Source organism: Leptosomus discolor, chromosome 9, assembly GCF_034619465.1.
Source record: "Leptosomus discolor isolate bLepDis1 chromosome 9, bLepDis1.hap2, whole genome shotgun sequence".
NCBI classification, from domain to species: Eukaryota; Metazoa; Chordata; class Aves; order Leptosomiformes; family Leptosomidae; genus Leptosomus; species Leptosomus discolor.
The window spans coordinates 2673423-2961780 of NC_141399.1; the positions used below are offsets into that span (position 1 = coordinate 2673423).

At 45.5% G+C, this 288358-nt stretch overlaps 4 protein-coding genes across 6 annotated transcripts; 2 read left to right on the forward strand and 2 right to left on the reverse strand.

The window, feature by feature from the left end:
* Positions 1-14656: 14656 nt before the first annotated feature.
* On the forward strand, positions 14657-36050 carry CRBN (cereblon). Of its 3 annotated transcripts, XM_086469869.1 has the most exons (11): positions 14657-14723; positions 18279-18391; positions 18557-18759; positions 19483-19632; positions 23003-23165; positions 27290-27352; positions 28072-28156; positions 29778-29893; positions 32895-32959; positions 34410-34541; positions 34999-36050. In XM_086469869.1, the coding sequence occupies exons 1-11, from the start codon at positions 14657-14659 to the stop codon at positions 35180-35182; spliced, it is 1341 nt and encodes a 446-aa protein (XP_086325995.1). In that variant the 3' UTR covers positions 35183-36050. The 3 variants fall into 3 exon arrangements, with proteins under 3 accessions (XP_086325995.1, XP_086325996.1, XP_086325997.1); XM_086469870.1 differs by lacking the exon at positions 19483-19632 and having other exon boundaries at positions 14668-14723; XM_086469871.1 differs by lacking the exon at positions 19483-19632 and having other exon boundaries at positions 14668-14723; positions 18282-18391.
* An 11287-nt stretch (positions 36051-47337) lies between these two features.
* Positions 47338-53940, reverse strand: TRNT1 (tRNA nucleotidyl transferase 1). Its single transcript, XM_086470066.1, has 7 exons — positions 53793-53940; positions 51012-51205; positions 50313-50451; positions 49945-50071; positions 49520-49713; positions 49094-49344; positions 47338-48102 (listed from the first exon to the last, which is right to left on the reverse strand). The coding sequence occupies exons 1-7, from the start codon at positions 53938-53940 to the stop codon at positions 47854-47856; spliced, it is 1302 nt and encodes a 433-aa protein (XP_086326192.1). The 3' UTR covers positions 47338-47853.
* A 5775-nt stretch (positions 53941-59715) lies between these two features.
* Positions 59716-75239, forward strand: IL5RA (interleukin 5 receptor subunit alpha). Its single transcript, XM_009946069.2, has 10 exons — positions 59716-59795; positions 61133-61278; positions 61894-62032; positions 62539-62671; positions 62747-62937; positions 63909-64054; positions 64686-64821; positions 68039-68135; positions 73153-73234; positions 75147-75239. Exons 1-10 carry the CDS (start codon positions 59723-59725, stop codon positions 75237-75239), a joined length of 1236 nt encoding a protein of 411 aa, XP_009944371.2. The 5' UTR covers positions 59716-59722.
* A 6466-nt stretch (positions 75240-81705) lies between these two features.
* Positions 81706-205733, reverse strand: LOC104346245 (contactin-4). Its single transcript, XM_086470440.1, has 20 exons — positions 205577-205733; positions 184724-184819; positions 164733-164936; positions 157582-157684; positions 156777-156961; positions 146704-146840; positions 145058-145187; positions 140951-141101; positions 121100-121227; positions 95909-96084; positions 93326-93443; positions 90677-90835; positions 89789-89938; positions 88602-88672; positions 86558-86792; positions 85928-86043; positions 85315-85501; positions 84692-84804; positions 82968-83136; positions 81706-81806 (listed from the first exon to the last, which is right to left on the reverse strand). The coding sequence occupies exons 1-20, from the start codon at positions 205716-205718 to the stop codon at positions 81706-81708; spliced, it is 2871 nt and encodes a 956-aa protein (XP_086326566.1). The 5' UTR covers positions 205719-205733.
* Positions 205734-288358: the final 82625 nt, after the last annotated feature.

The following is a 288358-nucleotide window of genomic DNA, read 5'->3' on the forward strand; positions in this document are numbered from 1 at the left end:
TGTTAGGTAGCAACATCTTGAAGGTATTTCTGTAAATACACTTGAAATGTATTGAAGTCCGCTCCGGGGAATTGCTGAGGGCGTGCAAAGCTGTTCTCTGCGCCGGCAGTTTGGGCCTAGGCGAGGTTTACAGTAGCAGAAGGGCTGGACAGCTTTGTAGGGGTTAGGAATGCGATATCAGAGCCAGGTCAGTACCACCCCAGGCAGAGGTGCCTCGGGCAGAGCTGCTTCTGCTGCAGCATCCCGAGGGGGCTGCAAACCCGTCCTCGACAAAGAGGGGCACGGGGCTTCACGCAAAGTCCTTGCTCTCTGATGAGTGAGGCACGGCAGGTGGACGTGCATCAGGATCTGCTGCTGAAAGCATCACCAAGAATTAAGGATGCACCAAAAATTAAGGATGCACCAAAATGACCCTTTCCAGCTCGTCCTGCTGAACCGAAACTGCAGGTGAACTAAGGCCCAAAACCTCTGTTTGCACAGGACAGCCCAGGATCCAGGAGGATGGCATCCGTGCCTTCGGCTGGAGCCTGCACAAATTACTGGCGTCCGAAACGTAGCGAGAGTGAAGATGTAAATGGGCCCCTGGGACAACCTTCATGTCAGTAAACTAGGGATGAAAAAACCATAACATTTCTCTCACTTTAATGGGATCGGAAGAGTTTAGATGTTTGGGTAAGTTTTCTTTCACTATTCCCTGATTTAACTTTGATAAATATCACTCATTGGAGTTTTAGAAAACCAGACTGTGTCTTAGTGATAGGAAAGTAAGAAGCAATGAAAATAGCTGTTCAGATACTCGTACAACGATGAGGGAATTTTCAGAACAGCTGTAGTTGAGTAATTACGAACAGGACTGAATAAATTTATATCAGATTATGCCCTAATTATAAAGATTATTTAAAATACAAAAGTTACAGAATAATATACACTAGAAGATGTATCTATTTCCGAAGTCCCTGAAAGCATACTTAAATCTCTGGAGTTATTACTCACCTTTAACACAGTTCTCATCAACTGCAGCATAAGCCTTAGAGCTGACACTTCAGATAAGTACATGATATAGCTCAGCCCTGAAACACTTAACAGAAAATACATCAGGGCTTACTGTAAAATTTCATGGAGGATTAGAGAAAATATAAAGTCAATAGTTCTTTAGTTATTAGGGGCTTTTAAGGTAATCAATACTTTCCAGCCATATTAGTGCCTATGATGATGAAAGATGACATTAATATCCAACTCTTCTTTTTTTTTGGTGTATTTATGTATATCCTTTCTTCAGTCAGTCCTGCTAGAATCAATAGCGATACAAGGAATATTTTTTTTAAATGTCATCAGTATTGATTTGCTTATTACTGCCAGTTTCAAGTGGAACTTGATTTTAGGACAAAGTTCACTTTTTCGTACAAAAGCATTAGCAATCACCCTAAAACTCTGCAGTACTACCTGACTTTGCTTACGGTGATTTTCCTGTTCTGTAGTGTGCTAATGCAGCAAAAACTGTTTTAGGATTAATAAATCCTAAAAATAGGATTAATAGGATTATTTCTAAGAATTCTTTAGAGCTACATGACATTTTATGCCCTCAAAGCGTTGCACAGATGTTAATTAAATTTAAGTGATATCATTCAGTCCTGAACTTATACGCATGCAGTTATTAACGATTTAATTATTTTGTCAATGGAATAGATTCGATCCTTTCCAACCGCAGTGTTCCTGAACGTACTTTCCTTTGCCTCCCACTAAGCATTTCTCAGGTAGGAATTTGCTTAAAAATTCTGGTGATATCTCAGCGTTTGTCTCTGCGCATCTAGGACCTCGTTTGCGAGCTGCTCGTTTCCCTGGTTATGCAGCTCCCCGAACCACTGCTTTATCTGACTGATTGCAGCTTACGGTTTCACCGAGCCCGCAACAGAAATATTACAACCGTGTTGTATCTCTTCACCTGGGATTGCCTTCGCTCCAGAAACTCATTCGGGTACTCAAGACAGGAACTTCCCCTAAAGAAAAAAAAACCCCGTGGGCCCCAGTACCTGCTGGTTCTGCCTCCAGTAAACGACACCCTCATGCGTTAGTGGAAACCAGCACCTTCTGTGCCTCTTCTGACGCCTTGATGCAAGGGTTTGAGGGCTGCTGCATCGCCGGGACTAGCGCAGCCTCCTTGCATGCCCCAGACCCTGGCCAGCTCGGCGGGCTCCTGCCAAACCTGCACCCGTTTGTCCACACCTTTCCCGTGCCGGGGAGCCCCGGGTGGGATGCAGGATTCTAGGTGCAGCCTCAGGAGCGCTGGATAAAGCGGGGTCAGCGTTCCCATCGAGCTGTTCTCTTGCTCACGCAGCTTGGGTGCTGCTGGCTGGCGCTGCCAGGGCTCGCTGCTGGCTCAGGCTCCGCTTGCTGGCTCCCAGCACCCCAGGGCATCCCCAGCAGGGCTGCTCCCTGCCTGGTCAGCTCCCAACCTGAGTTCTCCAAGGGCTTATTCCTTCCTGGGCACGGGGCTTTGCACGTGCCCTTCTTCAGTTTGGTAAGTTTATGGTCAGCCTGTTCCTCCAGCCTGTTTAGGACTCTCTGAATTAAAGGCACATTAACTAGTGTCGTGTGCCCCCCGCCCCGATTTGAGGCCATCTGCAAACTTGACAAGAATGTCTCCTCCAGGCTACTGCTAAAGGGACAAACTTGCCTAAAGGAAGGCTTGCCTAGCAGCTTCAGGGAGCAACTTCATCAAAGCACTGTAATAATTTAAATTAATGTCTCCATTGAATGGCATCCTTTAGTTCTTTTGTAATTAACAGAATCGTAAACGTTGTCGTCTAATTTAGTCAAGAGTGGCTGTGAGATCTGCCGTGGTTGCTAGGTGTACGTTACAGAGGATATGTGCCAGGGATAACCAACAGCAGGTGTGTTTAACGTAGCAGTTTTCTTCTCTGAACGTGACTTCTGCAAGCTCTCGCTTGGAGCGGAGCGCGGGGTTTGTTTGCGTGCGGGGATCGCCCAGCTTCCAAGCGAGTGCCAAGGAATGAAGCGTGGATACGTTTAACCGATTAGGGAATGCAGAACTGCATTGTTTTGGCTAGATTTAAATAACTTTGGACTACAATTCTAATCTTGTTTCCAACCCACTCCTATGTTCTGATGGACCTAGGGACTGAGGCTCTTGCAGCAGTTGCCAGCTGGAATGTCCCTTGGAAATTAGCCCCCAGAGGCCTTCAGATCAGCAAAGCGGTTTCACATACGATTTGTCCCTTGCTGACCCATTCTAAGGCAGCTGGAAGAAGGTCCCCTACTAACTGCAGCCTGGCTGGAAGATGAAAGAAGCGCCTCCTTACAGATATTCCTGAATCCACTGCTTTTAGAAGCTCCGTTGGGAAATGTTGCAAACCTATTCCCCAAAATAAAATGGTTGGAAAGAGCAAGAGAGCGGATGCACTACGAAACCACTGAACCATTTATGCTAAAACCAGTTACTCCAGTGGGTCCCAGCATGAGGCACGAAGCACTCGATATGAAGTAAATCAGCTGCAGCGCACTGGGAGCGTTTCCAACATGGAAACCTGTGAATTACCATCAGCTTCCTGAACCTGTGTTCCCGGCTGCCAGTGTGAAAATCCTCCTGTGCCTGTAGACTCACGCAGAAAGTTCCCTTTTCCTATAAACATCTCTGAAATGTGATGGGGAAGGCGTCTCCAGTGCAATATTGATTCTCGTTCCTCTCACTGTCGTGGCCGGTCTGGGCTGAATACAATTAGATGCGATCCATGCCCTCAGGGGAAACGAAGCTTCTTGGCTCGAGCTGAGCCGTCTTCAACTCCTCGTAAATAGGGCATTAAAAGGGAATTATGCCATTTGGCATTTTGTAAGACGGCGAGTCTTCTTCCATTGGAGCGTCAGACCTCAACGAAAGTCAGTGAACACATTTCTAGTCAGGCCTCTTTTTATTTCAAGCCCTACTTATCTGGGGGAAGAGCAAAACATAAACCACAGAAAACACAGCATTTAGCTGACCTCCCACAATACATCGTTTGTGTGGCTTTTGCTCCATCTTTCCAAAAGGCCATTTAGCTTAACAGTCTCTTCCATTTTTCATTTCCTTATGTTACAGGTGCTGGGGGGATGATTTTCAAAAGGACAATGGAATGACTTTTTACCTGACTTTGGAAATGAATTCACAGCGGTGGTTTAATGGTCCCACGCCTTGTGTGCCTTAGATTTGCCTTCTGTAATATGGAATGGGGGGGAAGATACTTTAAAAATCAACAGAACATTTAAAATGGGAAACTACATACATTTTTCTACTTCTTTTTTTCCAAAGACATTAGTAAATTGTTTATATGTCTGTAATAAAAGACTGACTAATTGAATTTTCAGAAACGTAGGCACAGACAAAATGAATTGGCCTCTATTCTAGTTTAACTAAATGCCAAAAAAAATGTACACGTACAAAATACATGATTTGAAAAACGCTGTGAAGAAAACATACCTAGCTGTATGACACATATTTAGACAGTACATATTTAAGCCCTATAAGAACCTACAATATTCAATTTACATGAAACAGAATGAACAAAAAAGGGGCAAAAAATGGGTATTTACCTGGAAATTTGGACTGGAGTTTATTAATCTGTATCTCAGCATTGGTTGTCAATATTCTTACTTGCCATTGATAGACAGGTCATTAAATGAAGGTCAGTTCCTTGTGGAAGAGTTTGTTGGCTTCTTCGGGGTCTTAAAACTTGTGAAGCATGAAATCCATGACAAATTTTGAGGAGGTATTAGTGTTTTAAAATGTAGAGCTTACGGTGATTTGGAACATTGTAGAAAATCAACCGTTTTGTGAATAGCCAATAAAATATGATATATTGCTAAAAATCTCCTTAAATACTCAGCCGTTGAAGGAAATTAATCCTAAGTGGGACTTCAGCAGTAGAACTTCTACTTTGATGAATTTTTCATGCTTGATAGATAGTAATATTCAACTAATAACGTTAATAACCTTACTATTTACAGGTAATTATCCCTATAAATGAGCTGTGATTGTTTGAAAACATCTGTTTCCTTTTGGGATCAGTGTACATCTGCCCTTAAACAGGGTGAAAAGTTGGTGTGATAACTCTTGAGGACTGAATTGCTATATTTTTTCCTGCAGTGCTATTTTCTCTGCAATTAGATAACAGCTTAAAATAGAATTACTGCATTTTTATGTATCACTCTGTGTATTATTAGAATGTGTTTCCTTAATCTCGCTCCTTTACCTGGTATTTCAGGCATTAAACAAATCGTAGAGTCGATAGGTATAAAATTTTTTAAATAATTGTTTTATTCTTTACCTCATGAAACCCCTCAATGGAGACAGCCTTTTAACGAGCTTTGCCATAATTACTTCCTCCGTGGAGTCTCGGGCCCACGTTGTGTATGTGCACCCCCACGTTCATCCAGCCCTCTCGAACCTTCACTAACACACACCCAGCCTGCACTCTGAAGGCACAAGCGCCGTAAAACTCTCAAAAGAGAGCTAACTTGATGCCAGCTGAATGTTCAGCCAGTACTCTGAAACTACTGGTAATCAACTACTTGCAACATCGTGTGCAGAGCGAGAATTTCCATCTTTCAGAAGGTATATTTCCCTCCCATTCCCAGCGGAGGGTTTCACCATCGCTTTAGCTGACGCCTTTTAAAGCTGTTAGTCAGTTCAGTGTTTCGTTAGGAGATTCTCTCAGGTAGAGGAATCCTCTTAATGTGACGGTTATGCTAGTGAAGAGAGAATACTGCTCGATAAGTAGTGTTGTACATGAGAGGTTATCTGACAGAGGTTCCCTTATCCATACCGTTGGCAGCGGGATCCTTTGTTCATTCCAAGATCCTTCTTTTTCCTTCCAACAGAGGTGAAAACTGGCAGCTGGATGGATTTTAAACGTGGGGCAGCAAGGGAATCCGAACACCTCTCTGAGGCTGTAACTACCCTCCCAACAGGACTCAGCTGTACCAGGAGGACGTAGCCACAGGTTCCGTGCAGGGAAATGCCGTGAGAGCAAGGCCGGGATTGTCACCCATCCGCATGGCTGAAACTGGTGTGTGACATGTGACAGCTCTAATATTAGACTATAGGCTGGAATGAGCTCGATAGAGCTGCCACGTCCAATACGAGTCGTAAGGCCAGATTCTCTGGGTGATCTTCCAGCTCTTTCACGTCTCCCGCGTTCTTCAAAGTGGCTGAAAAGCAGTTAAAGGGTTTCCTGAGATTTCTTTCAGAGTGTGAATGTTCTGCAGCATCACTCTAGGAGATGGTAAAGAACACGCCAAGGCAGATAGAAAGCACGGCCAGACTTGCCATGCCCAATGTACCATTACCTGTGGGAGCCAGGCTGCTCTATCGTACGTGAGGGTCAGGGACGATGGCAGCCCTGCAAAAGCAAGAGCAAAATGGGGACTGCAAAAGCGTAAGAGCGTGTCTAGAGTGCCCGTTCCTCTGCTCCCCCAGGCAAAATCCAGCAGAGTTTGGCATTTATGTCCATTCCACGTAGTTTATGCCCAATTTTTTCCCACCGCCTTTGCAGTGCAACCACCTTTGGGTGGCAGTGATGCAATACTCAGTACCACGGCTAAAAAAAAAACGTTCGGGAATGATGTTAACAATATAACTTTCAGCCCCCCAAAATGGAGAAAACTTAAGGAAGCAGACTACAAAGAAAATGTACTCAGTCTCTGCTAAATTTCGCTACTTTGTGAAGAAAAAAAACACAGAAAGGTCTTGGTTTCAAAGACTTCGCTGCATTTCTTTCACTCTTTGTCAATGTTAGCTCTGACTTGGTGATACATTTTCACTGCCACCATCTGCTGAGGTTACGTGCCTTCTTCCCTGAGACAAACTGCAGCCACGTGAAGCCAGCAAAAGCCTCAAACAGAATCAAGTGTTTTCCTCCCCAAATTAAGGACAGTATTGTTGTAAATGTCGCCATATTAACTTCTCTGAACCTTCCTGAGTGAGTGATTTTTCTGCATGAATAATGGGAGCAGCACACTCTATATACGCAGTGCGAGACGGATAGTGCTTTTAACTCACACTTAGTACTCTGTATTTTAAACTGAAGTCAAATTTATTAACTAGTTACCTCTATCTAAATGCATATAAAACCATTTACATCGTTTTACATAATATATGGGAACAAGTTCATTGTCTCGATTGGTTAATACGTACATTTATAAAAGCGACACTGCTCGCGCTGTGAGGAGGGGTCGCAGGAGTAAACTCCTGTTCAGACAGGGCTGGTTAGATCTCCTTCGGCAATACTGCCTGGAACTGTACGTACATTGATCTTTTCGCTAAGACGGATGCTGACAGATCCAATAAGAACAACAGAGAAAGAAAAGGAAATGTTACGGCTAGCAAGGCTCAATGGAGTTACTGGCTGAAGATCTTGCAACCCAATTAACACAAAGCCAACCACAAATTTTGTTATGGAAAATATTAAAGGACAGATCAGACCCTTGTGTCTGATGAGTCTTCTTTGCAGCTTACACCAGCTGTGGGTACACCAGGTCTGTGCTAACCTCCATCTGAAAGCTAGGGACACGTCTCAGGGCGGCCCAGGAGCAGCACAAACCCCAGAGGCTTGCAGAGCAGGTTAAGGAAGCTGGAACAGAATTTGTTTCTTCCAAGCTCTCCGGTCACCAGGGTGCCACTGGAGCTCTGCTCCCCACCGCTGCTGGTTTTCCCACTGGCCCTGCTGACAGTCTCTTTAAAGCCCAGCACCCCACAGCCACAGAAGGGAGTGTCTGGAGCAGCTCAGCGTCCGCCTTTGGGGCCCATCTCGAATTTACATCGGCAACGGTAAAGCTGCCCACCGAGGGCACCGATTTACAGCTCGATTTGTAAGAGCAGCAGTCACACGGGAGCAGGTCTTGGCCCCTTTTCCTCGGAAGGATACACTCGTCCCTACGCTGTCTGGAAGCTGTGGATTTCTGTAGAGGCAGCCGTCCTAAAGGTACCTAAAGGACACCGGGTCTCTCTGCCTCGGTATACCCTTCCAGCTAGCGTTACCTCAAATGGAGTCTTTCCTCACTTTCCAGTCTCTTTATTGAACCAAATTGCTGTTCGTAGCTACATTTGCTTTCTAGCCCATGCTGTCTGTCACTTGGGTTGAATATGGGGTTTGCACACACGCCAAATAGTTTGTTACTTGGCGAGAGTTCACTGGCAAGAGAATTTGCTTCTCCGCATAGTAATAGACATGTTTGGCTAATAGGCTCTTTGTCTGAAAGCCTTTTGCATACTCAGAGCTGCTCATTTGTCACGCTAGCCTGGCCTAGGCAGCAAATATTAAAAAAAAGAGTCGTAAAAACGCCCCGTTCTTACTAGAATGGCAATTGGGGCATTAACACTTTCGTGATAAACTGGTCATCTGCTGCTCTTTAACTTCGCAAGCATCGTCCAACCACACTTATTTCTAGAACAGTCCTCCTGTCCATCACTGCTTTTTTTTGCTTTTGGAATTGCCTTGCTCTGCTGTCTGTGTTCTCTCAGAGTATACTGAATATTGAAATGGACAGCTCTGATGATGCAGTAGGTTTGGGATGGCGAATTTGATAACCTGGTGTATGTGAAGCTGACAGCTTAGGGTCTGTTCTGGTTTTACAATGAAAAGAAGGCATTTTTCCCTATTTGCTGGACGTCTGTACCAGGGCCTTCCACTGGCAGTACTGCTCCGAACCTGGCACGTCTTCCTAGTTTGTGCAACGCAGTTGTGACAAAGGTAGTAAGTTCAACGGGTAACTTGTGTTGATTGACTTGAAAAGCCAGGCATTTCCCTGGGTGTGTGGAGAGGGCAAGTGTCTTTAGTGGTGGGACTGCCTGGTTGTTGGTATGAAAATGGCTTCGTGTGTTTTTCGTAACCGGCTTGTCCCAGGTCTAAAGTCTAGATTTTCTTTTTGTCCCGTACTGCTTTCTTACTGTCAGTATTTAACAAATTGCCTAAAGTTGAGAGTCACTTTTTATTTTGAAATACTTAGACCCATTGCTTTGTTCTGCCTAGAACTAGTGGGTTTGGGTATATAACAAGCCAATTTATTGGCAGAGTAGAAATCAAAGGCATACATACACAGGACTTTTTCTATTTTAATGAGACGATACAGACTACTTTTTAAACAGAAGTAGTCAAAACAGCACGCTGCAGAAACACACAAAACCCTAATTTAAAGGGATTGGGTCGGAGATGAACTAATTTAAAGGGATTAGGTCAGAGATCAAACTTTTCCATTGTTTGCTGTGAAGCCCCTAAAAATAGAAATTCCAAAGCTAAGAATGCAGCTCAGCTGCCTGATTAATTCTCACCACGAAAAAAAAAATCTGCAAAAGTGTATGTTACAGCACCATCTAGTGCCTCTTACCCCAGCAACATAGTAAATTAATTTAATTTTCCACTTAATTCAAGTATGTAGGTAGAGAAGAGGGAGTGCATCGGCTGCTTATACGTTCTGACAGCTTATTTTCTCTCAACTAGTGCTGAGATTGAAGGGGGCTGAGGGATGTAAATAAGCTTTGGCACTTTACATGGCGAAGGCTTTGCCAGTATAGCTGCTGTTAGTTCCTCTTCTTTTATCCTCTCGCCAGTCACACAGTTTTGCCTCCTGAGGACAGTAGGGAAGCGGACACAGGAGTCATACACTGAGAAAATGGGAGGAAAAGTGCTGTGATTAATCCACAAACTGACCAAATAGTGTATTTTGGGGGGGGTAGAGATGTATTTTTGGTAGAACATACATTCTGTTTTCGTGTGTATGAATGACTGACAAGTGGGAGGTTGGTGTTTGTTTGCCAACACCTTTTGCTGAGAACGGCACCCGTAATTAATGCCCTTGTCTCAGGCAACCGGCACCCAAGCCTTTGCTTTCTCCATCCCAAGTATGACCCTCAGCAACGCTAAATGAACTTCTAACTATTGCTGTGATTTAATATCCTTTACATCGCTGTCCTTTCCTGGTTTTTTCCCTCTGGAAAGGTGATTAACATCCTCTGACACCAAAATCCTAAGAGGTTAACCGACAGCAACTTTGCAATGAGCCGCTATTCCCAACCAGCAATCGCAATACAGAAGAGACCATACGAATTAAATCCCACAAGGTCTGGTGCCGTGGTATTTAAATTTTGTTTCTAAACGAACGTACTTACAAAAAGCACTCCTAAAATAAAATGAAAATTCGTCACAGCTGGCTGGGTGTATCTTTGATAAACAGCTGCTAAAAAGGAAAAAGCCCTTCATCATACTGAAGCGCTCTGACTTCATCTGAATTACAGTAATTTGGGCTACTCACAGACAGATTGGCACTGGCCAGATTAACTCACATTCTTTGGGATACACATACGCTTGCCCTCACCAAATGTAATAAAATAACTTGGCATTGAGACAGTTGCTCTTCGGTCTACAACCTGCTGCTCTCTGGTTTTAACCCGGCCCGGGGTTAATGCTGCAGGAAGAACAGCAAACGGCTTCCAGTGACTCCAGTCTGAGTTTGGGAACACACCACATGCTGGGATGGATTAAAGTGTAAGCTTAGTGACTCTCGCACTCATCAAGCTGAAGACTGCCTTTTGTGATAATAAATATAAATATTTATATGCTCAGTATGTTTTCTAGCAGGTTTACATTAAAACCCCCCAAATTAATCATACCTTATTTAATAAACATCCTGACAGTAGCATGTAACCTGACAGAAGTCACATATCTCAAGAAAAATCTTCACAGTGTCTTCACTACGCCCCTGTAGGAAAGGCTGGTGGACACTAATTTATAGTCAGAGACTAAATTAGAGTTAATGCCCAATTTGGGGTTTCGAATTTAGATTTAAGGCGCCAGCTAGAGTTACACACGCTGCACACAAATATAGCTCTTTGCAGCGTAAAGGTCGTAAAAAATGCAATATCATCCAAAGGAAGAACTAGGGAACTCTTGGGTTTTGGTCCCAGAGTTTCCAGTACTCATCATTTTATTATGATTATTATTGTATTTACTGTTTCCTAAAAGAAACCCCAGCTTCTTCAGTCACGTGACTTATTTGAGAATCTCAGTAGCCCATAAAAAATGTCCTCTCCCTCAAGATGGCAGAAACAAGCTTAAAAGTGTGACTCAAACGTACCCCCAGCGATTAAGTGAAAAAACAACAGAAATCAAAATAGATTAACATATCGAAAGAAGCCAAAAAGATTAGCATAACGGTTTTTAATGAAACCCTAGGGTTTGGAGAAGAAGTGGCTCATATATTTTTAATACTTCAGTTTGCCAGCCTCACAACAGAACATCTGATTTTTTTCTGTTATGATATATGTAGCAGATACAGATCCCTGGAATTACATGTATTATACTGAGATAATGCAGAAAAGGTTATGGAATCATAACTGAATCATTTAAGTGATTATTGTATCCTTACAAATGCTTAATGTATCACCACAGCCACGTTTGTGATACATTCCTCGTTTAGCAAATGTGATATTGATTGTTGCTCTAAAGGCATACTCAGTTCAGCATAGATAGCTGAGTATTTTGACATTTCCCACCCATGGTGGCAAGGAAATTAGACTGCTATTTATCTTTAAAATGTGTTTCTCTAAAACACTTTAATTCTGGGGGAAAAAAAAAAAAAAAAGAATTAGTATTTTGCTTGCTGGCTAATTATTGGTTTACTCTGTCACTGGTCCAGGAAGAGTATTTTTGCTGAACTGAAATTAGACGTATTAAAGAGAACAGCAGAAAGTACAAAATTTTGCCCTGTGAAAAAGGCCTTATTTGGGAGAAAACAATCAGGGCTGAGATACTGAGGAACTGTGAGATCCTTGGCAGCACCGTATGGGATTTAGTGATTTGGTAACAGTCTCCAAAGAATGCCAACAGCAATCAAAAGCGAGCATTTTGCCATAAAGGGAGACATCCCAGAGCCATATGACAGGTTGGTTTGTTTGGGGGGTTTTTTAAAGGGGAAGGTAAAGATAATGAATGATGAGACAGAGCATTTGTGTTAGAGCTGGGCCGTCCAGAGCCAGCCCAGCCCCACTGAACTCACTTTTTTGGGGTATATCAACCCGGTTTGTGACCCACCAGAACGCAGAACGTCCTGGGAGCCATTCCTGGCTGTCACACCAACCTCATGTCCGGACAACACTTTGCTATTTTACCTGACAACAAGTCTCAAAATATTTTCTTTTAGCGGCACTATGAAACACAGTCTTAATTTTTTTTATTATTATTTTGTGCGTAAACAATTATTTTTACTAAAATCTCAGTTCTCAAAGACAGGAAACCACTACTCATGCCCCGGCGAGGCACAGCAAGTGCCACCACGCACAGCACGCCCGAGGTTTGGCACTACGGAAGACATCAAGCCACGGATGCACCTCCACCCACTCTGCCAACCGCCCAGCTCTTTTCCCGAGGCATGAGCCTGGCAGCAGCGCCGCCGTCAAGAAGGTCCCATGTGCCGAGGGCCCGGGCACAGCGGAGGGGAGGTGACGGGCTGGTGGCACAGGCTGGGTCTTCAGCTGGTGAGAGGAGGAGTTAAGGGAATCTTAGTAGATAAGGCGTTGCTTAATGGTGACCTAGATTGCTGAATAGCCCAGGGGATCGAATTAATAGATGTTGCTTAATGTTTCTGTTAGCCATTGTACAAATTAGTTGAAGCAAGAAGTCCTGTGCCCCCCTACAACAGACAGTCCCCCATAATCATTATGAACCTGTCTTAAAAACCGGCTGAAACCGACCCTGAAGTTTGGGCAGGAGCCGAGGAGCAACTGAGTCTGCGCAAGGACAAGGGGTTACCAGCGGTGACGAAGAGGAGCCATCAGCCTTCATCTCCAGGACCCCTGACGACCACCACAAGGAGGCACTGCGCAAGGGCAGAGGGGAGAAGTTTCTGGAAATGACTTCTTGGGGCTAATTTTAATACGAAGCGGGGACAGGTCATACATATGTACAGGCGTATTGGGAAACCTTCTGTCTATGTAACACTGAATTGTATAAATCTAAGACAAGTTGCCACGTTGGGGCGCGCACGACTTTGGCGGGACCACCTCCCGTGCTGCCCAGCGCTGAATAAACACACCTGCTTTGCAATCACACAGATTGCGGAGTCTGTTTTCAGCACATCACGGGAGGGAGCAGATCAGCGAGGCCCAGCCGTGCCAGTCGTGCACAGGTTCCCAGGCCCGTCCCACGAAGAACGCAGGCCGTGGCAACCTCCCCGCGCCCCAGCGTAGCTCCCCCGGCTCCTCTCCAGCTCCCATTTCCACATCAGCGAGATCTGGCCTCCCTCAGCCATCCCTGCTGGGACCGTGCCTAACTCATCGTTGTGTTTACAGTTTCTGCTTCCAGCTGTTTGCCCAAAAGGTGACCCACCGTGGATTTTATTAGCATCTGTGCGGAAAATCCTGGCACCAGTGGTCAGTGTTCACGATGGAGACAGAGGAGTCCTGTAAAATAAACTTTATTCGAATAAAGGGAGAGTCCACTGGGCATATCCCGTGGGGGTCTCTCAAAGTGGCTGGGGTCGCAGCCCCCTTTTTATCCTAATTTCCCAGCCACATAGGACCCTCTCCCGTTCCCCACTGGCTAAGGTACTAGGAAGGCACAGGCTTCCCGATCCGCCTACTACATATACTGTATTTTTACCCCTTAACGTGTACCCCCCCTTTGCATCATGCATCTTATGTTTCATTATCATGTCATTATGCATCTCCTGGGTGGAGAAGTTAATATTAATAAGTCTATTAAGCCTGCGCACTGTTTCCTAAAGTTGAAAAGTTCAAACTTCCCTTAAAATCTTCGAGGATTTTTTTTTTTTTAAAATGATTTTTCTCTTGCAAGTTGTCTTATCTAACAGAGCTTTGTAGTTTGGTCCTTGGTTTCGGCTGAGATTCACTAATTGCTGAGATATACGGCACCTTTTGTTTTCCGAGGCCTGCTGATTACTTAATAAACACACGGCTCCTCCGGATAAACAGTGCCACGTACTTGCAAAAACACTCTCCTCCTTATCTATTCATTGTTTAGGTCTGGGGTATCTTGTACCAGCCTGGGTAAATGGTACTATGTTTTCGTAAAGACACTCTCATAATCCTGTCCCATCCATCCCCTCGCCCAGAACGCTGAGATGCGGCTCAGCCAGGCAGCGCTTCCCAGAGGGGCAGCAGGGGCCGCCCTGGGAGGCTCCGGCGAGGTCTGCCATGGCCGGGTCCTCCGAGGAGAAGCGGCGTTTGGGGGCCCCAAGCACACGCACGCCCTCGTCCTCCCTGTCCCCTGCCACCCCCCGAGCCCCGGGGGCCCTCCGGACCCGTCCCTCCCTCGGGGACACGGTGCCACCGCCCGCAGCGGCCGCCCCGGCCTTAGCGCGGCGCTGAGGGACACCCCCGCGCCCGTCCCCGCCGCCGGCGCTCCCCGAAGCCCGGCTCACGGCCCGCAGCACGACATAAAGGCGCTGGGCGCCGGGGCGAGGGGGGGCACGAAGTCCCGAGAGCCGGCGGAGAAGCCCCGGCCCGCCGGCAGCCCTCACGCTCCCCGAGAAGCGCCGCTAGAGGCCGCCGCCCGGCTCCGGGGCTCCTGGGCTCCTCCTCCCGCCTCCTTTCCCCCCCCCCCCCCGCCCCGCTCCCCGGCGGCTTCCCAGGCTCCTCTCCGGGTAAACAGCGATGGCCGCCGAAGAAGGAGGTGGTGAACCCCACAACAACATGGGGAACCACCTACAGCTGGTGCCCGGTAATGGCCGCCGCCGCCTGGGGGCGCGTGAGGGAGCCGGCGGGGCGCCGAGCCGGGCCGAGCCGAGCCGAGCCGGGGAGGAGACGCCGGGCCGGGGCTCGGCGGGCGGCGAGGGGGCCGGACCCCCGTGCGTGGGCGGGATCGGGGGGAAGGGGGCGGCAGGGCGAGGGCTGAGGCCGCAGCGGGGTTCTTTGGGAGGGGGCGTGGGGCGGGAGGCGGTGCGGGGGCTGCGGGCCGGGGGAAAGGGTGCGGGAAAGCGGTGTGGGGCCCGGGAGGAGGTTGCGGGGCTGGGTGGGAAGAAGGGGAGCTGGGGGGGGGGGGGGGCGGGCGGTGTTCCCGGCGGGGCCTTTCGGTGGGTGACAGGCGGGAACCGCGGCTGAGGGAGCCGCAGCCCTCTGGCGGGCGCCAGCTCTGGGGGTGGCCCGTCGGTCGCTTGCAGCCCGGCTGGGCTGAGCCCCTGGTTCCGAGGTGGAAGAAGAGCAGCTCAGTCAACGGGGGTTCAGGCGTTGGGCCGCCGATCCGGTGAAAAGTTTCCGCCAAAGCGGGCGAACGCGCTTCTTCGCTGTGAATGTGGAGCTCTGTAAACCCACGGAAAGTCCGAGGAAAGCGTGTGTGGTGTTAGAAGGTCTCCACTCCATTTCAGTGCTGTCTAATGCCGTTAGGAAGCGGGGGAGCCAGAGGTGCAGGGCACACAGGACTCGAGAGGGACGTTGGACTCCACACGCCGTCCAGACTCCGGCAGTATTTGTGCTGGAGCTGGTAGAGGAGCCTGGGTTGTCTGTCCACATACACCAGCATAACGCCTCGTGTGGATACCTCTTGCATAATAACGTGCGTCTTTCTGCTTTAGCGTATAGTGCCACCAAACTGACAGGAGATCATATGGCTTTTTGGAAGCAGCTCCTGGTAAATGGGGAAAAAAACCCCGTTATTTCAGACTAAGCATGCAAAGGAGAACACAGCAGTAAGTCCTGCCAGTAACCAGTGTGATTTCCTATAGCAGGAAACGCTCTGAGCGTTTTATGCCTGTGTGTTTAAAAGAATATGAAAATATTTCCTGGATATCAGGAAATACAGCCTTAATATTTCCTACCCGGTTCCTGTTTGTTTTAAATGAGGGTCATGTTTCCTCATTTCTGCACAAAGGTGTTGAGAGTCGATTTGGTAGTGTAGTGGGCCAGCATGAGCATCCAGGAACACCAGACCTGCCCCGAAGGAAACGTGAGCCTTGTCATGCAGGGTGCCTTTGGCACTTGCCTTTCCCTTGTTTCTGTGTGCTGGAGGTCTCACTAATCTTGAAATAATTAAAGTCAACAAAAAAAAAAAAAAAAAAAGGTGTAGCTAAGGGTGTAGAAGATGCAGTTTCTTTTGCCTTCCGTCTGCTGTTCCTGTAGTGTGATCGAGGAGGAGAGCGAAGACGGTCGTGTTTTTCGACATTCACATGGTGCTGCTGCAGTAAAATGAGTCATCGCTCCTCGCTGCCACCACACAGCAGCGAGTGTGCGTTTTTTTGGCAAGAACGAGCAAAAGTTTGCAGGGCACAGTTCTTTCTAGTCGACTGCTGTTCGTTCCTTTTGTGTTCGCAAAACCAAGTGAAACGGCCTCTCTCTAAAAGGCTGTTAAAACTGCTAATGATTGATGCGACTCGATGAGAGCACATGCAGAACAGAACATAATTTTTGATGAAGTCGGCTTCCCTCCCCCACCCTGCAACTGCTGCCCCAGAACCAAGCAAAATCTTCCTGCTGTTTCCCTCCATCAAGCTAAGCAGAATGCTGGCTGTTTTGTACGTCTTAAACATTCTGCGGTCATTTATGGTTGGGGTTCCTAGCTTAAGGTAGTGGAAGAGAAATTTCATATAGAAATTGGATATTTTTTACAGTCATTAAGAAGATGATGTCTTACTGCTTCAAGTTCTGTAATTAGGTAGAGAGTCTGTAACCTTTCTTGTTGTGCTGGATCATTTCTTGTTGAGAAAAACACAATATAGGATGGATACAGAACATCACCCTGTCGTGCTGTGCCTCCTACAGAGAAGGTTCTGTAAACTATGCAGGTTTTTTTTTTTAAAAAAAAAAAAAAGTGAGGTGAAGCAGAAAGAAGACCATTGACTAAATATTTTGAAAAGAATACATTTAGCAAATGTGCCTGATGGACGAAGAGGGAAAGAAAAGGTTCTCCAAAACCAGCTTATAATATCTTCTTCATTGTTCTCTTGTCCTCCCACTCTCAGAAATAGTAAGATCTCAGTGAAAGAGGGCGGTGGTGCTCCCATTTCTGAAGGAAGACTCCTTCCTTCTGCAGTATCTTTCCTTTGTAAGACTTGCCTACAGTACCTTTCAGATAAGATAATCACTCCACCTTTTAAATATTCAACTCTGGATTATTTTGTAAGAAGATGCTAATTGCAAAGGCAGGCAGTTAGGTAGACCGTTGATATTTTTGTGCCTATCTTGTACTGTAGGAGCTTTCAAGATCTAAATGATGTTTTTCAGCACCATTGGGATTATCGATTACCCAGCAGCTCTTGGCACAAGAATCCTGCAGATTTGGTTTGCAAAGTTTATGATAACATTCACTTTAGATATAGTATGATGTATAAATACTGGTTTTGCTAAAAGAAATGGGATCAAGTAATACAATTACAAATGTGTGATAATTACATTGCATTTATTGTGGCTGGGTGCTTGCAGGCATAGGTTGTGTGGTAATGCACAGGTCAGTGAAACCAGGATTTGAGAGAGAAGTATCTTTTTATTATCTTCACTATGTTTTTTAATTTCTTTTGAAATCTCTAGTCAGATTTTATACAGATAAGTGCACTATTTATGTTTCCAAACTGAAGCATACTGATAATTCAACTGTCCTCTTGCCCGAGGGTAATTTTAGGGTTGACACCTGGGACTGAGCAAGTAGCACTTTTTAAGTGCTATTTTGTACCTGAAATCCTTTGCAGAGTCCTACGATTTGCTTCCTTAGTAGTCGTCTTTGCTGGGTTTGTGCGTGTGCTGGGGTTTGTGTCTGTGTCTGGGATACGCAGGGGAGAGGCTGACAGCGGTGAAATTGCCCAAAATACCAGCAAGAGTCTTTGCATGAATAGAGAGGTTCAGATTGCTGTTAACTTGCTGGCTTTCTGCGTGCAGTTATATTGCTCAGGTTTGTACTGCTGCAGAGGCCCAGTCAGCATCCTGCAAGAAATCCGGTTATCTGGCATCCCAGTGTGCAGGCAAAAGACATTTAGACTTGAGATAAATTTCACTACTACCGTAGTGAAAATTTGAACTGACAGACTTTGTTGATGATTTTCTTCCAAGAAAAGTTGTTCTTTAGCCTTTCAGGAATAAATTACCAGCTGTTGTCGCTTTCTGTAGAACAGTGGTTTTACTGTACCAGCAAGAAAGTTATTTTTCACAGGTTTACAAATACAGAAGTTTCTTCCCCGTGAAAGGTTGTAGCCTGGGAATACTGAATGCATTTCTCTGAGTGTCTGATTTTTCTGAGTATCGTGGTCTTTGCTGATTGATTTCTACACAGTATTCCTTATGTGCTTATTAGCAGAGAGCGAGGAAGAGGATGACAATGAAATGGAAGTTGAAGATCAAGATAGTAAAGAAGCTGAAAAGCCAAACATCATTAATTTTGATACCAGTTTGCCAACATCACACGTGGTATGTTCTGTATATATCGTCCATTAAATACATTTCGAAGAGGTTTTGATTGGTTTTCTCTAATAGCATTGTAATATTCTTAAGCCAAACACCTCTTTTTGTTTTATCCTTGTAAATCACCAAAAGCTGTTCTACTACTGTCATTTTGTTACTTACTGTTTTCAGTATTTAGGTTCTGACATGGAAGAGTTTCACGGAAGAACGGTGCATGATGATGACAGCTGTCAGGTGATTCCGGTGTTGCCCCACGTCATGGTGATGTTGATTCCTGGACAGACGTTACCTCTCCAGCTTTTTCGCCCTCAAGAGGTTAGCATGGTGCGGAATTTAATTCAGAAAGACAGAACGTTTGCTGTTCTTGCATACAGGTAAAATACACAAGTGGGGTTACTGATGGTGTGCAGCATGTGTTTCTTTGGATACTAAATCAAAAGCCGATGGTTGCATCAGTTCTGGGGTGAATTACATAAGTTGTGGTTTGAAATTGTGTGACAAAAATTGTCTTCTAATACGTAATGAAAAGGTTTTCGTGTCATACTGGGTAGCTGCTTGATGGTGTCACGTGTCTGTGTAGAGAAGGAGTGTTGACCTGCTTTCCTTGTTCGGGCCTCCTCTTCCTTTCAGTAACTGAAGGCACTGCTCCATTGTGCTTAAAGAATAAGCCTTGATCTGAAATGTAAAAATCGGATTGTTGTTTCGAGAACTGGGGTGTTGTGAAGGTGTATGTGCTGGTTTGTGTGCAAATTAACAAGCACAGACAAAACAGTTGTTTTTATAAAGTCAATCTAAAGAATTTTGGTACTTTCGGTGTCTGTGTTTCAAATGCAGATACATCGGGGATCCCTGTGTTCCCAGAATTTCGCCTCTAGGCTCTAAAATAAAACCGAGTCAACTGGCAAAAAAACCCTAACCAAACAAAGCGTTAGAGGTTGCTTTTAAAATGGAAAAATAGTGTTTGCAATTAGTTGAAGGTATTTGCTTTCTTGATAAGACTAAGCATGTACAGTCAGTGCAGGTAGACTGACTCGTGAAATCTGAATGAACAGTGCTCTTTGGGGGATAGGTAACCTTTTTAATTCTGTTACTTTTAGTAATATACGTGAAAGGGAAGCACATTTTGGAACAACAGCAGAAATATATGCCTACAGAGAAGAGCAGGAGTACGGGATTGAAACGGTCAAGGTGAAAGCAATAGGAAGACAGAGGTTCAAGGTGCTTGAAATAAGAACCCAGTCAGATGGGTAAGAAAATACTGTCTTTAATTCTACATACTGCAAGTCTTGTTTCATCAAAACATTTACATTTTACTGCAGGTACGTCTGCCCTTTCAGTCACACAATTGGCTAATTACTATAGATACTAACTGAATGCTTTATCGGTAGCTTCTCTTGTTAATAAGGACTTTTGACATTTCCAAGATTGATGGTTTTGTTGTTAATAATTTTGCTGTAATATTCTCTAAAGAACATCTACCTGTAGTTTGGCCTGTTGTGTGTGAGAAAACATGTCAGAATGACTTTATTTCTGAAAATGAAGTCAGGAAAAAGCTGCGGATTTGCCTGCGTTATAAGTTCTAGAGCTTTATTTCAAAATCTCTCACATCCCTGTTTCAAACCAGATGTGAAAGGAGGGCATACAAGTATATCAGGCGTGTGCCTTCTGTAGTCTTGTGGAAAGCCTCCCTGGTAAGGATCAGATTCCGTTCCTTTGAAAAACTGTAACTCTTGGTTTTCTGAAAGGAGACCTTTCCAGAGATGGACTGCGTTGGACGTGTTGCACTTCGTAGCTTTACGTGCAGTTGCAGCTCTGCAGGGCTGCAGGCAAGGGTCTGACGCTGCAGCTAATGACAGTGTGCTTGGCGGGTTTTGTACTCCGAGGGATCCTCAACTCCTGCGCCTCCGCAGCGTGCAGAAGGGTTCGGATGCACGATTGGGATGTGGAGAGGACAGTAACTGTGCCTGGAGGGGGGGGGTGGTTTTCATGAGAAGCTTCCCGTGAGAGGGGAGGACTGGGAGTCTGGTCACAGAGAAACAAGTTGCTTCTCTCGTTCATTTTTTCCTTCGTAGGACATAAAGGCACGCTGAGATTTGTGGGTAAATATTTGAGTAGGAAAATAAGTGTTTGGGGTTTGCTAACTACACGCAGCCCGTCGTTTTCAGTTTCTCGGATACTGAATCTTGTTTGTTTAACCGTTGTCACGGTTCAGTACATCCTTACCTTCAGCAAGTCCTTCCTCTTCCTTTCTGACCATTCAGTTACTTTGCTGATAGAAATGTGCTACGTCTCCTGGTAGTGGCTGGCAGCTCTTTTCGTGTGCTTGTCAAGCGCACTCCAATCAGCTTTGATAGAGTATTCTCTTTATATCCTAGTCCTGTTCTTTTCCATGTTCCAGTGTGATGCCTGTGGCACTTAGAGGCTCCTTGTCTAGATAGTTTTACCATATTATGGAATTAATACCTTTATCTATTTATAAAAGTGACTAAGACCCTTAACATTTAGTTGAGAGTGTGCTGAGCCTTCTGTCATTTCATCTTGACATCATGTTCTGCACCGTGCGTTGCATCCTGAGCCTCTGTCAGCATCACTGTCCAGAGGTACAGGCGCCAGACAGGGATCCTCTGAGCATGTGACAGTTCTTGGCAAAATGGCTCGAGGTTTTTGTAAGCTTTTCTGCAAGGCCTGGAACATCTTGCTCCAAATCTGTAAATCTAAAGCTAATCACCTGCATGCTGCTGTTGTCGAGTGTAGTGGCATTGCTTTAGAAAGAGGCCTGGGAACAGTCGGAGCTCAGCGCTTTCGTATGCTTTTATGACCTGCAGCTGAAGAAATGAAGAATACGTGTGCTACTTGCTATTTCTCCCTAACATTTAGTTACACATTCCAAACTTTACAGCTTAGAAAAGACACTGCTTGAACACAAGATGGCAGTACTTGGACAACTACAGTCGCAGCAGCGTTGTTGCTGAGAATTCGGTATCCAGAAGCAGTTCAGATGGGCAGTGATTCTGGCTGTGCTGTTAACGCGTTTTGTTGTGATGGTTTCATGCCTGCTGACTCGCAGGGATCACTTTTACACAGCACGTCCGCAAGTTTCATTCGTAAATGTGAACTTTTGAATGTACGAAACAAAGAATTGGTTCTTCCCGTCACAGCAAGCTCTAGATTTGTTGGAATGACTTAAATTATGTAGAGTTACTCTGCTTTCAAGTACTGCACATCTTGTGGGTTTGGGGAGTGGTCAGTGAACTTGAAGCTCCGAGTATTGTTAGTGCCCTTTGGAGACATGAGCCTGTGCTCTTCGGCTCATCCTGAGGAAATGAACTTCTCTGCAGGTCTGAGACGCTCTCCAGGCTCCTGTGCCCATGTGCTCACACTTTGTGAACGAGCCTGGTAGCGTGGCAGCCTGCTGCCACTTTGTCTGTACGGCAGAGGCACGTAAGAAGGGCGTTGGACAGAAGAAGAATGTGATGTTCCACCTGTACAAATACAGCATTTTCATTAAGATCATGTTATTGCTTTTCATGTATTCAAGACAACTGACAAAAGAAACAAGCATTGCCGGTCTAAAATCCTTTTTGGTAAAGAGAGAAGAAAATTTCCATAGTTCTTGATGTTTCTGCTTACTAAGTGCTTATGGCAAAACATCATTTTATAGTTTGAAATAAGTTGACAGAGTTCAGTGTTGTCCCCTGTAGGTAAAGTTGGAAATTTGTAATGACAGTGCATTTCAGGATTTCTGATCCATGATACTGTTTAAAATGCAAAGTCCTTCCTGCTAGACAGTATTCTTAGTAGGCACATGACTGTTGCTGAGCTCTTTGCAGAATGGGTGATCTGGCTGATGCTGGAATATTAAAAGATGATCAGAGTCTGTATCCTATTTCTGCTGATTTTGAACTCTACCTAAGCATATAAGCTTTGGTGGTTTGAAGATAGCAAACTGCATTTCAGCTAAACTTCCGTTCTGAGGGATTGACCTGTAAGAGCTGACTGTTAGTTTATACCAAAAGTAACTTGAGGAGACAAAAATCTAAAAATACAGTGCTGAGAGGGTAGAATATTCTGCTGTGTTGCCACTGCCAATCTGTCTTTAATTCTGTTCACCACAATCCCAGCAGGTACCTATTGTATCCCCTGGAAAAGGTAGCTAATGAGGGGGCTAGAACAGCAAGGAAACTTTGCTGGAGAAGTTAAAGCAGTGATTTTTGTAGAGTTCTGCATACCAGTCCAAAAACAACATTTGGAAAGCAGCTCATTCTGGTTTTTAAAGGAAAAGGGAAAATAGGGGTTGCTTCTGTCTTCAATTTACGTAGACCAAAGTCCAGTCAGCACAGTGGCTGTGATAATTTAGCCAAGGGCGTGAGATAATCTGTGCTGTAGAGCAGCATGGGTTTGGTTTGCTACAGATACGCTCTGTGTACCCTAAGGTAACTTGATCTACGTTAGTACCAGTTTAAAAATCTGATGAAATGGGTTGCTGCTTAAATTCTACAGTACTGTGTAGTGATTAGAGCTATTACACAACCCTAAGGTTTTTTTATAAGCAGTAAAACCCGTTTTTTGGGGCTCGTGTGTGTGTGTCTGTCTCATCTTATTATTTTTTTTTACCAGAATCCAGCAGGCTAAAGTACAAATCCTTCCTGAGCGAGTGCTGCCTTCAACCATGTCAGCAGTACAGCTGCAGTCCCTCAGCCGGTGCCATGTATTCCCATCTTCGAAACCGACAGCGTGGCAGGACCGAGCTATACATCAGTGGTGGCAGAAATATCAAAAGGTTAGAAGCGAGTTGCGGTGGTGTTTTTCTTTGACTTTTTGATGGTCTTTCGAAAACCAATATAAAATTACGTCTGCTCGTCTAGAGGACGAGGCACAACTGGGGTGCTGGGTGCCAACCTCCTGCTCTTGTGGCTTGTTGTGTGGCCGTTTGTCAGCCACCAGCAGTGGGGAAATAGGTGTGTTGTGTTCCGAGTTCTCTTTGGTTTTAATTACAGCATTATTAGATTAATGTTATTGCATAGTAATTCATATAACAATTACTAGTTTCTTACTTACTCAAACACCTCATAGTGCTGGTTGGTAAAGCTTGTAGATAAAGTGTTGGTGTTAAAAACCAGTAAGTTTATAGGATTTAATCTGTAGGCAGGTCAAAGGAGCACCTCAACTTTTACTGACGTTGCTTCGACAATAAAAATACTGGCAATCGGGGTTAACAGTGCCGATGCTCTTGCTTTGCTCTTGTGTTAGTGGTTTGCTTTTGAAAATAGCTGTGGTAACTTTTTCTGTGGCTGTTTGATTTGGGTAGAAGAGGTTTTTAAAGAGCAGAGGTGGTTTAGTAGAAGTGACTCCCAAATTTCAGTGGTGAAACAGGAGACCTGTGATGTATTGGTTATTTGGAATCACAATTCCATTTGCTAATTTTGGTTTAAAACCTGCATCAGTGAAAGGGTTAACGTCTGTACCAGCAGTTACCTGTTTACAGAAAACGTGGGTCTGCGTTAGAATGACAGACTCAAGGTCTTTTTTGACTCAGTCAAATATTCCCACCCAGGTAGTTCTGGGCCAACAACTTGTAGTCTGAAGCATGCTTTATGCTGCACTTTCATCTTGTAAGTTTTTATGCAACACATAAATTTCTTGCTGACTTGTGCTTAGCCATTATCTTTGTTAGATCACAATATTTCTATACAATCCATTTATTCTGGCCAATTGCACACATATTTGTCTAAGTCTGGGTTTTGATTCGTTAGTCTGTGTTCAACAGGTTTAGCTTTTGGGGTAGTTAATATGTAAATCCTCCCCCTTTTTCTTTTCCTTTTTTTTAAAAAACCTGAGTTTAGAAACTTTTTTCTTAAATCTTACTGTCGTACTAAAAGTGACAAGATAGAAAAGCGTCACAGAAATCTCTTAATTTTTTTTGTGCTCTCTACGTAGGTTGATGTGGTAGTTTGTGGTAGAAGATGGTGCTTTAACACACAAAGTGGGTGAATTAGCAGTGCCATGGTCTTACGATTTTCTTTTCTAGGGCTTTTTTTGTAAGTATGAAGACTTTACACTTCTTTAGAGAACTTCCAGAATTTTATTTACTTGACTCTGATTTAAAATAAAACAAACCGCAAACAACCAAAACAAAACCCCTAACAAAAAAACCAATTCTATAATCATGATCAAGATGTTGGTATTGCCATTAGGGAATTAGGTTCTACTTTCCTGGTTTTGCTTCGCTGGCACAAACTCTGCCTGTGTGTGTTGACACTGTTCCTGCATCCCTGCAGCTGTGGCAGTGCTTGGGATCGGGAGGGAATTCACACCGAGATTGTAGGGCACGATTTTCAGGCTTCCTAAGCGGCTGATGCCGGGCCTGAGCTGCAAACCTTTGCATTGCTCAGGAGAATAATGAGGTGTGATTTGTGCTGGAGGCAGCTGTGCTGTTTGAAAGGTGCTAAAAGATGCCTTTACACGAGTGAGCGTGCGCTTTTACCCGTGTACAGCGTTTTCCTTTAGGAATCTGAAATCAAACGGACTGTCAAAAAGATAGTTTTGCTGGAAAAAGTTCTGTTTCCCATCATAAGCACCGTGCTAGCGTATCGTACGAGCGTGGTTACACCAGCAGAAGCCTTTCAGGTGTGAACGTGGCTGGTGCTGGGGCACAGGGCGGGCTCTCCAAAGGCCGGCCGGCCGTCCTTAACAGTTGACAAACGCGCAGGGCAGGGCTCATGGGACAGGAGCTGGTGCTGAGGTCAGAAGGAGAGGGTGTGGTGAAGCAGGGCAACCTGACGCTTGTGAAAAAACTAAAATTGTGGCTTTTTATTTACTTATTATTTAACCCACTGCTTTGGTCAGTGCCATGGATAAGGACAGATACCTCGGCGTCTTCTGTATCAGTAGAGGTCTTTGGAACTACCTCCAGAAATTAATACAATAATATTACAATAATAGTAACTGTCCTCACTGTCAGATGCAGTTAAGGTTTGGATTTGGGTTTTTTCCTTCGGTGGTTTTGAACTCTTAACCCCCCCCAAAAAACACCCAACCGAACAAAAAAACCCCTTTGTTAATAACAAAGAGGTATTGATTCTGAGTTCTTGAACGAGTTCATCCACGAGTTAACAAGCCCCGAAACGCTGTGCGTTGTGGGGGGAAGATCTCTTTCTGAGATTGCTTCTGTCAGATGGCAGCTGACGTGCAGTGCCCCCGCTGTAGGAAGAACGTGCTTTGTGGGCTGAGATGCCGATCCAGAGCCGGGCATTGTCCCGTTGACCTCCGTCGCTCTGCTGGTGTCAGTAGAACTGTGACTGTTTCCGATAGGACTGGCTGTACCTCTGGGTGTTTACTAATGTAATGAGAAACATCAGAGAATGGAAGTTGCCTTTTAAGAACGGTTTCTGCTCCGTACAAGAGCTGACCCTGTGTCAGCTGTTACCGAAAATATACTGGCTAATTGAAACACTAACTTGAGTTTTGGTGCTCCTGGATTCTTTCTTCAAAGTACCATTTATTTGCTGTGGGTTTTAGTTTCTATTGCCTGATTTTTCTCATTGGTAAAATAAGGATAGTTGCCCTCAAAGAGAAAATTAAAATTTAATTTGTATTTACAGTACAATTTGAGATCCTCTTTTGGAAAGCAGTTGGTTATGTCGCGTACTGCTTTTTAGATTTTTATTAACCTAAACCTATAAATATAAATGTGCTGGAGTCACTGTAGAGAATTGGTTAACTAGGCAGATAATCTCAGACTGCTGGAAATGTGGTGGTTAAGGAATGCAGGTATAATCTGCAGGATACACACAAGCGGAAGACTTTTTTGAGGTGATATTGGTGGCCGCTTGTGTTTTGTTCCTCCAGATCTGCTCTATATTGTTGTATAGATGTTTTCGTAGACAATTCAAGTGAATGTGTTACAGTAGTATGGGCCAGTCCTATTAGTAAAATGTTTATTTTGAAAGAATACTCTTCCATAAAAAAACAGTTATGAGACCTTCAGGGTGTTATTTTTTTCTGTTGTTTTTGTTTTCCTCTTCTGCGTTTGTTTCTTACTCAGTGCTCCATTCGGGTCTGAGTTTTTCTTCACAGAAAGCAGTTAAATGGGTAGGGTACAATACTTTCACTGTCTTTGGATCGTTACAGTAAAGCTCTTTAATAGCTTTTCAGTGGGCTGGCACAAGCATTGATTTTCAGTGAGCGTTTCTGAAACTGTGATTTCCATTAAAAATAGATACCAGAATGAGAGTGGGCAGCAATCCGCTGTTAAGCATCAAGACTGCCCAAGTTTTCTTAATGAGCAATTGTCTGCGGTGGGAAAGCATCTTCTGGAACTCCTCACTTGCCTGTTGGTATTTTTAGTTCTGGTTTTAGCAGATGAGTTTTCCATTTAAAAAGTAACATCATACATCCTTTGAATTTATCAGCCTGAAATACCTGATAGAGCCCATTAATCTCCCTTCATTTTATTTACTTAGGCGTTTGACCAAATTGATACGAACAGTTTAATCGCCTCACGTAGGGATTTGCTGCGGTTGCTGAAGGAGCAACAGTTGGTGGAGACTAAGGAGCAAATGCACTGTCTAATAGTACTTAAACATTTTGAACTGTCTAAATTTCAGATAGATGCTCTTCTAAAAGGCATAATTTCTTAGCACTTGGAAATATTTTTAATGCAGAGGCAGGTTTTCTGAGGAAATCCATACACTGGCCGTCTTGTACAGACACCTCAGCACTTGTACAGCACTCGGTGCATTTGAGAAGTAGTTGGGGAGCTTCACATTGAAGTACTGGTCCTGGTGGTGGTAACTGGTATCTCTAAATAATCAGGTATCTCTCCTCTGTTTTATTTGTTTGAACAAGAACTGTCCCTAAAATCTGCTAATGTTAAAGAAGAAATATTTGTGGTTTTGGTTTTAGAGGAAGTTCCACTGTGCGAGTTTGACATCTTGGCCTCCCTGGCTCTACTCTCTGTACGATGCTGTAAGTTCATCCTATGGATTACCAAATAATCCGCAGTTTTGTATGGTTTAGTATCTAATTGTTGGATAATGTAAAAGCTTTAATTTTGTTGGCTCATAAGTTACGTTTTAAAGACTTGTATAGTTTTCTGTTTACTGTGAAAAGAGCAGGAAGGGCTTCCCCCTCCATACAGTTGTTCCCTTGTGCTAGGGCACGTGTCTGGGGCGGATAACAGAGGTTCAGGTTCCTGCTGTGTGGTCTCGATCCTCTCTCCCACACGCTCCAGGCAAGTGTCCTAACCCAAGGGTGCTGGATAGTCTTAGCTCTGTCTTTCCTGCTGGAGTGGGTAAAAAAATATTATTTTTTTTTTATATACCTCTGTGTGTGTGTGTATATATATAAGTACATAAAATAATTGGTGTAAGAGAGGCAGAAGCAGGGAGGAGGCTAGCCCTCATCTTCTTTGTACACTTCTGGAATTCAAACGGTTTTCTCCTTGTCTCAAATGAGTTATAACCACCGTGGGCCATTGGTTCATTATGGCCCTTTCCCCATCCTGTTTTGCTCTTAGCTTAAAATATGTAGATACCAAAAGAGTCTGTAATTATTCTAAGTCTTAAAAGCTCATGTCCGTTTAGGGAAAATAGCTTACTCTACATTTTGCTTCCTTTTTTTTTTTTTTTTTCCTAAGAAAACAGAAATACCTATGTATTTAAATTAGGCTTTTCTTCTAACAAAAGGAAACCTTGATGGAAAGAGTCAAGAGGCAGCTACATGAATGGGATGAAAATCTTAAAGATGAATCTCTTCCAACAAACCCAATAGGTATGATGTTGTTTAGCTTATCAACTCAATTTTTTTTAAAAAAACCCAAAAGTTTCCTAAGAAAACAAAACTTAGATAATTACTTGTTATTGGCAGTCCGTCCCTCGCTTCCAGTTCCAAATGAATTTTGATGATTGGCTTTGACAAAAGGATGATAGAGCTTTTAAAGACACAGACACCCTCCAGCTCTGCGGGAATGTGTTCAGTAAAAGAGATGGAGCTCCATCGAGCTCCGTGGCAGGAGGAATCTGGGATCTGGCTGTTTCGTAGGAAAACAAGAGCCAAAAGCGTACTAGAGTTTAAAAATTACTTTTATGTATGTCTGAGTGTTAGTATCTGTAATCTCTTTGTTCTTACTCCTTAATACCTCTTATCAGCCCTGAGGGAAAATAGCCCCAGTAACCCGACGGCACGAATGTTGGTGTGAGTTTTCACGCCTTAGCAGGGGTTATGCCCCAGTGAACGAGTCTCTTCTCTGTGCCGGTCTCTAGGATCAAATAAGATGGAAATTTCAGCTGAAACCTTTCTAAAGGGAACAACCTTGCTTTCCTGTAGACTCTGCAGTGCCCAGTGAGGGGGTGTTCAAGCTGCAGCCTGCAGTTGCAGTCAGTTAAGCACCAAATGCAGGTCTGGGCCCAGCAGTTTTGGTGTCCGTGGAACTCTGGTTTCTGCCGTGCCTGAAGGAGTGCTTGGAAGCACTTCCCATCTGCTTTGCCCAGAGTGCTGCTTGGAGGAGTCTCTACGGAAAGCGTATCAATAACCTGAAAATGTACCCAAAAAATCCAGTATTTTTTTGGTGCTTCTTTTCTCGTGATTCACAGCACACTGATATTTTGCTGAGTTTAATTTTCAGCTTTTTAATTCTTTTACAGGCTGTGAGGAACGGGATGATTTCCAGCTTAGCAAGGTTTCTGGTAGCTAAATTAAAGAATGACTGTAGTAAAGTCCACTGCCTTTTGTGTTTGTGCCTTTTAATACCTGATTGAAATTGCTGCCTGAGAATTTACTATCGTATTAAAACTTTTTTTTTCAAAAAACAAAGTCTGTGTTCTTGACTGGATATTTTTTGATCTAATTTTGGTCTGCATTCAAATATGGGAAAAACCCTCCAAAACCTCCAGAAGGGAGTGTATACAGAGTATGTCTTTTTCCTTCTCACAGTATAACAGTAAAGAATACTTCCTTAGTGCTACCATGAGTGATGGAACTTGGTTGTAAATCACGAAGGAGATGTATGTTTGGGGTTTTCTTCTTCAGTTTCTCCTTCTCTCATAAAACAATGTCTTTCTTTTTTGCAAAAAAAAAAAGAGAAGGTGCAAGCATAAAGATAACCAGTGCTATTGGTGTAGTTCAGTGTCGAAGTGGAAGCCAGACCCTGTTCTCCAGGGGTCTGGTCAGGTTTTAGAATACGTTACCTGACCGGCATCGTTCAATCTCCCAGCGATCTTCAAGCGTGGATTAGACAGATATCTTAGAAGAGGTTTTACGTGTACGTAATCCAGCCTTAGGGCAGAGGGACGTACTGAGCTGACCTCCAAAAGTCTGTTATAAACCTGAGTAGAAGTAGTAGGTTGTATTTCTCTCCCCAGTTCTAACAGGCCTGGTGCTTTCTCCTTTCTAGATTTTTCTTACAGAGTTGCTGCTTGCCTGCCAATTGATGATGCGTTACGTATACAGTTGCTTAAAATCGGTAGCGCTGTTCAGCGACTCCGGTGTGAATTAGATATTATGAACAAAGTGAGTATTTTTTCTTTTCTTGCTATTAAAAAATAAAATAAAATAGGAGTGACCGTTACAGTCCGTAACAAAAATGTGTGAAATTTCCAAATAATACTTCTACAGAGTGAATTTCTTCCAACCCCTTTAAAAGTTTACTCGAGAAAGGACATGCTCTTTCTCAATACTAGACTTTGCTTGGCAGCAAGAAAGAAACATATAATGATATTTGCTTTTGTTAGAAATAGTATTTCAGCATCTCACAGCACTTTTTTAGCCAAGAGATGGTGCTAAAAGTCCACTGTTGCTCATAACTGTCTTATGAACATCATAACCCCATATTGACAGTGTAATACGCCGCAGTCAAGTAGCATTGTGCCGTGAAAACTTGTGGATTTTGTGACAAAAAGACAAATCTTTGTGGTAGTGAGCTACTGAGTATAAATCTTAAGTATTGGACTGAAAGGATTTTTGCAAAAGACATATATTGACTTGTTGGGCAATACCTTTTTAAGATGGTCAGAAACTTGTCTTCCCTTCCCTTCCTTCCGTTGCCATGGCCATGTAGTGCTCTAAATGTAGGACATGCTATGTAAAACCAAAACTTTATTCGTCATAAGACATGCTTTCTTAATAATAATTCCTACTGTAGGTAATATATATTAAGTGTTGTTCAACTTCATGTTGAGTCCGACTGTTTCAGGAGCAGCACTTGGAACAACAGCTCCCTCAGCAGTTCAGGTTGCTGTTCTCTTTCCAAAGAGACAGCGCTGTGAAGAGCCCTGGGTTTAAGTTTTACCTGTAAACTAGTTTGTGTGTGTGGTAGTGGTAGCTGGAGCATTTACTAGTCAGTCCTTGAATGGAGAGACAAATCACTGGTTTGGTAGTGCATTCAGATCACAAAGAATAGCTACGTACGTCCTGATTGACCCTCACCTTGCTGGGGATACTGGAGTGCTGTCTAGTCCTCTCTATAGGATATCTGGTACCCTAAATTAGTGTGACGTAGCTGCAGCCCCTGTTGTGTTTGTCTAGTGAATATAGAGCGGCGGAAACTTTCCCTGTTTGCCTAAAAAGTGCTGCCTGTTTCTGGGGGAAAAAGAGCCAGAGTATCATTTTAATACTGGTCCTCTTCCCAAAGTTCACACAGCAGAAATCTAAAAGGGAATATACAGAGAAAAGGAGACAGAAAACATCTCTTCCAAATTCTGAGACAAAAATGGACAGGTTTTTGTGTGAGGCTCTGTAATCAGATTAAACGTCATTTGTCTTTCCTGAGTCAGAAACTCTGACAATATTCTGATATTCAGGTACCACTAAGAACTGCTCACGTTCAGTACATTGTGTATTTTCTATAAATCTCAAAGAGACAAGAGGACTTAAGTTACCTCATAAAATACGAGGTAAAGTTGATTTTTTATCTTACACCAAAAAGGTGTTTTCTTCATCCACATGTGACACTTCATTCCGTACACGTGGTTAACTCTGCGTGAGAAGGGCAAGCGCATTGTGGTTTTTCACAATTTCTGGCAACGCCTGTTTTGGTCAGATCCACTCTCTTTAAGCCGGGTATTTTGGTGAGAAGGGGTGCTCTGGCAGCGTGGTTTACTTGACAAGGGTGGGCTTACCATGTTTCAGAACGTGACTCACAGTAACAGAACTGGTTGTAAGACCTGATCCATTTTCTTTTGTCATTGATTTCAGCGCATTTTGTTGTACTTTCAGTAGCTTTTCCTGTTACTAAAGGCAGCTAACTGCCTCTGTGCTGGTTTGTAAAGGCACGTACATCCCTCACAGGTACAACACCTCTGTGAATTCCACTTGAGAGTGCTAGCTGCAGTAATGAGGGGGGTTTGGACATGGAGGGATGGAATTAAGTAGCTGTCTGAATGGAATCCCGAGAGGGTTATAAGAGCAGTGGATTATAATCTGTGAGTAAGGGTGATTTAAAAGAGTGAGCGATCGTAGGCGTTAAAGGTAGGAGAGAAAGGGCACGTGAGCTTTAAGAAGGGAAGGGACCTGGTGTATGATAAACAGTGTCTGTGTGATAGAGCACTTTTCCTCCCGATCTCCAAGACCAGGAGACAGCGTGGTGAAAGTGTGGGGCAGAACCAGTGTCACCTGCGAGAAAGGAGCTGGAGGACTGGAAGTGGCAGCAGCAAGCCCAGGGCATCTGGGCGGAGGAAAGGAGAGAGGGCAGCAGCCTGACGTTAGCCTGCCTGGCAGCACGGGAGCTCAGGGAGACTCGGGAGCACAAGCTGTGCTTTACTCCAAGTTTTAACCCAGGACCTGTCCCAAGTGCAGATCCGAGGGGCAGCATTTTGGTCCAAAATACAGTGGGTTGTTTTTTTGGGTAATTTTGCATGCATTACCCTTAAAAAGAGGGGTGGAAGTAATGCACCTCCTGAAAATTAATGGTAGTGTTCTACTAAGCTGATTGAAATGCTTATTTTCTGACCAACGTCAGTGATGAATTGTTTCGTTCTACTTACTAGAAATTGTAGAAGATAGATGAATCTGTTGTACTCTTGAAGAGAAAGATCAATGTGTCTTACATATTTTTCGTGAGGAGATTAAAACCATTGATCTACAATACTCTAAATTTTAGAAAGACTTAATGATGGCATTTGTACTCATCTACCGTTTCTGTGTTGTATTTTAGAGGAGCAAAGGGTTTTTTCTAAATGAGCTTTTAGAGACCTTAAAGAAGGTTGACTCGTTTATTATCTCTGTGTAGTCAGATCCTCTTCTATGTCGGGGGGTTTTTGAGAGGGGAGGATATAAAAATTTTGTCTTTTAGATAACAATTAATGTTTACCATAAATACCTTTTTTTTTTTCCCCTATGCATTTTAGTTATTTTGATAGAAAGAGAAAACGTAAGTGACTGCTGCCCAGATAAACAAAAGAATTGGTACAAAGTCTGTTCCGAGGGAAGGGGAGAGAGAGTTGTTTTATTCGCCACTGCGCTGACAAGCATCTGGACATGAATGAAATCACCCTCTTTTGTTTTTCTTTTCAAGTGTACATCTCTGTGTTGTAAGCAATGCCAAGATACAGAAATAACTACCAAGAACGAAATATTCAGGTGAGTTTATTGCTCATCATCTCTGGGAGGTTCTTGATCCGAAGCGTTGGCACAGCAAAACCGATTAAGCCGGGTTGTGTCTAACCATTGCTGTGTTTTCCACAGCTCTGATAAAATCTGAGTAACACAAAACAGGTTCCTTGAGCTTTTTTTAATAAGAAGTTAGTAAATCTGAGCGTCACGGTGTATATTGGGACAGAAGTAGCGTGAAAGGCCGTGTTACACCGCCGAGTCCCGCACCTGAAGAATGACGCGCCCCGAGGCGAGGTTTGAAAACAGCAATCTCTTACACAGAGTTCTTTTGTCCTGATATTTCTGAATAAAGTTCACGAGAGCCCCAATTTTAGTTCTCAGCGCTTCATCCCGACTTCTGCGGGCCAGATGAAAACGGGTGGTAGAGATGGGCACCCGGGAGGCTGTCACGGAAGGGAATTTATTTGTGTCACTGAGCATTGTGATACCCTTTTTTTGCGTTAAGGGTGTAGGGTTTAATCCCAACAGCTGCCCTGGGCACTATGGTCCTGTTAGGTGTTTGACCTGTGTGACGTCATCCGCGTGCAACGATGGGAAGACTGTACGTTTTCCAAATAACTGCTGCTGCTGCAGTCTGGTCACTGTTTTAACCTCGGATACCTACTGTCTTCCATCACCTGTGATGCTGTGAAGGTTAAAAGAAGTCTCGGTTTAGCAAAGCGAGGCTCCCCGCGTTTTGCCTTTGTCAGTGAGGGAAGAAGCTGATGTCGTAATTAAAAGCCATTTCTTGTCTTCTCATCAAATAATGGATCCGGCAGCCAGGATTCCTGCTGTGTCGGTGGGCCGTACGTTAACAGCGGAGTGGTGGGAAGCTGGCGTGGTGACTGAACAGTCGTGCTTCCTTCTAGGGTCAGGTTTAGAAGCAGCAATGTGGATGTTGCTTGGTTTTGTGGGCAGCTGCCGTGCGAAAGCAGCGAGTGAAAGGAGTTAGGAGTCTGTCATGGGCGTTTTGTACGGAGCTGCGGGTTTTTGAGGGAAGGACTGACAACTGCCTTGGATGAGGTACTTCCCGTCAGCTCCCCGCTAAGTGGCTTGACCCCTTTAACCAACAGCTGGACACAAGGATTTTTTTAATCCTTACTCGTGGTAATACCCTGTAAGTACCTTTCCTGTAGTCGGGACTTAAGTAGGTGACAGGGACAACTGGTGTCAGTGAGGAACGCGTCGGATTTATAACACCAGACTCTTAAATTTCTGCCATTCCAAGAAAATTTGACCGATGAGATTTCACATTAATAACTATTTTCTTTCCATTTTTAATAAACTAATTAAAGGTACTTTCCCTCCCCCCCAACCCTACAGCCTGGAGTGTTTCTTTTGCTGTGGAAAATACTTTTAAGCGTGGTTGGCAGGTTTTTTTCCTTTGTTTTTTGTTTCTTCCTTGGACTCTGACAAAATTATTAATTGTCTGTTGTAGTTTATCCTTATGTGGACCCATGGCAGCATATGTGAATCCTCATGGGTACATCCACGAAACCCTGACTGTATATAAAGCCTGCAACTTGAATCTCAGTGGACGACCATCGACAGAACACAGCTGGTTTCCTGGGTAATAAAGTCTAAAAGAAATTTTATTCGTAAATGAGAGAAATTTGTAAACGTATCCCTGTGACGGTGGAATAGTAAATATGTAGTTCTCGAAACATGTGCCGTCGTTCTGCTCGTGGGAAAAATAGGAAAGTGAATTGAGACTTTCTCAAAATACAGAATAAAAGGGAAAAATTCAGGCAGAATGTGCTCAGCATTTCTCTGGAGTTTTTAAAGTATATGGACATCTTAAGATGTTAATAACAGGTAGTCTAGCATCTGCGAGCTGCTTTGGGGCGGGGTTGGCTGGTTGGTTTGAAGATCTGCAGAGTTTTTAGCTGGGAACTGGGCCCCTCGATTCCCAAAGGTTCTTTGAAAACCTCTCTTGAGACTAGTGTGGCCTTCCTACCTGAGGAGCGAGCTGTCTTCCGGAGTTTTTCAAACATCTGAGCATCAACCTTCTGTTTTGTTCCCCCTAGGTATGCCTGGACTGTGGCCCAGTGCAGGATCTGTGGGAACCACATGGGGTGGAAGTTCACAGCTACCAAAAAGGATATGTCACCTCAGAAGTTCTGGGGGTTGACACGGTCTGCGCTCCTGCCCCGCATCCCAGAGACAGAGGACGACTCGGGCCACGATCGGTCACCGTTGCTCTGCCTGTAAATCTGTCGCCTGCTGCGGAGAGGAGCAGGCAGTAGTTTGTCTCTTAAATGCATCTGCTCAGTTCTGCTTCTGATGCTTAACTTCAACTTAAAAAACCCGAGCACCTCCCTCCCCCCCCCCCCCCAAAAAAAAAAAACCCCAACCAAACTGGCGGGCTCCCTGCGTTTGGGGTCGGTGGGCATCCGCGTTGCTGCTGCCCCAGACACGCTGGGGAGGGAGGGGTGAACCTGTGAGGTGGCGGCTGAGGAGAGGAGGCGGCGTGAGACACCAAGGAATCTTCTCTGATCCCTCGGGACTGGCTTGAGACTGAACTTTTCTCCTTGTGTCATTTCCGAACATGCTTACTGCTGTCAGCCTGCGGTGAGAGAAGGCGGGGGGGGGACTGAAAATGACAAATAAACAGAGTATAATTTATGCAATAGATGTACGATGGTAGGTGGCAGTTACTTGGGACGGAGTATTTTCCATAACATGCTTTAAAGTGGTTTTGCTGAGAATCCCCGTTTCTAACGGTGTGGAGCACGTCACGTTTTGTGCTCGTGCTGTTTCTCGCTGAATAACCATCAAGGTCAAGACCCAAGTGTCTCTTGTGGCTGGCGCTGTGTTGGTGACGGCGGTGGCAGTGCTGGAACTGGCAGAAGCGGGAGCGGTGGCATCACGGCGTGCCCCTGGAAAGGAACCCGTGCGAAGTACTCAGCAATTACAGGTTGTCTGAGCTGTTCAGTCCATTTGATGGAGTCTTACATTTTAAACTATTTGTACAAAACATGCAGGTTTGTCCCAGAACATAAACCACCGTCATTTACTGCTGAATACCCTCGTATTTATTTTTCAAAATGATTTCTGTGAAGATTAGTTGACCAGCCTACAGCTCCTGGGTTCTGTGAAGCACTCTAAAATACATCACTATGGTGACTTTTTTTCAGTATTTATTTTGGCAAGGGGGAGGCAACATCTCTTTAATTACTTTTTTTTTTTTCTTTTACGCTTTCATATAGTGAAGTAAAATTTCACGTGATCACCCTTCCCTTACAAAGAGAAGTTTCTAAATAAAACAGAGATAAAAGGCAGTGCTTTTTTGTGTGTGTGTGCTGTCTATGCTACAGAAATCAGAGGCAAAAATGGGGCAGCTTTTGCTGCTGACTTACAGGGTTTTTTTTTTCCCCCCTCTGCCTGCACTTTGGTGATAGAAACTGAAGATTTCTGCCGTGTGTTGGTGCTTTTTCTTTTGAAGCTTTATCATTCACTCTTCATTTCTTCACAGTACCTCTCTCAGAACGTGGGTTGTTAAACGCAACGGCACAAACCCCCTGAAGGTTTACGGTGTCCGTCACCGCGTGCTCGACCTCTGTCACCCCCCCCCTACGCCCACCGCCTGCAGCACGGACGGCTCCTTGCGGGCAGGGCCGAGGCAGAGTCCCTGGGCTGCGGGAGCGGGGTGCGCCTAAAAACACACCCCGATGCGAAGAGATGCGGGATGGGGAAGGGCTGTCAGCGTCGTTTGTCCTGCTGGGGCGGTAGAAGTGGTCGTGAGACTCGGGGTTAGTGCCTTGAAGCCTTCTAGCTCGGGGCTTCTGCTCCCGCCGTGGGGTTCTGTCGTACCGGGCTTCGTTCCTCCGCCGTGCCAGCGAACCTGTGGAAAGCAACGCTTCTCTGAGCGGAGTCCTGAGCAAAGACGGGGTGAATGGTGGCTCGTTCTCTTCCAGAAAACGCTCTGTAGGTTGGTTGTGAGGTGATGAGCGCGAGGCTGTGAAAGCTCCGTGCCTCGGTAACCTCTGCACTCGTGCCCAGCTTTCCCCTCGCGCCCTGCCCGTGCGCACGCGGGTGTTCACACCACACGCGCGTCTGCCCACGGACTCACGCGCCTTTCCTGGAGGCTTGGTGTGGTTTTTCCCTCCGAGATACCCGGTCTGTTGCTCCCATTACCCCCAGTAAAGCTTGGTGGTGGCGAGAAGTTCGAGGGTGCTTTGAAGCGCCTTCTGCCGCCGCTGGATTTTATTGACTGAGGGTGCGGTGAGGGAGGTTTTTTCAAGCGTCGTTCTCCGCCACCACTGGACTTCATGAGCTCTTTGGCGTTTTGGCCGGGTCTTTTGGGGTGCCTCGGCTGAACGGGGCGCTGTGCTGGCGGTGTTTGGATACAAAACAGGCGTATTTTTGGTATTTTATGTGTATTTGTAGTCAAACGTGAGCTAATGTAATCAAGTGAGGTCGGTCAGGAGTAGACTCGGCACTCATTTAATTTTACAGTTGGCGATGCCGTTCCATCCGCCCAACCTGCGGCGTGATGGGCGCCGGCTCCAAGCCCGTGACGCTTCCCAGGTTGGAAAACCGAGTGGTGGCTCCAGCTGCGGCGTCGCAGCCGAGTGCTGCCGGGGTGAAGCTGGCGGCTCCAGCACTGCGTGGGTGAAAGCACTCGGAAGGTACAGCACGTGACCGAGGGCGGGTGGGCAGTCGTGGGTGGTTCTATACGTTGGGCAGCGTTTGCTGTGCTTTGCTCCCTTTTGGAGAGAAAGCTACTGGATTGGGATGGTGGAAAATGATGACTGACAAATACGGACCTAGGCTTTGGGGAGCTGAATACAAAGGAAACGGCCTTTTCCCATCATTCCCTAGAGTTCCCGCATGGGTTGGTTGGCGCGTAGCTTCCCGCAGTCGTTGATCCGCTCGACTTGCTGGCTGCTGCCACGAGCGCTCATTTCTCCCCTCTCCTCTCCTCTCCTCTCCTCTCCTCTCCTCTCCTCTCCTCTCCTCTCCTCTCCTCTCCTCTCCTCTCCTCTCCTCTCCTCTCCTCTCCTCTCCTCTCCTCTCCTCTCCTCTCCTCTCCTCTCCTCTCCTCTCCTCTCCTCTCCTCTCCTCTCCTCTCCTCTCCTCTCCTCTCCTCTCCTCTCCTCTCCTCTCCTCTCCTCTCCTCTCCTCTCCTCTCCTCTCCTCTCCTCTCCTCTCCTCTCCTCTCCTCTCCTCTCCTCTCCTCTCCTCTCCTCTCCTCTCCTCTCCTCTCCTCTCCTCTCCTCTCCTCTCCTCTCCTCTCCTCTCCTCTCCTCTCCTCTCCTCTCCTCTCCTCTCCTCTCCTCTCCTCTCCTCTCCTCTCCTCTCCTCTCCTCTCCTCTCCTCTCCTCTCCTCTCCTCTCCTCTCCTCTCCTCTCCTCTCCTCTCCTCTCCTCTCCTCTCCTCTCCTCTTTCTTTTCTCTTCTCTTCTCCTCTCTTCTCTCTCTTCTCTTTTTTCTCTCTTTTCTCTCTTCATTCTCTTCAATTCTTTTCTCTCTCTCTCTCCTCTCTTTTCTCTTCTTTTCTCTTTTCTCTTTTTTCTTTTTTCTCTCTTCTCTTTCCTCTTCCCTTTTCTCTTCTCTCCCACCATAACCTCTGTCCTTCCAACACGAGCTCTCAGGATCACGCAGCCGCAGGGCTGGTGTCCCAGCTACGCAGCCACATCCCCCTCAGGGCCGACGAAGGGGCGTCTGGGGGGACAGGAGAGGCGCTGCCCCGCGCAGCAGCAGGTCTGGGCTGGGTCGCAGGACGTGTAGCCTGGAACTGCTCATGTCCAAACTCGCTGCAGCAGCACAAAGGTGTCGCACAATCCGAGCCTGTAATATCACAAGTTTTCCTGTATTTTAGTTTAGTTCCGGTGGATAGGTACAACCACATAGGACACTTGCACACCGCGTCTAAAAGGCGTTCAAATACTCTAGTGTTTGTTTTTTAATAACGCTCTTTTTGTATGGGCTGCAGTTCATTTTGTTCCTCTCACTGTTTTTTTTTTTCACCTTTGTTTAATCGCTGTGTAAAAGCTGCGGGAAGGGTAGCGCGTTCTCCGCTTTCACTCTGCCTTTTGGGACGACTTTGCAGGAAAATCTTGTTGCTTGCAAACATTTGCAAAGAATAAAATTCGATTTGTTTCAAAAACCGATTTTTTTTTTTTTTTTTTTTTTGCTGATGGGGGTGGGAAGAAAGAAAACACGTGGGTTTACGTTGTGTTTTAAACTAGACGGCTTCAAAAAGTCATATATAAGGGGAGAGCTTCAGCTTCCCAGAGTGTGCAGGCTGGATGGCAAAGGCCAGGGAAGGCAGGAACATGGAGAGAGCGTCGTGAGAAGGAACACGGAGAGAGCGTAGGCTGTCGTTCCAATGAATAATCAAAATGAAACATAAAGTCCTTCATCTCAAGCTCTTTTCTCTCTCTCACCTGTGCACTTACTTGCTTTAATCCACCTGAGTAATTCGCACCTTCAGTCCCAAACTATTTCCTTCTGTATTAACCTCCCAAGGTCTAAGAGCGCTGATGTTTCTTCCAGCATCCCCTTGATCTCCAGTTTCTCCTACAGAGAGAAATTAGCAGGTGGAGGGTGGAGGGGGTTAGGCAGTGAGAGCAGGGAGAGGGTGGCTCCGGAGACAACGGTGAGGAGAACCAGCCGGAGGCTTCGCAGCCAGGCTCAGCAAAAGCACCCCAAGGGAGGGAGCAGTGGGTGCGGGCGGCCAAGCGGTGGGTGCTGGGGTGAAGCTGGCAGCGAGGGGAACCAGGAGGCGCTGGTGGGAAGAATTTTAAGCTGAAATCTAGGCTTCCCCCCAAGCCTCTTGCTTTAGTTAAGTCCCCAAACTAAGCTCTACTGAGGGCAGTTTAACCAGGGCAGAAGGGCAGGTCACATTTATGGGTTATATCCACGGAGCTGACAGGTCCCACAGGACTGTCCTGTGGTGGTTCAGCCAGCAGCACCAGGAATGTGTCCCACTAATCTGGTTTATTCATCAGTTTTATTACGAGAATGTTTTTCTGGACTGGGTTATTGAAGAATTGGCAAGATACAGTTTTAGTTTAACTCTGCCGAAATCTAATTTGCTGCTCGAAGGCTTGAATGCAGCGTATGAAATGGGCTTAATCCTGCTTTGGGGCTCAAAACTCAACACACAACTTCATTTTTCCTGTGTGACTGTTCTCAAAAAGGTCCCTCGTGCTACCTCATGGCTGAGACGGTGCCCACCACTGCTCTCCCAGAGGCGGTAGGGGACGGGATGATGGTGCCGGGGCTCTGGCCCACACACGGCGGTTACTGCTGCCAAGCAGTTCTTAGTTGACTTGCTGAACAGTTTAATTTTTGAGTAAACGCCCTGTTTTCCCAACATTTTCAAAGCAGCCACGCTCGAGGTGGCTCAGCCAGCGCGTTGGCCTTGCGTTGTGCCAGAGGAACCTCGCAGGACGCCCGGGTACCTGCCTCTCCTGCAGATGCTGTTTTCCTCGCGGCCCACGCTGCTGACGGGGGATTTCTTTTCCTGCTGCGGAATTTTCTGCTCTCACGGAAGCTCTGCAGTGTGCCGTGGCCTTTCCCTTTCCTCTGCATTTTAAGGCCTTTGTATCTGCTCAGAGCTGAAGATCGCTGTGTGAGGACGTCCACCCCCGCAAAGGCTTGGGCAGCACGAATTCGGGGCGGTCGCTGCTCTGTTAGAAAAGTCCCGCAGGTTTTTTTTTTTCTAAGCCTGACACAAAATCACGAGGACTTGGTGACAACAGCACAGAGTTTACGAGTGCGGGGAAGAGTTTGCTGTGGGAAAGCAGTGGAGAAGGCCAGCTTCCCACCTCCTGTTGCTTTCCATGTGGCTTTGTCGGGAGGCACAGTGCCTAAGCGAGGCTGTAGGACGGGTAGTTTGGGCGATGCGCAGGTAGTGGAGCATGCAGCATTGAGTTTCAGGCTCTTAAAAAGCTATTGTCTTACAACGTTGGAAAGAAATTATCTAAAATGTCAAAGCTTTAAATCCTTGTCCTCTTGCTCAGCCCGATAATGAAGGACACTGTTAGCCTCTCCACCACTAACACCCTGCCAAGGTAACGTGATCTTCACTGGCCTGCTGGAACTGGAAGCAGCTTTTTAAGGGAGGAAAGGGCGTTATTGTACTACAGCCGTGCTCCATGGTGTGCTGGAGGATTTGTGGGTTTATTGACGCTTGTAAAGCAGGTCACCCACCTGACCGAAAGCCCTGGCAGAGCACGGGGTACCTGAAGACGTTGTCCCTGACTGTGTTGCATCTACAGAGACATTATAAAGGCTCTGAAACAGAAGCAAGTTACATGAGGTCCTTAATGTGAGTGCTCTCCTAGGGAAGGTCAATACAACTGTTTTAGAGTGCCTGGAGGTCAAACTTCACCTGTGGCTATCGTGGCCCCCATCTCCATACGGACACAGCGTGAGCTGACACTGTACACGTTTTCCCCACCCACTAACAGCCCGGTTCCTCGTGTAGAGGAACAGAAGGGTGGCAATGCCATCCAACCCTACTTGAGCCCTAATCCCGTGAGAGTCCCCTTGAAGTTGATGAGCCATTTCAGTCTCTGCCAGATGGGGAAGCACAATAAGGCCAATAATCCTGCTTTTGTGTTCAACCAGCTGAAGTCCCACGTACAACTCGTGTTTACCGTGCAAGCTCTAGATACGGGAGGCATCACTCGCTCCAAGCTGAACTGAGACAAGGTCTGGAGGGTGGGTGGTGGTGGGGGGGTGAGGCATAAACTTCACGATTGGTAAGTGTTTGGGAAGTAAAGAATAGTTCCCGTCCGTGCTGGCGATGTTTCTGGATGTGACCCTGCTCTGCTGTGTCACTGTGGGCTTTGGGACCATGGTGCAGCGCCCGGCCAGCCCCAGCCACGTGTGTGCTGCCTGACAGGGCCAGGGCACCTCCGTGTGAAATGTATTGTATTTTATTTTATTTTATTTTGGTTTGGTTGATTTTATTTTATTTTGTTTTGTTTTGTTTTGTTTTCATCGGCAAAGCAACTATCCAAAGGTGTGGGGGGGGAGGCAGAGCAAGCAGACCAGCCCAGGGGTGGCAGCAGCCCCTTGGGGAGGCTGCTCTTGGGCTGTCGGGGCAGGATCTGCCTCTGCTGCCCGCAGCCCGATCCATTTAGCCACCTCCCCTCCCCAACTGAACAAAAAAAAAATGGCCTATTTTTACATGCTTTTTACAAGCGTGTCTACATGGTAGAAAAGAGAAGAGTTCTAGCTTGTCTTGTGTTATGTAAATATTTCTGTGCTTCTAGAATAAAGTTTTTCTTTCCCTTTGATCCAGCTTTCTTGTAGTCAGTTTAACCTTCAGAAAGAGTCAAAAGAGAGTCATGGAGATTGCCGATGGCATTGTTCCTGAGGAAAATTGGAGGGAGAAAAGAAAACTCAAAATTACGGATATAAACAGCTCGTTGCTGGCTACCTAAAGGAAAAGGTTGTCTTTTGAGTGTCTTTTTAAGCAAATTTTTGCTTAAAATAGCCAGGACCAAATATAAAAATAGCATTTGCCGTGTTTGCACAGCGTTACAAGATGGAAGTGCTGCTTTTCCAGCAGCCCAGGAGGTGGCTGTGCCCCATCCCTGTGCCGGGGCAGCGGCTCCACAGCCCACCCCGGGGCTGCGGCGGAGGGGCAGGGCACGACCGGGGGTGCAGGGACCATCCCCAGCGTCCGATACGATCCCTTTCAGCTGTAGGTGTTGCAGTTTGAGTCGGTTTATCGACGTTTCTCTCAACCAACAGGTGTTCTGGCGCGTTGGCTTCGTTAAAACGTGAGTTGTGCTTGTGGAGCAGCTCGGCTGGGGAGGAGGCGGCGAGAGATGCGGGAGAAGTCGCGGTCTCCGGTGTGTTTTGCTCATTAACCTCCCAAGTGGACGCGGCCGTTCGAAACGCTGCTGGGGTGTTTCGCCTACAAGCACTGAAATGGGCCTCGAACCTCATAGACGTGAGTGCCGGTGGTCACGGGGCAGAGCGTCTTACAGGGACGTGGCTTGGTGGTGGACTTGGCAGTGGTGGGTTAATGGTGGGACTCCACGACCTTAAAGGTGTTTGCCAACCTCAGTGATTCTGTGATAATATATAACATATATATATAAATACATATAAATATGTATACTTGTATTTTCTGGTGAGACCCCTCCTGCGGTGCTGTGTCCAGCGCTGGAGCCTTCAACATAAGCAAGACACAGAGCTGCTCGAGCGGGTCCAGAGGAGGCCACGAAGATGATCCGGGGGCTGGAGCAGGTCCCTGTGAGGACAGGCTGGGAGAGTTGGGAGTGTTCACCCTGGAGAAGGCTCCGGGGGGACCTTACAGTGGCCTTCCAGCACTTAAAGGGGGCTTATAAGAAAGATGGGGACAGACTTTTTAGCAGGGCCTGTTGCGAGAGGACAAGGGGCGATGGTTTTCAACGACAAGAGGGCAGATTTGGTCTCCTGTGCATGTGTGTGTGTGTGTGTGTGTAAAACCCCAACCGCCCAGTGAAGGCCAGCAAGGCGGCGCCGCAGGAGCGTTGTCGGCAGCAGGAGGGGTGCTGATGCTGGGGTGCTGCCCCCTGTGCCCCCCAAAGGGGCCCTCGAGCTCCTGTGCCCCCCTCCGCGCAGTGCCGCAGTCTTGGGGCGCTGGTGGGAATTATTTTTCTCTCCTCTTCGCCTCAGGCCCGAGGTTTATGGGCTCTGCGGGGCGAATTAGCCGTGCCCTTTCCCCTTAAAACGCAGCCAAGCCAATCTGGCCTTTTAATCATTTTTACAGATCATTACATCTTGAGAGAATGGTAAAAACCTTCATTAATCCTCAGAAGCCATCTGCGAGGGAAAGCAGTTTGTGTTCTTCACCCTTTTGCCCTTCACAGGCGGCTTCCCCCCGCCCCCCCCCGGGGCAGTGAGGAGTGTGGGTGAGGGGGGACAGTGCCTGGGAACCCCCCCCCCAGCACCCAGGGGTGCTCTGCTCTGCAGAGGGGCTGCATTCCCGCCCTGCTGCTCCGGGCTTCGGTTTGAATGAGAATTAGCTTCTCCCCCAGGAAAAAAAAAAAAAAAAAAAAGAAAAAAGAGTTTGTTTCATTATTCTTTGCAAAAACTTCTGGGCCACGTGCCCGGCGAGGATGAGGGGGGGAAGGGGAAGGGTCAGGCTCTGACTCTTCTGCCAACGGGCGCGAGGACCGATGGGCCAAACATCGGTACCGGCAGCCGGGTTTGGAAAGGGGGAGCCAGGAACCACTACCAACCAGCAACGGGTTTTTCTGATGAGTAACTTTAATTAAAACACATCAGCAATATCATTTAATTACTCAAGGAATCCATGGGAGAAAGGTACTTTACTCGATCGTAAATCTATCAAACGGCTTCAGCTCTTACCTCCCAATTTGACATTTAGATAGTTCATACTCTGTAAAAGGTGTTTATTCAAACACATCGTTTTCCCAGAACTCCAGCTGGTCCTGCTTGCTTAAAATAAGCTATTGTTTTGATTTAATGCCATTTGATTTTACTAGGGTTTAATTTCTTTGGAATACAGTAAACCAGAGACGCGCCTCAGACCAACTGGAATCCTCAAGCATAACATGGTTTTTAAATGAGCTACTTGCACAAATGTGCCACCTACACTGAATTCAAAGCAGGAGTGTTTAATTAAGGTGCTTTCAGAATAATCCGTGCTGTTTTTCACTGGAGACTGTAAAAAGTTTCAGGCTCTCATCCTTAAAAATCCTCCCTCCAAGTGGAGTTTGACCCCGACAATTTCGGGTACTGCAACGTGCCGTTGCTAGTATTTTACCACCTCCACAGACGTTGCCTTAAAAGATGTGGTTTCGTGAAGTGTTCTTTACAAGAGCCTACCCAATTTTATTACTTGTCTCCCTCCCCAGATTTCAGCAGTTCAATAAATTGCACAAGGAGGCTTCAATTTAATTACGTAATTAAATCAAACACCATCATGTTCTTGTGAGATTTGCCTTATTAACGGAGAAAAACAGCACTTTTTTTTTTTTTTTTTCTTCCTTTGCTGTCTTCCTGAAGCTTCTAAGTACCTTCAGCATGATTTATTTAAAGTAATTGACTTCCTCGGGGAGAAAAAAAAAAAAAAACAACAAAAAAAAAAAGGCAGCTGGAAAGTTAACGATAGGAAAGCATAAAAATGCCGATTTTTGTGGCACGGCGCTGGCGTTGCTGCCATCTAGCGCTGCGAGAGGAAAACGAAACCCAAACGGTTTTATTAGTCACCGCGGTTTTACAGGCAAACTTAGACCCGCAATGAAGTGTATAAACACAAGAGCTGCTCTCGGTCAGAGCCACGCCTTCGGGGTTTTCTTTAAAACACACCCCAAAAAAGCCCCAAAAGAGAGAGCGCAAAGTTAATCACCAAGTCCAGGTCACGAACACCATGTAGCTGCACCCCTGGAAGCGTGAAATTCAGCAGTGGGCAAAGTGGGAAGCACTGGGCAGGGGGCAACCACCGCTAGGTCGATAGCGGGTGTTGTGGGATGCCCGGAGGGGCGGAGGCCTCGTGGTCCCAGTCCCCCCCATTCTCTTTGCCCTAAACAAAAGGAGCCACCACCTCCCCCCAGGCAGGTGTGAATTAACGGACTTGGTGGCATTAACCTAACGATAAGATTGTCTACGGTTATCCCCCCCCCCCACACACCCCATACCCTGGTGAGGTCATGTAAAAATTCGAGTCTAAATATCACCCCAATTTCAGCCCAAAAATCAGGACAGGGTCAACTCGGAACCACGCGGACGACCGGACGGATGGACAAATTCACTCCTTCTCCATCCCCCCACCGGGGACGCCGTGTGGGTCAGATGATTGACCTCAGCTAACGCTGAGAGAGAAACTTTTCCTCCCCGGGTGTATTTCAGATTTTCTCCTCAGGCACATTTCTGTGCTTCCCTGAGCGTATCCGTGATTGTTTGTCACGACTTTACTGTCTCTTGTCCCACTGTGTCCCTGCTCGACGGGCTTGTCTGTGTGCCAGGCGGCCGGGGCTGCAGCGGGCAAGTGGTTATTGTTGGTGGTGTGTGCGTGTGCGCGCGGTGGTGGTGGTATATCAGCGATAAACCTCGTGTTACACCTGTAGCTTTTCATTTATCCCCGGCAATCCAAAAGAACCTGGAAATGTTGCTGGAAATAAACAACTACTATTTGTCTCAGGTTTGTGTCTGTCACATATTCGGCGCCGGCCACACAACCCCGGATTGACTTCCCCGTTTTCCCAACAACGTGCCGTCAGGCCAGCCAGGAACAGCGCCGCTCCCACCCCAACCTCCCGCAGCACCCAGCGAGGGCTGCTCTCCGAAGGGAAGAGCCCAGGATGAGTTACAGACAACTCCCTCCTTGGCTCGGTCTCCTTCTCCTCCCCCCGTCAGCTTCAACCAACAGCCAAACCCCTTCCCTCCTCATGTTTTCCAAAACGTGGTTGATGAAGAGTTCTTTGCTGATTTTGAAGGGGTGAATGATTCCCAGTTTCCTTCGGAAGGGCGTGCGCAGGGCGCGTTTTTCACGTGGCTCTGGTTCAGAAGTGGCGCTGTAGGGATGACCCACCCAGCAGCACCCCCAGGGCAGCAGCGGGGGCGCCTTCCCCCCCGATAACCCAACGGGTTTAAACACCGCCTGAGCTCGGAAAGGAGGCGAACCCCGCCGGGTCCCACCCCGCCGGGTCCCCCCCGCCGCCAGCCCCACGAGAGGAGGCGAACCCCGCCGGGTCCCCCCGCTGCCAGCCCCAGGAGAGGAGTCGAACCCCGCCGGGTCCCCCCGCTGCCAGCCCCAGGAGAGGAGGCGAACCCTGCCGGGTCCCCCCCCGCCGCCAGCCCCAGGAGAGGAGGCGAACCCTGCCGGGTCCCCCCCCCGCCGCCAGCCCCAGGAGAGGAGGCGAACCCCACCGGCTCCCCCCCGCCGCCAGCCCCACGAGAGGAGGCGAACCCCGCCGGGTCCCCCCGCCGCCAGCCCCAGGAGAGGAGGCGAACCCCGCCGGGTCCCCCCCGCTGCCAGCCCCAGGAGAGGAGGCGAACCCCACTGGGTCCCCCCCGCTGCCAGCCCCAGGACAAACGTGCGGAGAACTGCCGAGGGCACCGCGCCGCAGGAGCTGGGGCTCGCTCGGCTCAGGCACACCCCCCCCACCAGCACCCGAATTCTACTGGGGCCTCACGGGGAAGACGAAGGAGAGCAAGGAGGAGGCAGGGAGGGGACAGGGCGGGGGGAAAGGCAGGGAACCTGCATCTCCCTCCCCTTCTACTACGAAGACCAACAGCACGTCTCGCACACTACAGAACCCTGCCGCGGTTTTCGCTGGGTTTAGTTACTCGGCGACGAACAAGTGACTGAAAAACTACTGAAGAGACAAGAAGTTTGTGGGACTGACTGAGCAAAGTCATCCTTTTAGACGAAAACTGGTTCTGGGATCACAGAAAATAAGCATCTTTATAGAAACCAGACTTGTTTTACACGGTAAGGCTGGAGTATTTCAATCTGCCGTCCAGCTTTAACCAGAAAAAGATGGAGAGCTCATTATTTCTCGACACTTTGCCACTCTCCTAGGCACAACCCCCCCCCATGATTTTATCTAGAGGATGGAAACACCTTTTTTGGGTTAGGGTGGGGTTTTTGTTTTTTCAGACATCAGAATGAGAAAAATCTCAGTGTCACCCCTCTAATGCCCCCGAGTCAAGAGAAAGCAGTAAATATTTCCTCACTAAAGTACAACAAAAAGAAGCAGAGAATGTGGAAATTGGCAAACAACATTTCACATGGTCTCAAAGTTAAACCTCTCCTTGCAGAAACTACACATTAGTGACAGGAAAACTGTCCTGTCTGAAGACCTTATGCTATGGCAGCTGCCACAAGGCTGACAGAGTATTTACTGGTATCTCAGTTACACCCGGAACAGGGCACAAACAGTTCTCCACTATTACACAATTTTACAACTTCTTCAGGCAACTCAACAGTTCTTCTTTATCCATGTGGTAGCCACTCTTCTTCCATTCGTCCCTCAACTGCTGTAAGGCTGTTCCAATTTCTTTTCCAGAAGATACACCCATTTTTCTTAAATCATGGCCGCTAACAGGGAAAGAAGGAATAGTCCATTGCTGCATTTCCCTTACCAGATGTTCCTCTCCTTGGTATTTCAGAAGCTCATAGATCTTGGAATTTGTGTTGGCTTCCCTAGACTGAAAGAAACGAGAGGATTCACTGTGAAACCAGCTCCAAGGGCGCTCAGCATCGCGTGATTCCCACCACATCTGGATTATGAGTCGGAATGACAAAAGCGAGGATCTCTCCTGCCTCACAAGTTTTAAAACTCAGGCCTAACCTGGAGGCTCCGGGAGATCCTTGGGGACTTCATTCAATACCCAATTCATGAATTCCACACCCAAAAGCTGGAGTTTCTCGGGGTCCAGAGCCTGTCTCATGGGAAGATCAGCTGGGAGGGCACAGGGAACTGCAGTCCCTGGGCACGTTCACGGGGAACTTGGGGGTCAGATGACTGAAAGGTCGGCTTTTAAATCCAGCCCAAAAATTGCTGCAGAACACGAGGTGCTCAGAACTGCTAAAAAAACGGTGGGTCTTTCTGTTTTGCTTCTTTGTTTGAAATAATTTCTTAAAAATGAATTTAAAGCCTCAGTATTTTGGACGGGAAAGAACACAAAAGCTTTTGAGCCCAAGCAGAAATGCCTGCTGCTTATTCTCTTCCAAAACTAAACTCTACTAAAGGAAGAAAACCTTTTCATACCAGTTTCTGCTTTACGTGGCAGAGACATGCCAGGGCATGTGCAAAAGCTCTTGGTCCCCCCTCTCCGGAGGAAAAACAAAGGGGAAAACCCCCCCACCCCACCTTAGTGAACTGGAACTGGGATCAGTAACACAGCGACATGATCTTCCAGTACGGTGACAATCAGACACTGGGAGCAATCCCAATCTGGCTGACAGTTTTTTAGTCAGTACATCCCGTCTTCCTGATGAAAATATCAGGGCCTGATAACGAAAACCCCACCAAAAATTTGCCCAGGACCAATGAACAACCCTGCTGATGGACCGGCTCTTACTTGACTCTTTAAGGCCCTTTCCTTCCACTGGGCGTTATCATCTCTGCTACCCTGTAACCCTGGAAACTCAAAGTTACCGTGAAGAACACAATAAACCAGCGTGAAACACACTTACATCCATGATGAAGTCCTGGTATGGTCTAAGTGGTTCTGGACCCGCAGCTTTGGTTAACTCTTGCCGGTGCTTCACTAAAAAAAGGCCAAGGTTTTTTTCTTCTTTTGAGATTTTCAGTCTCAGGTCAAGGTTTGTGACATCATCCTTCACCTTGAACAGTGATGTCAGAACAGTCATCGGTTTTGGACACAGATTTTGAATGTTTGTAGTGACTCTGTCGAATTCCCCTAGATTTCCATCAAGCGGCAGTCCTGCAGGGATACACATAAAAAAAGTGTTAATCAGAAATGTGGATGTTAACACAGGGGAAAAAAACCCTAAACCTAATTTCTTTCTGGGTAAAATCAAGTTTTATCTCACTTTGCCAAGCTGCAGGGCCGTCTGTGTATGATACAGCAGGAGGACGCCAGCCTTCATCTCACTTACCTACGTACTGGGCGATATCCAGCTCATACATAAGTCGAACCAAATGATTTACGTGGTTTCCAAGAAGAATCTTTTTCAGCTCCACCCAAATCCTTTCTCCTGATATTCCAGCCAAACCTTTGGCATTTTCTTTAATTGCCTGCAGTGTACTAGGTTCGTGATCGCCAGGTTTCTCTGCGATTCTTCCATAAAACCTGCCGAAATAAAACCTCTGTACGTTAGGCCGAGAACGGTTACTCCATGTATTGCTGCTATTCAGAGAATCAATGTCACGACAGCGTTAAATATTCTAATTTATCACAGGAAAGGAAACTTAATATGACAATTACAACTCTTTGTACATCACTGATCTCTTTTTGCACGTTCCTGAAACCCTCTACAACGCTCCCTTCACTTCTTCACCGAGGAAAGGCAAAACCGAGTACCTGAAATATCTTAGGATTCGTAAATAATCTTCTTGTATTCGCTCACTTGCCTTTCCTACGAATCTAATTTTCTTGTTTTTCAAGTCTTCATACCCATTAAAAAAATCATACAGCATCCCATCCAAACCTAGAAAAAGAAGAAGAAGAAGAAGAAAAAAAAGGAGGAAAAGGAATTTACAAAAATGGCTGGCACAATGAAGCACTCTCACTCGAAGACACGGAAGACAAGCTGTGTGATTTGACCTGCTTTGTACAGACCTTTCAGCTGACAGCAGCACAAAACCAAAACTGAACCAGACCGAGGGAATTTACCGGCTTAGTTTGAAAAGCAGTGTTTCACCTAAACGTTTGCTTTTGAAAGAACTCACCTAAAAACATGGAATTGACAGTCAGATCCCGCCTTTCAGCGTCCTTTTCCCAGTCAGTGGTGAATTCCACCTCTGCATGCCGTCCGTCGGTGACCACATCGATTCTAAGAGTAGTAATTTCAAAATTCTGTTCATGGAGCTGAAAATCCCACAGACATGGTTACTTCAACAAAATACTGGAATGCATAAACCATCAAAGCTGTATATTTGTTCAGCCCCCTGTTAGTGCACAGTTAAGTGTTCAAGCTGGGCACATGCAAACCAGCAGGTACCACGCTTTCAGACAGAAATCCAGACACACCAACACTTGAAAACAATCCTTGCGCTATTCATTTTCTAGACAGCCTGCAGAAACCCTCCTGCAGAAGACGGAATAAGAGGCAGAGGATGCAAGACTTGGGAAATCAGGAGCAGGAAGGAGTAGGATCAACCTCCCCACGTTACCTGAACGTGTGGGTGGCCAACATGATCTCTTCCAGTGATGACACAGCAGCACAAAGGGGTTATGCAGAGGTAACATGTGCTATAATACGCTAATTACCTGAATTCTACAAACAAAAAGTACCAAAAAACCACTCTGTACTTTAAAGCAGGGTCTCACTCAAACCCTTACTGTGACACTTCAACAAGGAAGGAGCACGTTACGCTGCACATTCACAGACACAGTTAGAAAGGCCCCAAGTCCAATCACAAACCCACCCTGGCAGTAATGGTTCCGTGTTTTTCTCCCTTGTTATTGATCAGACGAACGCCAGCAGACGTGAACATTTCCTTCATCTCTGCGGGGGTAGCTGTAGTGGCAAAATCTACATCTTGGGGTGTCATTCCACTGAGCAAATCCCTCACAGCACCTCCTGCTATTCTCAGCTCATAGTTCTTCTTCTCGAACAATTCTGGGAAGGAAAGGAAAACCGTAAAGCACTCTCTCAGATAAAAACCACAGCACACTGCCAGCCGCAACCGACCTGTTCACAAATTAAGATCATAGACGTGGGAATACACGCTCAAACATGCAGCAAGCACACACCTAACACACGCTCAAACACGCAGCAAGCACACACCTAACACACGCTCAAACACGCAGCAACTACATACCTAACATGCTCAAACATGCAGCAAGCAGCAAGCACATACCTAATACACGCTCAAACATGCAGCAAGCAGCAAGCACATACCTAATACACGCTCAAACACGCAGCAAGCACATACCTAATACACGCTCAAACATGCAGCAAGCAGCAAGCACATACCTAATACATGCTCAAACATGCAGCAAGCAGCAAGCACATACCTAACACATGCTCAAACATGCAGCAAGCAGCAAGCACATACCTAACACACGCTCAAACACGCAAGCACACACCTAATACATGCTCAAACACGCTCAAACACGCAGCAAGCAGCAAGCACATACCTAACACACGCTCAAACACGCAGCAAGCAGCAAGCACATACCTAATACACGCTCAAACACGCAGCAAGCACACACCTAATACATGCTCAAACACAAACACGCAGCAAGCAACAAGCACACACCTAACACACGCTCAAACACACAGCAAGCACACACCTAACACGCTCAAACACGCAGCAAGCACACACCTAACACGCTCAAACACGCAGCAAGCACACACCTAACACATAATAAAGTCATATAAGAGTGTTGACGGAGGGTCACAATCCCGACAAACTTATCCACAGCGCTGCAGAGAAGCCGGCATTTCTTTATGGCAGCGGTGGGAGGCACGAGGGATGGCTCCTCCTGACGTGCTTCCAAGTTACCTCAAAACCTCAGCATTTTATATTCTTTTTCTGCAAAGTCATGATCTTTTACATACTTGAACGTAAGCATGCATGTTATGCCCGCTATTAATTTTGACATTTACAAGGACTGGTCCACCCTATTAAATAACTTCATTAATATTCCTATACTAATATAATCATTGATTATCTTGCTGATCAAGATCTCTGATACACAAATTAGGATGGGGAGGATGTGAGGGTCTTCACAGCGACATTCCTTTGTTTCTCTGGTTTCATCACATAAGATAAGAAGACACGCCAAGAATGGGCACTTTAACTCCCTGTACCTGTCTCCCTGCCTCCCTGTTCTGTTCTGGACAGTTTCACAATCCGCAGCAGCTTTAGCTTTGGCCTTCTTCGTAAGGCAGCTGCTGTCTCTGAGCATCAGTGAGGTTTTGTGTCTTTCTGTCCTAGGTTACAGTGTAAAATGTGCCAAAAGGAAAAAAAAAAAAAGTATTCTATGACCATCTTCAGGAGCTGTTGAGACCAGGCGGGGCGGTGCTCCCTGCCTCCCCCCTCTGGACTATCTCCTGTTCATGGGCACAACAATGCCTTATCGCCTGACCCATCGATAACTCGCTCCTGGGCTATCTCCTGTTCATGGCCCATCAAGGAACTGCCTCACGACTCCCCATCCCATGGCGAGATGCTCCGCCCGGGGGGAAGGAGCCAAGCAGTCCATGCCAAATAAAACCTGAGATCTCCAACACGCTAGCAGCCTTCTGCCACTGGATTCCCAGAGGAGCTTTTCCCCCCACTGGAGTTCCAGAGGACAAGAGCTACCTACCTACCACTGGACCTTCGGAGGAAGACCAGACTCTTTTACCTGATCGCTGCTTCCACAGCACTACACCCATCGCTTCAGGAGGACTGCAGCCAGCATCTTATCGGACTGCTACTGCCACCCTAACAGGGGGTCAGGTTGTATTCCTGACTCTGTCAGTGTAAACCAGGGGGTTGTTTGTTTTTTCCCTGCCTTGTGTTATATATATATTAGTAAAGAACTGTTATTCCTATTCCCCATATCTTTGCCTGAAGGCCCGTTAATTTCAAAATTAGAATAATTTGGAGGGAAGGGGGTTGCACTTTCCATTTCAAGGGAGGCTCCTGCCTTCCTCCGCAGACACCTGTCTTTCAAACCAAGACAATTTCTTACTACAAAGTAAACTGATCAAATCAGGAAATTAATACAAAACGTTAGTTATTCATTAAAGCAGTTAAGTTGTTCATTAAAAGCAATTACTTATCAATGAAAAGTAATTATCTATTCAAAATTCAAACCTGATTATAACAATAGGGTGGGCCAATCATTGTAAACGTCAAAATTAACAGGGGGCATAACATGCATGCTTAGGTTAAAATACGTGAAAGACCATGACTTTGCAGGAAAAGAATGTAAAAAAATGCTGAATTTTTTCATGTAACTTGGAAGCACGTCAGGAGGAGCCATCCCCCGTGCCTCCCACCGCTGCCATACAGAAACGCCGGCTTCTCTGCAGCGCCGGGGATAAGTTTGTCGGGATTGCGACCCTCCCTCCACAAGGGGAACGGGGGGCTGCGCCTGCAGCAAGGCCTGCATTCGCCACCCCGCCTCTCCAGGCCGGCATCTTGTCCCTCCTCACCCCCCAGCAAGCGGGGCCGCCGCTCAGCCCCGCGGACACCCGGGCCCGGACTCACCCGCCACACTGCGGAGCCCCGGCGTGAAGAGGGCCTGGAACTGGGGGGACTGGAGCTTCATGGCGCTCGGCGCTCGGTGCCTCAGCCGGAGCGGCGGGAGCAGCCGCAGCCCGGCCCTGCAGGGCAGAACCAACCCCTCAGCCCACATCTGAGGGGAAACAGCCACACCACGCGTCAGCCCCATGGACCCGGGCCCCGGCCTCCTCCCTCCCTCGCCGCACGGAGCGACCCCCGCTCCCCTTCCCCCCGGCAGGCACAGCGTCCCCCCGGCCGCCCCGCAATCACCCGCTCAACTCACCCACCCACCCACCCACCCGCGGGGCTCCCGGCGCCTTGAGGCGGCAGCGTCGGGCCCGAAGAGGCGGCTCCGACCGCCCGGCGCCGAGCGATGAGCTCAGCGGCGCGACGCGGCCCGGCCCGCCCCTTCTCCCCGCCCGGGCCGTGCCGAGGGCGGGCAGCGGGAGGGACCAGCCCCCGGCCCCGGTTGAGAGGAGGGAGGGCAGTGCCCGGGGGTTTGGCGGGGGCAGGCTGAGGGCAGGCCCCGGCCGAGGTGGCGAGGGGAAGCGCGGGGGTGTGCGCCCCGGGACAGGACGGGCTGTGCGGGGCTGAGGAGCCGCGGGCGAAGCCCTCGGAGTTGTGCCCGCCAGTGCCTTGTGCTGAGGGAGAGCGGGTGGGCGTTTGTCCTGCCGAGAAAGACAGCGTGAAAAGAAGGGAGTTACGACAGAAACAGCACGAAATATAAAAGATTCACCCTGGCTTTCAGTTTAGAGGAAAAAAAGAAAAAAAAAAAAAAAAAAAAGAGGATTACAAAGGGAAAAAAAAAGTTATCTTGATAGTGACAGAACCGTCACAAAATTAATGGACGAATTACCCCAACGCACCGCTGGTGAGATCGCTTCAATAGTCACCGAAACAGCCCAACGCCGGTGTTGGGTGGGCAGCTGCGGAGCTGCGTCCTCCGTCTCCTCAGCGCTGAGCTATGAGGGCGGTGTGGTGTAAATGTTGGGTTTGTGTTTGTCAGCCTGGGCTGATCGGAGGTTTTTTTTGCCGCGTGGAGGTGTGTGAACAAGATGGGATAACGTGGGAGTCCTGGGGGTTTGGTACAGCCGGGGGGGGGGGTCTGTCTGTCCTTCTCCCAAGTGCGATTTCGCCGCTGTGGAATCGCTGAAATGTCGCTGCGTTTGGCCAACTGCACGTCCCAGGGCTCGGCAGGGCCGCGGCTCTCGTCGCTCCTCCCTGCGCTGCTCCTGCGAGGAGGCATCTCAGAAGGGTTGGGAGGAGTGGAGGCTCAAGGAGGAGTTCACCCAAACGCGAGTTAATTGGGCGTGTGGTTCCCGTTGAAGCCTGAATAAATCTTTGTCTCAGCAAAAAGAGTGCTACAGGCTTGGGAAGAAACATTACACGGATGTACCCGGCCTTTCAAGCACCTAACAAATCAGCACCTCACTGCAGACAGGAGTATGCTTATGAGCACAAAAGCGTTTTTTTTTGGAGTGACCTACTCGAAAAAAAAAATCTCAGTTTTGCAATAATGTAGCCTGCCTGCGTGAGAACATAACCTTTTCTTACCCTTTTTTTTTTGTGACTACTGTTTCTCGTTAAATTCCTGCTTCACCTTTAGAAATTATCTCTTTCTACAGAAACATTTCGATGTAGATGTCAGAGCTTGTCATGGTTTAACCCGGCAGGCAGTTAAACACCACACAGCCGCTCGCTCATTCCTCCTCCCCACCCCAGTGGGATGGAGGAGTGAATTGGGAAAAAAAAAAGTAAAATTTATGTGTCGAGAGAAAGTTCAATAGGACAGAAAAGGAAATAATAATAATAATAATAATATACAAAACAAGTGATGCACAGTGCAGCTGCTCACCACCCACTGACCAACGCCCAGACAGTTCCCGAGCAGCGGCCCCCAGCCAGTTTTCCCCGCCCCGGTTTATCTACTGAGCAGGATGCCACATGGTATGGAATATCCCTGTGGCCAGGTGGGGTCAGCTGTCCCGGCTGTGTCTCCTCCCAGATTTCTGTGCCCCCCAACCTACTCGCTGGTGGGGCAGTGGGAGAAGCTGCAAAGTCCTTGACTTGGTGTGAACACTGCTTAGCCACAACTAAAACATCAGGGCGCTCTCCACGTGGTTCTCACCCTAAATCCAAAACGCAGCTCCGTGGCTTGCTCAAGCGCAGTGCCTGAGCTGGACACAGTGCCTGTGCGTGGCAGCTTTATCAGGGCTGTGCAGAGCGGAAGGATTACTTCATGGGTCTTGGGGAGGACACCCACTTTTCGCTGGCCTGGGGTGCCTTTTTCACAAGGGTGCAACGTTGTTTATTCCCCTTCGGTTTATGACCCACCAAAACCCCAGATCCTTTTCTGCGGAACAGATACCTGATGAGTTGATAACTTTATAGCTGGCAATTTGCAGTTGATAATGCCTAAATGGAGTTGAGAGCTCGTCCGTATTAAACTGCACCCGGTTTCCACCAATTTGTCAAGAACTTATTAATTCCAGTCTCAGCCTCCAAAGCGCTCACCTCTCCCAGCTTAAGTCACCTGCACATTTAATAGGGTTCTCTGTACAATCGAGGTTGTTAATGAATGAAACTCATTAGCCACCTTCTCCTCCTGCCTGTAACTCCGTTACATACAGCCCCACTTTCTGCAGGGTCTTCGCTACGCCCTTGGGTTGGTTTCTGCTGCTTGTCCTGCCTGTGAGCCTGTGTCATCCAGCCCCGTGGATCACAGCTCAAAGCGCTCAGCACCGGGTTAGGAAGCTGGTCTTGCTCTGGTAACTTCTCAAAATACCACTGACGTGCACGTGGCTGTGTGGCAAAAGCATTGGACAAGGTGGTATAAAAGCGTTGGACAAAACCCGCACAGTTTTCCATCCGTGTTTGGATTTGATTTGCTGGGGGAAGAACAAATTGGGGTATCGGCAGTGGTCCGTCGGTAGCTGGCTATAAGTTGCGTCTCTGCTGTCAGTCGTTAAACATTCCTGCTCTTGCAGAGTTGTTATAGAATTGTCAGACTATATGGCATATAATTAACCCTCAATAAATAAAGTAAAACCATTTCTGGGCTAAACTGTGTGCTCGTATGGAGCCTTCCATCCTGTGGTTAAATCTGTAGTTCCCTTTTTCAATGCGTGCTTGTCTAACTTATCGTCTGCCATCATTTCTGAAGTACCTATCACATTTGTACTTGAAAGACAGCAGTTATAAAAGAAACCCACAGGGAGATGACCCAGAGGACGGTCGAACGAACAGAGCAGACTCTTCGCAGAACTTTTGAGACTCTGCAGGTAACCTCCGGGGACGTCTGTTGTGGTTTGTTTTGGTCTTGTTGGGCTTTGTTTGAAGACTGCAGAGGTCCTGCTTTTCAAAGTCAGCCTTGCCTTATGCTGGGAAATGCATCTGGAATCTGCTTCTGATCAGCTGCTTGGGAGATAGTGGGACACGTCAGCTCTAAGTAAGAAAATCGTTCCCTGTTAGAGGCTGTTTTCTGTGCTTTGGGGTTCTGCTGTTCTTTAAGAGGAGTGTACCCTTTACGAAGGGAATATATACTTTACCTTCTGCTTATTACTTCTCACCGTATATAACCAAAACATTGTTAAGGCTTTTATTTGTCCTGAGAACTTACTATATTCATTTTTGTAAGGAGCATAATCCTCTTGCAGATTTCTAGTTAACGTCGTTACTCGAGCACAGTTATTTTGATTCTCTTTTCAGTAAGTTCTCACATGAAACACCCAGGGTATCGCAGACTGCAAGGTGTTCTTACAGGTTGTGGTCTTACACAGCTATGGAAATACCTTCTCCAAAATCTGTATTTCCAATCTTAATCTGGTGGCAAGAAAAAGAAAAATAAGATTTTTGAAAACAAGGCAGGAAAAGATAAACCGAAGAGAAGAACAGGGATAATAATTTAAAACTACATCTGCATTACAGTAACATTTTCTGTCCAGTTTCAAATCGATGAACTGCTGCTCAGAAAATGTTAGATCTGTGTCTAATACAGGCATGCTTTTAGACAGCAAAAGTACCTTTGAATAATTGATCTTTAGGATCTTTCTGAAAGTATACGGGAAAGAATGTGCCCAGGAAGAATCAGAATCCTTACTTTTTGAGGACAATGTAAAAAAATCCAGTTAGTCAAACCACTCTAAGTAAACCCAAGAGAGAACCAGGTTTTCTAGTTGTGCTAAATGCCAGAGCGGTCCTGAAACCAACCCACTGGCATCACTCGAGTTAGTAGGCGGGAATCCTAAGCAGTTGTAAAGCATTTTAAGTAGAGAAAAAAGTGAGTATATTTAATAGTCTGATCAGGTAAATTAAATTATAATTTTTGAAGCAGAAAAGAAAGCCTCGTGCCACTAATTTGCACAAAACCCAATTGGAAATGTGTGTTATGTTGCAGCAGGTTTTTTATTTAGTTTTTCTCAGATAAAGCAGTGCAGGTGTGGCAGAGATCAGGTGCCACCGTAAATTTGTGTTCAGTCCACATAATGCCCTCCAGAGTAACATCATCTTGTGGAGCAGAGGTCTGCATGCTATTCAAGTGAGAAAAATCCGAAAGAACAGAATTTTTGTGAATGGTAATGCAGTAGGAAATAGTCTTGGAGGCATTGTGTAGGCATAAATGTACGGTGTGAATAATAATAATAATAATAATAATTACCTGATTGTTTGTGATTCATACACATTTTGGAAGATCCAAAATAGCCGGACAAAAATGTCTTTCAATAACCCAACATACGTAAAAGCAAGCCCTGACTCCCCGGGAGTAACCCGCTGGCAAACCCCAGAGGTTCCGTTAGCCTCGCGCCCATTTTCGCTAGCGGAATAGCAGGTACATGCAAAATATGAATATAGATAATTAGAGGACTTGGACATTAAGGAACACACAGTGTTGTAGATGATGTGTCATTTTAATGACCTCAGCATTCATACACCGTTTTGAAAAATAGTTACTGTGTAGCAGAAGTGCTCCAACTGTGATCAATTGGAGTGCTTCCAGTCCCTGGGATATTTATTGGAGGTTCAGGGAGAATTGATGGGTTAAAGATGCTTTCTGTGCTTATTACCATCTGAAAATATTATGTTTTCCATACAAGCAATTGCTGTAGTGCCCCAGGGAAGCAGTGCGATTGGGCTGGGAGGACGTATTTCTCTTCGGTAAGAACAATTTGGAAAGCTGCTGTTCTGTATTTCCATGTTGTTTATATTAGGTTATACATGAATGATTACAAACAGGTTTTTTTCCTCCCAGTACTTCATGAAATAGTCTATAGGAAATGTGAGAACGTGCTGGTTTTAGGCATTAAAAATGGTTGTTCATTTAAATTAGAAATGAACAAAATAGTTTCTCTTACACCCAATAATTAACACTGGAGAATTAGCCTTGAGGTGAGCACTGAGAAGGCTTCTTTACCAAGCTTTACTGAAATAGAAACTGGAAAGTGAATTCCAGTAAGTACCATTTTATATATAGTGGCAGCTAAAAATACGGTTATTTCTGTTCTTGGAGTAAACGGGACTCTACCAAAAGCCGATATACCTGAACCCAACTCAGTCGTCTCTGTGGAGAGATGCTCTAATTCCACGACTGCTGCTCTGAACATCCACACATGATGGTGTTTAAAACCAGGAGCTTTTCCAAAGAGAGCTGGCGAAAGCAAAGGGATCAAAGTGAAATGGGGCTGGGGTTACTTAGATCAGATTTAGCTGTGACAAGGTGCATTTTCCTGCAAGGAAAGGGGAAGAGACTGTCCCCTGCAAGGTGGCGGTTTCATTCCTTCGACCATGTGCTCGATGGTTTGTGTGCTTAACGCTCGGGACTGTGTTGACTTTCAGCTGTCAGCCTTTGTAAAATGGTGACAAGGCACGTACGCTGATCCATGGCTGGACTCCTTCACCGTCTAAAGATCACGGCCAGCATGGTGAGAGTTTTTCTGACCCTCCTTTGGACAATCAACTTGGTTCAGCCAAACGTACCTCAAGCTGCAGGAGGTAAGGCACTTTCCTTCTACCAGCGCGTAGTTTTGGCACCAGCGGGTGACCAAGGCCCCTCTATGTGTTGGTCGAACGCGCTACTCTGCACGGGAATAAACCAGGCCGCGGCCTGCCACGAGCACGGGTGACCTTGCTGTGTTCACATGCTGCCCGGGACACTTGTGCCCTGTCTCAGATGGCTCCCAGCCAGTGCCTGAGGACCGTTTTGCCGCGACAGGGAAGAACCATGAGGCATGTAGACACGAGCTGTGCCGTGCCCTCTAAGCTGGACAGTAGTTCCTGCCCTGATTTATTCAATAATTTAATCCAGCCAGAGCAGAGGTGTTATTTAAGGGAGCAGTTTTACTTCCAGGAATAAAACTGCCGTTAGCTGCAGAAACACGGCGACACAAAGGATCGCTGGCCCAATCCTGGTGCATCAACAGCCTCAGTGGTGCCATTTTTGGTGGGCATCTCCACGAGGACCGTTTTAAGGGAAGCGGTTCAGGGTGGTTTGTGTTGGAGTTTTCTGAGCCTTCCTGAGGCAGTTTTCCCAGTGCAAGGCGCATGCTTGAACATTGAACTAGCGGGCATCAGAGGTTGAAATCGTGGGAGGAGTGGGGACTGACATCCCTCAGCTGCCTTGGAGATGGCGATCAAGGGAGGACAGGCTCTGAAGAACTCCAGAAATGGAGGGGAGTAGATTGATTATTTCATTGCCTTGCTATTTATAGGCAAACATTTTCCCCCAGCATGAGATCCTCCTCATTTCCATATGAGCTCCAGGAATCCCTCTTGCCCTGTCATTTTAAATCATCATTCCCATCTTTCTATGTTTTCTTCCATTTGTGCCTAATTCCTCTGTTCATCATTTTGTTTCTTCTCTCACATGTCATTTCTTGTGGCTGTCAGCCTGCTCCTAACCTCCCCCCAGCCCCGTTATCCTCTTCTGCAAAATCATGTGGGTGAGAGTTGTTCATACGGTTGATCGCTTCATCAGCCCCGTTTTGAGTACAGATGCCCAGTGTTCATGTGGCTTTGAGGCTCGAGTCGAAAAACCTGAACCTAATAAACATGCCAAATGTAATATATCATTGTGATTTTTCCAGTTGAAACTGTTGTAAAGATTCATTTTTAAGCTAAGTTTTAAGTAAGCTTTTATTTGATGAAGTTTAGGCTGTTCTTTAAAGGTATTTTTCAAATATGAGAAACAGTTTATAAGAAGCTGTTGTGAGAATATAATATTGAAATGAAATGATTTTGTTTGTATTGCTTGTTGCTTTTAAACAGCTATTGTTCTAACCAGCTCACAGGATTACTGTGTTATGAATTTGTTTTTGTTTTCTCCCTCACAGTTCAGGTTTTCCCACCTGTTAACTTCACCCTTACAGTCTCTGCATTAGCACAAGTACTTCTACACTGGAAACCAAACCCTAATCAAGAACACACAAACTACACGGTTAGATACGATGTGAAAATCCTAAGCCCCGTGCCTGAAGAGGTAAGACAAAGGATAATTCCAGTATCCCAAGAAGGTTAAATTCCTGTTGAGTTAAACATGTTGCACCAAACCAGGGTGCAATGGGCGTGAGATGTCTCTTGAACGATTGGCATATTGAATCACTGACTCTCATATATCATAAACAAACGCCTGGAGCACTGGAGAGATTCCCTTCCAGCTGTGCTTATGGGTGCAGATCTGCTGGGACAAGGGTTAGCCTGGGGACTGGCAGTCTCTGCAGCGTTCGTGCTGGGGGGGGGGGGAAGCTGGACACTGGTTTTAAGTGGTAACTGCTCCCCGTTCAAGTCAGCTCACTTAATTCACATTCATACCAGGGCATCATTAAAACGTCAGACTGTTTCATCACAGCTGGATGCTATAGTCAGATTTTTGGTCTCCGCAGTCTTAAATGAGAAACCTTACACACTTCTTGTGTGGGTTATTTGCACTCTCTAGCTTGACACACTTAATATAACCAGCTAAGCTAGCTGGATGGTTTCCCTCTTTGCAAAGGCTGGATCAGTCTTTGCAGGTTCTTTAATTAAGCTTCAATCACATGTGATGCTCATTTGATGTTTGTTTTGTTTTGTTTTGTTTTGTTTTTTTAATTTCAAGTATGATACAAAGAAGACTCACAGTATCCAAACAGCTCCACTTCACAACGGTTTCTCTGCCCACGTTCGGACGTTACTTCTCCATGATGACCTTCAGATAAGAAGTGAGTGGGTGAAGGAAAAACTCCCTCCTCCGCCAGGTACGAAGAAATGCAGCAGAGGTCTGAATTTTGTGTTCTGCAGAGTAGACGTCAAAAGGTGACAGGTTTACTACTTGCAAAATACAGCATTTCCCCCTCTACCTGCTCCACTGATCTTGCAAAATGATTTAGTCCAGGCATTTCTCTACTGCTGTGGAGCCTGGAGTACAATCTGGAGGCGCAGAACATGGATAACCCATATAAAATTTTTTTTTTAATTCCTTGCTAAGGCTACGATAACCTGCTTTCGTGCACTCCAGGATAGTAAAAGATCATGTTGCCTTGGTGTACACGAAATATGTAACGGTGCTGTGAGGAATTACACTGTTTGGGAATCTTCACCCATCCGTAACTGATAGACCTGTGTGGTAAGGAAGGGAATTGGATACAACAGACTTAGATATAACGGACCAAAGGCTGCAATCAAAGTGCTTTAGCAACAAGAATTTCTTATGACTTTTGTAACAAGATTTTTCTTTCTGCTTCACAACTCCTCGACTCTATAGGTGCTCCAGAGACATCTGTCACTAACTTGTCCTGTGTTACTCGCATCGCCGTTTCTAGTACTGTCTCTCTCCGTTGCACTTGGCTTCCTGGCCAAGGGGCACCAGAAGATACCAAATACTTTCTGTTTTACAGGTTGGTGTTTTCTCCCATTTTAGTCAGCAGTGAATTTCTGGAAGAGCATCCTGTCTCACCAGTATTTTAATTTAGGTATGAGACGTACACTGAAGAATGTCAAGATTATGTCAAAGACAAGTGGAACAGGAATACTGAGTGCAGGTTTTCAGTGACTCGTATTGATCCTGAAGAGGTTGACAATCTCATTGTAATACATATTAATGGCTCTAGCAAGTATGCTGCAATCAAGCCTTTTCAGCAGTTATTTAACCAAAATGCCATCGGTGAGTAGAAATACATTTAAAAAAAAAAAAATTAAAAATGTCTAGCAGGATTGTCAAAGATCTGTAAGAGAATATTGCTGGATTGAACGGTTCTTGATGCAGGTGAAAGCATGTGCTGGTTTTGCATAGACATCCTAATGAAACTGGAAAAGATTGTAAGATAGAAATGATTGGTTTTAACTAACTTAGATTTTAATATTATAGAATGACAAAAATAAAAAGCTAGAAAATACTATTTTTCTGTTTGTTAGCCAAAGCATTATTTCCAATACTCATTTTCAATTGATTTGGTCAATATACCTTCAAGTATAGTTTTTACTACCTTTCATTTTACAGCCTTTCTTTAAAAGGAAAAAGCTGCATGACGTTCAAGGTAACCATGTCCTTTTAAAAAAAGGCATTAGACTCTCGATTAAAAGGTAGTGTCAGCCATGACTGTCCGTCATCTTTTACCGACCCCAAAAATTTCTAGTTCCATGTCTTTCACTTTTTTGTAAACAGGTAACATTTCCCCTTTTCATGGCTTCACTAAGATAAAACAGTTGACATACTTTCTTCTTAGAACTCATCCCCGTAATAGCTGCTGATCCATTCCTATGAATTTGTTCCAGTTTTCAGTAACTTTCCTGGTTACATCTGTTTTTTTTTTTCCTGAAAATAAGTTTTTCTGACAGTTCTATCATTAATTCCACGCTCTTGTGAGAATTAACTTAACAAATCCCCACACCCGCCTCCCATAATCTAGTTTTCCCAAACTTTAAAGTGGATTTTTAAAACGGTTTTCCCTTAACTATTTTCTCCAGTATGGTTATTCCTCCTAAATCCTTATCTTTTTTTGTCCAAAATGTGAAATAAATTCAAGGATTGTAGGTCCTACTTGGAAACACTATCAGGTTATAAAGCGCTCCAGTTGTCAGTATTTAAACTACCACTAACACAAATAACTTACCAGTACAGTTTTCTTTTTGCAGAGAAAGTGAATGTTCCCAGAAATGTCACTGTATTCTTGGAGCAAAACGATCTCCTGGCCACATGGGAGAAGCCAATTTCTCCTTTCCCTAAAGAGTGTTTTGAATATGAATTTTACCTCGCCAACTTGAAGTCAGGTAACAAGCAGGTAATTGCTCCTCTGATGCCCGAGTCCTGTCTCTGAGCTGGCTGTCCTATATAGCTAGAGTTCGCCTTTACCTAACCTGCTGAAAAAGTCTTTATATTCATGGATCTGTTGCCAGTTTTAAAACATTTAAAATAAAACCTGCTATTGGTACATTTTTGAAACTATGGACTTTTGGTGAAACTTGTGTCCCATTTGTGACTAGAGTTCAGCAAAGCCAAAGTCTCACCGGTTTTCATATTCTTCCTCTTTGTCTGGACGTCATTTAAGTCTGCAACAAACTATCCCCGAGAGAGCTGGGAAAGCAGAAAAACAAAAATTGGAGCTACTCAGTTTTATGCATCTGGATTCAGAACAGTAGAAGGACAGACAATTCTGAAAATCCAGCATTGTCTTAAGGAAGAATGCAAAAACGAAGCATCTTTCAAGAATTTGCCCTTAAATATTGGTGTATTATGAGAGAAATTACACCTATAAAACCAGAGAACTTACTTCAAAAGCAAGGCCAGATGCTCACTGCTAATCTAGTAAAGGAGTTTTAAAAAAATAAAAAAACCAAACATGATTAAAGTTTGTTTTCTGAATTGTTGAGTCTTAAGTAACCTACAGCAGTACGATATTGTTTTCCTAACAGATATTGAAAATATCCACAAACGACTTCAGATTACGGATTGATGTTACCAGCAGGTATTCCGTACAGATCAGAGCTAATCATCACATCTGTTGTGCGAGAGGATTTTGGAGTGACTGGAGTGAAATTATTTATGTTGGTAAGAACGACATGCTTCAGCCTTGTAACGAATATTATTACATTGCTGGAAAGCAAATGCTGCCTAACCATGCGCAGGCACAGCACCAAGTAATTGTAACAGAAGCCAAGAAAAGGGGTATTTGAAGGAAGAAAGTCGACGGTTAATGTCAAGGGGAGTTAAATCTGTGTTCTGTTAAAAAAGGAAAAAAATCTCCCAAGCAAACTTCTGGACATATGGAGGGGTTTTTTTAGACAGTATTGTGTTTTTACATGCTTATATTTTCAGAGACTGATTTAAACTGGCTTAAGGCCTAAGTTGTAGGGAAGGCCTTTTAGTTGCACGACTTCTTTGGTTTATACATGTGTTTCCCTGGCATGCATTGTGATGTTCATGCTGGAAGTGAATACGATTGATCATGTCAACTACTACTTTACTGGAGCTATCTGAACTCTTAAATGTTGAGGGGGAAAAAAAAAAAAAAAAAAAAAAAGAGCATGGTTTCAGCATCTTTGGAACATAATAATTTGCCCCACTTTGTTCTGTATTTCCTGCTTGCTGAACGTGTTTTTGTGGCAGTAACAGTTTCCTTATCACAGCACGTTATCAACTGTTTCTTCTTAGACATCCTCCTTTGCTCTTATCTTTGGAGTTTCTTAACTTCCTGGTTTTCACTTAAAAAAAAAAAAAAAAAGTCCCTTACACTCTCCTGTTTACTATACTTTTCCCTCATACATCTGTTCACTAGTGAAGGCAAACCTGCTGGTTTGGGCCTCCTTACTCTAACACATCCACGGCTCTGACGAGCCCTCAGGAAGAGACTCAGCAACCCGACTGCTCGCCCGCGGCAGGGGGGCTGATGAAACATCTCGTTAATTAAGAAAACTGGGCCTGTTTGTTAGCCTCATGCACCGATCTGTGACTTATTCAGATGAGACCAACTTTAAGACCAGTGGACTTCTGAGCCCATATCCTGAGAAAAACACTGGCCTGAGCTGCCCGTCCTGTAGCAGCAATCCTCCAGCTTCGTTACAGAGACACAATTCTGGTTTCTTTCCTTGGGCGGTGGTGGTCAAGCCCCGTGAAATGCAGCCATACGCTGCCAAAGCAGGCGTTGTAAAACTGCACCTTGACTCCAGCTGTCTCTAAAAGGTGGCTTAGAAGCATTACAGTCAGACAACCTAGATAAAAAAATCGCCAGTGCAGCCGAGTGGGCTGGACACCCTCATCAGCTACACACGGCAGAACCAAATCTGCAAGGCTGTAGGTGGGTGTGAACAGCCACTGCCAGGGTTCACCGTTTAAAAGATCCACAGATCAAGTTTTGGGGCTGAAAAATACCTCACAGCACGTTTATGCTGTCCTGATTCTGCTTTCCCAGCAAGGCTGAAGGATTTGAGGGCCCCTCTGTATCAGCCAGAATGCTTTTGGAGCCGTCTCTGCTGCTCAGCATGACAATGACTGAGGAACCTGGAAGTATCGCGGTGATGGACGCCCCTACTCACACGCTGCGCACATCAAATATGGAAAAAATCATTCTGATGGTAAAAAAAAAAAGAAGTTAATGCTCCATAAAAATGTACTTAAATCTCAGAAATACCCAAGGAGACGTCCAATTACTTCAGTTTTTCTTATGGAAAGGGGTTTTTAGAGGCTTGTTGCAGTTCGCTGACACAGTAGAGGTTACTGCATCAGTCACTGGGTTTCAGTACGTGCTTCAGCCAGCGGTTAGCGTCGCTGTTAACTTGCCCTGTGGCTCTGAGGAAGTTTCATCTGTTCCCTCCATTTCATGAGGACACCTCACCTGGCAGGCCCACGTGCTCGTGCTGGTTCACAGCGGTTCGTGGGGCTGGTGCCTTCGGGCACGTCTTGGAGAGAAGCGTGAGGAGCAGCGTGCCGGGCAGGTCCCCAGCGCCACAGCACGGCCTCTGCAACTGCTGCTTCTCCCACGCCTTACTCCGAGTTGCCGGGAGCCTTCGCGCTGCCTGATCGTGCCTTTTTGGGGTCGTTGCCAACCGACATGAGATGGAAGAGACTTAGGACCCTGCCATTTTTGGTTTGGAAAATGGAGATCCTTCCCAGCCTTCACGCTGGGAGGCTTAAAATGGGTTTATGGGACTTAACCATTTGCCACAGTTTGCGGCCTCAGTCATCCTCAAGATTTGGACGAGGCATAGCTCCTCTGGGTTGACAGTTATATCCTAAATCTCACTTTCTTGAAAGAAAAGTGGTAACCCTGAAGCCAAAATACACCATCCTAACCCGTTTGTAATTGCAAGGCGGACTGTGTAGCCCCGTCGGGGCTGTACGAAGGCGCAGGACGGATCACACAGGCCTGATCATGGCGTCACCCACGTGCTGCCATCAGCGGAGACGGCAGGCTCAGCTCCTCATTTCTCAGGCACAAATCTGGCCACAACCGAATATTGGTTTGTCTACAGCCCCAATAAACCCAGCGCTCCTGCTGCTGGCCCGTAAATGTCCCTTCAATTACCTGGTGGTGGCAGCGCTGACACCTTGATGCGTAGGACAGGTAGTTATCGTAAGCACACACGGACTCGACAGCCTTCTGAAAATGCAGTTCAATGTAAATGTTTTTGTTACGTGGCATAATGTGGCACAAAATAAGGAGCAGTGCCTTTTCAAAACAGAAGCATTGACCTTGATAGAAATACCTGTGCCTGAGGCAGAGGCAGTAGAGAAATTCTTCCCGAGGAAATGTATCAGCAGCCAGCTCACGAGAAAAATGGGAGGGTTCCGTGTCTTTTTTACAGGCGAGTTCATGAAGCCAGAGAAAGGCAGTTCCTGGCTGGAAAGGATTAACAGAAATGAAGAATGGCTTAACGGAGAACAGTTTGCGCCCCAGATTATCAGCAGTGTCTTTGCTGAGAACCAGTCGCGCACTCGCTGCACGGCACCGCGTGTCTCGGGACGGCAGCTAATGGGCCGTGTCGTCCTTCTGGTGGGCCTGGCTCCTCATGCTTCTCTCCTTCACACCGAAATGAAAGAAATTTATTGTTGAAATTAGAAAGTCAGTTTCACTGAAATTTTTCATGAAGCTCTGCGTCTTGTTTCTAATTCCAGATACCAAGTCTTCATAGTTTGTGTGTTAATTTGTGGCCTGAATATAATCACATAAACCAGCTGATGAGATCTTTTGTAAGAGGGTGTTTAAAATCTGCACTAAAAGAATACATTTAATTTCTTTTTTTTTTTTTTTTTTCCCCTTCACATTCAGGGCAAAACAAACTGGAATATCCCGTAGCCTGGATTCTCGCTGTGCTTTGTGTGTCCACGTGCTGCACATTCCTGCTTGTTGCCATAATATGCAAAATGTAAGTATCATCGTCTTCTTTTTAATTACGGTATAGCTAAGGACTAGGTGTTCAACAGGCGTGTGGGGATGATACAAGCTTTGCTTCATTTAAAGAAAGGGCACCGAGTTTGGTATTCAAGCATAATTATACAAAGCAAAAGTACGGAAAAGTAATCATAATAATTACTACTAATAACCAGTAATTACGTAATATATAATACTTACATAAATAATCAGTAATTACCTAATAAGCAATAATAATCAGCCTCATTACTTATCAACAATAACATTCAGCAAAATTGGTGGGGTAAGAGGTTTATTCAATTTAATCTTAAACAACAAAACCATACACTGAGTGAGGCAAAGTTGTTCAAAATCTTTGTCCTTACCTCGTTTCTTCACCTAAATGGATCTGGTTGGGTCAGTCATTTCCTCTGGAGGACTCTGTCTTTAACCCTGGTGAAAGCTGCTGGGAGCATCTTTCACGGCTACAATGCACAGACCAATATTTTCTCGGTCTTGCCTAGTCCACCCTGCAGACCTGCACTCAGTACTGGGCGCTGGGCATATGGTCTGAATGTCAGTTGACATCAAAGGAGCGCTGTAGGTGCTCTGAAGAGGTAAAAATTCAGTGCTTTTGTGCTTGCTGCTCCTCTGGACCACTTAACAGGAGCAAGCGCATTGAGCTGTTGTTTGCTTTGAGGTTTTGAACTATTTGTTTAGTTTATTTTTAAGTACTACAGAGGCCATGTAGCAAAAACAGGTGCCATGTAGCCAAACTTCCCAAAATGTGCTGTGAAGAAACCCAGCTACACTTTGGATTTCTGTAGCTGGGACTAGTCAAATCATTAGTGATGACTTAAGGAATCAATGTAATTACAAGCTTCTCCCCCGAAACATGCGTCAAGCAGCAATTCTCAGTCCACTATATACATGGCTCCCAGTAATGTAAGTGCTGCCCTCAACTCTGCTAATTTCTTATTAATTTCTTTAATGCCTTTTAATTTATCGCTCATCCTGATGTGTCCTTGGCTATTTTCCTTTCCATATTGCATTTCCTTCATCAAATAAAGGTCTTGTCTACAGGAATGTTACATTAGAGTAACTGTCATTAACTCTCCCTAAGGTGTCTGGTGTCTACGATAACCTGTTCTTAAGTCAATTTAGCGTAGCAGGTCTCCATAAGCAAACCTTTTTGGAAGAAGATGGATAAACTCCCCAGAGAGTTTGTTCATGTGGTGCTTCGTAGGCCCTTGTTCCCAGCTGTGCAGCCATGATGCATTGGTGGAAACCCCCAAACCACTCTTACTCACGTCACTGATCCTTTTACAGATTGACTTGTCTGTATAGCTGTAGGTCCTCCACTGCTCCGGCACCACCTTCACCAGCTCTCTCCTCTCTCTTTTGGACAGCAAAACACCAACACCAGTTAGTTCCCACACCAGTTAGTTGTGGTCATACCGCTCCATGTTTTCCTGTGGAGTTCTGCAAGCGTTTGGATATTGCGCAGTTACCCTTTGTGGAGATCCTGCAACAGATATAGGGGGAGCAATAGGTACAGGGGAAGGAGCAGCCTGAAGATGCTGTACTAATGCATTTTATGAACTTTAATGCATTGGGCAAATTTAAGCTAGCTTCTCCAGATTCAGCTGCTTGGTGCTACGTTGGTTGCTTCTAGGAGTTTCTCTCTGCCTGGCCAGTATATAATTCCCCAGCACCCAAAGGCTCATTACATTCCATCTTTGTCAACGTGATTAAAATTTATCTGCCTGCTGCAGTGAATTTCATGAAGTTGCTCGCTTTGCTCCACCCTTCCCAAGCTGCTTCTTGCTTAGAGCTCTTGTCACTGCTCTCATCCCCCAGCCTGCCCTGGCAGGAGGTGGGAAGGGTGAGAAGATGAAACGCAGTGCTTAGCCTGCTCATTTGTTGTACCTGCAGATACTGAAAAAAGAAGGATAGAGCAAGTTCCCTAGATCACAGTTTCATTAATACTCTCGGTTTTTACTGCTCTTGAAAATGCATGCAGTGTACCATGCACTTCAAGCCACAGAATCATTTCAAATTTCATAGGATTTGAAGCCATTATAAGGAATTTCATTATAGCAAAGAGTTCTATAAATTTTTCTGCGGGCTTCCTGGTGACTGCAGGCATCAGAGATACAGCCCACCGTTTGGGAGAAACGCTACAAGGCAAAGTAGCCCTTTGGGACTGGTTGGATGGTCCTTTCCCTTCACTTACTTGCAGCAGCTGATGGGGTTACTTGTCTTGATAAAAAGCACAGTGGAATGTTTTCCCAGTTTGCCCTCTGTCTTTATGAATGAGCATCTTCTGCACTTCCTTAGGCTGTGCCTTGGAATAACATTTTCTCCTGGAGGTGAGCCCACAGGAGGGTGTAGTTAAGAAGCAAGTTAATAACTTGCCCCCAGCTGCTCTCCATTTAATTGACGTGAGTCAGCAGCTCTCCAATACCCTGCAATCAATCTGGGCACCCTGACCTTCACCAGGTACCTCTTCCCTCCTCTGCACCCCACTCCAGTCCACAACCAGCAGTCACCAGCCACCCGCTACGGGGAGGTCGCTCAGAAAATGTCACGGGGAGTCTCGGCGGAGGCAAGATATCAGAAGAGGCACTCTAACATACTGTGAAAACAAATATTTTATCAATCTCATCATAGCAGTTAGGAGAGGGAAAAGAAGAATTTGTTCTCCTGCTTATTTCCCTCGTTTATCTCTGGCCTTTTCATGTCACAGCCTGGGGGAAAAGTGGCAAATTTCAGAAAGACAGCACAATAGCTAGAGGCTCTGAAACACGGAGTTAAGGCCTGAGGGTCCCGTGGGGCATTTCCAAAGCCTGAAGGTCCAAGTAGCGCTCATGGAAAGAGCCGTGTTCTAACCCGTGTAGAGACAAGCAGAGATAACCGGAACCCTTTCTGTGACGAGGTATTTAATCACGTAACTCCAACTTTCCAGTGTCCTGCAAAAAAGAACACGACCATTCTGAGGGCACCACTGTCACCACCCCCACCAACGCCTCACTGCAAAGACTCCTGCACCTGAGGAGCAAGCAGCCCCCACGAACACAAGTGTGCTTCTGCCTCATGCTGCTGGGCGTTTGTACACCCCTCCTTAAGTGTTTCTACTCCAGAAGCAACATGTAACTTACGCTTTTCGCTGACTCAATAAATAATTTTGATATGGCTCTATCAAAATCTTTTATTGACAAACAGCACAACCAGAAACGCGCCAGTTCCAAACCAACCCCAAATCTCACTGGTTACATCGCACAGCAATAGCATAAATCAAAACCACACCCGGAGCTGGAATATAGGTGAAATCACGTGGCCTCCGGGGGGGGAAGACCCGATGAAGGTGCAGGAGCCGTGAAGACAAGAGCGCTTGCAGAGCTAACCTAGGTACGGTCACAAAGACCTGACCCTCACCAGGGAGGCTGGGGAGAGTAGAGATGATGCCAGGCGCTGGAGTGTTAATATTGGCGCTCATCCCTGTCCCACTCCCGAGTTACACCAGTGCCACGCCGCTGTCCCACTCTGCTGGTGGCGACCACACAGGCTGACTCACGCTCTGCAGCCAGCAATGGCTGGACTGCGTTCAGCATTTCAGCGAAGGGGACGCAAATGTCTCCTAAAAACAACTCGCTCACGCCCTGCTTTTCCTCCCCATATTCCCACTTCTGGCTGGACACCTCCATCACCAACCCTCGCCCACGTGCAGCCATGGGGAGACATCCCATGGCTCTCTTGGTCAGGGCTAGCACATGAGCACCGGTACGGCCCTTCCTTTCGCCTAATAATTACTTAAACTTCAATGTCTCCTTCAAGGCAGCAGCAGCTCAGCCAGGAAGGTTTAGCTCCAGACTGACAGTCAAAAAATATTGTTCCTCCCTGGTGAGGAGGAATAACAGGATAAAAGAAAACTTGATGGAACTCAGAAAACTTTTGGAAGAAGAATAGTGATAAGAACATAAGCATTGAACTAGCCAGACATCAGCCGGGAGAATTGTCACAAAATAAACGGGGCAAAGGAGCAGATCTGCCCTCGGTCCCAGCAGCTAGGGCTCCACACCTTGGCCACCTCTCTGCTTTGTGGGTGTCAGGCTTGCTCCACAGAACTGGCACCAGCTTCTAATTGTGGGCTAAACCCTATGATCGTAATCCAGACCACGTTCCCATTAAAATCTGGCCCTGTTTGGGCACCGTGGCATCAGGGGTAGGGATAGCGCATGCGTTTTGGTGGTTGAAATGTGCAGTCTGTACTCCGGGATGTATCAAAGACAAGGAAAAGTTCGTTCTGCAGCACTTGCTACCACAAAAATTCATATGCCTGTATGCTTGAGCCCGACTAAAGCGTGTCAGGCAGGGAAGGAGTATCTCAAAGGGTGTTAGCAGGATGAATTATTACACCGCTAAGCAGAACCGTTTACTGTCAGCCATCTCTGGTCCCGTTCCTCGCCTCCTCCTTGCTCCCTTGGCACACAATTATTTGTGGTTGCTCTCCTACCACGAGATGCAGGCAGATTATGTCCAGAAACCAAAGTCTGAGCAAGAGGCAGCCTGTCTTGAATGTCCAAACAAGGTACCTGACAGCACAGCTCTTGGGAAGAACAGGAGCGTGAACAGACAGATCAGAGCAATTAATTTCTCTCCGAGACAGGCCTATTGCTGGCCGTTAAAAGCCACGGCAGTGCTCCCTCGGACCTGACCTTCTGATGGGGGAGAGCATCAGCCCACCTCCCCTTTGCCATCCGCATGTCCCCAGGGTCCAGAAGTGTCCTGTGGGGAAGGGCACACCTGCCCAGCCCTCGAGGTGTCTGCTGGCGGACCGTTACCCATTGCCGTGACCCTTTTCAAACCTGCTGCTGCCATCAGATGCCAACGACTGAGGGGGGGGGGAGGGGAGGGCTGGCAACGCGAGGAGATGTGCTGCTTGTTGGATACATCATCCATCAGAAAAAGCAATTCTTTCACATCCCACTACTGATTTGTTGTTGTTGTTTTTTGTTTTTTTTTGTTTGCAGAAACCACATATGGAGTAAACTGTTTCCGCCTGTTCCAACACCCAGCAACAAATTCAGAGATCCCTTCCCAAATGACTACGAGGTAAAATAACATTTTAGTCCTTTTTTTTTTTTTTTTTTTTTTTTTTTTTTACTAGGAGGAGTGCTTGTGTTTGTGTGCTGCTCTTTCCTTGTAGGGCTGGGAGCGTGTAGCTTGTTACTGCTCAGTTAAAGCCTTTTGACCTCTTAGCATTTCTGATGTCCCTATTAACTGCGGACTACATTGTCAAATGTCTTGTGCAAAATGTGCCAAACGGGAAATTCACGGGTGCAGTTAACGTAACGATAACGCACAGCCCTGCCTATGGATACAACACCAAGTTATCCGTCGAATTTAGCCATTTGGGAGGCTGTTTTTGCAAGCAGGACTGCTGCGGGCGGGTCTCACCTGCCCGGGTGGCCAGCTCTGCTGAGGACAAGTCCCGCTCTGCAGGAGCTCTGCAGCTGCCCTTCTTTGTAGGTGAAGTGTTTCGGGGGGGGGGGGGGGGTGGTTTAAGGACAAACCAAAGGATTAAGTGCTATTGCAAGTGCTTTTCTAATACTCAGCGAATTTCAGGCACGCGGTGCCGTACCTATGGCTCTGCCTTTTGTTGCCCCTTCCACCGAGCAGGTAGCTCTGCCTGGGCAGGGAGTGGAAGGTTGACTCCTGGAGAGCTGATTTATTTTGTGAAACCTAACAATGAGGAATGTTCTGGTCCTACTGTTAAGCCGGTCTTAAGCCTTACTATGGTTGCTCTTACCTCCTGGTAAATACATTTGCCTTACAGATAAGATAAAACTCCTCGTTGTCTGCTCGAGGGAAGCGCTGCTCAGTAACTTGGTTGTAATTTGTCCTCTTAGAATAGGAGTTGGGTTTTTTTGGGGTATTATTCTTACTCCACGGTCTGGTCAAGGAAACAGGCTTAAAAGATTATCATATGACGTTTGTTTTTAATTAAAGCCACTGGTGTAAAGTGACACAACGGAGGGTATCACAAATCAGAATAGGAGAAATGGCAAATATTAACACTGCAGCTAGAAAAGGTGAGCTTGCAAAGGCTGCCTCACACCACCAAAAAGCAGCACGGCCTTGTGTTTGGTCGCCTCTTCGCTTCCAGTGAGCTTGCTGCGGGTAGGCGATGCTGGCTGGAGGCTCTCGCTGGCACCGGGGCCGCGAGGGCCGTGACGCCGGCCCGGAGAGGTGAGGACACGCTCCTGAGGTCACCCAGGAGCGTGAAACCCCAGCGACCGTTTCGGTTCCCAAGTTCGCAGCGTGAACCGCGGGGCGAGGTGACGAAAGCCCCACACCCCCCGCCCTGCCCCGCGGGGTGATGGCCGCACGGCCCGTGGGAACCGCGCTGGGCCCCGAGGAGCCGCTCTGCCTCCCGCCGCTGAACTACTGCTTTCTGCTTCCTGCTGCCGCCGCCCCGGCCCTGCGCGCGTGTTTGCGCAACTCCGCTCGGCGCCGAGGGGTCAGGATGGGGCCCCCGCGTGTCAGCTTCGCTGCTGGGCCTCCAGAAGAATGTGCGTGCCTTGTAACGCGCCCCCCCGGCTCCTCCTTGGCTACGGAGGGGCGGCTGGCGGGCCACCTTGGTCAACTGCGTTGTGCAAAACATGCCGAACGGGCAGCTTGTGGGCGCGGGGGGCTGCTGGCTGGGGCGAGGGGCAGAGCAATGAGCGGCCCTGTGAGAACTTCAGTGAGAACGTGAACTTTCTGGAGAAATTCTCTTGACCTCCGTGCTCTTTCTCGGCTCTTACCTCACGGAACGGTTTGGGCGAACCTCCTTTAAACGCACCAACTTGAGACGCGGTGTTTTGCAAACCACGTTGTGAAGGGAGGGCTTTGCAGCATTTGTTTCGTGACGAATATTCAACGCGGGCTTCGAACGGTATGTCCTGACCCCCTCTCTTCAGGACCACGGTTCGGTTGATGACCCCAGCTTACCTCCCAGCTCAAGGTGCTGTTTCCTTTCCAGAGGGCACGTACGTGCACCAGCGAGACGGAGACCGAGTTCGGCAGCTTCGCCGAGGATCTCTACGGCAGCGCCCTCGACGACTCGGTCTTCTGAGCGGCCGCGGGGCTGGCGAGGCTGCGCGGCCCCAGCACGTCCCCCAGCACCGCTGGAGCCGGCTTCGTGTCACCTCCGCTGCGGCGGCGGGTCCATCGGGGAGGAGGATTCGCTTCCACGAGGTGCCTCGCGTAACGATACGCTGCTAAACAGAAAGTCCCACTTTCAGCAGGGTGTAAGTCCAGGGCACAAGGGCTGTGTAGGGAAAAAAACCCCAACCTTCTGGAAAAGAGCTAATGGCCTGACAGCTTAATCTTTTGGATTTTGGTTTTGTTTTAAATCCACTCAAGGTGCAAAATGCAAACTGGGACTTGGCACAGCCCTGTGCGTGGCAGTAAGGTACCAGCCGTGGTCCCTGGCAGCGACCAAGGTGGGTCAAACACTAGGAAAAGAGTCAAAACAGGCTGTACAGAACCCCAGGGCTCTCACCCGCGGTGCTGCACGGCCACGGCCAATCCATCATGAGACTGCGGACCCGCAGCTGCCCTCCACCCACCCAGTTTGTAACGAAACAGCGTGAACTCAGCCAATAACTTGAATAACCTCCACGGAAATGCAATTCATTGATAAAGGGAGCTGTGAGCCCTGCGGCCAGACCCCTCCTGCGTGGGGACTGCTTGCACGGTGCGATGGCCAGGCTGTGCCCGACGTGGCAGTGTCCCTCTGGTACTGAGGGGAGGTACTGACGTCTTGCTTTGTAAGGAAACACGGCACCGACTTTGGGTGTGGGGAAAAAGCCCTGTTGCAGGACTTTAAGCCCTGAAAACTTCTGGATTTTATAGACTATTTAAGACAAAGTCAGTCTGATTACGCAATTAGAGCCTTACTACTTCTGTGCACGAAGTCAGCACCTTGCCGTGCTGCTTTCATACGCACAGGCAGCACAGGGCCGTGTTAGTTGTGTGCACACAGCTGGCACCTCGCTGCTACAGCTCCCGAAATCTCAGAGTTTGTGCGGGGTGGGGGGCAGAGGGCAGGTTTTGCAGGTGGCCTGGAGGGTGCTGCACGGGTTGTGCGCGCTGCAGGCACACCACCATTTACCTGCTGTGAATTCACAGCCTAGGAACTGAAAACTGGTTTGGGAAATAGCTCTGAAACACTGCCGAAAACTGACAGAGGTCTCCCGCTCGCAAGCCATGGGCAACCGAAGAGCCCCCGCAGAGCCCAGGGCTGCCAGCCCAAACCCCGCCAAGCCCAGACCCTGCTGCGCCAGGGAGATGGGGAGACCTGGGGAAGGGAACAGTCCCACTCTCAGATTTTTTCCTGTGGGATTCCAGGATATTGGTAAAAATGTCTAAGCTCGTGTAGTTTCGCCGCCATGCGGACACTCGACTAACGATACCCCGAAGCCTGCCGCACGCCTCTCCTCGGGCGTCCTGACTGTCCAGCACGCAGAGGAGTCCTTGCTGTTTGTTCTTCACCTGCTTCGTGGAAGTTTTATTTTTTTTTCCTTCAAGTTATTTTCTTCCTTCTTGTAAACTGGAGACTCGCGGTTGGCTCATGTTCAGTCCAAGGCTCCTCTGCAGGCTCTTGCCTTTGACATCAGCTGGTGGCATCTGCAAAAGGACAAGAAGGGATTGTTTGTGCTTCCCAGCGCAAGAGAGCGAAGCTTAAGGGAGGGAAAAAAAAAAAACAACAGAAAAATGGCACAAACTAATGAACTTCCTCAGTTGCACCTACAAAACGAAGCTCAGCCTCGGAATGCAGAGTTTTCTAGTGCACAGTAATTAAAGAGACCGTGCCAAGGGCCTCTGGGGCGCTCTGAGCTGCCAGGAGCCGGGCTCCTCCTTCCTGTGCAGCTTCAGCAGCCTTCGGGCAAGTTTGAAAATCCGAGCCCAACACTGCAACCTGTTTTTCTTCCCTGTCTGTTGTTCCATCTTAAATGAACTGTTTGAGACGGTGTCCTTTCTGTTTGTGATTTGTTTACTTACATTGTGTAACGCATGAAGGGAGTTACCGAATAAACCTCGTGCCTGAAACCACTTGAACAAACTGCGGCTTTGACCTCTCTGGCTACGTACCACGAAGCTCTCCTGTTCTTGCAGAGTCCTTTCTGCTTCCAAGAAACCTCCTGCCTGTTCGAGCTGGCCAGAAGTGGGGTTAAGCGTATTAACAAAGAATAAAAAAAAAAGATCTGACCCAGAAAGTGAATTGTTTGGAAAGTGCCAAACGTAATGGAGTTCCCAGGTGCTACAGGCTAAAATTAACGATAATAAATGAGCCAGTTCTCATCTGGGTGAAATAGCAGGGCTCCATCAAAATTAATGCAGCTCATTAATATAACAATATTTGTGCCTCAAATGTCTCTCCTGCGTGTGATTTTAATGGATTCGAGGTGCCCAGCTTTAACAGTCTGAAATCAGAATTTCATTAGTAAAATCCTAAAAGTGAGACAAAAGAGAATTCATTTACTGTAAATGTATTTTATGTCATGCCTTCAAGTGGCCTAATAAGTCAGATTTCTAAATATAATTTCTCTCCCATTAATGGCAAGATATTGCAGAGATTAATGCAATAAATTTAAGTCTATTTTGCACGTCAGCCATGCGTTTGGCCGTGTGAAAGCGCGCGTGTGAACGCTCAGCACTTACCAGCGAAGGCAGCGGCAGCCTCAGGCAGCCGGGGCGATCCCGGGGGCACACGGGCAGGAGCTGGCGGGGAAAAAACGTGCTTCTGCGTTGCAGCGTCAGGGGTGAGGGCTGTGCCTCACGGGAGAACCACGCCAACAACTGCAAGGGGCTGGCGATGAGGAGGAAAGCCGTGTGGATGTTCATCCGATCAGCGTGGGCACGGCAGGTCCTCGCTGCTTCCAGGCAGGACGAGTTCCCGCGGGGACGGGCAGGGCTCGGTGGCTTTGAAAGCTGGCAGAGCCGTCTTACCCTCACTCTGGTGAATAAAACTGAGCTGGGGTAAAGCAGCAGGAGCATCTTCATTTCCCAGCGCTGCCTGGTGCAGGGGGGCGGTGGGGGAACTGTAATAAAGAACGGCTACCTAGCCTTTAGAAAACTAGCCTTTAGAAAACCAGCTTTGAGAAAACAACTGCTGACCAGCCTTTAGAGACAGGGAGGAAGGCCAATTTGTACTAACCCTTATGCACAGATCCATTGCTGACTAACACACACTTCAAAGATAAGGATGAAGCAGAATCCGCCCAGCGCAGGACACCCGGTGGAATCCTCCCGTCAGACTGTGGGGCTCAAGGAACATAAAGGCCTGAGCAGGAGAGACAGGGAGGGCAGCGAGCCAGAGCTGGTTCTGTGAACTGGAAAAGCCCCAGGATGGTACAGGGCATTGCCACAGGACAAGTTCGAAAGTTGAACCCTGGGGAAGACTTGACCTTCATCCCCAATGACCACCAAGGACCCCTGATGGGGGCGTAACTTGGGCAGATTGAGGCGGGACTATGGGAAGAACTTATGTTAATGAATTCCTGGAAATAATTAGAATAACCCAACCTTTTCTTAGAAATGTAATGAACAAACATGAAAGCTGTGAACATAAGGCAAGAATCCCAACGCTTGGGCGCGCACGGATGGAAGGAGCCATCCCCCGGGCTGCCCGGCGCCGCAATAAAGAATCCCTGCTGGATAACGCTGAGTTGTCACTGAGTTTTCTCGGATTCAGAACCCAGACTGAACCAGCTCCACCTGTGCAGGATGAGGAGAGCAGCTCGTGGCAGAGCTGCCTCCTCACAGGCCTTACACTCGGAGCGAAGAGTCTTCATTTCGGGCAGGAACAGAGAGAAAGCAGCACGTCCAGTTCATCCCAGGCCATTTGCTCTCACCGCCCCGTGCCGCCGGCGAGCGCTGCAGCGGGGAGTGCAGAGAGGACAGGCCACGCTCAGGGCTGCGGGTCGCATTTTGCCGCTGTTACACCAGCCCATACCGCCGGTGAAGCTGTTTGTCCCCAAATTCCTACATCAGTTACAAGTTTTGTGCCTGGAGCGCAGAGAAATATTTATTCTGAGGTGTTTTTTTTTTTCTTTAAACCCAGCTACAAACCCCATGAGTTCCTCCTCCTGTATTTTTCCCCACGGCCACAGGAGCAGCCCCCTCGCCCTCCTCTAGAGGTGGCAATCTGAAATTTGCCTTTTAAAGACTGACTTGTGCCACCAGGCCTTTCTATTTTTAAGCTTCATTGACTGCAAAGCGCAATATCGCTCCCTTCGAACCGCAGAGCACAATCGCACGACTCCTGCGCCGCCACCCCTAAAAATCAGAATTGGAAAAGGGGTTGGGTGGATTTAGCCATTTCAAGCAGCGTACCCCCAAATCCTCAGAAATCCACCAAGAAAACCAGAGAAGCGGTGCTGTACCCGGAGCGGGGTTTGCTCTGGGCGCAGGTCAGCGATGCGCAGGCTCCACGCTGAGAGCACCAGCCCACACGGGCTGGGAAAGGTCATGACTTGACATGCGGGATAACAGACATTATCACCCCAAATTCACCCACGTAGATTATATTTTTTTTGGTCAGTTTTGAAAGCTGAATGCGACCAGAGATGTAGAAACAGATTTTTTTTTTTCTTTTCCCCCTGCCTCCACAAAGTTTTGACTTAAACCAATTCTTCTTTGGTATCTTCACATCAGTGACAATCTCAGCAGGCGCTGCCTATGGCCGTGGTGAAATTTGTCACCGGGTGGAACGGAACGTGGAGGAAAAACGCTCCTGGAAGACAGGTATCTTTACAAATGACAGAATATTTATTACCAATACCTTTAAAAAAAGATTACATCTGCTAGATCACTGATAAATATCATTTACACTGGGGAGAAAACTACAGAAGCTTTTTTTTTTTGTTCCATTTTTCTTGGTTTTGTGTTTTTTTTTTGTTTGTTTTTCTTTTCTCTCTCAATTTTTTTTTTTTTTTTTTTATTTTATTTTACATAGAAGTAACCATATCAAACTAAGAAAGGAACACAGCTTGAAATACTGACAATATTTCTCTGGTCAACACCCCTGACTTTTACACAAGTGGAATCCTGATTATGAGTTACTGAATAAATATATTTAGAAGGTCTAAAAGTTAACTGTATCATTTTGTAAGCAAAAAAGACAAGTTACAGGCAAATCCAAGCTATCAGGAAAAAAAAAAAAAAATAAAACCACTGCAGCGCATTTAAACTTGAAAATTTTATAGAAAATGCCGTTGCCTTTTGCTAGCGTTATCTCATCTGAGTGAACTTACAAAATTACCCCGTAGTAACAAACAGTCCTTCTCTTAAGAAGAATTATTTTGCCGCGGATATCGTCGTTTTCCGGCGTGACCCTATTTCGCCTTCAGGCCTCGATGAAGAGTTTTGAGAGAAATGCAGAGCTCCCAGCAGGGCACTGCCGGGAGAACCCCTCGCCCCGCGGCCAACCTGCCCCTCCGTGGGACCCCGACGCCCGGCCCCGCTCCTCGGACGCTCTCCGCTCCGACCAGACTTCCTCAGCGTTTTCCAGACACTGGCGTGACGGAGGATGACGAGTTGCGATGTTCCAATGCACGTGGAAAGCAAAGCGCGTGTTCCCGCCACGAGCCCAGGGCAGCTTCACGTCTCGGAGTCGCTGTATTCGAATTTTCTGGGAAGAAAATCCCCAACAGCGAGGTGGATTTCGCCAGGGTTACACCCCAAGGTGAGAAGAGCGTTGTTCGCTCGCTCCTTCGGGTACCTGTCTGTCCCTTTTTGTCACTAGAGGCAGAGCTCGCACCTCTGCAGTACCTTCCTTCCTACCCAATTCAATGCTAATTATGATAAAGACAAAGCTATTTCAAGGCAGTAAAGATGGACCCTTGCTGCGTGATGCCGGAATATTAGCTACATGTCCTGTAGTCCACAACCAACCCAAATTCACGTCTGTTTTCAAGATGATAGCGTTCTGAGTATTTTGAGTTGGACTTGCTTGGACCTCTGAATAAAACATCACATCTTGTGTGTCATGAGCACTTGATCTAACACAGGAATCATTGTAACCTGCCATTTAAATTACAAACCCCTTCTGGAACAGTTCTGCCTTGCCCAGCCTTGTGAAACTGTACAGTAAAGTTGCAGCCAATTTACGAAGAACAACTTTGAACTCTCCATCCTAAAGGAAAAAATTCCAAACAATATTTTCATGATAATGTCGTCCATAGCATTTTATAGCAGAGGAAAAATTAATATCTACATCATATGTTAACTTTAAAAAATTCTATAAAACACTAAATATATAATAAAAAATATGCATATAAGGACATATGTAAACTGCTTTGGTAACATCATATTACAGATGTTTTCAGTGCATTGCAGAGTTTCCAAGGAAACTTCAGACAAAGCTATATTTGCTTTGAGGAAGTACTGTATAATGCCATTCCTAAAGAAGCATAAACATTTTTCCAGTAGTAAGATGTACTCAAACCACAATATTACTTAGTACTGGGTGTCTTCAAAACAACTAGCTAAATGTTGCTTATATTATAAACAAGAAGTCCTTTATGCAATTTTTGTCATAAACTGGACCGAGCTGTGAGCGATATCATTATCGTGCTGATGGCCGACAGGGTACAGGCGCTGGAGGTCGAAGAGCCGGATCCTCTCGCGTAGGCATCTGGGTGAAGGAGAGAGGGGCGAGAAGATAAGCCAACGGGGAAGAGAGCACCCTTCCCCAACCCAAACCTGCCCCCCCCGCCCCCAGATTCTCCTCCGACGGAGCGCGGCGGTGGCGGGAGGTGAGGTGGCTGCCGGGAAGGTCGCCCCCCACGCGCAGTCCCCTCCTCCTGCTTCAATAACCTCCTGTTTCCCGGGTTTCACCTCTTTAACTGCATTTTTGGTTTAATTCCGGCTGCTGTTGCGTGGAGGCTACTTTCACAATTATATTACTTTATGGCCTGTTTACTTATTTTTATTTTTATTTTTCCATTTGGACGATATTCAAGCTGTTCCTTATGGCACCAGCCTGGCAGGAACCGCGTCCTGGAGGAGCTGCATCCCCGCTCTGTGGCCCGCTGCGTTCAGCCCCATCGGAACCGGCGTGTGTTCCTGCTCCCCCTCACTCTCCTGCGCCTGCTGATTCAATTCCCCTGTATGGTTTATGTAGCCACAGCGTACAACCACAGTGGAGGTAATTCTGATCTCACTCAGGGTGTTTTTCACATTGCTCTAAGTTTAATGCCACATTCCTGCATTGCAGAGGCTCCTGATTTAATGCAGCTTATAAACTGAGGCATTATTAATGGAAGATGGGACATGGAGATTTTGCAAAAGCAATGTTGTGTAATAAAATACTCTCTTTTCTGCTTGTTTTTCTACACAACCTCATTTCCCTAAATAAATATTTATGCATCCAGCACACAATGGGAGATGGCTATACAGTACCCTTATAAATTTAAAAGCCTCTGAACACCCCATTTTGTATTTTGTTACAGTGAATTGCAGTGGAACAATATATTCAACACATACAGGAGTATGGAAGTAAGACAGTCTAGAAATCTTAACCACAACTAGAGCTACTCAGGATGAAACCAGAGCCATGGGCTGGAATGACTACTGGTCCCAGGTAAGTCTGGGTTTCAGCCTGGGAGATGGCCAGACCTACAGCTTGCCCCTGCTCCGCTTCAAGGCTCTATTTCATCCCCATGTGTAGACATAAAGGGCGACTGGGATGCAGCAGGTCCGTCCCACCAGTGGGTGAGGAGGAGAGGGGCTGGGGACGCTGGTTCCCTGTGGCAGCGGCGGGCACAGACCCCGCTTCCCCCCTCGGCATCCTTACTTGATATCTTTGGAATTCGGATTTGTTCGCTGCTGTTGCCGTCGCCCCCGTCGCTGAAGGGCTTTATCTCTATGATGTAGTCCTCGTTGAACGGCAGGGAGAGCTCCACCGAGGTTTTATTCGTTTCTATGACGGACGTGCTGCTCTGCCTGTTCCACCTGTACAAAACCTGCAGCCAAGGGGAGGGAGAGGAGGAGGCGGAAAAGGGCAGAGATGTCCGTTGCCCCGAGAGCATCCAGCTGCTCTTTCCTCGTCTCTGATGCTCAGACACACGGGCTGGTCACAGAGGGGCTACTGGGACCCCCACAGGGGTTTTGGCTGGGGACCTACACCAGCACCGCGGTGGCAGTGCCTGGGCGGGGAAGTGACGCTGGGGGGAGGGCGATGTTGATGCGCAGCAGGACTCAATGGGGTCTTGGTACCTGGCAGAGCCCCTCAGTGAAATCTTTAGCTCGATCAAGCTAAAAGAAATCCTGAGGCTTAGGTAGAGACATCAAAACCTCTTCTGATGTTTCTTCAGGAAACTGAGTTGTATTTGATGCAGTGCCAAGACCAGATTCCCAGAATAATTGGCTGTTTTGAATTACCTTCTAAGATCTGGGAATTCCACCGATTTAGATCACAAATTGTGACATAAAACAGGAGATTTCCAAGGGGGGAAAAAAAAAAAAGGGCAACGTTTTGGTGTGCTTCAGGAAAGAAACCTGGCTGTGTTATCCTAACAGTAAGTTAAAAGAGGACTTTTTAGAAACCCACTAGATGGAGTTTGCTTTTTCAGGGCGATGAGTCTCTCTCACCCCCTTTCAACTGACTTCTTAATTTGCATTTCAAACCTAAAAAATGTCGTGAAAAGTTGGGCCAAACTGCTGAGGTTCATCTGAGGTTTCGACTAAAAACCCTGAGGAATTACTTATTTTTGATAATCCGATACAGTGCACCAAAGATACTTAAAAGTTAGCGCAGAAATTCAGGCGAGCTGGCAGAGGCTCACAAAGCCGACGCCGCTGGCACTCCAGACTGCGAACAGAACACAAAGCGTGTCCAGGTTCTTCATCGTTTCAAGCTCTGGTGGGAAACGTCTGCACAACTCAACCCCCACGGCAACGGCTGGCAAGTGCACAGCGATGTCTTCTTTGGGCCAAATTAAACCCTTGTGTAAGATGACAGAGCTGAATTCTTCCCAAGATTTCTCTCTAGTTAAATTATACCCCATTAAAACTGCTACTAATGAGGATTCTCTTTCTTTTCCTTTTGGCTTTGCTTTCTGGAGAAAATGGGAGCTATTAAAAAAGCATTTTATTTATCTGCAATTAAGGAGTCAACTACAGCCTTCGGAAGGTTTCCACCGGAGGCAGGAGAGCAGTCCTGCAGGTGGGAGCTTCGGAGGGAAGGAGCAGGTGAAGGCCCGTGGGCTGAAGCCCGCATGGGCGCCCACAGGGACGAGCATCGCCGCGGCGAGGGCGAGCGGCCGGCAGAACGAGCTGGCTCTACACAGCCACATGGCCTCTCTTTCTGGAGGAATGCTCCAGTTTTAAGCTGGAAAACCATGCAAGCACCATGAAAAACACCTCATCTGGTCATCTTGTAAGCCCCAACTTGACATTGGTTTCTTGGAAACGTTCCCTACAGCCCCAGCCCTACGCGGAAGCTTAGTGAGGATTCACTGCAGGACCAGGGGGTGGTGAGGGGGGTGGGGCAGCTGCCTGTGCTGACAAAATACTCACTTTGTAGCCTCTCACTTCGGACTCGTTGTCCAGCGCTTTCACTTGGTCCCAGTTCAGTATGATCTTGGAGTCGGACGAATTCCATATGATGTTCCCAGGGGGCTGACTCGGTGCTACACCAAAATATAAACAGCATTGTACTCCTAAGGAGCACTGGTTCCCAGTTGGATCCCTCCCAGTACCAATGAGGCTTCCACCACCGCAGCTGAGTGAGCCCAGAGTCCCATCGCTCTGGAAAGCTAATGAGCCGTTTCACGGCTCTGTGTCCTTCAGGTCACGGGAGGTGTGACACAACACAGTGCTCTAAATGAAAAAAAGGATTCGGGCAGTTGCTCAACATGCCTGAGACCAGAAGAAAAAAGCCCTCTTGAACGATGAGATAAATATTTAATTTTCCTGCACACAGCTGTGATGTCGGTTTTGCATGCTCTGCTTACTTAACACAGGGAAGAGCCTTAGAGGAAGAAAAAAAAAAAAGCAAGCTGGCAGGTCTTCTGCCCAAAAACCCAGCAAAGAAAAGTCTGAGAGCTCCTTCAGACTCGGGAAAGCTTGTAAACGAGAGAGGGGAGCGCTGGCAGAAACCCTCCCAGGCAAGAGCCCCCCGCGTCCCCACGAACACTCACGTGGCTTTTTGGTTGTGACGTTGACAGCGGCGCTGGAGGGGCCGGTCCCAGCCGTGTTGTACGCCCTGACTGCCAAGTGGTACAGCGCGTTGCCTCGCAGGTTGCCCACCTTGGTGGAGGTCTGATTGCCAACCGTTCGAACCCTTTTGGCGTTTTCTTCCTTTTCGTCGTGCCTCCAACACCGGACCTGAGGAGCAGAGCAGGTACGGGTCTACCTCCAGCTACGGGCTGGCGGCACCCGCTCGTTTCCAGCACTAACTGCGCCTCAGGGACAGATCCTGCACCCTGTTACAATCCGTTCTTGTTCCTTGCTGGAAACCAGCCTGGCTGCAGCGTTTCCCCCTCAGATGCTGCCTGGCTGTGGAAGCACATTCGTGTAGGTTTCCCCCAGCAAGCTCTGCTCTCCATTTCCAGCCAGATCCCACACAGACGGGTGCCTGAGTGTTTACCAGGCGGGAGAAATCTCCGTGCACTGAAGAGACGAAGGAAATACGCCGCGGGAACCCCCCTGCCCCGTGGCAGGCAGGAGCAGCACCGCAGTGACTGCCCGTGATGTACCTCCATGTCTCCTCAAGGCTTCGTACCGAAAGGATGCTGCGCTGTCTTTCCATACCTCATATCCCTGTATTCTTCCTTTGTGCTGGTTCTCCCAAGGGGGAGCCCAAGAAACTTCAACGTCTGAGGCAGAAAGACTCCTGGCCAAAACAGTGGTTGGGGCTCTCGTCGGCTCTGGGCAGAGGAGGTAAAAATAACATTAGGAGTTTTCGATTTTATGTTCAATTAGTCCCAAACTTCAGGGGATTTATTTTCTTCGTTGCAAGAGGAAAAAAGCACTCGACCAAAACAAACTTCCACATTTCAAAACGATGGCCTGTCAGCCTGGGCCAGACAGCACCGCTCCTCTACCTAAGAAATAATAAGATGTCACTACTAAACTCAACCCAGGATACCATGTACTGTAATTAGGACAAGAGGGAACATTTTCTAATCAGTGGACATTAATTCATGCTAAACCTCAGCGGAATTCTTTCCAGATTACATATTACTTTCCCATTAATATCAAAAGATTTCATTACGATTAATGTTATTTTAATGACTATCAAAAGAATTAATCACAGCTCGCCATTTATTATAAATCAGAGCAAGAATTAGGTATCAAAGGATATGTCAAGGTGGACACGAAACCCTTTCAGACCCAGTCAACCCCTCTGCGTCCAGCGGCGGGGCGGGTTCCCGGCTCTACCTTCCTCTGCCGAGTAGACGACGGTGACGGGGCTGAACGGCCCTTCCCCCTTGTTGTTGTACACCCCAACTCTGACTTCGTAGGGGGAGAAGGGCGGCAAGGTCTCGTTGCGGAAGACGTATCTGGCGGCGTCCGGGGAGGCCACGACGGTCTGCATCCAGCTGACGGTGCCGAAGGGGCGGAAGGCCACCACGTACCCAAAGCCGCCGCCGTTCTGCAGCTCCTCGGGCACCGTCTGTGGGCAGGCAGGGGGAGACAGGGCACTTTCAGCCACGGCACGTGCTTATCTCCCCGTCTGCACGCTGGCGATGGCCTCTTGGTCCTTCTAAAGCTACTGCCCTAATCAAGGCGTGAAGAGACGGGAGGCGGCTGGAGCCCTACTGCGCATCTAACCCGAATTCATCCCACCCCGTCTGTGCTGGAGCCTGGCCGCTCCGCGAGCTCCCTGTGGTCAGAGGGGAAAGCAGCACCTCCAGGAGACCCTTCGCCTAAGGCTCAATTCACCTTTGTAGGCGCCCACCTTCCTTCACGGACTAGACAGAGCCTCTGGTAACGACGCGAGTAATTTTAGGCAGTGCAACGTCCAAGTGTCTGAGGTTTGCTGGGGTGAACCAAGGACACGGTTCCTGCTTTCCCAGCACACGCGCAGCTGCTCTCGCACCTTTGGAATCGCACGTGAAGCCCTGAAGAACACATCCTGGCAACGTCCCAGCCAGCGCGGGGCTGGCGGTCCCTCGCTGGCCCGTGGCTACGCAGTGACCCAGAGCACGCCAGCCGACCATCCCCACCCCTTACAACGTGACCTGCTGGAGACGGCGATGGCAGGGAATGACTTGTCACAAACGTGATGGAGAAGGGCAGGTGAGTGCTAGGTAAGCCAGAAGGAACAACCTGCCACCTCCAGGTCACTTCTGGACACACTGACACTTCCTACTTTCAGGCTTGCAGCTCCCTAAAAGCTGCAGCAAACCCCAAAGCCTCAATGTAGTAAAATAACTTGGAATTACGGGCCACTCTCTCGCAGGTGTCCACAGTGCCTGAGCACTTGCAGGAGTTACTTTTTGGTGACTGCTTCTTACCCTGTATTGTAAGGCTCAAAAAACAACCAGACCATCAAGAAAAGGCCTCTAGATATTTAAGAGAGTAAACTGACTGTCCTATCAAAACACAAACTATGTTTTGTACAAATTACATCTCAAATCAACAGCTGACGTTCTTGCCACGTGTGTTCTTGAAACATATTGCGGTATCTTTGGGAGACACGGCGTAGCTAATTAGTCCAACGGAGGAGGAAATTTAGCACGCTGAGCTGTGTGGTAAGGACAAAAAGCCATTTACAGTTTTTTAATAACCTTAAAAATATCTCTGGCGATCCATTCTGCCAGCTTGGTCAGAAACAGTGCTAAGTGGAAGTGTTAGCGTGTCTAGTGAAGTTCATTATTAGGAAAAATATGCCAGCTGCATCATAACATGAAAATACGAGCAGACAAATGACTAAAGTTCTAACCCTGACTGCCTTCAGGAATATTAAACATTTTTCTCCTCTGTATCTCCTCTTGCTGGCTTTCGTTAGCAGCCATGAAAGCCACCATGCAATGCGTTGTGCTCTTAACCATTTGCTGCCACGTATCCCAGCGCAGGGATGAGGGGTGAAGGTTGGGAGCCAGCCACAGCAATTCTCAGCCAGCTCAGGATGTGCCTGGTCTCACAAACACTGTTTTATCCCTCAGGTGGTTCCTGCCTGTCCATGTTCTGCCATGGGCGTACGGACGGGCTGAGAGTCGGGGGGAGCCGAGCTCGTGTCGAAGCAGCGATGGGCAGCTCGGTCCCCTGCCCAGCACTTCTCTGCTGGCTTCCTTTGCATGGGGGCCTGGGGAGGGGAAGGGGTTTAGCTCAATTTCAACAACTGGGCTATTTTTATCACACAACCTGGGCTTTTTTTACTGCAAACCTAGAGAAATCTACAGAAGCTTCACTGGGGTCTGGGGTGAAAGGGTGTATCTAGGTCAGGATTAATGTTCCTCTCAGCTTGGGCTCTACTTACCTCCCAAGTAATCACCAGCTCAGACTTGCTCCCTCCACCTCCACTGACGTTGGCTGGGGTCACTTCAGGAACTGCAAAAAAAAAAGGTGCACGTGGCAACTGGGAAACCAGAAAAGCGCATTGAAATGTAACAGCCCTACACAGCCACAGGACTCTGCTGGCCTTCCCCTGCTGGGTTCCAGAAACGCTGCTAGGAAACGGCTAATTTGCCATGGCAAACAGCACATTAAAAGTATGTCAATAATAGTATATTAAAAGTATGTCAATTAACTTGTGTATTCAGCCACTAATTGTTTAGTTTAAACATTTATCTTCCATAAAAAAGGGCTTTTATTTATTTTCCTGTTTCATATTCTGTTCCATTACAGGCTGAAATGGAACAGAGGAGCCATCTACCAGGGGTTTCCCATAACCAAGGCACATACCCCTGCAGCCACCACGCTGAGCCTACGCCTTGCCGTGACCCCTTCCTGCCAGATCAAAAGACAGGCAGAGCATCAAGGAGCACGAAAGCTCTCAAGGCCGGTGGCTTGTGCTGCAACCCCTGAACACAAGCACTGCTGGAGATCACTGTAAGCTCTGCCTCCAGCAGCCTGAAGACGCAGCGTGGCTCCAGGACGCGGTGGTGCGTCTGGGAGAGGGTCGCGGCAGACCTTCGCTAGGTCCGTGAAATGATCCAACCCACAGGGCAGCCCAGGGTGGTTGCTCCAACACTGATGGCCCGCAGGAGGAGGTCCAGGAACCACAGAAGCTCCTAGGGGGAGGTCCAAGTTACTCCAAGAACCACAGAAGCCCCCAGCATCAAGGGACTGCTGACTCTCCAGCTGTGAAGCTCAAGCTGCTGCTGTCAAGGTGCTCTAGTCTGTGCTCCAGAGTTTCCATCACATTGATCACGGTGAAATAGAGGGACTGCTCTCAGAGTTCATCTCTCTCATCAAGGGATACTGGGCAGTGTTTTCCAAAAAACTTGCCCGAATACCCTTTTTCGGAAAATCATTGCTTTCCGCAGGGAAAGGGGGTGAAGTCTTCCTATACTCCAGGAGTCATGGAGCGAGCAAAAGAGCCCATCAGGCGCTCCACAACTTCCCCTGCCTGTTCTGTGCACACATGCTAGGAGGGAGGAGAGCAACGGGTGCTGATGCGCACTTGTTCGACAAGATTGAACCCAGTTGCCCACCACTACTTACGAGCTTCTTCAGTTCTTCTCTTCTCTGAAGGTCTGCTGGGTTCTCCAATCCCAATCATGTTGGCAGCCACTACTCGGAATTCATACTCGACCCAAGGGTTCAGACCCACCACTGTCGCTGTGAACGTCCTGCCATCGATGATCTCTGGAACTAGGAGACAGCCACGGGTCAGGAATGCAATGAAAGCCACTAAAAGAATTAAAGGCTGCTGAGAAAAGGTCATACCTGATACCCTTAAAAGTGAGGGATTAATGTAAATACGAAGTAAACAAAGATTGATAAACCTTTTCTCATTTTTCCAACGTTTTGTTAACTGCAAGGAAGAGGCAGCATTAAAACATTGTGCTTGTAGCACAGAAATTTCCTGCTATTACAGAGTTCCTCCTCAATGGCCACTTTTTGAAAACAAAGTGTCAAGACAACGGGTTTAAAGGGTTTTTATTTTTCTCTTTTTAAAACACAGTTCCCTCTATTTAATGGTTACTGGAACAAAATTAACCTCTGAAGGAATGAGCAATTACATCATGGGACTTTTCCCTCTATCAGGAAAATAATTCTACTTAAAGGCAGGCCAGATGACACGGTCTCTCCCTGAGGGATGTCTTTACAGATGACAATTACTGTTGTATATCTCCAGCGCAGCAACAAAAGATAGGAATTCATTCTGTTTTCTCTTAAACATTCATGGGAAAAATGGATGAGTGATAGCACTGACTGGACCCTAAATCTTTGGGTTGCCGAACTTGAAACCAGTTAACAAGACCAGCGCTCTGCAGCCGGTGAAATTCCTTCTCAGGGTGCAGAGCTGCTCCACCCGACCCATGTGTGGGTCCTGATGGATGCGTCTTCCATCGGTGGAGCCCTTCAGGGCCCAGGCGATGGACCTACCTGTGCTCACCGCTTGCCATCCCACCGAGAAGGGGGTCCTTGCTTGCACGACATACATTGTAATAGGGCTGTGGTTGTCTGCTCCGGGCCTCCAGGACAGCTGAGCGGTGGTGTCGGTGATTTCATCTATTGTCACGGCTTCTGGTGGACCTGGGGGACCTGGGGCAAGAATTACAGGAGAGGGGTGCTTGGAGCTTCGCAGGGGCTGAAGGAAGGAGCGCTCTGGTCTTCCTCCCTTGCTCAGGACGGAGGCAAGCGAGTCCCTGCAGAGCAGTTAAGCGCAGCCCCAGCTGTGGTTTCACGGCTCTCGTTGCCTGGACGGGACTGGGAGGTGTGGGGAGATACACAGACCCAGAGATCACCAGCTTCACCCGCAGCCCCCCGGGGCCTCCACGGGAGCAGCGGCACCGTGGCACGCCTGGGCTACCCGGCAGAGCAAGGCACTCGCTGCAGCTCTCGGGATCAGCTCCACCACCTCACATCTGCGGCTTTAGATACAAGTACGAGCTCTGGCGGCAGCCTGGGTGCACCCAGAGGCTGACGCAGAACGAAGGGCCTGCCTGTCCTCAGCATCGTGTCTGAGCAGGGACCGGGATTTTTACAGGTTCCTCTGAACCAGTAAAGCACTGTCGGACACACCGATCAGAGGGGACCTCTCTCCTGTACCCTATGGCTGTCACTTCAGTAGTGGTACCTGAGATGAAGTCTCTCCCCAGAAGCACCATCCCATGCAAACTCTCTTGCAGTTCACTCTGTGGACTAAAATTACTCTCATATGATATTCAGAGAGTTGGACGTGTCTAAATATCTAAAATACCCTGAAACCTTCCAATATCCTGTCTTTAAAATAGAAGTTTCAGTGGGTCTACCCAGATTTAATGTCTCAGAAATTAAAACTTTAAACGGTTTTGCTGGGGGGAGTAGCTACACAACGCAGCCTCACGGAGCAGTCCGCTCCTTCGGTCGCCCACCGCAAGTTACACCAGAGAAATGAAATTTCCTTGGATCTGTCACAAATTACTCCTGCTGCTTGGCAGAGGCTGAAACAAACTGTCTTCGCTTCATGGCCTGGAATAACCATGGTTATTCCCAACATTTCAGAATATACTTCTTTGCAGGGCGCAGGCTACAGCAGGGCAAGAGAGGGAAAAATTATCAGTTAGCGATTCACCAAACATTTCTGGGCTCCTGACAGACACGTGCTTCGGTGAAAAGATCCAGTCCTGAACAAGTGGGCTGATCTGTGTGTACTGGTGCCAGGGGTTACTTCTGTATGCACTTCTTTGATATTCCCTGACATAAATAACTGATTTTTATTCTAGAATCTAATCTCTTATTATTTTGACATAACTCCAATGTTTAAAAAACTTCTAAAAACTATTCTGAGGGCTCTACTTGTGCACCAGCTATTCACCCCCCACTCCAGTCTCACAGCCCAGGGATATTCCCCAATTTTCCTCAGTCAGTGAGACAGTACAGCACAACTCTCAGCGCAGCCATGGGACCACTGGCCTAGAGAGAGACGTCCCTGTTGATGCTTTCAGGGAGTGACAAGATCAGTATTTTTACCATCCTCAAGGGTCATTTTCTTGTGAGAATTTAATGTTCCTCCTGTTTGTTTACAGAGCCAGCACTAAGGAAATTACCTAACTGAGGCGCCCATCAGCAGGCTGTTTTGAAATGTTTGTGCAAAACGAAAAGAAAACAACAAAAGAATTAATCTGAAGTCATGCTGCAGCAAAACCCGAGAGTCAGTGTATCGGGGAGCAACAGCTTCGCTGCCTCCAGGGGCCTGGCTCTTTGTACAGCACGTGGCTGGGAACGTCTGCGTTCGTGCTCCTATGGGGGAAACGTGGTGAAAAGCATAACAATATTACGAGGAGAACAGAAATCCCAGCTCCAGACAAGGGCACAGCCCTCAACAGCAGTTCAGGGCCTGATCTCACACACTTCACCCTGGCACAGCTTTGATAAAGAGGGAATTTCTGACTTCTTTTTCATGCTCTTCTCCTTTCACTGAGTTGCCTGAGAACTTCTGTTGCAGGGAGAAGGGGCAAACTATGATTTTGCTGGGGTCTACAAGAACTGAGGGCAGCAGGTACGAAGGAGCACCAAAGCTTGCTTCCCTCAAAGCTAACGAGCAGGGAAATATATTTATTATAAGGATCCAGACTCAAGCTAACTAATTGCATCTCTGTTAAAGTCATACTTACAGATGGCCTCTGTAGGGTAACGAATAGACTTTGAAATAGCAGTGAAGTTACTAAATCACATTTATTCTAGGAACGGAACGATATTGCTGGGCAGAAATGCAGTGAACAGGCTGGACGCTGTTTCTGCCGCACGGTTCATCAAATAAATGAGCTCAGTCGGTGCAAGTCGTGCGTTCAGGACACAAACACGCACTAAGTGTGTCTGTCTGCGCTGCCTGGCTGTTGCACGTACGAAAGGATCTTTATATGCGCTGTTTGAACGTGTACTGTGAACCCCAGCGTGTACTTAGAGCTTATTTCTTAGATTAATTACAAGATGCTGGGATCCCAACGAATGTCTCTCAGCCCAGGAACTGTCTTACCACCAGCAGAAGATAGAGGGGAAAAAAAAAAAAAAGAAAGAAATTTTACAACAACAACAACAAAATTCAAATACCTCTTACAATCAGGTCTGCAGCAGCCGATAGCTTGTCCACACTCGTTTGCACCATGCAGACGTATTTCCCAGCATGCTTCAGCTGGATGCTTCTGATCATCAAATCACCAGCTGAATCCTGCTGATAAAGTAGGGAAAAGTGGCTACAATTACTTTTTAATGAGCGCTAAACATCATTATCACATGAAGGACACTGTGACTAATGGATTTACTTTACACTGGCTGATGAAAACATTAGTAATGCAAGCCGTGGCCTATTAAAATTATGTGAGCCTGCCTTGAAGATAAGAGCGGGAGCGTTTCTAAAATTACGGCTCCAACAAGGGGCAGGGGAGCCCCGTTTGGGTCCGTTAAGCACCTTCCCCATCAAAACAATGGGACAAAGCTTATGTAGGGCAGGTCTGCTCCAGTTCCTCCTTTATCTCTCTGGATATCCAATTTATAGCCTCTCTGGTGTTCAGATGCCCAACTTGTGTCTACATCTATTTCGTTAGTGAAAACCAGCCCAAATTATGAGACATCTGCAATAGTTCCACGGCTTTGTATTGCAGCCAGCATTTTGATTGCCCGGCGTTTTTGTGCTAAAGATCACGAGAACAGCACTCTCCAAGGAAATCTTGCATCACCTAACAGCGGTAATTTGTTTTCCAAACGCCAAGTGCATGTCTGATTAACTGTTGAATAGAACTAATTAGGTTTCTGTATGTATAGGAAGCTGAAAACTCTCTCTAAATTCTTCTCCAGACACAAAGCATGCGCTACATTAGAAATCTCAGGGTAACCTTGTGATTGTGGCTTTCTGACTGAAGAATATTAATAAAGTTTGTAATTTTAGCTTCGCAGGCCAATCAGGCGCAGTCGCCGGGAAGAGCCGTCGCTGCTGATGTGCGCCCCAGGCACCAATCTTTAAGTGCATCTTTTAATGATTTCTTCTAGGGATAACAGCAAGGCTTGTAAATTGTATTTCCTTTTCCTTTCAGCATTAAATTTCACTCCTGACAAATGTAAACACGGACCGCCAGTCTGCCTGAAACCCAGCGGAGCACGTGTCTCTGTGAAACCTCCCTCAGAGCAACACGCAAAACCCTTTCCAGTTTTCTACCGCTGCTGAGAATCCGCTGCATTTCTTTCCTTCTTTCTCTTGCTACCTTCACCCAATGAAAGTGGAAAAAAAAATCATCAGGAAGGATAAGAACAGATTTTTAAACTGCAGCTAAGTTAGAAATCGAACTCCCCAAGCCCTGCCTCATATGCGACGGGCTAAATTAGGCGGAATCTGAACTGCGAAGGAAAACATTATGGTTACAAAGGAAAGCAAACTTTTTACCCATCTTGCAGACATAGCCCTGTGAAATCGTTGCTCCTCTCTTAGTAAAAATTATTTGGAAATTATTGTGAGTCAGAAGAATGGCATGAGAAGCTGGGGCAGGTCTGACAGATGTGTTACCTCCTCACGTGAACCCCCTTTCTAACAGACGGCGTCCTGAGGTACCTCCTATAGCACTGACCCTCTCTGGTTCCCAAAACTCATGCCACAACATCTTCAGGAAATCTAAAACTATTAGAAAAGCTGAAACAACCTGCTCTGTACAACCGAGGTAAAAGCAGAGAAAATCAAGGAGGTGAGGACCATCACAGCACCCTTACCTTGCTGCAGGCTCTCCAGTCCCACACCTTCCTGGAGAGGCAGAAAAGGGCAAATGACCCAAACAGATTTTCTCCTCTACTAACAAAGGAAAGTAATTCCTCCCTTCTCTACCTTTTCCTCACCAAACCTGCCACTGGATCATGATCTTGAGCAACAGGGGTGGCCAGGGCTGTATTTAATGAGCAATCTAACCATCATTTCCCACCTGACACTCCTCCTAGCGATTGGATTTCCATGAACGTGATGTTTTCAACCTTCAGATAAACAATTCTCTGGACATTGCAAAAGTCTGCATTGTCCGTGAGTACTGACTGGGTTTCCCACAACCAACCAACCCAAAGATACCAACGTGACACTGCCAGGAAACGTGCACAGATAACACTGAAAGAAATGTCATCTCTGACAGCTGGTGATGTTGGTAATACTATGCAGGTTACTTTGTGTAGAGGAAAAACACTTATTCTAAGCACGTGGTCACAAGAGGAGGACACAGAGACAGATAAACATGCCAAGAAACACTGCCTGAACAAATTTGAGGATATCCTCTGATTTCCCAACTGTGTTCTGCGTAAATACAAAGTTCTACAATTGTTGTATTTTGCATTTCTTTTACAGCCAGAAAAAAACCTGCTATGGACTTCTTCCTTGAACGAGAAGGCAGTTTTTTCCAATGAGAAAACATATGCTAGTTCTTCTGACATACGTCCCACCGCAACGTGAGCGAGTCATTCGTGCGAGCAGAATTAAGTCATGTCATTAAGGAATCGTAACAATTCTACGCCAACGATAACGAAGCAGTAGCAATGTTCATCTTCTCAGTCGATGACATAACATCTCCCACTATGAACTTAGTCAAGTCCAGTCCTTCTGTTTATAGCACTTTGCTGTGTTACCTACTTTTATTACGGTGAGAGTGCTTCAGCATTAATACTTACCCCTCCAACTCTTTCGAAGTGATCCCCGTCTTTTTCGAAGTCTATCAGGTGTCCATTAAATGACCAGGTAAACATGATGTCTAGCGAGTGATCATGAGACACCTGGCAAGGCAAGACAATGCTTTCTCCAACAGTGACATCCATACTGAAAGGTGACACCATAACCCGGGTTGCATCTACAAACAACGTAGAAAACAAAGGTGAAAATAAAAAAAAAGCATTAATCCTGTCCTCCTGAGAAATGGAGACATGAGGAGCTGAAAAAGATCCTAAGCAGACTACCACAGCTGCAGCATTGCCAGCAGAACTTGAAAAATCTGCAACGATCACTTAGGAAGATCCTTAATACAACAAGTGAACAATCACATCTCTGATTTTTTACCCTCTGATACCTTTCTCTTTTTGTTGGATTGAAACACTACTAATAAATCCTCCAGAATCCTCTTCGAGCCACCATCCTGACGAACATGGAGAAAAAAGGCTGGAAAAGAGCGCAGCAGATCTGAAAGGCTGGGTTAAGATCTTTGAAAAAGCTTGGAGATCGGAGATTATTTGAATCTTCTGACTTCAAAGATTTGTTTCACAGTCATACATTGCTCACCACGGTTATCAAAAGACCTACGTTGTTGTTCCTAAATGAAATGCTGCCTTAAGGGTACTCTCTCTATGTAAAATCTCCAAAACTGGAATGGAGAAGGGTGTATTAAAAACATGACTGGTATGGATCTGCTCTGACCTGGAAAAGGAAAGACTAGACTAACATTATTGTTGTATGTTATGGTCATTGAAAACTCGGTGCTTGTTTAGGGTACTGGCCACGTTCTCGGTCTGATGGATGGCCTTACATTTTAAATCGAGGCAGCTTTCTGTGTGCAAGGAGGGCCCAAACAAAGAGTAAATATAAATGATGAGTGATACCAACCAGACCTTTCACACCATGGAAACCACAACTCGGCCCCAACAAGCCAAGTCCTGTAGTAATGTCAGACAGAGGGGGTTCGGGGTAAGATGTGGCTCTGGGTGTAGTAACTTCTCTGCCTGATGTGCAGCTGATTTGGGTCAGTTAGTACGCCAGACTAACTCACCTCTGTGGCCTTACATGAGATGTCACTGACCCGTTGAAGAAGAACTGAGCAAGCATTTTGGGGAGGTGAAGCAGGAGAAAGGTGAGAAAGGGCATTGTCCTAACCACGGCATTTCCAAAGGAAAGCCCCTAAACCTGCGGGTATCTGCGAGGTACCAAGTTCCATCTGTCAAAGAGGGGCAGCAGCATGTACCAGCTCCACCTTGGGCTTCAGGACTAATCCCTTATTCCCAGCTGGAGTTCACAGGGATCCTTTACCACTGGTTTAATTGTCTGTTTTTCACTTTAGTCGTGCAGTACAAGCAAAATGGTGGCACAGAAAGATGAGCCGTGACATGTTATGCAGATTTCAGCTTCTCATCTGTGCCTGTGAATTCCCTCTGCCTCTAAAGTTAACATTTGTCTTTCATTTCTGTTGACAAAAATACAGTAATTTTTTTTTATACAGGGCCTCAGAGGAACAGAAAAGGAGAAAAAATATTGCTTAACAATGAGACCAAAAGTCTGAAAACCATATACAGACAGATATCTTTCCTTATTCCAAAAGTCTATTCTGCACAGCTGTCATGCTAAACTACTACGAGCACTATTCATTCTCTGGTACATGAAAACAAACTCTCAACTGCTTCTTCCAGAGACTATTGGCCGACTGCTTAATTCTCTGCTAAAATAATAAGGATACAGCCACAAAGATGTGCACTGGGCAGAACTACTCTCTGAAATTCAGGGGATGGGAAGGTGTTCCTGGGTTTTCAAAGACCTTACCACAAGCGTACAGGAGGTGGTGAACAAGATTTCACCACTGACTATACAGACTTCAGATCAAGTCCTCGGGGACTTGGCTGTATTGTCCTGGACAAATGTTCGTTCAGCTATATTTTGATTTCACTTCTAACAAAACAGAGTAACCCTTAGGAGAGCCACAGTAGGTGTTAGGAGCCTCAACTAACTAATATAAGTAAAGCATTTGGACTTTCTCGGGTATAAGCAGTATAAGTGCAGGTTAGTAAAATAACATTTAATTATTGCCTAGACTTAATGACATTGCTTTCGTGTAACCAGGATTTTACAGTCACTTGGGATCGCTGCTACTGAAACTCAAGAAGACCTGGAGCATCCCAAGCTCAGGATGCTACAGAAACGCCTGCACCTGCAGTGGGGCTCGGGAACAGAATCACTTACTAAAATTCCTTTCGGCATCAGAAGTTCATCCTCTGCCCTGCTCAAAGCCTGTATGAAATATTTATGAAGGACTTGACTCCGAGATGAAACGGGTGACTCCCACAAAGCCCGCAGCTCTCCCCCACGAGTCCTGCAATGATCCTGGTCCTTAACCAGTGTCAGCACCGAGGTTTTGCTGTCGCTAACCCTCGCCTCCACGGCGCTTTCTGCAAGTCCACGCCATAAATCTGCTTCTTCCCGCCGCGATGCACACAGTTTATAAACGTACAAAGGATGAAAGATGGGTGTTTGCTGGAGACCTGCCTGCCGGAGCAGCTCGGCGCGGCTCCTGCGGATGCCGCAGCAAACGCAAGTGGCCGGTGCCTCTGAAAATCAGGCCCCCGGGTCTCAACCCCCCAGTCACGTCACGAAGCATCGCGAGCTCCCAGCTGGCCAGCTGATGGGAACGGCTGACACAGCCCGGTGACAAAGGACACGCGGGGAGGGCTCTCCCCCAAGCCACGCTCAGCACAAGCACGAGCCCCCCCTTTCACCCCAAGGAGACGAATGCTCACCCACCTCTTCTCAAGGACTGGGAAAGCTGAAAACCAAACCCATCCCCTCCCCGCCCTTTAACAACCCCAGCAGAGCAGCAAATGGAAAATGTTTTTCCGAAGCCAATTGAGGGCAGCCGAGTGTAGGCACACCTCGGCGAAACGCAGCCAAGTGGTAATCGAAATTATTAGATTTGCATTTTCAAAACCTGTAACATCAGGCACTTTTTAAACTGTGGCAAGCGCTTTAACGATACCAAAATTGTGTTGGTTAGGATCCAAGTCAAAAACAAACAATGCCTCAACGACTGGTTTTTTTTTCTGAGCTAGCTACTCATTTATTTATTGTCCGCTTGCAAGGCAAGAGAGGCAATCTAGGGAGACAGAAACTACGTGAGAGTTGATCTTAATGCTCTGTTACTGCCCTGTCCCCTCTAAGTGCAGGTTATTTTCCTCGGGTGTCAAGGACAGTTAATTTAAAAAAAAAAACAACTGTGATTTTAGTGATATTTTGAGCTGATATTTCTCCTTCGGAGCACTCCGGTGCATTTTGAGACAGTTTTAAAAATAAGGCTGAGAGATGCAGTTGCAGATAAAGGGTAAGAATTTCAAGGAGCAGCGTCACCCCTTACAGCTGCCTGCAGGTTTCCGAGCCCTCCGCAGAGGGAGGCAGCGCCTGGCGCTTCCCGGCTCTCCTTCGGAAAGACCTGACAAAACCCAAGCAAAATCATTCCAGGCCACCTCTGAAAAAGTTCATCTGGCATTGCTGAGGAGTTTTGAGAGGAGAAATGAGTGCAGAGTGCCTGCCCAACGGGAACGCTCTCAGGGGATGAAAAGCCCTCTGTCGTTGGGAGGTAAACAATCTGCTTTTTAGTCTCAACTAGGAAACAGCGAGGGGAAAAAATAACTCCCCTGTACATGCAAACACACGTGGGAGGTGTCCTGGAGGTCTAGCAAACACAGCGACAGCAGATGTGAGCGAGTTTATGCTGACCTGGGCTTGGCTTTGCTCCAGAGAAAGAGGAGACCTTTCCCGCAGAGCCAGGAGAGGGGCAGGAGCAAGGCAGGGCTTATGGCCGGTGCTGGGGTTTATTGGTCCGTGCTGGGGCTTATTGGCCCGTGCTGGGGTTTATTGGCCCGTGCTGGGGTTTATTGGCCCGTGCTGGGGTTTATTGGCCCATGCTGGGGTTTATTGGCCCGTGCTGGGGTTTATTGGCCCGTGCTGGGGTTTATTGGCCCGTGCTGGGGCTTACCCTCTGCAGACTGGGTAGTGGTTGTCTGTAGGTGTCACTGAAGGCTCAGGGAAGGAGGAAAGCTCCCCCTCAGCCTTCCTTTCACGCCAGCAGTTTCAGGAGCACACTTTGTGTGACAGAAACGGCGCTTTTGTGTTCCATGTGCCGTTCTCCTTGCACGCCAACCGGGCTGGCAGCTCCTGGAGTGGCTCAGCTTGCAGCTTGTTGTCGGAGCTGAGACGGTTTGAGCAGCGTGAAAGCTCACGGGGACGGTCCTCAGCTGGAGCAGACCCGCACTGCCACACGGGACAGCTCTGGACGCCACCGCCATCAGCCCCGGCCTCACAAGCGGGGTGCACTGAGGCTATCGGAGCTTTTCTTACCTATTTTTGTCCGGCGTTACATCCCTTAGTTTTATCGCTGCAGCATGTTGTGGAGAATTTGGTGTATTTCTGACCGATTTAGCGCATTTGATTTACATTACAAGAGACTTTAACAAAGTTTTCTTGCTAGCTTTCAGCTCGTTAGAAGAAACGGAGCTGAGCAGCACTTCCCATCCGTAGGAAGGCTGTAATTGCTTTGCTTTGTCCCTTGTCCCCTGCTAAAGGGAGCCCGTCATTAGCTGTCAGTGCCACCCACACCTCATTTCGGGAAGCTGCGCTGCATTTCCAAGCTGCGAACCAGCAGGCTGCAGCCATCACCGGTCCGGTCCGAGGGTAACAATTACCCAATCTGAAAAGGAACCATCCCACCCTCATTTCCTATCGATTGGGCGTCCATTAGGAGGGATTACTTGTTTAGGGTAAACAGCTTTGCATCGCTGTGCTTGTTGCTGTAGCTCACACGGGGCTACGGCGTGTCCTATCGATCTAGAGGACACGACACAGTGCGACACCACCTACAGTGGCACGACGTAAGTGACATAAAACGAGTCAGGGACTGACACTATCAGGGATAATGTATTTTTTTTTTAAAAAATCAGGTCAGTCCAGAGCGTGCGAAGATCTTTTGGATGATACAGGAGGACCAAGGCAAAGCAAGAAGCGCTGTCACGTGTATCGTGCCCATCAGCAAGATTTCAACTGACCCAAGGATTTTTTTCTGCCTAGAGCCAGGCAGACCTGTCTGCATTCAACAGCGACTCAGTGTCCTGTCTCCAAACGTGCTCATTTCCAGTTTGGCTCAGCCGTGGAGGCTGTGTGCTCCGCTCCGCTGGGAAGGGATTCAGCGATGCTAATAACTGCGCTGCCTTTCACTTAAGGCTATCAAAGTGCTTAGTAAACAATGAGATCTGCTTTGCCAGCCCTGGCTGCTGAAGGAACAGAGTGTATTTTGCCATAATAAAAGATTAAACTGTAACATGCTCAGGAGATACAGCTCCCGGTGTTGGCCTCAAATAAGTGGAGCTGAGCATCTCAGATTAAAAAAAAAAAAATTAAAATTATAATGTCATTGTAATGCTGGTTTCTGAAACCTGTCCTCCTAATACCTAAATGCTTATTTAGACATCTATCCCAGCACAGAGGAGGTCAAAGGAGAATGAAGAGAAGGGAATACTCAGGTTTTGACGTATTTATCCAGGGTGAAAAAACCTGAAGAAATCAGAACTCCTCTCCAAAACTTAACAGTGCCTTCAGACTGTTCTACTTATAAGAGAAATTTCCTAAGATCTTGCAAAGGCTTATTCCTTCCTTTCCTCTTTTCACTTTTTTCAAGATTTGTTTGCATTTACATGCTGCTAGGTTCGGTGAATGGAAATTTTGTAAGAGATGGAGGATCCTGCAGTGTATGTCCCTCTCCCCTTTACTCTTTTGCCTAAATAGGAAAAGCCTGCTGTAAACATTCATGGCTTTGGAGGAGAAAGTATTGCAAATGGACACAAACCAGCTAGTGAAAACTGCAACAGCTGCTTAGGGACAGAGGAAACACGGTCTGGTTCTTTAAACGGAGAAAATAAAAGCAGTGTTTGCTTTTGCTGAGGGATATGTACGCTTTCTTCAAGTCCACAAGAAATACTAGTATCCCACCTACTGTACTCAGAGGGCATGGCCGAGTTGAACGGCAGCGAGAGCTCGGAGGCAGAACGGCCAGGGAGAAGGACACCGACTCCACGCTGGACAGGAGACGACCGTACAGCCCACGGCCGTTTCAGCGCACGAGGCTCTGACTCTCTGCCTCACGTATTGCGATAGGAGCATGCCAGGGCATCTGTTAGCTGTTTAATGAAAGCCATTGTGGATGACAAGGTAATTTCAGGTTCAAGCATGAATGCTCAGGTGCAAGAGTTTATGTTCAATTACCAGATGCTTCAAACAAGCAGCTAAGACAAAGGCAAGCGATGCCAAACGCACACGGCTGCATCCACCGTGACAGAAAACGGACACAACGCTGCTTTTCCTCAGGCTGAATTTCCACTCATGTTGCCGACGCTCCTCATGTGGACCCAGGCAGATAAGCAGTAGTTTCAAGTTTGATTAACCATCTAATTACCTAATTCTCTTAAAACAGCCGTTCGTGTTACAATGATACAAAGATCCGGCTCCATTTTTTCCTTATCTGCATGAATTATTTCATGTACAGAATTTTAAAACAGGTTTTTTCTTGTAGATAAACCATAACCTGAGCATTTGGGGCTCACCTTTTCTCTTTTTGGAATGCCAGCATGTTTACCGTTTTCATTTTGGTTTTTATCAGAGGGAGTTAATAAATGCATTGCAGATCAATGTCCTCTATTTGCAATGACATTTCACATTATTCTATTGATTTCAAGGCAAATCATGTCTGGAGCTAACAAAAATCAGTCTTGGAGGTAGAATCATCTGTTTTCTATGAGCAACCAAAGAATCAAAGTCCAATACATGAAAACTTAAATGTGCTCTAATGTTTCTTTCTCTTCTATTTGGGAATGAAAAACATTTATTCAAGACTATAAAGTCAAAAGCATCTGAAACTTGACTAGATAAACTTCTGGGAGCTCTTAGTGCTCTGGGCACTATGAGACACTGTAAGAAAAGGCCAAAGAGAGGAAAATATGACCCTGAAGAGATTAATAACCAGTGAATAACTAAACATATCGTATGAATTAGCATCGCGGACTACAGCTATCTTAATACTTTATGGGGCATGGCCAAAATTAAGATTAACAAGAAATGAGGAAAGGACAAGTATTTACACTATTTGGCCTTTACAGCATCACAGACAGGAGCTGTGGTGAGTCACATATAGGCTTTCAGGAACAGGCACACGCCTCTTACGCCAATACAACTCTTCTTTTCCGTATAATCAGCTATTATACACGTGCTCTCGCAAGACAAGGAGCCCATTTGTAAGACGCATTTCTTCACAGGAAATTTTGCAGCACTTGCATTATCCTGTGGTGTGTGCTATGGTAGTTCACCCTAATAAAATGCAATCATATTAAAAGTGAAAGGGACACTATCGCTCTAGAAAAGGGAATTTAGGCCTGGGACTCAAGCCACTTCTCTGATTTTAGAAATACACGTGATCAGTGGCCTAGATCTTTCCACTTAACCAGGCAGCACCGACCTTTGGCAACGAGGGCACCGATACATGGCCACGTATTTAACGGGGATTAAGGAAAGGAGGGTGGAATATGTGACCTTTCCTGGGAGAGTGGAGAGTGACCCAGCAACACGCACGGCTGAGCTGGGCATTTAGGACATGCTAAAACTGCTTTCCTGAAAGAGGATCCTTACCTTGCGCTTCACTTGCCTTAAATCTTGCCATATCAGAATCACAGCAGCGGGGGGACACACGCAATTATTTTTAAATGGGTGCTTCAGCACGTCACCTGAGACCCTTTCTTTTAGGAAGCCTCTGTCTTCTGTTAGTGTGGGTAAGGGTTTTTTTTTAAGAGGAGAGTTTAGGTGCTCTTCCTTGGGACTGCACTCCTAAGAAACGTGTCAATCCAGCTGCTGAAGACTCACTCCCAAGAATGGCAGTTTCCTTTTCCGTTTCATTCAGAGCCAAACTGCAGTCGAGGTGCAAGTTATTAACATATTTCTTAACCTGACATTGAAAAAGAGCTTCCCACAGACTGAAAACTGTCTAAACTCGATGTAAGAGTCTCCCTCCCTGGAATTAATGCCTCTCACCTCCCAGACAGGGACCAGGCAGTCAATCAAGGGACTGCATTTCTGCATACTCAAATATGCATTCTTTGTGTGGCTGAATAATAAATGAAGGTTAATTTAAATCTGAAAACACATTAAGAATGGAATTGCCTCAAAAGATACTGGTGAGGGATGTGCCATTATGGCAAATTCAAAGACAAAATATATGAAAATATATCCACTCCACTGAGAGTACAGAGAGTGTTACTTAAATAACAAGAGGGCATAATACTTCATTTTAACCTCCATTTTACCTAGTGCAACGCAATCTTATCAAATCAAGCTCTCTCCACACAACTGTGACAAAGAAAATCATACGTAATGGGGTCTGGAAATGACAATCAAATCTGTCACTCATAGAAATTCGTACTTGCTCTTTATAGCAGCATGCAACAGTGCCTGATTACACTACAAAACCCAAACACCCCTTCTCTATCTCTTTGCATTTCAGACTAAAATAAAATCCACTTCATTTCAGAGGTGCCTTATGCGAAATCGGCATATTTGACAAACGACTGGACCGTTTGTGACACACTTTATAGATAACCCAGTGAATTCAAGGTGTCACCTTTTGTGGGCTATTGATTGCAATGAGCTGATACCCATCTTTTCAAGTATGGAATAATCTACTGTCATTGCAAAAAATGATGGCCATCTTACAGAGAAGGTTAATCAGATACAGGAGAAATCATATCTAATCTTTGATAAATTGCAAGTCACTCAAGGATCAATCACCATTCTCCTTGTAACACAAGGCACCGGTAATTGTGCAAACGTAATGCCAAGCAGCCTGCCGTGCAGTCCATGTACACAGTGGCCAACAGCATTCTGCCCCCCTGAACAGTTTGGCCTGCTGAGGTGGTTGATTTATGGTGCTTTTAAATATGTTTTGAATAATAACGACCATAAATTAAAAAAAAAAAGTCAGAAAGAAGCAGAGCTGCAATAATATGCTATGCAGGCATTCAAATTGGAAAATTATGAAGTGACTGGCAGAGTCTTTGCATTTTTATGGCACAGGGTATGTTTTAGGTCTTTCCTATCCAGGTTCTACATCCATTATCTATACCCTCCTCCTCAGGACCAAGATGTTAGGAAATAGCTGACACGCAAGAATAAATCCCAAATTAAGAGTCATTAGGAGCGGATGCCTCTTGAGCTGTTAAGCTCACAGAATAGCACAAAACCCACTAGTTGGACTTTCCAGCTTCCCAGTGAAATATCCATAGCTTAACCACCCTTAACGTCACCCAGATCGAGTCTTGCAGGTGTCATGAAAGTCCTGGCATACAGGTCATTTATCAAGCAGCCCAAGACACATTCATCATCAAGTACCTGGCACGAACACAGTGCATCACGCTTCGTATCGGTAAGGGGAACTGGATGGGAGCACCTACTCTGAAAATAGGACAAGTTTTTACTGTTATGTTACTATTAAGAAAATCAGGCAAATTTAAGATTGTTCTACTTCGTTTTTGATGTGTTTTAACTTGGTGAAAATAAACCTTTGCACTAAACTGCTATATCAATATATTTATCCAGAGTTAGTACAGCCCACATACGTGCTGTAATACAGGCATCTGTATAAATACCAATTTATACAATAATGCAATTTGCAGGAAGACACATCTTGGTTCTCAAAATTAACCCAATTATTTCTCAGTAACACACAATACCTTATTATTATTATAATCAGCCTATACTTGCTGTAAAGCCATGCACACACAGACATAGAGAACACCACAGTATCATTCTGGATATATATCTACATGTAACCTAAAGTAACTTTATTTTCATTACCACATGCACATGTGACTATACGTCCAGCGATGTCCCTAACTTACTTCAGGCACTATCGTTTGTACACTGGGATTTTGGTTATCACATGCTGCATTAAAAAATACAGACCCAAAACTGCCCTTAAGCTGCCTAACAAAACCAGCCAAAGAGAAGCACCTCATTGCTCTTTCATTTGGGCAAGAGTCAAGGCCTACTGCAGGCACTCTTGTGTTTGGTTTTAGTGATTTTTGGCCTTGCTTTTTCTGAAAATTTCCATTTGCCGCAGAATAAGGGCAGCATTGGAACTAAGATCTTAATTCTGTGACATGAGGCTAAAGATCTCGCTGCAATTAAGAAAGGAATTTAGAACTTGCAGCAATTTTTTGCATGCTTTGCCAACTTCATTGCCTGGCCCTTGTAGGGCCTGTCTCAAGGACAGTGACTGGAGGGACTTTATAAAGGCCAGCACTTAGAAACGGAACTTTGGTATCAGAACCAATAGTTATATTTGAAACCATGAGCCCGGTGCTGCCCATCAGCTGAATATACTAAATACTTCCATTGCTAACTTGGTTTGGCCAATATATCCTGAGGGATTACCCTGCACGGATGGGGAAAACTTACATCCACAACAGAAGGAGAGTTTTGTCCTTGCTAAATCATTTTCATTGATTTCCTGTAACAGCGACTGTCTTGGTTACAGAGGCAAAGAACCGGGACCTGCTGAATATACGCTCATTATTAAATGAAAACAGCACCGAGGACGATTCCAAAGTCAAACTTCTGCCATTCAGCAGTTTTACCACTTCTCAACCCTGCTTTTAAAATACAAACCCATTCCGGTTCAGCAGGCTCTCTGCTGCTTCGAGACGCCTTAACCCTCAGGTTCGGTGGCTCTGAGCTGCTGCGCTTTAACGAGCAATCAGGAGTTATTCTCTTACTCTAACTTTCCTCATTACTAACGTACAATTCCTTTTTTGCTCTTCCTCCCTCCACCTCTTGGCAGGTTTAAAAAAAAAAAAAAAAATTTCTTGATGGAAAGGGGCTCTCAAGATTCACTAATTTTAGTTAGTACTAAACGTATTTGCTTATCAAAGAGTTTGAATCTCCACTGGAAGGCAAAACTCGATATAAAGACCCAAGAACAAAACGGATAGTTTCCCACTGGAACTCACGGCTATCTGTCATCAGCAAAACCAACCACCTCCATTTTCACCACAGAGTGTCCATCTCCTGCTTATGGCTTATCCGCTGGGTGGGTTGCTGCATCCATCCCATGGATGCCTTCAACCAAAGTATTTCTCTAAAACCGCATCTGCTCCTACTATTTTATAATTAGAATGTAATTAGCACAAGTTCTCGCAAATAGCTCCCATAGAGATACGATCCTACCACACAAGAGAAAGTCCTAGAACTCTCAAGCTATTTACAATCTGCTCTGAAAAGAAATCTGGGCGTTTCTCTAGTGCCTCAGGAAATGACATCCAGACAACAAGACGTAATTAAGATGTTGTTATGCATTGGGCAGGACCAGGCATGACAATCTGCCGGCAGGTAGAGCAATCAATTATGCAAATAACTTAAAAAAAAAATTGTTTTCAGTTTCAAAAAAATCTTGTCAGGTCAGGTCAAAAGGTCAACCTCAAATAAAAAAGTCAAAGTTTTTAATAAATGAAACACTTAGAAAAAATTACTGCTGTTAACAGGTAACATCCAATCTTCCCCTATGTAAAATTATTTTAAAACAAAATTTAAATAACTGTTTAAATGAAATGTTATTTCAAATGGATGCCTGTAGTTAATGATAACACTGAATTCTTATTTAAGTTGTGCACACAAATAACAGAAAAGTTTAAGCGTATTCAGGCCAACTTGTGGAAAACACACACTATCAAAAAGTACCTGCCAGGTTAAGTCAAATGAAGAAAGCACAACAGCACCGACACTAACTCAGCTACAAACCTCAGGAATCTACAAGTATCCAAAGAAGCGAGTCAGGAAACAGGGAGACACCCCGAAAAGCAAGAGAGGGGCCATTCTCCCTCTCCCTGTTTACGAGGGAGCCCATGAGGCCCCCAGGCCCCTGCTAGGGCCAAGCCCATCAGGGGAGCCAGCCCGTTAGACACCAGTTTGAATATCCCGTTGGATCACAACCAAACGCGAACAATTAAGCTGAATGAGATTCCATCAAGAAGAGAATTAGATAAGCAAAACAGGAGGAAGAGCACAGGGTGAAGAGCAAGGCTGCTCTGTGGGGTGAAGGCCAGCACGGGCACAGACCTCGGGGTGAGAGGGAATAAAACGAGCTCTCCTCGCTTTCCGCCCGACCCTGAGCAAGTCATTAAAAGTCTCTGCTGCCTTATTTGCCCAGCCTATAAAATGGAAATAAGACCTTCATTATAAACTGGTTTGTTTCCTTATACCACTGTGCACAGCAGATATTTTTCTTCAAGATTAACTTTTTCTCGAAACCCCGTGGAGACTTCCATACCACCACAGGCAAGACTGAGGCCCAGACACCTATTTCTGAACACATCAAGTGACAGTTAAGAACAGAAGCGACAAAACAAACCTTGAAAAAAAAAACATATCCTGAGCCACAAAGGTCTAATCTGTTTCCCCGTGAAGGCGAGATGGTCTCTCAATGTCCTGTGCTCCGTTGCAAGGAAGCGACTCGTGTCTCCGTGGTCCAATTAATTAGTGACACATCAAGAAGACAAACACTTCTTCTGGGGGACGTGCTACTGTTTTGCTCTCTTGTTGGATAAGCCCTGGTACTGATGCTACAGGAAGGTGCAGGATGGAGGCCGGATCACATATGAAATGAAAATAACAACCTGCGAGACCATCCCGTCATTATAACTTGCTCCAAATCCCCAGCTCCTACTCTACTGAATAAACACTCAACACAGCATCATTAAAAAGTCTCCCTGGCATTTCTCCCATGCCATGGTATTTTACTTCAAATTAGCTCCAAGTTTTTCCGATACAAATAATTTCAAAACAAGGATTACGATCCAACTGGCAAAGATACACGCAGAGAAGAGGAGGAACAAATAGCGTGTCAGCGCTGCCATCTCCCCTTTCAGCCTGGTTTCAGCGACGGCTGAATTTGGCCCCAAGCACACGGCTTTGCTAGGGCTTAAGTCACGGTCTAGAACATTTCTCCCAGACACTTCTGTGTGGCACTCCGCTGCAGGGAACGATGTTCATCATCAACTGCACCAAACAGTTTAGTTACCAGGACTAATGGATTCAGGCTTGGATTTTTACAGAGGCTTTCTACCGTGCGCTCAGATATGTAAGGAGCTGAAGTTTGCACTGGTGAAGTACTGCTGACTTTCTAAATAAACTCTAATAAAAGATTATTATTGAGATACAGTTGCAATGAAACTAGAAGAAAACATAGTACTAAGACCTACCACTTTGATCACTAGTGCTTCACGATACACTTAAAAACTTCAAACATAATGAAAGCGAAATTTTTACTCCAAATGTGTGTGTGACAGAGAGAGGTAGAGAAAATCAGCCCAAGCCATGGCAAATCAATTCAGTGACAAAACTTCCTTGCGTTTTAGAGTCAACCTGCTTTGGAGTTATGAACATTTGTATTCATGTTGTATTCCCAAACGACTGGTTTGAGCACTGTGACACAGTACACCTAGAACTTAACCTAGTCCAGTGGTGCCTGATACTAAATTCTCTCTGCCATCGTGATTTTGGGATTAAAACAAGAGACTCAAGTCTCCATATTAACTTCAGTGGGATTGCTCATAATCTTACTCAAGTGGCATCAGAAGAGGGGAAAATCAAGTCCCAGGAGGCCCTAATATTGCAAGCACCACCTTGTCATTGTTCAGCAGTGCTTTAGGTACTCTCTGATGCGACAAACCCCATCACTTCTAGTCTTCATCCATGTGCCACTTGGCTACTATTATCTGATCAGCAACTCTGCAATCCAGGTAGGCTCAGGGAGAGGAAGTCACAACAGCTCAAAACATCAGAAGTTTGGTTCTGCTAAGCTGCTTCCCAAAATGCTTCTGAGAAAACACACAAAGGGACTGATATTTCCCCAAGTACTGTCCCAGATTCTTTTCTTCAACACTCTTCCCTCCTACGACAGAAAATGTGCTCTCTAAACACTTCCTCTGTATCTTTGATGTTCAAAACATAGCCTTCAGGCCAGTCTGTTCTTAGTCACTATTTTCAAGGATATAAAGTTCTTAGGATAAGACAGTCATTATCACTTTCCCTCTTTATTGTCCCACACCGCGTCCTTCATCTTCACCTGAAACGGAGATCGGCAGTCACTTCCGCAATGCACGTCATGTTCGGATCATTATCTCCCCGATCCCTACCTGCACAGTCAGGCTGAATTATGTCGGTGTGGAAAGAAGTGGCTCGAGGGAGACCTGCTCCCATCTTCCACAACAGGGCCATGTGCTACAATGATCTCAGTTTTCACTGTTGCATCGTTTTCTTTTAGAGTCCGGCCTTAATTTACCGAAGATTTTTGGGATTCACAGGAAAATCATGTCTGGAAGTTCATCCCACTGCACGCTTTGGAAAAGGACAAACTATACGTATCCTCCTTTGGGATGAAGCTCAAACTCATAATCTGAGTAGATTTACAATGCAACATCTTCTTGAGCAAAGAAGAGACACGGGATCACCTCCCACAGCAGTACAACTGTCATGTTTTGTTTTCTAGAAACCACATCAGCTCCATGAAACTAAAAGCTCGAGGAGACAGATCTTCCACCGCCAGAAACTTCACTAAGACACGCAAAGCCAGAGGAACTGAGATACGGCCCCTTACACCCAAGCCCAGTTGGACTCCTTTCTCTTAAGTAGCCCATATGTGTGCAGAGCCAGCAGCACGAACTGTTAACTGCCAGAGCCGCCGGCTCAGGAGAGGTCAATCAGCTCAGCCCCCTCCAACTGACTGACTCTCTCGAGCACACTTCTGGCTTGCTCTGCGTGGCGGTGCTGCCTCATTACCCAGCTTGTACCATGCTGGCTTGTCCTGCAGACCTCATAGTAGCTCTTCTCTAAGGGCTAAAGTGACAGGGCTCTGTGACAGCTGGGGAAACGGGTGGAAAAAGTTAAGTTGAACGCATTCTCTTTCTTAGGAATTGGTGACTGTCCCCAGTCTGACAGCAATTTCCAGTTAACAAGCTCTGGCTACTCTTCCCCACTTACGAAAGGAACTGTTGGATAAAACAGTTTGTTGTTTATCTTTTATATACAATCACATACATAAACACACACACTTATAAGCAAATGCACTACATTAATTTTGATTAAAAGATCTATCAGAAGTCCTTGATCTATGGTTTCATTTTAACTACGTCGGGTTTTCATTTGTATTCAAAACCTGAAAAAATATTTTAACCTTTCTGAAATGGATCATGTTAAAATAAATTGAAGCAAGTTGATGAAAAGTGGTAATTAATCTGCTTTTGTCTCATTAAGAGTCTGTGTTTAACCTATAGGTCTCCTCTTTCAGCTGATGTGTGGAATTGATCTTCAATGATGAGCTAAACAACCCAATCTTCTATTGATGTTTGGTAACTCCTGAACCTCTTCCTTTTTTTTGGGGAAAGGACAAGAAAATTTCTAAAACAAAAGTGCGGAGCTTTTTAATGAACTACTCTAGACCTTTTTTTATGGCAGGAGAGGTTACAATAATTGCTGACCCTGCAATACGTTGTGGGTTTAAGATAAAAATACAGAACAAAACCACAACCCCCTCTCCCACCCCAGGGTATACAGACATAATGGTTGAAATTTTCTAAAAAAAGGGTATTTTTTCCCCCACATTATGGGCTGAATCAGGTATATTTATAAGTATCAGCCACTTGCTCTTGTCTTGACTTCCTTATTTACCTGTGCAGTTACCAGTTTTAAGACCCTCGATGTGCCTGAAGGTTGCCTGGGGGTTGGAGGGACACAGAGGAGAAAGGAGAAGGTGGTGGGGAGGGAGGTGGGGGGAAGAATCTGCTGCATTTACCATGATCCAGAGCAAACATTTCACACCAAGTGGCACCCTCTACATCAGAATCAGATAGGCAAAATACTTGGAGGAGCCGCTCCATAACAGTCAATATATTTGTATTTCTGCTTTAAAAAATATAACTCTAATAATGCTAGAGATAAGTCCAAAACTGGCAAGAAAGATAGGCTGGAGATCTATGCTTTTTAATATCAAGCTCTTCACCAAGACGACTTTTATCATGTTAATGGCTAAATCACACTGATTGTAAAACAGCCAAAATGAGGCAATTAGTAAGGCCCGTGACAACCACAGAAAACGGAACGCACAAGGTTTTCAGTGCAAGCCAGATGGATATCTTCAATATATTTCTTATTGTCTGCTTGTGGTAATATGTTCAATTAAACTGAATCAGTACTACAGAAGACCCTGTGAATTGCCTGAGAAAAGAATTAATTGTCTGCTGCAAATTTAATGAAGCTTAACAGTCGTATTATGTTTACAAGTTTTGTTATGATCAGTAAGTGTTTACAAGAAAGGAACCCTAACTTCCCTCAATCAACTACCCCTAAGAGCAAACCATCGGTATTTTACAGCTTAGTCGTTTCCATGTTTCTTCGCCATTTACTATTTTGTCCTCAGCAGCTGACCTAATTTCTTTTTTCCTCTCCCAAACAAGAAACCGACAGCTCTTGCAGCGCTGTTCATTCACGAGGTGTTGTGAGTTAAGTCTCACACAGCAGTTTGACCGCAAACTGGCGTTACGACATGTCCCCAAAGGGGCCGATGGAAACGCCCAGCCATGGGCTGGTCCCTCTGACGCTTGCTCTGATCCTCACCAACGTTGACGCAAGGTCACCGACCTTCCCCAGCCCAATGCAGCTAAGAGTTCACCGCTGTTGCGTGTAACAAGTTCACATTGAGGAAATGGAAAGCAAACGGCACGTCTGAGCAGACCTAAGAAGGGGTGGCTTTGGGGAAGGCTCAACGGCAGGCGAGGCACCTGCTTCTCATTTTGCCACTTCTGTAACCTGAGAACAACCACAGCTTTTTTCCTTCCATTAACTGTCAGAAAAATCGAAGTGCTGACACGATACACGGCTGTTTCCTCTTCCCAGGGTTGCTTTGGGGCTGACCTGGTTTTTCCGATGACCTCGGGTTCTCACCTGAACGGAGCTGGGAGAAAAAACAAATGCTTACCAGGCCCTGGTGTAACATCCGCAGAAAATATGGACCTGCCAGCTCCGAAACACAACAGTGAGCTCCTTTCAGCAGCAGAAGGCAATTTAGACAGGCATCGTGTAACGACCTTGACTGTGGTTTGCTGCTGGAAATAAACACATCAGGTGCCCGAAACTATCAAAATACTCGATTAAACCTTGTGTTTGAAGTGCCATATGGGGAAGACCTCCTTAAAAGCTGCAAGGACCCTGAGGTATCTACTGGATACGAGCCCCATCACCGGGTTCTACTTTTTCAGTTTTTCCACCCAGGGTTCGTTAAGGAGATCCAACAAAGTGCAGCCTGAAGCAGAGGGGGGAGTAGATGTGGGGGATGCACAGCTCGCTCATTTCTAATTGTGCCTTTCAGGCAGCACTTTGGGTCATAATTTTACTTAAACCTAGGAAAAGACCCTTAATTGTGTCCTAGAGATAATTGGTGTCGGTGGAAATGGTCCAATTAGAGCTGAATATTCCTTTGCAATTTTACGGCCAAAGATTATTGCTTTCAATGTCAATTGTTAAAATCAAGCATTTGCCGCTGGTTGTGAGTTAGAAGTCAAGAAAAATTTTCAAACTTAGAAATGTTTTATTTCCTAAACAGGAGGATACAGCAACACACACTTATGAATAAATCAGTGCTTATATATCTCTATGGCGCTCTCTAACCCCCTTTTTTTTTTCTTTTTTCACTTGTAAATCCTGATCTAGAGATTCTGGAGAACAACAATTTGTACTCAAAATTGACTTTTTCTCCCTGAAAATTTTTTAAAACAATGTGTTACGCCTGATAAGGGATATTCATTCATGTCTGGACTACACACAAAACCTCCGTCCAGCAACTACTAAAAAAACCCTTTAACAGTAACAAAACTTCTTTTGGCCTTTTCAGAGTTCTGAGCCTTTGGTTAAGTGCAGAAAATCTTGGCTTTGGTACCAGCCAAACACACCCCTCGTGTGCTATCCAGCGTAACTATAAAAAGCCCATAAAATATGGACAGCCCTAAAGTGCTGCTCGGGAATTATTACTTTAAACCCTTGTCTCTCTTTTTTAAAATCATATTTTGTGCTTTCAACACCAGGAGTCATTTAACCAGGTCCTTTCTTAAGGGCTGAGGGATAACCAACATGAATTTAAATTGGATTGAGCTGAACCGTGAGGGAAAAAATAAAGACCTTGCACGACCTTAAACGCTGCTGGATCAAGACAGACCTCAGAAAGAGTGACGGAGGGGCTATTCACGTTTCAAAACAATGAACCACTCAGCCCACGACATACGGGTGGATGGTATGGAAAATGCCTGCAGTAGCTTTCTGGGACAGCTTTCCGTAGGAGCAAAGACGCAGCAATGCACCTGACAGCGGGAAAATCAGGGACGTATAGAGAGAGTTCCTGGTGATGTGGATAGTGCTTAAATGGGCCAACAGATTTAAGTATCTGCTGCATTTTTCCCTTGGTTAATGTAAAAAATCCAAACATCTTAATGTGTGGCTTACTCTCCCTCTTGGGAAACCCCCCACCCCAAGCAGCTGATATCCCCGTTACTCAGACATAGCCAAGCCACGGTTGAAAACAGCTAGCAAAATTCACTGCGCCGCAATTATTTGTATTCACTGAGTAAAGAACCAAAAAAAGGACACTCCTGAAAACACACCCACTCCTTGCTGAAAGACGAGCCTTTTGCACAACCGCGAAGCAAAACCATTACGCGGTTCCTCTGCAGCCAGACCCACGCAGAGTGCTCCCTAACAAGGAGAGGCGCTTCGTTAATGCACCCAACACCTCTGCAGAGGCTGGTAGATCAAAACAGCTATAGGTATTTTTGACTCAGAGGAACCCAGGCTTATTAAACACTGACTCCATCAATAAAAAAGGTGGCAATGGCACTGTTTGAGACCCAGCTCAGCTGCCGGCCAGCCCAGCACTTGCTGATCTCAGTAGTGCAACTGGCCATAGCGTTAGATTTAAGGCTGTCACAGAAGCCAAAGCAGATGCTGAAGAACACAGTCAGCAAAACCAGCTCTGTTATGCAGAATCAGTGATAATGGAAATAAGTTATTTGTAAGTATAAAACAAGATACAGACACAGACACTATCCTAATAGCGGAAATAATTTTGTAAGGAACACACAACTGTGTACAATAACACTCTGGATATTCATTCTGGATTCAGTTTATCCATGAATATCCAACAACAACAACAACAACAAAATCTGAAGTGTGATAACGTGTAAACATTTCCAAAAAAAGAAAATAATTCTCTGAAAACCCACGAGGGATCATTCAGACTGCGTGATTATTCCATCTGAGTTTGATCGCTCTGTTTTTGGAGTTTTATTTTTTAGACTACTATAATCCAAAAATGGGATTAATTTAAAAGTCTGTCTGGACCCTTAAGCTTATAAAGAAATAATACATTAAAAAAAAAACAAAAAACAAAAAACAAACTGAAGGCATTATACCAAGTGGTCTTTAATGCAATTATGGGGGGTTATAATCAGGTCTTCAAAGGTAAGAAGAACTACAAGCGATTGAAACTCCACTCCTGTGAAATTCAATAGCTGGTGTTTCATGATGAGCCCTGTTGGTGCAGAAGCATCTGCGCCCAGCCTCGGCGCCGCTCAGCTTCAGAAGGCTGATGGGTACAAAGGTATCAAAGTCGCCTCAGCCCAACCGGAGAACATCACGCACCAACAGAAAAGGAGGCAGAAGCAATTCTGTTTGATTGCATGTGTGCTCATTAGCACACAGAAGCTTACTGTATTATGTGGAAATTAAGCCACAAATGACTTGAAGAAACCCTGCACCACGAATTATCAGCCATGTTCAAAACAAAACTTCTGAAACGTGCCATAGCAGACAGATGGCCAGTCATTACAGAGCGCTGTCTCTCCACTGGCACATACCTGTGGAGCTGGAGAACTAAACTCTTTTCAGTTCTTTATGGGCAGCATAATATTCATAAAGTCTGAAGATGAGAAAAATGCTTATTCCTTATCTACTGAAACAATCCATAGTAGCACAAACCCACTCTATCCCCAAGGATACGAGGCAAGCCCAATGCATCTTCTGAAGAACACCGTTCAATACTGGTCAGGTGATGTTGAAATGGAGACAACCAGAGGTGGCAAGATGGGGCAGGGAGGCCATCGCATCCCACCAACGTTCTTTTTACAGACCATGAACGCTGTGTCCACGCTGATCAGCACAGCACAGACCCTGAACTATGCGCCCAGCTACTTTTAAAGGACTAGAATAACATGGTAAAAATTGCACGTTCAAAGGCAATAACGTTTGAAGTCTCTGACAAGTTACTCCATAATGGACCAGAATTTAAAGTATTTAATCAACCGTTTCAATTCTAAATGCAATACACCAATTCAACATTCACACAAAGGAATAGGCTCGGAATGGAAAATACGCAATTTCATAAAAAATAATTTGTATCATTGTGCTGGACAAAATCAAGACCATCAGTCTATTCAAGCATGAGGAAAAAATAACCCACTGACATTATCTTTGTATTCTTTTCCTGCTAAAGTGCTATGGATACCAGCTAACAAAAGTTCTCTTGCTTTTACTGCCTTGAGCCCTCCCATGACAGTCCAAACGAGACGAGCTAATGGCAGGAGGAAAATGTTAAAGGTGCATCATAATGAAACAGGCAAATAAAGTCATCGGAACTCGCCCTTGTCAGAGACGCAACGATGTGACCGGAATCGCTGTACTTCCCACCAAGAACAGAAACGTACAGACTCCACCAAGCATTCACACGCTGCTTCTGCCCATTAAACCACAGAGATAAGGGGACTGGAAAGGCCTGGATCACCCCGGTCTGCAGTCAAAGGTGACTGGGTAATAAATGGTACAAAAAGCTGTTTCTAGCAGACTGGAGAGCTTTGAAACCCCAGAGCATCTCCGCTGCAGGACAATCCCTGCCACCGCTCCTCGGTGACCAGTTCTATACCGCACAGCTCCCCGTTACAAAGGGCCACACCACAAAGCTACAGGCTGTGGAGTCAAGCTGAATGATTAGATTTAAATTAAAAATTACATAAAAATATGTGTATATATATATTTGCAGATCAGAAGCGAGCCAAAAGGAACACAGAGGCTCCACCAGCAGCCACATGCATCTACGGTGGGTGCCACAACCCATTCACCTCCAACATCACAAAAGCAAAGCTGGCCACAGGCTCATCAAGATATTCAGTGTGTCTGCTGGGAAACAAGCTTCATGACAAGGATCTTCTCATCCTGTGAAAGAATCGGTGGAGATACACTATTATCATCTGCATTCCTGTCATTAGCTTGTTTTCGCCGCTTCTTCCATACCTAATGCTGCGCAAGAAACTTCATTTGGGTCTTAGCCATGGCACAGGCTGGGACAGCACCAGGAGCCTCTCCTCGCGCTTCCTGCATTCAGAGCTTTTATTGCAACGTCTCGAAATGAGTTTCCTCTTTCAGAGCTGCTGCTGTATTAGCCAATTTATATCACTGCATTAAATACAAATAAACTCATATTGTACAGTCTACGCCTGTTTAAACTGTTTGTCATTTAATCCCCCAGTACTGAGAAAGTCTATAGTCTTTCCGTGTGTTGGAAGAATCGAACATTTAGCCTCAAGTACAAGAAAAAATGGAAAAAAAAAAAAAAGAAGATGGAAAATTAATATTTATATACCACATGTAAACACACACCCTGTTTTACATAGCTCTGAACACCGTCTGTGAGATTCTTCTCCATCCTTACAAATTCAATCCTGCTTTTTAATTTAAAGGTCAAACCGTACACGCAAGTTTGCAAGATTTCAGGTCTCGGAGGCCAGAGCGGTTCTCATTTAGCACCAACCAACGGAACAAACCCAAACCACAATCTCACTGGTTCGGAAAACCACCGAGGTTCACCAATCCTGACAACAGCATGTTAATACACAGCCCTATGGGCACCTGTCAGAATTTCATATTTTTTAAGCTGTCTACTCATGCATAATATGAATATTTATTCATCCCTCCCTGGTTGTTTGCCAGAGATTTATTTTAAGCTCCTTGGTTCTAGTATAGCGGATATTCTCCTCCTCCTCCCATCCTTGCCTACGCTGTCTTTGACACTGTCGGCATCTCTCCCTGAGAGAGAAAGAAAATTAAAAAAAAAAAAAAAGAAAAAGAAAAAAAGAGAACCTGCAGTGTTAATGGAAGAACACAGGAAGGTTAGAAAATATGGCTTTTGACCTTCACAGTTTTTTACTCAATGACAATAAGATGAGTTAGAAAATAATATAAGCATGTCTTAAGGTCAAAATTCATCAGCTGATAAATTAGTCTTTTTGTACACCACAAAACTGAGTTAAAATAAGGTATTCAGTCATATTTCCGTCAAAACTTGCTGGCGTTTTACTTAGGGCAGAGAAACTCAAGCATTTCAGTATAAAATACAGTATTTTGCACAGTTCATTTGGAGTTCAGAATAGTTTCTGCTCTTTTATACTTTTTATGGGATAGACTTTGAAATTGCGTTTCTCAGTTTGCTGTTAATATCCACATCTTGGGCTTAAGAGTTTATTCTCTGCTTCATGCACATGTGTCGCTCCCATTAATGCTAATGGAATCGAGTTAAAACAGAGCACTGAGGGAGAAAAAAGTACTTGCTAATCCTTTATAACCTTATCGCCAAGAAGAGCGATTTGTAAACCACGTGAACCCAAAGATCAGGTACAATAGCTGCCGGCTGCGGCGCTCAGAGTTCCGGGCTGTTCCTCGGGTACTGCGAGGAAGAAAGGATAAGCCGTGAACTACAGCAGCATGACTCCTCAATGACAGAAACGAAACGCAGCCCTATTTTCAGCAATTGGCTTTTTTACGGTGGTACAAGCGCTCCCTGAGCTGCAGAGACCCCGATTCAACCCCCTCGGCGCCTTGCGGCACTCGGAAAAACCAGGCCGACCTCGGCTGCGGTGATCTCCTGCCGTGAGCAGGGGCCCCGCTCCCGCAGCCCCCGTGGAGCCCCGGGGAAGGACGTCTGGGCTGCGGTTCCCATTTTGCTGCGGGGCAGAGAGCAGCGGCTCGACCCTTTTGGCAAGGGGCAAGGTCGTTTTGATGCCCCTGGTGCCTGCGCAGCCGTTTGCTGCGGGCGCCTCCTTAGGCCTCCGCCTCTTCTTAGGACAACGCGGACTAAGACAAGGCAGAGGCGGCTCCTACCGAGCTCCAGGGCTGACCTTCACTTGCCTCTATTTTTGTTTGCAGCAACCAACACGGGCACGGGCAAACCACCATACTCAAAACAACCCCAAACCGAATAACTCTCGGTGTCAACGCGGTCCCCTGTGGGGTTTCTCTTACAACAAATACCCGCCAAAGGGACTACACAGCCCTCCGCCCCGCGGCGTAAGGGAAGCAGAAAGGGCAAATGCCATGAAGTGTAACCCAGAAAGACCCCGTCTGACTGTAGGAACCTCACGGGATGGCTGAGGTAGAGACAAACATTTTGCTCTGAGAAAAGCCACTGTCACCTGCAGTTTGTAACTCTAACAGGGGCTCACCCGCTCCAGCAGCACGGACTTGATCCGGGTGTTACTTGCTGAAACGTGCTCCACCACAGATTAAAACCTGCATCGGAACACTTTCAAGTATTCCCTATATACCTTAAAAATAATTGATGGGGAGGGCCTCTAACCGAATCCTATCCATCAATGCCAATGTATGGGAGAATTAAAACTGACAACATAATGCTTTGTGATTGATTTATTGCTTTATAATCAATCTTTCCTGATTTGTTATCCAATATAGGTCTTTCCCCAAATAAGAAAGAAATGGAAAGTGATCGTAAGTGTAATAATCTATATATCCATTGCCTATAATAATTCATCAGACAATGGACTACTCATAAACAGGCCAAAAAATGAAGACATTTGTCACTGTCTCTCATTGTTTATCAAATCATTACTTTAAATATTTTTGTCAAGTGTTACAGCTTTGGCAAAAAAATATTTGATAAAAAAATTCTGAACGCACATGAATAAACCCTTTGAGTTCCTGAAATGCAGAAATTCAGCCCTGGATAAGAAAGAATGAAATTAAATCAGAGTTTGTGCATCTTTTAGAAATGAAGACAATGAATTGAAAGGGTGAAACTCTTATATCATTCTTCAACAAGATAAGATGTATTAAAGAGGTCAGAAGGTTTTAAAAAAGAGAGTAGAAGTTCACAAATAAATGAAGTTGAACTTGGTAAGACATGCTTTTAAAGGTGTCTATGTTTAGCCTGTACCCCAGGATAAATTACAAGATTTGCTCTATTACCTCACCAGCCAGGAAGGGGGTGGATAAGGAAAGCAGTCCTTGGGAGCAGCCAGAGGAGGAGCAGCCAGAGGAGGAGCAGCCAGAGGAGGAGCAGCCAGAGGAGGAGCAGCCAGAGGAGGAGCAGCAGGAACCCCCCAGGAGCTCCCTCCCTCCCTCAGCAAACCTTCCCCCTTTATACCGCCCGTGCCATGACGGGATGGGCTCCACCTGGAGCTCCCTCAGGGCAGCTGCCCTGGCTGGCTGGAGCCTGCCTGGCACGGCCAGGTTGGGAGTCTGTCCCAGCCCAACCAGGACAAAAGGACACCACCACCCAAAACTTGCAAAACTGAACCTCAGGATGCAGCTGGCTGCAGCGACAGCAAGTCCTTCTCAAGCATGATTACTGCCCAGCGCCAGAAACAAGTCATACAACGATGCAGCTCAGGGACCTGGCTCTGTGTTACGCTTCCCATGCCATTTGCAGTATAATTTTAAACTATGTGTGACAACAACGGCATTAACTTGCTGTAAGCACCACCAGTCAGTGCAACCACAGACACCTTCTTGCCGTCGCCTCCGACCCACGAGGCTCAGCAGGTTTCTGAGACGCAGGAGAGCCTGACAGCAAAAGACACTTCAATTCCCCCAGGCTCTGCTCACATCAGCATCAAAGGGGAGAGGTGCAGCATCCGTGGGGCTGATGAGGATGCTCTAAGATGGGGGTATCAGTTGAATCCAATAAAAACTGCAATTACCTTTCACAACCAAGCTGCCCGTGCTGCTTGCCGTCCCAAAGTGGTTTGTGGCCACGCAGGTGTAACTGCCCGCGTCGGATTTGGTGACGTTGACAATCCGGAGACTCCCATCATCCAAAACAGTGATTCTGGAAAGACAGAGATGCAAAAGTTTCAGTTCTTTTGTTTTTTTATTTTTCAAGTCAACATAAAACTCTTTTGAGTCTGCATTAATTATTGATGGTTTGAACAACAGACAGCCCGTTGCCCGTGACAGAGGGGGTTCAGCTGACAGAAATCTCTCAGGACGCAGCTCATAAATACTGAATGCATAATTTACATGAATTTTCCGTGTCTTTAGTTGAGGGCAACTTTAATTTACACACCAGCAGCTTGTGTAGGTTTTACACGCGCCTGTACTTTGATATTCAGCGCTCACCATGACAACCCTTGCAACATGTGGTACGCAGGCCACATCTAAAAATCTCCACGCTCACTGCTTAACAATGTAAAAGCTTCTTCTGAACAGATGCAATGAAGCAGGTGTTTCATGCTGCTTTTTTTTCAAGAAGGCCGACAGCTTTTCAGAAAGGCTACCACACTGCCAAGCTTCGCCTCCGCGCTCTCCACCTCTCACGCCTTGTGGAGGCATCATGTGAGGAGACTCCAGAAAAACCTTTCCCCCAGCCTAGTGTCACCTCTTTTAGCAAAATACTTGGTTGTCTGCTCGGTATCATGTCTGCTTTCTCCCCTTCAGCCATTTTCAGCCCTGCATTGAAAGACTGGTATCAATTCCTGCCTTCTCCTGCTCAATTATTTCCCAGTTTAAGTAATTTGAAAGAAAATGAAGAAGGCTTCTTGAATCTTTAATGTCAATCGAGCTCTGTGCGACTGGATTGAGAAAGTAGGAGGAAAGAAACTGAGCAACCAATACTTGCACCACTGCAGGAGTGCTCAGATGGCACGTCCCACCTGAGCAGGCTTTAAGAAACAGACTGGACAAATCAGCACGAGCCCTGTCTTGCAGCCACGGGGCCACACTGAGGCAGCTGAATAAAGCACCAGCGTGGGACAAGGCAGGGACACAAGTGCAAAGGACATCGGTCCACGCCAGCCGTGGGGCTCCCCTGGCTCCCGCCAGCTGCACCCACTGGGCTGAACACAGTCTCCAGTGAGACTCAGGAGACATCGTGCCACCTAAGGGAGCTGGCGTGGGTGCCTTTTGCCGTGCCATGCTCTCTTGATGGCTACACTCCGTCCATATGCATAGACCTCCTTTGCAAAAACGTGACAGTTCGAGTGTCTTTATGATGGTACCAAGCGAGGAGGTGCAAGATGCTCCCACAGGTACCAAGCGAGGAGGTGCAAGATGCTCCCACAGCAGCCACCAAACCTCTGCCCTGCCTAGCCTCTCCCTGACCTGCTCCTGCAGCAGCACACCACCACGCAGGCCAGCTGGCAGAGACCAGGGACAGAGGTTCTATTTCACACATCAGTAGCAGTGATATTAATAGAAGTTTCTCAACTGGCTTATAAGTCTCCAAATTGTTGCAGTCAGTAACATTCACTACTGTAATTTATTTTTGCAGGAGTCCAGTGCCATATAGCAGTTGCTCCAGCTCAGTAATTGGACAAGAGTACTATATAGCTACTCGTCCCTTATCTTCACTACCTCGTTGGCACAAATCAATGCAGGTATTGCATTAAACACGCACTGGAGCAGAGGACTTGCCACACTGGCCTCCAGTGCAGGAGCCCGGGCAGTGGCAGCACCACGAGCTCCCGAGGAATTATTTACTGCTGTTATCAATTTCAGGTCTTCGGAAACAACAGCACCTTTCTGAAAGCTGAAGGTGCCCTTGGCAGGCATTAAAATTCCAATCAATACCAACGACAGCACGAGTCCAGCAGTATGCTCCAGCTCAAGGAGGACCACCCAGCTCTGGCACTGCCCCGGCCAGCCTCTGCACTCCCCCCCTCTGCGTTTTTGCCAACGCAAGAAATCCAGAAAAAAAAGCGACGTCTTAAGACTATTTCTGTACAGTGGAGATTTTATTTTTATTTATTTATGTTTTATCTTTAGCCATATGGTTGAAACCTATTTACTGGATGCTCCTTCCCATAGATCATTTTAATTGTATCTGTTGATGAAACCAGCTTTGATTTCAAATTCTAACGCCTTTTCTGTCTCTATCTTTCTCATACTATTGGTTTTCTTCGAAGCTGTCCTTATTCCCAGTGCAAAATGTGTTTGTAGTTAATGTGGACTGGATTGCTCTAGAGGCAGCCTTTGGATGAGGAGAGTCAATCCACCATCGGCTTTGGCACATCTCAGGGAGCTACTGCTGTCTTCATCTCCTTCCCTTTCTAAGCTGAAAGCCGGTGGCAATCTGGGCACACAGGCCTCCTTTAAACCCTGCGAACACACCGCAAGGAGCTCAGGTGGGACTTGCACCGCGTTCTCCAAACCCCTTCCCCAGAGAGTCTCCAGGCACATTTAATTCTCATCTGGTAACTAAGTAATTCCCTGCACACTCCCGTAAACGACCGGCATTAAAACTGACAAATAATTGTGCAAGTTAGCTGAATTTTTTTTTAAAAATAAATCAGACCATTAAAACCTTACTGTGACTCATTGATTAGGAGGCCTTATGGTTATGTGGCTCTTTTTGCTGAAGGTGCTTTTCTACACGGAATGTTTTGTCCTCTAATTTGAATCCAATGTGTTAGAAGTTAACAAGTAATTATTTTAACACTTTGAAATTTGTCACAGTTAGTTGAGAACGTAGGAAGGGCTCTCACTGATTTTGCTAATTCACAAATTCTCTTCGCAGACATATCCGCAGTGAACGAGAGGAGAGGCTCATTTCAGGCCACTGAGGGTTCTCAAACTGCTAACTGGCTTGAAACCAAACATCCCTTCATCAACCAATTCTAGCAGTTTGGTTGAAAAACTTCTTTCAAGACACAAAGTTCAAATTAAATGACGTGCTGTTCAGTACTCCTTCTTCTTCTCCTGAAATACACCCCCAAAATGTTTTCTAATGAGATGCCTAGGAAGACATAAAAACAAACGACACTTCTGATAACCACAGGCATTAGTTCAGAAGGAAGTGCTGGTTGCTGAGTGTGCACCTCTTCAAACCACTACAAACTCAAAAAATGGGCTACTGACTTGCTATCGAATGTTCTGGGTTCCCTGACACTGCTAACCACAACAATGGTAACCACAACTAAAGGTGTAAATTTGTTCTTGTACAGGGCAATGCCACTGCTCGACTGATCCCCTGGCTCGTGGTCACTGCCAGCATCAGAGAAAAATCAAAGAAGATAAAAAATAGCCATTTGAAAAAACTCAGATAACATAAGATAGTTTAGCACCCTTATATAAAGAAAGGTCGTCTATTTTAAACAGCTCTCGTAAGAGAGAATCTTGATCTGTGTTGTCAGCTGGAGATTTCAGGTCCACAGAGAGCAGAGCTACACCGGGAATTAGGAGATAAAAGGACTGTTTGTTTCCTAAACCAAAGCTTTGGGTTCTACCTCAGAAGAGCTGACCTTGTCAGTATTTTGATCAAAACTCTTTTGGGGACAAACGACCTTTAAAAATGCTGAAAACATTCCTCCCTAGCCTTCCCTACCCATTTTCTGGTTTTTTGCCACTGCAGCAGCAAATGCAAAAAGTTGCAAGCTGAACACTTTGCGTTGCCCTAAAGAAGCCTTTTCCCAGGCACACAGTTTCCACAGCAGCTTCTTGTTGATGCTGCATGTCCGATCCCTGGACGTGCCCTTCGGAATGGAAATGTCGGAAGGCATTTGTCTGCTTGGTCGGCGGGAACCTTGAAAAGGACACGAAGGAGAAGGACACATCTCGACGGATGACAAATATCTAAGCACGTGCTACAGCTGCACGGAGCTCTGCTATTTATTCGCAGACACCCAAGCTACCTAGAACGGAGCCACGCTGCCAGCACGGCCGCGTCAGCACGGCCAGCTGCTTGGATCAGTACAGCAGCACAAACGTGCCCAGTGTCTCCAGCAGGAGCTGGAGATGGATGAAAGCGGTGAGGCAGACCTGGAGCAGCGTGAGGAAAACCAGCAGCGCATCATCATTTCGGTCTGATCCATCAGCGCTTATTTTTCGGCTCGTGATACGTCCGCCGTATCTGTTGAGGCACCCATTGGCAGGCTGTGTTACCCCCAACCCCGAATCGAGCGCAATAGCTCCGATTCATGTAGCTCACCGCAGCGTTCCCCACTGCTGGGCAGCACTCCCAGGAGCAGATACGTATTTCTCAGTCAGTACCATAGGCATTTCGAGACAGAACATGTCCTGTTGAGATCAGTAAGAGTTTCATCACCGGCTTTCTAAAAATGAGATCAAGCCCTTATTTGGAATATAAACGGTGATTGAAAACTGCAAAACTCCCAGAGCACATCAAAAAACTGAGTATCAGTAATTACCTCCAGCCCAGCTCCAACAAAATCTGATCTTCGAGCGTCCTACCGCATCCCTAGCATCTACCAAAACACAGCTATGACCCGCTGCTCAGGTTTGACCCCATGCTTTGACAGAATGCTCGCTTAAAAATCCCAACCTTACAGTATCTACTGTAACAACTTGCTCTGTCATTTAATTAAAAGAAAATCCGTGCAGGTCCAGGAACCAAATACATCAGCACTGCAGAGCCAGGGGTTGCTCAACCTCACCCACACCTTTGCAGGCACCCAGTGAAAGCCTTTGCAGCGACAAGCAGCAGGTCCACGCGCTAACGTTTTCACTGCAAATGATCTTCTAACCCACAAAGTCCACACCGTCACCCACAGAAGAGCTGCACCAGACGGACGATGCTGCAGGTATCCCTCAACATATTCTTCTCAGCTTGCCCTCTATTTTTCTGTGCAGCAGATGGAAACACAGCGGAATATGAACAGACTACAAATGCAGCGCACACGGCAGGCTGGGTGCGCGACGATTATCTTCCCGAGGGACGCAGCACGCAGGTGGGCAGCCCAACTACAGGACTGCAGATTAGAGCTCCAACGGTTCTTTGGAGCGAAGTGCTCATAATTATAAAGTGACTTTTTTTTTTTTTTTCCCCCCCTCTCAAATGGTTTTATTAGCACTGCTGCAAGGAAATAAGGTATGTTGTTTCTTATCTGATAATTTTAACATTTTAATTTAAGAAATACAAGCGTAACGACACTTGCTTTCACTGTCGATTAAACACATACATCTGAAATATTTCATGCTTAGCCAAGTGAATATTTTAATTATTTTTTTTCCCCAGGAAACAATGCTTAGGATGTCCGATCTTTTTTCTATTACAGGGAGAAAAGATGTCTTAGAGCAAGCATTTAAATGAATGTCAGTTGGAAGAAACACACACTGAGTGCAATTTGAGATAAAACTACCATTGATCCCTCCATGTACAGCCTTTGTGGCAGTGGTTGACGTGGCTATTGAAAAGAGACTCTGGTGCCAGAGTTCTTCTAAGAGATAATCCGTCTTCTGAGAGAGGATTTAGGTTAAATGTACCTGTGAAAAACAGCGTATTTCAGCCGACATGATGAATGGCCTATTGTCCATCTCCCAGAGCCTTGCTTGGGCTGGGGGGGGGTTGGAAGCAGAGGAAGAAAGCAAAAGCACCAGACAGACCAGACTGCAATCTCAGCGGTGTATTTGCTCAGCCTTTTCCCATAGCTGATAGACAGGAATATCTACAGCAATTTTTAGCCTAACAGCAACTTTGCTTCATGCCACAACTCTGCTGCAAATGTAAATGATTCCGGGCAATTGCATTATTTATCAAATTATTTCTATTTCTATCCCATGTCTTTGTGGCAGTTTATTACCTTTTTAATAACGCTTCCCATGCAATGAGGCAGAGACTGGGATTATTAAAATGATCTCATAAAAGCAGTATTGGCCATTAGGCTCTTTCAGGAAAACACAGTGAAATTTAGAAATACTCACAGGTTTGGCTGAGAGGGAGGATTTACTGCTCTGAGCACAGCCCTCCCTGAAATCAGGGACACCGCTCACGAGTACCTGCTCGCCTTGAAGAACGGGCTGGTTTGGAGTATGGTCCACAGTTAATAATTTCCGTGGCCCTGGGATGCCGTCTTCATGTGTGACTACAGCCTTTACGTTGCGTAAATAAATAACAGTGAGGTCAGAGCTTTCTGCTTCACGACATTCATCCCCATTAAAGTATGAGCCAAGGTCAAAGCCAATTTCTTGGGGCCTCACTCAACACTCTTGATGGTCCCCGGTGCACAGGCAAGAGAGGGCGAGGGGAGAGCCCTGGTCCTAACCCCCACTTAGCACCTTGTCCCGTCACCTGAGACTTCCCACCCGACATCAATTCTGGCTGAAAGCACCCAGCATCCCCCTGCAAGCGGACAGGGCTTTCCAGGCTTGGCTTTTGAAAAGGGGTGCGAAAGGGACGGTGTCCACACAGCCACCAACGTGGGGCACCAACGTGTCCTGAGGGCTACGGTCAGGACAGCAACATGAGCAAGGTCAGGACAAGCTGGGTCCGTGTCTAACAGCCGTCAGGGTAAGCGTGAGGGAAACGAAGGACGATACTGTCTGTTGGATCGGCACTACAGCGGTTTCCATGTCATCATCCACCTAAACTCCCAAGTGATGTGGGCAGTCATACTGCGCCACCAGTCTTCTACCCATCTGCAACTTCTTGTCCAGGACCCGTTAGTTTTGATTTAGATAACCACCTACAGCTGCTTCAGTACTTATTTGTCTAGAACTACTTGTCTTTTCATGGTTCACAGAAAAGCCGGAGCTAATTTAGAGCCTCAGTCAAAGCCCATTTAATTTAGTGCATGTCTTTCTCTTGGTGAAAGCAGGCGTCAGATAAGGCCTTTCTTATCCATGACAACTGGCAGGTCTCTTAACAGCAAACTCCCTATAATTAATTTTCAGGTAAGAACTATATTTGCTCAAAAAAACCCGAGGTAAAATCCCATTGCATTGAATCCAGTAGAACATTTTCCACTCCAGCTTTGCTGGAGATGTATTTTAAATGGAGCTAAAGAGCCTGAGGATAAAGTGTCTGAACTCCTGCCAGTTGTATGTGGCACAACTATGCGGGGCTGCTGGGGTGTCTGTCGTGGGAGGGCTTCTCGATCTGTAAAACATGTATTTTGTCCAAGGAAAAACACTGCCTGGAGAAGGCACTGAGGAACATCACCATTTTTACTAGTACATCCGAGTCACAATGGATACCAGGAGGTTTACTGCTGAATTACAGCAACTGTGAATCGGCTAGACATCTATGGTGCGCAGAATTTGGGTTCATTTGGCATTTTCTGTGTTCTGGGACTGTAACAGGAAAGCACAAAACCTCAAAATTAATCTTTTGGAAGGTCTTCCTAGGTAATAGCTGCTCTTACCTTGCTGCATGGAAAAACACAGAGCACTACACTTTTTTTTCTTACTTAATTCTCGATATTGATCTCCGAGAAAATAGTACGAACACTTCTTCCAGGGATGTGAACTGTGGTGCGTCAACGTGTTTTCAATTTAGGCTCGTCATTTACAGGCTTGCTAAGTATGAAGAATTAAAGGTGAGGAGAGTATAAACTGCAATTCTTTCAGATTACCATAAAAAAGATAACCATTATTCTAGAAAGAGAAAAAAATAGAACATATCTTGCTTATAGAAATATTTTTGAGAAAACAGTAGGGGCCCCTTTGGCAACATCAAACAACATAACGCCACTGAATTCAGTAGCAGCTTAAACCCGTCACGAGTCTGGCATCCTAAGTTCTCCCACAATTTTCTTTTTCAACAAATTGTTTATCTGCAATAACGGAGCAGTCCAAATAAATAGTACTGCATTCAGCCTATATTAATATCTATAAACACAAAAGCCGTGTTTTGTCATCCTCCTCCCTTTTGTCCATGTATTTTTAAGACAAGTCTGGAAGTGACAGACCCTCATGCCGAAGGAGTGGGGCGCCAGGAGGGAAAGAAGGGAGCATTTACAGCTATTAGAGACTTTGTGTGAATTGTTTAAAGATGCCTAGAGTCGTAATTCAAATATAAAAATATCCCTAGGTTATCTAAGAAGAATGGTTCTCTACAAAATATCTTTCTTAAGGGATGCTGATAACGGGAAGAAACAAATGAAACCCAAACCCAAACACTGCCAGGGACCCTGAAGGAAAATGAGTAGGTTGTGGTGAATTTCAAAGATTAGAAACCTTTTGCCTTCTCTCCCTTACTGCTCTTTTTTCACTACACACAAAATCAAAATTAATACAGTAAGAAAGACAGCGATGAAAATAAATATTTGAGGAAGCAGATCTGAGTAAAGCAAAGGAAAGCTCGTTTTTACAGCTTTCATTCCTGAGACATGAGGCAATGATCATTCAAGCTACATGGGAAGATTTTGCAAGTCTAGGAGGGTCCAATGGTACAAACAGCCAATTTCCCATTGATTTTGGTGGGAAATGAAGACCATCCCCCATGGGAAACTGCCCTTCTGACACGGCTCTTCAACTTTGAAGTTTATTTTTAGAGACTCAGTTGGTCGTTTGCCATAAACCATGAAAGCCGCAATGGCACCGTGAAGGATGGGGATGCTCAGCACCCACACCAGCAGCCCCAGGACTTCTCCCCCAGTGGGGTCGAGGGGCAAAACACACTTGCAAACCTCCCCATGGAAGGCTACAACACCCCTTTATGCACAGTTATCCATCCAGAGGCACGCTGCTCCCCACACGGCATTCTCTTGCACTGGGAAGCGAGGTGGATCTCGTGTAGAAAGCTGTGAAGCCACTACTGCATTCAGTCTGCCTAATGTTGGCTGAAATATTTGCTGTCCTCATTCTTCCAGGGTAGCGACTACAGCCAGAGGCACGGAGATTAAGTGACTTCTCCCTGTCTATGAAGAGGGACAGTGGCAATCCAAGGAAGCAAATTTGGAAGTGCAGCCTCCAGCCACCCTCGCCAACAGCTCCTTCGCCGAGGAGGACAAGCCATCAGCCTCTACTTACAGCAGACGCTGTGGAGGTTTGGAGAACATGAGCATTAAAGGGAACTCCACTGAAGATCATAAAAATTATTCTCTTACGAGAAAAAAAAAATCCATGCAAGATTTTCTGTGCATCAGCTGCTGACACAAACCGTTTCTGGAAGCATTCGCGAGATTAGAGCAGAAGCAGTAAACGCATTCTCAGCTTATTTGTTCCAGCTGATACCACCCGAATAGAAGCCCAAAGGCACAGTCTTTCAAAGATAACACATCTTTTCCTCTCGTTTCAACAAAAAAATGCCCACAGTACAAAGATAAATTACCCACTCCGCTCGTAATTGACATTAACATAGATTTGCAAGATCCAAAGACACATTTGCATCACTTAAAAATGATGTTTAAATAATCATCAAAAATATCACCAAGTCTGGTAGGTTGTCTAAAAAGTTCATTAGGAATCCTTTTCCCCCTGTAGACATATAATTATTTCCTTGGATTTTAAACATGCGTTTCTTAAAGCGTGGCTCTAACTGTAAAATCATTACCTTCCTGCTCTTGATCATGAAAATATCCGCGAGAAGATATATTTGATAATAATCTTTTCCTTCAAAATCCTACAGAGTTACTAAAATCATTATTACTATTTCCTTCCGTTGGAGGACAAGTATGGACCACACATCTATTGCAAATCGCATTCAGGAGGCTAATTACAGGCATTTATTTTTGAAAGCGCTGGCTGCAGCGTGTGCTCACAACGGAGAGAAACCTGCCCCGCTGCTGGAAGCCAGATCCTGCCGCCTCCGACACAACAGCGCTGCGGGGAGGAACTCGCTCTTTCCTGGGGCATCTTTACAGAGAGGGAGAAATAATTTGAAGCTGCACGCAGGGTACCCAGAGATCAACTGAATAACCACAAAGATGAGGCCCCTCAAGCAGAAGAAGCAGCAGCTGTTTAACAGCGCGCAGCGAGTGACGGCGTGTCTGTAAGGATGTGTAAACACGAGACACAGCTTCCTGTGCTCCGGAGGTCAGATGGGGCTCTCTGGATGCTTCATCCCCTCCTTTTGCCCGCCTCCACAAGCAGGGCTCTACTTTCAACGTTAACACACAAGCCCCAAGGTCAAAAAGCCTGTTGACTTCTCTAGATACCCTCTGTCACAGCAGCACCTCAAGTTTGGTCAAACCACGGCTGGGCTGCGGTCGCAACCTCGTTCCAGCGGCAGCAGTGGCAGCAATGATGTCCTACGCGTGGATCACCGAATACTACAGTAACACCACGCTGAAAGTAATCTGCTGGGAGAACAGGAACGGATTGCCGATGCTACAGGAGACTCTGTCGAGGTGTGAGAGAGAGTCTCGTTTCTGGAACATCAGCCGAAACTTGGCACAGGTTGGGACTACGTTCTTTGGCATCGCAGGCATGCTCGACAACAGTTTGTGGCTGGTTGTAGGAAATAATTCCCTCGCTCTACAGGAGCAGATAAATGAACGTGCAAATTCTAGACACCGGCCTAATTACTTCACACTTAAAAAAATAAACCAGCACTGAATCTGGATTCTAAATAAATCCCTAACCCTTCTCAGGTAACCTTCTGCTAGGAACATCTGCTCAAGAACAGAAGGAAAAGGCAATGCAAGAGCGAACTGGAGTCACCAACTTACTGTCAATGCCGAAGAAATGTTCAATCACCAGAGCGGCTAAAGCGAAGCACACGGACAGATAAGCTTTGTGGAGACACCATTGATAAGGGTATGCATACAGGCGTCCAATAGGTACCCTGAACTACAAAAGCAACAGGATTTATTATCCTTGCCAGGCACACACAAAGAAAAGAAAGCAGGTCCACGTAACTATCCCTGAGAAGCAAGGGAAAGTTAGTGACCTGCTCCTAAAGAGAACTATGGCAAAACTGACTGGGTTTCACCAACGGATTCCAGATCACACAGGTCAGTGGTTTTTACTGTTAGCACATACTGAGCTACAAGTGTTCAGTGTTGAGCTGACAATCCCACAGCCACGACAAGCTGATGTTAAAACATACCGTGAGTGAAAACCAGCTTCTGCTGGGAAGCAGTCCATGAACACGAGGCCATCAAGCCTAGGACAACTGCTTTCCAAGAGCTCTAGCCATTGAATCAAGTTGTTTCCCCGGTTCATTTTAGTTCTCTTTTTGCAGAAAGTTAGTTACATTTAGTCGACATGCCAGTTATTTCAGATGTTCCAACGAAGTAGAGCCATCTCCTGCCATTGTCTCTGAAAACTAAGATGAATGCTGCATTGTCGATTCAAACTTCAAAAAGCTATTTGCAGGGTGTCATTTTTCATTTTGCCCAGGCAGGATGTAATGAAAACCGGACAAGTTATTGATGGTTTGGTTACCTGTCTGCCTTAAAGAAACTGCACAGGTGCTTTATTTAAAAAAAAAAAAAAAAGTCAACCCAATTAATGCAAAACACTGATAGGAAGCATCCTTTGAGGTTTTATTTTCTGATGAAATGCCACTAGGCTGTGTGTCCAAAAGCCACTGCTGGCAACTCATCTCTCAAGTAATCAGCATAAAAATATTACCATGACTCGTAGCCTGGCACCAGACTGGGAAAGATGTGCTGTCTGTCCTGTTGCCATTTTCTTTCTGGCTGTTTAAAGTAATTAACCACTAATTAGGAAGTTTGAGGCAACAAATAAAAAATTGGAATTTATACAACTTTTTAAACTGAAGACACGCTGAAAGAGTAAGATAAAAGCCTTTCTTTTCTTGTCTGATTTCACAATGTTTCCTTCTCGAAATGACATAGCATCGAAGTGAGTATGTTAAAATTCCTAAAATAATACCTGAGTGGTCTGTAAATCAACAGCCCTGGTGAGGGGGGTCCTTAGGATGTGAACTCTCGAGAAAACCATGGCTAACCTCTTCCAGAGAGAAAAGTCTTTCTGAATAGCTTTGAAGTGTAGAAGGCAATAAAAAAAAAACCAAACCAAAACGAGAGCTTTCTGCTTCTCCTTGGCCACAATTACCCCAGCTCCCGGGAAGAGAGACTGCGCTTTGGGCTTTAACCTGCCCCTCCTGCTGACGTTGTGCTGGCCCAGGCATGGGGGACAGGAGGGAGAGGCTTGGCCTCCCCTGGGGCAGGACTTCAGCCTCCTCTCCGCAGCAGCCAGCAGAGCCTGTGTCCCGTGGTGGTGTTCTTTATGAACAAATTAACCCTCACTGCCCGTATTAGCAAGCCTGCAGGCACTGCTGGGCATTAATGCATCCAAGAGGCATTTCAGCTGCAGCTGCCTGGTGTCCCATGGACCTTCCCAGCAGGCCCCGAGCAGCAAATGCATCTCCTTCTGACAAGGCTGGGATTTTAGGGCGGCTCTGCTTGGGTTTTTGTTTTCAGATGGGTACAAAGCCCCAAGTCCTCATGGGACTCCCACTGCTCCTTCCCGGTCTCGCAAATCCTCATCTTCTTTTCAGAAGTTACCAAGGCACCAGGACTTCGAAACCAGGACATGGTTTAGTGGGCATGGTGGTGTTGGACTTGATGATCTTAGAGGTCTTTTCCAATCTTAGTGATTCTATGATTCCATAAAACTGAACTTACCCTTCTAGATCAGCTCCGACTGTAGGCTACGGTGGAGAGCAGTAATGAAATGCCTGGAAAAATCTTGACCTAAATTACCTAAGTCCTGAAGCCCATAAACCACTTCTGAAAATAAATCATGAGCACTTTCTGGGAGTGTGGTTCTCTCTCCTGAATGTGATTTGACAAGGTCCAAGTTTGCCTGGCACCCTTTACACTTCCAAACGCTGCTGTGACTGAACTCAATGGATGAACACCGCTATATGCTGCATTTCTGTGCTTCTATTGGTTTTCAGCTAAAAAACAAATAATAAAAAAAAACTTCCTGCTTTAACCAGTACGGCTTTGTGTGTGCCAGCTCATACATCATGAAGCTTGTCAAGACTGCAAGATAATGGGACCAACTGGGAAAATTTCCATGAAGACAGCGAGCGTGCCTGGAGTATCTAGGTCAGATCCTGCTATAACAAAGTGCACTATGAAGGTCCCTTTACACAGAAACTTGTTTAATTAAGATAACAGATGTTGCTATTATACAAGTCCTACTGAGTGGCTGTTTAATTGGACACTTTCATATTCTTTGCTACCAGCACAGAACATCATTTGTTTTTTATGAATTTCCTTCCTTACAATTAAACTGTATAAACAATGCATGTGCTGTATATTCATGGAGAAGAAACAGCTCTAATGATGTAAGGGCTTTACATGAACAAGAACAGGAGAAGAGCAATTTGTTTTGGGGCTTAAAAAGTACAATTATTTTTCTGTCCTGGACTGAGTACGTGTCTGGTAGCAGGGTAAATGTGACTTCCAATAGCTTTAGGAGAACATTAGGAATGAAGACCATTGTGTACGTATTTTAAACACTCACTGTTCCAAGGGAATATACACTAGATTTTGACACGTGACAGCTCTTAGAAAGTGCATGAGACATCTGACAGCACTGCCAGCCCTGCTCCCCTCCTCGCAGCGGTGCCCAGACTTAAATGCTTCACCCTGCTGCAGGGCCACAGCCTGTCCCCGTGCTTCGGCTGATCAACGTATTGGCGGGTGGCTGGTAACAAATCACAAGACTGGCAGAAATCTGGTATTTCCCTAAATAAATGTTATCTTGGTTTTCCTGCACATAGTCTACGCTTGGGAGCAAGCGTGAATGAGCGAGGGGGGAAGCCATGGTAGGCAGGGAGACGGAAGCGTGACATCTCCCTCATCTGCTCTTGAACCATACAAACGTTCTGGGAAATGGCAATACGTCTCTCTGACAGACCGACACCTAAAACGAAACACTCTGGTGGAAATAAATACATGTAATTATTACCATTATTGCATGTAAATTAAGTCATTTCTCTAAGTCAAAACCAAGCACCTGAGAAAAGAAGAAAGACTTGCAAGGAAAGCGATGCAAATCTTGCATTACAAACCAGCACCCGACAACTCCTTCCAACGCTACTCCAGCACAACCACTCCACGCCAACAGCAAAATACATCCCTTGACCAATTCCATGAGAAATTTTCTTAAGACACTCAAACAAAACGGCCTTTGGTGGCAAGTTATTAAAAGACAGTTCAATCTGTGCAGCCCAGCGACAAAACGCCCCGGTTTGGGGACGCAGATCACAGGATCAGCCTCAGCGCTAGCGTTAAACCCCAGCACTCCCACGGCCCTCAGACGCTGTGCACCCACGTGGCAGCACCTGCAGGTCTGTTGGGCTGCACCGTTGGTTTTTGCGGGCGACAGGAAAACACACGAAAATTAAGGGAGATTAACTGTTTTAAAACGAACTGTTTCAAATTAACTGCGGAATTAACCGGTTTAAATTATTTTTAAAATGCTTCCTGATCTATAGTTCAAAGAAAATTACAGTTCCGTGGCGGGACATTCCTCCAACAGTTTGGAGAGTGGGAGCAGCTGTGACAGAGGCTTATTTTAATTTCGGCTGGCAGCACCCTGCGTAGCTCCAGGATCTGTCCCTAAACACGCACAGCCTGAATCTCCCCTCCTGCACCCAGGAAATCCAAACGAATGAGCCGACGACCACCACAGCTTCTGATTTCCACCACTGTGAGCATGAACCACTGGCAGTTCTCTAAGGGAGCCCCACCGCAATGATGAAGAAATTGAAAGGTTTTGGTGATAAGATCACCTGAAAATGAAGGTTTTAAAGCACTAGACTCAGTAACAAATTTATCCGATGTCGTTGCATTAGATGGAATTGAATTATTATGAGAGGATTAACAAAATCCTGGAAGAACAATCCAATTGCCGTGACTTCCCCTCCTACTCCTGCCATGAATAACATACACAACGTAACGCCAGGAAATATCACAAATGGGAAATACTGTGGCCTGGAGGATGCTTGCCTTTAGGAGTTCAGGAGTTTAAAGGAAAGCCTTCCATTAAGGACTTGCTTTCACCCACTTCAGTGTTATACAGGGGCCAACAGCTAATGGGAATTTTTCCAAACTTGTGGGTAACTATGGATTTCTGTTTTATATCAGTAAATCTCACGTAAAATTCCCCTCTACCTCTGTTACTCCCACCGATATCTAGGCATGATTGATTTGGTTTGTGAGCCGGCTTTGGAGCAAAGTATAGGCACAGTTCAGACAATCTGTCTTTCGCACGGTGTAATAATTGCAGAAGACCATGCCTCTGTATATAACGTCTGTACGACACCTATATCCTATGTATACGATCCCATAGATGCTATGTATTTTATAAAAAACCCCTTACTTGACATTGACTACATTATTTCACAAAATCAGGGGGTTGAAGACGCCAGATGATGAAACCAAAGTGCCACTGAGGCTTAAATAAAAACTCTAAGTCCTGGCTCGATAGCCTGCGCGCTCCTCACTCGCGGAGTTTTTCCCTGGTTTTGCATGCCAGCCCTCCTCAGGCAGCTGGGCACTAACACTCTCCCTCTCACAGGCTTAACTCCAGCATCACTTTGAGTCACGCTGGTGCGGCTGGGACATGAGAAAAGAGAACCTGTGTAATGGGATCCCAGCTCTCCAAAATCTCCTTTCTCCTGTTGCTGAGTCAGAATAAAGAGATTAGAGGTTAAACATATCTGGAAATATGAATACAGGAGAACCAAACGGTAAGTGAAAAACATTCTGAACTCAACTCTAATCTTTCCTTCTGATGAACGGTCCGACATGTCCCAAAGACACATCACGGTTTTGCAATGACCAGAAGACATCGCTTCCACCTGGAGCTCCCAGTGCTTCCTGGCTTCTGGAATGACTCCTTACCAGCTGCCGATCTCGACAACTGGTTCAAACCTGCAGGTTGGAGGTGTAAGGGTGTACACTCAAAGGGTAAAACGACTTCTGCCTGAGGAGTGTGCTGGGGCAAGGGGGTCCTACGCACTCCTTGCATACTACTGTCCCTCTGATGGTGCAGCCTGCCCAGCTTTATGGTGACCGTTCCTATCGGAAAGGTATCCCCTGATCCTGAGCGAGGGTTTCCCAGAGAGTAGGTGTATTTGAGTCACGTCTGTTGTCCCAGTGGTGTGGGAGGTGGGAGATACTGGGGCAGGCGGCAGACTCGCCTGCTCTTACTCTACCAGCGGTCCTATGAGGCTGACCTGTACAGAGTGGCATTAATAGGACTGAAGATCATTCCCACAGAGTGTAACAGCCGTTTTGCACTGAAATGTGAAGGGAAGATCAAGGATAGACCAGCAACCTGGTCTAGTGGAAGGTGTCCCTGCCCATAGCAGGGGGGTTGGAACTGGATGATCTTTAAGATCCCTTCCAACTCAGACCATTCTATGACCGAAAATGATCTCTTTACCCATATAGAAACAGTCTTTGTTTCCCAGCAGCATTTGCAATATATCTATATCTGTGCTATAGCTGTTTCTATACAAAATTTACCTTCTGGACTCAGGCTATGAACATTATTTTGACTCAGTTAGGCCTCCAAGGCAGGATTTCCATTATTATGGAGATGAACTGCCTTTAATGACTGCAATAATATAATTGTACCCCAGGGCAGAATTTCTAATAACACAATTGCACAGTTCTCAACCACCAGTAAGAGATACCTTCAGGGCATGTTACTCATTAGGGGTGCAGTACACACTACCTCAGCCTCCAGCGAAGAATATGAAACCTAAAACAATACACTCTTTTTTTTTTTTTTTTTTTTTTTCCCATGGTAGTCTCTGCTCTCCGGGCAAACGTTGAACAACACACTTAGTTTTGCCTTCTGGACAGCAGTAGCCTCCAGAATAAGACTCCTGGCAGCCAAATCTGCTGCATGATATTTCTGTCTCCAGCAAGGAGTCTCTAACATCTGAAAAGTCACATAAGCTCCGGGAGAAATGCTCGGGCGATTGCCACGGTAGCCATCAGGCTGCACATCAGAGTTCAAAGCAAGGGCTGACATATTAACGTTGCTTTTAACTCCACCCAGAATTGGAAGGACCATCTATATTGATTAACCTTCACATGGTCAAGTTCAGTTTGGAGAAGTATCCAGATGTTCAGGTGCCTCTCTGAAACTCGGAGTCCTCTCTAACGTCAGTTTAACCAGAGATTTCGTTTAAGTTTCTTCTCCCACGCCTGTTTAAAAGTTCTGTTTTCTGCCCTAGATGGAGAGATTTCAGCAACAGCTTTTCTTGGCATCTTTCTTCCTGTACTTCAACAGATCTTTTTCAACAGCCAAGAAAGTTCTTGTTTGAAGCCCACACACAAGCATGGGTGTAAGGAAGTAGCAGGACTGGACTCCAGTCAATGCAGCTGTCCCCTGGGGTGGCAGGAAGGAGACAACGTTTCAGCAACCGAAGGAACCAGAAATACAGCAACGTTAAGCAGAGGACCAGGCACTTGGCCTCTCCTGCCTGTGAAGTCAGACAGGGCTGATGAACAACGCCACGACCGTGTAAGACGATATAATTTCTTAATTGCACATTTCACACAGTCTCCAGGTACGGACTGCGAGGATGGCGTGGTTAATAAAGGCGATGGCGGGGATTCAACGCCCTTGACCCCATGGGAGACTCAACCAGCTGTGCATAAGAACTAAAGAGGTCCAACTGCCAAGTCAATGGAGCAGCGTTCATTAAGATGTTTTGCCAGATAGGCCCCACTGGATGATCTGGCTGGCGGAAAAAACCCTGGGCTGAAGTAGCAGAAAATTTCACACCTGCTTGGGCACATTTCATGTCTGGTTTCCCTTCCAGGGCTTGGTGCCCGGGTGGGAAGCTCCCGGTTCTGGCACGGTGGGCTCAGCAGAGGCAGGAGGAGCATGGCAGGGAGCCTGCCACTGCCACCAGCACCAACCCCTCAGCCTTGCTGCGGCTTGCCTTTGAGCTCAACGCTGAGGACCGTGTTGTATTCACAACCCGTCCTCCCAGCCGCTGCCTACAGCCTGCCTGGGCAGGGGGACCGTGACCAGCAGACAGCAAGGTACATACCATTTAGCCATTTTTTATGACCAGAACTGCCCCTTGCCTACATCCTTAGGAGAAGGTCCCTCAGTGAAACGCTGTAGGTACAGCCTTAAGCTGCTTAAACAGACATATGCACCCTTCAGGGCTGTTCTGGTGTGGACTCCCTCATGTCTACCATGGTGTGACAAGGCTTTCACTGAGGGGAAATAGTGTCTCCTTTTCCCCATTGCCTGTTTTCACAAAGCTTTTAAGAAATCTGCTGTTTTGGAGGTGTACATCTCCCTCTATTAACCTTGGTGGAAACCAGCTGAAACATCTATAACCAGATCATAAGTTAACTGCAAGTAAACACACAGGCAACCCAAGCTACCACCTGGCTTCATGCTACCAGTACATGAGCCATATTCCCTTAGGAAATCAGGATCCAGGGGTTTCTGCTCTACTACAGCACCCAACTTTCAGGTAAGTTTGCAGATGTGAGAGTAGCGCTAAAAAAAATAAATCACATTGTTGTCAGCATTGCACAGCAGTGACCAAGCAAGAAACACCGTGCTCACATCTCTTTCCTCTCCTAAGCCCCTCCTCAAATAAACTAATGCTCCCTCTCTCACTCCTAAATTAAAACGAGGAGAAACGACTGTGCCATGCCTAGGAGAGCAGCGTCGGAGAAGACGGCACATTTCAGCTACGGGCTGGGCCAGCAAGGGTGGGGAGACGGATGAGACCCCATGGGGCCGACACTCCAAAACTCCCAGTATTTAATACTTTCCATCCTTTGCACAAGCTTCACCAGAAGAGCAAGCTATTTCTGTTTTAAAAATCAATATGCCTTGATCTATTCTAACTTTGACCTCGCACAGCTTTGTACCTTGGCTGCTAGAGGAAGGTCTGGGTAATCGATCACCCAACTCTTTTTACCCCGAGAGGTGAAGTCGAACGGTCCACGGACAATAGCTTTGTAAAGACCAGGTTACAGGAGCCTAGTAAGTCAGAAATAGGTTGTTCATTGTTTTACTCATCTGGCCCTAAACGAACTATAGCTTTTTGCATACTTGTCTACATCACCATAGCATATATCTCAATGTACGTTACAGGCAGGCAGGTTGAATGGAGAAGACTGGACTTTCCAAGATAAAAGAACAGCTCTTAACAGATTTAAGCATTTAAAAATAACAATTTCCTGTAATTTTTGGCTTTTTGACCTTTCCTGAAAGGACAGAATTTTTCCCATCATCAATCCTAGTGGCGCACCGTATTTTGGAGGACTGTCAAGGACAGCTCTCCAGGTCCCAGTATCAGGCGCTGTGCAAGCGGGACAGGTAACATGACCACACCTGTACACAGACAACAATAAATATCTGCAAAACCACACATGCAAAGTCAAAAGTTAGGCTCCCGCTTCCTGCTAATGCTCTCCTTTTGAATTAAAAAAAAAAAAAAGAAAAAGAAAAAAAATGACCTGGCCAGTCTGAAAAAGCAAGTCTCCAAGCCAGGCGTTAGGGCTGCCAACTTAATTACTGACCTCAAATAATTCCTGTTTGGAGGACACTGAGTAATGTACCAGAGCAATGTAATTTGCAGCGGAGAGTTTGATCTCCTGGGAAATTTTTTGAAAAACAATGGCTATTTAGAGCAAGGCAGAGGGAAAATATTTGCTTTTTAGAATGTATCTTTATCAGCTTCTTGGCAGGGATGCTTTAATAGCACACAGAGACTGGGAAGAATACAATGGGAATAGAAATCTCACGCCCAGCTCCTTCAGACTGAACACTAGCTGTTTCCACATTTATTTGCAAGTCAATTTTGGGAAGCTATTAATGACAAATTTAGCTTTCATTGCTGAAAGCCCCTGGGTTGGAGCAGGCTAATGAAAGAAACGGTTACTTCGAGACATTACCTCTCATTTTCTCTTAGGATGTCTTTTCCTTTCTTCCAAGAATAAGTAGGTCTGGGGGAAGCTTTCGGCTTGCACTCAATGATTACTTCACCACCCACTTTAACAAGAGTTAACTTTTTCAAGAGCGTTTTGGAAAAGTCTGGACTGACGGCTGAAAGAACAAAAAAAAAAGAAAACCAAAAAACAAAACAGATCAGAATTCTCTCTGGAAACACCAAAGTCAAGCTCTTCTGAACATTACAATATTCCAGGGCTGTTTCTCACCTGCAATTCCTAAATGATCTGACTTTATGAACTATGTGCACGTATGGATGGGGCAAACAGACACCTGAATGCCTCAGCTCTTTCCTTGTTTAGAAATGCACGTTCAGCTGCAAACCTCAGAAACCAGTAACCTCAGCAGGCGGCAGAGACCCAGTGTCACACACATCTTCTTCGGGGCAGCGCCCCTAAGAACGACGTGCAGGAACTGTATAATGTATTTCCTTTTTTGTGTCGTAACAGCACGATCCTCGTTTTGTCAAACATCGCTATGTGCAGAGCAACAGCACACAGGAAAATTGTCACAAACACAGAACCCATATAATTAACCAGAAACGTTACTATTTCCAGAAAAGCTGACAGTTTTATGCTTTATAGTCACAATTGTTGCATAAACTGTGTCTTTTATTTTAATTCGATAAAGGTGGGAGACCTTGACATGGCTAGGTTCTGAACCAAGCGAAACAAGGCAAGACTTCAGTAGGCACCAGGGTACAAGGTACTCTCGAATCATCTCTTACAGTCCCTCCAGGGCACACTCTTCTGTTTTGTGAAAAAGAGCCATTGAAGCGACCACCAAAGCCCTGCGGGCAGTCTGCAGCCTGGCTGTAAGGCAGGTCAGGGAGGGAGGAGACGTTTTGGCTCCCGGTTCCTGCCCCAAAGGATTTTTAATGATTTATTTGATGGGACCCGATGACAGGCAGAGCTTTGAGGCGGCTGTCTCTAGACTGATCTGGCAGTGAACTCCCCAAAGACGGCCAGAAGGTTTTATTTATATCAAGTCGGACAATTAATTCTTTCCATATTGAAAGCTCAAAGCAAACAGGTGAGGCAGCTGAAGGGTTTTATGAACAACTCCTGCCCTGCTTGCAACATCAACGCTGACAGGAGCTTGCTTCCTGGCTCGTCCGTGGCAGCAAACTCTGCTCAGGCCCCTCTCGTTCTCTCCATCCTCCTTGCCAGCCGCACGCCTGCACCCTGCGCCTCCTGCACCAGCCCCGTAGCCCCTGAGCTTGCAGCATTTCCCTCGACTTACCTTCTCGCTGCACCCAGGGAGGTGAGAGGTTAGATCACTGCATGTTGCATCTGCTGGATGCTCCATGAAATGATCTAAAGCTCACCTGAAGCAGCTGGGAGACAAAAACCTGGCATGAGGTACAGAAGGCAAATTCATTTTTCTTAGGGCACCTCGTCTGCCTCAGTTCTTTCGGAGAACTGCAAGAGAGCTGAATAAAACACAATCCTACACTGATAACGGGAGGGGCTTTATGATCAAACAGATCTCGTCTTCCACTGTCACAAATCAGAGTTCACCCATCTCTGAGCTGTCTTGTCTTCTACAGAGTTCACCCATCTCTGAGCTGTCTTGTCTTCTACGTCGAATCATAGGTGGCTGACGTCGTTTCAGCGCAGAGGAAGACGTGTAGGTCATTAAAGACTGTAAAAGAGCCATCTGAAAACCAACACCGGCTATGCAAAACATTTCACGATGAAAGGAGGCGTCCTGAGGCCAACTTCCCACCAACGCGCTCAGAACCAGGTGGATTGTTGTTTATATCGTGGTATCATAATTAATACATCATCACTTCTGGAAATAATTTCTCAGGTGATTGTCCAAATTTTAAAGGCAAACACGATTTTTTTAATAATTCTGTTATTTCCATCTCTGTAACGAACAGTTTAAACTGGGTTTTCTGCAAGTCACTTGCTACTCCCTTCTCAGTCCTGCGTGAGGTAGGGGAGTTGCACGATATGGGTTTTACTCGACGATGTTCGAGACGTCGTCATCTGACAGTTAAAAACTCTGGGCTCGGTTCTCAGCACTGCCACAGTGTCCCTGTGCCACTTCAGGGCTAACGCATTTAATTTCTTCACACCTTGTTTGTAAAATGAGGATTTTAATGACTTTTTCTTTCACCCTAGGCCCACCCTTCATTTTTTAATTTTTTTTTTAAACATTTAGCCTGAAAATTCATTAAGGCAATGACTGCATCTTACTACACGTTTTTACAATGCCCAGAACAACAGGATCCTGGTTTTAGATGAAGACTCCAGGCAGTATAATTGGCAAAAATAATAAAGAATCACTCTGAGAAAAGCTCTGCCTGTAATTTTCCATTTCTCTTTTTCACTTAACTTTGCTGTATGTCTCACTTGCTATTAGCGGTGTTTAATCATTTCAAGTGCTTAACTTCAGAACCTTTTAAAATAACCATTTTGATATTCAGAACGATCTGTTTAAAACCTAACATTTCTCAGTGAGAGCTCAGAATATTGACCTCCTTTGAAAACCAGTGAAAAGGAAAACATGCCGTTTTTCTTTAAAAAAATGCCAAATTAAATCACAGATGCATAGACGTTAACCTGGGGCACACCACTCTGATACTTTTCACATACGGAAGCAAGACTGCATAACCCAGCTGAGAAGTCAGCCAAATACAAGTTATCTGGCAGGTTTTTAAGAGCAGGTTCTCCAAGGTCTTTGCTTTTCCTGCAGACATGAGGTCAGCCCCTGGGTGCACTGGAGGTACCCACCAACAAGGGTTAAGCCTCTGTCTTCTGAGACGATCTGCCTTCCTCCCAGAGGCTCATTTTTACCAGGGTTTTGAATAGACAGGAAAAGCATCAGTGGGTTTATTTCGATTTCTTTCACACAGCAACACATCCAATAAATCTTGGCACTGTGACGTCTAATTTATTGAGCATTATCGTACTTTTCTTGAACAGCAACACTGACAATCTTTCAAAGGAATTTTTCTTCTATGCAGGCATCTATCACTGCTGATAAAAAATGACCAATAATTGAATGCCATAATCAGAAAAGACCTCATGCTTTGTTCTTCAGGATAAAGCAGGGAATGATGCTATTGAACATGCGCTTTGAAAACAACTAAACCACTATTCTGTAATCATGAATTCTGTTTAACCCTTTGAAACGACCTGACTACGCTGACATACCAGTTTCCAGGCCTGCCTCTCCTCCAAGAGCAGGAGTTTATGAATGAGGTACAGACTCGCAGGACAGCTGAGGCTGGCAGGGACCTCTGGAGACGGTCCCGTCCCACCCCTGCTCAAGCAGGGGCAGCTACAGCAGGTTGCCTGAGGCCACGTCCAGCTGGACGTTGAATATCTCCAAGGACAGAGATGCCACAATCTCTCTGGGCAACCTGTTCTAGCGTTCAACCAAGCTCACGGGAAAGAAGTTTTCCTTGTGTTTAAGTGGCATTTGCTGCGTTTCTGTTTGTGCCCGCTGCCTCTTGCCCCGGCACTGGGCACTGCTGAGAAGAGCCTGGCTCTGCAATCTCTACTCCCTGCCCTCAGGTGTTGAACCACCTGGATCCACAGGAGCATCTCCTGTATTAACTGGGACAAGCAGAGCAGGTGTACACAGAACAGGCGGGGCAGAAGTTGTTTTTCTTGGCAAGGGTTTGGGATGGGAGCATCACGATTGCCATTAGAATGGTCTATTCAGACAGATGGATTTTCAACGTTCCCTCAAGAGAGTCAGCCTCTGCAGCCCACGGGCAGGCAGTTACTGTCCAGCACGCTCTGAACTGCAACGCTCAGGTTTCTCCATAAACATTTCTAATCAGCAAGAGGTTGAGTTGAGCTTCCCAGCTCTGCGTGCTCAGTCACCTGGATGAATACGGGAAGATGGGATGATGTAAAAAGATCTGTTCTCTGTCGCTTTCCCAAGTTCTCATTCCATGCCTTACTTAAAACCAACAACCGGTCAAAGACCCTCAGCAGCACTTGTGCTTCAGATGCTGCAACTTGGCAAAACCAGCCTGGGCGAAGGTTTTGCTGGTTTTGGAAGGTTTGCGGCGTTCAGGGAAGTAAACTTACCTATGACACTCAGTTCTGCACTGGCAAAAATGATGCCGTGTCTGTTTTCCGCTACACACTGATACATGCCGGCATCGGACAGGCTGACGTTCGTTATCGTGAGCGAGCCCTGCTCCAGCTGAACTCTGCCCTGTAGGAAACAGCAAAACAAATAAAAAAGTAAATAAGGAGATCCCCCCGGGAACATAAACCCAGCGGCTGCTGTGCTATATTTTATACCAAGGCGGACAAAAAACCAGTAGCAGTAACGGGAAGAATTTGCATGCTCCAATCTGTTTGCCAGCTAAATTTATGTCAGGTTAGACACTAAATGGTAAAACCTATACAGTAGTTGGTAAGTGCAATTTAAAGTGGAGGACTTTCCCTTGACTCCTCATTGATTTAACACCCAAACCATTGAGATGAACGTCCCTTTCAAGTAGATAAACTCGAATCAAAAAATGCAATTGTGTTCCACAGTGGCATATCGCAGCCAGCCATATTCTTTAAAGCATTTAAAACAACGGTATTATGAGTATATATGGCAATGAAGGCTAGTAAGACTGGTTGCCATCTTAACTAGCACAGACAGAAATACTTAAAATCCTCTGCAGTTTACTGAAAACAATATAGATGTTAATAATTTAATGATCCTTTACTTCATATCAGCCACTAATGTGATTTAAGTACAAGACCATCTGCTAGTGACCAGCGTGAAGCAAGTAAAATTAGTGTGTGGAACAAAAGACCAGGGTATCATTTGTCAGCCTAAGGATATGGAGCTCGTGTTATCAATTTTAATAAGTACAGCAAAGCGTTCCCTCCCTCCCCAGGAGTTTCACCATTTAAAAAAAAATAGTAACATAAAGAGCTATTGGCTTCTACTTGGCCGTAGGGCGGAAATCTAATGTTTGTGCAATCTTTAGCAGGGTTTGATCAAATCTGGGCTGCCATATTCTTTCACAGTAAGCGAAGGGAAAAAAAATGCCAGCCACCGTGAGAGCAACGTTTTGGTGACTTGTTTTAGTTTGTGGTTGTAACGGGGGGGGGATCATGGGACTGAGTGATGACCCTCCAGTGAGAGGCTGGGCAGACACGGCAGTGGGAGGGGGTGCGTTTCCCCAGGCCCTGCGCATCACCCCTCTTTAGGCAGCTCTTCGTGTCCCTGGCAATGGCAGGCCGTGCTCCTGGTTCCCCTCACATGGACACCGTCGGGTAGGAGGAGTGGGAACGCTGTTAAAGACCAGCAGAAACGCTAAGGTTTCATTATGAAGTTCACTTGAACATCATAAACTAAAAAAAAAAAAAGTAAAAAAAATTAATCTGGGCGATCATTTTCTGCCTGCAGGCTCCACAGTCCCACGCGGCCATTCCCTCTTCTTCACAAGGGTCTCTCCACCCTTAGGTTTGTACCACGGAGCCTTCACTTCAGCGAAGACCTCTGAACGTAGAGCTGTGGTGTCTACTTGTCGCCCTACCTGTCACTAACAGCAGCCCTCCCGAAGCCCTACCGAGGTGCCCACCAGGCACGCCAAGGACTCGCCTACACAGCGGATGGACTTCAGAGCACCTCCATCCTATTTCCATTCCAACAGTAACAAAACAGGCAGCGATGAGAAAGCTGGTGGAGCATGAAAGCCCTCGCGATGGGCTCCAGCAGCGCCTACCTGGGGCAGCAGCGGCTCCCCGTCCTTCAGCCAGCGGTACGAGGGCTTCGGTCTCCCGCTCGCTCGGCATTCCCAGACCACACTGTCCTCTATGGCTGTGTGTGCGTCGCTGATTTTCTGGATCCAGTTGGGCTGAGCTGCAATGCAGAATTAAACACCAACAGCGTGTTCTCTAGGTGCAAGCAAAGGGCCACTTCTTTCTTTCTTAGCTCATTTAAGAGTTGGATTTAATAACATGCTTAATGACTGTTAAAGATTTTTTTTCTCCCCGAGTCGAGTTCTGCTTTCTGAAGGCGGCACGTGCAAGATCAGAACTGGTTTTCTTTTTATTTTTAATAAAAACACTTAATGAAAAAAAGAGTAGCTTCAGAAATCCTGACCACTGTACAAAAACAAAGCAATCGTTAGACCCCTTCGTCTTCAGGATCTATAGGAATTAGGCCTCAAAGCTCTAAAACTTAGCTTCCAGCTTCAAAACTTGTAGTTTAGAACTACCTCTGCAACGCAATTAAGGTTATTCCAGTCACTTAGGCCTGCATGGTCACAGGCATTACTTCACAGCCACATTCTCAGTCTTTCCTTAGATTAGGGCCATACCTACAAGCACTGCCAGAGGAAGATCTTCCATCTGTACGAAAAATCCTTGGACTCAATAACTCTATTAATGACACTGAACAAACCTAGAAAGTCCACAAGCAGATGTCAGAGACACTTTTTGGTAGAATTTGGTTGAAAACCGGCACTGGCAGTTTTCAGACACTTCTGAGATTGTATTTTCAGTTGTGTTCCATGCGTTTTTATCAGTTTGTTGTTTGCTGGATTTTTTAAATATACAGCTTAAGTTTAGCCAGACTCCACAGGCAAATCAAATTTCGCCAAAATTGCCACGTGTTTTTGGAGACCACGTAAAACCTGTCTTATGTTACCTTCACAAACCTCATCTGTCTAGATCTACCTAAAATACCTTTCAAAATTTCCATTAAAACCAAGAGTGAGTTCAAGTTGTTTTGAATGGTCATTTGCCCTATTGTGACATAAGAAAATCTGAGACTTAGCAGGAAGATATTACCAGCAGAGGTCTCCAAGAACCTGGTTAATACTTTTCCCATGTAATCAGATTAAAAAAAAAATAAAAAAAAAAATTAAGATTACTCAAAGACAGGTAACAACTTCGTGCATCTCCTTTGGATAGGGACAGTGGCCAGAGAAAGGTCTGAAAGGATAAATTAAAAAATATCGTATCAAAATGAGAACTTTGACATACAGTTGATATGATTACACCTAAAATATTGCTCTGTCTACCGTGACGTGATGCTGGATATACACATTCAGAGAGCTGAGTGCCTTTTAAAACTGTGTTCAGGGCGTGACAGATGTGTGCTTAATCCCACACCTACCACACTGCACACTTCCCTCCTCACGGTGCCTACAAAGCCCAGAAGAAAGCTGAAGAATTTTGCACAGCATCTTAACTCCAAGGGACTTGCAAAAAAAAAAAAAAGCTGAAAGGCGAACGGAACACAATGACAATGCAGAAGCAGAAGAAGGAGCTCAAAAGGAGAGGCGAGCAGTGTTTACTTCTCTGACTGCCCCTCCTGCCCCTGTAATATTTTAAGCTTGTTTATTATCTGTATCGAAAGAGATATGAAAGGGAAAGCTGTTAAATGCAGGAAGATGAAAGTCAATTCTGTCAGCTGGAGTAAGAACTTGAACAATTCCATCGAACTGAGACATGCTGTGCAACTGCAACCGGTTCAGCGGCTCAAGGACATTTGCAAATTACTCATGTATTTACATATTTACTATTCTAACAGCATCCAACTCATAATTTTGAAGAGAGACTTACGATACCGTGAAAGGAGCTCTGTAAAACCACACAGATCCGTTTGCCTTTTTTTGCAGTACTCAGTGTTCTACTGATTTCCCACACGAAACCCCCAAAAAATTCAGACAAACCAACTGAAAGTAACCTGTAAAGCAAGGAAACCCACGGAAGGTAAGGCGTGCTCGATAACATATAAACATATGCCAAGTAAAGAGAAAGATAAGCCTTGTGTAAGAAAATTCAGTGTTTATCCTCATTTCAGGCAGACTCGATAAATTAGGAAAATTCTCACCAATTTACCTGTCCAGTCTTTCTGCTGTACTCTGCGGGTTGCCCATCTGAACTCCTGCCCCAAGTAACAGCGCTGAGATTCACACCTGCGGCGCTGGAAGCACGGGGAGCTGCCACCCCTGCTACTCACGTCACTCCCTCGTGCAGCACCCACGAGCCGCAGCCTGGCACCCTGCACCCCCTCCCGTTATTTTAACCAGTGAAGCTTCTGCCCTAAAGCCGCTTATGATGCGGGCAACTACAGAACGAACACAACAGTTGGAAAAGAAATCTCAGTGAAAACTGGAGGAGTCCTTTGTTTCACAGGAGCTTCGTTCTCTGCTGCTCTTTGGGAGACTTTTCTAATTAGGTCAACCTCTCCTTTCAACACTTCATTTCAGAGAATAGCAGGCACGCTCTTGACTTAATCTCGAGTAATACACAAGGGTTGGTTCACGCAGCAAATATGTTTGAGCCACCAAATGAGAGTCGCCATAATATAATGAAATTTGACAGGCTCCCATTGGGGATCATACCAAGACATGGTAATGTGACACAAGATTTCAAGCATGATAATTAAAATAATTCAAATACGGATATTAAACCAGCTCCACGCTACAACATTTTCTGGTAGAGTGACATAATTCGAGATAATGACGAGGTTTAACTGTGACTGGTAGTAGTGTCCTAGTCAAAGTCCTTTGGATCACTTCAGTGGCGCTGACCAAAGACGAATCCTTTCCTAGGATGGGTCTGGAAATATTTTGGCCCTATCTGGAGTACTTATATATTACTGGCCTTGGAAACACCCTGGAGGAAAAATCTGCTACTAAAGAAAAAAATTACATGGAAGCTGATTAAGAATTCATCTGAGTCGCAAGAAAAATTTCAATGATAAATCTACAAAGTGGAAGAGAAAGCTTAGAAATAAGCGCATGACTCTTACATAAGGACAGCTTTAAAGAAAACTATCCCCCTCCTAGGCGATGAGAGCTGTCTGAATTTGTACTTAGAGGGACGGAAGAAAAATGATGGCAGCAGGTAGGAAAAAACCTGTTTGCCTTTGATCACCTTCCATTCTCCACCCATGCAAAGCAGGGCATTTTAAACCAGGTGAACTGGGAAGAATTGGGAAAGTATGCCCACATACACTCTTGCTTCTCCAGGACCAAAAAATCCAGAATGAGTCTGTCCTTCATAGTAATAAATTGAAAGGCAAAAGTAGGCACTGGAAAGCTGGACCAGAAATCATGTCCTAAAAGGCATTTGAAAATGAAATGACACAGCCAGCGATGATGCATCGCATCAGAAATGAGTAACGAAACCAAAGAATTATGGGAGCAAAGTAAGAAATAAACCAGAAATAAATCTGTACGACTTTGCAATCATCTCTGAGTTCAAAACAACCAAAAAGACTAAAGTAAATGAGGTGCTAATACATATACAGAATCCAATTCTCGGTCGGTGTATATTGATTTCAGTGTTCCTAAGCCAATTTATAGCAGCTGATGACCTAGAGCAGGCTGTGTAATTCATCATTAATGGCAGATGAAAGGCTGAATGACTTGTCCATTACTATATCTATTCTAAGGAGATTGAGACTGAGCCCAGGATCAGAAAAGTCTAAAGACCAGAAAGCCAAGCATAAGAAATAAGAAAAACAGATGGAAAAAATACATGAGTAATTAAAAATAAAGAATGCAGCCAGTGTGTAAGGTTTGTGCAGACAAGTGTGCACGTCATCCCGGTCCAGATGGGGATACAGCTTCTGCAAACAGAACCGTGATGTCCCTAATTTGTCACCCTTCCAAATGATCACAGGAACGTGAAACCAGACTTTAAGTTATCACTTTTCCTCTTCTCTTCCTTTCCTCCTCTCAATCCCTTCTTCCTGACCTCTACTGCCAATTAAGGGCTATTTGAAATCTATACAACTCTCAAAGCTGTGTGAATCCTCTACCAAAATCACGTGCTTGAGTGATGCACCTAAAGGCTCTCCATATGCCTGCATCTTTGGGAAGTTCACCAGATACTGCTGCTTGGGCAGATCCTTTCTGCCTCTCTAGAAGACAGACTATAATGAACCAGCCAGGGAGTTCTGCTTAGGGCTAAAATATTAAATATCAGAGGAAAAGAAACAAGAGGAAAATTTGAAGGACTTAGCTGAAAGAAAAAAAAAAACAACTGAAATTGTCCCTACCTCTTATTTATCTCCTGTTCCATAAGCTATCCTGCACGCTACATGACCTTCTCCGCAGTTACACCAGGCACCAAAGGACTGTAGGTATTACAGGCACGTTCACAAAGACCAGTCCTCAGGGATTTAGTTATTTTTTATCCCTGACACTCCAGTCTGCAGCTACACCCAGGGGACTAAGGGAGGTGTGGGGTGCTCTGTGAGTAGCCTTCACACTTTATTTCTCATACCTGTTTCTATTTTTGCTTGTCCTGCTGCAGAGCTATTTTTCCAAGTCAAAATGGTGATAATTTGAGCACTTTCTCTGAATCTCCTAAAAACTGATTTCCCTATAAAGCAGGTTCCCAGCAATCCCTTAGAAAAGGAAAAGTGGAGGAGAAACACGCCTGCTCTCCATGCAGAAACTTGTTCTGGATGCAAGACCTCCCTTGGGCAGCAAATTATTCAAAACTCAAGAGTTACTCCCTCCTGCACTAAAGTCTGCGCAAGTACATATTCCACTGGCAGGAGTCAAGACATCCTCCCTCAGAGCAGTGATCTTCCCCAGGGCGAGTGTAACCAACCGAGACTGGGCACTGCAACGATTTGGCTGCTGCCAAGTGTTTAAGCGGTGGTTAACCAAGAATTAAATTGGCACAAGATTTTGAAACAACACAGGATTCCAGAACTTGAAATAAAACGGAGATGCTCGAATGTGAGAAATCAATTGGCAGCGTATCTGCGAAACAGGTAGCAAACTGGGTTTTTTCTAGTGAGGCATGTGAATTGTAATTAATAATAATATGTGCTTGTCCTATTTATGTGAATTTTCTTGTATTTTTATCAGTCCGGAAACTCATTTGATTTCAAGTGGCTTTGAATTTTCAGCAAATTATTTGTGATCTGGGACCTAAATGGAGACATACAACTCCCTGATTTTCACTTATGCAAATTTCTTTCTTTTAGACCTCTAACCGTAATGAAGAGCATAATATGATTTACATTTGGGGTTGTATTACGGAGTGGCATAAAGTAGCTTTCGCACAAATAGAACACAGGCCCGCTGATGAAAAGGGGGACTCTTCACTGCAAAATTAGGGAGCTGCATAAATTCCTGGCGGGACTTTGATTTGAGAAATATTTAATCTGAAAAGCGGCCCAGCCAATTACATGGCTTCTGCTGAGCATCTTACAAAATGCTGCAAAGGACTGTAATTAGTTACAAATAAATCTCTCTCTCTGCTAATGCGGACGCTGCTGCGCTGACACTTTCAGAAACCATTTCAACCGCGAGTTTTTCCTCCTCGCCTTGGCTCGCCAGCAAGGTGCTGGGCAGGGAGCTGACGCGAGAGAGATGCTGGGGGACCCAAAACCGAGCTGTTCTGGTACCTGGGTGTTGGCCTTCTCTTCCAGAGAGCGTTGCTCTGACTGGAAAGCCCGATGCTTGGTTCTGGTCATAATTCTGGCAGATAAACGTTCCCGGTGGTGGTGCAGCTCCTCAGCCCTAAGCACCCCTGCCCGTACTGGGGTGCCTGTCCCCAGCCCCGCAGCCCTGCCTGCCTGGCAAAGCAGCCTCCCCCGGTGCTGCCTTCTTACTGCTGTCACTACCAGCCCCACTGAACGTGGGTATATGTGGGTCACCTTCAGCAGCAGCTATTTTTCCTGTTTTCTGTTATTCCGACTACACGTTATTGGGGTGTGGGGTATCAAGATGTTGCATCGTCTCATCAGACAGAGTCAACACAGGAAAGTACAAACGCACGCTGCAGCAGAGCCCAAGGGGTTAAGCACTGGCACAACCATCTCCTTTCACACTAGGCATAAAAAATAACACACTCATATTTTAAAAAAGCCCAGGAAAGCGATACGATGGTGTGGTGGTATGGAGAACCCGGGCAAGGCATGTCAGTGGAGCTGCAGCGAGGCGTGAGGCTCTCATCCACCGCGGGAAAGGCTTTGAGCACAGGGATGAACAGCCACAACAACGCCTTACGAGTTCGTTGTGCTTGTGCATCTGCCCGTGGCCTCCTGTCCTGTGCTGAGGAAAACCTTTGGGTTGTGACTGTCTGACAAAGGAAGATCTGACTGAAACGGCATCTAAACTTAACATGAATGAAACAACAACAACAATGGTAACAAATAAGCATCTCCTTGATGCTGGTTTTAGGAATGAAAAGGCAGTTTCTTTTAAAATTAGGTAGCTAAGGTAATCTGTTTACCGTCCTTCTGCTAAGAAAAACCCAACTGTTGGCGCTGCTTTTTGCTCAGGATATAAATCTCAGCCTCGTGGAGGGTTACCAAATTTAAAATTCATGAGCAGCCCGATTAAAAATAGAAGCAGGTCAATGGGAGCGCTTCTGAAACGCCGCAGATCAAAACCCACGGCCGACGGCGCGGCGGACCCTCGCTGCCGAGGTCCATGGAAGAGCAGGCGCCCGAAGCACGGGGGACGGCGCAGCCGGCGCTGTAGCAGGGACGTGCCCCGGCTGCGCCGATGCCAGCTCACGCCGGGGTGTCCTGGTTTGGCTGGGACAGAATCCCAGCCCAGCCATGCTAGGGAAGCTGTCACCAGTTTTGGAGCCAGCCAGGGCAGCTCCTCCCTGCTCCCGAGGACTGCTCTCCTGTCGGTTGTGACGGCTGCATGTTCATTTGGCCGAGTATAACTTTGTCCATCTCTGCTGGCATTGGTGCTGTTCCATTAAATCTGTTTTCGCTTCAACCCACGGGTTTCTCCTTTTCCCAATCCCCCCTCCCTGGCTGGTGAGGGGTTGTTGGGTGATCTGCTATAGTTTAGCCCTGGGTAGGGGCTAAATGTAGACACGGGGACTTCACCGGCCTCAGCCACGGGGATTTAGCTGGCACGGGGCCTGTGGGGAACAAGCTGCAAAGTCAGGCAGGCAGCACGACGTGCATTTATAGCTGCTGAATGAGGGTGGGAAAGAAGAGGTTTTGCAGTTCAATTTGCTAATTCGCAGGAGCTAATTTGAGGTACTTGGTATCTGGCTAGGAATGGCAGAGGAAGAGACCTACAGCAAGAAAACAAGTGATATGTGGTTCTGAGTCGTAATAGTTGAGGAATCGGGTATAAGCAACCGTAATTGCATTAACATTAACACGTTTTCTATGGTGAAGGTCCATCTATCAACTAGGACATACAGCACCCGGAACAAATGCTTTTGGAGAGCAATAACATGCAGCCTGTTGCAGGAGCTCAAAGCACAGAAAACGGAGGAAGAACGATCTTGCATGTTTAATTAACCTTTTCTGCTGCAGGAGAATGACAAACAACTTCAGTGTCACTGATATGCTAACAGAGGGAAAAACAAACATTGATACAAGAATGAAATACAGGAGAAGTCAACCTTCCCTGACAACTTCCAGGAGCAAGAAAGAAGCTAACAGCAGAGGCAACGCTGGGTTATCTGCAGTGAGCAGGCAAATTTGAATTTCATTTTCTTTTTTCTTTTTTTTTTTTTGTGTTTTATACTACGCAAAAAAAAAGGCAGATGACTGGGTTCAATGGAGTCACGCCGTTAGAGCCAGACTGTGATCTCCAGGGCACGTCACGGCGCGTCGGCGGCAGGTCCGCCCGCCTGTACCCCATCCTCCACAACACGCTCTTCTCCGGGCACCAGCCCTGACCCACCAAAAGCAACCTGAAAAGCTCTGCCAGCATCACAGTTGTATTTCAATACCGAACACTTCTCAGCTGCAGAAAGAAAAATGACTAAGGAAAATGACTGTCTTTCAGTTTCAACTATTCGCATAAAATTTTTACAGTAAGTTACTTTGCCTAAAAGAAAAAATGTTGCTGTCAGGTGAAGCTCCAGAGCCTAGCTCACAGAAAGCAAGCTTTTAGTAAGAGGTCTGTTTTCAGTACTAAATGACTGCCAAACACGAGCTATCCTTGAAGACCTGAATACTTATAAACTAGTAACTCAGCATCAAGACAAGGATGGTATTTTAGTCAATTATCTTTAAAACCAGCAATCAGCAGAGGTGGCAGGCTAATACCTCTCCATAGGGAACTCCTCTGATCAAATGAAGCAAAGCAGACGTAAAGATAGCTCCCAGCATCACAAACAGAGAGGAGGACACTCCTCTTCCCATAAAGCCTTGAGCTTCTTCGCTGAAATGCCATCTTGAGTGTGAAAACCAGCACTAGCCATGGTGGCAGCTTTTGTGTAGGATCTGCAGTCCTCCGGGAATGGCATCCGGACTCATAAATTCATTACGATAATTAGATTATAACTTAATATATGCTATGGTGGGAGTATACCAAAGGCTTGATTTACTGCTTTGCAACGAAGGCGGGTCTGGCCGTGGGTTGAGCAAAACCGTACAACTGACGAGTCTTTTAATTTGCTGTCCACATGGGGAAAATCAGGAGCAACGTGCATTGTTTGATGAACAGAAAAAAGAAATCTTCAAATCTTTTAATTAAAAAAAGAAGAAAGTTTGAATCAACCCCAGATTTTTACTTTGTTCTTGCTATTTCGCTCCTTTTTAACGTTTTCTCATTTTCTATTTTGCTCAGTTTTAAAAGGAGAAGTGTTTATTTGAAATGGAAGGCCCAAAAGTTCTGATTTCTAAACGAAATGCATTTTAGAAAGATTTCCTATTTTAAAACATCCCTGCGTATTTTTTTTTTCCAAAAAACCACATTACTCACCACCTTCAATCCACTTTTGCCAGAAGGGTTAGCTCCCAAACTAATTTGTGTTTCAGCGACAAATTCACTATAAATCAAAACCATTCTTCTCATCTCTGGAGTTCAACCCAATCTTCCCTGCTGACAGAAGTTGGTCCATCAGGAGCATTTGGGGGAGAAAACACTGAACTTCTCTCCCCGTGTTTGATGAAGAACAACGTTCTATTGTGCTCCTGAAGATGGTAACAGGGCAGCAACAAAAGGAAGATTTCCATGACAGTGGGGAGGTCTCTGCATGCCTGTGTGTGGAGTATGTAACCTGCAGCCTTCTCCCCTCCAAAAAACCATCAAACAAACTAAGTACCGACCCAACAGCCCTCTAAAACCTTCTCTATGACTCTCGTTCATCTCTACGCAGGTAAATCCACAGTAACTCAGAACAGGTAAAACCTCCCCCTTGCAAGCTTGGTTCATCTCCTTGAAGCATTTGATTTGCTTCGCAGGACAGGGCTGTTTCCAGCAGACATTTGGGAACGGGCAGATGCTTCTGTCAGGGTTGGAGGTGCTAACACATCTTCTCCATCACACAGAAGGCCCATGAAGCTGAATTTTCTTGTGCCCGGACTAACGGCTCAGATTCCAGTGTAAGAAGAGCAGGTGTAGGAAGTCTTTGGGTGAAGAGGGCTCTGCTGGCTCCAACAGGGTTAAATCCCAACTCTTCCAGGCTGTGCAATCAGTGGCCCCTCTTGAAAGCAGGTCTTGATTGGTTATAAGCAATTAACATTGATTAACACAAGCTGGGGCAACACGTGTGTAATAAATCCCAAGCCGTAACCACCAGGATGCTCCACCAGAATGCCTGCTTTACCCTCCCAGTCACAAGAAGGCCAATGAGCTTTTTGCAAGTGTTTTCTGCGTGCCACCATGCCAACGTCCTTCCAGCGATGCACTTCTGTTCCAACTGCTCTGATTCTCAATTACTATGCACCATTCAGACAGGTTTTATTTCAAATTACACCCTTTTTAAGACGTGCTGTTTGTAAAAGAAAGTCATTTTAAAAATACCTTCCCAAAATGACTTTCTTAGAAAATACTTACTGCATGTTGCCCTCGATACAATAAAATCCCCTGAAAACAGGCAGTCTGCTTACCATAAAATGTCAGTTGTCCTCGTGCCACGTTTTTCCCTCTCACATTTTCAGCTACGCATTCATAGAGTCCAGCATCTTCTTGCTGAAAATTTGGGATTTCAAGAAGTCCACTTGATCTGTGTCTCCTGGCTTTTCTGGGTATCTGTTTCCCATCTGCTCTCCTCCAGCTAATGGTAGGAACCGGGCTAAATAAGGAAAACAAAGCAAAATAAGACTCGCAGAAAAAGCGACGGGTCTGGTCCTGATAAGCTCTCGTCTGACCAACTTAACACTGTTTCATGTTTGAGGATGATGAAGACGTGGTCAGCCTGAAGACTCTGGCACAGGATCTGGAGCAATTTTATTATGGGTGGCTTATACACGATATAAATATACAGCTTGTCTACCCACGACGTATCGCTCACATAGGCTTAAAAGCAGAAGACTCTCTATTATCAAAATGCTGTTTTGACCAAGTTGACTTTGGGGTTCCGTGACAATACACCTGTCTTCCTACCAGTCCCACGTTTTGATTTTGGAAGTGCTGCCAGCGTTTATTCTAGAAACGAGACACGTGTTTTAAGTGTTGCATGAGACCTCAACACAGGAGATGCACAAACGCATCTTTACAAAGTAAGTTACACCTTCCCTCTTCCTTGGGAGGTCGTTTTTTTGGTGAGCAAAGCCCCTGCCCCCTGTGCCCCTTGTTATGAATGCCTGCAGTAAGTAAGTCCCGCTGAGGAAAGCGAACGGTCAGGAAATCCTGCAAACTTTACAATACAGCAGTGAGAAGCTGGAGGAATAGTAATAATGGATCTAAACTTACTTCCCCAAGGCAAAGCACTCCAGTTTCACCGTTGTTCCTTTTGCAGATGGAACCGATTCCGGGAACTGCACTTCTATTTTCGGCTCATACTCTCCCATCACCCCTGTGAACATAAAATCGACGCTAAGGCTTGGTTGAATTTTTGCAATAAATTCACAAGTGTTCCCGTGCTAGCACAGAGCTGTTCTATACATCATTACTTGCCCAATTAATCCATTCATTTTAAACATGGCCTGTTTCTAACAGCCGCGTAGTGTGGGCTCTTTTCCCATTTACTGCCAGAGGAAAATCTGAACCAGCGCTCCACACCATCTGCCAAAGATTAAAATTTCTTCATGGCTCTGTTGCTTTTTCCTTTTGAATATTCAGGATTTTTGCAGGTGACTTGTGAAATAAGGGAGGCAATAACAAGGGAGGTTCACCACCTTCTAGAAAACGAAATGCGGAACAAATAGCCGTCAGAAAAAGTTTTAAAAGCACCGGAGCTAATCAAGGCTTCTATTAACTTCCAAGGATTTAGATGCACAGAGATCATATACTCTTTGGGTAATTCCTTTATTTTTACTGCCCCAGTAAATCATGTATCATGGCAGCCTCTTTGCGAAATTGTGTTTAAAAATTCGTGCACATAAAAAGGGCCATTATAGTCATGACAAATGGCTACATTTCTAGTCACTGCACTGTCTTAAAACCGGCACGTATAATTTCACCAATAGTGATTATCAGCTAATTGATGATTGCAGTTTAAGCCTTGACTGCGCGGCGCTTCCCGGAGGTTGGCCAAGCGCGGGGCAAGCGAGGCGGGAGCGGTGCTGGATCCGACCAGACGAATGCCGCCAGTATGCACCAATACAGAAATGAGATAGCACCAGTAACCCAGAAATGAGCTGGCACGAGTCCGCAGAGATATTCAGGTAAGTCAGGGCTGCTCACGGTGGCCCGTGATTGCAGTGCTGCTTGCTGTCCCTCTGCTTTGCAAAGAGGATGCCAGAAAAGCCTTTTTTTCTTCACTTTTTTCACAGTTAAAAGAGTTTTAAAGCTGAAAATGGTCACTATGAGGCTTACATCAAGTCCACCCTTACTTGCTGACCTGTTTACCAGCTGTTCTGGTGCAATTGCAGGTTACATCATCTTGATTGCACATCGTTGCTGCTACGTTATGTAAAGAGTAGATGCTGCACAACGTCAGTCATCAAAATTAAATGCATTTATTAACAATACAAATACCCTCTCCACAGCCATGTCCTGGCCAGCACAGATAGCAGGAAACCCACGAGTCTGGGTCAACGCTCCAGCATTTACACACTGAACAAACAAGAATTACGGGGCACGCTACTCGTCAGCCCTCTGCACGTTAACGCTGCAGCCCTCAAAGGCTGGAAGTGTCTCTTACAGTTAACGTCACGGAAAATCCTCTCTTCTCCTGACTGTGACTTGCCAAATCTTCACAACCTGGCCTAAATTTCTCCAGACTCCGTGCTAAACGTTTCCTGGGTGAGCTTCAGCTAAGCCAAGAACAGCCACTGCCCAGTGGAGTCCCAGGACAAGGCTGGCCGTGAACGTTTGGGAGCAGCAGCACCGTTCTGCTGATAGCAGAACCTCCTGAGATCTTTTCCTAGAAGAGCATTTCCACGTTCTGCAATGAAGACTGCAAATTTGGCAGAGGAAGAGCTTTTGAGGATACGCTTCCCAGGAAAGCCTGACCAGATTCAGGCAGCTGCCTCACCTTGGAAGATCCTGACTTTCAGGCTGGAGACTCATCCGAAGAAACAACCGCCTCCATCACCTTCCTCAAGACGGCCGAAGAGCTCCTCGGTGCCTGGGCCACCAGCCACCCCCCTGCCCCACCCCGGGCACGTGAGCAGAGGGGATGCAGCGCCCCCAAAACCACTCCCCGCAGGCTCCATCGGAGGGTGGGAGGTGACTCGGCAGCCAAATAACACAGGAGAAAGCGAGCCAGTCCCAGGAGCCGCCTGCCCGCCAGTCCTCAACAAGCAGAATCCACAAGAATGGTTCCTCCTTCTGCACCTCCTCCACTGCTGAAGCAGGAACGCGGTCCCCTGCGGCAAAGCAGGCTGTAAAGCATCGTGTGACACTAACGGGCTATTTAGGAAATTAAGGCAGAATGTATTATTAATACGTTACTCACCTGACAGAACAGGAGGCAGGAAAAATGGCGCTTTTTTGCCTTCTCTTCACTCATTCCTTTAATTGTTCCCGTTTCTTTGCCTCGGGCTCCAATCCCAGCGGTGATAAAAGCCCCAGTCCAGGATGGGAAGGCTACCTGGGGCCGTACGACTTCGGCTCTGGCCACTGCTGCTGCCTCTCACAACCGCGAGGGCAGCTGTTTTACCAGCAGTACTGCAAACTCAAACCACTTAAAAATCAGGACTCGTACCTGGAAAAATCACAAGGGTCCCACTGCAATTATAACCCACCTATGCACACACACGTGTGTATAACTATTTATAGGGTACGCTGTGAGTCCTGCCTTTTCTGCTTTATAGGAGAAACATCAGTGGAGCTGAGATACCTCTATCCCGAATCCAAGACCATTTCCATACAGACGATCCTTATTTTTCCTGCTGCTCCTGGGTGGTTTAACATCTGCCTTAGCTGTGCAGGTGGAAGGGACGGGGGAGAAAATATAAGACTAAAACAGACACCTCATTTGTAGCTTGGAGAACGCTTCCAGTGTGGTGGCACATCAGAGATGCTCTATGCTGTTTGCATTTCAGAGGCTTTCATTTTTATTTTTTTTTAATCCAATTTCAAGGCTTAAAAATGTGCTTTTGGATGAAAGTTCCAGGAATTCAGAAGCAAGCTAATTTGTCTGAGGAGATGATATGCATTTCCTGACAACACCTGTGAAATGTTAAAGTTTAATTGGCCCATACAGCTGCCGCTGATGGTAATTTTATTCCAGGACTATTTCGGTTCTTTCCTACTATTACTGTTTTAATTCTGATGTAAAAATCCAAAGCACATTTTAAAGAGAAGAAGTAAAGTACTGCAAGAGCAGCGGCTGTGAACACCTGGGTGCTCCAAACAGGCTTCGGCTGGTGTTTGCTGCAGGGCTGGGAAGGGTCCCGAAGGTGCTGCGGCGGCAGCGGGGTCAGCACCCCCAGGGACCCGCTGCCCTTCCAGGGGACACGATGGGGAAACCGTGGCCTTGACGGGGACAGGGCAGCCAGGGGCAGCCAGGCCACTGGGTTATGAAATGGAGGAGACAAGAGATGCAGGTTTGTTCCCATTCCTCCCTCTCCTCCAGCCCGTATCCCGCAGTGAGCTGCCAGATGGCTTGTTTGGGAAAGAGCCATTCGAACGTAAACCCTTTTTCTGTCTGAGCTGCAGTAAGTGCCACGATCCTAGCGGACACCTCGCTTCAGGCTTTAGGATCATTCTCAGCCTTTGGTGCCATTCAGCTATTTATTTCTTCTGTTTCCTAGCGTGAAAACAGCCCAGAGCGCCCTTTCTCCACGGCTGGTGCCAACTGGTGTGGTCAGGACTAACTCACATCCCTGCAGAACCCGAGCCGAATCCCAACCTCAATACCTTGGGAAACCTGAAAACCATTAAGATCTTTTAATTTTTGTCCTTTTACACACTAGCACTTACATGATGCGAAAGGGAGAGCTGCTTGTCACTCCTGAAGACCTGTGCTGGAAGACGGGTGCTCATTTTGGGAGGACAGGTCCCAAACCACCCACGTGCAGTTTCGGGGGCCGCTGCACTTACACGATACGGTGTTTAAATCTTTTACCCACCCGCACTGCAAGCATCCTCGCTGCCACAGATCCATACAGCTACATGCAAATATTGAAACAGAGGGTGACCGCGTGTGTTTGTGGGAGGGAATTAAGAGGGACAGAGGAAAAACATCCTTTCCCCACTGTATTTATCATCATCAGGTAACCTCCGTCCATGGAAGCAGAGTCTGAGCTCAAACTGACCGTGACAGCTGCCTCGGCACGGTCTGTTCCTACCACCATCCCGTAACCCTTGATGATATTTATCTCTCCAAGGAGGAAAAGCTGTCTGATGGGATAAGAGGCACCTTCTGCTTCCACAGCACAGCGACAGGGAAGGAACCTGAGTTCTGTCAACAAGAGCATGTACCGCTGCTCACAAAAAGCTGCTGCAAACAACACCAGGAGATCTATAACTCCGGAGCCTCACAGCTGAAAACAAGCAAAAGAGAAGCTCAAAAGGCACAGGTGGGGAAAGCAATCTGCCTACCGGATCTGATTTCATCCCCTGCACCCGTATCTTTGCCTTTTACAGATTATAGCTCCAAAACCTGGCACTGTAAAAGCAAGCAGCGCTCAAAAAAACACACGCTGAAAAGTGTTTTTTCCAGGATGATTACATTCAAGTAAAATAACCACCGCAAAGGCGGCAGGTATTCAACGTACAAAGCCTAAATGATTCATGACTAAGCCTAGAAAAATGACTGCCATAAATTGAAGAAGAAATGCGAAAAGAAACCTCGGGGTCACCGCGGGCGCGTGCTGTCCTGCACACCCAGCCCTGCAGCGGCGAGCCGCTCCGGGGGAACGCGGCCTGCCCCTTAGTTCGAGGAGCACTTTGAATGTTGGCTGCCACGTGGTTCATACATGTATCTGCTAAAACGATTGAAATTCTTGATGCTGAACAGCATAGGGTCAGCCAAACGGGGAGCATCTGAATTCTGTTTTCTTCCTACAGCTCCAGAACTGGGAATTTTTAAAGTTTTTGAGTGAGAGATTATCATCAGCACCAAAGACAAGAGTCTTCTCTTTTTCTCCTTCAACTCAGTGCGAAATCATGAAAAAAACCAAATACAGGTGCTACTCTTAGTTCTGCCTGACCAGTATTCCTTTTGGATAGCATCTCACGCCACCACTCATTTCTTCCAAAGCGACGGGGCTATGTATTGACTACAGGGACCCATAACTCATTCTGCATGACACCAAAAGTGTTTTGCAGTTTAAAAATAGCTTTGATTTTTGAGAAAAGCAGAAATTTCACAAGCAGGTTGTTGTAAAGTACCTGGATTTTTTTTTTTTTTTGGAATTCACGGGATGTATTTCAATACGAAGCCAACCAGGCAATAACTTAGAAACTTCCAGCAACAAACAATTTTATGACGGGTGCATCGGAGGAGACCATGGGACACCAGCCTTCCAGCCCGGGGCGCAGGGGCTTCGGAGCTGCATCAACCCGTCGTAAATGGGGAGCTGCTGGGGGGGACAGGGGACCCCCCACCCCTTCTCCTGAGCCGCACGAGGGCCCCGGCAGATGCAGCCCCTTGCTGCCTGCCCCCGCGGCCGCCAGTAGAGCCGCTATGTAAAACGATTGGGAGAGGTACATTACGAATTTTTTCTACTTAACTCCCTAATTGAAATGAAATGGAACTGAAACATTTAATTGTTGATGAGCTAACCTCCGAGACCACTAACATAATGATAAACTGTTGTAAAGAAAATAGCATCTCATATCTACTAAGAGACACTGGACACATCAGATATGAATACAAAAGATAAGCAAGACGCCATTTGCCAGTGGAAATAGAACGTGCCCCACATTTTACTCCCTTCTGTCGGTCACGCTTCCGAAGCAACACGTGTAATTTCCTTTTTTTCAAATGTGGTAGTGCGTTATATTCAGATTTTATAGGGTTCCTCTATGTGGAATGAAAAATTGAGGCCTGCTGATTTTTAAAATGAAGCTTGCCCGTAATACAAGTGCAATCCTATTTTAAAATACACATTTACCCCCGGTTCAGCTTTCAAGTACAGCCATCTTTAGCTCTATGGATACAACAGCACCTTTCCTATTTAACTCAGGAATCTATTCCTCAGCCCCTCAGAGGTTCAATTAAAGTTTCGTATCTTTAATAAACAGCAGAGTGCACTTCAAAGGAATCAGGGAACATGCCTGTGAATCACCCCAGGAAGGCAATCGGTCCCTGTAAATAAAGCTCCAAAAGGAGCGACGCGCTGGGGTACGTAAAGCCCTTGGCGAGGCACTTTACAATCAGGCTGCCTCGCAATCATCCCAGCGTCAGCCCCGTCGCAGAACTGCAGCAGACATCGAGCCTGATTGTGACAAACGGAAGCACTTTCAGCTGGGTGAGGTTTGCATAAAAGTCCTGTTAATGTAATACTTAAAAATATTTCTTCTTCCGACGCTGAAAATGTTAGTACGAGCCAAATTTAAATATTCCTCTTTATCTTTCGTCCATTAGACGACTCACTCCAGACTCAGGGAGGCAGATTTACTGCCGCTGTGTTCAAGGAACTGCAGCCTCCCCTGTAACGGGGAGCAGACCTGGCACAGACCCGGCACTTCACCCCTCCCAGCGTAACCACGGCGCCTTCTCATTACCGGCATTTCCACACTCCCCGTCCCCGCGTTCACGTGAAGGGGGTGGGTAACGGCAGGAGGCTGGCAGCGATGATTTGACAAGGAATATTTTTCCAATACCACTAGGTGACAATGGATCTTCTTCTAGAAGAAGTTTCTAATAGCGCGTTTCTATTTCTGGAACGAATGTCCTAACTGTTATCCTTTAAACAGACAAATTTTAATTAATTTTAATTGCAAATCAACACGCAAATTTATTTTTCTTATCTACTCAAAAAAGACGACGATACAGATCAATTGTCTGGATAAATTTAGAAATCCTCTTTTGGTTTCTTTTTGCTTTTTTGTATTATTCACAGACCGCTAAAAATAGCGCTATTTCTGCTGGGAAATACAGCCTGAGCCTACAGTTACTGAAACAACAAAGTGCTTTTGTTCACTTTTGGGCTGCATAAAATGAGCAAAACTCGTACATCCAAACTCTAAAATCGGTTTTATTTCCTGTCTTTGGCCCAGTGTCACCAGGTTTTTCTTTTATAACGATGGTGTGATACTGAGAGTTGTTCCAGTGCCGGGAAGAGCAACCTTGGCCACAGCAGCAGACACCCCACCACTGTCTGACTTTGACCCACAGCTAAAGCAGAGGTCTCCAGCCTCACTGACTCTCTGTGAAGGGGAAAAATCTCTTCCTTTATTCCGACATAAAACTTTCAGGCCATTTCTTCGTATCTGGGTGACAGCCAGGAAAAAAACAAACCAAACCCTCCGACCCCAGCCCCCCATTCCCCTCCCCAAAGTCCTACCGTCGTTCCTGAGGATGAGAGGGGTGGGGGGACCCACGACCCTGCTGTTGGTCACCGTGTTCGTCACGACGCACGTGTAGTTGCCGACGTCCGAAGCTTCCACCTTCGCGATGTACAAATTCCCCGTCTCCTGCGAAACGAAGCGGCGATTGTCCTGGTGGACGAAGGTCGGGTACTCGTTGAAGATCCACGCGTAGGTGAGCTCTGGAAGGACAAGGTAGCACCAGCGTGAGTGACAGGGTGCACAGCCTCACGGGGCACGCTCTGATGCTGGGTTCCATCCCAGGTCGGGGCTGGAGCCCCCGAAATGATTTTCCCCCTGCCCACTTTGGTTAGGGAAACAGCCCACAAAATGACCAAAAGGCTAACATTCTGCAAGTCCTCGTCTTTATGGCTACACATACAAATTTCCAACTGTGACACTTCCGAGCCTGCACACAGATCCAATGTTCTTCTTGCTCCTTCAAGTTCTTCCAATCCAGAATATTTTACCAGAATCTCACCTTGTTGTCATGAACATTTCAGCCTGACTCATGACTTTTCTTTTATTCTTTCCTACTAATTTTTTTTTTCCCTTTAACAGCAGTTGGGAGGAAGATCTGCTGAGCCGTGTTACACACACTGTATGTTTTATTCCTGTGGAATTTCTGAATCAGCGAAAAACGGAACACTAAATTAAGCAACTGTAATCTTCTATATGACTAATTAGGCAGTGCTCTGTGTTTTATAAGGCATTTTTGCAAGTGACTTGAGCAATAAAAAAAAGATAAGCGAGAGAGATGCCACAAGTGGTTGCAGAGTTTGTAAGGGAGGTTAATGCAATATAATCCTATTATATTTGCCTAACACTAGTGCCCAAACACCCTGAAAATGCCTGAAGAATTAAAGTGAATACAAGATTGCTGTAGTTTTCTAAGGGAACACTGATTATACTAAAAAGCATATTCTTAGTTTAATACTCTAATGAGTCATAACTGTAATTGACCATTAGGTACTTTGGAAAATATATTCTGCCCTCATGTTCCACTGTTTACATATCTAAGAGGCTCAACGCAGATTGTCGGCTTTTATTTATTTATTTTTAACAACGGGATTATAAAATGCCTGCTTAGACTTTTAGGAAGATATGATAATTATGTTTATGTGGGAATATCTAATCATCATATTTACACATGTGCATCTAATTATAAGTAACCTCATGCTGATGTCAAGAGGATACTCAGAGCAAACAAGGTACCACTTCTCAGCTGGCTTATTATTTTCTGCAAGTAGTTAAGTTTGGTTTGTGGGTTTTTTTTTTTTAATTTACTCCTGGTGAACAATTATCTTGTTCCTCCAGAAGCATCCAGCAACAGGCAAATAAACATCGCTGCCCTGGAATGCACAGAGGCATTTAAATTTGAGCGAATCTTCACACAGAGCAGGTTACCACCACAGCTCCCCGAGCTCTGCAACACGAGAACATTTAGCATTGACTTTGGCACGGTGAATTGACCACACGTTCCTCAGAGAAACACAGGACTGGGACGGTCCCTCCGGATCTACAATCCCTGTCCCACCCTACCCTTCCCCAGGAGGTTATGTAGTCCCATCCATAAATACACCCTAGAAGCAGCAAGGCTTTTGGCTCCTACTTTTCTGTTATAAGTTGGTATTACTTTAATTGCTAAAAACCTCTCTAATTTCCAGGTTAAATATTTTCATTACTAGTCTATAGCTACGTGCTTCTGGGCTAATGATGCCTTTAGCTTAAAGAGTTCTTGACTCTTTGCTGGTGAGAGCCATCAAGAGCCCTTCTGCCTTCATTTTCAAGATGCCTTCCAATCTTCTAATCGCTGTAGTAGCCCTTCCTAGCCTCTGCCTCAGTTAAAAGTCTTGACTATTTGTGTCATTTGAGCCAAGTGCCAGGCTGGAAACCCTGGGTACGCAGGTCACGGGACAGCAGAAGGCAAACGTAAAGTTGTGCAGTACTGACGAGGTCTGATCAAAGAGAGGACACCAAATGGGGATGATCTTGGATTCCTCCACAAAGAGGAGCCCAATGCAGGGGTAACTAAAGGAGACCTATTTCTAGAGTGTGAAACATAAAAATGTCCCCAAAAGCCATCTTCAAACTCTGCTAACTTGGCTACATAAAGCTGAGGAACATAATGAAGACCTGGTGTTACACCTCTGCCTTCCTTTCATTACAACAAATCATTGCCCAGAAAAATACAACAGCCCGAACAACACAGAATCAGATATTAGCAGTCCATGATTGCTATACAGTATTTGAAACAACTGGATAATTCTCTCCTTCTCTCTCTAAAGTAAAATGGGACTAATGGAACGTAAAGCAGAGGGAATAACACAGACTGGAGCATCTCTAAGTGCATTTGCTTGTGTAGCAACATGTAAATAACTACTATATCAAACTCACTTTGATTCCCTTAGAGATCCTAGTGCAATATTTATGTCTTTTCAAACTTGACGGATTTCTTTTGATAAGGTTTCACATGCTAATTGCTCTGGAAGTGACAGACAGCTCGCATCCCATAGGCAATTTGTAACAACTGTGTAAACAGACACTTAAAATACAGCCCGAGATGGCTCCTGGTGACTGCGCGTGATGGAAACATCTGCTGAAGTTACAGACACGGAGACTTTCAGTACAAAGAACGAGCAGTAACAGGCAGTTCGTGGTTCTCTAATTACACATTAGACTCTACATCCTTGAGGAATTTATTACAAACTTCTCCTTTCTAACTCGGGACCCTTTTCATGTAATTTTGCCTAATTTACAATGCTTTTAATTTCCCCTTTAAAGCACATTCAAGTAGGTCTCTCAAACAGAGTATTATCAGATGATTTCTGACCCACATTTGCTGTTGTAAAAGACAAGCAGGAACTCTGCTAGCTGCAATCCCGCCGCCGGCAGCAGAGCACCTGCTGGTGACCCACTGCAACGACCTATGTTGTACTTAAATAAATAAATTGCCCTGATGGCCTGGATTTCCATGACAGATCAGAATGAGATGAAGACTTCTGGGTGGCAAATCTTCACTTCTGTAATGATTATCGGCAAGGACTGGAGGATGGAGAAGTTACTTGTACATTTTGGTACAGATGGTCTACGCACCCTGGCTCAAACCATCACCAGATGGAAGACATTCAACCCCAAAACTTTTGTTGCTCTATCGACAACATGAAGAACATTTTTCGTCCATGCCACTGCTACAAAAATCCACGCTGATGTGTTCCACACAGTTGGGTACTTGGAATGCCCACACCACCACCATAGGCACATGTCAGAAGAAGGAAAGTGGATTTCTTTTTGCCAAAAAGAATGCAGGTTTCTGTGCACAAGGTCACGAGTTGCTAGCCATTTGCTCTACTGGTCCAGGGCAAAGACAACAGAGACAGGGAAGAGCGTCTAAATTAGTTAACGTCACCCACCTATTGCAAAGGAGCCTATGGAAAACGTGGGCTCATGAAGAGCAGCGGAGGCAACAGGCGCGTCGGCAGAAGCTGGGTTTGACTTTGGTCGAGACGGACGGTGGAAGCGACGGCAACAAACACGCAGAGCTGCGAACCACTCCCAGATCAGACATGTGGCAGGAAAGCCCACCGCACGCCAGCAGAACCATTACCCTCTTCTCCACGTTCCCACCCCTGCCACTGCAGCCGGGGCTTTCAGGAGAAGCTCAATCACGTAGAGATACCGCAGGACACTTACCATTAATATTTATGTCTCTGGCAGGAGAACACGCCAGGCCGTACGTGGCAGGCAGGCCGTACGCCTCCAACAACCATCTGCGCAACATCAGGCAGCAACAGCCTTGCTGCAAAGCTCCACCGGCAGCCTTTTGTTCCAGTTGCGATTTGCAAAGTTGTTCTACTTAAACGTGTGAGGCAGCAATACCAAAGAAAGAAGCCAGAAGCCTTTTTCTTCGCTCCTTTTATCCTTTTCAGAGACTATCTCACACCAGTTGCTCTCTCCCTATGCACTGCAGTGACCCCTGATGCTCAGGCTGCCTCTGTGTTTCAGGACCGAGTGTGCTAACGGCAGACACACACCCTGTATCGCATACAAATTTCAATGAATATTTAAAAATAGAACCCAAGGCCTCTGCCACTATTGCATGGCTAAATACCATCGTTTAAGAAAACTTAGAGCAGCCAGCAGTTGCCATCAACTTTAGCAATTAAAAAGGAAATAAATTATTCAAGCCACTTGAATATAGATTTAGGATGCTTAGGACATGCCTTTCCAAAGTGCAGACAAACTCTTTCCCCCCCCACCCCCTCCAAGACGACGTGTTCTGAGCCGCTCGCCAGGGCACCGGCAGAGAATCCTGGCAGGGGGTGGAGGGCGGCTGCGCTTCTGGAGAAGCTGGGGTGCTGCTGCAGAGCCCAGCGCCTTCACTCACCCTGGGGAAAACGAGAGACGCAGTAGAAGTTGCGTCCCTCTGCCTTGCTGCATGGGTTTTGTCTGTTTGGGTGGGTTTTTTTTCAATTTTTTCTCTTTTTTCTTGGCAAAGCACGCAGCCCTCCGAGCTCTGCTTCTCCTGATCACGTTCAATTTTTTGAAAGCACTCAATGACAAACTCTGTTAAAGCATGAGGCTCTCCTGGGCTGCCCCAGAACACTCTCTGCTCAAGACAAGAACCAAAGCCAAAGACACTGTAGATTTTACACTTTCTCTAAATGATAGCCAAGTGGCGAAAAAAGGTTACTGAAAGCTGAAATCCTGCTATGAGTAATTACTATAATTAAACCACATGGTTTGTCAAAATTACATTCTTTGGTCTTCTGTCTTGTCACACGCGTACTATTTTGTCTTTGCCTCGTCTTTGCCTTTCAGTGCAAGAAACTCTTCTCTAGATTTTTTTTTTTTTTTTAAGTCTCTTCCATAAAGCCAGGGCTGCCACTTAAAAAGGTCTCTGTAGCTATTATGGGAAAAGCTATTAAAACATCAAGATTATGGTAACCATAAAGTTGAATAGAAGAATGAAATTTTGAAATTAGTATTAGCCAAAAAATGGGGATCATTCATCATTTTTAATAAGAACAGTGTGCTACAATACACTATTTTTTTTATAGGCTTTACTGAAAGTTACAGAGATTAATCCAACCTTTAATGATTCCTATAATTTCTACGTTATCACCTACTATGTCACTCTCAAGTTGGACAGGTGGGAACTGTTTTTCAGCGTGAAACAAAAGATTTGCAGCTTTCCCTGCGAATCTCGAGGCGCAAAAATCAGGCTTCACTACACAGGGCAAGAAACAAATATGAAATTAAGGAAATGAAGAAAATCCTCCCTTCACCACAGTCCCAAGCAACCCAAACTACAGTTGTAGCGCCGCGGTTTGGGTGTACGTTCGTTCTGAAACGAAAGGTGAGTATGTTATAAACAAGGACAATTTAAATCCAGATACGGTGAAGGCAGCTCCACGAGCCCGGCTTGCGCTTTCTTTGATCACGCAGTTCCGTAAGATCACGATAGCTCTTTTTTTTTATTTTTTCAAATGCAACGTATTCTTAAGTATGGGAAGCGATGGAGTTTCGCTGCCTCTTTTGCTCCACACCTCCGCTGTCCCTGCCGTAGGTGGGGCCCTTCCACATACGGCCGACAGCAACAGCGAAGCCACGTGAAGTTTTTCCTGGAAAGAAGCTGTTCCCTCGGCTACTGCAGTGCAAGCGATGGCAGCGAGGAACCGACCTAGCACGGTGCCTTTGTAGGAGTTAGCACAGACACGTGTTTCTGGGCTCTGTGCGCGTTACCGCCAGCCCAGGTTTCCACTAGAGAAGCTGATGCACGCGTGAGCCCAGCCCTTCTTCACCTTCCAGCATCTGCTGCCCTCCAGCCTAGGGAGCGCCAAACGTTCACACCTCCTATTCCTGGTCTGCAGTCAGACCGCAGAGCAACATTTTGCCATACAACCCCCCAAATGTACCCCATACCCACCCCCCAGCCACGTCATGAAAGACATTCACAGCGCTAAGGGATATCCAAGTCTGGCCAAGACGTAATTTTCACTTCAACAGCAACGGGATAACGTTGCCCTGAAGGGAGCAAGGGCAGAACCTGGCCATCCATAGCTTCAGTCGCCTGAGACGAAGCCTGGTGCAAGGCTTCACCCGGGCAGACCACGCCTGTGGCACAAACCCCGGCACAGGCAGCCAACGTCCCGCTAACACCACCCTCGTACACCTCTGCGGCTGCACCCTGCGATGGGCTCGAGTGGGTAACGCCTCTGTCGATAGCAGTGTTGTATAAACTTCATAAAAGACTGATTTTTCATCAATAATTCGCAGACTTCTCTTTTTTTTTTTTTTTTCCCCCCTGATTGCTTGCATTCCTTTGTGTTCAGATTTCGCTGAAGTGGTACTAAGAGGGTGTTTGGATGGTTACGGTAAATCCGGGCAACGATAAAGCGTAACTGATTACCTGATGAGTGTCCTGTGAATTCATTCTGTATTCTCATCTTGCTTACTAAATTTTGCTGACTGCTTGTAGGGGACATTCGTAATTTCAAATTTCACTGCGGTTTGATTAAGCAATCAACATCTGTAGCCCCATGAATAACCTAACGCAAGCTGGAAGGGAGGCTCGATGCACCACAACACGCTGTCTGAGAGCGCACTGGGGAAGAGGAAAGAGGATTATCAGGGAAGGACGAATCTCTGGCACAACGTACCATGTGCCTGGCCTTACCCAAACCCCTGACTCCTCTCCAACCACACCAGTTGTCTGCTGGCAACTGCACTGCAGTTTCTGGAGGTTTTGACCATTTTTCTCTTTCACATTTTAATTTTAACAGTAAAACTACATGAATTATGCATTTTTTGGTGGGCCTACAGACCATTTCACTGCCCTGCTAGCACACTGGATCAATTTTTTATCTTCTCTTCTTAAATAATTGCCGAATAATTTAAAGGAATCAACCTGGATGCAAACATCACTTGGTAATTCTCCCCTGGACTCTGGGCTCTGCCTGCTCCATCGCACAGGGCCTCCCAGCTATGTCACATCACAGCTTCTGTGCCTTGAATGCAGGTTTTAATAGAAAGAATAACGACTAAGATTAATATAAAGTTAACCATACATTTTTTGTGAACCCTCATCTACGCCAAACCTGATGACGCCGTTACTCAGCAGCCAGCCAACCGTCTGCACACAAAGAAATGTGCTGTCCTTGCCACACAGGCCAGCAAAAATATCCGTGTCCTTCATCTTTGGTAACAGTAGTGAGCTGGTTTGCAGAATTTGACTTGAACCAGTGAAAAAGAGCCACCACTGCTGTCAGTGGTGATGATGGGAGTCATCACAAAGACACAAAATCACGGAAGGCAACGAACAGACTTTGAGAGGTCGTCTCTCCAACCCGAGGCACGGTAACAACGACATCTCCGAGGCTTCTCAAACTTTTTCTTACAAACCTCCAGTGATGACAGCGTACAACTTCTGAGACGGTCTAACAGAGCACCACACACTCCAGTGGGGAAAGGAGACTGTACCCCAGGCGGCATTGCTGGCACCTCCTGACCGCGCGCTAATGTAACGGCAAGCGGCCCCTTTCTGCCTGGGGGGAGATAATTATTCCTGCAAAAATTAACAGTGCCCTTGTGTTCGCTAGTGCCGGTCATGGGAACAGAAAAACTGGGTGAACGTACGAGTCAGAGGCACGTAAGAATGCCAAAAATGTACAGATCAGCCAATTTCTGTGTCAGGCTTATCCTGACAGCCATCTGCAACGTAGACAGGGCTGTGGCTGCTTCCCAGCCCCTCGACTCCACGCACGCCCAGTATGTAGAGCTTCACGTATGGGTAATTAAAAAGGTGAGAGGTCTTCATTACCTGAAGCCTAATCAATAATCACCTGTATCTGCTGCATCTCCATTTTGCTGTATCTCTAAAATCATTAAATATTTGATGGCTGTACACAATTGACCCGGCTTATCTCTCGCAAACAGCTTCCAGCCCCAGTCGATGGCTGGCTACGCTGGCTGCCGTGGCACTGGGAACACTAATGACTACTATGCTGTGCCGCTGCAGATTTTGACAAAATTTTAACCTGAAGTTCCCTCAGGGAGAAAAATCAACAGCAGCCTTTATCTATGACTGAATAGAAGATATTACGAGATGGAGTCCAGCGCTCTTGTATTTACTACAGTTCGATACACAAACCTGTTTCAAAAATGTCTGATGGGCAGCAGACACCGTCCCACACCCCTGATCTAGTACGCAGGCTGGCAAGTTCTGGAAGAAACTATACGGGTTTTTTTGTCTGACAAACTTCATACACTGTCTTATAGAAATTTACAGCTAAGCCTGGTCTCGCCTGCAAAGAAAACCCACAAACCACACTGACCTGTATTTGTCAAAAGGGCTTATGATACCTTTGGGGGCACCAGCTTCGGTGTTTAGTGCAACTGGTGAACCTTGCCTAGGATTAGATTTGATGCCATTCAGTTTCATGCACCTCTGGTTTAAGCTTCAGTTTTTGGAGTTAGGTTCAAGGCCAGCTGCTCTTGAACCAGGCTCTGTGGGGAAGGGTCAGTCCCCCCAGCCATGCCCCTTCCCAATGGAGATGCAACCTTGAACTGCACTGACCAGCGATGACACTCCGGACACTCAAAGAGTTGGTTGCTGGGCCCTTCAAGAGAGATGCTGGGCCCTTCAAGATAGATACTGGTCCACTAAAGAGGGAAAATATGAATTGGAAGCTGATTTCTGCTAAGGAATGGGAAATTATCAGATGAGCAATCCTGGAATGAAAGACCACCCCCTCCCAGCATAAAGGAATATCCATGGGCAGTCATGGCACCTGGTGAAATAAGGATTATGGAAAAATCCTACTGAGTGTGCAATTTATTGTGCCATGTAACTACATCAAGCCAACCCTAAAACCCAGCAAGAACGCAGAAAGCACTCACAAGTGGGTAAATAGCTATGTATTCGCTACAACCTTTATCCCTACTAATCATGCAGCATCATACTTCTGGAAGCCAGGAGATGCATGCTTGGTCTCCTGTGACACCGATTCAAGCCTAGATGACTTCACAGCTTTTCCCACTGAGCAATGTATAGATCTGTACGATGCTCTCTCTCTAAGTTGATTTCAATGAGGAAATTCCAGTTAAAAAAAAGGATAATAGCTTGATATGGTCCACAGAGTGGCATCAACTTCCTTCCAAAGAAACACTCATCTTCACCTGACAGTCAGAGATTAAGTACCTCCATGGCAGATACTATCAGTAGGAAATGGAAAGGAGAGAGAGGAGAGATTGGCCAGAAAAAAAAAAGATAAAGGGGGCTGGACAGAAGCTGCTAATTACTTCTGGGCAAACATCAAATGAGAATAAATATTCTGTAAGCTGGGCATGTGCACAAACGATGCTTACACTGATTTTTAATGCCACACTGTATTTTTGCTGTGCAAGATTCAATCGTTACTTATATTTTCCAGGCTTGTTCTACGTAAAGTGCTACACATATCACCTTAAGGAATGACTCACAGACTTAATCCGTCAGTTTGTTTTCTGTTTAAAGTCAGAGAGAGTTCGCCTAAAAATCTGGTTTTTTGTGCACTTGCTTCAGCAAAGCTAAAGGTCCCTGGGCTTGTTTTAAAACATATTTCAATGTGACCTAGCTAATCCTTTAATACCAGCTTTCACCACCTTTGATCAGCCTCTTACTGTAGCTATAAGAGATTAGATCAAACCTTTAAAAAAAGAAAGTTGGTTGCAGCGAATTTTCTTACTGCAGGGAATTAATATGATGATCAACCCCAAGGTTGAAATATCTGGCCAAGCAGTGCGGGTGGTACGGGCTTTAGGGGAGATCTCTGCACGGACGGGCACCGCTACGGGATGCTGTGGCACTTGCCTGCAGCACACAGGAAAGAAACCATTCTCTTCACCTATTCGATAGATAAACAGCTTTGTGACACCTACCAGCTGACACCACCACCGTGCTTTCACGCTTAGGCATTGGATATGCATCAGGTAACCAAAAATGCCAAACCCAATATGCCCACTTATTTTCCAACAACAAAACATCACCCCCATAGGAAGGAGTGGTCGTGCAGACGGGACTACCGACTCAGAGAAGCAGTACAAGCATTCGGAGAGCTGGAAACCCAAATTTGATTGCAAAAGCGGAGAGCCATCAACGCTGTGTTTGTGTCAACAACGCACGACCATCGCAAAGGAGCTGGAAGTAGATCAGCCTCCCTGGCCGCTTCCGAGAGCTTCGTCCAAAGAGGCCAGCTAAAGCCGGGTTTGGAGGGTAAGGGTGGTTGCAACATGGCCAGCAGAGCCCTGGAGCTAGACTCGGCTCTCCAATTTATTTTATAAAGAGATCACAAGACGCTACGACTTTCAATAAATGCCTATTGACTGAATTCTGTCAGACAACAGGTTTCACTCATCTTTAGCCAGCCCCTGCCGGCTCTACCCCCTTTCAATACCATTTCAATCTTCATTTAGTGGTGACTGCAACTGAACAGGGGAATAAACCACATGACTAGCTCGCAGATGATTTCTTTTTAAAGACGTCACGAGCTGTCACTGATAAATAAAAAAATCCATTAATGTCATGTTCCTCCTTATTTCAGTATTTGCAAGGTCTTTACGGGAGAGTTGAGCCTCTTCTCTCCTGGTTCTCCAGGCGGGCAGCACGCCTTACAAACCCCAGACGCCCTACCTCACTGCCTGCCCCTGACAGCCCAGCTCGGGCACGAATGCCTAACGGCAGGAACCTTGCAGGGGTGCTGACACTGAAGGTGAGAAATGACACACACCAGCTGAAAATGTTGGGTCTGAACGTCTGTGCCAAGGTCTGTTCCCGGCTGCGATGCTATTTTGCAACTCCTGCTCGCAAACCCCGTCCCTGCTGAAACGAGGCAGATCACATACACCAACCTAGGTGTTTAAATCTAAAATGGTCTTGGCATTTGTATGTATTCGTTATTTCATAAATGCCTCAATTAAAACAGCACTGCGTGTTCTCTGTGCTGTCAGAAATACCAAGCCGAGGCATTCCCAAATTAGGGAAGAGTTTATCCTTATCCCTTGTGCTCAAGTATGTTGATAAACTTGTGCACAAACTGAATCAGCAGTTTTAGAGAAAAGGATTATGTCAGATTAATTTTAATCTAATCCATTTCTATCTCCTGAGAAGCTTTTTACGTCTTCTTTTTAATAATTTAAACAGTGACTGTGGCATAGTATAAAAAATAAATGATGGGAGATGCACTTTAAGTGGAAGTTACAACTCTCAATCACTTTTTGTTTAAATGAGAGTTTCCTATGCTTGGTTTTAAGTTTAATGAAACCCGTTTTTGCTGAACTGGAATAATCTCCAACATGTGAAACCAGCTGCAGAAGAGTTCCACTGCCTGCAGCTCCCAGAGCTGGCGAGGAAGCCCCATGCCTGCCTCACCCCCTCTCTGTAACGCTGCTACGGAAAGAGATACCTCGAGTGGATTTTGGGCTGTCAAGAAGAAAGCTGCCAGGCTGCTTAGATCCAGCCGCACTTTTCAGGAGCCTGACTCCACTTCTCACGAGCTGGGACCTCGCCTCGCAGTTACGCTGCAAGGCACCAGGAACTGGCAGGTTTGGGGAAGTTATTTTCTGCTGCTTGGCCTGAGATAAGTCACTCAGAGGCTTTTTGAGCTCAACAGCTTATGCTCTGGAAACCACTTTTAAAATGTTGACGCTTCTTTGGACAGTGGAATTTGACTACTACAAGAGGACGTGTGAGTGGCAGTCACTATTAAGAGGAAAAATTGGTGACAGATTCAGGTATTTTTGACGCTACACTCTTTGCTCTCCTTGCGGTCCTCTCCATCTCCCACACATCTCCCATATGGACGCTGCATCCTCCTCCAATGACCAATACCTGGACAAATCCTGTTTGAGTTTAATTTTTTCCAATTCCAGGAAAGACACCTGTGAGCTGCTGAGCCCCGGCTCACGGGGAACACCACCCCACTGCGGCATCTTCCTGTTTGTTTGGAAAAATCAAGCCTTCCCTCCACCTTCCCCCGCATCCCGCAAGCAGAACCGTCCATGCACAACACGGTTTAACTCCTGCCCCACGAACCAGAGAGGTCTGCCACTCCTCCTGGTGTGGCACGTAGAACATCTGCCAACGCTGACCCCGCCGCCATCGCTGCATCCAAATATGTCGAAAGCATCCCTGACTAGAGCTAATGCAAAATATTTCTCTGACTCTTTCTTCTTTTTCTTTCCCAACCCCAAGGGACAGTTTCCCTGGTCATATATTCGCTCCAACTTCTGGAGCAATCTATGAAAGGCTGCTCAATGACCTTGCAGCACTTTGACAAATAGTTGAACCAACCTGCGACCAGCTTAGCAGATTTTTTGCTTGGTTTCCTAGAGAAATGGAACTTTTACAACCATGCTGCCCACCCATCTGTGAGATCCTCCTCTCTAAATTAGCTTCTCGCTAATTGGAACCAAATCTGACCAAGCAGCAAAGGCTTACAAAGACATTAAGAGAGCAGAGGAAGAGGAGAATCTATTATTGCCTCAGTAAGGAGAAGGCAGCGGGCGTTCAGCACATCAGCAATCTGCTGGGCAAGTTCAGCACTTTGGCAATCTGCTTGCAAGAGGCAACTGCCCAGTCCTGGGCATATGGGTTGTGCAAGAAGAACATTTTCAAAGAGCCCTGGGCATACAGGCTGAATAAGTAAGGTTACTCTAGCGAGAAGGAGTTCGGAACATAAGGTTTCTGCTACAGGAACGAGAAAGAAAGAAAGAAATAGGGCGAGAATGCTTCTCCTGCCACAACAGATAGAGAAAAGCAACAGAACGTGTAGGATTCAACTTTTCATTCCTCTGAAGATTTCCTGTTAATGGGAATGGGCCACAAGGAAAAGATCTGGTACTTAAAAGCTGATTTAACACTGAGGGGAACACGCGCTTCAAGGCTCTTGCCCAACCCCGTTCTGAACTGGCCACCCAGCAGAAACGCCAGATGCATTCCAGCAGCGGCAGGAATGCTGCAGAGCAGGCAGAACAGGCTGATGCTCCCCGGGCAGAATGAAATAACCCCCTGCTTTTAGGTAGATGTTCGGTAGAAATGTCCTCAGCTTCTCTGGCTATGAGCTATTTCTAGAGTAACGCCTTCCCTTTCCATTACCTCTTTCAAGATTGGCCATTTTCCAAAGTTTTAACATAAAACTTTGCTTAATGTTGACTGTAAGGATGCCAATGGAGGATATTACATTTGTTCCCATTGTTACAACAGCGGCTCTAAACATTTATTAAGAACGGATTCATTCTTCACAAGTGACAAACGATAAGGCAGCGTGACAGTCTGCAAAGAAGGGAGAGAAACAACTGTTGTTGGCGCTATAGGATGGGGAGAAAAAGGGCACAAATACTTGACAGCAACCGAAGAAAACTCTGTTCCAAAGCACTCCCTGCCGAGCAGCGCTGCTCGGGGGTGAAAGCCCCATAACGCTGATCTTCCGATGGTGTGAAAATGCCTGACAATTGCCTTTTTCCTTCTGCACTGTTCTGATCAGTCTTCCCAGTTTTTCTCCCCTTCTTCCTTGTACTATGCAGCAGGGGCTGTGCAAGCACAAGAGAACGAGAGATGTGATTCGTGCAACAGATTATTTATGAGACAAACCCCTCAAGCCATTCATCACATAACAGAGACCATCAGCCATACTTACAGCCAAAACATTTTCACTGTTTCCAGCCCATGAAGTGCCCATCATCGCTTTAAAAAAAGAAACCAAACCAATAATAAAAGCAGAGATAAACTGACCAGACGAGTAAGCACGCACTAATCATTTTTCTGCAGAGCACAGAAGTGGTCTTAGCACCACTGTAATCAGTAAAGTGTTTTCTGAAAACATGTCTGGTGTCTACACTTCACTACCTACTGTACAGCATGAAAGGCTGAGATTGAGATGAAATCAGAATTGCCATCTCTTCTGTCAAATGCTAAAATTTAGTTAGTTCTACTTGATTAAACTGTGCGACAGAACTAAAAGTTCTCCTAGCTACTGTGAGAAAAAAAAGGCAGGAGAGATCGAGAAAACCTGAACACATCCATTATGTGAAAAGATGTGAGAATAATTCCCTGTCAACATTTCAGCTCACAGACACAGGCTCCACGGCTGCGTTTCCAACAGGAGTAATGGCATCAGATGGGAAGGAGTTATTTGGACAACTGAGCTTTAATGAATCTCCTCCTCTTTGGGAAGATGGACTTTTACAAGCACACTGAGAACACGGGCACTGCAGAGAGACATAAAACTTACTTTTCTTTAACTCTTGGCCTTTGTTCAGTCAAAGAGACACGGTGCCCAGATGGTCAAGAAGGTTGCCCAACTCCGCAGCAAGGAGCAGAGGGACAAGGTGTCCGGGGAATGAAGGTTCAGGACTGGAAATCACATTGGGAAGGTTCAGTTCCTGGGTCACCAGGAACTCTGGTAGAGGCCCTAAGCAAGTGGGCAAGAGAAGACGCGTCCTGTAGAAACGTCAGTAGTTTCCATCTGCATATCTAAGCACTTTGCTATCTGAAAAAGCTGTCAGCGGATTTATTCCTTGCACAGATTAACGAGACAAACGAGGAGGGGTGAGAATAAATACGCTACAGATGTCGTGAGTGGAGGGATGGGCCATGGACGGAGAGATCTCAGAATAAGACATACCTCTAGGGAATGCAAAGGGAACATGAAATTTAAACAATCAAGTAACTGAGACATCGTTTTCACCAGTTCTCTGGGTACATTCTCCATTTTTCACAGCACTTGGGAATCCCAGTCTCTAACTCTACAGGATTTTCCCATGAGGGCAGGAAGGCAAATGTCATGAGAACATCGTGGATATAGATCGTTCCAAAGATGAAACAAGAGAAAATCGGGCGGGCGGGGGGGAGTGAAGGACATCCTAGAAGGCGAGTTCATTTATCTTCCCAAAGAAGGGAGGGGGAAGGATTTACAGACTCATTTGTCCTGCATGCTGATGGGTGAGCTACCAGCCCCTCAAGTGAGATGTGCATACCTTTCTAGGATCGCGGTTTTTTTTAATCTCTAGACCCACAATGAAATGCCAGGGATGTCAGAAGGTATTTGAAAACTGCAGTCGTTAAAATATTAACTAATCCTGCCCTGACTACCTAATACATCTAATAAAAGCAGCGGCTAAATGACTCAGTTCCCACAAACTGAAACGAAAAGAACTATTTGGCACAAAGGAATATTTTGGTCTTAAAATTTGGAGATGAAGTTAAAAGGACAGCGACCTCCCAGTACTTCCCAGGCATATCCCCTACGGAACGCAGCTTCCATTCAGAGCCCTGAGAATCACAAGCGAGTGTTTGCTTTGGTTTTTGGGGGCTTTTTGTTCGTTTGTTTCAATTAAGTTTATCTTAACAAATGAATGCATCTTGCCAAATTTGATTAACAACACTGAAAAAAAAGCAAACAAGAAGAGCTAACCCGTCTCCCTCCGCAAAGCTCCTCTCACAAGGAAAACATTTTCACCAACTGCTTAAATTGAACATTCCATTTTCCATTTTGAAATGCTTCATGGTTTCTAAATATGTCTAAAGGTAATAAAAAGGCTTACAAATACAATGGAATGAAACGCTTAGGACAAACCAAAGGTTGTTTTGTTGTTTTAATTCCATTTTGGCTAGCAACCCCCCCGCCCCTCCCAGTCAATTAGTCCTACAGCTCTTCCGAAGTGCCAGCAGACGGTATTGATCTAGCAGGGCTTTGAAAATGTAAAGCAATATAGCGTTGTTTTATGGCAGCCAAATTACAGAGCTCACCCTAAGACAGGCTGAGATAGCCTAACTAGTCGAATCAAAGAAGTAACGAAAACTTTTTGATGTTCCTCCCGTTTCCAAACCCGTTGTGGCGATTCAGTTACTGGGGGCTTCCCAGTTAATGCTGCAGTGGCGGCTGCAATGAGGACCCTCGTGTGTTGGTTGCCATAAAATTAAAGCCAAATTTTAGCTACTTTTAGGATCTTCGACTGTTCTTTCTTGTCCACTTAAATACCTACAGCCACTCATGGTGGTGTGACGGGCCCAAATGCCATATTCCCACAGCAATGTTCACTCTTACATTACTTTTTCCCTAGAGGTTCATAGGTAGAATGGTTGACACATGGCCATTATTAAGCTTTTGATTAAAAAACCCGTGAAAATAATGAGGGAAAACCCTCAGAAAAATGCTAATCACCCAGGCAGGTTTTTCTTAGTTCTTACACTGATGTAGCGCATGCAAGTGAACAAATGGGGAAGGCAAAAAAAAACCCCCAAAACCAACCAACCAACCAAACAAAAAAAACCAACAAAAAAGGAAGAGAACCAAAAACTTCTAACAGACAAGCCACCATAAATATAGCAGGACTGGCTTTGGGGACTCAGGCACCCACTGCTCCAAGAGCAGAAAATATGACAGAGGCGAATGTTTGATTTGCATTTATTCTGGTTTTCAGTCCAGCGGCTTCCTGAGCTCCAGATGAACACTTATTTTCCAAATTTCCAGCAGTCAGCAAGCACTTCGTCACAGGAGGCAATCGCATCATTATGCTGCTTAACAAAATGTAACACCAGGATGCACTGACCTGACAAAACAGCGACTCCCTGCTGAAACCATGCTGCAAGAAACCCACATTTCATTTTCATCGTGGGGACCTGGGGCCGGGGGGGGGAGCCTGGACTCATGTGCTGAATCTCCAACTCATCTTGAACTAAAATCTGGGACAATACACGGTGATGTCCAAATTTTTCTGTGCAAGCTGTACGCAGCTCGTTTTATGATGCTGAAAATATTTGTTAATCATTTGGACTCATTTTCAGGATTAATTTCTTTCAACATCTGAATACTGGGAAGCTCTCTATTTGGCATCATTAAGAAGCAAAAAACGCCTCTAAACAACTAATGTATGTAGGCCAATATAATTTCACTTTCAGCTGCCAGCTCTTTAAATATGGATGTTTCCAAGTAGCAAAGGATTAGAATGAACCACAGTTGCAAGGACAAAGTTCTGGATGCAGATCGACCTTTTTTTTTAGTAAAATCCACAATTTTTAAGACCAATATGACCAAGGATACAACAGCGGATAGGAAATGATTCCCTTCTAATTTAGGATTTTTCTGACTGGAAAAGGGCATCGAAATTTGTGCCTCGCCTCTTCAGAGCAACAGCTACTTGAAGATTGAATAGTTTTGCTTTTAAGTGTCCTTCTCAATGCAGAACAGAAACTAAAGTAAAAAATTAATTAAAAAAAAAAAAAAAAGGCAGATTTCTGTGGGTTTTTTTCCCCCTCAGACAGTTCTATGCTTCAGCCATGGTCATTAATGTCCCCAGGCACTCTTCTCAAGGATGATGAAGTTAGGTTTGCTGTCCTAATCAAATTCCAAAATAAGTAATTGCATTTTCTCTATCTTAACGCCACTCGCGCTTTCAACGAGATACATTTTTTTTTCACTTCCAACCCGAACGTTTTTCACCGTTGCTCTACAACGTTAAACACTTGCAATGTTATATCCCAGCGGCAGGACATCGTGTCGGGCAGGGGAAGGAAGCGATCCCTACAGCTTTGCTTTGCAAACACTGCCTTGGACCCTGGGGATGGAAGCTGCCCATAAAACACGGCGGTTTTCCGACGGGCAGCTACTTCCCAGCGATATCTGATATTCTCTTATGAACCTCCATCTGCCCAGAGCTGGAACAGGAGATAGCTGTGGTAACTGTGCAGTGACTGCTAGGGACCAAATAGCTTCGATCACACTGGGAGACGTGCAGGGGGCTAACGGAAACACGATGCACACGACTGAAAAGCATTAACTTTGCAGTTGTGACTTTCAAAACTCATCCTTATTTCGAACCTTAGAAGGAAGGAAAAGGAGGAAGGAAAAGCAAAAAAAAAAATAAAAATATTGCCGCAGAGATTAATTCCTGCAGAACAAGGGTCTGTTTGAATTAACCGGACCTATTTTGACTTTCCATTGAATCCTTTCTGCACAAAGCAGCAAACAACAACCGGCACAACCCCAGCCCAACTTAGTTACAAAATTCTAATAGTATCAATTTAGACTAATTGTGGATCTGGCTACAATTAAGATAATTTTCTAGCTGGAACAGAGCAGGTCACAGATAGTGGTCATGTAGGAAGTCATCTCTCATCCAAATAATTGAGGGAAATAATTACCCTTCAGTTTTCTGCCTTTCTGGGCACCAGAAACGCGCTTACCTCCGAGTCACTGTAAGATGCTCTTTCTAACATACTGAACTCAAACTGGAAATAATGCCAGCACCTTTCTGGAATGATTTTGTACCCCCAGCACATACACTCAGACCAAAACTTTCCCCTGAATCTCTTGAACAAACGTACCACAATTTCCTTCTCACCGCACAGTGGAGATGTTCAGAAAATCTAGAGTAGACGGTTGTAAATACTCCGCGTGTCAATGAGAGCTGACCTCCTTTCCCGCCTGACCCTCCCTCCCCTGGATGGGTGCACGGGACCATCGACCCTCCTCTCTCCAGGTCAACGTAGGTTATGGAAAACGCCCGGGGAATACAGAAGAGCGCGACACAAAAGCCTGAAGGATTCAGGGCTGAACCAGCGCCGCTCAGCTAGATCTCAAACCTAAAGCCCCTGCTGAAGCCCAGGCGATGCCTGACAAGCCGGGCAGGTGTCTGCAGCACATTCCTACCTGCTCAAGCACGGTGTGAAACCCAAGGTGGGGCCGGCAACCAAGGAACAGGGGCAACGCAACGCCAAGTTCCCTGCACAGCTCTTCCGTGGCCCAGCATGGGGTGGGCCAGATCCAGTAGCTGCCACAGGGGCCAGTTTCCATAACTATACAGGCATATGCACGTCGTTGCCCCTGTTCTAATCAGCCAGTATAACATGTGACAGGTGCAAAAAGGACGAGATTTTAAGAGAGGATCCATCAGTTTATAACACAACTATAGTACGCTCTACAGAGTACATGTTGATAAGACCTAACTCTAACACCACAGGCCGTTTTTTTTCTGCCTGTCTGCTACTACAGATTTCAATTTCTCCATGAGAATCAGCAACCTGCCTCCTTTTGAGGCGTCAGAGATAGCAGCGACTGTCAAACACGGGTTATGTCCTTTTCTGCACAGTATTTCTAGACACTCAATGAGCCCTGTTACAGTTAGTACCTGTCTCTGTAATAATAATGGATTTAAATGTATCACCACAGAAAAACAATAGTGCACACAGTGGCAAACCTTCAGGGACTTTCGGTAGCAGAGCTTCTCCGTCATTCTGTCTGGATCTTCAGATTACAGTTTCCAGAAAACTAGGTGTAGGTGTGAACACCAGCAGAGAACACAGTGGTGTCTTCAGCATCCCTACATAACTTGCTGGCACGTTATTGCCTCCTCTCCTACAACACTCTCCCTTGCCCCTCCGTCCCATGAGAACAGTAGGAAGAATACGTATTGCCATTCCAGAAACAAATCACCATATGGGATGTGGACAAGCGCTAACAGATCCTGACTACCCAGGAGACAAAAATAGTGACAATAAGTGTTTGGGAAAAAAAAATAAAAATAAAGTAATGAAAAGATGATGCACCAAAGTGGCTCTGCCAGCAACCTTCAATTTTTTTTTGCAGAAGACACAGCCAGGCCACATACCAAAAGGCTTCCAGAAGTTGCACAAGATCTTGGCCATGTCTTCTGTGTATGCACATAATGCTTTTGTTTGCATCCGTCCATCTCTCAAATGCACACTTGTATGCAGTAAAATTAGGCTTTTTCGGCGCTTACGCCCAGCCGGAGCTCTCTCAGAGTGTTTAGCCAACAGGACCACCCTACGCAACCCAAGCGGTCTGGTTGGCACCGCCACAGCCTCCTCCTTGAAGGTGTGCCCTTTTAAACCTCCTGAAACACTCCCTGAGAGCAAAACCCTTGCAAACTGCTGCAGAGTGCTGAAAGCCACAGAAGGAAACCGCTTTACCTCCAGAATGCGGCGGTGGTCCACACAGCAGCACCATGCCCTGGCCCTGGCGGACGGACACCGTGCTTCTCGTTCTGGTTTTGAAGTTCTCAAGATCTGCCAAGACAGAAAGAACTCAATTAAAGGGAGTTTAATGGTTTTCTTCCTCATCAGGACAGGCGGTTCATTAGGACGTTGCTGTGTGCCAGAGAAACAAAGGGAACATTAGCTTGGAAGGTGGGTTGGTGGGACCTGGGCGGATCACGGGGCAGTGGGAGGCTGCTGTGGCAGCCATCATCAGAAGCAGCAAAACCGTCTCCACAGGCTGCGAGGCTGGTAAGGGGGCAAAGGTGACGTGAAGACACGCCCAGAGAAAACTCCAGCAACTTGTAACGCCGCTAGTTCTATTTCAGGTATTTATGAAGAATTACTGCCCTAAATAATCACTGCCTTCAATTATGTTAGAAGCCAGTCCTTCCCTTTAGGAGACTTGTTACTGATGCCCTTGCAACCCATGTTCCTTTCGCATAAGGAAGTGTCTTGTAATAGCTGTATGTTAGTCACACAGTGCTTTAATTAAATTAAATTCCTCCTTCCACCTCTCTCCTTTTCCTCCACTTCAGAGGCCAGGCACTGCAAAAATGCAACTCCCTCTCTCTTCTCTCCTTGCACACTGAATTCAAGAAACTTGCTATTAAGGGACGAGCTGACTCCTCGTGAGCCGAGCGGTGGCACCAGGTATTGATCAGCACCATCGGCTGCTGCGCGGGAGCACTAATACACTGATTCCCTTTAGCAGCCTTTTATCTTTAACAGTCCTTTGCATTTCAATTTTCTTTTTTTTTTTTTTTCCCTTTTTTTTTTTTTTTCCCTTTTTTTTTTTTTTTTGCTTTCAGTGTAGCTGAGCTGTGGTTTGGTGATTAAAAACCTGTTGTCAGTGCAGTTGGGAACCAGAGAAAACACACAGGTGATAAATATTTAACAGCAGGAACTAGTAGGAACATCATTATGAGGTTACAAGGATGAAAAATTAAGCCTTGATTTTTATCCCTGCTTGAAAATGTTTTCTGGAACCACTGACATGCATACTTAGCAAAAATTAAACAAATAAAACCAGAAGAAGTCACTGCTTCCTTGTAGAAACCTTGTTCACAGACCCCTCCTGCTAGAGCCAAATCCAGGACAAAATCCAGGCAAAAAGGGTGGAAGCAGTGACTTTTGCACTAATGCCATTTGCATTACCTGTTCAGGGTGTTGCATTATCAAACCCTTTGGGCAAAATGCCTTCACACAGGAGGTTCAAAATTGCCCTTGCGATTAAAACCGGTCCCAATTTAACCTGGGCATCCACTTCACAGCAGGCTCGCCAGTGTGAGCTGTTTGTTCAAGCTCCGTGTAGGTACAGGGAGACAATAAAGCACGGAGCTGCCCAGCCTCAAGTCATAGTCTGAGTCTGTAACTTTGAGCAGGGTGATTTTTTTTTGTCCTTCTGTCTTTTTTTTTTTGGCCTAGGAAAAAAGGCAGAAGGAAAAAAGAAGAAAAAACCCATTGTCAATGTAATAGAAAGGTATTTTTTCTGTCCTGAGTTGTATAAAAAAGGGGGAACGGCATTTTTCAGGAATCTCTATTCCATTCCTCCAGCCACCTGTCAGTCCTATAGATTTAAATATATATTGACTGCATACGGGCACAGGATGGGATCCCATCCTCACTGAGGACAGTTGCATGAGGAACAATAGCCTAAAACCAAAATGATGCCTGGAGGAATAAAGGTGGCACTAGGAAACATTTTTACACTAATATTATTTCTAAGAAATGAAAAAGCAAAGGCAAAACAAGTCCCAATCATCAAAGCAGATGCCTTATATACCTACACATACACACACACACGTATATATCCACTAGAAAGAAAATGCAGAAGTACTGATAAGCCTCAAATAATATTTAATGGAAGATTCTCCATCTCTCTATTCAGCTATTTATATTTTCCTCCACGTTGACAGAACTAATCCATTACGCCACATGCATATACATACACAAAACATTTTAGAGGTGCTACAGAATTCACTTTTCAGGCCTGCATCCTAAAGAAGCCAGACAGCAGGTCTGCTTTGGAACAGATGAAAGAAAACCTGCACCAACTCTGAGCCTGCGTGTTTCAGCCTACTTACGCAGTGCTCCAGGGAATTCTTCTGTTAATCACAGGGGGTGGAATGGGAAAGGTCTTTCATGACTAATCGTCAGAAACAGCCACCTGCTTGGTGACCCAGCAACTCTCGATTATAATAGTAGGGAGAGGAAGTGCATGACTCAATAGTTTAAATGCAAATCTAGTCCTCTAAGGATTTTTTGCAAGGAAGAAATGACCCTGTTTGTTGACAAAACAGATAGCTATATGTTTATGACAAGAAAAGGATTGCTACCAGGAAAAGAAGTCTCTGCTTGGATGAACAACTAGGAAATGATGGAAGAATGGTCAAAATCAATTGGAGGCAGCAAACAAAGCAGAGCATTCATCACTATCGCTCGCAGTGCAAACTATCAAGCTCCGAAAGTCAACTGTCAATTCCGCAGAGCCTCACGTGTGCGCGTAAAATCTGGCTCCGAGTCAACTAACAAGATTAAGTTGATCACAAGAAAGGCTAATGTCTCATCAAACTGATTGGGCTGATTATGCTCGTGCATTCTGAAACCCACACTTCACATTTATGTTTGCAATACCTAAACATGAACACGAATTAACAATAATAGCATTAAGATTTTATTAATAAGAAACGTCATTTAAACACCGCCTTGCAATCTTTCCCAAGAAACCAAGATTAATATCAGCTTTGTTGAACAGTTACAAGGCGCGCAGGTTAGCGATGTGCGGATTCGGGAGGTTCTCCTCTGCTCTCACATGCTGGGCAACGTGGACAAAAACCTTTCCTGCAAAATCCTGCCCAAACGGGTGCAGAATATTGCGCTGAGTTTTTTGTACCGCTGAATTCCCCATACACGGAGGTGAGACCACTTGCTAAACAGAAGTTAAGCACACTTGCTGAAAACCACCCCGCGGGATGTTTTAATGCACATGTAGCACGCTAACGCTTATTTCCCCATGTTTGTTATCTTCCTCCACATGAAACATGGTGTCTAGTGCCTCTCTACCCCTCCCCAGAGTAGCTTAGAAATTATTCTCTATACTTTTGACAATAAAAATCAATGGGACAGCAAAAGAAGAAGGAAAAAAAACAACAATGCTGCATAATGACTGCATTACAGTGTAAATGGTTCGGCTGTATGTGTCTCCCCTGACGAGAGCATTAAGTTCCACTCTGCCTTGCCCCCAAGCCCAAAGATCCTGGCTGAGCCATGAGGATTTTTGTTCGTATTTGCTAATTAAAAAACTTAACAAACCCACAAAACCACCAGAAGACTTATCAAGCCAGCAAGCTCAATTACTTCTTGGCATACTTACTGTTTCGGAAGAAGGCTTGAAGCAGCGCTATCACCTCCCTGCTTCCCTCGATACCCGCTCTCCTTCCACTGGAAATGGCACCTGAGCAGAATTAGGTGACTTTGGAGAGCGGAGGTTTGCAGGTTGCTGGACCTGCCACTATGCCCGAGCAGATGACCCCCTCCTTCAGCAGGTGCTGCTGCAGGGCTGGCCTCGACTCATGTTTTTCTCTCCTATTTTACTTTTTTTTGTCTGTTTCCTGTTCCTTCTTGTCTCAGATTTGGGAGGGAGGCAGTGAAGGCCTTGAACAGGTCACTACTTTCTCAAGCAGAAGGGAGACATTTCAGGTTTGCATGCAGAAGCACTGTCACGAGAAGACAATGCCACCCCTTCCCGCTTGGAGAACAAGCCCACCTTTCCAGAACACCTACAAACACCAACCGTGCTTTAATCCCACTTAAGCAGCCAGGTTCAGTTAGGGACAAACTGGTGGAAATCATGGCCAGGAAGCCACACTGCGGGGCCCTGCACCCATCTAGCCTTCAGGTGCATGAAATACTGGGAAGGAGGAGGAGGAGGACTGGAAGCCAGTGTGACAGGATGGTGGCCTGATGCCCACTAACAGACCTGAGTGTCCCCGAGGTTTGCTCCCTGGGACCTGGCAACAGAGTATGTAAGAAACCTGGAAATAATCACGTTACGATTAATTATTAAGTACCCCACGGGGTGCTAAATGCCTCATAATAGAAATAAAAGACCCAGTCATTTTAGGACTTGACAGTCAAACGTTAGACATGAAGCAATGAGCAGTGGTAAACAGAAGGGAGAGAACAAGACAAAGCAAAACAATGCCTGAAAGTGATAAGTTCATTAAGTTTCCGCATGCAGGCATCTTTGCGACTTAATTAAAGTTTTTAGGGTGTGAATTGCTTCAATTACAGTGATCTATCATTGCACTGATCAAAAAAGAAAGGAGCTTTAATTTCAATAAAAATATTTATACATGAAACAAACAAAACATGACCAGAATGGAGGACTGCTTACACGAATAGGAACTGCTTCTTGTTAGAGCCGGGATCCCTGCACGCGCCTTTGGTGAAAGTACAACCGTTCAACAACTGGAGGATCTGTGGCACTGGGCAGTTATGTGACTGAAAAAACACTGTTTCTATTCACAGGATGAAAAAGGAAGCCACACAGCACACACAAGAAGGACGTAAACTTACACGTTTAGTAAGCATACAGTAGAAAATCAGGGCAAAATCAAAGCAGCACACGCCTGCACGAGCAATCCTAAGCCACTTGCACCAACGAGTAACTCGCAGATCCGGCTTTTATTTTAAATGTGCGATTTCAAATAAACAAGATCAGATATTTGCATGATTGTTAGGAAAAGAATGCACTTGCACTGTAGTTTTTCCCCTGTTTAACTTGGACATTCTCTATTTAGAAAGGAATTGTCAAAGTTGACTAAGAGAAACTCCTGAGGAAGAAAATATTAACGCTTTCCAATTCTGGAGGTCAACGTCCTGCCAAAGCTTCTTGGGAGCACGCAATACTAAACCAATGACGCTCCTGAAAATAGAAGAATACTGTATAAGCTCCAGTAATTCCAGCATCACATGAGGACGGGATTAGTAACATTTTCAGTTCCAAGAGGAGAACATAACAGGGCGCTGCAACGGGAATGCAGAGAGGTTATTGCGACGAAGAGTTACTCGGATGTTATTTAACAAATGAGTGAGAACGCCATGTGATGCTCCACAGCATCAATTCTAAATCAGACCGAAGAGACCCATGTAAGTACAAACCGTACGTATTTAACCTGCGAACAACACGCTGCTCTGTACCACTGCCCCCACTGCACCAGCGGCTGCGTGACTTTGGGAAAGTCACTTAAGCTCTTTGTGACAAAGTTTGCCCGTCTCTAAGGAGGAGCACTTAAACTGCGTCTCTCCAAAGAGACTCAATCAGCTAATATTTGCACAAAAGCTTGACATCTGGTGCTGAAATGCGCTAGAGTGCAATATGCTGTTGGCACGTGCACACTAACACCCACCTTTAATACGAACTTGAACGTCTTTTCTCGCATTACGAGGTTTTCCTGTAGCCTCCATTACATCTCTGCCTTAATGCTTAGCGATACAACTTCTGCAGGTGCTGGTAAGTGATGCCAGCCTGATGCAGGAGCTTGTTCCTCAAAACCCCTCAAAAGCCCAGGAGGTGTCAGCAGCAGCTGTCAACCCCATCAGCTTTTCGGTTTGGGTAGGGTATTCCACTGAACGACCTCCTTCCAAAACCTCAAATGTGGTTTAATAAAAGCTTAAACAATCTGAAACGATCCAAAGCCCCTCAAGACTGGGTAGTTTGTCTCAGTAAATGGCATATGGAAATCTTAATCAAAAACATATGGCTTTTCGCAGGAACAATTATACAACTTTGGCTAGAGTAATGAAAAATTTCCCCAAGTTTTACACACAGAAATCAGTCTTTACAGCAAAGAAGATTCAACTATAAGCGAAAGAGAAGAGCTGTAGCCTTTTATACTTTAGTAGGACCTACTTGGGTTTGCGCTTTGGTTATGAAACTTGCTAAGTGACCCCTAGATGAGTCCTGGAAATCAAAGTTTGCTCTTTTAAAAAATATCTCACAGACGTCATCGAAGTACAAGCAAGCAAACACGATCATATCAGCTCACTTTCCCCAAGCTCCTGCTGGCAGGGGCAGGGTCATATTTGACCTCTGCTTTTTGTATTTATATCCCTCCTCATTCACAGTTCCACGGATCGTTCTATTTTTAAGACCTCTACCCAAGCAAAGCGGTTACAGCGTTCGTACACGAGACCCGCTTGGGTCCCGTTATTGGCTGCCACGTGGAAATAACTCAGCTGCTGAACTCGGCGTGCCCTGGAAACCCGAGCGAAACAAGGAGGCTTCCCTCAGGAGGCTGCAAGTCTCAGGTCATTGGTGATTTGACAGAGAGATCCCTATTTTTTATGAAAGCTAAGCTCTGTTTTGCCTGCCTTTGTTTGCCGGAGGAGGGTTTCCATAGTTTGCTTTTTTTTTTCTTTCCCCACTGTGTAGCGTATTTTTAGAACCTCAAATGCTTTCGTAATACCTTATTTCGTAATAATAGAGTACCCTCTATGCAAGAGGACTATTTTAGACTATTAAACAAACCCAAAAATATTACAGAAAATTACATGAATAGTAAATTATTCAAATCAATGGTGACGGGTGTCCGCATGTCTTTTAGAAAGCCAATTTATGTGACTACATGATGTAGAAGGAAGCGCTGCTGTACATTGCCTTGGATGGCACACTGTCAAAAACTCATCCACCATTAGTGAACCCTTTGTCATTACATTTAAGGGTTTTTTTCCTAATGATTAGAAAAGCAATGTCAATGTTATTTTTATCTATTATTCTTGCTTAACTGATATGAAACTATTTCTCTTTCCATTATATTGTAACAAAAACATACATACATCAATCACTTCTTTATACACCACTGAATTTTAATTTCCAAAAGAAAACATGACTAATGCTCAGGCTTAGAGGAAAAAAAAATGTTAGTGGCTTTCACGCTGCTCTATTTTACTTAAAGTCTGTCTCTCGAGACTTTTGTAAAGCAAATTTGATAACACATCAGTGATACTGCTCTACTGAGTCGATGTTAATAGCAAGTAGCTACCAAAGCATAATACCTGTATCTATATGTCTATCTATATCTTCAAATGGATCATTATTCCTACAGGGTGAGATATTCAATGAACCTTGACAGAGGATGCTTGAAGGAAAAAGAAGGGATTGTAACGCGAGACCCCAAGAATACAGCCACAAGATAATTGCGAAGGTCTTGCTGGTGCGGCTGCAGGATGGAAACGGATGCCTCCAAGCTGTAAAGCACAACCCCAGCTCCTCCACACCAAAGGAACACGACCCAGGACTGAGCAAAAGTGGATTTGGCTGGAACCAAGAGAACCACGAGCAAGACCACGACCTATATAAAACACGTATAGGAAAACCTGTGTGTAACAGAGAGAGAAAGCAAGGCAGAAAAAGCAGGTAATACAGCACTAGTAGCAAATACATAAAAATATCTGCAGCCAGTCCCAGCCAGGGGGAAGAACCTGCCCCACCACCGTACTCTCCTAACACAGCACTAGCAATACCTGGATGCTGTGCACTCTAGCCTTAGTATCGCTGTAAACTCACTAAAAATAAGTCTTTGATTAGGCTACTAATGCTCCAGTTACATTATCAGTGAATCCTCAGACCAGCATCTAAGAGGTTCTTTTAACCCATATCTATCGCATGGGGTGTTTGGTTTGGTATTTCACTCTCGAGACCTGGTTGTACTTCGGATACGAGAAACTTGTTGAACAAAAAAACTCATCAGAAGGATTGGCCAAAACTTTCTGGTTCAGACCAAATAAAGAACCTTCTACCAAGAGGTAGCTTCTATGCCCTCTTCCAAATTGTTTTCATCCTATTTGCATAACTCTCCACATACAACGGAGCATACTTTCATATCCTGGACAAAACACACAACCAGATGGAGACAGAAGTCATTTGCATTGCTGCCCATGGGATAATACGACTTCATTGGCTGTAGACTATAAACTATGCTAATCTGGCCCATAAAACAGTCTTGAAGATGAGATTCTCGCGCATCTCAATCAATTTGAGATTTTAGAGGACACTGGTTTGAAGAAATCATAGCCCGTCTATACGAAGGCAGGCTGAAAGCACTTTAACTGATGACTAGCACCCACAAAGGCATTAAAGCTTTTTGCTCTCGAAACACTTGACAAGATTTGTCTCCTGATATTTATGGCTCTAATATCTCTAAACACTGTCTCTATAAAACCTGTGCCTGACTTTTTAAAAGCAGGGTTTTATGTCATCCCTTTCACAAATACACAAAGATTAAGTTCTTCTGCCCATGTCCTTGCTGTTGTGTCAAGACTGCACAATGGGCTATGCAGCTCGGAATAAAGCCCCCTTTGATACAGAGCTTAATAGAATTTTAGTTTAAGAGCTGGTGTTCTAATGAATAATTTTTAGAGTCACTGATTTCAGAAATAGTTTACAAGTCTGGGGATGAAAGCTTTCTAATTTGACCTTTAGAACAGAAATTTCACCGGGATTTCTACTTCACTAAAAAAAAGAAGTTTAGAGGTAAACACCTTGCCATTTCCCTATCCTGCCTCTCCTCTGGGAACTAGTTTTGCTTGGGCTTTAGTACCGTAGGCATTAAATAAGGTGCTGCCTGTGCCTCTGTACCAAGTAGCCAGGTCCAGTTTGGACTTCTAGACCTTTCCTTTCTCTGATCTTTCCCACACAGAAACTTCTCTCTTTCTCACAAGATGCAAAAATTCTCTGCCGCGGGGGCACCTGCAGCTGGAGGATTTTCACGGTGGGGTTTGCTCTGAAGGCTCAACTTAGCTACGCGACGAGAAGAGACGCGTAGCTGGAGGAGTCGCAGGTTGGAACTCAAACCAGATGTTCCCAGAGGAGGCACGCTGCCTCCTGCCGGGGAGAAGGCATCGCAGCTCCTCCCGTCTGAGCCAGGAGTGAGCTGCAAACGGCCGCGCTCGGGTTAGGAAGGGAGAAAGCTGGTGTTTCGGTATGCAAGCCAAGGTCTTGTTTTTCTTCCAGGCCCTCCCCACTCTCCGTGTCACTCACAGCTCTGACCTACGTGTCATCTGGGACTCTGACATCTCTATCTGTGTTCTCACATTGAGACGATGTTTCAATCTCGCCAAGTCTTTCTGACCACCATCTATCAAAGACGGACCGATTCGCCCACCCACATGGCTAAAATTCCTCCTCAGGCTTCCACGTGGCATCCCAAAGACTGCAACAGCTTGTCCTCGAGCGTTACCAACGCTGTTGGCCAACGCGCAGCCGCAGGAGTCAGGGGCCCCCACGCCGTGGCTCAGACTGCTTTCTCCTCTGTCACACCTCGCACAAGCTGCTTGTCCTTGCCAGGATGGCTCCTCCTGGCCCACTATATCCTCAGCAGCGGCTGGGATTTCATCCTTGCTTCCCAACAGGCGACGAGGCAGCCCCAGTGCTTGTTTTGCCTTCCTTCATGCCACTCATCTTACTGGGGAATGGGAGCTCTTAGCAACATCTGCAAGGCACCCACTGTTCTCTTCCCAAATCAAGTCACTCTTTCTACGATGTTACCGAAAAAAAAGAAAAACAATCTCCTTGACTTTATGTCCCATTTCATAAAAGCTGCCTGTTTTCTATCCTTCCGCAGGAAATATTTCAAACGTTCATTTTGAAGCAACTCTCCTGCTTGAGACAAAATGCTGAGGACTCAGGAAATCTTATTTTATCACTTTAATCTGGAAAATCTGGGCAGACATTTCCCCTTGGGTTGAGTTGAATGGAGTTACTCCACTCTCAGAATTTTTTCATGTTTTCCTAGCAAAACGATGCATTATTTGTACACCTTCTTCCAGCACAGATGACTCTGCAATAGCCAGAAAGCGACACTTCTATTGGTGGCAGGAGATACTGCACAGCCCTCTCTCACTTCATAGCTGAGCACTGACATTGCAGATGCCCCCCCTGTGCTCCCCACCGGAGCAGGCTCTGCTGCACCTCCTTACTTTGTGCAGCTAAATGAATGCAAATTCAGACCCCAAATAATGTAAAATAACGTGACACGAGCTCGCCGAGCTGGAGTTTCAAAGAACAATTCCCCTTTACTTGATAGAAGCACAAATGAAAAAGACCCCACAGAGCTCCTGATCCTCGGAGGGTTATCTGGTGGTTCAGCTTGCCTATGGAAATGCTAGGCAGCCTCTCTTAGAGACGAGATGTTTTTTCATTCTGTTCACCTCTCATGTCTAATGAATTATGAAATGGCAGTCACGTTTGTTGCAGACAGGAAAACTAACATGGGACAAGTTTTGACAAACATATTTAAAGCTTCGCTCTCCTTTGCATGCCAACACTGACTCGCTGGTTTTGCCTTTCAGAAGGAAAACAGAAAAGAAAAACAAAAAAAAAAAAAAAGAAAAAGCAGCCACCAGGATAATTTTTTTCTGCACTGGCTTTGCATCCCATCAGCAGGAACAGAAATTTTCTTACCAAGACAGAGTCCACCTCTGGCCTTTGGGTATAGTCTGCGCTTGACCAGGGGGTCCTGTAACTGCTATTTTCTGTACATTGAAAGACAATACTGATTTGTATTGATATAGAATCAGTAAGGATCAACCTAAGAATAATAATTATTTCTTCAAATGAAGTAAAGAGCATTATTTCATTTGACAGACCAGGGGATTTACAGCCAAAAGGAAGATGTTACAAGAAGCACCCTAATAACTGAGAAAATAACATAGGCCTCCTGGTTCCTTGTCCTATTCTCTATCCACTGAACATAAAAGACCAGAAAAACTGATTACAATATACCACAAAACACATGCTTACAGCTTTTCAGATGTTTGTCCCGCTCTAGGATCCGTTTTTGTGAGATGTTTGGAAAGATTTGCAACCAGAAAGAACCCAGACTGAAAGAAGCCCTAGTTGCAACCACAGATGTTGATGCGGTTTGAGGTTCACCACGGATTGCCTGGACAGCAAGGGTTCACAGACCTGACATGCCTCTAATGTCTGTAATCAAGAGAGGGAGCAGGCAGAGACTACTTTTTACGGAAATGATGCCCCAAATTGACTCCTGCGTGATAAAAGAGTGGTGATGACGGATGTGTACGTGAAATCACGAGCAAGGACCACTGCGTGGCGACACAGCATAACTCTTATGACTATTTCGCAGACAAAGTCTCCACAGGATTGCTAATAAAAGTTTCAAGATATTAATATTTCAAGGAAATATCCTTATGAACTCTAATAATTATCCGTAAGTCAAGAGGGAAAGACTTCTCTCAAATTTACGCGTCTGCAGTTGGCCATATCCCATTTTGTCTTTTCGAGAAAGTATGGTTCAATCTCGCTGAATAACTGAGTTCCCCGAAGGGTCATTGCGCTCTTGAGGATATTGCTTTATATTGGCATCTACGTTTCCAGGCTATTCCATTTATTGCCAAAATAATAATTTAAATTTGCAATTTGTTTTCCTCTTTTATTTATGCGCCACTCTAGCTGTCACCAGAATATGCCAGCTGGACATCGGTGATTTGCGGAGGTACGGCCGTACTCGAGGACGGTAGCTGGGCTATATTCTGAAGTTCTGCCAAAATGAAACTCCAATATCACCTACGTAGCTATTGAACTGTTCCTACCCTCAGCTTCGATTTAAGAAAAGCTCAGAAAAATATTCTGTAGACATAGCCACAGCCAGAGGATTAATACTACTGCTAAGGACACATTAATATTCATAGCATACTACTATATTTGTTCTCACTTTTAGCCTTCAGAGAGTGGAAGAGATGTCAAACGATGTGCACTGATTCTCTAATAATCTAGTGGTAAGCAGCCAAACAGGCCACCGACGGGAACTTCCCTGCTGGTAACGCAGGCGAGTTGCAAAGGCTTCACGAACGAGAGAGAGATCAAGAAGTTTTTGCTGATAAATAGCACAATATCAGATCCTGCAGAAAGCCGTGGAAAAATTAGGGAAAGACAGACCAAGTCTTGCTCTCTCCTTAGCTTACTGGGGGAGCTTTTTCACCATTTTCTTTATGACCTACAAACCTACACGTGGAGCATATAAAAAGAAGGGTGGTATTAAGTTAACAGGTGAGATGCCAAAGTGACTGATTAAGCCTAAGGTCAGAAGATCTTCAAATGCAGAGAGACCCGCTCCATTTCAAAGTGAAATTGGCCCAAACTCCCGCGCTCAGAACCTGAATACTTACTGCTTCATTCAAAACATCACAGAAAACGAGAAAAGTCTCTTTTTCCTGCCTTCCAGGTCCAGTTTTCCACAGTACCCTGACATCATTTAGCACAAAGGCGGCTTCCTCAAGACTAGAAAAAGAGTTTTATTTAACAGCAGAGCTTTTTTCAAAGAAAGCCTACACCGTTGGACCTTGGCACACTGGGACCCAATTGCTCCATTTAATCGTTCATTTTAAACCAACACCTACTTCTGCACTTCGTTCTTAAAGATCCAGCCCCTAGGTATAAAAAAATACATATTTTGGATATATCTTATTTTACCTATTAAAGGCAAAATTAATAAATACGGAGGGAAACAGGAACAGTCTTGCCATGCCCTGAATTTCTAAACCACCGAAGAAACCGTGGTGCTGCAACCGACCTGTGCTCTTAAGCTCGTTGCAGTGGGATGCCCAGGGGTGCTGGCTCCTGCCCGGCACCGCAGCTCCCGGCCAGAGCCCTCTGCTACCTCCCCGTGCAGCGCTCCCTGTTCCCAGCAGCACTATTTCTGTGGGATATAAACTGAAATACACTTCCTAAACCACACTGCAGGCTTACAAGATGGCTAGCTTTGAGAGAAGGCGCACTGATTACTCACAAATGCCCTGCCACTGCTTTAAATAATAATGCATTCACCTTTGCTATTCACAAAGCAGGTATAAATGCTATGTTTCTGTTCCACGTTAAGGGTCTTTCTGTCACAGATGAAAGTAAAGTAGGTTCTATATTTATCCTCTCCTACATATGTCCTGTTGGTCCGACTCATCAGAAAGAAAATAAAAAGAAAAAAGACAAAAGAAGAGCTGACGTGAGGCTTAGCCTAGTTTTCCGCCCATCGGAGACCGCATGGCAAAGGTGCAGAGGCTGGGAGCCGCTTCTCTCACACCGACAACTGCACTTTGCACAGCTGAGTTAACATCTCATCTCAGCAAAGGGGAGAAACATTGGGAAATAGGTGCACGTAGAAACATTCAAATAAATTTGCACGTTGTCTTGTGAAGAACACACCAAACCCAGCGCTGGGGGCCCAAGCAGCAGGAATGTCTGGTTTTGGCTAAGATCATCAGGCCTTTTATCAAGATAAATGGTATTTTTCCTTTCAAGGACACTGGAGGAGGAATCAGGGACTCTACGTGCAGCTATGAAGTGACATCTTGAGCCAAATGCGTCATAATTAGCCCCAAATCTGGGGACTCACAAGTAGCCCTGCTCTTACAAGCTCTGACTCGACAGCTTCATGTGTACCACAGTGCACGGAGGAAAAGGGGGATGGCTAGCATGTGCCCACCCACTTCGGTGGGACTGGGGAAGCCTGGGAAGATGGGGCCTCTGGCAGTGGACAGAAGTGCACAGGAAAGCTCCAACATAACGCTTTATCTGCAGAGTTTCAGGAGCTACAAAACCCCTGTTCCTTTAGGAAGAGAGAAAAGTTTAGGAAGCCTGTCTTATCAGAGAGTCTGTACCAAGATGGATTTATTTATTGGACCCAGAATTTAAAATGTGCCCTGTATATCTGGGAAACGTTACAGAGAGTTTTTTAGTCTCCCTGGAAACTGAACTAGGAAGGTCAGCCGGAGGAAGCAGAGGCAGACGCTCTGCAGCACGGTGTCGTTCACTGCTGCCACAGAGCCCGCTCCTGTGCACCACAATGAAACCCCCTGCCTGGCCTGGAGGTGTGAAGGCTCTGAAAGGCTTCAAATGGGAAAAAAATGAGACAGCAAAAGAGATTTTGGGGTATGTACAGGGAAGCAGGCCATGTCAAGGAAACCACTTCCTGAAGATGTAAGAAAATGAAATTATTTAAGGCAGATTCATCGGCCCGGGGTGTAAGCAAACTCCAGTTGCTGGCCGGGAGTGTTATCTCCAAATTGTGACCTCATGCTGACGAAAAGCGCCAGGAAGAAGTTAATTAACCTATAGCAAGAGCTGCAGATTTGAAGTCCAGCTCCAAAAAAAAGCAGAAGAGGTACCTGAGCAAGAAACAGCCCAGCGTGGTATTTCAACGTTGGGGTAAAAAGCAGCCTTGGAGCACAGGCACGCAGCTCCCACCCAGGATGCTGAAAACTCCAACCCCCACGTCCCCCAGAGGGACAAGTGCTGTGACAGAGAACCAGAACAAGGCAGGAGCCAGGCAAACGCACCGCAGGAGGTTTTTCCTGCCCTCCACAAGCAGAAAAACCTTGGAAAAACCCCAAACTTCCCGAAGAGGATGAGTGACCGAGGGACGAGCAGAGCCCCGCACACCCGCCGTCCCAGCTGCAGTCCGACTCCTGGAAAAAAACAACCCAAACCCTCTGTTCTCCTTCATTTCCGGGGGGTTTAAAACACATCATCTTTTCTCAAGGCTCAGACATTAGTAATCACTGCGGAAATGATTTAATTTGTGTGCCGAACGCCTCGTTCAGCCGAGCGGCAGCGCGTCGCTTCGTTGATCAATCAACGCGATTGTTGTCGCGCTTGTTTGTTTAGGCCAGGCAAGGCAGATAGCTTGGCGGGTCTCTGAAAATGTTTTCCTTATTAATTGTTCTTGAAAGAATGACTTCATTGATCATTTAATCGCCAAAAAGAAAATAAATGCACTTCAGGGCAGTAAGAGGGTACAACAGTAAAGAATTTGAGCAGCAATTATAATTTGTTTCTTAGCAACTAATAGCAAAAATTATGGGATTTGCTCGGGCACAAGACGTAACAGGAATCATTCCAGCATTGGGAATATTCAAAAAAATCCTTTTCAGTATAATGCTGGGAGTAATTTTCTTTTTCTACCATCACAGTGCAATTATTTTGGGATGGTAGGTCAAAGCCCCAAAGTATTCTCATTACAACCACATTATTACTGTGTTTTCTACTACCATTTGCACGGCACAGTGCTGAGTCCTAGCTGCTAATTCATGCGTAACAATTATTTTCACAGCAACACTCCTATAAAACAAATTCCTTTAACAAAGTGTGTGTGTGTGGGGAAACAGTTTTCAGAAACAACAGTGTGACTCCCCGCAGTTAAGAGTATGCTCATGGTAACGAAGAAGAAAGTTAAGAGTTCCTATAAATGAACAATCCAATGGAGAAGGTACAAAAGGTAAGCCTGAGGCTGCTGCCCTGGTCAGTGGTGGATAGCAGCCCACCTCCAAACCCTGCCCTCCAGGCACGGTGTAATCTTCAAACACAGTAAAAACAGTTCAGCCTGAATTCCACACACAAAATCAGCCATTTCACTCGACCAGGGTGTCTGCAGGAGGAGGAGAAGACATCTCCCCTTTCATTTAACCTCATCTGCCCAAAGCCCTGGGCTCCCAGCGATGCTTTGCTGCTGCTCCTGCATCCTCTGAGCACACCTCCCTTCAGCCATCGTCCCCTCTCCTGGGGCCTCATTTCTGTTCTAAAAATTGGTCAAACCTCAGCCTCCTGGATATCTCCATATCAAAAAACACCCATAAGCATTAGCATGGACCTGTTAAAAGACAGATTTGAAGGAAAGTCCTTCATAGAAAATGGCTGCAGGTTGGAAAGGCACCGCGTTCAGAGCAGGGGCTCTGTGCAGAGCAGGAGGAAGGACACCAACCGTCCTCCCAGTGAGGGGGCGCAACCATGTGCAAAATGCTAAACCCCCCTGAAAGGTAGATCCCGTTTCTCTAACAGCTCCTGTTTCACAGATATCATTTCTTATAACAACGGGGGGGCAAAACAATGGTATGACTGAAAAATTGCACCGATTTGAACTTGATTTTCCTCTTTGGATAGTAATTTCAAAATCAACAGTATGCGACAAACATCAGCGCTGACGAGAAAGGCAACGGCTACCGCATGGCTACTCACCCACTCTCCAGAGGGTCTATTTTTAAACCAGCATTCCCGCAGGTAGCACTGCCTTTGTGTATTTTCAGGTTAAACCGCAAATCCTGCTGAGGAGTTTAGGGCCAAATTGAGTCTAGTTATCACAGCAGGGAGAGGATATTTCATCCACCAGCACTGGCGATGGCTCCACAGGAGAAGACAGGGGTCATCTGCTGGGAGGGCAGAGCGGAGCCTTGGCCCCGTCCTGGGGATGCATTAGCTGCCGCAGGTGGAGGTGGCGATGGAGCCAACATAGTCTGGAGACACCTAGGGAGGGGGGCACGGGGGTGTCCAGGATTGACCCTCTGCACTGCTTCTGGAGATGTGTAAAAATGTCTGGTTTCAAAGCTTTGGCGGTAAAAAACACACTGCAGCCTCAGCAAGGTAAAGTAAATATCAAAGTTAATCTCTCATTTGAGAAGTTATTCTATAGGTGCTCATTAATTAGGTGAAAGGCAAGACAGTAATCGTCATTCTCTTTGTTGGGGAGAGTCCTGTCTCGCTTATCCCACCGCACCAACATGATCATAAAAGAAAAGATCCGGACATCATAAAGAATTACCAACAGAGGGAAAACCTTACGTGGTCCTATTTCCTCTGAACCCACTTCCAGCGCTCATTTTGAACCGTCTGGCTCCTTTCTGCTTTACAAACCTTTGGTTAAACAAGAGCAAACCCAAAGCCAGTAGAGAAGAGCCAGAAACCAGGTGGAAGCTGGCGCTCTGCGTGGTCACCCACCCACGGCGATAGATCAGGGGTCTGCAAAGACATTTCTGCTGAAAAAATATCACGCTCACCTTCCCAAAAGCACCATCCTTTGGACATCTACTACACTCCACAGTCAATAGAAGGGTGAGGAACAGGTTTGAAAGCCTTTGGGTCATGACCTGCACAGGGCACGGAGTACAAGCGTACTCCAAATGGTCAGTAGTAGCTGCTAGCAGGCAAGAGTAGCACCAGGAGAGGCCACCAAAATATGTGAAACTAAATCTTAATAGGTAGTCCTCCAAACACAGGCTCCTGAGAAGGGTCTGCAAATGCTGTGCAGAACAGGCTGCCGAGCTTCTGTAAGGAAAGGCCTTGACGCTGCCTCGCACCGGGGACAGACAAGCTCTTGAAGCCTTCCCCAGGACTCTACTTCGGGATTTTATGTCTACAGAGACGTGGGCATGAAGGCAGCTTTCAGCAGCTGCGGGCACTAACGTTCCCTTCTGTACACGACCTCACAGCCAGCAGAAATCATTTGGCAGGGAGGCTCCCATCCCGCTCCCGCCGTGCCGCTCTCCTGCCCGCAGCCGAGAGCTGCTCAGCACCTTCGAGTCGTGCCAAAGGGAACCGGAGCTGAGCAGGCGGAACCAGCTCGCAAATTCATCACTTTCTGAGGGGTATGGTCCAGCTCTGGTGCCACTAAAAATCAATACAAGTTTTATCTTCGACTGAAGCGGAAGCAGGATCTGGACCGTAGTAAACAGCTTTAATCATAGGCCTGAATGGGTGGGTACAGCTCTAAACTGCTGCATCAGAGCTGCATTTCTTTCCAGGCGTAACTTCTCATTGATTTCAGTGTTATTTCCAAACAGAAACTACAGTACAGTGAATAAAATTGTCAAGCTAAGCCCCAACCCCTAAAATAAAAAGCACATAATTTAATCTAGTTCAGCTGTGTTTTCGTATATCATTTTGGAAAAGCCATTATTAGAATCCATGCTCAGAGTTTAAAGCTTTTTTTATTTTCTGAGAGCCTGTATTGCTATAAACACAGAGTTTAGGGTATCATTAATCCATATTCTGTTACTGTGGCAGAGCAGATTCCTTGCTTTCTGAAAATATGTTCAATTTCAGAGACAACTAGCACTGGGGCGGAGGGGGGGGGCGGAGAAAGAGAACAAATTTGAAATGTAAATGATATATCACAAAGCAAGTAGTGGGGGAAAATATTAGCACTTTTATCATAATGAGTTTGTAACCTAAATACATATTTCAAGGATTAAATTGCTGACCCTCGCTGACCTCCACAGGAGGTTGAATAGCTAGATCGCAGTTTAATCTTCAGTGAAAACGTGAGAGAAGAATAACACAGGCCTTGAAGAACGAAGGACCATACGTTAATGATGCCTCAGGACTCAGAACTTAACCCTTACGAGGAGAAAATAAAAAAGCTCAAAACCCCAGACATTAGTCTCAAAAGACTCTGCAATTAACTTCCCTCAGAAATAAAGATGAGCTAACACAAAAATCACACAACGGACCAATCAGGCTGGAAGGCAAGGGATTGCTCGGATGAAGGGAGAAGCTACGGATCGGCCAAGCAGCACAGTCCTGAGTCTCCAACCACACGGCTTTCCCAGCTAAATCGCAATACGTGACATAGCGGGGCACAGGAGACCAAGCCGAGGTGCTGGAGCTGGGTCAGAGTCTGCACGTGCAACCGAGGTGCCAGACCAGGGTGTCAGTCCAAGGAAAAGAACCTAAAAGTGAAAATTCCTGAGAGAGCGACTGAAAACAAACAGGGTTTTGGTTATTCCCCACAGAACCTACAGAAGGGCATTCAAAAATGACCCCGGTCGGAACAAACCCACGTAACGTCAAGGAGTTACGCTGAGCGGCGCTACTGCATCCACACGTCTTGGATGCCAAGGATGACAACCAGGCACGACTAATACAGCCGCCCATTTTTACTGGTTCTTAGAGGCAGAGCTTTTCTAATAAACTTAAACCACTCTGTGTATTTCGTAATTCGGCTAATTCCGTTTGCAAACCCTTTGATTATACAAGGCCAAATGACTCACTGTTTTGTGAAAGCACAGAGCCTATCTCGATAAATGCTAAGTTTTTATACTTAATCCAAATGTTTCTAATCTGATTATGCCGTTTTAGCAATCTAAGCTAAATTTTAGGAATCAAAAATAATACATTTATTCAAGTTCCCCACCATTACTTTAAGTGCAAAAGAACAAGCTTTGGTTTTGAATTCAGCTGTCTTAACTGAGAATCAGTCAAACCAAATTTGTAGCTGGTTAGCTAGAAAACTTGAAAGACTTTTTGCCAGATGTATCATTCATTGAGATAGATAAATTAACCAGAATTTTAAAAAACACTCCATACCTGAAGCAAAGATAAAATAGTAAAGGTTTCTTATTTTTGTGCAGAATTCTCTGTGTTTGCAGCTCTTGGTTAATAAGCGCCTAACAATTTAAACAAGCACCTAACGATTTAAACAAGCACCTAACAATTTAAACAAGCACCTAACGATTTAAACAAGCAAGGAACTCCATGTATTTCCACTCACGTAGTCCATGGCTACTGCACTTGCCAGCATCAGGATCCTCCCTCCTTTTTCCCACATCCTGAACTTTGAAGCCCAGGACCAGCATCTAAGGAGCTGCAACCTGGTACCTGGCTGGTCCTTAAAATGACTGACTTCAGCCAACACTACGACCCTCAGGTGAGGGGGTGTTGATGTGCTTTGCTCTGAATCACGATGCTTCACCCTGCAGAAGGCCACGGTTGGTAAGACAGAGCCTGCGGTGAAACACGCACTGTCCAGAGAAGCAGACCAACACAGTGTTTATGAAGTGATCACCTTGACATACTGAAATCTGGCGTGATGAGGCTGGTCTTGGGGAAGCTGTGCATCACCCACCCAGAGTGAAAACGCACCTTCAGTCGCAGAAAAACACAAGCAGGTCGTAAGCAAACGGATAATATATTGTAAACCACGTGGGGAGACAGAGGACTCGACTTTACTCACAGTAACAGTTCTCATTACAAATCATCTCTCTATATTGTGTGAACCTGGCGTTTATTGGCATTTTTACCTTCTCATTTTTATAGCTGGAGCACATCAGCTTCTCCTACCAGTCGGTCAAAAGCGTCTTTCACGACGCTCTACTGAAAGCCCAGCTCCCCGTTACTGATAGCTTCATGTCTGGGAAGGGATGGCCTGGAACTCCCGCACGTGTGTGCAAGGCTGTTTCACAGCAGCTCCTGCTGTAATTACTAAGCTGCTGTGTACACCCCCCGCAGGACACCGGCACAGGGAAATCACTGAGATGATGGATGAACGAGCCCGTGTATCTATTCTCTGCCTTCACCTTCACAACTACACGAGAAAAAAGACAACTCGTGGTCCTGCGGTATCATTTGCCCGCTGGTACAGACTTTATCCTGTACCTCAAGGTGGCCTCACATCATTCAATGCTAATTCACATCAAGACCCGCCTCTTTTGTTATCCTTAGCTTTCGACAAGAAGCAGTAACTCCGAATTTAACCCAAAATCAATACGAAGCAGCCTGTTTTCCCTTTCACACACAGTTACGAAATACCACCTACACCTGAAAGTACCTGCACCTAAGTACTGGAATGTAGGCTCTGTGAAAACTGTCATTGTGTATTTATTCCTTATAAAGAGCATGCTCCTTCAAACATTTTGAAGCTTTAATTCTCCAAGGAAAGGAAAAATCAACGGTGAGATCCTCTTTGTCAAGTTACTTTCCTAAGCGGCCTCCTTCTCAAAAGTAAGACATTTACCCTGCATATTACACATAATTTTAGCTAAATAATTGGAAAGCAAAGCCTCTGTTCCTCATCCACATTTCCCTCTAAATCCACGTGTTTTCCCTACTCCATGAGCAGCCCACAGAATACCACAGAACGTATCAGAAAAGGTTAGGAAAGGAGGCGTTGCGCGCTCCGTTTTTCAGCATGCTGCAGGAACGGCGGCTGCGTTGTTACTTACAGGCAAACTGAAGCTTCGCTTCTCTGCTGACGATCGTTCCAAACGGGTTTGTTGCTACACACTGGTATGTTCCAGTATCTTGGGTTTTATTTGGATTATTGATCAACAGGTTGCCTTCCACCACGCTGTAGCGGTAATCCATACCGATGTCAATACTGGTTCCATTTAACTTCCACCTGTAGCACAAAATGCCAAAGTTAAATTCTGCAAATATTAATGGATACTCTTGGGTATTTGAAAATACCACATGAAGTAAATAAAGAAAGATTTAAAACATCTTTGACTACTTATCAAAAAAAAAAAGAAAAAAGCATGAAAATGCAAATTTCCTGCACAGTATTGAAATATTCCAGTATTTAACTGAAAGAGCAATATCCTTGACATATATTTCAGTCTCTGACGTGATTAATGCTTCTGTAGTTGCTAGTGCTGCTGCTCTTTGAAATTAATCATTTTGCAAGGGGAAGTCCCAGAAACAGGATCTTTAAACCACTCAAGCCCACCAAGGGTTTTTTTTTTATCTCTCCTGACTTGCTGGCTGTGTGGTTTTAAATTTAAGAAAACTCAGTCACAGCTGATGTTGTCACAAACTGGGACACCGAGAAATTCCAGCACCACGTTGCCCCAGTTACAGCAACCCTCATCCCCGCCAGCCCTCGATGGAGCCACCGCCGCAGAGCAGCCCCCTTTACCAGAACGTACAGAGAAACCTTTCGAACATGTTTGCACTAGTGAATTAACAGAGTTTATGGCATTAAATAGTCGGTCGTGTCAGCAGACAGCACGGTGGCTGAGGTCTGACAACTCTAATGTGCTTCGGAGTGGCGTTTACTTGGGTGAACGAAATGAGAAAGGCACTGAAGGAAAAAAAAACCAGCCGCCTAAATGAGTTACAGCAGCGGCAGCACCGTAGTTGTACAGCATCTTTTCCCCTCAGGATCCCAAAGCAGTTATTAAAGCTGGAAACAATTAAGAGCTTTGTCCACGGCCATGGAAAAGGATGGTTAATCTGGGAGCACAGACTATTTACAATCCCTTCGTAACCTTTTTTGAACTCTTGCCCAGATTTTGCAATTGCCTTGCAATACGTGGTGACGCCCCGACGCCTGTGGTTTGGGTTATCAGCACTGTGGTAGACCCCAGGGGCACCGTGAGTTATTTTGCATGACACACACACCCAGGAGAAAGGCTCTCGGGCGATACTGCTCTAGCGCGGAGATCGTGCCAAAGAACAGTTAAACATTCAACGAACCCAACGGTCGGTCTGGGATTTCCTTTTACTTCGCAGCTCAGCTTCACTTTCTTTTCCTCTGAATCCAAGGGGAAGATCATGCTGTTGGGCTCCTGAAGGAAAACTGGCCCATGCAGTGTGTTGTCATCTGCGTTAAACAGAGGAAAAACGTGACAGAGACTTGACGGAATGTCCACGTACCCAGTGGCAAAATATAAAACAGTATTTTAGCAGCAAGAGGCCATGTATCATTCACCCTAGAAAAGATGTGATAACGACGCTTTTTCTTTTTAAATAATAGCCTTTTTTTTTTTTCCAAAAGCCATTGAACATCATGTGGAGTCAACGCTCAAGAAAATATTTGTGCCCTAAACACAGCACAGACTGAAGCTTTTCCCAAAGTTCAAAAGAACAAGAATGAGCACGATCCTATCGTCACAGCAGAGCTCACTTCAAATCTCAATGCTTAGTTTCACCTTTAAAAAATTAAATATTTTCACCGTAAATTAAAACCCCCACATTATTAAGCACCGCTACACACTAATGCGAGCTGGAGGTTCACCAGCATTTCCAGCCCCCAGGAAGCCCCTCCGTTACAACTGGTTCTGCCATCCCTGGGTCGAAACCTCTTTGCAGCCACGGGGTGTAACTGAGCACCGGTCCCTCAGAGGGGACCCTTGCCCACGTGAACCCTTTCCCACCTCCAGCCCTTCCCCAGGGGCGATGCCGCAGGCACCAGCCCCTGCGCCTCGCTGTGCTCCCCGGGGACGAAGGTCCCGAGCGCTCGGTATGAACCACGCTGGCGAGCACGTTACATGCTTGTGCACTTTGGAGTATTAAAAACTCACTCTAAATATAGGTGTAAGAGTGAGAATGCTTTGGCAAAACAACCTGACACGACCTTCAGAGAGTTCAGTAGTTGTTTCACAGCGGTCCAACAGTCTGAGGTTGGGGATGACCGATAGGACCCTTCCTTGTACCGGCTTTTGTTCCTTATTTTAAAAATACATTTTTATCTTTCATGTTATTAACTCCTTCGTAATTCCTTTCCTCTCTCCTCAAGCACTTTCAGTTTTCATCTTATCAGTTTCTCCTTTTTCAAACCTGGAACTAAGGGTGAGCATTGCTGACAGGAACAGTCCTGAGCTACAGCTTTTCTCCGCCTGCCACTTCGCAGTTAGAGTACAGGATTTCACGAAACACGCCAATACCGCTCAAAGCACCCACCAAAAGTTACACCGTAAATTCACTGCTCTCCATCCTGTTTGTATTAGACAGTTTTCTCTTCTCGGTAGCTGTTGAGAACATAAAAGAAACTTTTCTTCTCTGAAAAGATCAGCATCTTGACTGAACAGAGGCTTTCCCACTCCTCAGTGCCGATGTCCAGCTGCCTCCCCTAAGCGCAGTGCGAGTAAGGACCCAGTGAAACCGCTCACAGCCGGCGACTCTCCTAGCTGAACGGACGGAGCTTTTCTTTAACCTTTTCGGAACATTTTCCGATCGTGTTCTGCCCTACCACGACCTCTGTTGCTGCAGAGCGCCGGTGGGGCACAGGGCAATGGCATTGGCCACCAGGGCACTGCCGCCAGTTCCCCGGCTCCCTCGCTGCCGAGGGCTGGGACTCGCAGGGACGCGAGCACGGACGTCCCTCTGGCCAGGGAACCACGCTGCCGTCTAGCCTGCTGCCAGAAGTCCATGTTGATGGACAGGCAGGGAATTTGTGGGCATAGGAGGTCAGAGGAGAATGAATAAATAAAATATAAAGATGGTGGGATATTCAAAAAAAATAAGAAAGAAAAAGGAATGAACAGAAGATGATGCATCTTCCCGATGGGAGGGGGAGAATGCATGTGAATAGCCCTCCTATCCCCCCACACTGGGAAGTCAGCTGGGTTTATTAGGGACAGAACAATAGCTCTTCGCTCCAGAGAGAAAATTCTGTCGTCTCCACAGAAGGATTTCAGAGAGACTCTGCCAGGAAGATTATAATGGAGCAACCTCTCCCCCACGTCTCCTCCCTCGGGCACCACCACAAAAGAGAATGCACTAAGCATACAGGCATATCTGTTGTATTTATCTTTAATTATATGTTAACGATATCTGACTGAGACTCATCTATTATTCAAAACGCATTTCACATAATCTCTATCTTTAAATTATACCTGTGTGCAACTTACTGTTGCTGGCAGAAGAAGATAATAATAACCATAAAGCATACAGGGCTAGATTATGATATCCTGACTTGTTTCTGAGACCCAGGGCTGCTTCACGCCTTAAACAGTCTCGTGCACTGTAAGAAAGAATATTGCAACCTGGCCCACAAAGATTATAGCTCTGAGCACTCTATTAATGGGTTTGAAAACAAGAGAATTGAAATATATTTGAATGCATCCAGTTTTCTAATTGTGAAATACAGAAGCTGGCCTGGTGCTCAGGTCCTCTAGGTCAGGAGCCCGATTGTGCCGGGACAGGCACACGCCAGCCCATCCCAGGTAACCCGCTCAGCAAGCCGTGCTGACTCAGGTCCAACACGTTGCACCGGCCGCGTCATCTCCTCACACCCCACACAGGACTCAAGTCACGCCACGCTGTCACTTGCTGTTCCTTCCATCACGGCGTGTCGATTTATATCGCATCACATCACGCTAAAGGTCAGCGTCTTGGACCTCCTCCCCTCACAGGGAAACACACCTCGCATTAAAAAGCAAGACAGCTCACCTCATCCAGCTGGGAAAGAGACACACAGACAAATCTAAGGGTCCTGGACACCTCTTGGCTGCAGGATCAAGGCCCCAACCGGTTTGGCGTAGCGTCCTGGGGTGAGACACTGGTCTTTGAGGTACAATGAAACTGGTCCACATGACGCAATGGGGTGTTCGATAGGGTGTCACATGTGTAAGAAACACTACAATCTGCCTATATAATTAGTAAGCGAAGTACAGTTTAGAACATCAGACAAAAGGTAGAGTTCTACGAAGGTAGAAACAGTCACAAATAGGTGAAAAGACTCGATAACTTAATTTGCCCAAGCTAAAATAGAAGCTCACAGAAGATCAAATGAAATCGCTCTCCAAATATTGCATCTGCCGCTGATGCTGTTTAATATTCTGCTTTTATATGGCAAAAAACCACGCTTGCCCTTCCTGTTAGCCAGCAGGAAGCCCTGCTGCGATGGCTACTTGGCTTTCAAGAGAACAGCGTTGAGTAAGGCAAGAGGAAGCTCTGAAAGAGCTGCCAGCGTATCAGAGGAACAGAAGAGAAGGAAAAACCTTGCAACGCTAGGTAGATAAAATTATTTTGAGTGCTCTTCTTCTTTCTCTTATTGCTGCCTGTGTATAACCAAGATAAGCAAGTCCAAACTATTTAATCTTCAGCCTGTACAGTCCCTTTGCTACAGTCTAATGGGTGATTGAAATCGCTGCAGCCCAGATCCCAACGCAGAGTTGAGCCACACCACCTTTCAGAAGAGGAGGATTTGGTTCAAAGAACACTAAATAGTTACTAATCAAAAACCAAACTGCTGTCTAGATTCTTACAGACAGAAAACTAAAAGTACCTGTACCATCAATAGTCCATTTTTGACTAACATGTTGGTGGGTAGAAACAGATCTCGGACGTTTAGAGTCAGCACAGGCAAATGGATTTGCCCTATGACAGGGTCTGGTTTTGTGGGAGCAAAGTTTTGCTATCTGGATAACTTTGCATGTGATTTTTTTTTAAAAACAAAAGCGGTAACTTCATTTCTATTGCAATAACGTTCAGGGAGTTACAATCACAGAGTGACAACACATTTTTAGCTTATCACTGATGAACACTACTAGTTGCTTGATCCCCAGAAGGCCACCAATGCCAGGAGGAGGCTCTTCCCAGAGCTTGGCAGGCTTTTCCCTTGCCCTTCTTATCAGGTTGAGTTCACTAGGCTCTCCTTTGGTTATTTAATCAAACAGAACAAGGAAGCAGTGCATGTATGTGCACGGACACATGAAAGCCACTCAGTTATTTTAGCTCACTTCGCTCTTCGTGGTGCTCAGCAGCTAACTTGTGCTACTCCTTACACATTTGTTACTGTCCTGGGAAAACACAGTAAGTAACCTCCCTGGACGAGGTAACCGTTGAGACACTCTCCCAGTGACAGATTTTATTTTTCTGAGTTACGTTTCTTTTCCTCGAGCCTGAAATAAGGTAACCCAGAACGAATACTGAGCTGCCCTCCGCTTACGACAAGTTGCAAACAAGACTGGTCACCAAAAAAGCATTCTTTTTCCCCCCTGTCAGGTGAAACAAATGTACTACTGCTCTGGGTCTGCCTCCTTTGAGAGAAGTTTATTTCTTTCAGTAAGATGCAGGATACAGGAAATTTCAGTAGATTTCATGATAAAAGAAACATTTCTAAACACAGTACGAGGGGTATGGCCATATGCTGTTGGAGGGAATGTGACAGATAACTTAAAAGAACATTCTGCTATCCTAGCTTCTGCTGAGGTACATACATACACACACACACACACATATATATATATTCCTTTTTTCCTAGTGAACCACAAAATCTATCCAAAAAATGCCAGATTGATGTAAATACATTCCAAATGAAGACTATTTTTCCCATATGCCTCCAGTAGCCCCAACTTGAGAGCCAGCACATCCAGCAGGGTGCTAAATGCTTGTTGTCTTTCTGTGCTTTTGAGGAATTGAAACACGAAGAATGTCAGCTGAGGTTAATTCACATGAACAGGTGAAACCGTTCCTATTCTCTCTCAACATTAAGCCCGGTGACGGGTATCATTACCTAAATAGAACTGCTTTAATTTTCATTGAAAGTTATGGCCAATTTGAGAGAAGGTTTAATTGAATATTGCACACTGTAGGGAAAGATAATAAGGAAACTGAAGAGAGAATTCTTGGAGTATATCCAGCATAAATGATAAAAATCCTTTCCTTGTTTGCTGCCGAGGGAATTGGTTTCTGCTATGTGTGCTGGCGTGTTTTCACACAGCGCTACAAGTCGGTATTTCTTCAAGACAAAACTGCACCTTGGGAAGAGCAACTCTTCAGGAACCTGGTGAAAGTGAAATGGGTAGGACAGCTCAAGGGCATCGCTGGCTAACACAACAGCCTGCTCCTCAAGGTTATTCAGCTGCGCTACGACCTCCTGAGCAGGAAAAGACTGAATTGGCTCGCTCTTTATTTTTTGCCTATCACTTCTATTAACATCAACTGCACGCACAAATGGTGCTAATGGCTTTGAAATTACAAGGAAGAAATTTTTACACCTGACGGTCCTACTACAAATAATTGTGTAGATTTCTCAGTGAACACGACCTGCTAAAGGTGCTTCCCATTCAAAAGAAAGAAAAAAAATGTATTCAAAAAAAAAGATTTAAAAACTCCTGTGTGAAGTGTTATTTTTAAGGGGAGGGCCTCGTAGCTCTGCCCCTCTGGAGGCAGTCACCAGCCTGCCTCCACTGCTCATCGTTCCTGCCTACCTCTGCGCCGTGGCTGACCCACAGCTTTAAGGAAGAAAAACCAGTCGAGGTTAATAAAGAGAACAAACCAACAACAACAACAATCGGACGCTTTCATCGGGAGCAAAGGTGAAATAAAGGATAAGGCTCTCTCCTTTTCACCATCACCACCCCACCGCCGCAGAAGCTGCGCTTTCTGCAGTTCCGCTGCACTACCCCGAGCTGTGGGAGAAAAACACCCTCCCGGAGATCTTGTCCGTGACATCCCGGCAGGCTTGCTTCTGGGGTGAGATGCCGGGTGAGTAAGAGAGCCACCACCTCTCTCCTGAACCCATGCAGCACCAAGCTGCAAGACTGGGCTTGTTTTGCAGCGCCCTACAGGTCTCCAACAGGGACTGCAAGCCGGACGGCTCCTCCCTCTATCACCTCCCTTTTTCCCACACACTTTCATTTCCCGGGTGGCTGCTGTACCGAGTACAAGTGCAGTTAAAGTGGAAAGCCGTTCTTGACAGGTGACATCTGACAGGCAAGCATCCGATACCCGAGTTCAAAAGCAGTGTCAGATATTCCTCAGGGACAGCAACGCAGCCATAAAAATCCAGAGGCTCAGAAGACAGGAAGAAATAAATCTTCGCTCTCACCAATGCAGGCATGGAAGAGCTCCAGAATTTGAAACGGAGACAGTGATGGTCTGATGACTCTATTTACGAGTGACCCAAGTCTCTGGAGCAGTTTGAATTAAAGGCAGGGTTAAACACATCCACCCCGCTGTGGGAAGCCCGGGGTCCATCAGCGAGGGGAGGTCAGGAGCCAGCCCCCCAGCTGCCTCTGCCTGGGTCTGGCGACGCCGGAGCGAACGTGCAAATGCCAACCACGGGTCAAGCCCCAGCTCGGGGGGTTCATCTGTGAAGCCTCTCATTCAGTCTGGCTGTCTGTGCCACAGCGGCACCGTAATTTCACCTATTTAAATGCCACATGATTAATTATAGCAAATGTCATCAAGTTAGCACTTTTCAAATAAAATCTCGCTACCTGATCCGTACATGCAGAAGCAAGCAAATTTTCCCCGTGCCTCATCTCCTGGGTCTAGACAGCCGGGAGGAGGCAATTCCCAACGCAGCGTAATGAGTGACTTGTCCTACGACAAAAACCTTATTTAATGGAATGTAATTTGTGTTCTCTTAGTACGTCAACAGCATGATTATCATCACAGATGTTCCCTCCAGCATACAATAAAAGCACATTTCTCCATTACTGCAGAAAAACCCAAGTTTCTTCACCAAGCAGCCTTTTCCCTGAGTCATCACAGCCAGCACCAGGAAAATAAACAGATAAACTCGCGCTGCTCCATTAAGGATAATATCAGCTCACAACAGAGCTACGAGTAATTATGAGACAACAACAGAAGTAGTAATAATAAGGGCAACAACAACAATAATACTACTACTACTACAATGAAAGAGCATTGGGGCATCTACAGGGCCTCTGCTGAAAGATCAGTTACAAAAGATACCACGGAACCAGCCACCTGTTCATTAATGATCAGGTTGTTTGTTGATCTCCTGTGCTGAAATAGTAGAAATGACCGAAGGGATATTTTTGAAAGCTGTTTTTAAATACATAAATAATAAGCAGGCTTGTTCTGATGTCTTAAAAGTTAAGCTGTAGCCCTGAGGAAATAATTCAGCAGGGTTATATATCCAACTCTAGAAACACAGGAGTATGACAAGAAATTAAAACATTGTCCTTACCTAGCACAATACATCTATTGTTACCATTGGGCAATAATAATAATAATAATAAAAAAAAGGCAAGCACGTTTTCCTTCTTGAAGTAACCAAGACATACATACTGGTTTTGAGATGAATAATATCACAGTTTCACCAGGATTCTCAAAGCTGCTGCATAACACATCTATTCTGAACGTGTTCAAACGTATTCTGTCGCTAGGAATAAGAATGCTAAACCTGCATTGTCTAAAACCCTTACCATTAACTGTTTGTTCCTCCAGATTTAACTAGGGGTGCAGACAGCTTAATTGCTGCTGTTGGGCACATGTAGCTCTCGTGGATTCGAGCTGCGACCACAAATCCACCTGCCAGGCTGCCACCTGAGCTGAACTGAGCCCAGGTCAAAATCCACAACTTGGCTCTTCACTTGCTGGGTACCTTTTCATCGGTTATTTGCTTCATTCTCCCCCAAAACCATCGCTGTAACAACTCATGGCATCGTGCAATTACTTAATTGGTCAAATCTGCTGGTAACAAGAGAAAAAAACCCCACTCTCTCACAGTAGCTCATGTTCCTTTTCACCCGTGGAGACAAAATGAACACGCTCAGAGCGACCGAACGCCGGGGCTATTACAACTCCTCTGTGAATGGAAGTGAAACGACAGGTATGTCAGACATCACCCGCCAGGGCTGTGCTCATTCACACGCAGCTCCTTCCCACGCACTTCACCAACTGCCGCTGAACATCCTGAAAAGGACACTTGCCAACGCACACGTCGTTTTGCCACTCTGCTTTTGAATTCTGCATATTTAAGAACCGAGCTCAGAGCATCTCTGATGACTAGATTCTACAGAACTTTAGATGAAATACTGGTGTTTAATCTGTCTCATGGCTTATGTATTTTTTAATTCTTTCAACTCGGGACACGACATACTTTCAACCGAGGAGTTCAGTCAATGACAGAGAAATTGGTCCTTAAGACAGACACAATTGCAGCTCACGGTCTGCTCCATCCATGGCACTAATCTGAACAGCAGCTCCGAGACATCTTGCCTCAATCCGTTATCCTCATCCATCACCAGGCATGCAGGGGGCCTGTCACAGCCCCAGCAGGAGTAGCAGCCACGTCCCACGCCTGACAAATCGTGGCCTCAGGCTCTCATTGTCCCGTGCCGTTGGCGACGGTGGCTTCTAGAGCAGTTTGTAACCTCCCAGGAAAGCACAGGCAAAGTCCAACCACGAGGACTGTTCCCAGGCTCTATGAATCCGGACTAGACCTGTATCTTGCACCTAGAAACTGATACTCGGCTGATTTTTTTCCATCCCTGTTGAAAACAAGTCCTGGAGGCAACGGGCAAAGACTATGGTTCAGGCTGAATATGGTTTTTGCCTAATGAGAGACCTGAATCTGTGAGATTCTTTCAGAAAGCTGTTGCCAGCTTCCTACACTATCAGAAACCTTTATATTTACACCTGGTCAGTTTGACACCACCTTCCCCTCCGACAAACCCCCAGTACAGCACGTCACTGCGCACACGAAGTTGCCTTCAACTATTCTTCAACCACCACCCAAAGCCTGCAGATCCCTCCAGTGCTGGGTGTTCTCGTGCAGAGCTATTTGGGGAAACATATCAATGTTTCCAAGGTCTGTGCTAATGACCTATTGGTTTATTAGTAAAATTTAAGGTGTTGATATAATTGCTGCCTTCCAAGAACACATGTCATTATTATGAGATTTTCAGTTGTCTTGAGTATGGCAGGGACCATAAAGCAGACAGAAAAAAACCCGCAGAAGTATCAGGTCTGTATTTCCTTTCTGCAATACCTCCCTGAACTTCAATTGTTTTTAATCTTTCATGGAATAAGGAAGACGTGTGAAAGCCAGGCTAACAAACGCTACCCTCCCCACCCCACCAGCGGACCGTAAAAAGTTATGAAATACTCATATTGAAAAAGCCTCTTTCCTTTAAAATCCTGGAGCCTTAGAAAAGAGAAGTCCCTGGGGCGATAACCTATAAACTCTGTATCATCTGTTGCTTGCAAAACAAAGACAACTCTGGCAATTTGCACAGGCTCTCCATTGATTGAGGAGCCCAGCTCTGCAGAAATCTTCAAGGTGAAAGGAATTCTCTCTGGTGCATCACTTCAAGGTGAAGCCCCTGTTTTGTTTTCAGGTTTAAGTACATTAGCCACCGTCAGGAGTAAAGCTGATTGCTGCCAACTTTTTATCTGGCTGTTTACAGAGAGGTTTAGGCAATGGATTCCCTTCTCAAATATTTGTGAATAAGCAGATTGAATTACCAGCGTCTCGTGAGCGATGCAGTCCTGCTCCTGGGTGGCAGCGAGCAAGGGATAATCAATCTGGCACACTCCGAGCGAAAGACCCGCAACTTAATTTGCGCTGTGTCACTGGTCAGAAAATGCACGTAGGGTGGTTCAGTCTGTCAACAGGGCACCGTAAATCTGCTCGGCCTGGGTCACGGGCGCGCATTTTGCAATTACGGCAAGAAAACGCGGCGCTTTATACAAGGGGATCCATCAGGGATGGCTTGGACATGCGGTTGCACGGTATTAAGAGAAGCAGGGCTGAGCGCTTGTCGGAACAAGCCCTTGCTTATGCCCAGGGCAGGCAGCGCTGCTGAGGAATTATGGGAATATCAGGAATGCTTTCCCAGGAGGCGACCGGCATTCAGGTAGGGCGCACGCCTTAGAACCAACAGAAAGGCACAAAGCGTTTAAAACACGAACAAAGGAGAGGGTAAGCCAGCTATTTGTTGACTCGACATGCAATATGCACGTTTCTCCTCGTCTTGTTTGGCTTTGGCAGCATCCGAACGTCTCTACATCCCTGGGACAGCACCGTGACAGGACACAGGTGAGAAAGTTTCATCACCACCGCGTGCCGGGGACGTGTCTTCTCCCAGTGTCAGGCATCTGGAGGCGCCAGCCAGATGTAGTCAAGGTGCGCAGCTTTTATTTGATTGACAGCTGTTTAACAGAGATGAGGTAGGAAAGCACAGACGGTGCTAACACAGCCGTGGGTCTGCCCATGGGTCGACCCATCACCAAACGTTTGGAAGAACAAGGTACCCTGTCTCTCCCAAAATCTCTCCCGTGGCACACTCGGCCTCTGGTTCCTCTCCATTTGCCTGTGGTTGTGCAGAAGAGCTATTTTATTTTAATCTAAAATAGTCTAGCTTGTATTAGAAGCACTCAGTTAAATGCCTTCAAATGTAATTCTGACCTAGCAAGGCTGTTTTTAAAAATACCTGAAGAACGAAGGTAGTGTCCATCTAAATCAAGGTAGCAGAGTTGTTTATTGAATCCATTTTAATCTTTTAAAAGCATACAAACCTTGCAAAAAAGCAGCTGCTTTTCTGAAATATTTTTTTAATACATGAGGCCTATTTTGAAAAAAAATAAAGGGGAAAAAAAAAAGCTGCAAATTAAACTATAAACACAGTCCTGCAAAAAAAGCTTGGGATTTGCAATTTTTCTAACTGAATTTCAATATAAAGAAAGAAAAAGAATAAGAAAAGAGCACATGGGAGACAAGTAGAGTTTCTCCCCAGAATTGAACATGATGTTTCACGCATGGCCCCGTGAGCAAATACTTCAGTAACACGGGATTACGGTGAGCATGGGTTTTGGGGTCCTTTCGACCATCGACTAATGGCACAGGCACCTTTTAAGCATCTGCCTCACTACAAACACCACCATTCTGCAGTTCTGTTACTATTTCTAGAGAGTTCAGCCCTTGCCTTAAGAAAAACAGAAAGTATTTCAGCGTAACTAATTAAAAGTGTAACTGAAAGAATGGTGAGAGGGGGAAACCTCACGTTTATAATGTTATATACTTATATTTTTGGTGCAAAATCATCAACATCAGCTTGTAATTGTCTCCAGCTGCCTTGAACACAAGCCTGACGGCATCAGGGGTATCTGGGGTTCAAACAGAAACAACTTATTTAGCAGAAGACAGTGATTTCTCTTTTAAAATTATACAAAGCGGTAAAACCAAAGCCCTTCTTGCAGTCCTCGCTGCACTAGCGTGCCCTCTTGGGACGTGCCAGGCATCACACTGCACAGTACCACGACGCTGGGCAGGCTCCTGGCCGTGGACGGGAAAACCTCACTAGCTCTTCCCGCTGCTGCTAAAGCAAGAAAGTGTTTAATCCTGTGAACGGGATCCAATGCTATAATCCCCAGGTGGTTACGTTACATAAATGGATTTAAGGCATTTGAAGTCTGCGGCTGGGACACCGGGCTGGCACCTCAGCTGGTGTAAATCTCCGTAACTTCATTGAAGTCGGTGGAATTGCACCAATTCAGGGACATTTGAGAAGCTATCCTTCAGATTTTTTTTTTCCTTTTCCTTTTTTTATTTATTTTTTTTTTAGAAAATGTTTCTCTAACGATCAGCAGAGCAGGAACAAAAAGCATTCCTGGTCTCCAACGGGTGACTCCCTGCACGGGGAAGCTGCGGGGCGCAGGGGAGCTGCTGCAGCTCTGGCTGCCGGGGCACAGCAGCCGCCAGCGCCACGTCCCACTCTGCACGGCCACCCCCAGCCACTCATGCAGATTCCCCAACTCTTTTTTACAAAAATCACCATTTATCCCCGTTTACTCTGCTGGGTCAGCCCTGCAGAGAGACCAGACTCTCCACGCTCACACCGACACGCAAACACCAGACCCAGCGTCAACGCGACTGAATGCCAAGTGGAGGGCGGCTTAAACGAAGTTCCTGGAGTTCAATCAGTAAAACACCAAAAGGGCAACCAACAATCTGCCCATGGATAGCACAGTATCCCTTTAATTTTTAAAAAATGTTATGAACTTTAAGTAATGCAGCAGAGAAAACAGCTGTCAAATAATAGCTGTCAAAACCCTGACATTCATGACTTCTCACTCTGCAATTTAGCACCCTCAAAACCTCCTCAGATTGACGGCGTTTGTGAGTAAAATCTTCCTTCTGTCTGGTGTAACACTACCACGTTAAGCTTTCAAGCATTCCTCTCTCATGTTTAAAGACCAGCGGGGTTGGGTTGCCCCAGAGGCAGAGTTCACCTTGAATGGTCCATTTAAACCACCACCACCCAGTGCGGCTTTGGGAAGAGAAGCTCCTTTTTAAGGTGTTTCTTACAACAGGAGAAAACTGCTCCCAGAAACACAGTCCATAATAATGCAATATAAGGACATTAAAGAGCAGCAGTTACCAAACACAGCCTATCCCAATGGTAACATTTCTTTGCTTGTGGAGACCTCTGGTTCTTCACCCAGAGGATGCTGATACTTCAAACACAAACGTAACGCAAAATTTAGTGACCTGTGAACAAGCCCTTCAGATTAGACTTTGACCCGATGCAAACAGCATTTTCTACACATTATTTGGAAACCACTGTCACTCTGTCAGATAGTACAACGGCCTTCCAAACCTTCCAAACCTTCCCACCACCGTGGTGACCAAGGAGAAGTCGTGCGAGCTGCAGGCAGCAGCAGCGCCGCTGCTGACCGATGCACAGGATCATCAGTTTTTGCACCAAAAATATAAGTATATAACATTATAAACGTGAGGTTTCCCCCTCTCACCATCATCATCAATACAGCCTGTTCTCTCTGTGTGCCTGCACAGAGAGCCGCCTGCATTCTCTCACCCAGAGGTATTGAGGATAAACACAAAATAATTGCACCTCCAGAGATGAAACATAGCTAGTTGACCCCCGAGGAGGCTCTTGTTTTGCTGTTAGACAAAGGGCATTAGGAAAAGCTCTAGAGAAGTGCACTGCAGTGAAATGACTACAGAGATAAACAAATTTGGATGAGGAGAGCAAGCCAGCAGTTGAAAGGAAAGGAGATCATGGGTATTTCTTTACGAGAAAGTCACCTGACTGAGGCCTATCATTTTATAATTAAAAAACAGAGGCATTTTATTGTTCAACAAGAAACCATATGTTTTACTGCGTTGATGTGATCCAGTGAAACAAATCAGTCCCTACACAAGGTCCACTTAGGCCAAACCAGTAGGCTGCTGAAGCCCTTATAAAAGTCATTGATTAGAACTCCAGTGCAAAGTAATACATGTTAATGTATTTTACTATATGCTGTGGTTTACTATGAATAGCCCAAAATATCAGGAAAATGCCAAAATAGGAATTGACTTGCATTACTCATCCGAATGCCGTGACCACGGCAACTGGGAGACAAGCAGCTCCAGGACAGCGGGTTGGTTTTTTTCCTTTGCTAAACTACAAGTCAGGAGTTAAAAGCAAGAAAAACAATGAAAATCAAGTAATTTCATTCTAGTGAAGAGAAAGCTTACTGGGTAATCGAAATAGCGTGCACTGCTTCAGCAATTTTTTCATTACAATTAAAAAAAATAATGGCTTTGTCTGTTTTGAAAATTAAGGATTATACTGGATTGAGCACGCATTATGAAGAACCTCCTGATACGTTTTTTTAGATGCCTCAAAGACAAATAAGAATTTCTGTAAGCAGCCTTTTATCCGGAACGGAGAGCTTTGGTTTTAACTTCAAGAAGTGCACCACAACGAAGAATATGCAAAGTAATTAAACAGAGAATAACACCTTTATGGGCCGCTTTGGTAGCACTCTGCTGTCTTGTCAGAGCATTGTGCTGTGAGCTGCAAGAAATCGAAGCCATGGAGGAGGTTTCTCGACCTGTTTCCTGCTCAACCCATCGTGCCGGAGAGCGCTTCCGACAAGAAATGCCACCGCTCCCAGCACTGCGGCTGCGAGGTTACGAGAGCACTGATGGGGCAGCCAAAAATAGTTCAAAGACGTGAGAACGAATGCCTTTTATAAACTGCTGCCTTTTTAAATATGCAAGAGATGGAAATGATAATACATAATTAACACGTGTGAGAACATGTAACAAAAACAGTGCTATGCTATCTGCTGAGGCACACTAGCAGCAACGTTACTGTGCAATAGTGCAGTGCAGAGCAAAGCGCCCCGCCAGGTGGATGAACAGGACGGGTTCTTTCACGTGGGTTTGACACAGCAGTGGTTTCGTAATACAAGCACGTGTTGTACCCTCAGACCTTAACCATACACATCCTTCAGGCTTCAATCATAATCTGCCTCATACAATAAAAAGATCTTTGTCAATGTTGGAAACGCAAAGCATCGCTCAAACCTGGTCTTGTTCGTTCTCCACCAACAGAAAACTCATCCCTTCATGCTGCCACGCAGTGTCGTCGTTTACAAAACTGGGTACTCCGCCCCCCGGAGCAGTTTGCTCATCACTCATGAACGGATCCTACAGCGTAGCCACCCCCCCGCACCGCCCGCACACGCCACGGCTGCCGTGCCCTGAAGAGCAGCACCCAGGGGGGACCTCAAACCCTGTCCCCGACCAAGTCACCTGGAGCTGGCGAAGCCCTTGCCGAAGAACTGGTATCAAGTTCTCTGCTGCGTTTTTCCCCACCTCTATCACGCGTTAGAAGAATATAAAGCATTTCAGTTGCCATCAACTCGTCGGCTGAAGGTCGCGTGACTCAAATTAAGCTTTGCAATTCACGGAATGTACCCGAGCTATGCAACAAAAAGTTTTTAAAAACCTATTTTCTATACACTTGCAGCCACTTGCAGCCCAGTGACAACACCTTTGGAGTGGTAATGTATGCATGAAAAGATACCCCCGTAATTAGAGAACAGGAATTAAGTGCAACAGTCGAGCTGTTACAAAGTCATGTGTTAAATGCTGACTCCGCTGACACCTCAACAGGTTTCTGATCCTTGCAACTGACACCCTCTAATTAAGAAGATTTTTCCCTGTATTAAGTCAACTACCAATTAATTACTATATCCTTCAACAAGCAGACCTAAAAGCTTGTAAGTTTTTGGTGGTTTTTTTTGTTAGTATTGCTACATTTTAACATCTGTCGCCCTTTGAACCTCTATGTAAACTTCTCCTTAACTCTTTATTCAGTATAAAAGTACACCTAACTTCTCCCAAGCAAGGAAAAGCGTGCTGGGTTATTGCTGCAGCAGTATTACTTTGCTTACATCTGAAAAAGAATTAGAGGTATTTTCAGACTAAGGAACAAATGTGTACAGTTAAAAGTACACCATGACCGTGTTTGTCTGGGTGGTGATGCAGTAAATAATCCTCTTAAATATATTCTCCCGTCTCACAGACGATTTTTCATCTTGCTGGGTTTATTCAGTGGAAAAGCAGCAAGCTCCTTCTTGAACAAGCCAACGTTTTCCTGCCGAAGGAGAGGAGGAGCACGGAGGCGAGCAGTTAAGCACAGGACCCCGCGCCCCACGCACACCCCACACCCCGCGGGGGTACCAGCGCTTTGCTGCGAAAACTCATTTACTCCCCGCGCTCCCCTGCAGCTCCCACCTCCTCTCCTACAGCTGCTCCACCAACCTCCAATTCACAAAAGCAAAACCTCTTTAGAACCAAAATAAATACTAATCTTAAATTCAATGTACCCTGACAGCAAATAAGTTTGCTGTGCTTACTTCAGCATGAATAAAAAGCCCGCAAGGAGACTCCTACATAAGAGTATATTTACAAGTTCCATTACCCACTGGAGAGATTGATGTAATAAACCTATAATAAAAAGCCTCATGTTATGGATTTCTCTAATGTTTCTTATCAAACAGCCTGTATTATCTTGGCTTGTGTATTCAATTTAAAATAGGTTTTCAATAAGTGCCTTAGAGCTAGAGGTCATTTTCACTTAGTTTTCTGACACGCAGGGATGTGTACTGTCTTTTCCTGCCCTTAGAAACCAAAAGCTGTTTGTAGCTTGGTCAACTACAGTTTACAAAGGAGGCAGACGGATAGATTTGAGAGAACAACAGAGGGAATACATTATCTGTACACCAATTTGTGTCTTACAGCTATAGTCTAAGCTACCAGGGGCACACACCCCATTATGTTATTTATTTTTGTCACTAAGTAGGAGGGTGTAGCTGTTCCTCACGAGATAAAACCAGCACACAGAAATTGTTTTGCCAATTGTCACCGCATTTGTATGTCATACTGCCCGGCTGCGACACAACTGAGGTGTTTCCCGTGACCTGCGGGCAGACTACCTTGGGTCTGCAGCACTCGCATCACCTTTCAGTTAGAAATAGTACAAATTGGCACAAAATAATGCAGAGTTTGGAGAGGCAGCGACAGCGAAGCGCTTGTACCTATTCATTTCCCCCCCTCCCCAGCACAGGATTTAACTAATAACCAACAGTTGCTAATTAGGATCCAATGCAATTTACCTCAGGACACGTTTCAAATCACTGCAACATTATTATGGTAATATTTTCCTTGTTTATTAAATAATTTAAAGACACCATTGTTTTTATTTTCAACTCTTGACCCCTTACTCCGTAACATCCCCTGCTCAGTTTGAAGCAGCTTCATGGACCTACGTACACCAGTTTTTAGCTCATCCCCCTTTCGCTGACACAATTTCTGCTAAAGCCTCTTGAATTAACCGTTCAGTCCCAGCATGATCCATCCACTGTAATCACGGGGCATTTTTTCTCTGATTTCAACGGACATGGGACATGCAGCCCTGTTGTCTACTGACGCGAAACAGAGAGAAGGAAACCGTACGGATTTTTAGGCTTTGTGTGTCAACCCCTTGTAATTAAGTCTGCCCTTTCATCAACCATCCAATAGCAGTAATAAAAGTCCACAGCTCAAGGCCTGCTTCTTGCACAGAAAGAATAAAACAGTGGTTTCTCTGGTAACAGTTAACATTTTGCACAACAAGCTGCTCAAAATGTTGGGATCAAATAAAAGGAGAGAGACACATTTAGGCAAACATGCAATAAAGGGGTTGGGTATTAAACTGAAATCAAGACCCTGAACTTCAATGAGAACAGCGGATACCTGTGCCATCAATCTCACTGCAACACGGGTGAAGGGCACTCAGAGGGGAGCAGCGAGCTTGCCATTAGGCTAAAAATAGGTACCTTATTGTACACCAACTGGTGCACTACACAGACAGACATCTTCCCAAGGGATAGAAGAGTCTTTCCAGTAACTACAGTCGCACATCCAAAAACATCTGTTAAAAACCTGAGGGACACTTTGAAATTTAAAAATAGATTTAAAAAATGCACACTTGTGTATACGGGCAAAGTTCAGGCAAAGTTTTCTCATCCCGTACGGAAGACAAAGGACGTGCACCCGGCCGCCCTACGACAACTTTAGCCTGCTGAAGCTCACAAGTTTTTCCCCGTGGTAGTTTAACAGCAGCAGCGTGACTGCGCCCTTGCTGGTCTCGAGTTCGTGGGTCATCACTGCACCATCAGCATTTGGTGAAGACGCCACGCCGTGCCCGAACTCTGCACCGAAATCGCCTCTGAATTAAAAGACCTCAGGTCAACCCGCTCTGAGAAGCTCATAGGCGTGTTACACATGCCACATTGACTGCATGCTTCCAGGGACATTAAATGAAGACACCATCAGGTGTTTAATGGCGCCTTTCTCACCGTGGCAGACCTTCTTTTGTATCCACCAGACCGCAATGACACGGTGCCGACTGACGCTCCTGCTCCGAGACAGCAGGTTCTCACCCTTTACATGCCTGCACTTCCACTAGGCTGAAATACCACTTTAATTTCAGGCTACAATGTGTGCGTTCTATCCTTTTATAACGACTCACCAATCCCTTTGCTTTTTCCTCCATGGCTAACAGAACTCCCAAACTCAGAATAAGCTGTAAGGGAAACTGGGAAGCAGGACTACGACCGGTTTGTCTCACACGTGCTGGGAATAAACTGTCTTCAGAACACTTAAATACATACTTGGCTTGCTGTAATATCTCCTAAGCACTCTCACAGCCCAAGAGCCCTCCATTCAGCTTTGGCTGCTCGGAAACTGGAACCTGAAGTTTGAAAACATAAAGGAGTAGCAGAGCCATTGATGGAAAGCCCTTCAGCCACATGCCTGGCAGAGAACGACCGAGGCTCTTCACATAGATTTTATAAGCAGGGATTGTACCAAGCTATTTCCTGATTCAGAGCAAAAATGGAACCTTTCTTGGACTACGTCTGAAAAAAACCCACCCTCTGTCTAGCCAATAAAGTCGTAGAGGTCTGCAGGAAGCTGCTAAAATTATATGCTTCAGAATCTAACAAAGTGGTGGTGTTTTCACCACTGTTAAACACCTCCCTGGCTCTGTTGAAACGTGTGGAACTCAGGGCACCTCTTAAATCAGGTCAGTCTTCTAGTTTTTTGCTCGTCTTCTGCATTTCCGAAGACAGATGTGAGCAGTCAACATAGTCAAAATGATAAACAGATGTCTTTAGAAAAGTGTTCCTACTTCAAGTGAAGTCTCCATGACTCTACTAATGAAAATTAGTAGAAAACAGCCAATTCTAACATTCACAAAGCCCACTAATACTCTGCGATGAAAACTATACACAGCCTTCAGACATCTACAGACCTTAAGCAGGACTGCTGGAGCACAGGAAAGACACGGACCTGTTGGAGCGGGTCCAGAGGAGGCCACAGAAATGATCAAGGGGCTGGAGCACCTCCCCTGTGAGGACAGGCTGAGAGAGCTGGGGTTGTTCACCCTGGAGAAGAGCAGGCTCTGGGGGGACCTTATAGTGGCCTTCCAGCACTTAAAGGGGGCTTATAAGAAAGACGGGGAAGGACTTTTTAGCAGGGCCTGTTGCAATAGGACAAGGGGTAATGGCTTTAAGCTACAAGAGGGCAGATTTAGACTAGATACAAGGAAGAAATTTCTTACAATGAGGGTGGTGAGACACTGGCACAGGCTGCCCAGAGAGGTGGTGGATGCCCCATCCCTAGAAACATTCAAGGTCAGCTTGGACGGGGCTCTGAGCAACCTCATCCAGCTACAGATGTCCCTGCTCGCTGCAGGGGGGGTGGGCTAGATGGCCTTTAAAGGTCCCTTCCAACCTAAACTATTCTATGAGTCTACGGTAAGTAAGCAAGATGCTTAAAAATCCTAAATTCACACTGCATTTGCTTTTGGCAGCTTAAATAGACCCTTATTGTTTTTATAACACAGGTTAGTTTGCCTTTTTCCGTGTTATTTAATAGGCTTTAAAAGGAAGAGGATGCTCAGGACCAAGCTCTAATGCAACATCTTGAACAAATTATTGTAAAAGAAAATCTGAATCCTTGATAATTTAAGTGTTATTTTTTACTACTAATGTGAATCCAAGCCTAACAAATTAAAACAGGAAGAATTAATTGGATATGCAAATAAGATTATTCAGTATATAAATCTAATTACATACCAATTTGCTTTAACAGCAAGAAAAAGCAAAAAATGTTCTTTGTAAATTGATTGTTTTAAGAACCACCTGTAGCACGAAGCGGAAAGGCCGTATCTTAAAGGCACTCGTTGTCGCCACGAATAAAACAAGCTATTTTCGAAGATCTCATCAAGAGCACCTTTTTAATGAGCACCCTCCTTAGTCCTCTGATTTACGATACTCCATTATCAGTTTTCAAACACATACCAAAACACTGCCTCGACTTCTGTTCTCCCCCCCCAGCAACTGACAGATGCAAACAAAACAAGCTGATCTCGGAAACTTTAGGTAACTCTGGTCACAAACGCTGACTTTGCCGTGCTGGTGCAGACTTCTGTTCATGCCTGACTGCGGAAAACCAGCCGCACCGAATCTGCAGGCTGGGGTGGCATCAGAGCCAAAGCAGCCCGTGCCAGCTGTGGTCATTCAGCAGCTCCTGGCTGCGCCACGCACGTACTGATCCCTTTCAGGTTTCTCCGTCACCTTTGGAAACCAGAAAGGGACACAGAAATAATTAGCAGAACACCACAGTGCAGTGAGGAAGATTTCTCCAGGGGGAAAAAAGCCTGTTAATTTTGAGCCTTTTCTGTCCAAGAAGCAAATTACATAGATAGTCAATTTACTTCTTTGAATAACTACTTGTCAGTAAGTGTAAAAATTATAAATGAGATCACTGGAATTGATTAAGATACAGAATAGCTGACGCTAATTAGTGCCCAGTGTGTCATCTCTGATAAACGATCCCAGTCACCTGTTTTCGTTGTCTACGTCGAATTTTGTCATCTAACTAGTTCCTTGATGCACAAACCGGGCATCTAAAATAATCCAGAGTAAACAGTATTAAAAACGTGCTCCAAAGAATAAGAAAGGGAACATCGTGTTTACACCGCTACAGCAAGCAAGTACAAGATCACCCTATCAAAAGTAAGGTGTTATTACGGAAAACTAAATTTGACCCATACGAAATCCGAATAACTCTGGATATCTTTGCTGGTATTGGTGCTGCTTCACTTCAACCCACAGGTCTCTTCTCTTCCCGACTCCCCCTCCCCTGGCTGGTGAGGGGTTGTCGGGTAATTGAGCAACTGCTATCGTTTAGCCCCAGGTATGGGCTAAACATAGACAAGCTTTCCTGAGAAAAACTCCTTGGAAAGGAATGTGAACTCCCAAATACACTAATTTAAAATAATAAAACTAGCTGTGACCTGGGGGGAGGATGTGGGAGGCGCTGCCTGGCTCACTCCTGCTATTGATAAGGAAAGCTGCAGCTTCTGAGACCACAAATTTGAATGAAACCGGCGAGTCAACACCTCTGCACATCACTGGGAGTGAAATCCCTATTTGTGATGCTCCACGGAGCTGCATCCACTCCCCCGGGAGCGCTGCAGCCCCGGAGCAAGAAGCCAACTTGCCAGAGCGAGTGTGCACGGACAGACCGCTGTGCACCAGCGCGTCGTCCAACTTCCACTCCGTCTTCCTGGGCACCCTAATTCCGTTGTGTCCAGTTTAACTCCGATGAGGTTCCCCGGCACACAGTTACCAGTGGGGAAGGCAGGTGGTGTCTGTCGTCTCGTACCGGGAGGTTTACGACAGCAGCAGCTGCACCCAAACACACGGCAACCGCTTCACAGGCATCTTCTGCTCCGACTCCGGAGGTAACGGGTCAGGGCTCAGTGCTGGGAATTTAATAATCACGGTACGCACACAGCCTGACGTCAGGTGAAAACTGATGTGGCCTTTACCACGGCTGATCCTCCCGTGAAGGATGTGCACCACAGAGGATTCCCTTTTTATCACTATATCATAGCTTTAGGGAAATCAGACAGCTTCCTAATTAACCAGCCCCCACGCACCCATCCCTACTCCTGCTTCGAGTGCACGTTGCTGAACCACAGACACCTAACGCTGAGCCCCGTTATCAAGCAGGTTGTGGCTGTGCTTATCCTCATCTGTGTTCTTCTTGTTTCCCAATCCAGCAAAACTACAGTTTACTGACACTACTTTTTTGTTGCTCGCATTATGGAATGAAAGGAAGTCTCAAAAATCCTGTAGATTTTTTCATCCCTCTGCATTTTAAAGGGGTTTATGACACTTCAAAAAATTACTCCTTAAAAGAATTTACTTTTAAAGAAATTCGCAAGGCTTTGTCCCTTTCTACAATTTCTCTGCTGCAGGGAAAATCTGCTCTCATTTTAACTGGAAATGCTGAGATTTACAAATTAGCACAGTCTGCCACGCAGCCTGACACCTCACACCCCTTGGCACACTTCCTCAGGCAATCTGATCGCCCGCCCCTGTTACTGTCTCCTCATTGCGTTTTGTTCTTCATCCGTCTGCTTTTTTGGGGAAGCGCAATGAATCAAGAATTAACGACTCTCTGGTAGAAGTCCAAACAAGCAAACATTTGTACGTACACATTTTCACGACCAGGAGACAGCTGCAAGCTAAGCAGGGACAAACTCTTCTTCTCACAAGGAAACTACAATCCCAGCGAGCGAAACGCTGCTCCGACCCACACGACCACCTTCCTGGCGCTTAGTTACAACGCGCTTCGCTTTCAGAGGACTGTCCCTGCGCTGCTATAGACGAGCATTGAAAATAAACGCAGAAATTTGGTCAACACAAAGGGTTTTTTTGTCACTTGAAGTCTCTACGTGGAGTTTGTTTACAGCACTTACTGTGTATTTTAGGTGGTATTAATAAGGAAGGATAGCTCAAGCTAAGCTACAGAGATGCTGGCAATACATTCATATGGTTTAGCTGAGTCTTTTTCATTTAAGTACAGACTGGATGCTAATACATCTGTATAGTGAAACTAATACATTTTTTATGACTTTAAATGCCGTGTGGGCAGCTGCACAGTAACAAACGAATTCACATGAGATCTGAAGTCTTCAGAAACAACTTAAATAGTTTTTAAACCGCTACATTCTCCTGTTCACAACAAACAACGATTGCAAGGGACAAGACATAACTCCTGCAGAGTGTGTCAGCAGGGCTTCCTCCGTGTCCTCGAGTAGGACTAAGCAAACTGGTGGAAAACGCTTTGTTGTGTCCTCTAAATTTTTCCACTGCCTCCACCGGCTCTGCCAAGGGCAGCCAGAGCAGCTCCCGGGTGTGCACATTAGCGGCTCGGTGCGCTGGAAGGGGGTTTTTCTAGCTGTGAATTCTCCTCGTGTCTACACTCAGAGCCTCGCTGCAGGCACCCGAGCTCCCCAAGGTCCTCCTGCTGTCCGTGCACCCACGGGACACGCCGAGACCCAGGAACGGCACAGCCTGTGCTACCGGTAACGCTGCTACGTGCACACACGGAGCTGCCACCACAGCAAACGGCGTCAACCAAGCCCTGGCCTCCCCTTCGTGCTGCACCAGTCGGCCAGGCAGGCAGGAGGGACCGGAGCCCAAAATACGGAGCGGTCACTGCACCCCGACACCCAGAGCCCCTCTGCTCTCTGCAGCGCTTCCAGATGCCGCGATTCCGTTTCCTTCACACATACACAAAAGATTCAGAGGAATACAAAGAGAACGAAACCAGACAAAACCCACGATAAACATTAATGCAAGACTTCAGCCTTTCGGAGTCAGCTTTCCCACAGGAAACGATTTTTGCCAGAATCTCTCTCCTGCTAATTACTAAGCACACGGAGATCTTGGCTCTTGCAGTTGCACTGATTTGGACTGGCACATTTTATCAGCTGACACACATTAAAAGTGCTCCTTTTTTTAAAAAAAAAAAAAACAACCAACCCCTATGTTATGACATTTTTCAAATTACATAAAATCCTTGTTAACTGCCGTAACGTTAACTGTTACATTTTCATGCGTCTTCTCCTAAATACTTATAGAAGAAAGCCGTAAAATGCCAGCGAATGTCTACATTTAAAAATAAGAAGGGGCGGTTAAGTTTTACCAGTAATTGGATGTCACATTAAGGGAAGTCAAATTAAAAAAAACTGTTAAAAGCCTCTGCCATCGTTTTAAACACAACAACTTGCAAGAACTGCGAACGCCACTGCTGACTCTAACGTGTAAGACCTAGCAGGCTAACAGCCTTTCACAAATCAATCCTGCAAAACACTGACAGGGACATTTAGCTTGTATTGCCAAGAAAAACCAATGCTATAAGCACATTTTAGAGACAGCAAGCATGCTCCAAAACCAGCGCCACCACACCTGTAGAGAAACGCCAATAGGTGCTGGAACAAACTGAAAATGGTGATTTCAAACAAAAATTTTTAAAGCTTGGTTCAACACCATTCGAAAGAAAAAGAAACAGGACTATTACTGCCTGCAATGATGCTGTTAGAACATCTCTATTCCAGGAATAACTACAAGTACCCGAAGGCTAAGGTGAGGGTTTCTCCTCCCCAAATCCCAGGTCTGATTCCCATCTCTGGTGCTTTCATTAAGCTTGGTTAGGCAGTTCCTGACCTTTTCAAGCAGTACTGCAACACCAGGACGTCATCTCACGGAGGTGCCGCAGCCCGCTGGCACACATTACAGACCTTTGCAGCCGCAGGCTCGCGTGAAGTTGGTCCTAAACTGCCCGTGGCTTCTTCACCTCCTGCCTCTGGGCTGCACTGATCGCTGAATCTGCTCGGGATGGTCTCAACTCTTAGGTGCAACAGTGTGCTGGAGACAAAGTTGACCTGCTTAATCTCCGGGTTTGATCTGATTTCTGAGGACATTAGTAGAGGGAGAAAGTATTTTGTTCGTTTTTAAAGCAGCATCTCATCTATTTTCAACGCCATTTCTACTCCAGAACGAAGCGTTCGCTATTTTGGGGGGAGAAGAAATGCAACATCGCGACCCAGCCATTCAGCACCGAGACTCCCCAACACGGACAGTTCCCCGTGTCCACTCTTGCTGACACAGCGTTTTGATTGCACAAACGAGCCCGAAATCCTTCATCAGCACAACATCCCTGGGTCCCCTTTCCTGCACCCTGAAGTGTTTTAATTAATGTAATACCTGTCAAATGCTGTTATTTCATGACGTGTGAGAGCACTGCACGCTTTGCCTCACACCCGTTTTCTGTCCTTCCTATTCGTTTGCATGCATGTACATCTAAAAAAAGGAGACATTAGCCATGTGCTTTAAACAGGGCCTGGATTATGACGCAGCACCTAAAACCAAGCGCAGAGGGCCTCTTTTCATGCTTTTCAGGCACAGATACACACCTGGAAATACACCTTCTTACCCCGTTTGGACTACACGTGTAGTAGTATTAGCTGTACCTCTTAACTCCGCTTTTCCTTTTAACTCCAGCTGGGTTTGCAGCGTTCCTACCTGCATCCTTCGGCAGCGCTGACCCACAGCTCGCTGCCTCTCGCTCCCCATCCCCAGGACGTAACCCAGGCGCACTCTCACTTCTTCTCTCCTGGTGCCATTTCACCAAAGGTAAAGCTCCAGCAATTCATCACTCACACGCCACTCCTGCAGCCAGAGCTGCAGAAGCGAACATGTTTGTAAACAAACATCCATCACGGTGGTTTGCACAGGGCTGTATATTCTTACTTCACACCCCCCCCTTTTTTTTTATTGCTCGCTGCTGTTTTGGTGAATACAACTGTGTTCAAGCAACCATCATCTAGTGCTGCACTGCAATTAGCACCAAAAGGGATGCTAACCAACCACGAGACGGCTTAGGGATTCATAACCTGCAGAAAATACTGAGCTAGTGGTGAAATACAGAGATTATGCGAAAGAAACGGTCAGACAGAGAAAAACAGAAGCGGGATGGCAGAACGTGGAAATCCTGTGACATGAAAACACAAGGAGCCGGCTCCTCAGCTGATTCGAACTGGCATTCTTTGACAGAAGTCAATATAATGACTTGTGCTATCGGAGGAGCGGGGTTATTTGTCAGGTCTGACAAACCTTTTCTGCCTCCAGCGGTACAGGGGATGCAGGACCCTGCAGGAGCGATGGGGAGGGCTCTGCTGGGCCGGCCAGGCGGCTGCTTTCCAAGCGAAGCAAGCGCCTTTCCACAGCAAATCCGCACAAACTCAAGCTGTTCAGCTTATCCCACTCGCGCCAGTGCTGATCCCGAGCGCTTGCTGACACCCGGTTCTGCATAAAGACGCTGTGTTGACCAAACCCCGGCGAAACATCTGTTGCACACGGCGGTGCTGATCCTACAGAGCAAACTCAACGTTTACCTTTATGGCTGGAGCTTTGACAAATTATAAACTCACGTTACAAAGCCGCTTCTTGGTTCTGGGAGCTCGCGAGACAGGCATATTAAATGAGCAATAAAATGCAACTTAATGGGGTCGATGTTAAATTAGTTTCAATTATCAAACCCCATTTTAACAAAATGAATGCCTGGCTTACATCCAGGATTCACATAATTTACATGGGAAACCGCTAGATTCTCTCTCCTCCTGCTAAATGACGGCATGTCACTCCTTTGCCTTTCGTGAGGGAATAACTCCTATAATCTATTTTAAGTACGTGAATGTACCGACAAAAGCCAGAAAAAAAGAAAACATGCGAGTTCATGCAAAAATGCAGTAGCAATCAAGAAATGCGACTGTTAAACTTGATGAAGCAAATAAATAAATTTTGGAAAAATTTATTTTGCAGATTATTTTCCAATTAGTCATTTGCAGAGTGTTATCATGAGGCTATCACAACAACTAAGAAAATATATAGAGAAACTCTGCTTTTCCTTAAGAAAGGACGAGGACACAGGCTTTGTAATATGTACCACGCTATCTAGATCCTGAATGTAAGAAAAGGAAAGGCCTTGCAGCTGTACATTACATATGCTGGCAATTAGCTACCGTATTTTGAGAGGAGCAGCTAAAGTCAGTGAGCACAGATGAATACGGACACAGCGCCCGTCCTCCCGCCCTGGAAAGGGAGTGGGGACGCCAGTGCACCTCAGGGAGCCCAGCGCCACTGTCACGTATGAAAAAACGGAGAATCTGTAGAGTTTTGCCAATTCATAAAACAGGAGATGACGCAGCCATTCCTGATAACTGTCCTTGGCCGCTTGACTTGAGAGTCGCAGTTGGGCCTCCTGACTCAGAAGAGTCTTTATACTGCTACGGAGGGCATTTTCATTCCAGTTGAGGAACACACATTTCAGTCACAGTTTGGTTACGTGCTGCATTGCCTTTTAGACTTTGTTTTCTCTCCTTAAGTACTTCAACGTTCTGGAGGACTGAAGAGGGCCAACACATGCCAAAATACGCACAATGGCAAAAGCATCTTCCAGCTCGCTCTCGTCCAGGCGCCCTGGTTACAGCCGGACCCCTCGGGCTGGCCTTCAAGATCCTATCAACCCCTCCCCACCCCCAGCTCTCCCTGTTTTGATGTCCCTAAGAGGTTTTGGGGACTCGCTTTCAATTATTCTTTCAGAGCTGTCGTGTTAGCCGTCATTTCTATACCGGCAGATGTACCACTCCTCAGCCTGCGCTCTGGTTTCCCGTCTCTGCCTCTTTCAAAGACGCTTCTTCCCTCAGGAGGAAAACCACGAGAAGGAAGCTGTCTCTCCTTAAGCCTTTCTTCCTGCTTTTTTACTTTAACTGGCAGTAAGTTATCATCCCTTTCAGTAACGTTTGCAATTTCAGAGCTGCCTGTATTTACTTTCTCTGGGTCACAGCATACTTGTGCATCAACCAAAACCACGGCTGGAGACCACCGGCACACTATGGGCATTCGATGGGCATTATCCATTCAAGGGGATCACAAAATCAGGACAAATGGGCATGGTAAAAGGACACGACACTTCAACTTATTGCCAAATCACCCCAACCTGGACATCAGCAGTAAAGCTCGGAAACACAACAATGCTGTTAACTGTTTCATATATAATTCCCCTTTTAAGGCACATTATGAAAAACAATCTGGTGTAGGTTACTTGACACCAAGAATTTGGGAAGAGTCCTTCCATAGCTGAGGAAGCGCGTATTTCTCATCTTCATTCCACCTGTGCATCCAGCCACCTCCAGCCCCTTTTTATCTTGCTGCGTCTTCTGCATTACTCCCTACTTTTATAACCCAGGAAGCCCAACCGTCAAGCTGCCTTCTTTCAAGTCCCCCTTCTAGCGAAGCCCACCCAGCAGGAACCCAGAGGAAAAGCCATTTCATGTTGCCCACATGAAAAATGGGAGGAGAGTGAACGCTACAGGAATAAAGCTCGTTCCGGCTCTCAGCGAGGGTTTCGTGCTGTCTGTTTACAGAGACAGCAAGTTGAAGGGGCAGAAATAATTTATTCTTCCAAGTCTCACTGAACATCCATTATATTATTTGCTTTTCACAAGGGAAAACAACAATCATGCTCTGAACTTTGTCAGGGGTCTTTTTTGCAGCCGTGACGGCTTAGAAGGTACAGATTAGAAGATGGTATAGCAGGTATTTCAGACACAAAGAGGCAGCCACCTAAATTCATGCTGTACTCGACACGCACTGGACAGAGTTCAAACAAAGCTTCCTCAGATGTACTAGTATTTTTCTTTCCAGCTATGCAATATGGACACGGGCTGGTTTATAAATGACAGTTTTGCCTAAAACAGGTGCAATCTTCACACATTTAAACTCAGAAAAGTGGAAGTAAGACACATCAATATATTAAGATAGATGTATTTTTCATACTTTCACTGACACCTGGAAAGTTTGATGAAGTTGACTCACCAATTTCAGCTGAAGATGCTGACTGCTAGCTGGTTAATTAGTTGCCTGTCTCATTGATTAGCAACTTCTTCAGTACTCGATTATAAATGGTTGGAATGCTTGCCTTGCTTCACAGCCTAATTAATATGACATAGACTATTTAACAATTGTGTCTGTTAGATTTACGAAGCTAAACACGTATATTTTATTGCAGAATAAAAAATTCAAATACCTAAGGAAAAATGAACTGAAGCACTGAAGTGACCACGTGCAAATTTGGCTTTTCCAGCGTAACATACAGGAAAACTTCCCTAAAACTTGCAATAATGAGTCAGTGCAGCCCGTCATGAGCATACCCTTAATTTGAGAGCACAGACTGCCTCAGCATTTGACAAACGCTTCAATAAATCAGCATTAAACAACGTTCAGATGAATGAGCTGCACTATAGCGTTCTGCGCTCTATTCATTAAAAGCAATATTTATTGCGAGCAGCCCACTGACTTGACACAGACTGACTCTGGGCACAAACTTGCAAGAATACATCAGCATCTGTTCTGGTTTACGTCCCAAATCCCGTAAGACCCGGAGCACTTGCAGCAACCCGTGCCTAGCTGCAGAAGGCAACACGCCTTTCTACGAGAGACCCTACAAAATCACACCGATGTAGCGAAGAGCCTCACTTTCTGCTAGGGATAACGTTAGCCAGCAATGCTCTGCCAGCCTATTTACACATTCAGCTGCCAGTAAAGGGTAATTCTGTTATTGCCCACATTTATAGCACTATAATTATCAAAGTTGAATTGACCCTTTCCCCTTTTATTCCATTTGGATGATCACCCTTGATTGCTGCTTAGCTGAAAGACCTTTATCCAAATAATAATGATCGCTGCCAACATCGTTTTCGGTCAGTTAATGCTCTGCTGCACGAGGTAAGGGCAGAAGGCAAAACCAAGGGATTTAATCCCACAAGCCCGAGTGAAAAATAATGGTTCCCCCAGCGGCTCCTGCTGCTATTCTAAATTATGATAACACCCACAAAAGTGAGGAGAAAAGGGAAATAAATGTTGTACCTCTGCAGGGCAGTGTCAGGGGATGAAATCTGTACACAGAGGCAGGTTTCTGACTAGTTATGCCAGCCTCCCCCCAGCAACTGAAGACAACCAGCAGTAAATGCAAACTCCAAACCGAAACCTCAAGTGGGAAAGCCGTGTCCTGCTTGCAACAAACACTTGTGTTGTTATTTCTAGATACACACCGTAGGCCGGCACCGCAGTTCTCAGACCACACAAAGATGCAGCTAAATCAAACCCCAGGGATGGAGCCAGCAACAAGCACCAGCGCCCGACCTGGCAGGTTTTGCGTTGCACGCCGCATCTCTTGCCTTCTCCTTCTCCACAACGACCACAGAAACGTTACAAAATGAGGTCCCCTTCCAATAATATTTAGATTTTCTAAGAATCATACAGTATTTTACAAAGCAACAGACTAATCACCGCAAATTTTGCCATAAAACTTCAGTTTTATTGGCAACAAAAAAGTATTTTGGGTCCATATTCTCCCTAATTTGATAGATGCTTGGAAAAGAAGGTATTTTTGTAACTCTCTAAATGAGATTTAATTTCAATACCTACATACTAATTCAAATCCAAAGGAGCTAAATTGAAAAGAGGCATCATATAAAACGCACAGGGGATCAATACACAGCCAGCTAGTTGGAACATCTGCTTATAAAAATGTCTGTATAGCCTCTGTTTTATTTAAAGTGCATCGTCTTACCTCCATAACTTTTGAGAAAGATGTAATTAAACTTGCCCAGATGGACTTGCGAGTTAAACAGAGAAAACCATAATATACCTAATTATCTGCATGTAAAAGAGAAATGAGAAAACTGCATTGATATGGTGTCTAACTTTGTAATTTGGGAAATTATGGCCTACATCAGAGTCAGGTCGCATCTAGTGAGGGCTTCACTGCTGACAGATCAGGAACGTGAAACTGGTACAGACCTCTTGTGAGGCTGAGTCAAATCCTCTGCAATCACTGAAAAACTTGCCATATAACCCCTAAACAAGCATAAATTACACATAATCACATACCTTTTCTTAGGTCTCCTTTACAACTGTGTACAGCTGAGTGATACTGTAGAATCCCACCTCAGCAGCTAAAAGTCTTCTGGTTTTAGTTTAAATAAATTTTTGCCTACTACAGATTTAATTGTTCTTATCCCAGTGCCCTCTCAGCTCAATCAATTCTTCCCCTCTGAAGTTTCTGCACCTCTCACGCTTTATTTCCCTAGTTTAAACCATTGTCTTTTCATCTCCAGCTTCAGTTGCCTCACCCTAGAATTACGCATCCTCTGGCTACAAACCTCTGTACCGTACTACATAGCAGCGTAATATTAGTTATTAGTACCATTCTCACCCGTTACCACCACCTCAATGGCACCTTTAATTCTGTTTACACAATTACAGATATTAAGGAAGCTTCTGTCCATCCTCAAAGACAGTCTAGGCTTGCCCAGGAAACGCAGCAGACTGGTGTTACAGGAGAAGAAACAGCCAAATGAAGTTTCTAGCACGGTTTTCATTGCAACAGTGAACTCTGGCAGGCTGGGAGGAGAAGACAAGGGCAGATGGACTTAGAGGTGCTGAGGATCCCACTTCTTTGGCTTTTCGCCTCAAATTGAAATGAGAGTTTTAATTGTACAAAGTCTGCATAACTTTTCCCTGGCACCAGAGGAATGCTTTCTGGCGGAATTCAAGAGCTTCCATCAGCAACAAAAAGGACAAGGAAAGGACCTTCCCTGGGAGGACTCCAGCACAAGCGCTGAGGAAGGGAACGGACCTCTGCCAGCTCCTGCATCGCCTCCGCAGCATGTCTTGGCATCTCCCACTGCCAACCGTCACCCACAGCAAACTGTTCGCGCCATCTTCGCTTCACCACTTACAGCTGTTCTTACCTCAAAAGCCTTTTCTTTTACAGCAGCATGTTCCCTTAACAACACAACAACTATCAGCTGTAGCAAAATTGACATGGTGAAAGCGCATTTAACGCAGATCAGATCAAACATATTCAACAGGCAGCAATGTTTCTTGGGAGGCTGGTGGACACTACAGTCGAACCAATGGTTAAACAGCCTTATGGAGAGTTTAACTTCACACTGGAGCCCAGACACTGCCAGGAAATGGGCAAAATCTAATTCCACGACTGTTAAAAAATTAGCAGAATTGCCACAGCACTTCTGCTGTCCCCCCGCAGAAGTGACCTGTATCTTCCTCCAAGCGACTCGTTTCCACCCCACCATTTACCATTAGCCCCAGCTGCAACTAAGAGCAGCCTTTTGTTCCAGAAAATAACTTTTATTACAGAAAATGCCTGTCCCAAGCCCTCCGCTGGAGTAACTCTTCAGCACCGCCTTTTATCGACAATTTAAAAGACACTTTTAGGCAGGTTTTAGAAACTTTTTTAAAGGAAGACCAGCGCTCTCATGGCAATAATCTCCAGCAGCATGTTTGCCGAGGCAGTAAGGTCACAGGACGCTAAGCAGCCAAGTTTTCAGTGGAAAACCCATACGCACCACCAGCACACCGTGGCGTTGGTGTTACAACACCGCTCTCCTGTGACCTCACCACCCACCGCTACGGCAGCAGGCAGATTCTTTAGGGACGTGATGAAGGTGTTGTTACAACCAAAACTTTATTTTCACCTGGACCCTGCGCAGAGAGAATCCCAGAGGCCCTCTGGAGATCAGGCTGCTGTAACCAACACCCGAAACCCTCCGCAGATCGGGTCATTTTAACACATCGGCCGTAACTCGCAATGCTTTTGTTCCAGCTTAATCAAAAATATGATAGAATTTGATATTGAAACATATGATGCTGTCCCTGGATTTGAAGAATTAAGAGCGAGTGTCGTCGGGATATCATGAGAGCACTAACAGGCTTCCCTGTACGGACAGCCATCAAAAAGCCCGTTAATAAATACCACTCTAATGCCAGTTCTGATGGCTGAAATGATGTATATGTGTCAAAGGACACGTACAAAACCCACTCAAGCCTTTGGCCGAGGGCAGAGCTGCCGAGGGCAGAGGCTTCCCTCAGCCCCAGCCCTCACCCCGCGGCCGCTCCGGCCTGTGCGCCCTGTCCCCGCTGCTGCGCGGGTTTTATAGGCTCGTACGTGTCCCCGCCCTGCCACGTGTCTCGTCCTGATTGGCCCGGGAACCCTTTAAAAGAGAAGCGGGTATGCGTCCAGCTCGCCATGGGGTAACGGCCGCCTGCCCGCAAGATGGCGCGCCCGCGGTGAGGAGTAGGAGGGCCCCGGTCGCAGCATGGATCTGGGGAGGAAAGAGTTAATTTAGCATAGCTTAGCAGAAGCTCGTTAGCTAGACAGATCAAACCTAGCATAAGACAAAGGAGGCAGAAGCAGCCATGAAATATTTAAGGTACCAGGAACGGCCTGCATGAGAACGTCTTTGTGAGACAATCATCAGCTTCAAGCTGGTTCTGAGGTCTGGGGTCAATCCAGGATTCTGTACCAAAGGTAAAAAGTACACGGTGAAGAAGACTACGAGCCTTCCTCCAGAAGCCCCCAAAGGATGACCACCAGATGACAGCACGCACGCGCCAAGAGGAGGAAACGTATTATAATGAATTCCGAGAAATCCCCCCACCTATTCCCTGAACTAATTGTACTAACTCATGAATATGCATGTTTTTGGTGTGATAAATAAGAGTTTTAGAACGTGACCCAGCGTGCAAGCTAGGAGCCATCCCCTTGCACCCAGCGCTGTAATGAACATACCTGCTTCATCACTCTGCAAGTTATAGAGTTTGTTTCTGCGCTTCAGCTCTTCCTAAAGCATTTGAAAATAGAGGAGCTTAAAGTGAACAAAACACCCCAAAGTATTAAGGGCAAGCCAGATCTCGACTGCTAAGCCTCCCCCGGTGAGGCTCAGAGGCAGCTTTCTGAGCGCCGTGAAGCCAAGGGCCGGGTCGTGTTTGAGAAGTGATTATATTAATAGGAGTCATTCAGTGCTTTATCTGTTCCGAGTGCTATGCAAACATTAATTAGGCAGTGGGGTACAGAAATGCAAAGTGCTGCAGAACTGACCAAAATATAAATTAATTAATTATGGAACAGCAACAGATTAATCACTTTCCAGCTACCCGCTAACATCAAAGCGCCAGGCATGGGAACTAGACAGCACCAGAAAAAACGCTGAACAAATTGAATTGCTGCATCGTTTATAGCAGACCATCATTTAATATGTACAACAGTACTTCTTGGTTTAATTATTTATATTCAGACATGAAATTAGCAGAATTTCTTTTGTACATAACCTACATTTGCTTGGATAGGGGCATGAATTCCAATAGGCCTGTGAATACTCATCTTTGTATGAATTTTGAGGTTTAATTTTTAACAGAGCTGGATGCCTCATTTCATTGGAATCTTTTCATATAAATTACGGTGATTTTTTTTGTCTAACAATGGAAAACACTTGACTATGTATTGGTGTTTCTTCCCCATGAATCACCTAGCCATGCTCTAAATATTCTGGTCTGAAGCAGTGCTAAGGTATTGGTTATGCTGTATCAGCATGTGACAAAAGGAGAAAGAATGTCTGGACAGGCATTTATAAGAATATTTTCCGGGGAAAAAAAAAAAGTTTTGAAAAAAACCAACCCCACCACATTTAAAATAAGCTCTACAGAAATATTTCTCTTCTTTTTCTGACTTCTGCTGCTGTGTGCATATTTCTAGATTAACAAATGGCGTTTTTCAGCAGACAAAAGGTGAAGCAACGCTTTTGTTCCAGCTTAATCAAAAATATGATAGAATTTGATATTGAAACATATGATGCTGTCCATGGATTTGAAGAATTAAGAGCGAGTGTCGTTGGGATATCATGAGAGCACTAACAGGCTTCCCTGTACGGACAGCCATCAAAAAGCCCGTTAATAAATACCACTCTAATGCCAGTTCTGATGGCTGAAATGATGTATAAACTTTGCACATGTGGCCTTCTCCATATTAATTCATCTTACTTTTTAGATGTGAGAGGCAATATGGCCAGTATCCGATTCTGGATGCCTGGAAACTAACTTTTCACCTAACAGAATGCAGACGTGTACAGAAATTGCAGTGTGACCTACGCAAGCCACTTTGGGGGAGCAACATCAGTATTTCTGACTTTCAGGATCACCTTCCACGTCCCACTAAAAAAACTGCCAGCCATCTTCGTGCAGCCCATTCAATCTGTTGGAAAACAAAGGCTTTACACAGCTGGGAGGCTTCAGGAAGAAGCCAAGTTAGCAGAGAGAAAGAACAGTGTTTCCTGATTCATTCAAATCGGCATAAAACAAATAGTAGATTCTGCATTTTGGCTTGTGCTTTCTGGAACTACTTCAGTCACCCGACCAGGAGCATTGAGCAGATACAGCTGCAGTAGCACTTTCCCTTTGACAAAACAAACTTGTTGAAACAGAAGCGTTATTATAGAGCTACAAGGCAAATTTGTTTATTGAAGCTATTGTGTTTCCGTGGTGCTTGCTAAGAAAAAAGGAGGGCCAGTCTTGCTGGCTGGCGTGTTTGTTGGGAGCACAGAGCTTGCTTTATGCATGGCAAGAACGAGCAGAAGGCCAGAAGGCAAAGCCTCCAAGAAAAAGCCGAGACGGAGATTGGGGGCGGGAGAGCGAGCCAGACTCCAATCACACGCACGACACAGCAGAGCACACACACTTCTCAGAAGCTACTTGGTTCCTTTTTTCTGTCAAAATGTGAGTGGATCTTCAGGGGTTAAATTGCGTTATAAAATATGCAGATGCACACTCAGACGGCTAATGGGTCTATGCGACTGCAGCTCATTAACATGCAAATATGACTTCAGCAGTGAAACTCACTGCTACAGGAAGCTAATGAGGCAAAGAATTGCGTAAGAGTCACCAAAATACAGAAAATTTCCTTTCATACATTTCACATTACGGGCACACAGACCATGTCCCATCGTCATTAACGCGAGTCGGTTGGGCTCATCCTGCGCCATGTCTTTTGTTGCCCCGTCGTCTGATATTTCTCAGAAACAGCTTTTAGAAACCACAGTTTTTACAGCTCCCCATAGAAGAGATGGGTTTGGGCCCAGACACATTTCAGGGTACACGACACCTACGTGGGGCTGCCCAAGCGAGCGCATTCGGTACCGAAGTCACGGCTCGAAGAGCTGTGGGTTATTTTTCACAGCCTGCTCAGCCTCTCATCTTACTCTCCAAAACTCAAAATTATCACCACCACAACTGCTATTTAAGGAATCTGACAGCCCTAACAAATCAGAGTTATTTGGCACCAAAGGAATAATTTGCAGTTACTGCTTCCCAGAGCTGACACCTGAAGAAGAGACTCCTGAAAATATAATGAGAATCCCTGAATTGATAGACATCAACTATCGAGTCCAAAGAAAGCACTGTTAGTTTTTTATCAGTATGACCTCAGAACAACCAGCGAGAAAAGCAGGCTGAAAAATATGGTCCCAGGTTGGGTGACGGATTGAAGGAGGGTGGTAAGCTGAGAAAGACCTGTAGCAGTGCTGCTGCCTTTTCGAGGGAGGCTGGATGGCTCCCAAAATTATTAGCAGATTTGCACCTCTAGGTAGCTGGTTTAAGTATGTCCCCGGATTGATTTAGCTTTCTATCTGAGTGTTTTATCCTGCTGTGAAGAACTGTAATATCTGAACACCCAGTACGTAAAATCAATAGCAATATCCCATGCGGGCTGTGAACAGCTCTGGCACATCTTTCTTCTCCTGGCACGTTGGCAGCGGCGGATAACTGGTACCCTTAATGACACGTTTGGATACTCTAAGTGCTTTGGGTTTGACAGCTGTTTAATGGCTTGAATGATATGAGTTTGGAAGTTTTCATGCAATTTCTAGCGAACAGATGTTCATTTAGGAAGCGCACACATGAAAAAAAAAAAAAAAAAAGCCCAAGTAGCTCCTGGGACTGGCAGTAGCTGGAGCCCACCAGCTCTCCCTGAAGGGGCACCGGGGCCGCTCGCCTCCACGGGGAGTTCTGAGAGGGCAACACACAAAAAGCTCCTCCGGCACGAGCTGTGCTGCTCTGTGTGGTAGAGACAAAGACGAGAGTGATGTCTGGGCGATTAGAACTAAATACAAGTAATCAATTTTCAGGTTTAAGCTTATTTTCATGGGTAACTCAACACAGTTTCCCAGTCATTTGAGGGCCCACAAGGCGCTATGGAGGGTTGTTAGACAACTTTTCTGCATACTATTCTTTATTTTTTCTTTATATCATTTCATTACTTATCCTTTTTTCTCAAGGATGATTCAATGGTTTGATCAATGTGAAAAAAAAAAAAAACCCATTACTTCCTAACATTTTTTTAAACCTAGAATTTAAGAAGAATTTCAGGGAAGAGCCATGACTCTCTGTTGCAGACGGAAGGGAAGTTTCCATCCCTCCTGCGTAGCCCTGAAGCAGAGCCACCGTGCAGGGCAGCGGGAGGAGTGGTGCCCCAGCAGAAGGAGGCAGCCTCAAGCTCCTTGCACCCCCCTGGTGCCAGGCAGGACACAGCTTGGGAAGTTACCAGTCTCCTTTGAGCTTTTACCTTGGGATCAGCACCTGAGGTCCTCCAAAAGCAGCATAATTAATTACCAGCAAAGGGCAAACAAGCCTCCTGAAACTAGGTCAAAAAAGAAAAAAAAGAAGTAGTTGAACATAAAAACACAAAAATTGAGAATGGCTGGAAGTTTTGCCTACAAACCTTTGGTTTACTGCTTTGTGCCTTTTGTGTGCTGCTGCTAAATAGCAACTACTAAAATTAACTACTCTATGGTCACCTCCTCCTGCCTCGCAGAGCGTACCGACGCAGAACAAGATGATGCAAGGCATCCAGCATCCAGTACAGTTTCTTCCTTAACTTTGGAACATTTAACAACAACAAACGTGTGTTCACACAGTTCACAACACCACACTGCTACGCAAAACACTCGCAGAGGACTGAGCGTGTTAGCTAACGACAGCACTGTGCCCAAACGAGTCAGCCCTGCTCCGTGCTAACACCATAGCCCACGCGGCAAAATCCCTTCCACGCCTACAGCCGGCTCATGCGACAGTGCAGGCGAGCGGGGAAACTTCCAGAGTTAAATCTCGTCGGAAGAAGTCGGCCCAAGCCACGTCCTCCAGCAAGATGAAACAATTTCCTCACTCGTCACCTTACACAAAACTCGGACAAAACTTTCAGGACTCCTTCCCCCGTAAGTCTATTAACCTCCCTCAGCAGGACACAGACACCGATGCCATGCCCTGAAGACATTCAGTGCCCTGCAAAGATGAGAAAAAATGCTGTTGCAGAATAGTGTGGGGAAAGCCAGTGTTTATGAGGTGCATTTCTCTAAAAAACAGACGTAAAAAATAAGGACAACCCCCCCTGAACACACTCTCCTGAAACTTTATTTTGCTGACCCTATGTCTTTTGCAATAGATACGTCAAGTATAGAAATCACAGTAAAAAACCATTTTGCATGCTTTTGTTTTTCCACTATTTTGTTATTCGCTTAAAGTAAAAGCTCATACTTCACGTCTTCCCGCAGCCTAACTTCTCCAGGGTTGCAATTCCTGAAACACGTGTGGCACTGCATTGCAGAACCTCTCTGCATCCAATTTTCTGCCAGCTCAGAAGCTGTCATAGCACATTTAGAAAGACTTGGAACCAAATTTCAAAAATAGGTACGCATAAGTACCGGAATAAAAGTGGCTTTATGTTCAGTAGAGCTCAGCAGAAGAAAGTAAACACTATTATAAGTAGTTTGCTATTACCTAAAATGCTGAAAAAGTACCCTGACAATGTGCACATATAAAAGGGAAGGAAGCACAAGTTACTAAACAAAGCAGTAAAACACTCTGAGCGCCAAGCAGCGGGTAAATTAGAGCAACCCAGATGAACAGCAAGGTGACATAAGCATTAATTAGAAGGTAACACACCCCCCTCAGAGAAAAACATGTGTTAAAGAATAATAATGCCAATTCAAGGAGGAAATACTCAGCAACAGCTGAACGAAAAGGAGAGAGAGACTCAAAATGGGCTGCGACAGCCCTGGTGGGATCGCAGCACCCGCCGCAGAGGCACGGCTGGCGCGGCGTGAGCCCCCTTCCCCCAGCTCACCGAGCAGCAGCCCACAACCAGCTCCTTGTGCCTGAGAAGGTCAGCAAGGCTTTGGAGCGAGCTTTGCTGCCCCCCTGCAAATCCGAAACGTCGTCCGAGAACTGTTTCAGCTCCAGGAAAAAAGGCGCCTTCCTGGGAAATTTCATTTTGCGGGGAACGCTCAAAACATCGCGACTCTCGGGGAAGAAAAAGTGAAAGGAGGGCAGCTACAGAAGATGGTTATATCGCTGAAATATGTTATTCTAATTATTTGTTAAATGGAGCGAGGTCTTCGCTGTAACATAACACGGTTTTAATGGGATTTAAAGCTGCACTCCACGTGGGTTTAATTGAGCATCGAAACGCTTAACACAGAACACGGGGAAACAACTTTCACCACCAACAACTTTGAACTGGAAATGGGTCGAGCGGCCCTTTCAAACGTCGCGCCCTCGCTGCGGAGATGCTGATCAACGGTAAAAGCAGCTCGTGAAAAGCATCAGCTTGACCAGTTGAGCAGCCTTCCGTTAACGCCGGTCACGAAGCAGGCGCCTGTTGTGCCGTTTCACCACCGGCACAGAAAAGGCGGTGCGCTTTTGCATTGGCGTGAAATACAGCGGCGTTTCCAAAACCAAAAGTTTTCAAAACGACACTTTACCTGCAAGGCACACCATGAACGATTGCAGCACAAGCAGTTCCCATAGCAACCTCATCTTCAGCTTCCCGGGTCAGAGGAGACGAGGCCAGTAACTACAGAAGAGAACAGGGCTCCTTGGGAATTTTAGGCAACCTTTAATCTGTTAAAAGAAAACAGACAGGTTACAAGGAGATTTAGGATGGCTGCTCCTTCTATTTGTCGACAGTTTGTTTCTCCTTTCTGGGAAAGTTGCACCTGAAGACCAACAAAGGAACTTTTTTCAACATTTCACTTCAAATCATTCCGAGGAGTGGTTTGTGAGGGTCTAAGTACGCTGGGTACCACATGAGGTTTATAAATTGTAACCCCGTATCTCTAAGTTCCACTTGGGTGTCGCGAGATTTCTGCTGTCTCTCGGTTTTGTCATCAGCAGATTCCCTCACTGTCTCTCTGGGGTAACCTGGAGTGTAGTTAGTGAACTCTGTAGATCACAGTTAAGAGAAAAGCTATGAGAAGTACTCTCACTTTTCTCTACAAACATCAGCTGGTGCATAAGGGACATCAGTTCTGCAAGGCGACACCGTCTATGAAATGTTCCCCCCCTGCTCAGGAAAGGGGGATACTTTTCCCATTTCACCCCCATTCTCATTGCTCTAAAATTCCTAAAAAACCACCATAAAAACAAAAGACAAACAAACAAAACCTAAGAAAAAAAAAAAACCAAACAAAACAGGTTAAACCTGACCTTTTCCTCATACTTTATTACAACTTGTAAATAGTTAACGTTTGTAAGCCATTTGAAGACTTTCTCGGCTTATCACTGCCAAGTACTGCCCCTCCAATGCAACCCAAGGGGAAAAAATGCCTTGTTTTATGAAAGAAACCTTTTCCAGAGCAGGCATTTAAATATTAAAAATAACTAAATCAAGTCAGACACACATTCTTATAATTTATTCATATCACTGAAGGCTGAAGTTAAGGGGCCTTTGTGCTTACAAGACAAACTGCATGGCTAATAGCATGCGAAGGGGTATCATGAGAGGTCTCTGCTTGCTTTTGTGATTTAAAATTGTGAAGACTCTTCTAATAAAGTCAGGTTCAATGCACGGAGAAGACTAACAATCCCTATGCTCTGATCTGAAGACGCAACTTTGAAGGGGGTAGAGATTAATTGAATATATTCATCTGTTCTCACACAGACTGATTAGGCTAGCTGGGGGTTAGCAGGAAGGACTAATCAATGAAAACTAATAACAACTTAAGTGAATGATTAATCATTAATTTTTCAAGGAAAATATCAGCATAGACCTTTTTATTGATTGACATAGTTAAGCAGTTACTCTCTGTGTTTATAGTGAACTCAAGAAATGTGGGGGTTTTTTTACCCTATATAGTCTTGATCCATGGACAAACAGTATTTTTCCTCTAAATTCTGTTGGATATAACTGCACCTATACAGGAGGTTTCCACCAAAGGCAAGTCGCTCTTGGTTTGACGCTAGTTTAAGTGAGGTTTGAGATAAATCTTGTATTCACCAGCAGCTGCTGAAATTCTTTCGTGTTCTCGTTTTCTCACGTATTACTCCCATCAATAAGCCCCTCGTGTCACTTATAAGGCTTCTCTTCATTACACTGCAACGCAACGCTTCACGATTATTCTCCTCGCTCTCTGCAATAAGCTACGTGGGACTGAAACACAAGAACCACTTACAGCCTCCGGTACCTAATTAAAAACACGAGAGGCAGAGCGCTTACCGATTCAACCGACTGCCAGGAACCCACCTAAAGCGCCCGCAGACCCGCCTGCCAGCTGCCAGCGCGTGGCAGGGCTGACCAAAATCACTCCTGCTACGTGGATTAATAACAGCACTCGGCTCCTCAGCTGTCTGCAAGCAGTGCCGGGGCAAGAAAGTACCAGATCTGCATTTTGCTTTAAAAAAAATTAGGACTAGAAAGCCCCAGAGCTCTAACCAAAGTCAAGCAAAATGCCTTTATTATTGCACGGCCTTGGAGGACGGTGCTTCTGGAGACCTGATGGAGATGATGGACCATTCTTCCCAGAGGACTGTGGAGCTGGCTGTCCTGTTTGCATCACATCCCTGATGCGCTCTTTGAACAGAGATTGGTGGTTTGGTGTTTTGTTCCCTGGTTTTCAATAGATGACAGAAAACTCTTGGATAGTCTTCAATTTATTCCTCCTCCCCACTGCAACTTCTCCTCTTACCAGAGCTTGTCCTGACTCACCACCCCTTCGGGAAAAATCCTGGCTACTTTGTGGTTTTTTGCAAACTGTTTTTCATTTTTGTCTCTACTCAGGAAATCACGCTTCTCTCTAAGTGTTTTACTACAAAACATTTCAAAATTACTACTGTAAATTAGATTTTAGCTTATACGGACATTAAAAATAGCACGCTCTTTCTTTCCTCCCGTGATGTTTTGACACAATCACTGGGCCTTACTTTCAGCCAAAAAGAAAAGCTACGCTAAAAATATACATTTTTAGTACTCAGCACATGTAATTATCAAGTCCAGTGAAAAAGCTGAAAGTCTTCCCTATTTTTTAGTTATTCAAAACTTACTCCAGAGAACCGGCAGACATCAGAGGGTTGGATGCATGTGCTTCAAAGAAAAAATTTCAGATATCTGAAGGGAAACAGCCGCTTCTGGTATTAACAGACTGTCTACGCATGGCACCGAGACTCCCGTTGGCATTTCCATCGATGGCAACTCCATGCACTTATATTGCCAAAGGATATACCATGTAATAATTACCTTTGAATATACTCCTAGGAGAGCCTCTAGCATGTATTTTCTAGCTATATGGAATAGTACCACATTCTGCCGCCATGCCCAAAATTGCCTTCGCTGTTTTAATTAATATTAAGGCTTTAGAAGCAGCATCTTCCCGGTGCTCCCTACCAGCCCTCCCAGGAGCAGCACTGAAAACAGGTACCTGGAGACTCGGCTGCCAGCTGAGCCCTGGCCCTGCATAACCACACACCAACCCCTGCCCCGACCTTTCCTCATACAGCTAACACAGGCTAATAGCATGTTACAGAAAGTTTCCCAAAGAGAAATGATGCCTGTCTTACCATAAAAAGTAAATTAGGTTATTACCATTAAAAATATTTTCCTAAGGTTAAAATACGGTGGTATTCAAGATACGGCTGCATTTTCATTTCTCATGATAGTTCCCTATTTCACATTTGAATGAGTCCAATCTTCAAAATGTTTTCCTGTAAACACTGCTGCTATTCATACCGGCAGGCCCATTGTTCAGAGCCGTGTAAAAACTGTGGAAACACGTCGACTTTTTACGGCAACAACTTTAGGAAAGGCAACATTCGTGCATGAGCAGAAGATGTATAATTGAAAAGATCCTTCCCTTTTCTAAATGTTTTCTGACTATAAAATCCCAGGGGACTTTGCACTGCTTCTGAAGGAGACTATAAGAGGCCTGAAAACTTGCAAAGTTTAATATTTTATTTCCAGAAGGAAGCATATGTAGTTTCAGCACTATACAAGTTATTTTTTCAAGATGAAAATGAGATAGCTGTGCTTCAGTTCGGAAGTGCATCCCATTAGAAAACCTAGTGCCAACACACATGTGCAGATGTCTTTTTAACTTTACTTCTGGCAATGCATCCATTGCAAATTCTTTTGAAAGGCACCTTTGTTTATAATTGGATTCTGACTGAGAAAGTTGACTGTAAGAGCTCTGACGGCAGTTGGGTATGAGGAGAAGAAAAGATGCACGCAGGATAAATATTTGTGGTGAATTTTTCAGAGTTAGTAGGCATGGCTCTTTGTCAGTAATTCCATTTGGAGAGTTAATGATTAGCACTTTGGAAGAAAAAAAAAACCAAACAAAATGGAAATGAAAAACCTAAGGCTACCAAGGTATTACGGACAACACTCAGAACGTGAAAAACGCTTTCATGGATATAATTTGCACTATATGAACTCCCAATTTTGTGACTATTCTGAAGGAAAGTTTGCAAAACATGCCTAAGACCCCTAACTATTGCAGCAGCAGCAGCAGCAGCAGCAAGAAGCAAGCTTTAGCAATCATCTCACGTTTTTCTACTGCACATCGGTGTGCTGCACAGTGACAATTCTGCTAAACTCCAAAATAAATCACTGTTAATGAAGCATGCTGCACATACAGACAGCAAACAGGCATCTTTTAATCACCTCAACAAAGGAAGAGCTAAGTGTAAGCGCAAAACACTCTGGGCAGGAACACGTGAGCTGGGAGATTTAAGGTGGTGCCTGTCCTCCCACTGCCACAGAGCTGACCCGAGGGCAAGAGCACGTCTCTAACGTGAATTCTCTACTTTCCTGAATAGCGACATTAATTCATGGTGCCACAACCTCCAAAGAATTACCAAGCTTTTTAAACAGAAGTATACCATCCTAAAAATAATCTCCAGGCTCGGATGCAGAAGAGAGAACAGAGCTCTGGGTTACCTGACTGCTCTCTGGTTACACACCACTTTGGGCCGTACAGCTGCTGACAGCACAAAAACGTTTGCCCTTTTAAGTAAAAGGGCATATGGCAAACGTACATAGGGACACCTACGCTGGATGCATATTGCAGGCCAAGTCTACAAAGACTAGTTCCAGCAAAACCTGAGCACAAACGTTTCGCATAAGCTCAAAATCATCTTGTTTACGCAAAAATAGGTAGAAAATAAGCCACAGCAAGTTTTCTGAGATTCCAAAGAAACCCTTTCCCCTAACGTGAAGATACCTTCTTCTAACAGACACATACAAAAAGGATCTATGTCTAACAAAGACGTGGTTCCCAAGTCTCTGGAACATAACTAAAAAGTCTGCAAATCTACACCAAAATGCCGCTATCCAGTTCCATCTCTCCAAACACACTTTCCAAAAGTACACAGACTTCACAGACCTGGCACTGCAGGAGTCCAGTCCCGCTTTTTGACAAGGCACTGTAACACGTGTTCATTTCAGCTTTTAACACTTAAGGAGCAGAGTTAACAGAGAAATGCTGACAGGGAAACGGTTAGTTGTAAGTAAGTAAATGGTTAGTTGTAAGCGAAATGATTTAACTTTAGAAGATTTTAAACCCTTTACTTCAACTTCTGATTTTTGACTCCTCCATACCACACTCTGTGGAAAACACAGCCATTTTTGTCAAAATAATGAAACAGATTGGCCATTAATTCCATTACAGTCCCCAAATACTCTAAAAGAACGAGGCATCCTCTCTGGAAAGAAACATCCATGAAACCCAGTGTCCTCTGGTAGCACAGCTTACCTCGTCCTCTTTGGGGTACGCCTGCCACACTTCCCTCAAATGCTTTTAAGGAGCAAAGGAATTAATATCGAAATTCATTTCTCTTTCTCAATATCTGCCTGGCAAAATTATCACTTATTTTTAAAGAGAGATACACACGCAGGCTGCCTGCCTGCCGTCCATTTGTGCTTCGGACTCACCTTGCAGACCTCTTGGCAGGACAGGTGTTTCTTCTACTTGATCACTTTGGAAATTTTCAATTTAGACTTCACCAGAGGCCAACTCTATAACTTTACTGAAGAGTGGATATAACTGACTGAAAAGCCATAGCTGGAGAGTAATTATTGAAAGTTCACTGCCAAAATGAGTCAGTCTTTGGTCTCATGTTTTCCAGTACTTTTATTCATAGTGATGGAAAAGAAGGAGTGCTTATTCATTCTGGTGACACCAAGAGGCTGCAGGTACCTCTGAGGATGTGAATGTAATTCAAAATCTCCTTGACAAATCGGACATAAAATCAGACTAAACCAGAAGGATGGATTTGTGTAAGAGACAAGTGCCAGGTACTGCCGTAAGCACGATGCTCTGTTAAACAGCACAAACATACGCTGGGGAGCAACCGGCTGGGTGATCGCTCTGCTCCGATCCACACGCGGCTGAACGTGCCGGCAACGCCCTGGGACTGTGCAAGCAGCAAAACCCCTGCCTGGGATGTCTAAACCAGATTGGCAGGTCCTTTGCATCTGAAAGTTCCTGCTAGGGAAGCAACCTGCAAGTCTCTCCCCAGCACGGGGGAGCCTCAGACGCAGTACTGCACCCCAGCGCTGGTGCTGCGTGTCGAGGAAGATGTGCCCCAAACGGAAGCAACCAAACGAGAACACCACAAAGGATTAAAGGTCTATAAATAAAAAGCAAAAAGAGTTGCTTTATCTAAAGAATAACGAAGAGAAAAATGCAAATGGTATTAAAACATGTAAAAGACTGTTGGAAACAGAAGGAAATCATTTGTTCCCGTGTCCAAAAGGGATGCGAAGAATCAATATGCGCCTAAGTCTTAGACTTTAGGAAAAACTTCTTGTAGTGTTAAGGCCAGCTCAAGCACAGCTATGGGCTGTCTGAATAGGCTGCAGAATATCCATTGCTGATGTTCCTTAGCAATTTGTAAGATAAACTTAAGTCCGGAACAACCTTGATATTATTGAGGGGAGAGACAGCATGTATTTCGCTTCCAGAAACACGAATATTTGCAAGGGGACGGAGAGAATATCAAACGCTGGGATTCTGCAGTCCCGCTGTTGCCAGTTGCAAGGTGAGGTTGTTCCCCACCTGATTCAGAAACTGGAAGAACAATGACCTTGAGGCTCCGATAACTGGAAGTCACTCAGACTGATGCACTGAATGGTACCACCTCTATAAACGAAGGTTAAAGAAACCGTTTGGCTTTAGTAAGGGGTCATGGGGCAAAAGCAACGAGGTTTCTTTTCACGAAACAGACAAACAAGTTTTTTCCTAGATTAAAGAAAAATGGCTTTATTTATGAAAGGGATTAAACTGCTATTCCAGGGGAGCAGCACGAGGAATTAAATCACAACAAGGTTGTGACCGATACAGAACGCTAACAGCAGCAGGATTAGACCTCACTCAGTGGGGCTGCATCGGTGCAGCAGCCCTTAAGGATGCGAGAATACCCTTCTGACAATTCAGTGTTCAAAAGCAACGGGGAGGTGGGACACCTTTGCGAGCACGTTCGCGTGAGGGGTCGGAACCGCGTCATCCCGGGGAAACTAGTGGGAAATCGGTGATCGTGGGAGAGGTGATTCTGAAGGGCTGCGAAGTTTAAGCTGCTTAAGTCATGGGTGGCTTTTGAACACGTTGCTCAGAAGTAGCTGGTAGCCCGTGCTGCTAGAGAGCTGTGACACCTCTAAGAGGCGTCCTGGGTGCGGGCTGCTCCAGCCTCCCGCCGGCCCCCGCTCCTGAACGCCGGCTGTGGCCCAGATTCAGCAAAGCACGGATCTCTAACCCCGACCCAGCCTCTAAATACTCCGCTGAATCTGGGCCTGTGTGTCGGGAGAGGCACAGGCTCCCTTTAGCAGATGCAACCAGTGACCCGCAAAACCGAACATCCAAAAATAGAAGGTGCCAAAAACACGTGTCCCCGGCAGTGCAAATCTTCCCAGTAATACTTTTTTATCGCTGAGGTTTTTTCAGCACTTGAAAGACAGGGGTTTTTTTTTCTGCTGTGGTAGCTGTTGTTGTAAGTCCTGAGATAAATACTGGCCCTCCCTCTTGCATAAGGGAGAAGAAAAGGGAATTTGAAAAGATAGCCCAGGGAGATGAAGGGTAGCGGGAGCGTGCCAGTGGCATCTCTCACCGAGCTCTCCCCGTTCTCACAGCACGTCTGTCAGATCCTGATCTATCTCAAGCTGCTTTGCTGAAATTATCCCTTCTGGAATTGCACTTATTCACAATTCACACATTATGAAATATATACGGGCATATTGTGCCTGATAAAACAAATGACACACACAGAGCGCGTTTCTGAGACCTACTTACGATAAATGGGAATGAAATGCTTCAAAAATTAATTATCAAAAAAAAAAAAGACTGAGAAAAACAATGTCAGTTTTTACACTGTGCTTCCTTCCTTTGGGCGTTCATTCGCGTTCACTCGATAGAGATTTCATTTCACTGCACCGAGGAAGTCACAGCACCTCAACAGAGGCAAGTTCCCAACTCACTCCAGTCATTTGTACTTGTCAGGCTGTCGGTGCGCCTGTGCGCGAGCCGCCTGCTCGCCGTCCCACACCTGCCACCGCTCGGTCCTCACCCCAGGAGGATGCTGAGGCACACATGCACACGGGGAGCAAGGATTACATCCGTCAGATTAAGGCAATAAATATAATTCTAACAATATTAGCAAAGATTGCTGAAGGAACAGCCCGGCAAGCGCCTGCTGCCGTGAATTACAACCCCTGGAGTTTAAATATAGTTTCTTTACACCAGTTTTTTTCCGACGTTAGTGCTCTGCAACTTATGCTCATACTATACATCCCCCAAGAAAGTGGCTGGTGGGGCCAGCTCTGTTCGTAGTGGGGCAGGCAGTGAGAGTCGTGGATGTAACAAAAGGTGCGTAGAAATAACTTATCACGAACACCATCCCTTTCCGACTTGTTCGATTAGACACTCCTAGAAGCCACATGCCTGGCTTATCTTTATGCAGAACCTAACGCCACAGCTTTAGAGCCTCTGGATTACGCAAAAATGGTTAGCTAACAACGGGCACGCGCTCTTTTAACCTTTCACCGCGTTGCAGTATTCCCCGCACACCTTCGCCGCTAGCAAAAACAACTTCACGGAAGCAGCAATCCATCTCCAACGCTGGGTATTCCCAGCTGTGGAACACGTCCACGTTCTGAACCAGTGAATTGTCAAAGAAAAAATGACAGTAATTAAAGCTTTTTAATTACTAGCCACTAACTACCACACGTCACCCCATTACAACCCTTACTCTTTGTCTCTTGCCCCCAGGAAACAGTCATTGCCCTGTAGAACCTGAATAATTTGTAAGCATAAATCATCTCTAGGTAAGGAGATCTGGGTAACTAAAGACAAGCCTAAATTAAGGCTACTGGTGTTAATTAGAGGTCACTCTGCATTGTTCTACCTTTTCCATGGAAGGGATATATTGAGAAACGCTCACCCGAGGCAGCACCTCTCAGATGACATCCAGTTTTTCTCAACAGAGAAGTCGCCCATCACACCACAAAGTTGGGAGGCACTTTGCTCAAACCAGGAGTAACATTATCATAATAAAAAGCTGCGAGCAGTGAAACTTCATAGCCTGGCATTTTCTACAAATCGGAATTTACGCTCTTTTAGCAAGTCTTTTACTGAAGATTTAAGTTACCTTAAAACTCACCAATTTGAAAACAATTTCCAACTTCAGACTAAAATTTTCAACGCGGTATTTTGCGAGTTTAAAATGAACAGCTACCCCATATATGCATCAACAAATTATAAACTCTGCATAAAATGCCAGCTTTAGCGATGGCAAAAATAACTTGAAGAGCAAAAGATACCTGAGTTTGTATTCAGCAGGTCCAGCTCTTCTCTCCTAGCCATATCACTGATCCACCATCAACAGAAATGGTCTATGAAGGCCATTACATGTTCAATTTTTATTTTTATTTTCTTTTTTTTTTTTTCCTGATAGCAAAGACCATCAATGAGAGACCTGAATGCAGAGCAGAGCACACAACCAAACCCGGCTGCCAGGCAGGACCCTGCAGCCACCTCCGAAGCAAACACCACCCTATCCTGGTCTCTGAGCAGCCTCTTTCCACCTGAGAATGCCGACACACTGGCAAACTGCAGGATGCAAACCCAAACTGTCCGCCAAAGTGGGGCTATTAACCTCCACCTGATGTTTGATCACAAATTTCCCAAAGCACTAAGGGTTAATTTATCGCTTTCTCCATTTGGCAGAACGTTGCACCTCAGAAACAAGGCTCAAGGGTCTCTGTGTGACAATGAAGTTCCTCTTATCCCTAGGTCACTGCTTCAGGACAAGGAATCAAGACAGTTTCACTCTCTGAACAAATAAGTAACATTCAAAGTTATCATTCACTTTCGAGCGGGTCCATTCCCAAAATACACATTAACAGAGAGCATTATCTTGTCCAGGAGACAAAAAATGATGCAAAAATACTAAAGATATTTCTGTGATATCTCCAAAATCAGCATCATAAGGACACTCTACTTTTCACTTCTGGCGCTTACAAAATAATCCGTTTTCTTTCAAAGACGAAAGGAGAGCTTTTTCCGTAGGAGTTCCACAGGGGGAATCGAGCGTATTGACACATAGGCACGTTACGAAGAGCCCTTGGCCCAGCATGTCACCTTCCTTTGGTGCTACAAAGTGGATGTTTCTTAAGAGTATAAAACTGAACTTAGCACAGAAAAACAACAAGCAAGTTTATTAACTTTGAAAAGTTGACAAGAAGCCAGTCTCACCCTCAACGTATTCCTGGGAACGCAGGCTACCAAAACAACAATTCCCTCATCACCTGCTACCGGCAGAAGGCTTGAGGTCATTGAGATGCTTGGCCCTACAAGTGTTTTTAACTCTTTTGTTAAATTCAAAAATCGCCTAGGGAAGGACAAAAACCAACCCACCAGCCATTTTCACACCCCCGCTATGTGATTTTTTAGTGTTTTGTTTTCCCTCCAAAGTTTATTTTAAAAGGTTGCCTGCAATTCGGATGTTGGGAGGGAACTGCTTTCACCCTCTGACTCTTCCAAACACAAGGGTGAGGCACTCAGTGCTTTATTTCTGCCGGGATGCCATTAAAGTTCTGCTCCTCTCAGGCAAAAAGAAATCCTCCCTGATTTTTCAAACTAATGGCATCCAGTCAGCCATATATATATTTTCTTACTGATAAAAATAAGCTTCCTACAGCAGCTGGAAGCAGAAGTAAAGAGGGTGGATTTATATCTCTAGCATTTGCTGGCACAGCAGTACCTAAATCCTGCCTCTTAGGAGACCCTTCAAAAATTAACATGGTCTGAATTTAGGGCTCGGTAAGTAATGACTAAAAGTTTAATGTGTCTGAATTTATTAAAAAGTGAAACTTATACTTCAGTGATCGTATCCTGCAACGATTTTAGCGGACTCTGAGGTGGCTCTGCAAAATATTTTCTGAAATATTATTCCTGGCCGAGAACCCTTCGGTATGTTTGTTCAGTTTGACTCTGAAAGATTCGCACGGTCTGGGAAGAGCAACGTCCCAGAAAACTTATGCAAATCATCCAAACAATTTCTAATCAAATATTCAAAACAATAACAAAGCTGATTTAAATTACCAGCTACGTGCAGTGGGTGCCAGAACAGCAAGGGGCTGAGTCCCGCCGCCCGGCCCCAGGACCCATCGCTCCCGAGCTATGAAAAATGAGTTGCAGAAAACATTTCTCACAGCTTCTGTTGTTGTATGAAATATTAAAAACGGGTTCTAACCTCAGGCTGGGAAAACTTACAAAAAGTTCTAAAAAATCCACTAACCTCATTTTGTCATAAGTGTAGCTCATTTTCACTCGTTTTTTTTTTTTTTTAAAAAAATATTTAAAAGATGTATTTCTTTTCAATGGGCCTGTCTAGTATATGGCTACGTTTAGCATTATATCTGTAATTATTTTATTCAAGTAGCAATCTTATACAGATCAGCCACATACAATTTTTTTTTTTTTTTTTTTTTTTTTTAATTGCTCTAGTAAGTAGAACCAAATAATGAACTCCCGGACCTGGGTCTCAGAGGACACAATGCCCGGGGAATAGCTGGTTATTCTTGAACTCAGGGAAGACTTTTTGCCACCCAAAGCTTTTCAGTGTTTTCTTCTAGCAGAATTTAAGTCAAGAACGACCAGAACCATGTATAGAAGAAAGAAAAAAATGTATATACGTTTCGCATAAAACTAAGAAAACGTTGCATGGCCGAGCTCACAGGCTACCTGGCAGCTTGGACCTGTTTCACAGAGGTGTAAAGCTGGAGCTGAGGCCTCTGCACCACATTTCAAGTGTGTTGGGAGATCATGACAAAGTTAACCCCGCGCTACTTCAGCCCAGAAACCTTCGGTGCATCTTAGCAGCACGCTGAATGACATCATATTTAAGGCGAGTTTCTGCATCCATACTTAAAACCACACTGTGGCTGCTCTGCCCTTGCCTCCGGCTGCCAATTGATTTGTAAGAGACAAAAACCCATCTCGGGGCGGTTTAAACGCTGCGCTACAAACGAGCCGCGCCAAAAGTTGGGCGTGAGGTGGCAGAAGGCAGTCCCCGCTCTGCGCGTTGTCTTCCGAGCAAACCCTTTACGTGAGAGGAACAGCCCACACCACGTGGCCTCCTGAACACGGTGCCCTCACGGTCACTTCTCTGACTTGCCGGGCATCCTCCTTACGATATTAAATCCCAGTTTGTTTCTAGTTGAAGGCAGCATTGGGGCCCCTGCCTTCAGCCTCGCGTTCCAGCGGCTCTCAGCAGCTCTCCTGCCTGCAGCCGGGTTTAGGTGCTCCGTTTCTCACCACACTTGCGTCCGGAGGTGGCACCGTTTATGGTGCAAAGCCAAACGGCTCGGCTGCTTGTGTGAAACGAAGGAACCCACGCAAGGAGACAACACAGCAAAATAATGGTGATTTACAGGCTTCTGACCTGCTTTTGCTCCTGCTATCGGTGGACTATTTCCAGCAGCGAGGCTGGGCTCACACATGGGGTATCAAGTGAAGGCACAGCACGCCTCTATCCTTTGGGATTTTTCTGCTCCCAGAAATAGCGATGTCACTGCTTCCTTTGCAAATCTGAACTAAAGACACAGCTGAGTCAAAATCCTGTTTGTGATATTTTGCTATCAAACAGTCTTCTTTTAGACCTAAAGGCGTTAGTTTCATTAAAAAAAATGAACTTCTCCCCAAGGAAATTAAAAGGGAAGCAGATAAATTGAGATCTTGCCTTGACTGTGGACATACAGGACAGGCTAATTTAGCCAGTTGATTGGAATGGCTCAGATCTTCAGTCTGGGCTGGACTGAAGACAAGCTTTCCCTCCCACTGGGAGAGTAAATCCCCCAAACAACCAAGCGGCCAAAGGCACACCACCGAAGGCTGGAGGGGGTCTCTTTGCCGTGGTGGTACTGCCACCTGAAAGCAGCTCTGATGGAGAAGCAAACTCTTAAAGGCTTGGCTGTAAAGAGAAGTGAGTGCTGCTGCTGCTCAGGCAATGATGGCCTTTGGGGTTATTCTGAGCTGCAATTCAGGGAATAAATAGGCTGTAACAGAAAACACATTGGTCTTTTAGTACATAGTGATCTCGAAACCTTGTCAAAATTGCAGATAATTGCGGTTGAAAACAAGGGCCATGGGCACAGCAGCAGGCTCTTGCCTGATCTGGCAGGAGGTTACGGCCACCAAGAGCCCCACCTGCCCAGCCCCCTGCCCCAGGCTGCAAAGCAGAGGGCTGGGGACACCCTGAGCTGGCAGAGCCACGGTCACGCACGGCTTTGAACCTAGGAGCTCCTTGGCGATAACCTCCAGCCGGGACAATAAATCTCTGCAGGAGATGATTTAAAAACTGTGCTGCACCCGAAGTGACTTGCTGTGAAACAAGGGGAGGGCGGGAGTTCCCGGCTATTTCAGGCGAGGTGACCCGTCTCAGCGATGCGAAGCGGGGCTGGCAGACCAGCACCACGCAGCAAAACAGAGTGGCTCCTGTGACACCTCCACGTAATCGCTGCCGGTACTCGGCACGCTCCATAATGCAATCCTTTTGCTCTGATTTAATTACTACACATAAAAAGGAATAAAACTTCAGAATGAAAACAAAGAAATTGCACTGCATGTAATTTATGGGAGCTATTCTTCAGCTGAATGCCATAAAACCCTGCATGTTTACGACACCCTATTAGAGGGCTGAAAACATGCTTGCATTTGCCTATATTGACTATGCAGATTATGCGATATTACTGCCTTTTTTCTGCCTCTGCCATTTTTCATAGAAGCAGTGTATTTGTTTAAAGACATCCTTGCAGTAAGCATTGGCTCCTGCTAGGAAAAAATAAAACAAGCTCCCTCGTCGCCAGAGGCTGTCAAGCTGGTAAGCGCCGAGCAGCTGGCAGAGGTACGGAAAAAGAAGGGGGCACTGCATAGAGTTTCGTTTTCAATCTGGAAGAGCCGTTATTGGAGGAAGCAACCCCCCAGCCAGACAAAACGAGAACCATCTCTGCAGTGGATAACTATGTCAAATGACCTGAGCCGCATGGCATTTCAGGAACGGCTGGATGGCAGCACGAGGATTTATTGAGATATCACATTAAGCCCTTGGTTTTCTTGTCATAGGGAACAGATGAAAGGAAAATAAGGTTTGCAAACTTGACTGCAGCATTGATTTATGTATTACAGCTTCAAAACGCGTGAACAGAAACGTGTGTTCCTGTTATCCCCAGCTCCGGGCTCTGCGTACCCTCCGCTCCTGCAAGCAGAAGACCTGGGGATGGAGGCTGTAAAGGGGCAGAGCATGCTCCCACTGCCTCTTGGAAGCTCTCTCCCTTCCCAAGTCACAGCAGTGGCCCAGGAGGAGCTGCCTGAAGCTCCTCTGCTCATTCCCCAGGGTGAGAGCACAGCAACATGGGGAGCACACAGGGGGAAAGGAAAGGAGCCGAGAGGAACACGAGGCCAGGGCTCGATGCACAAGCAATACTCTGAAGCCGCCTCCAGCTCATAGCTTTTTCCAGCCTTTCCCTTTTTTAAGCCCTTCCCTGAACAGCAGATTCTTCTCCCACCTTGCATGGCTGGAGTCAGCATGAAGAACAACGATGAGTTCATGCCAAATTCAGCCTGTTCTCCGAAGAGGCAGCCGGAGTTCACCGCTTGCCAGATGGCAGACAGGCCCAGCCACCTATTAAATCACAGAGAAGCCATGCGTCCTAGTACCGAGTCACAACATTCCTTTTTACTGACTATTAAAGCCCATTTTAATATCTCCTAGAGCGCTAATCGTCAACTTTTCAACCTTCATCTGCATCTTATCTTTACGTGCCAACTCATTTCCAGCCGTAGTCAGTATTTTCCACTTCTCATTTCGCATAGATGGAGCTGTCAACTCAAATTGAATACAGTCAGTATTTGGCAAAACTTCTTAGTGATTTCTGGGAGTTTCTGCGACATCTTCGGTTTTTAAAAAATCTGTAACACCTTGAATTGCAGATAAAATAAGAGTCCCGAAAACAGGAAACAAAGAGCATGGAATTAGAAAATTAAGGCTGAGAAAAGGATGAAAAACATGTCTAAGCAAAGATATCATCCACTTCAACTTCATAGGTTTGAAGTTAGGAATTTGAGCATGCTGAAACTGTCATCTTCATCATTTCCCATAATCACTCCAAAGGAAGACATAGATCCCTAGGAGTTCTACTGCTGTTTGGGGCTTTTCCATTTAGCCTTTTCTAAACCGTTATCATAAAGCCAGGACTGAAAGCAGGGTAAGAAGTCAGGTTGTTTAACAGCAGCTGGATCTTTTTTTTGCTTTTCCCGTGCGTGATGGAGAGCAGTCCTTACACAGGGCTTTAGCTGTGTCCTTGACAGCCTGGCATGAGACCCCTGACAGCGCTGCACAGCCCCCGGGCAAGGCTCAGAGGTGAGCAGTCCCTCTGCGACCGGCAGGGGAGAAGCCACCCACCGTGGTGGGGTGTCGCAGAAGGGATACCTGGGGACTTGGGGAAGGAAGCTCTCCCGAGGACAATGCTCCTGGCAGCCAGAAATAAGGACACAAAGCAGATGCTCAGTCTGAAGGTGATAAATCCGGGAGCGGAGAAGAAACCAGGCACCAAGATCAAACGACAGAGCTCGGAGGGGGAAGGAGGGGTGCGAGCAGGCACTGAACCCACGGCACGGGAGGCAAAGCCACCCTGCAGCTGGTAGGAGACGCCCAAAAAGCATCAGAGCCAGACCTGAAGGGTGGCTTGAGACTCCAGCTGTGAACAAGGAGGACAGACCGAGATTATATTAGAGTTCTCCCTTGCCATATAATTAAGGCGATCTTTTGAACAGCTAGGTAAGAATTTACTGCATGTAGTAAAACTTAAATTCTACAACTTAAGTTACAACAGTAGGATGTTAATTTATCTCCTGTTAAGACAGTGAAAACAATGACTAGTTGGCTATAACCAGTGAGCAGAAATAGCCCATTTTACAGCCTAACTTACAGATCATTGATGCTAACAGAAGCCTATTAGCTCCAATGGGCTTTGGATAAGACCATAGTGGAAATAATAGAAACAGCACTGGAAGGAAGGAACAGTCTAATGTGATAAATACCTGCATCATAGAACGTATCAGTTAAATCAGTTCTACATATAGGACACCCATTGAAGAAGAATGATACACATTGTAAACCTTAGCTAACATTAAACAAGGAGCCCTTATTTCATTTTAATTAAAGCAGCAGCTCAAGGCACAACCATCACATTCCCCAGTATTTTACGACTACCACATCATCAAGGGGAACTCCACGAAATACTCAAAGTGAGCTAGAAGTTACAGATAAAACAGGAGAGAGAGAGAGAACTATTTCAATCACAGTGATACTTGTGAGAGAACTCGCTCAGTGGCATTACGGGAGTCAGACGCTGGGCAGCAGGAGATAAGCTGAGATGTGGCTTGGGCTCTTCTCAGAGATTTTATAAGCAACGCACATAGGCTGATTTCAGCCTCTGCAGGGGAAGGAGGAGCGCAAGGAAGCTGTGGCTTCCCTGAAAACACGAGACAGAAGGCAAAGCAGCAAAGCTGATAGTTACAAACACAGCAGGAAAAATCCTATTTCTTCCCTTTTTTTTTCTTTTTAAATCACTACACATGAGAAAGAAAATCACAGTAAAGGCACAGCAGGCATCGCTATTGAGTGCTAATCACACGACTGAATTGTCTTGAGTTTGGAGATATAAAGTTTAATTTCAGTCTACAAAGTCACTAGTTTTAAACATCCCTTAGTTTTATCTGTCTGTACCTTCTGTCTGCCCACTTCTGCAGAGACTCTCAAGCCCAGCACCCCTCAAACTTTCAGGTTCGTAAGAATATTAAACTCTACGCAAAGATCAATTAATTCTAGAGAGCTCTGTCTGCTTTTAAACTCAGATGTGAAACTATTACTTTTTACAACGATGAAGACATGACCATTGGTTGTTTCCACATTTTCCTTCAGAGAAACGTTCACTCAGCTAACTAGAAAGTTCAGAGAAACTACAAAAACGCGCGCAGGGGATAATTTAAATGTACTTAAAAATTCAGGCAACTTCCACGAATCTTGACCTACGTTTAAAATTTCTTGCAAAAAAACTTCACCAGGAAAATTTTCTCTTGCCTGGAAGCAACGCTGCAGATGTTTCGCAGCCTGTGATAAGCAGGGCTTTGGAGCCCATGGGGGCTGGCGTGCTGACCTCCGCCCGCTGGTGGTTTCAGCTCCACGAAGAGAGAGAGGACAGGCCGATGGGTCACGCCTCTAACCAAGGGAAATGCAAGTCTCCAACATAATCCGTGACTTCCAGAGCATGGGACTACTGTTAGTAGTTCTCAACGACTTCCAGTGTTCCTCCAGGACTGCCCAGTGAGCTGGTTTCGCAATGAGAGTCTGGGGGTCTTGCACACGAGCTCCTGAACAATGTCTCCTGATTGGGACCACGGTCTAGATCGACGGTCCCTGAGCCACCCCGGCATGAACACAGCAAGACCTGCAGTTGCTCCTTCCAGCCATGGAGCCGCCAGCTCCCGCGGTCACCAAAGCACGGTGCGGCCTGCGGCGCCCGCTTCCCTCCCACGCCTGAGCACACGGTTCAAAGGCACCGAATCCACAGCGACGCCCAACATCCACCCCTCGCCCAGAGGGAGAGACACTTCGCGGGGCTGACCTCCTGATCCCGGGGGGGAGGTATTTAAATATACTGGGTGACAACAAAACCAGCAGCTGTCGTGCTCTGATGAAATCAATCAAACAGCCAGACCCATCCTCTAAGCTCATCTTTAAGCGCCACAAACGTGTGTTCATTAATAACCCCAGCAAGCCAAACTCCCTGACAAAGCACACGTTCCTTGCAGGGACAATCGCGTTCTAGCTGGGACCAGAGGGTACGAGCCACGCAAGCTATCGCAAGTCTTCTCTCTCCCGTGTTTTCCTTTGGCCTACTCTTCTATGGAACGAACTTAAATATGATACATGATAAGAATTTCACCCTTGACTGGGAGCTCAAATTATCATATTGATTAGCTTTGCCACATACAAAGTAGAAAATATTCACAAAATTGGCAGGCTTTAAAGAATAGAAGTTGTCACGTTGTACACGCAGAACAGCAACACAGGGTAGAGCTAATCAACTGGCAAATAACTTTCTTCTGGACCAAGAAATACACACCCTCCAAAAAAAAAAATCACATCCTCAAATTATTTCACTATAATATTTTGAGTATTGACCCGTTTCCTGCCTGAAATGTGCCCTCAAACCTCATAGACAGAAAGTCGATTCTGCCAATTTCATTTTCTGAAACAGAAGCACATTTATTAGTGGCAAACGTGATTAGAGAGGCATCTCCTGGCAACCTGGGGAGTAGGTGGTGCACATACAGGCACAGAAAATGAGGGATGATTCAAAATGGCTAAATACTTTCTAGATTTAAAAAAAACCCCAACCATAAAATAACTTTGCACAACACAACTCGAGTCTAAACAGCTCAGGGAGATTTTGTGTCTCTGTGCAAACAATTATACTCAGCACTTAACCTACACACAGTCACGTAGAGCAGCGGTTAGGAAAGCACTTAGCTCAACCCCCCCAAACTCTCCTATCTTCCACAAGCTTTTCACAAACCCCGTTTTATGAACCTCTCAAGTACGGCTGGAAAAGTCTTGCAGAACAAGCACGTCCTTGGAGCACAGGAGCAGAGTCTTGGAGTCCAAAGAGTGAAGCCGGTCCTGCTGTCAAGGACTTATCTCTGAAATGCCATACTGACAATGCTTTCCCCGGGAAACGTTAGCCCAACGCCTCAGCTAAATTAATCGGAAGCAAAGGATTCAAACCAACTGAAAATAAGGAGACTTTGACCTGCATGAATCAGGCTCTCCTTCCTCCAGCTCTGCCACCACCTCACCTGGCACTCCTTCACTCAGCTCTGGGGTCTCCGCACCAACTGAAGCGTTTTGGATGGTCAAGCCAAGTACACCATCATCCGTTTTTAAGCAGCAACCTTTCATTTCTAACACAGAAAATACCTCTGTTTGGAGAACTCTGAAAAACCACTCAATCCTTTCCCTTTCTAGTAGGTGCTGTCATCATCCTGTGAGTGTGAAAAAAAACCCTAAAGTCTTTCCCAGAGCTGTCCCTTTCAGCAATGAACTATGCAAAGCTGCAAGAGAAACCCAAGCCTTTTACTGGGGGCTATCAGGTGCGTCCTCCTAGCAGTGCCCAGCCAGCTCACCAAGAACCACACTGCCAAGGACAATAAAGTTTCTGCTCCTGAACGAAAGCAACACAAAATGCAGAATTTCGCATTTCCATTTTTCAAGCTTTTTTCCTAACCCCTCCAGTAAGCCTATACATGCACTGCAGCAAGTCTGAGGACAGAGCGATGATGCTAAAAGACCAGATGGTTTTGAAAAATATCAGAATTACGAATGTGAAAACCCATAAAAAGTGGTTTTATGGGCTCTTCAGGCCCATTTGTCTCTTCTTCTTGCACCGTTCTTCTAGCTGGAAAGACATGTAGCATGAACTTCCCCGGGTACGCAGAAGGGCGCAGCAGGCAAGGCACGTTTCCACGCCGTGTCCGCCTGCTCCTGAGCAGCCCACTGCTCATCAGCGCCTCACGAGCAAAGCTCTTAGCTGAACAGGTTCAATGGGAAACGGGATACACACGGGAAATCTACCCATTGCGTGTCTCAGATTCAACCTCCAACCGTTTTGGTTGCTAAACTAAACCGTACAAAACTTTGGAGAAAGAAAAGAGCTAATATATAATGTTTACATGATATCGATCTGCTGTAATACACGCAGCACGTTAAATTTGACGTCTTGGGAAACAGAGAACCTATACTCAGGTGTGTATAACTCAACAAATTGATGAAAACCTTAATTCATTAAATTTATATCTTTAGCCATGATGCCATGTAAGGAATTATACTTCAACCCAGACAGGATTTTAAGACCAAATATTTTTTCTGTGTCTCCAGCTAAGACAGTTGGTTTATTTACTTTTCACCCTGTTGATTCAGTTTTAAGAAATATGATAGGCATATTTGGAGAAAAGGATTTTTTGTTTCTAGTATAATAAAAAAAAGATGTTTCCAGCTCTTCACAGGCTTGGGACATGGGAGGCAGCAGTATAAGTGATGGATTAGTGAGCAGAGCACAGCAGAAGTGGTCAAACTTACGTGCTAAAGACAATTTATCAGACAACTTCCACAGCTCTGGAACACATCCCTCATGCAGCCTTCACAATGGCGCTTACTTTTTCAGCGTGTTTCACTGCAGCCTATCACCTCTTTTAAGAAACAAAAAGCTCCTTAAATTACTTTTTCTTTCCTGGCTTCTCTTGGTTCTTACTCCCCCAAGCCTGCCTCTAGCAGGAGACCTTCTTGCTAGCCACTCAGATTTGAAATCGAGCATAATGCTTTCACCCACCCATCCCTAGGCAGGGTGGATTTTTCATCCAAGCTCGGTCATAGCTAATAAAAAACAGTAGTTAAGCTGGGCCAAACTTAGTCCATAGCCATTTGGAGACTCTACCTTGATATACTTTTCAAGAGATGGATTTTTTAGGGGATGGACACGTAGCAGCCCGTTGAAAGTCCATCACAATGCTCATCTATAATCACTAACCGCAGCCTGGGGACAGACCCTTGTGATTTGGTACGCACGGGTATGAAAGACAGGTTTTTGATTGCCATGCCAGAGGAAAGGTGGAGGGAAGAGCCTTCCTAGACAGACATTTGCTGAAGTCCTAGCTGCTGCTCAGATAGTGACGTTACACATGACATTTTGCAAGGAAAAGGGCTGCGTGATGATGCACACACAGAGCTCAGCACATGTAACGTCTAGGCAAGACGCGTAAAGAAACAGCATTTAAGGGAATAATGGGCTGAAAGTAAGCTGTACTCTAAGATCAAGCACAGAGATCACTCTGGAGATTTCTGGTGGGAGAATTACACTAAACCCTAGTATTGACGTCAGGTTAAAAGATATTCTAAATCAATTGGCATTTAAGGCTGCGTGACTGTTAGTGTGTCTGGAAAATGCAAAAACCTCGTTAACCCTCATGTGTGGGTCTTTAACTTTAAAATGTCTACCTCAATTTGATACTAGGAAGAAGATACTTAGGAAAGGAGTTTTTAGGCTACTAAGAAACAGCCAGATAGTGTATTTTCATTCTAAACAGGCTAGAATCTCAACTTTCATAAACAAATCCTTGATTTCTCCCCTGGGAAACAGCAGCCTACCTGTGTTTCTTGCTCATCCAGAGGACGCTGGAAGGACTCAAAGGAGAAATTACTTTTTTACAGTGTCACCCGATTTTTCCTTATTTCTGTGGGCCCCTTGCTATTTACCTTTCCCCGGGGACGTTTGAGAGCTGCCGCATACCCCTACATTAGCTGCTGCTTTTCATGTGGTGTTTACCCTTTCCAGCCTCTGAAAAGAGTTTAGATTATTTCCTGTTTCTTCAATCTGGGATGTGGTCACCCGGCTGTCTCCGATGCTTCCACTCCAGTAAATACCATTACGGTTTAATGACCCTCTATCATCCCTCTCCTGAGAGCAGATGGTGAGTGAACGCACACGCAGACAGCTCGAGATACACAACTTCATCAAATCTCCTCAAATCCATAATTTATACACAGGGAAGTTCATCAGCCATCTAACCTGATTAGGTTCTCATGCCCCACTTGCAAAAGTTACAGAGTTACTTCCAGAATTATTTCTAAAACCAGTGAGAGGTGAATCTAGCGTGTAAGGGATAAAAGAAGTTTTATTCGAAACTGGTGCCCATTAACGGCACCTTCAGCTGCACAAAACCTCAGAGCTGCGCCTAATGCTTTTCCGTGGGCAAGCTGACATGGAGCATTTCGCTCTTCGACACAAATTTATTAATCTTTTCTAAGTTCAGTTTCGAAAGAAATTCAAATAATCTTTTTAGAAACCAGTCCTTCATTCTGAGGAAGCCTGGACCACTTACTGACACCCACCAAGGGCTATAACAAATAAACTCGGCATCACGAAAGTATCACAACTCACTAAGCCGTGTCCCCTGTCTTTTTAGCTAAGAACAGAAGCTTTGTGTGTAAATCAGTGCACTTTTCAAGTTAATAAGATAAATGAAACCGCATATTTAAATACCCACACCACACTGAGGTATTTGAAACCAGTACTGCCTAAATTCCACCGTTCACAGCAATTTCAATTCTTTTTTTTTTTTTTTTAACATATCAAAAAATATTAGCGTAGCCTAATACAGAATGCCTTACAGCTCGACTTTTATTTTGTGCCATGCTCTTCCTCAAGACAACGCTCACAAATCAGAAAGCCCTGCAATATTTCCAGCATCGGCGCGGGGCAACATTGCTGATTTTGCACAACTCAGCAACTATCCTGTCGTCTGCCCTCCAATGTCATTTCTCTCCGCTGGTGAACGAACGCTCCCAGACAGTTGTGGGACAACCAATAGCTTTTTTTTTTTTTTATTAACTGCAGCTGCTTCGTTTTACTTGGGCAAAAAATTCAGGAAACTCTGTAGATTTTATCTAGGAGGACACCAATTCTATCCTGTGGACAACTTACAAGATGGCAATAGCGGATAGTCTCGAGTCTATATCCCTGATGAAAATCTAGGTCGATACCCTAGTTTCATCATATATTTCACACAGTAATCCATAAAGATGAAAACGGCAGAAAAGCAAAGTAATTTTATCTGTTCTAACAAATGCAACATGACACAAATATATTTGTTGAGCAGTATCTCATCTAGGTTTTTTACTTTTAATACCAATTTGCTTTTCTCCTTGCTTGTATGCTTTTGGATAGAATACTTGGTGTTTGTTTTGATTTTTTTTTTTGGTACTCTGTAAGCTTGGCAGACCAGAAGTTTCCTTTTGAAAAAGGTTAAAACAACAACAGAGCAGGTTTCCCTACAGGGAACAGGGCAAAGAAGGTGCCTGGCCAGCATCCCTCGGGCATTGCAGCTCCCTTTTTCAACAAACACACCCAGAGCTACGCCAAACAATGACACACTTCAACACGTCCGAATTCCCAGAAGAGCCGAAAGGGAATAGCTTGATCATTACTACGGCTAATTAGTAACCTTGCTTAGTGTCAGTCTCGCATTCAGCAGCCAAACACGCTTTACTAACTGCCTGCAACTCTTCCACAGATTACCCGGGCTCTGATTTTTCAGTGAACAGACCAAAGCACAAAGTGTCTTCACTGAACAGTTACCCCTGTCCGTGTAGTCATCATCCATGCACAGAAAGGTCATCCTTGTCTTTAGAAGGACCCTGCACTTCCCTCATAGTCATCGTTGCCAGGCTTTGACCGCGTACTTTGCGTACATCATTTCTTCTCACTTACTGAGACCCACCAAGCAGATGCCTGTACAGAAAATAGCAAAGATCCTGTGTTTTCAGCCGCCAAATCCTAGTACGCCTCTAGGGTGAGTGCTACACTTACTACAAAACTATGGGGTCTGCTTTTTATTATATAGTTTAGCCTATACTCAATTTTATTTTTAACATGTACAGGCACCAAAAGTAGCTCAAGGCAATTACCCCCTAAACATCTCTTCTCATTATGAATTATTCAAGTTTCATAATCATTTATACAGTAACTTACCAGTGCGTGTGACAGCTGTTCCCAAATTCCTCCCAGTGGTCTTACACTTGATATTTTTCCACATACACCACATCGTCTCTCCTCAGCATGAAGCTGTTTCTCCAAGTTTCATTTGACCACGGTCCTCTTGGACGTCTATTGCCCTATTTACATTTTCTTTGCAGAGCACTTGAATTTCTATCCCCTGATACAGGATTTCCTTCTGGCAAGTCTTAAATTTGTCTTCTTTAGTCCATTTGCCAACTGCCTGGGATAGTCAGCTTCTGTAAATTCTGCCATCTCCTTTAAAACCTAAACCACTGCCTTTTATATCTCGCCATAAGATGTACTTTATTTCTTTGGTATCCTTCGGATGCTTTCCTCTAACGTTAAATCACTGGTTTTCCTTACTCAAAACCAGGCTGATACTGGTGCAGCCCTTTGCTTTCTAAGCAAAACTACTTTATAGCTTCCTTGAGAATATGTACCTTTTAATTGTAGTAAAACAGATCTCTAACAAAGGCTTTCTGTGCAATAAATACTGGCAGGTCTTACCTGTGATTTATAGCTTGCCTCCTACCGTACAATAAAACTGTCTGCTGCACCACTGGAACTATTAACTAAGCAGTATTGAGCTGAACATTCAAAAATCTTCTGATTCATTGGTTCAAAGCCAAATGTATGATGTTGCTGAAGTCAATACATAAAATCGCAGCTAAGGAATTAACAGCTTAAAGAAATCAAAGATCCCTGTCACCGCCATACTCTGCATAAAAGAGGCTGGGTAGCTGGAAGTATACTTTGCTTTCAAATGGATGCACATTCCTAAGACGGAAAGAGCGCAGTAAAAAAAGGGCAGATCTTGCATCAGTGCTTCCTCTTAATTAGGTCTGACTTGTTCAGCTAGGCTATTGATACTTTGAAGCCCAAAAGCAACAGGATTTCCACTGAGCTTATAAAAAATTTAACTGTTTCATGGTTCAATATACTACACCGTATAAGTTTAATCAGAAGTGACATTACCAAAACCAAAGCAGAGAAAATCTGAAATGGTATCTATCGCCTACAGCAATAAAGGGATTCAAATTATGTGCAATAAAGCATTTAAAATGTAGAGAAAATAATGTTTTCTGGTATGTTCCTCAGCGGTTTAAGAATACCAGGGATTACTTTGTGCCATCTCTAAAGAAACCTTTCACTAAACATTTTTTACAGCCTACTTTTGAGTGGGAAGCTGGTAATTTCATATTTTATTCCACCTGCTGGCCGCTCCTATCCAGACCTCTCTCCTTTTCAGTTGCCACGCCTGCAGAAGAGGAGCACGGCGCAGGGAACCGCACGACAGATGCCCCGTGAGATGCAGGATCGGCCGCCCAAGGACCATCGGAGAGCTTCCCGTAGCAAATACTGGGACATTCCCAGCACTTCCAGCCTGGAGGTGCCCTTCCCAGCTCCGGGCAGGAGCCACGTCCTTACAGGACACCCACACGCTTCCGTGCTTCTCCTAACTTCATCTATTGCTCTTTATAAGCCCAGTCAAGTCACTCCTTCGCTTGACCCTGCCGTGCTGCTGCTGCTCCGCAGCGCGGCTCTCACTGCACTTCTCTCCAAATTCTCCCCTTGCACACTTCTGATCCCACACAAACTCTTTGCTTTCAAACACACCAGAACACGGTGGTTTGCTGGGAGCCACGTTGTTAGCCACCCCACGCACAGCATGGGGAATATTTTCTAGTAATTCGACGTTTGCTTTCAATAAAGCTAGGCTGTGTTTGGCAAGGGCACTGCAACTGCTTTAGTTATCCAGGTTTTGAAACAGGTTTCAAATTTTTCCTTCATAAATAACAGCAAAAGGCTCAGTATTTTTGTTCTTTAATGCTAGCCAGAAACGGAGGAGATTACCCCATAGCTAATTCTAGCAGCAAAATGAACTTGGTTTCTCTGTTTAAAGTAAAAGCAAGGTAAGTGACAGGCCTAAAAGTATTATTTAGAGAATTCACACTATAGTGGTAAAGTTTTGCCTAATTGTGCTAGGGAAGTTTGGCAATGGGGCCAAGCAACAAGATAAAAGCTGTCTTTCTTGTGAAAGCAAGACCTCAGTGTGGGTTTGTTTATTTATTTATGCTTTTAAAGGAAAATGTATTTATTTGCTGAAGCCTGACACGTTACTAAGTACACTGGTTTTCACTAATGTGATGCATGCTGAAGCAGTGCCCCATTCTTTCCTGCATCTGCTTATAATCATTATAGAAATGCTGAAATTACAACATTCCTAAGAAAATAAATTATCATCATAATAGTCACATCAGCCCTTTCACTGGTGCTCACGGGGGATGCCTTTTATTCTGAAACGAGGGCAACTTCTTCTTTCAATTAGGAAAAAAATGCTGAAAACAACAAACCTTAAACACACTCATTGCACACGCTTAATTCAGACCTACTGTTTTCTGTGGAAGCAGAAAGCTTCATAACAAAACCCCAGTGTACCTTTGCAGGGTAGGATGCCAACTCCCTCAGGTACCTACCTAATATTGCATTGATATTTCACCATCTCAGCTTCCTACATGTGACATTTTCCTTATTCTACCCCTTGGGCTCCTTGGCTCCCGGAATATCTGTAGCACATAGGTAACCAGATACTGCTTTTTCTTCCTGTGCTGTTCTCCTCAGCCAAATCTAATGAGAATATACCCTGTCCTGACTAGCGAGACACTTCTGTACTTCACAGCCTGTGGTCTTCTCTGCTTTGAGACTTATTGCCTACTCAGGAGAAAAATTACCTGCTCTTTTGTACGTACCGTCTGCGCTGCAGAGTTTGACACAACTTGGGCAACTGCTCCGGCCCTCAAATAAGACCCATTTGGCTAAAACTTTGATCTTTAGCCAGAAGAAAACAACGTCCAGAGACAGAGTGTTTCAACCAGGGTGTTGAAAAGCACGTGAAACTGCAAAGCGACATTTACTAACGTCACGCAACGCACTCCCCCCCCCCCCCCCCAAACCTGTACACCTGGATACAGGCTGTTATCAACCTTAAATGTCACTTAGAAATCGCATGGTCTTGCAAAAATCCACGGCAGAACCCAAACGTGAGGTTAGTATTAGAGGTATTGACTCGTGCTTTTGGCCAGACAGGGTCCGGTAGGCTGAAGTGAGCATCAGTGCGTGGAGCAGAACGGTCCAGCTCTTCGCCATCGACGGGTACCGCAAAAGTGCGACGACAATCCTTTCTGTAAGCGCAGCATTAGCTTAATGCATCTTTGTCAGCAATTTCAGTTGCTCAGAGTATTCTTAGAGCTTCCTGCTTTATTTCATTAGGCATTGGGTCATCTAGGCACCTGGAAGCATTTGTAAGAATAAAAGCAAATACTTCAAAAGTTTCGGCCATTTATCACCCAACTCCAATTTTTGCTTTCATAAAGTCTTCCTGGGCGAAGCATGTGCTGTGCGCACTTCTCAGCATTTAAACGAAACCAATCAATACTGCTGACATTCTATCAACAAAGCCACAAACAGCTCCAAAAGTTTCAAAGCACAGTGAAAGGCATCAGGCACTGCACTTTCCCACCCTCCAGCCCGATAGCTCCAGTGAACGGCTGCTCTGTCAACAAGTAACTTCTATATTCTAGTGGGGAACACCACAGCCAGAAAAATTCTACTTATGCTAAATAATTTGTCCTACTTTCGTCCCTGATACACCCAGCTGAACTGCTCATTCTTGCCCTTAAAGAGTTTTATTGATGCTTAGCTCCGAGACGACGCAGCGCTCTCCTACGCGACAAGATCTTTAACTTTTGCAGAAAGCGTTTGGTCTAAAGGACAGATAATTTGCTTAAATGAATCAATTACGTGCCTGTAAAAGAAAAGCCAAAGGAACCGCCGAGCCCTGAGCAGCCGACTCTGTCTCACCCGCTTGCTTCAGCGAAGAGTAGCAGAACAGAAAACCAGGAGCAGCTGGGCAGGGCCCCGTCCGCAGGCAGCCGTGGAGGGAAACCAGTACGTCCAGCGCTGTGGAGCAAACTGGCCCAGTTTCTCTTTATGTACTGCAGCGAATCAGCCACAGGACCCGCTCCCCGCAAGCCCCCTGGCTCGCCCCCGCCGCCGTGTCCTCCGCACCCAGGACGGACGGACGGCAGCCAGGCTGCTCCGCTCCCCGGGGACTCCCGCAAACCCTGCGAGGGAGCGGTGCCCAGCCCTCCCCGGGCACCCAGCACCCCTCCCCGCCGAGGAGAACCACCCTGCTCGCTCCTCCGCTGCTGGGAACCTAGGAAAAATGGGGTAGAAAACGCAAACCACAGCCTCTACTCACTCGCAGGTTTCAGGGCGGGCTGTAATCCTGGCACCGCCGAGAGGTGATTAGAGAAATCCCTGTAATTAAACTGCTGTGCACCCGTGTAGGCTGATGGTTAACTTCCCTTCACGTTCTTCGCAGGTTTAATCTTTGGGGAGCAGAGCCTTCTTGAAGTCTCCCCTCCCAAGACACCAACAGAAAAAACCCTTCATACATCGTTATGTTTTTTTCAGGATTTTTTTTTTTTTTAAATCTCGGCGAGGGCAGCTATATAGATGTGTCTTTCTCCTACATCCAATGCAGATTTATTGCTTTATGCATGTTTTATTTAAGCACCAAATCCACTAGTTCGTAATGGTCAACATAACAAATATTTAATTGCCACATTTATTTTTAAGTAAACAGAATCTTTCCCCATGGTCCTTTTGAATCAGTTAAGACTGCACTTCAACCTTCCCCACACAGCCTGAGGAACAACACGCTGCACTGCACGTGTAATAACTAAATTTGCACACTTGTGGATGTACATAAACACGTACATCAAACAGATGGGGAGAAATAGTTAAGGAAAAGCCAGGATGGAGAGTCGCCAAAGGGAGCAGCTGGAGGCCACCTGCAGTACTCTCACCCCCAGTCCAGAGGATGCCCAGGGACACAGAGCCCAGACTCAGCACAGCCACTCCCAGGCTGCCAGTGGAACCACCAGTTCCATCAGGAACCACCAGTGCCTTAAGGAAACCGCTTCCAGGGCTTCAACAAAAGCAATATTTACTTTACGCAATACATGCTGGAGTAAATCAAAGCCGTTCACTTGAGATACAGGAGCGGACTGGGACTGAGCTCGTCAAAAGTGATACACAAGTGGACCAGCACCCAGCTTCCACACGGTCTTTAGTAAAGGTGATTTGTATGGTCTGAAGAGAAACCAGAGCCATCTGGTAACCAGGTAATCAGAGGAACCAGGGCTGAAAAGAATATAGGGGGCAGCTTTTGGCAGGCAGGCAGGCGAATCGGTGCAGTGCTCACAGTACGTTGCCTGGGATTACGGCATTCCGAATTGAGAGCAGAATACGCGTTTCAATTTTGTGTGTGTGTCAATTAGATACCTATGTCTGCATTCACTTACTATAAAATAAAAACTATATTATTCCATTTTTAATATAATACTCTGAAATGGCAGTTTTTGAAAAGATAACCACGCTTTTATTATAACTTTATGTAAATTGCCATAGATCCAGTGAATTCAATTAACTGAACTGAATTCCAATTTGTTGAGAATCCTGGTCCAATAATTCAAAAATTGCATTTCTTGAACATTTTTTAATTGACCGGTGCTTACAAAGCTGTCATTTCTATTTTTACTATTGTTACGTAGCTGTCAGCATACATATTTCATAGAAACTGTGAGATGCCCACAAAAGCAGGTTAATTAAGGAGTTCTCGTACATCCCAGTCATATTAACAAGCAGACCCCATGAACAAACAAAAAGTGAAGCAAATGAAAATATCCTGAAGTATTTATCCAGTAATAAAATGGAAATAAAGCATTTAATTGCCTTTAAGTTCTGTTCAGACTTCATTTCCTTAGCAATTATATAGATTCATTTTTCGTTGTTCTCTGGGTTGGATTCACTGTGGTGCCCTGTGACTCATATTTGTTTCTAAATGGTGGTGGTAATTGGGAGACACAACTCCTTCTAGTTCTGTTTATCCCTGTTGGGATGTATTTCCTTGGAGACAGGCTATCAAAGACAGGAAGACTTGTATCTAAGTTGTATGATGTCTCAATTATTTCTTTAGAGTAGCGCTCATTGCAATAAAGGAAACACAGCATCACTGAAAACAAAGCACGTATTCATTATTAAATCATTCCATAGGTATAAGAAAGTCCAATAAAACAGGAATGGATGGATCCTGTGTAAGAGAACGCTATCAGAGGAGTGGAAAAAAAGAGAAATAACCACATTCAGTGATTCAAAACAAAGTGTTGCAGTCCAATAATCAAACCACAGCATCTCGCCTAGCAAGGTTTTCAATTCCTGGTTTTGTGGGGCTGCGTAAAGCAAGGGATGCTTCTGCTATTCGAGCATTGTGGCGATGCTCAGGGAGCCTGAAGAGAAGCGAGGAGCTACTTAGAGTACCACAAGCCCAGCAAAACCGTGGACAACCCTCCCAGGTGCTGCAGAGGCTGAAAGCCCCTTGCCCGAGCGCTGCTTCGTCCCAGCAGCACCAGGCTGTCACCTAACCCTGGCTGTGCTCCCTCCCACCTCTCTCTCATAAACCAACGGTAATTCCTTTGCTAAAGGTGCAGCCCTCCCCTAAAACAAACTTTACACCCAGCAAGCTCACACTTGTTCGCTAAAACCCTCTCCCCCCGTTACTGAAGTGCGTTTCAAGTTTTCCAGAAGTTTTGGGTCTCTGATGAAGGACAGATTCTCCTGTTGGGAGTAAATCAGCTTCGAAGTGTCATTTCTGCCCTTGCAGTTTGGGTGAAGGAGGCTATACTCTCGGATAGTTATCTGGTTTTATGGTGATGAATTAAAACAAAAATTATTGAAGAATCCAGGTGAGGAAAAAAATGACCCCGTGATTAATAAACGATACCAAGCGACAGGATCTGTGGTTCCATTTCTCGGTCTCTTTTAAACGGTTTAACAACCCACACGTACCAATCTGGGCTCAGAGAAAACAGTTTGGCACAAAAGATCTAGGCCACCGTTAGGAGAGAAAGTAAGTTTTGCAGTGACAAGGTCCTTTACCCCTCGGGCACCAGCTAAGCCCCCTCAACCAAAACAAGGGGAGAAGGCTTGAAGGGTAGACACCAGGCAGACCCTGCCCTGCCAGACAGGTCCCCCCCATACACCCCCTGCAACAAACCATCCTGCCCCACCATCCACCACCTCTTACCCCTTTCTAACGAGAACAAGCGCTAGAGCGGGAGGGAACATCCCTGTTCGGCCACGCCAAGACCCCCGAGAGCTCTGACCTGCTCGTTCGCCCGGGCAGCGCAGCACCGTGCTGCGCTTCCGCCGGGATCACCCACTCGGGATCCACCTCGGCGTGCCGACAGCATTTCTGCAGAACAGCAACCTTTGTGCCAAAAAGCCTTAGAAAATTTTAAAATAAAAGTGGTCGCGGTGCGCGTGTCCTCCCCCAATTTGTTTCGTATGTCCCACCCCATGGAATTACTGCACTGTCCACCGGAGGTGATGGCTCGCTGCATCCTGGTCCTTCCTGTGGAAGATGGGAAGGTGAAGTTGTAGAGCATGTAAAAAAAAGAGGGTGAGGTCATTATGGGAGACAGAACAACGCTCTCTTTTTATGGCAATCTTAGATTTAAATAACATAAGATTCAGAAAGCAAAAGGAGACAGAAGGGCTGCGGACAATGCTACGACAAGCCAGCACTTGCTCCCTTGATAGTACGCATCCACCACAGATCCCTTCAGCTTGGTGGAGGCAAGGATGCTGAATAAGGAACACAATTCAAGTGCCAGATTCCTTTCCAGAACGTTTTTTGTTGTTGTTGTAAATGCCATTAAGGAATTCCTTGCTAGGAGCAACATATACAGGAAAACATTCAAAGTACAATCTTTATTCTTTTATGATTCAGCTAAGTTGCTTCCAGTAAATAAGAGAAGTCAAGAATAACTTTAATTACTCAGCTTCAGCAAGTTCTCCCATAAAAGATGAGAGCTATCAACTGCGAGTATATACTGTATGAGTAAAGAAATCATACTGGGAGATTCACAAAAAAAGCACTTATGTTTAGAAAAAGAAGGAAAATTACCCTATGTGTTATTTTACACTATATAAAGATGATGGTCATGAAAGGGTAGACTTATTCTCTCTTACTTCTTTCATGACTTACCAAATAGATCAGAGTCATCAAAGCCAGAATAGCGATGCTTGGCAAAGCTCATTCTTTTAATGCTACCCGTATTTTTCTCCCATTAAGACTTGAACAAATAACATTTCTAAGACTATCAGAAAATATTGAACTGTTAAGATAACTGGTTCATCATGCCACCAAAACAAAAAGTGTGCTTTTTTGAATCTGCAAATGTTTCGTTTCATAACAGAAAAATAACTTATAAAAAGACAAAGCTGAATGCCAAACAAAAGCTAATGCAAGTCAGCAAGTCTCAATATGGCAACGCTAAGATGAATGGTTTGTCCCTTCTGTATTATTTATTGTGCCTTTGTATCTATGAATTCCAAACTATCTATTACCAGAGCTGGTGCCCACACTCAATTTGTACAATATTGTGACAGTCAGTTGTTTCCATCATTCCTAAAAGCCACTTCAACTGATGCTGATGTTAATGCACTAATATCAAAGTTAGGATTTATGCTACCTCCTACATACGCTGTAATTGTGTATGAAAGGGAAGCCACTATGCTAGGGAATTACTTTTGCTCACTTTTTCAAGCAAACAAGACCTCGAATTGCTAATTGTTAAGACTATGCATTTTAGATAATTGCCAATTACGGTATTTGAAGTGTAAGTGATTGTTAAATGTGCTGTTTGGCTAATGCCCAGAAAGCCAACGTGATATCATGGATAATTATAGACAGTTTAATTGCTTCAGGTCTTTTAATCGGCAAAGTACACGCATGATGAGAGACAGGATGAAACTGAAAGGTCCGCTGAGCCAGGGGGGCCTCCAAAATCGCATGCCACGAGCTGACCCTCTGTATTTTGGGTTCATTCTGTAGGGACCACAGTAGGATAAAAGGCGACAATATAGTTTTCAAAAGAAAGACCTAACCTGTCCTACGCCTACAGCTAGTCTTTGCTCGTGAGAAATTCATCTGCCTGTCTGCCAAAAGCTGCCTCCTATATTCTTCTCAGCCCTATACGTGACACAGACATGAACTCCTGCAGAGGCATTGTCACTGCATCTTGTACCTATCCATCCGTCTTCTGGGGAGCTGCCCGTTTCATCTGGTAGGAAAGGTTCCCAAGAAGCAGTCACGGCAGCGGTTAGACGCGGCAGAGCAAGAGCCTGCAGAGTATTCCTGCCTGCAGAGTATTCCTGCCTGCAGAGTATTCGTGCCTGCAAGTTCTCCTAGATGGCAACGAAGTTTTGAGTAAGGATTACAGAACGGGGCTCACGAAGGGAGTGCAGCCAGCAGATGGAGTGCAGCAGCCTTTGCGACTCGAATAACTCTGTTCTAGCACTCGTTGACAATTCATTAAACTCCCATCCCCAAAGTTATTGGAGGAATTTAAAGCTCACGAAACAAGTCAAGATTGGCAGATGCAAAAATACGAGTCCTCCTTTCACCCGCAGAGAGGTGACGGCAAAAATCCCTCATGCTGGTTTGCGCATCTCCCTCATTTCTGCGTTTCTCTCGCCAGCGGCTAAAGGGTGGCGCTTCTAAAATACCATTCTGCTAATAAAATATATTGCTGGCCTTCCTGCACAACAGCCTTTAGTCACTCGGAGCAGCAGCTTGGCACCAAGGTAATCGGAAGCGCATCAGTTTCCCCCGCACAGGAGCCTGCTGCACGTGTCTCCACTCGACTGCGGGACAATGGATCACTTTAAACATTTCTACTTCTTTGGGTTTTTTTTTTAAAAAAATATCCCCTCATTATCTCAAGTTAAAAATATTTTCCCAGGATCCATTCCAGTTCGTCAGTGATCACAAGACGCGCACGGAAAATGGCGCTAATTTGCATTGTCATACGTTGAGGCTTCTAACGAAGGAATGCACTCGGCGTAGATGAAAATGTTACCAGGTGCACGAGGGTATTTTCTGGAAGCTTTACACGGTGATAAATGGCCATACAAAAGCAGTACAGAGGATCAGCAGGTCAACAGTCGCTTCTAAGGTACTGCTCTTAATCCTCAGAAAAATGTCTGAAGGCACCGGAGACCTCCACACAGCTCTAACAGCCAGCAGCCACGCAAGGGGAAGGCAGGACTATATAAAAGAATAACACAAAAGTATGTAAAAGGTAGATAAATCAAACACAAAGCACTTCACAGCGACGAACCCAAGCCATGAGCTGCAGCAGCAACTGTAAAGCAGCGACGAACAGGGCTGCAGAGGCAGGAGGAGACACGTCCAGGAGGGACGCGACTGCCCGAAGCACCAAAGGAGACGGTCCCCCAGAGCCAGAGGTGATGGGCCCAAGGGTCTGGCCTGCAACCTGAACTGGAGAGGTTCCTAAAAATGAAAACCTGGCTGTTGTTTTGGCTTCAGTTTGTGAAAAAATGTGGATGGACCCTCATTAAGGCAGGCAGTCTATCAGCACACACCCTCCAACGTGCTTTCCGCTGACATTTCAGCCTCGCAAACGCTGGCTGACATCAGAAGTGTTTCGTTTTTAAAACTTCAAAGTCGTATTTTTATTTAAGGAATAACTGGTTAAATTGCAGGATCCTCGATAGCCTTACAAAGATGACTGTGTTGCTCAGAATAAGCCATTTCTAAGATCTTCCACTTGCTGCTGTCGCTTCACGTTCTGCAGCATCTTTGCTATAACTTCCCTGTGCTCATTTCATTATAGGAGATGCTTTTCAGGAAGATAATGAAAAATGCTGAAGGTTTGGGTCCTAAAGTAATCTAATCTGTCTTTTTGAGATGTTAGATCTCCCTGTGACTTTGTTTCTATTTTTGAAAAACTGATTTATCTTCCTTCTCAGAATACTACCAGATTTAATTCCAGTGTCTGTAAATTCAAGATCTTTGAAGTATTTTGAGTCCCCTTAGAGAATTATAGCTTTATAAGTTTGTGCTAGCTAAAGCATCTAACAAAAAAAAACCCTCGCTAGGATATTACAGTAATGATTGTCAACCTGGGTTACGCTTAACGGGTTTAAACGCTGACAAAATGCTGCAAGAATCTTCCACAACTCACTCTGAACTCCTTTTTGTATTTAACAGGTGGCCTGTAAATGACCACAAATACGTATTTTCTTTGTTTACTCCTTATTTACCTGGAATTCAGCAACGCCCTTCCTACGGGTGCGCTTTGGGAAGCACATCCCATGCCGGGGCAGCCAGAGCAGAAGGGCAGGAGGGAAGTGGGGGGGCTCCAGGGGGTCCGAGGGGGGCGATGCCACCGCTTCCCTCTGCGCTGTGAGAGGGCATCCCCGCAGCCAAGCCAACAACTCTCTAATAAATTTGCATACACACCCTGCCACACGCACGCAAAAAGACAACCTAAATAAACCCTGATCTGAGGTTTGGTTTAATTTCTAAGTTTGTGGTTTCCTCACGTGAAACAGAACCCATCATTTCAGGTCTCTGAACGGTTCTGGTTTTAAAACATTACTGTTTCAAGAACTTCACACTACGGTTTTGTGCTCAGTTTTGCACAGGCTTGCAGAACCTGCAAACCTGAATGCCTTCCGGAGACTGCAAACATGAGAAGAAAAAATAAAGGACCAATACAGGCGAAACAAGCCACTACCATGAACTTACATTATGAATTTTTAAAAATATATGGATGTATACACATAGGTACATAGATACATATCGAAATAACTAACTGGATTGCAGAAAGTCTTCTGAAACCGTCTCCTGATTACAGTAGCCATTAAAAATGTTGGAATTGCAGGATATTGCTTTGTAGAGAAAAAGAAATACATTGAATCACAGAGTCAAGGTGCGGTCGGGCAGGGTGCTGAACAACCTCTTCTCGCCCAGGCTCCCTTTCCCACAAAAGGCTGGACCAGATGACCTTTGGCGGTCCCTTCCAACCTGGGCTGTTCTAGTGTTCTTTCACCATGGCCAGTGCCCAGATCTCTTTGGGGTTCACCAAGCCCCCAACCCTCCCTGCTGCTGGGAGTCCCCATCCTTCCTCTCCAACCAGGCCTACCCATCTCCTACCCCAAATCTCCCTCGTCCTCACAGTGACCGCATCAGAACGGATGCGAGAGCAGCTCCCTGCCCTGTGCTACCCCGAAGACTTCCATTTCACACGTGCCGCCATGGCCAGGGTGGGCTGAGCCTGAACTTGCATGATGGCACCTTGGCAGTCATTTAGTTCTCCTAATGGCATCTACTTTATGCAAAACTGCAGAAATTAGAGCTGGAAAAGATACATTAGGTGAATTATGCTGAACGACTGGAATGGGATGGGATAGATAGAAATAACTGGTTTAGCATCTCCTATCATAGTGTACTTCTGATGAGTCACAGGAATGTTGGGAGAGTTGTGTTCTAGGAAGAAAATATCAAAGAAAGGGGAACAAAGTCATTCTACTTAAAAAAATCCTACCAGACTTTAAAATACAGTAACTCTATGACCATTTTTCAAATCACTATTCCCCAAATGCCTGAATTATCTCCAGCTATGATGAATTATATCTTCTTTCCACCCTTTCACTGAGAAGCAATGGACCTGTCACCACCTCCTTAAGATAACATGCTACAGTTCTGTAAATCTCACTCTCAGAAAACTTTCTCCATTGTCATGTTTTCTTAATTATATTTTCACCTTTCACTCAGTCATACTCCTCTTTGTACAAGTCTAAATGGATGCTTTTCCAGCTTGCGGCTTTTCTCGGATGGCTCTTGTCGTTTTGATTTTCAAAGGGGCTGCTACTCCCCGTTCGGTTTTGCCTGTGAAACTCTGGAAGATCATGGGGTTTCTCAGGTGTAACTAAGCGAAGAATTTGTCCTGCAGATTCTTTATTACTGATGGAAATGCAGAAGGCCAGAAAGATCATCACAGCTTGAGCTTCAGAGCTCACATGGCGTTGGTAAAGCTAGCAGCTAGGAGAATGAAAAATACCTTTTCCCTGTAAACTGAGCAGATTGAGGAACAATAAAGCATGAAATCACACACTGTACCACTTACAGACATTTCTTAGAAGCGCATTTTGATATAAAATACAATACAGCTATTTTTCAACTGTCCTAGCCTGGACATTTTGTTTAGAGCCAACAACACACAACAGATTTTGAGTCCCGTTCACTTTGCCTACAGCTGTCTGTGGCAAAGCTGAAATTCTCTTCTTCACCTTAAAGCTGATTTCCTGTGGAAGCACCGGTGCTTTAAGCCTGATGATGGAAAGCCAGGCTACATGCAGATGCTAGAAACATTATCTGGAGGTGAAAAGAAGGTATGCTCGCGTTGCAGGCTTAGATCGACCTCAACCCGCTTGTCTTTGAACTGCTCCGTTCTCAGACCCCAGACCTAAGCCTCTCGACTCTGGATTTGAAACCCTTTGCTATCCCAGGATCAGCAGCGTGTCTATACAAGTTGAAAGCTTAAACATAGCACAGTTCAGGTATCTCCAGGCTGCTTTTGCTGTGAATTTTCAGAGTTTTTTTTCCAAATACACTTACCCTTAGACACCACCTACTTCCCAGCCCCACCAGAGCTCATCTTCCACTTTGCAGGTTGTCAAATGGCGGCTTAGAGATTTGGAAAAAAAAAAAAAAAAAAGACCCTCTGTGAAGTTTTAATATAAATGTTAGTGGGTTGCTAAGAATTAGTAATAGTCTATGGTTATGCAGAAGACAATGAGAATCAAACCCCTACAGAGGCTGAGAAAGCTACGTAAAGCATTGCTTCTCTGGATCTCTTCCTGTCTGCTGCTACTTATCTAACCACAGTTCTACAATACAATCACTAAGGCTGTTAAGGCAGCATTTAGTGACAAAAGCAAGCAGAACCGATGCTACATTAACCACACTTAGCACGTACTAATAGTACGTTGCAAATCATTTATAATCGTTTTATTACGAGTCTGAACGTCAGACAACACTGAGAAACCAGACTATCTGAGGCCAAAGGGAGAGCTGCGTCACCTCTGTCACCTGCCTGACTTGGTGGTGGCCCTGGACCAAGGGTTCAGACACAGTGAGCACAAACCCAGGGAGCTGCAGCGCTGCCAGCCCCGGTGCTAAGAGGAGGCTCAATCTCACCCTCCAGCCTTCCCTGATCTGGCGCTTCTGGACACCGCGGTTAAACCTGGCATAAACTGCGGGACCAACGCACCTCCCACCGAAACAAACCCCTGTGGTTACACAGCACTAGTCAAAGGACTAAGTGCAACACACCTCCTCGTCTTTTCTTGCTGCAGATCTTACAGTTTGGCACTGTATACCTAAAAGAAGAATTCAAAGATGCAGCAAAGATCTGAACAGAGTTAATGAAGACTTTTTGGACAACCAAGCTGGTGAACATGACGCTGACAAACCTGGGACACTAATTCCAGTTCCACCATCAACTTCTACTAGTTTATCTAAAAAGTAAAATAAAAAAGAAGAACTGAGTAAGAGCACCAGATAGATTACATCATATAAATAGATTATGGCTGATTTCCTGTTTATGATCAATTACATTAAGAAAATATAGCCATTAATTTATGCCTGTGATGGAGAAAAGTTGCAATGAGTCAATATACCTTGATAGAACTGATAGTGTCATCTATAAGAAGGAAAGTGTGATATTACCAGAGTAGCAAATGTAAAGTACTCTGAAATACGCAAATTATGGTTTGATGTAAGAGATTCCACCCAGAAAAGACTGGCTATCAGATTTAAAACTCATCTCAGAGACAAACAGAGGGTTGATACACACTGAGATATGGCCAGTGAAGGGCCATGAGGGTGCAGGACCTTTGCAGGCAGTGCTGCTCCAGCTCTCCTGGAAGATTTCACCGAGCACCTGAAGACTTTGCTGCCGACACTAAAATGAAAAGTACTGGATTCTCTTACTTGAAAGGTAATTCCCTTAAAGTCAAACATCTTACAACCCACCAGCTCTTTCTGTCTGAAACAGCCCAGCTCTCCCCACGGTAGGTCAGACGTGGGACGAGGCAGAAGGAAAGAGAAGGGTTTTAACATCACACAGAGCGGAGAGCGTGGCAAGAACACAACCCCAGCTCCTATTCTTACCCATTAAAGTTCTCATCCCAGAAGCAGCAAACCCCACGGATCCTACACACATATGTTTAAGAACACGGCACACCATGTGCCCTCAGAAAATTCCATGGGTGAGACCAGGCAGCGTGGACAGGAACAAGCTTGCCCAGAGCCCATAAACGACAGACATCTGCTTATTAGTGGAAGAATATTCTTTGCAAAACAGCTTCTACACCTCTAAACTTGATTCTAATAGAAGACCCAAAAATGCCCGGGTTGTCAACGAGAGCTCACGAGTTTGAAGGACTCAAAACACTGCCTTCAGCAAACCAACCTTACACCCAACCTGCAGCCCTCTTGAACGCTGCTGTTTTAAAACCTGAAGAAGAATAAGGGAACAAAAAACTTTTATTTTTTTTTCTTTCTTCCTTTCTTTTTCTCAATTCCACTAGTTCTAATGAAAGCTGTAACTTCTGCCAATGAACCGCATCTAAAATCTACACAGAGAGCTTCGCTGTCTTCCAGAGAGGCCGAACGTCCAACACCAGTGAAGAGCAGGACATACCTTCACATCTCAACTACTACAAATCCTTTAATAAATGGGATTGGGGGAGGCTTCTTGTTGCTTTTCAATACACTGAAGTACTTCAGGAATTTTAGGACTAGTCTGAAGATTATTTGATTGGCTTAGAAATATAGCAATTATATCTGAAACTATAGTATGAAAACCAAACAATGTCAACAGGAGGAGAAAAAATTTGAAAGAGATACAAGAAGATCACAGAAAATGTGAGGCTTAGATGTAAAGATCTCCACAGACCACCGTGGGTAAGTTCAGAAAGAGCTACAAAGGACTAATTTAAGGAGTTTTCTGTAAATGAAAATAGGCACCACTTTATAAAGAGATAATTATTGAGCTGTGATTGCAAGATTGTAATCACAAAGGCTGATACAAAGAAAATACAAAGACGAAGCTTTAGATGTGGCAAAAAGATGACTATTATTTCAATCAAGGTGACAGCACTGCGATTAATAAAGCCGAGCGCAACGTCTCTGGGTATAAACAAGCTGATGAGAGGAAATAATGAAAAGCCTACCACGGAAAAGTAGAGTTGCAATATAAACCCAGAGAAGCAACATGAAAAGCTTGCATTAATTTTTGAAAAAGGAAGTAATGCAAGAGTACAGTTGTTTGGGCAAGTCAAATGCAAGATAATTAGCACAGAAGGTAATGTAAGTCCTATGATCTCTGTGACACTTCAGCTTACTTAATTTACTTTTATGTAAAGAAATTATTTTTACAAGATCTAGTCTATTGTTCAGACTGAGCTGAGCAGAAATAAAAACAGAAAAAAAATGGGTATAGCAGAAAGGTGCCCATCAGGAAGATGGGAAGAGAAATGATACAGCAGTAAAGGGAAAGCAGAAAAACACATTTTAGGTTTTTTTTTCTTTAAAATAAGGCAAGCAAACCAAAAACCCAAACGAAAGCAAACTGAAAAAGCTGCTTGGTAACAGGAATACAAACATAGACTGAAGGCATCCAGGAAGGAAGACTCTAAAAGCCAAACCCTTGTGCTTCGGTGCGTGGTGAGGCTGAAGAGCCGTGCAGGGCAGAGCGATGCTCTCACCTGGCCCTGGGCAGCCCCACAGCCCTGACTCAGTGCCGGCAAGACGTCCCTGGTTAGGGTAGGAAGAGGAAACGCATCTGGCTATGGTATGATAGCTATGAGAAAGCACTATTTAACTAACACTGGAGACAAAATGCTGAGAAATAACAACAGGGACCTTTTGCCTGGGCTGCTCAGTTCTCCCTATCAGATTTATCTGAATTTCTCCTCCTAAAAAAGTCGCTTCAGACTAAATCTCAAAGCAGCACTGGCTTCTTGACGGAAATTTTTTGTAACCGCTAAATAGGGTTATCTGGTTTGTTACGCCTAACGTTGGGTGAGGCTTTGATAACCCATCGCCTTGGTGAGGAACGAAGCCATGAAGGGGGTTTATTGCAGCTCCAGCTCTGTATGACCAGGGTGAGAGAGTCCCGACACCTTTTGCGGGACAACAGGGCTATCATGGAGCCACTGAGTCTTTTCAGGAGCTTCTTCCCACTGTCATTAAGGCCAGTGAATCCTGCTTTAATAGGAGCTGATGAAGATTGAATGAGAGTATTTACAGACAGGTGAAGGTTCAACCATCGAACATGCTCTAGCTTATCAAGACATCTGCAGGTCCATTTGGAGTACATGATAACCAACGGCACGTGGGCCAGTTTTTTCCTAAAATCTGTTCAGTAGATCAGAGCTAGGGATAAAAGAATACCATTGAAGGAACACTTAAGGAATAACTAGTTTGGCTTGTCTTTGTTCTGAAACAATACGGCCACTGGATCAGCAGCGGTAAAGCACGATGCTCCGTACTGGTGACGAGCGAAATCCACAGAGGGGGGCTCATCTTCATCTCGGCTGAGTAACTGATGGTGGGAAACGAAGCTTTACATTTTCACGCACATTTGAAATAGCTCAATTATTGTTTCTGTTTGCACAGGATCTACAGACTCCAGCCATTAACTAGGTGTGCTGGGCAAAGCGTGGACACCAAAGGGAAAGACGGTCCCTCTCCTGATCAGCTGTAACTCTTACAGAGGGGACAAAACAGAATAAAGACAGAAAAAAAAAAAAAAAAAGACAAAACACATAGAAGTGATCCAAGGAACAGCAAAACAGATTTTGTCAGTACAACAAATAAATCCTTTTTATAAACATAAATATCAAATTTACCATTGCTAAATCGCGTAACATGAAACAGGTATGCTGCCCACATAAGTAATAGCTATTAAAAAAATTCTGTGACCAACATTTCAAAATAACAGATTTCAAACTACTCATCTGAAGTCATGCAATACTAAGAGAAAAGAGAATAGAAACAAGAACTGAATATTTTGTGATGTACCAAATATATTTAGTATTGTCTTAGCAATCGAGCACTTCAGAGAAATTATGGCTGGATGAAAGGGCACGAAAACGGCCACTGTCACTTTAGTTCTTGCTACTGTCAATGGCTGGTAACATTTAGGGGCGAGAGGCACAAAAGGGTGTGCTATCCAGAGGGGAAATGGGCGAAAAGACCCAAGACTCCCACTGATACTGAAGGCCAAGAGCACAAGAAAACAGCCAGCATGCTATTTTTCAAACAAGTAAAACTCAATAGTTATCAACTACTTCAGATCGTAACATTGTGCCTTGGCTTTCCTCATTTCCTTACCCTCCAAAATCTGAATTCTCCTGCATTTAAGTTTCTGTGAAGTCATCATTTTCCATTAACACAGTGAAATCGAGTTCTTACTTCAAACAACATGAATTTCAACCATCTTCAAACTCTAGGCTTCCAGATGTCCATGTCTTTCTTTCTATGCTTCCACAGACACAGTAAGAATATAATTTATCTGAACAAGAAAGTGACAGATTTCAGGCTAGTTTTTGTTCACTGAATTATCCCCGGTTCCCGAGAACATCACTGATTATCAGAATAATTTCAGATTTTCTTTAAATATACTTTCCCTAATGTCACATAAAGTCTCTGAATGTCAAAATGTGCTTTATTAATAGAAAAAAAAAGAAATCACTAGGAGCATTTAGGTTCATCAAGCGACGAATGCTCCCTTTGATACGAGCACGGTGCACCTGCAATAATTACTGGAGAGAGATTAGCAAGCCTCCTCTATGCTCCAACGGCTTCATGGAGTGTTGGTTTAGTGCATCGAAGTGCACCTAAGAGATTGGATTCCCTGCTGCTCTCTGCAGACAGCCGGTTACAACCTACCTGCACACTTGATGCTTTTGACCTTGCCCAGAACGATAGCTGAGCCGATGGCCTGAGTCACTGCCAAGT

Coding starts and splice junctions, on each gene's coding strand:
- CRBN (XM_086469869.1), top strand. CDS start 14,657: ATGGCCGCCGAAGAAGGAGGTGGTGAACCCCACAACAACATGGGGAAC. Junction 19,633..23,002: donor ATAAGAACCCAGTCAGATGG/GTAAGAAAATAC, acceptor TTTTTTTACCAG/AATCCAGCAGGCTAAAGTAC. Junction 32,960..34,409: donor ACCAAGAACGAAATATTCAG/GTGAGTTTATTG, acceptor TGTCTGTTGTAG/TTTATCCTTATGTGGACCCA.
- IL5RA (XM_009946069.2), top strand. CDS start 59,723: ATGGTGAGAGTTTTTCTGACCCTCCTTTGGACAATCAACTTGGTTCAG. Junction 62,938..63,908: donor ATTTAACCAAAATGCCATCG/GTGAGTAGAAAT, acceptor TTCTTTTTGCAG/AGAAAGTGAATGTTCCCAGA. Junction 73,235..75,146: donor CCTTCCCAAATGACTACGAG/GTAAAATAACAT, acceptor TTTCCTTTCCAG/AGGGCACGTACGTGCACCAG.
- LOC104346245 (XM_086470440.1), bottom strand. CDS start 205,718: ATGGATTACCGCTACAGCGTGGTGGAAGGCAACCTGTTGATCAATAAT. Junction 96,085..121,099: donor GGGCAGCTTGGTTGTGAAAG/GTAATTGCAGTT, acceptor CGTTGTTTGTAG/ATGCAACCCGGGTTATGGTG. Junction 86,793..88,601: donor AGCTGGTGATTACTTGGGAG/GTAAGTAGAGCC, acceptor GCCTGCCCACAG/ACGGTGCCCGAGGAGCTGCA.
- TRNT1 (XM_086470066.1), bottom strand. CDS start 53,940: ATGTGGGCTGAGGGGTTGGTTCTGCCCTGCAGGGCCGGGCTGCGGCTG. Junction 50,072..50,312: donor TGTCAATTCCATGTTTTTAG/GTGAGTTCTTTC, acceptor TTCTTTTTCTAG/GTTTGGATGGGATGCTGTAT. Junction 48,103..49,093: donor ACCAGGACTTCATCATGGAT/GTAAGTGTGTTT, acceptor CGTTTCTTTCAG/TCTAGGGAAGCCAACACAAA.